The sequence below is a fragment of the Pangasianodon hypophthalmus genome, chromosome 19, assembly GCF_027358585.1.
Source record: "Pangasianodon hypophthalmus isolate fPanHyp1 chromosome 19, fPanHyp1.pri, whole genome shotgun sequence".
Classification (NCBI taxonomy): domain Eukaryota; kingdom Metazoa; phylum Chordata; class Actinopteri; order Siluriformes; family Pangasiidae; genus Pangasianodon; species Pangasianodon hypophthalmus.
In genome coordinates, this window is record NC_069728.1 from 13,845,569 (window position 1) to 14,102,723 (window position 257,155).

Sequence of the window (257,155 nt, forward strand, 5' to 3'; positions counted from 1 at the left end):
CTGAACCAGTTGGATACAAGTGCAAGCTCTTTAATGAAAAAGCCAAATTGGTAGACAAAAAAATGTAATCAAAACAAGTTAGAGTTTAAAACGCAAGCAAACTGGGTAATGTACAGGGAAAAAATAGGAAAAACAAATGCTCAGTAATGGGGTTCATGCATGGTAGAGTTGTAACTCTCTTGTAAAAAAAAATTTTTTAGACAATGTGTGCTCAATATATCTACACTATACGGCCAAAAGTTTGTGGATGCCTGACTATTACACCCATATGTGATACCTTCCCCAGCTGCTGTCACAAAGGTGGAAGCACACAATTGTATAGGATGTCTTTGTGTGCTATAGCACTACAATTTCACTTTACTGGACCTAAGAGCATGACAATGCCCTTGTGCACAAAGTGAGCTCCATGAAGACCTGATTTGTCAAGTTTTGAGTGGAGAAACTCAAGTGGCCTCTGAGATGAACTGAAACGCTGACTGTGCCCTAGGCCTCCTCACCCAACATCAATACCTGACTTTGCTAATGTAATTGTGGCTGAACGAGCACAAATCCTCACAGCCACACTCCAAAATCTAGTGGGAAGAGTTCCCAGAAGAGTGGGGGTTATTATAACAGCAAAGGTGGACTAAATCTGGAATGGGATGTTCAAAGATATCCACAAACTTTGGCCATATAGTGTACTTTGTTTTAGTGCATTTTGGGGGAAAAACGTATGATAGAGTAAATAATCCACCTCGTTCATGTTCATTATACCTGGGACTGTATTTCACACGCATCTTCTCAGGCACTGTGCTGACATATTACAGATGTGTCAGTGCAGTGGGCTGAAAAAAATATCAGCCCAAGTGAAGATCAAATCACTGACACAAATGGCTGTATACAGCTTCATATTATTCCGTTCTAACGAAATTCAAAACAATTTGCTTTTAGACATTTCTTAACAGCAAATCAACTGATTTTATGTTTGAACAACTGGGGGCTGCTCACCTGTTAATACCAGCTGCCCCTGCATAACAGGAAAAGAAGGTGGTGAGGAAAAACATCATAAATAGTGTGTGGAGTGGTGTAGGATATATAGAAAGTTCAGTGTTGGTTAATGAGGAACAGGCTTAGTATGGTAGAATGATGGCGATAGGGAGTGATGTAAAGATCGGGCTGGAGTGTGGGGGGGATTCAGGAACAGCAGTAATTCTTAGAGCAGCAGTTGATCCATCATGACACATACTTAATTTCATGTTCTTCTTAAATAAAAATAATCTGAGTATATATATATATGTATACTTGTGTGTAAAACATTACAAATGTAATATTGAAAGCAGACTGTACTGGTCATAGGACATAAATGCTACATATGTCTCTTCTTTAGAGACATTACAGAGCTAAAACCACTCGTAGTGTTCATCCTGAAGCTGAATCGCTTTCTTCCTCAGCACACAGGTTGGTATCAAAGCATGCAAAAGACTGAGGAAGCTGTAGCAAATATAAAAAATAAAAAAAAAACAGTTTGGGTGAGCCTGTGTCCATGATAGCCTCAGATTCCTGTTCTTGATTTGGTCTTCTACTCTTGTAGCCTGTCCACCTCAATGTTTGATGTTTTGTGCATGATGAGATGCTTTTCTGCTCACCACGGTTGTAAAGAGTGATTATATAAGTTACCATATCCTTCCTAGCAGCTCGAAACAATCTAGCCATTTTCCTCTGACCTCTCTTATCAACAACGCGTTTCCACCCACAGAATGGTTGCTTAAATATATATATACACTATATATAGATAGATATATGTATAGTGGGTGTGTGTTTGTGTGCATGTGTGGCGGCCTGCAAAAATCCTTCACATGGTCACATATTGACATTTTGAGCTTTCTATAATTTGAACACAACAGGTTTTCTGAAAACAATAGGTCTCTTTTTTGCAGGTATCTCAACCAGAACTGATGATCTAGCATTTAAAAAAAACTGAAAGAGAGAAAATTGCATTTAAAGATTTCTTTGCCTTATCAAATTGTGAGAAAAGCAGACTTCCCAGACCTAGCTTCAGACTGACTATTTTTACCACGCAGTTTGTGAAACTGGCTCTTTACACAACATCATCTTTGCAGACACTAGAAGGCAAGGTTAAAAAATAGCCTAAATAAAAACATTTCCACAGCATTTTGGTAAAACACATTTATATTTTCATAAAGTATGAAAGTCATAGTATATTACTGGTGGAAAAAAACAGTTTTTTTTTTGTTTTTGACTTCTGACAGCTTTTTTCCAGCCTCACATATTTTGCTATTTTATATACAAATGGGCCACATGTGTGAGACAGGCAGTTTGCACAATGCTAAACTGGTATCTATAAGCAAACAATGAGCTTTATTACCAATAATTATAGTATATGAGAAAGAATAAGTGGCATTCAATGTAAAATCATTGAAAATACCTATCTACTCTGGTGTTTTCTGTGTGTCTTGGCTCCTGAAGTTCAAGGATAACCAAAATCAATCCCAACCTTTTTTTTAACCTCTATAATGTCTGACTCTGGCACCTTATTACCGGTCCATGTACGCAAACACACATTCAGTGACCTCAGTGAGGATAACCTGAGATGCCTTAGTGTGAGTGTTTGAAGATCTGATGCCAGATGAGTCACACTTCAGTGATAGTCTTGTAAAAGTTGCTAGCAGCATGATGATGGACATTATCACAGCCTGGGCTCCATTAGTGGAAAAAATTTTTGTATAAGATAATCTTCATTTATTTGTAGTAACTGATTATTCAGATTGAACAGATATTGTGTTCTAAACTGATACAAATAGAGATACGAATAGGAGGTGCACTATTTGGTTCACAGGGGATCTGGTGAGGTTACGGATCCTGCGGGATTGGTTCTTTTTGTGTAAAAAGAATGAGGCTTATACAGAAAAGAAACAAATCCCCAGCGTTATGTGTTATGAATGATCTGTGATGTTGTGGGGCTGTTTTTCCTCCAAAGGCCCAGAGAACCTTGTGAGTATAAATTCAATTAAATTCAATCTGTTTTATAATAGCGCTTTTAACAATGGACATTGTCTCAAAGCAGCTTTACAGAAATCCGATTTAGATCCCTAATGAGCAAACCAGAGGTGATGATGGCAAGGAAAAACTCCCTGGTGAATTGTATGATAGAGTATTAATATATAAAGTATGACTTAGGAAATTTAATGGAAATATTGGCTTCATTTTTTTCTGTTTCTACCTGGTTAAGGTGATGAAGGATATTACAGTATAATATTTTCCTTTTTGTCATAAACTAGTGATGTCTATCAATATGACAGCCTGACTTACACTGACCTTTAAAAACGTTCTTGATACTTTATTCATTTTATTATAATTATTATAATAATTATTATTTTTTATATTTAAACGCCTTTAAATGTATTTTTTTGCGGTACAAATAAAGTGTGATGTCTTTTCTGTGTCCACAGTATTTAAAAACTTCACTCTTGATGAATTATAGATGGCTTTTCGGCACCTTTTAACCATCTCTGTGCTCACTAGGATTTCTTGAAGGCTCTGACTTGATAGCGTCTGATTCTGTATATTTAACGTAAATGTAGGACTCGGTTTTGATTGTTTGTCATGAAGGTTATACTGTGGTTACAGATGATCCCTTTCATTGAACACGTTTGTCTTAAACATGTTAAATAAAGCTTGACACAGTGTATTTAATGTGAACACAGCCCTGGGTTTGGTATAAACTTGCGCCAATGTTCACCAAGTCCATTTCGGGCTGTATAATATGGCTTTGCTGGAATGATCTCTGTGTTTATGGGGGAGTCTGAGAGCTCAGCTGTCAGCTGGGCCTGGAAAGCTCGGCCACAATCTGCTCAGCTGCTAACAGCAATGAGTGAGTGAGAACACGGTTTAAATATAGACACAGTTCTGGTCCATACACTCCATACACTGCTTTAATTTCACTCTGTGGAACAAAAAGGAGGAGTGGGAGTCTACCAACGGTCTGCTTGGCTCTCTCTGACCTTGCTTACTTGGAGCTTGGAGCTTGAATTTTAAAGTGCTGGTGGTGATAGAGAAGATCTGACCACCTCCTTCTTCTGATTGGTCACTCTCTTTCTCTCTCTCCCTCTCTCTCTCTCTCTCTCTCTTGCCACACTCTCCTTTCTCTCTCTTCTCCTTCTAAGCATGTCAGAGTGTCTCTGCTGGCTCGCAGAGTTCGAGAGAGGACAAAACACAGACAGGGAGTTAGAGGCAGGAAAGAGAGTTGGAAAGAGTTCTCTTTCTCATGGTGTCTCCTTCTGGGCTGTTCAGCTGAAGCAGAAGTCAGAAGAAGGACTGGGAATTTTTTTAGGATTTTGCTTTCTGTAAGCACTCATACTTTGGGACCATTGTTGAAAGGTAGGGCACTGCTCTTGTTTCTCAGCTTGTGTTTGTTTTGTCTAATATCCAACAGTGCTATAAGGAACTGTCATGTGTGTTTATAATACTGAACAAGAACCTCATGGAGAAAATGATTACTGAACATTTCCCATTTTGCAATAGCAACTTTCCCACATCCAATAGAATCCACATGTCCTTGATTTGTGTGCACACATTTAGCTTTTCAATCCTTTTCCTTTCCCTTGTTCATTATTGATTTATGTCTATGGGAATGATAATCACCAAAATTATAACATGTGTGCTTTGACTCATTGCTGTACAACTCATGCGAGTTACTCTCAGAGTCCCACATTCGAGGGAAAGCTATCACTCAAAAATCTCTGGCTGCAATTCTGAGTTTCAGCAAAGTCTCTGTTCAGGAAATGCTTCCATACGTTGCTTTAACGGATTACATCTCAGAGTGGTGGAGAGCTCAGCATCACACCCAGGAGAGTTAGGTGAGAGGTAAGCTTTCAGACTTGACAAGGAAATGATACAGTGACGGTGTCATAAGTCAGACTCAGACACTGTGCCTCTACAATCTGAGAGATTTTTAAACATTTCAGTTTGTAAAGCTTAGGATCCAAACACATTAATATCCAGAAAGAGACACAATTAGTGTAAATCTTAAGGGAATAGTTTAGTGAAAAATCTATTTTACACAATGTTTCCCTTATCCCAAATGTAACCCATCAGCCACAGACATGTTTAGTGTCTGATATTTATTTCTTTAGTTTTGCACTGGAAATATCAAGCTAATCTATCTAACAAGCAATAGACATTAGTCTCACCCAAAAAACTTTCTGTAAATATCTGCCTCAAACCATATCCTGTTCTTTGGCAACACTGCACAAATACTGTATGATTTAGTGTAATCTTTAAAAATAATGATATATATATATATATATATATATATTTTTTTTTTTTTAAAAAGGGTCAGTATTTGGCAAAACACCAGTGTTATGGGGGCAGCCATCTTGGACAATCACTTTTTCAAGGTGGAAGTGCAATGGAAAGCTGGAAGTTGTACTGGTGGTAATATAGTTGAATGCAAATTTGTAAATACAGACACTCTTTGCTATGTTAACATTTTTTTTTCAAATGATCTTTATGATTTTGCTTAAAGCAAATTTATTTAGAGTAATGTTTGGGTGCCTATTTACAGAAAAGATAGCCATAAATACATTAGTCACATAGATGCAGTGCAACACTAAAGCAGCAAGTCTTGTCATGGCTGATTGACCACATTTGGTTTAAATTGTGCAAAGTTGATTTTATGCTGAACTCTTCCTTAGTTTCTTAATGAGTTAATGGTAGATGATGTCTGGGCTTCGATCCTGTATTGGAAAATTCCATGCTAAGGCCATTTCAGTGAAACAGCACAACATGACTTGTGTAGCATTAAATAACGGCATTCCATCGTGTTAAGCTTCAGTATTCGTAGAACTTCACACAGGTCACAGAAAAGTGATTTGAGCTGGTGTGTTTTTCACTTGGCTGACAGCAAGCTATATGTCCAGGATTTACAATAACAACTAGCTCCCTGGTGGACCTTGAAATCCTCATATTTCTTCTATAAATATAAATATACTGGACAACGTAGGGTTCTCAAATTTCTACGCAATCCCGCTCTATTTCTTGTTGGCAAGTTTTACTTTGTGTCTCTTTTATGAAAACTATTTCATTTGGTGTGTGGAAGATACATAATAACGTTTCACCTTCATTTTGGTCTGCTTTTCCTGGCATCTGTTCATAGACTAAATGAAATAATCAAATAATCACGTCTTAACAGACAATATGGTGTCCTTCCTTGTGATAACATAGAGGCATGTTGCTTGTTGTCTTTTTTTTCCAGAGGTATCTTAATTGCCTCTGTCACCCTCAGGAATGGCTAACACCATGTTTTCTCTTAAACGGTAGCCAGAGCCGGCGTCACAGCTTTGAGCTAAGCGATAAGCGGCTCTGCCCATGAGATCAGCAGCCTAATTCAGCTCAGCCATGTCACTGAGGGAGAGAAACAACAGCACAGAAACTGCCTGACGCATAGCAACATAACAGGCAGTACAGCATTATGAAGGTTTAGGGTTTTTCCTACAGGAATTCTATAACGTATTGCAGTAGAAAGCTACAGAACACTCATGTGTACAAATAGTCTGCCGGATTAGAAACTCAGTCATCATCTGGTAGTTTATTAAATGATTAAAACAATGGAGTTGAAAGCTAAAAGCATTATTTCATCTCTCACTATATCTAGTTTTGGTTAAATTTTAGACAGTATTTCTTTTCATCATAATCTAATTTTAGTCTATAATCTAGATTTGAATTATAGCCTACAGAAAGTAATAGATGTGTGTAGCAACTGAAGCATATACGGTATGTAAAGATTTTGGTTGACAGACTTTCATAACTTAAATCGTGTATCCTTGAATCTTGAGTGAAAAACTAAATGCGTAAGCGCCAGACACTGGCTGATCAACTGCATTTCTGGAAGAAATCATCTGTGTAAATTAGATTAAAAGCTTTTTTAAGTTCTTATATTTAAGCTGGAACGAATCTGTTGAGAAGTGCTAAAAACACAGTCAACAGTATGTGTTTAGACATCTCAAGGCCCGCAGCCTTCTTTCAGTGGGTGTTTCTTAAAATTCCAGCCATGAAACACAGAATTTTCTTTATATCCTGGTCGTCATGACACGACCACACACACTGGAGCTAATCATTTATCACATACATGTATAAAAACAGATGCAGATACTGAAAAATCTGATGTTACGATAACCTCTTTTTCACAACTTGTCCGTCCAAACATTCCTAAACATTTCAGAAAGGCATCATGGGAATGCTGTGATATCTATTTGATTTAAACTTCTTTCAGATGCTTCTACAATTCGTAAGATATTTGGAGAGCTTCACTGTGAATGTAACCCTTGAGATTCTTGAGCACTGGAAGATAAGTCTGAAAGCCGTCATAAGTGGTGGAGACACTGGACATAGTCAGCATTTGTTCTTTCTCTTTCTCTCTCCTCCCCTTGCTCTTTCTCTGCTCTCTCTGCATTTACTTTATGAGGGAAGTGATCTCATTTCCATCCCAGCAGAAAGGCATTTGAGACCAGGCTGCTTGAGGAGTACATCTGGCCAGTGATGTCACTCCTCTGGACACGGATGGCTCTGTCTGTGGAGATAAACCTCCAAACTTATCACTCGCGTTCACTCATTCATCACACTCACTCAGCCCCAAAACTCCTTCTCCTCCTTTTACATTTCACTTATTCCAGACCATTAAAAATGAAACATGACCCCAAGTGTTATACAACTATACATGTTTCTCGCTTGGTCTGTAATGAAGTACAGTAACTCTGGAGCCTTTCCCCAACTAAGGCCTGCATTTATGACCTCTATTTTTATACTCACTCTGGAGTTATGGCCCTTCATCCACTGTAGGTGACCTGTAATAGGGTCACGTTCATGTGGAGGACGGCTCAAATAGACTTCGGCAGAAAGTCCCTCTCTATTTATGCTAACTTTCAGATTTTTCTTTAACTCCTCACCCATTAGATCCACCACAGATGCTTCATGGCTTCATGTTACAAATTCATTGAGTAAAAAATTGATGACCTGATGTCCAATGATGTGTGTATAAAATTGGACACCTGTAGATAAAAAAACTAACAGAAACAGAAACTTTCGGTGAGTTAAGTAGCTTTAGATTTGCTAGTAATGGTCTAATCCATTAATATTAAAGGAATACTCAAGTGTTTTTCAACCCAAACTCTATCTACATTATCTATACCATGTGGATTAACACAGACAATAATTTTGACCCATTTCCGTGTACTGAGAAAACAGTGACAACCTGTTTACTCCAAACCGGGGCCTATGGGCAGATGTTGAATTTCCTAAATAAATGCTTTCATAAATTCATCAATCAGAGTTATTTCTAAATTAAGCTATAAATCTGTATAATTTACCCTTTCCGAGATGAAGAAAAACTTTTTAGAGGAAAGAATTTGTGGTTATGCGTCACCACTATATTTGTGTGGATCTGGTTGCACATGGATACCACAAAACCTAAAGAGTAAGGAACCGTAATTACTTTTTACTGTATTGGATAAAACTTCATAAGAACAGCTTTGGTAAGACTTCCTCTCAAGTCCATCTCATCCTAAGACCTTTGTTGTTATAGGGTAACTGTGTTTCAAATTCATGGTTTGTTTTTCAAACTTACTGATGAACAACTGCCCTTAAACATCCATTACAAGTGAGTTTTAAGTAAACAGTGCAAAAAAAAGGATTTCTGTTTCTGGTAATCACACAAACGCTACAGATGCAGCAGATCGGGATTCGGGGGAAAAAAGCTGGAGAATTCCTTTAACATTCCAGACAGGCAAACATCAAACCATATGTCATACGACATCCAAGGATGTCTCTCATGTCACGCTGATCCTAAAGATAAATGCTAAGTGACAAAAGCACAGAGCAGATGGCTGAGAAGTAATTAGACTAAAGCTAGATTTATGATTTAGACCATGTAACTTGGACTCACCCATGATGTTTTAGGCTCAGAGTGCCAGCTGTGAGGTGCTGTGTATTAATAGCAGCCCAAATTGGAAAGCATCACACACTCAGTGTGAAGTGTGAAACCTGTTGATGAAATTAAATGAAATCGGAGATCAGGCTAGGAAGCTAGTGGATTCTAGTTAACAGAATCTAAAAGTATTCCAAAAAAAATTCTACTTCTGAAATTGTATCTTTTTAATAACCAGGACGATTCCTATTATATTTGTTTAGGTCATTATGTTTCACAGATTATACAAGAGTGCTGTTCTCTGTTCTGATTGGTCAGATGTTGTTGATTAGTTTTATATAACAGCAGCTGTGGCAATAGTTCTGGCTGCAAATCACAGGTTTGTCTTAATTCGTGAGTGTGATTGTTGATATGGTGGAATTTTCTGTGAGGAGATGTTTATTTATCATTTTTGAAGGGAGTCTCCAGTGTCAGCACTTTGAAACACTCAGAGGTAAAGCTGTAATTTCAAGTTTTCTGACACAGGAAAATCTTAAGGATGGAGGGCTTTGCGGTTTCTTGGCAACCACACAAGCTTTTTTTTTTTTCGTATTAACTTCAGGAGAGAGAAAAAGAAGAGAGTGGTGAAGGAATGGCAATAATGTAAAGGATAAAAGGCACTAATGTGTTTCACAAAATTAAATGTAACTATAAATGGATAAAACCACATGTTCTTTAATAATTTATTTGTAAAAATAGCACTGGTAAATTGATGCGGTATAAGATGAATAAAGCATGATGTTATTGGAAAGTAATCAACTCCAGGGCGGAGTTGAAAAAGGCCCTTGGCTTCACATGATGCTGTATCATTGATTATTTTCCTGTAATTGCATGCGCCTTTGTGTTTATCCATTACACAAGATTTCCTCAATGTATTATATTATATTATATAACAGCAGATAAAAATCTATTTCCTATAACATGTTCTAACTTTAGGATAACCACAACAATGTCTTAGCTTTTGTTTTAAGATGCTTTTCTGTACTCAGCTCTTACACTCAGCTTGTTAATCAATTATTCAGTTTAAAATATGAAACTAATAGGAAAGCTGTGTAGTTATAGTATTTCTGGACCCACCAATGGCTCCTGGGTTAAAAACAGAAAGCTGTGTTTTGATGAGCATTGGAAAACCTGCTGTTAGATATGTCATATGTTTATATTGCACAATGATGACTATAGACACTATGAAAGGCCAATGGAGGAACTAAACAATGTGTTTAGTTTCAACAACAAAATGCTCATTAGCAAATGCTGGCTCTCCCATGGGCCAAGATACTGGAATTAACTGACCAATTCTAACTGGAGAGACTAGTGAAACGCTCTTATCTGACATTTGCGACACTTTTTCCACAGTTCTCACCAATTCTCTGTCCATAAATCTGTAATAATATTGATCTAAACCTTGTCAAATGAAATAGGCTCAAATTTTTCTACTGAACTTCATCAGCTTTGATCTTAAACACTTTTTGGTTTCTTTTCCATCTAGTCTAGTTATAACTTAATCTAACACAAAGTATTTGGTTCACGGCTAACAGCTCTGTGTGTATTCTTGGGTTCTTTGTAGGAGACATAGTTGATTCTTGACTTTGATATTGTAGTTTATGTTTTCCTAACTCAACATAAGATATTATAAGATAAGATACATTTCTAAATTAGGAAAGTTTGGATTTGCCGTTTGTAAGAAAATCAAAGAGGGCCCTTGAAATTCTCAAAGTTTTACAGGGATTTTGTTAAGACACTATATTCTGGGCTTCCATCTTGTTGAGAAATATTTTGGAGATACACAGTAGGTGTGTTAGATTTTTAGCAGCCCCAGTAGTGCTGCTTTTTCAGGGCAGAAGAGAAGCTACACACAACAGTGACCCTCCTGACCTTGTAGTGACCCACTGGTCTTCGTAACACAGATCTGTTCAGGACTGCAAATCGCCATGGCAAATCAGGCATTCACAAAAAAACAAACATCAATCCACTAAAACTAAACCCTTGTAGAGGTTTACTACAGTTTAGCGTGTGCCCATATGTTCTTATATAAACCAAGTGTCACTATGTAAACAAAATAAAGCAACAGAAACTTGAGGACATGCAAAGCTAAAAGGAGATATGACCTTGCAGTTCTCCCTAATGCTAAAGTCGAACTGATGAGCCTTATGGTAAGTCAAAAGCTTTTCCCCAAAGGAAGAGTATGGGTCTGTTCATGTTACTATCACCTTATTTAGTCACATTTCTGCTGATCCGAATTCTATTCTCAGAAATTTTCTTTCAGGATCAGAAAATGATGATGGTGGGGGTTGGAAAGGCTCCAGCACCTGTCACAAGCTTGTTTTATTGCCGCTAACTAGACACACTCCCGGCTCAGCTTAAGGGGGTGGAAATGGCAAGAATGTGTTAGTGTCTTTCTTCATTACTTGTCTGGGAGTGCTCTTCCGTTGTGTCTTTCACACGAGATAAGGAAAAGAAACCATAACGTGATGTGATCTGAAAATATGGAAAGGGGGAATGGGGTGTGTTAGCATGGAATGGAAGCAGTCATGAAGAGAATATTAGCACTGATCTGACTGGCCGCTGGCTGAAAGAGGGTGGCAGGTGGATATTAGCACCCAGGAGAAGCCAAAATACTGTGGCCTCGAGTCTGTTTATGTCCCACAGCAATTGCGTTAGCAATGCCTGGCTGGCAAGAGCCGGTCTTTGTGTTCCCAGTTTAGCCTGCCTGCCATCCCAATGAGGATTATGTATGTCAGCACACCCAAGCAGAATCCATGGCTATATTTAAGTGTTGTCTACTTGTGGTGCTGAACACCCCAATAACCCAATAATTTAGGGAATTCATTAACATAAGAGGAGCAAACATGCTACAGTGGTAAGTATGCTAAGATCTCGACCTCTGGCCGTGTAACATTGCGCACAATTGGCGGCTGGAGTTAAACCGATGCTTTGGCAAGTGTTGTCATGCAGAAAAGAGATCAAGTAATACTGTTTGGTGTTTCCCAAGAGTACACAAGGGAAAGACTGCATAAATATCAACTTCAGGCAGCTGTAAATCGCAACCAGGGTTCTGAACAAACACCCTTGGTTCTCTCTCAATCCTAGTCCTTGGATTTAGTCTTAGAAATGTAAAACTGACCATTATTTTCAATGATCATTTTATACTTCAGAACTTTATTTGTCTTTAATACAAAAAATCCCAAACCAAAACAACAACAACAACAATGACAATATATAGAATTGAGCCTGGGAATAAAATTGCTGATCTTAAGGTTTCATGGATTACCAAAATCTTTTTAAAACACACCAATAACATACCATTAATGTTACATTAAATGTTCTATAGAAAATGGCATTCTATAGAAAATGGGATTAATTTGGACAACCATCAAACACAAGTCTCTAGGTATTCATTTACAGAAAATGATGCATGTTATTGTTTACATGTTGTAGTTGTCTTAGGTCACGGTCTGTTGACATTGTTGACCGTGAACTTTACACTTGTGAAATTTCCTGCTATTGACTTGTTTTAAAATTACATTTGAAGAGCTGTTGTTTATTTGAGTTTGAGGAATTATATCTGTGAAACCCTGTTTAATTACCACCTTTAATGTCTTTAACTTTTGACCAGTTTTTACAACTATATCACTTGCTATTATTGGTTATTTTCAGGGATTGCTTTTACAGTACTATTTTTTTCGGTCATTTCTGTGTAGAGTTCTCAAGACTGATATTATGGAAATGTAATTAAAACTAGTTTTCTGGCTCCCGAGTGGCGCAAGATGCGTTCATGCTATTGTTCAGCAATCACGAGTCCAAGTCCAAGTTTTGTTCGAGTCCAAAAGCACAACATTAGCCGTGCTCTCTTGTGGGAGAGATGTCATACTCTCTTTCCCCTATCAATCACAGCAAAATGCAAAAAAGCCCAAAAACTAGTTTTCAATATCTCTGTTTCTACAACTGAGTATCTGCAATATTAATATTATAATAATATTATTAATAACAAATATCTGCATTATATATGACTTATTTATCTGAAAATAAGATACACGATATAGTAAATCCATTAAACTCACACATATATGTTGCTTTAATTATCAAATTTTAAACAGTAGTTAACAACTGCCTCGACTGAAGGAATTAAGTTTAAATTTTGAAACTTTTGAAACTAAATTTTATCATCTTTGATATCATCATTATGTCAGGGTATCATTAATATCTTCATCAGGGTGAGGGCTAGAACATGCTCCCTCTTAAATACATGAAACTGGTCACTGCGTCTTTTCAAAATGCAGCTCATAATGTAATGGAGCACGTGTACACAGTGAGAGGAAAACGCTAACTGCCCTCTTCTGCATACCTAAGCACACTCTGGAGCCTACATCTCCAACAGATTATACCTGAACTCCTTCAAATAGGTATCATTCATTTATTCATTCATCGTCAGTAAGCACTTTATCCTGATCAGGGTCACAGTGGATCCGGAGGCTATCCGAGGAAAACTGGGCATGAGGTGGGAATACACCCTGGATCACAAATAAGGGATCATGTTGGTGCCAAAATGTTCATATCAGTTGAGTCTTAATATAGAAGTTACATTATCGCCAGTGGAGTGAATCAAAGGTGCTACATGTTATCAACCGTAATCAGACTGCCATAAATACAAGCCTATAATTTTAGACAGTGAAGCTTGAGCTGTCGTATGAGTTCAGAAGCATAAATTAGCACTGATCTAAATTATAGAGACAAACTGAGAATTTGCAACATAAACTTGGTATTCAGATCTTAATCCTTTTTTTGGTCTTCTGAACAATGTTATTTAATGTAACTTTAATAGGAGTATTATGGAATAGAATAAAAAAACTTTACTGTCACAATGAACTTGAAGTAGATTTGAATCTCCTATGACACTTATATACATAATAATATTTAAGAAATAGTGTTCCAAAATCTACTGAGTGCAAGGTTGCTATGTAAAAAGGTAATAAATGCAATAATAATAGTAGCATATTGCATAATATATGAGTTTGTGCAATTATCCAGCCCACACAGGCGGTCTACTGAAATGCTGTTGTTTAAGTAAACATAACAAGTCATTGCTGTTTTGAATTGTTGCTTGTATAAACTTATGTGATACTCAATCTTTGTGTAAACTGCACACTGAAGTATTACACCCTGAGCTGAGGATGCCAGACTTCTTTACAAACCAAACTGAGGTTCGAAATGAAGACAGCACCCACAGGAGTGCTTGGCTGTTCCCCTATAATGACTATTAATAACCCAAACACTAAACGAGTTGTTACAGATCCAATGAGTCACAAGCTGGTTTCATCAGCATCCCACAAACGTGTGAGGCCCTGAACTTACTGCACTCAAGCGTTTGTGTGAACTACGTTTACCAGAAACGGTCATAAAACAGCTCGCCAAATCGCCTCCTCCTCCTCCACTTGAGGCAGTGTGTAAGGCCATCGTCACGTAAGCAAAGACTGGGACATGTCCGGACGACAGTGCTGTCATACTTGGAATTGTTTTCTCATAGTCGTAATAATAAATATTCATTTTCCGAGCGGTGTACCTTGTTAATGGGTTTAGTGAATGAACACGTTATTTTGATTGCAGGCCTTCCTATTAATGTGTCTGTGCTGCTCAGCATTTTCAGCATCCTCTCATGTACAGAATAGAGCCGCAGAACCAGAAACACTCTCAAGATCCAAAGAAGGCAGGGATCCGACCTCATGGAAATCATGAGTGTGTCTCAGTTTGATAATGGAAACAATGGGCTCACGCTTTAACATGCGAGACCCACGTCACACACACGCGCAGCCTGATCAGACCTCTTAACACTGAAGTGTCAGCAGATGTGTTTGAAATTCATGATTAGATTAGACACCCACCTACTTTTGTCTAATTTACCCTAATTAAAGGTACTGTTTGTAATTTTTAAAAGTGTTTCAAACACATCTTTAAAAAACTGTGGTTTGTAATAAAGGCATGCAGTGAATCTAGTCACTAATTACTTCATTTCTGGCTTCTGTTCACATTTTTCTGAAATCTGCTTTGCCTCCAGCAGCTCACGAGGCAAATGTAGTTTCAACAGAGGGGTTTAGTCGGATGGCAGAAGGCAGTGGTTTATTATTTGCCTTGGAGGCAATAAATGGCTGTTTAACTCCAATATGAACTGGAGATACTCTTACAATCCTAAAGTTGGTTATTTTCCTTTACTAGCACATCCTGAAATATTTGACTCCTCTCACACCACAGCACTAACAATTTTTTATTTAATTAAAGAATGATATTGCACATTTGAACCATTTCTAGGTACATTTAATGTTGTGGAACATCTGTGAAACAAGTTCCTGTTATAACTTATGTTACAGCAGCTATAAACAGTCATTCCCACATCAGAATCTCTTTTATTCTCTCTCTTGAAGTTAATAAGATGAGGCAATAAAAAATACACAGCTTGTCCTGTTACCATGGAACTGCAAAGCACTCCGGCATTACCTCCGACTCTTACAAATCACTGACACAGAAGATTCCTTCTAAAAATGCTAAATAAACATCTCACAAAAACCTATGCCATATCAACAATTACACACACTTTTATGTATTTTTCATTACTCGTACTTCCTTACTGGTCCTTGTTACTAAACGTATAAAACAATATTGTATAAGAATGAGCGCATTAATATAAACCTATGATTTTTCTTGCAGCCAGCTATTATCAGCTGCTGTTATAGAAAATTATTAAATGCAAGCATTTCTTATAAATTATTACTAGCTTTGGGGTTTATTTCACAACCAAATAAGTGCTGGGCAAGTCGTGATATTTCTGATATCACACACTTAAGCTAGCTTATGCTACAGCTATTTACCAGCATTTTCCAAAGCAGACTTTGTGTAAGTTTTGCTTCCTCATAATTGAATGATATGAATAGCACACCCATCTATATTTTCAATATTTTTATTTAGCTATAAAAGTATTGCTATGCTTACACTGGCATTATCTCAATTGGTTCTTGAATGTTTTAATTAAAATATTTTTCATGCACTGTAGCTAATAAGCCATTCCTTTCTGCATAAATACAATGAATAAATTATTTACAAAATTAAAATATTTTTGTTTGACTGTAAGTCTGTAAAAACTGAGACTGATTTTTTTAACATTCATTTTAAACTTTTAGGTGTCTAGATATAAGAAAAACAGCCTTTTCCTTGACCAATGGTATAAGAGTTGTTATCTCAAGCTTGTCACATCTTTCCGTTACTTTTCAGAATGTAAAGTCACATGAAATTCTCATATGAATAATCTCATGAATAATCATATGAATAATCTCATATGAATAATTTCTTTTTCATGTTAATTATTTTTACATATAGTCTTTTTTTTTTTTTTTTTTTTTTACCCCATTTGATTAATTAATTTTCTCATGTTAATTTTTTTCACATGGTAAATTTAATTTTTTAGATGTGAATTTCTGATATGAATAATTCTTTTCCCCATGACCATATTGTTCATGTGATGTCACGTGTTTACTCTGAAGTCACATGCATTTTCAGGCCATAACATTTTGCAAGGCACTTACAGTATGAGCACATTTGAAATGTATGTGATGTAAGGATTCCGTCTCGTGTCTGATCATTCAGTTTGTTATATCTGCAAAATAAAAGAAAAACAAAACAAAAACAAAAAACTTTTCTTATCTGGAAAGCATTAAGAAGATATCTGCAGATCTCTGCAGACTATCTGCAGATAGGACTGAAAAAAAAATAATGTATTGCCTCTCTGGAATGTTTCAAGCATCTTGTTTTAATTGGGAATTAAAATGAATGCTGTTACTGTTGAGGTCCAGCTGGTGTAAAAATCACTCCCTGTCCCACGGAATATTGTTCAGGGTCCCTGTGTGAACATGAGCTCAACACCTCATCACCTCATCACATCCAGCCGAGAGACAGAGTGCGTGGGAGCACGTCTCACTTGGAGCTTAGAGGCTATGAGATCAGGGTCAGGGGTCATGTGTGACATCATCGTTGAGGCGCGGTGAATATGCTGTTGATCAAAAATCCTGACGTCATGCCTGATCTTATTAGGGATTACATAAAGCTCCATTTCACACTGGGAGACGTTTTGTCTCTCTCACTTCTCTCTTTCTCTCCCTCTCTCTCTCGGAGGGAAATCCCCCTCACAAATCACAAGTGCCTGGGAACAGGGCTAATGTAGATTTATTGCGAAAACAAATGAGATGCAGGGTCAGCGCATGAGCCTCAGCTTTGTTTTTTGGTCCAGATCATTCTGAACTTGTGTACCTGGATTCAGCATCTAAAGGCCAACATGAGTTTGATGAGACAAGGATGAGAGTACAGTTGCTTTTCTCTGTACAAATGTACAATTGGAAGTTTCGTAATGACACTGACGATTTTTACTCCAGGCGATAAAGAAGTAACAAGTAACGAACGGGAGCCAGAGGCAGTGGGACATATTTGCTGCTCGTCCAAAAACATGACATAAATCATGAATGGGGCCAGAACACAGGCAGACGTAAAAAAAAGGAAAGAAAACCAAAATGATTAGTTACACCTGGACTATAAACTAGCGGAAGCTAGATACTTATATTTGGTGTATATAATAAGCAAGGATTAGCAAAACACAAACTAAGGGGTATAAGCACAAAGGTTACAGGACTAGTCTGGTGAAAATTCAAATTTCCCTTAAAACCAAATTTAGCCAATCAGCCAAGACATGTTGGTGTTTTGCACTGGACACTAATGTAGGTAATACAATAAGTAATGTAAGTCTATTCCACAACCAGTTTCTAAAATTCATGCCAAGTACTTCATATACTTGCTTTAAATGGTATTGTTATGCTACATAATCCAATTTGAAAGAAAAGATGATTTTGTGGAACTGTATCATAAGTCCCAGTTTTCTACTACAAATCTTCAAACTTTGGGAGGCAGGGGCTAAAATATACCAAATTGCACAAAGAAAAAACAAGATGGCTGTCCAAAATGGCTGCCCCCATGATGTTATGGCATTCAGCTACATGGTGAACAACATTTTTTGTTCATGTTTATAGATGACAGAAAATCACACTGTGTCCTAAATCTGTTTCTGTAGATCACTGAAGGAACTACTGGATGCAGTTTTAGGGCAGATATATACAGAACAGCTTTAGGGTTATTTGCTAGCAACATGAGTCAAAAACTTTGGAAGCAAACACTGAACACGAAATATGTCTTGGCTGAGTGACAACACTTGACGTAAGAGGAAAATTGTGCAAATATGATTTTTTTTGCCAAACTATTCCTTTATTGATATCATAATGAGACTAATCACACAGAAGAAATAAAACAGAGGTGCTAACACAGCTCAGGAAGTGTGGTCAGGAAAACAGGAAGTAAAACAGGAGGTACACAGGGGCCCTTAATAGTAACATAGCAGATCTTTGTTTCAGTAACATGATGAATTAGGACATGTGCCAGTTTATTACCTCATGTCAACAAATGAGCTCATCAGGCTGGATTGTCATGCTACTGATCTTTCATTTCATGCTAGTGATCTTTCATTTTAAATGCCATCGGTGGATACAGAGAGTCTGAAGCATGTGTGTACATCTTAATCACCACCATGACTTCATGACTATTGCGTTCGCAAGCAGCTTGAGTTACCACCACTCTTCATTTCCTGGAGATGTCAGCCGGACCACCCAAGTGCTTTTGGTCTTTACACGTGTAGACCTAAGGTCAAATCATGTTGTCATCAACTTCAAATAGATTCAAAAACAACAACATGACTATTAAATTTGTCAATGCTCAGGTTAGAGGTACAACTCTCGAAGGTACAACCATTGCTTAATTTGTTGACAGACCTTCAACTGAGTTTTAATTCCCCTTGGATTCTGGATAAAACAAAATCAAATTTAGCTCTAGGAATTTCAAAGTCATATAATGGTGTTTTTCCACTGAATGTATTACAAAAAAAATATTACAGCAGCTATTCTTAATTATAAAGCTCAAAGCTTTGCATCCCTGTTGCTTCAGTTCATTTATTTAAAATGTCTAATTGCACATGTTGATTACATCATGAAGGCATGAAAAGTCATGGAAAGTTTATATAGGTTCAAACTCAAAAGACCTAAATCAAAACAACAAAAAAATAGACCTTTCTCAGGGAGCAAGAGGGGTATAAAAAGTGTTCAGAGATACCTTTAGTGGTTAACAGTAACCACAATTCATCCACATAAAATCATTATTAACCAACAAAAGAAACACGGAAACAGAGATATGACCACAGGGTGAAAAAAAAGACTACGGCAAAAATACAAAACAAATAGAAGACATGAAAAAAGTCCCTAGAGGCAGGCAGAATAAAAATCCATGTTCAGATGTATTATTCACTCTTAATATTCCTGACAAACTCAAATATTAAATGTTTCGTTAGGTCTGATGAAGCCTCCTCTGCATAGGCTTCAATTATTTTATTTGGACTGCATCAACAATTTATAAAGCAGATGAACTGAGCTTGAGAGATCTAAGTCTCTATCATACTTCTTTAAAGATGAATTGTATATAATGAACTGTATATATACAGTATATACATAAACCTATTGAATCTTAGTGAATATAACACGCTGAATGCTATTCTTTCTGTATGTCATGCAGAATGAGGTCCAGGAGCAGTGGGATGGAGGCTCCTGACAGTGGATGCCTTCAAGTCAAACAGCCTAGCAAAGACTACCAAAAAGACAAGGAGGAAGGAGACAGCATTGAGGATATGATTAAGAAAAGTCCCACCACGGTGGAGAAGGAGAAGGAAGAGAAAGTAGAGGATGGTCTTGTACGTGCAACGGTGAAGAGATCACAGAAACCAGCAGGAGAAAAGTGCAGGAAGAAAGCAGGACAAATGCAGCTTTCTAAAGAGGAGCTGCTTCACCTGCTTGGCATCATGGAGGGAGAGGTGCAGGTAACTGTACTTAAACTGTATTTTATGTTTATATATATATATATATATATATATATATATATATATATATATATATATATATATATATACATATATATAAAACTGTCTGATTTTTGTGTGGCGAGGCACCAATCTATGTGCTGAGGAAGAAAGTGATTTAGCTTCAGGATCGAGCTTTGGCTGTTTTTAGCTCTGAGGCGTCCTTCAATCCATTCTTATAGACAACCACATGCCATACAGTGTCCCAGACAAGAGTAGGAATATTTAAATCTGCAGTTTAAATGAAGCTAACAAGTAGCTAGAAGCTTCCTTTACTTCCCAGCGATGTTAGCCTTGTAGCTCCAGTACAAGACTAAAGAAGCTAACTTTAACCCCAAACATATCACGGCTAATTAGCTACATTTGGATAAAAAAGACACTGTGCAGTTTATTTGTTTATTTGTTTGTTTGTTGTGTCCTAAATGCTTATTTACCCAGCTGATATAGTTTAACTTGAAGCTGTATGTGTGTATGTATGAACTGTCAAGATTTTTTAAAAGTAGCTGTTGTCCTAGTATAATAGAATACATTATTTTGGATGTTGTATGTTTTATTCATTTTATTGATTTTATCCACAGCAGTGTGTACATACAACCTATTTGGATAGTCTAATTTTGCTTAAACGATTGTACGATCATGTTACAGCCTCAAGCTATATGCCTCCCTCTTGTGGCCAGTTTTGCAAACACCCCCTGTGCTCAGTCACAGTTGCATGAGTATTTATTTTACAGACAAAACACAAATTTGATTAATCACTTTTAGAAAAAAATGTACTCTTCAGGTACAATCACAAGCAAGATATAACAATATATGATGCTACAGAAGGGATGCGTAACCATTTGTCATTTGTACCTTAAAACCCATGTTTATAACCATTTCCCTGAATACTTGAACTTCCATTTTCTTTTATTTGTTTGGCCGACTCTTTTATCTGAAGTAACTTCCACTACTAGAGTAGAATTCAGACATAAAGCTGTTATATGAGCTGACAGCTGAACAGGTGTTGAAACACTGAATTTCACCAACTGACCAGAAACAAGATGGAAAGAATAAAGGTACAAAGAATGAAGAGACAGCCAAAACTAAACATAAGGACTGGAGTAAGTGCTAGTGTTCAAGAACACTATACACAAAGCAATCAGTCAAAGAGCACCAACTTGCAATGTGCCAAGTAACGCAAACAACTGTGAGACTTACTCTATAGCAAAAGAGACCACACCTTAAAACACACACACACACATACACACACAAACACATACAGAGGGAAAGAGCTGAAGGTGTTTCTGCATCATGTGGTCTCAGAATATCTGAGTCTTGAAGGTTGTTACACATGAGCATGTGCTGCACATATGCTGCATGTGTTCATTTATTGACCTTTTTAATGCCTTTATTCCATAAATTATTACATTATGTCTCACTGATTGATTGATTGACTGATGGATTGATTGTGAAGCGCTTACTCTTCCTTTGCTCCATTTAAATAATTTCATACCATTTTACTGCTTTTATTTAATTGTTTTATAGATTTTTTGGTTATTTTTTAAAATCATTTTCCAGTACATTTACCATAAGTTATACACATGACAGTTGTTGCTGATGGAAGATCATCTCAGAATGACTCACGTCTTGAATAAATAGTGATTCACATCTCAAAATGTAACCTCACATTCTCACTGCGACTTGAACCAACACTACTGAATGACGTTAGATAGCGAGAAAACAAACTTGTTATTAAACCTGTGAGTAACATGTCGAGGGAAGTTTGCCAATAAATGACACAAACATATCTTTTTACAGTGACTTATCCAACAATGACAATTATTTGCTTTATGGGTAGTAATTTAGACTTCCTTTTGTAACATTACACTTACATTATATCTTCCAGGTGCTCTGATCCAGCAATCATGAAGTGACACTAGGGCTTTTAAAACTACAATATGTACACCTTAAAAATGGATGCTCGAACAGAGCACCACTGACTAAAGATGCAACCACACACTTTAGTGTATTTTCTATGAAAAAATACACGGAATAATTTCAAGGGTTTAATAACCCAGTTTTACAGAAACTCACTACTATTTTCGGGACATTTTCCTTTTCCAGGAATTTTCCATGACTGAAAAACTAGTCTTTACATTTCCACGTTTTCTATTACGCGGTTAAACGCTAATACTTTCCCATGTTGCACTTGTACAATCCAGTGGTTCTCAAAGAGAAATCCTGGGACCCACAGGGGTATGTGAAGCATAGGCAGGGGGTCTGTGATACATTATATATATATATATATATAAAGTGTTATAGGAAAATCCAATCCACTATTATGAAAGTTACTATATTTATTATTGAGCTCTTATAGTTTCTAACCTGTTTGAATGGTTTGAATCCAAACCTCAGTAACACAAAAAATCAGCCAATAAGTAACGTTAACTTTCAATAATATCAACTTAGGCCTAATGTAATCTGTCATCTGTCTAATAGTTCATGAATAAATAGCTCTAGGGTGCCAATATTTATCCAGAATATTACTGTACACACATTTGAATACTTAGCTTATTAATGGAATAGTTTGAATAATGTTCCCAAAATAACTCTGTACTGATGGGGTCTGTGATTTATTATTATTATTATTATTATTATTATTATTATTATTATTAGCAAAGTTTTTTTTTTTTTTTACAGTTAAAAGGGTACCTGGCATAATCCACCTCAAATTGTGTCACAATTTCCTTATCCAACTCTCATAATCTCAGCAGTTCATTTGTCTCTGCAGGCTCGTGAGGACATTATTCACATGCTGAAGTCGGAAAGGACGCGGCCCGAGTCCCTGGAGGCTCAGTATGGATCAGCTGTCCCCATCACGCCTCTGCAGGCCTTACAGAGAGACAACATGCTCACCTGTAACAAGACACGTGAAGACGACGTCTACGAGATCCCCATGATGGAGGTTAGAGCATTAGATAACTGCATCTCAATTAGCATGATGTAATATACTGCACACAGCAGCATCACCAATTAACACACCGTTTACTTTGAGATGGTCTAGGTGTAGAAGGTTTTTCACTCCAAATCAGATTATTAATGGATTGTTACTGTTGTTGATCAGCATAAACAATATTGCTGGAAAATGAGACTCTCACATGCTCAAATCCCTGTGATGGCATATGGGAATGAAAATAAAAGATAGAGATAGATAGATGGAGACGCACCTAGCATCAACTATTTGGTATTTACAAACAGTAGTCACCTTTAAAGTGTTTAAATAGGCTGAACATCATCTAGTTTTTTAAAATAATTTAAAATACTTAAGGTTACCTGTTGGAAAATCATTTTTAGCCTTCATTCACTTTAAGTAAAAAATGTAAAAGGGTAAGATTGCCAAGCACATAGGGTTTCACATCGGTGGTAAGACTGGTGTGCAGTTAAAAATGTTTCCAATGCTCTTTAAAACTAATCTGAATATGAAATCTGTGATGTAAAGCTGGACCGTTTGGAGGAGAAGCACAGAGAGACGTACAGGAGGATGCTGGAGCAGCTCCTGCTGGCTGAGAAATGCCACCGTCGCACAGTGAACGAGCTGGAATCCGAGAAGCGCAAACACGTCGACTTCATGAACAAGAGCGATGACTTCACTAACCTGCTGGAGCATGAGCGCGAGAGGTGAGGAGATAGTGCTCGGTATGTGTGTGTGACTGTGTGTGTGTGAGAGATATCACACAGCATGTAGTACATTGTTCTCACACAGAGAACGGAGCTTTGTTCCACATCACTTCATTTACTTAAATCTCGGGAAACACATTGAGGGCGAGCACATGCACACAATGATGCTGAGTGACAACAAATAAAACACATCAAAACACCATCAAACATGATCAAGATCAAAACATGAGAGACAGAAATAACACAAAAAGAAACTGAAAAAAAAAGTTACAATTACACAAGGCTTGATTCGTGATTAAATATTTACGTAATCCTTTATATCAAGGCTGTCTTCATAAGAACTTCATAATGCTCTCATAAGCATTGAATTATTTATTTATACAGTAATGCCTGTGAATATTTCAACAAGTTTTGTCAGTATTCCCAAAAATACGTGAGGCATATTTTATAAAATGCCTCGTATAGATGTCAGAGAAAATACGTAAACAATATGACACAATAATCATCAATGACAGAAACAGAAGAGAGAGACTGTTACCATCTAATAGCTGATTACTTTCCAATAACAGCATGTCCCAAAGAGTTTTATTACACTTATACCACAGCAGTTTGCTAACAAGCTAGTTAGTTCCTGTTATCACTTACATTACAGCAGCTATAAACAGTCGTCCCTTCACCAGCCTGTATTTTTTTCTCTCTCTTAAAAGTTAATAAGACAAAAAAACCCAGTTTATCAGGTTACCTAGAAACCAGAAAGCACAAAGTTCGAAAACTTACTGCCTGTTACAAAGCACTGAGGTTGGAGACTCCTTCCACAAATATATTATGAACAGATTTGATCAGATCAGGGTTGAGAATTCAACAGCGCTGTGGTATAATGACTTCATAACACAGCGATTAGAATTTGATAATATACAGTACATTAAAAGCAATGTAGGAGCATTTGACTCGATTACTGGGGCTTGCTGCAGCGAGCCATCTGCTTCATGAAGAAATTGGATAGCCCTACTAAACTGACAGATTTTTTTGCTTTATTAATAACACTTGAAGTGTGCATGAAGTATCGTTTCCAAGTCATGAAGCTTGTAAGCTTATAATACAGTGACCTATTTAAGAACCACACATGCCAGCTCTCTGAAAGTTTAAAACATTAATACATATCCCATTTATAACACTATGAAAAAGTGCTCAATAATCATAAATGCTCAGTGATAGATGCTTATGTTTGTGCCATGAAGCCCTTATTTCTCTAACATCAACATATGCATTTACTTTATAAGAAAGATGATGTCATCTTCCGGTACTGAAACAAGTTTTAAATAAATTGTCATGCAATATTGTAAAAATACATTGTCAATATTTAAAATGACCTAGTGTTATAAGAGGATCTAGTTTCAGGCAATGTATACGTTTGTTCTCTCGGTAATATAAGTTTGTTTGCTCTCGCAGTAATATAAGTCCATTTACTTCATAAAACATCTCAGATCATCTTATAAATATTGACATGAGCTGTTCATTTAGAGTCCGTCATGATTCTTTAAGTGTGATTATATGCTTATGCATGTGTTGTGAAGTTCTTATGAAGTCAGCCTAAAGTTTTACCAATACTTGAAACGCTCCAGTTTATTCCAGCCCTGTACGTTACAGTCGACTTTCCCAGGTCAGAAATGAATCATCGAGCTAGAATACACACCACACACTGTCTCCATAAACATGTCTGGTTCAGATTTAGTGTAATCACACAAAGGCTGCCACACAGCAGCAAACGAAAAAGAAGAGCATCGAATGAACCAAATGGCCTGTGTTTTTGAGTGAGGCCTTCTAAAGCACCGCTGATTAGTGACCCGGCAATCAACACTCACCAGAGAGATAATTAGGCCAAATCAGGGACAAATGACCCAGCCAGCAGATCTAAAATGCAAATCAATTTTTTTTACGAGATGTCATAGTAATCTGTAGCCAGTTAGCACATTTGCTAATATGCAATTATAGTGATGTTGTATAGTGCATAATTGTACATTGTACACAGGAGGCTCAAAGAGTCTGAGCAACAGTTGTTTTATATCTCACCAGTTATCAGAATGACTACACTGCATCTCATTCTTTGCTTCATTTATTTTAAACGGGTTATGATTTTATCTTTGAGAAAAAGTCTGCTTTGTACTATCTACCAGCTGAGAAGCTGTGCAATGTCTCCATCACTGAGGTATATTTTCCTTTCATAAAAAAACAAAACGTGATTTTTATCAGTTGTTTGAATTTGCTGCTCAGAAATGTAAGGAGCATACACATAGTCGTCCATCTGACAGTTAGAAATGCAACTACAGTGCTAGGATAATCACGAAGATAAAGGAATCCTCGTACTGATTAAGGAAGAACCTGCTCTGTCACCTCCCATGTAGCCGTTTAAATAGACAGCCTTAAATCATTAAACCAAAGGTAATTTACATTATGGTATTTAAATATGTTTAATAGTATTAGTTTGTCTATTATAGTAACAAAATAAATCTTAACAACCCTCAGGTTAATCACTGCTGTGTTATATGTATATTTTAGTCAATTATTAATACGTGTACATTCCTAACACAGTATTAAAATATGACCTGCTTTACTTTTAAGCATTTAGGCCCGATGAAGTAGACATTGTGACAAAGCAGCTTTATAGAAATCCACTTGTAGATTTAGATCCCTAATGAGCAAGCCAGAGGCAATAGTGGCAAGGAAAAACTCCCTGAGACCACATGAGGAAGAAACTTCATAGACTATAAATGTTATATAAATGTTATATACAGTCTACGAACTAGATTCCAGTGGGACTCTACCCTCATTTTGGTGACAGTGGATTTGATCGTTTTGATCATTTAGATAATTACAGCAGAGAAATGTGTGGAAAAGTACAGAATGTGTATGAGCTGATACATGTTTATGTAAACAGCAGGAACGTATAATCATGGCTGAAATTCTCGGGAAGTGCAAGTCCAGGTTTCCACTGCAGCAGGAAGGTACATTATATAGACAAATTGCTTGTAGACAAAGAAGAAGCCAGAATAGAGCCTCAGGAAATATACTTTGTGGTAAATGATGAAATAGAGACTGTCCTGTGCTCATTCCAGGACTATTATTCAAAATCTGCTTATACTGAACATCCTTTCAAGGCTCTTTGGACTGTTTGTCTTTGTACTATATCTGTATCATTTATACTCACACAATCTGGTGTCACCCAGAAGAGAGTGATTTCCCTTTTGAATCTGTTTCCTCTCAAGGTTTCTTCCTCATGTTGTGTCAGGGAGTTTTTTTCTTTTTCCACTGTCTGTAAAGCTCCTCTGTCCGTTGGTAAAAGCACTATACAAATGAAAATTGAATTGAACTGCAGTACTATACTATAGCAGACTCAGACTTTTGGACTAGAATGTAGCACACACAGCTGCTTCTTGGCTATTCAGTGGTTTCCTGTCCTGGTCCAGGAGAACCCTGTGGTTTTTCCAGCCTACACACCTGATTCCACTGATCAGCTCATTAACAGGCTGTTCTTGAATTCCTGTGGATGTGTTAGAGCAGGACGAACACTACAATGTGCAACACAGGGAAACTCCAGGCACAGGATTGGGAGCCACTGGACTACATCACTGCGGCAGAGAAGTGCTGTTTCTCATTAACTGTGGCAAAGCTATGTTTATACTCTATTTGGATAAGCAGCACATACAACTGAGCAACCTGAGCATCATGCCTCTGTGTTCACATTCTCGAGGCCTGACATGTTGGGACACATGCTCCGTAATATTCTGGCCCCATCTGATAAATCCCTTACAGAAGACGATTGCTATCAGCCTTCCTTGTGTGCTCACCATGAAGGCATGATAGAGCTCACATGCACACGCTGATCTCATCTCATCGAGTATTACATGGATAATTTCCTTTGAGTTTTGACAACTTGATGCATGTCTAAGGATATCGATGTGAAGGCTTTTGTCCTGGTATAAAAAATGGTGGCATTTGATTGTGCTTGGCATGAAAGCATGTGGACATGAGGTAATTGGATTAAAGATTTTGTTCTGCAGAAACCTGTTTACAGTGTTTCATTCATTTAGAAGCTTGGAAATGAGTTCCTATTACAGCTTAATCTAATTATCCAATTTATTTGCGGTAGCATTTCTTGGAAATGTGTGATGGCAGAAACGTACATTAAGCTTCCACCACATGCCTGTGTTATAAAATGCTTGTTGCTCACATTAAAGGGGCACTTAACTCACGCCAAGGGTGCTCACAGCAGTTTATGGAAAGTTGACATGGTGACCCTGCTAGCCGGAAAAAAATCTCCAAAGTACATGTAGCTGCTTTTCACATGCTATAAAACTCCAACCTACTAACCCTGGTCTGTCTGAGAGCTTTTGTTTACAGTCTAATGGTAATCAGATTGACTGATGAATTAATTATGAGAGAATAATAATAATTCCTATACACTGTATGCGCTATTAAACTGACACATGCTGTGTTTGTGTATGTTCACTCAGTCGTGTTCTCTATTAATGTGTTATGTGTTTACGCGAGCGAGTAATCTGTGGTTTCATGGCCTTTTCAATATTCAGCCTAAACCCTTTTACGCCATGCGTATCAAATTTGACATGCACATTTGGCAGACTCTGATTTCATTATCTATGCAACCAAAATTGCTTATAAGGTTTTAGTATGTTTTTACTGCCCTTTAGTGCCTCTCTTGGGATAGACATTAAATAATTTTCCAGTGCAAGTTTGCTCAATTTGTGAAATTCACAACAGGATTAAAATCAGTGTTATGAGCATTTTTTTGTGAATGAATATTTACTTAGGCATTTATTGATGATTCAAATTGTTACATTTATTTGTAGAATAATGCTGCTACAATAACAGGTCAAATTTATGCTGCAGGCTTTAAGTATAAAATTACACAAACTCCTCAATGCATTGTATTTCACAGAAACTTTACAAAATAGAGTACTCATATGCATAGTAAAACAAAATATACATTATTTTATAATTTTAAAAAATTTATTAGACCTTGTAAGTGGAATTTTTATTGTTTGTTTTTGGATGGCACAAAGGTTCACTATCCAAGACAGTTCAGATAAAAGATTGAAATGCATTTTTTGTGCTTAATCTAAAATAAATTTACTGATAAATAAAACTACTTGCTCTTGTGAATTCAATATTATGCCAGATAATTTATGCTTAATTATTCTAATAATAATGAAAAGAAATGGAATGGTTAAAATGCTGTGGGAAAAAAATAAGAATGGTTAAAAAATGTCAGAAGCCAAACCTAACCCTGTTTACCTTTTGATTACTTAGCAATAATGTCTTATCACTACTAATGTTAGTGGTAAGGATCTAAATTAGATCTAAATTAGGATACTACTAATACTACTACTCATAATAATAATCATAATCATAATAATATCAACTTTATATATTTTACAGCTTTCATTCATTTAAGATTCACCTCAAAGAAAAGAAAAGAATAAAATAGGCAAATTATAATAGTGCAATAAATAATAGCAGTGACAGAAAGAGGAAAATAATAATGATATAAGATAGAATAGTAAAATAATAGCAGTACAATAATTAAATTAATATAAAAAGTTATATAAAAGTAGTGTTTCATTAAAAGTAATGCAAACAATGTAAATAATAATGATCTGTAAATGTTGATACAGTATACTGTGTAGGTATGGTTGACATATGTGTGATGTTGACTGACATGAGACAGAACTTATACTGTAGGTGAACACCAAACACAAATTGCCCAGCATTACACACATTTGTAACATATTGTATAATTTCTATTCACATTACAGCAGAAATGGAACCGTTTCTAAGACAGTGTCAGTGTCAGATGGTTATCGGATATTGTATTGAAAATAAAAACCGTGGATCAGTACATTTCTACACATATATATCTCACCTTTGCCTGATGTTGGAAAAATTTTCAGCACATAATATGTCCTTTAACTTACAACTTTTTAAGGTGCGATTTCCTGTCAATTTAGATCTTTTTACAAAACACAAATTTGTCTGATCAGCATGTAAGTGTGAAATTATGAAGCCATTTGCACCACAGTCATACATGGCTATCATATAGTATCTGGTCATGTTTGTGCAGTTGCAGTTGCCCTTTCTGACCCCCCCCCTTCACATCGCCTCATGCTCCGTCTCAGTGCTCATCTTTCAGCAACGTGTGAGCACATTCCTCTCCGATCTGCTCATCTTAGAAATGCATCACAGGTGATGTCATACGGACCCCACAGCACCTGTGATTGGTTAGCAGGGCGCTAAGCGGAAAGGCCCACCCTGAACAATAAAACTTATTGTGTAGGCAGTTCCAACAGTGGGAGTCCTGACTTGCTGCTGTCCCTCTGCATCAGATTATTTTGCCATTTTTTAAACATGTTTTTATCAAATTATTTCATATTTAAAGCACGGTGAGCTTTTCCTCCCTTTACACTGCAAAATTTTTCAAATAAAGGACCCTTCTAATATACTTCAAATGTTCTTCTAATGTTTCAACCCCCCTTTTTTAAATTACATAATCATTTCCTGATGGAGGTTAAGCCTAGAGCTGCGTTTAAAAGGAGTTTCATTAATAAATTCCCATCAGCCTTATAATTTAGCCTGGTCACATTCCTTTAGCTGATGTAATTGTTTATTTTTAGCTATAAATTGAAACTGGAAGATGTCAGAATCTGTTATCTACTTATATCCTGAATGTTTTGAAGTTGTATTCAGAACTGGTGTAAACTAATCAGAACAGTTTGGTCATCTACAGTCAGTTTCAGATTAGGGAAAGGTCGGACTGTATGTCTTCACCTAAGATTGGTGATTACATCATACTTGAGGTATTTGCATGGTCTGAGCCTCTGGACCATAGTAGTCATAGCTTTTCAGGCATTTTTCATATTTTGCATAAATATTTATCCTAAACCAGCGACTGCCTTTAGCTGCCTGTCCTACAAAAAATGAACTACAAGCAGCATGCTACTCAGATCAGATTGTTAAACTTTTCCATCACTGTTTTGATGTTGTACATTTCTCATAACCTAAAAAAAAAACCATCTTTACCAGTGGTATTTCTGGGTAACAGGGTTGAGCTAGACAGAGAACGAGTCTGGCATTGTTCCCTCAACAAAACAAAACTTTTCTTTTGCATTGTTGTCCTGTCTCCATGGAAACATTTGGTCACGACAGAGAGGGGAAATATTTGGGTCATGCTGGACTCCTGGTTTGTGTGCTGTGTGAACTGTGAATCCTTGCGATCTTGAAGTACTTTGACCACTTGGCACTTTGACCGATTGTTGTCCTGTCCATTTCCTGAGACAACATCCTGACTTCGTTCTAAGCAAACAGTGAAAAGAGTGTGAGGACAGACTTTGTGAGAAACGACACCCCCCTAGTCAGTCCCCTCCTCCTCTGCCCAAACAAGGGTAGAACAATTCTGTGCCTTATATGGGAGGATGATATCACCAGCGAGTGGAGCAGTGCCTTTCCACACAGCATTCACCTTTCATTTTGCACTGATGACATGTTTGGAATGTGATGGCTACTTCTGCAGGGAGCATGGGACCTTCACTCGACCCTGCTGAAGTCTTAATGGCTCATAACGACAGACACAGCTGAAAACTCATTAGATATGGACTCACGTGGAATGCATCATAGTTAGTGGGTGAGTTTGAAATCTGTTTAGAATCTGACAGATGTTGAGCATATGAACACACAGTGGATACAGGTTGGATTTAGATCTGTTTCAGAATCTTGTGATCTCTGACACTAAATAAGTTTGGTAAATAACTTCAAATTAGGCTTCTCTTTCATCTCTAATGGGGTCTCGGGCACTTGCAGTGGATTTATTGTGCTGACATAAAGGTCCCCTGCAGAGCTGAAGCAGTGTAAACATTTACCACCATCACGGATGGTTGCTTTTTAGGTGCTGCTGACTGCAAGGCACGTATAAGAGTAACAGGGATTTAGTGGAAGTCTTTCATGCCATGATACTTTGTACAGTCTCACAGTGCTGTGATCGTGCAAGCATGTGAAACACATTAATCTGTTGTCAGAGATAATCACATGAGGGCTCAGGATCAGCTCTAACCCCTTCTTTGTTCTCTGCTGTCATACTTTTTCTCTTTTCTACTTCGCTGCTTTGCATCCCACTAGAATTTTGCTATGACGTTATTTAGGCATCTGATCGAGGTTTCACAGGACTCTTTTCGTTCTCCCTTCGTCAGGTAAACAACTGAGATATAATAAAAAAATTTGTGAGAAAAAAATTAACAATATTCTTGTGTGCTTTGCACTAATTAATGAAAGAAATGTAGATGACTCATTTATCTTACAATTTACCATCAGTTTAAATAGATTATCTATTTCCTTTGTGTTCGTCCCAGACTAAAGAAACTGTTGGAGCAGGAGAAGGCATACCAAGCCCGTAAAGACAAGGATCACAGCAGACGGCTAGAAAAAGTAAGAGAAGAGCTGGTGAAGCTGAAGTCCTTCGCTCTGATGCTGGTGGACGAGAGGCAGCTCCATATTGACCAGATTGATCAGCAAAGCCAAAAGATCATGGACCTCAGCAAAAAGCTGCAAGAGAGAGATCAACATCTGGAAAGTGTCACCAGCAAATACAAAGAGGACAGTCAGAGAATTCAGAAGTTGGAAGTGGAGTTAGAGCATAAAGCTGCTAAATTCTCACAGGAACATGAGGACATGACAACCAAGCTCTCCAGTCAGGAGTCCCAAAACCGACAGTTACGCACAAAGCTGGCTGGTCTGTCTCGGAGAATTGAGGAGCTGGAGGAAAGTAACAAAGCACTGCAGAAATCCGAGGAGGATTTGCAAGAGTTAAGGGACAAAATCAGCAGGGGAGAATGTGGAAACTCAAGCCTCATGGCTGAGCTTGAAACTCTCCGTAAAAGAGTGCTGGAGATGGAGGGAAAGGATGAGGAGATAACAAAGGCAGAAGCACAGTGCAAGGAGCTGAGGAGGAAGCTTCAAGATGAGGAGAATCACAATCGTGAGCTGAAACTTGAAATTGAAAAGCTACAGAAAAGGATGGCAGACTTGGAGAAACTTGAGGGAACTTTTAACGTGAGCAAATCAGAGTGTACACAACTTCATGCAAGCCTAGAACGAGAGAAGGTCTTGACAAAGAACTTAACCAAGGAGCTGGAAACTGTTAAAAATCATGTTAAAGAGCTTCAGTGTGCTGAGTCTAGGCTTGAAAAGGCAGAAAGTAGCTTAAAAGATGATTTGACAAAACTCAAGTCATTTACTGTAATATTGGTGGATGAGAGGAAGAACATGGCAGAGAGAATTAAGCAAGAGGAGCAAAAAAGCGAGGACATGAGCAAGCTATTTAAGGCTGAGCAAGGCAAGGTCATGGAAATCACAGAGAAGCTGATTGAAGAGAGCAAAAAGCTTTTGAAACTGAAGTCAGAGATGGAGACGAAAGTGTCAGCTCTCACAAAGGAGAAAAATGACCTAAGGACTAGACTTGCATGTGAAGAAGAGAAACAAAATGATCTCAATGCAAAGGTCAAGCTAATGCAAAAGAGAGTGGACTGTTTGGAGGAGGCTGAAAGACGATCCAGAAACAGACCTGATGTAGACAAGGCAAGATATGCTGATGAAGACAACAAGGTTAAGGAGTTAACAGAGGAGATTGATAGGCTGAAGAACCGCTTGAAGCAGCTAGAAGTTGTGGAGGGTGATTTGATGAAGACAGAGGATGAATATGATATGCTTGAAAAGAAGTTCAGAACAGAGCAGGATAAGGCCAATGTCCTTTCTCAGCTCCTGGAGGAAATGAAGTCACAGATTGCCAGAAACAAGGCCATTGAAAAGGGGGAGGCCGTGAGCCAAGAAGCTGAACTAAGATTGAGGTGCAAGATGGAGGAGGCCAAAACCAGAGATTTGCAGGCAGATGTCCTGGCTCTTAAGGAGAAGATTCATGAACTGATGAACAAGGAGGATCAGTTATCTCAACTTCAGGTCGATTACACAGTTCTACAGAAGAGGCTCATCGAAGAGCAGGACAAAAAGAAAAGTATGAGCCAACAGATTCTACACCTCACCAAAGAGTTAGAGGTGACTAAGCGATACAGCAGAGCACTACGGCCTAGCATGAATGGAAGGAGGATAGTGGACGTCCCTCTTACTTCAACAGCTGTCCAGACAGATGCACATACTAATGAAGCACTTGAAGAGGAGACTCCAGCAGTATTCATAAGGAAATCTGTTCTGGAAGAAAATCATGTGATGAGCAATTTGAGGCAGAAAGGTCTTAAAAAACCAGCAGTGCTGGACCGTTATCCGCCTGCATCTGCAGAACTAGGTATGAAAAAATCATTGATTCCTTGGATGAAGAAAAAAGAAGCAAGTGCTGATGCACAGGATGCCTTAGACAAGTTGACTTATAAAGTTAATGGAGATGCGTCCCCTCAATCTCCAGAGTTAACCATGTCACAAAAACCAGGCCAGCCACTGCATATAAGGGTGACTCCAGATCATCAAAACAGCACTGCCACATTGGAGATCACCAGTCCTCGTGCTGAGGACTTCTTCTCAAGTACCACAATTATCCCCACTTTAGGGCTGCAGAAACCACGGATAACTATAGTTCCTAAACCCACTACTGTGTCACCAAAGGGCAGCTTTGACGTAATGGACAGGACCAAGTCTCCAGTGACCATTACGACCATTTCTAGAGCCAAGTCACCAGAGGGAAGCAAGATCTCCTACCCTGATTCTCCAAGCTCTCCTGTCTCAGTCATCACAGTTAGCACAAGCCCAGTGATGCAGGCGCCTATCTCTCCAGAACCTCAGGAGACCTCAAGCATGGGCCGTGCTGTGTTTAAGGTGACTCCGGAGAAGCAGACGGTGCCAACACCAGTCCGCAAATACAACTCCAACACCAATATCATAACAACAGAAGACAACAAAATCCATATTCACCTAGGGAGTCAATACAAGAGGTCTCAGGACTCTGGAAGCAGTCCCACACTCACAGTAAGGCCTCTGACTGTATGCACAGAGAGCAAGGAGACACCCAATATGGGGACTGTCCTGCGTTCTCCCCGACAGTCCTCCACTACTTTAGGGAAAACCACACCTGGCAAGATGACAAGTAGCATCACCATTACCCCCATCACATCTGCTCCTTCCAAGCCAACTCAGTCTGTGGTGAGTGACCATAAACCGCACATAGAATATGTCATCCGTTGAACCACTTGTTTGCTATTGGTTATTTAGCAGTTAATAAAATTGTGTGACTTTGTGACCCTAAACAACATAATGATGTGCAATCTTCTACATTACAGTTGCTTCTGAATTGTTTCAAAATGATATCAGGGGGTGTCTGCTCCCTAGATAGATCTCTGTCCAGGTATAGATAAGTGCAATACATTACCTAACATGTGACTGTTAACTAACCCTGGAATGACCTGTTATGCCAATTCCACCCAAAACGAGTGGAGTTCTTTTCTTCGATTTTTAAAATAGTTTTACTTGGCACCGACTGACTGATCCCTCATATTTAACCATGAAATTGGCCTGAACTATTTGCCTAGCACTTAGCATTAGCTAGTCTACATGTGTGAGCAGACGCAAGCTAACATGCATATCCTGGCACAATAAGACCCTCTACTAAAACAAGCACAATAGCTAATAGAGAGCTAGATCTTAAAGTGTAATCTCTTATCAACTCTTGAGGGTACATGCTAGGTTGTAAACGTCACATGTTAAACACACGCTTTCTGGATATTTATATAGTAATCAGCCTTTTGGATCTTTGAAAAACTCTTTATTGCTTGAAGCATCAGAGTATTTGTAATATAGTGGATGGCCATCCCTTTCTCCAATTTAACCATCACAGTATTGGAATTTATATACAAATAATAACAAATTGTTTTGAAATAAATGCAGGGAAATTTTAATCTGCAATGAAGGGGCTTGCCATCTTCCCTGAACTGGCTTCTCCCTAACTGTTCAAACTACGTATGACTATGGGCTGTCTTTTAGTGAAAAGGGTGGAGTTGGGCAGCTCTGTTCTGGCTGGGGGATAATTTCCAGGCTTATAAATGTAATTTAAAAAGAGCTATTGCATAGCTATACTGTTTGTCTTATTTTTAAAGTCGCCTGATTATTACAAGTGTAGACGCACTTTAGGACATTACAAACAGCATTTTTACTATTGATTTAATTAAGAAATTGTGACAAAAATGCTGTATAACTTTTCATTTGACACTCATCCTTCATTCTTTTTTTTTTCATTACCAGTCCGGGACGGATGTGCAGTCAACTCGGACTTGCTCGGCAACACGAATCCCTATGTCAAAAGGTATGAAACCAGGCAAAACTGTAATGGGTCTCTCTGCAGTATCCAGGATAGAGTCTCGAGCTGAAAGCCAGTCAATGAAAATTGAACTGAGGAAGTCTGCAGTGATCAGCTCAGTGTCCACAGCAGGGGGCAAGAGCTGAGCGTCTGGTACTCTGTAATACCTAAAGTTAATTGATCTATGCACTACAGAGCCACTGATGTACCTGATTAGTTTAAAGTAGATGTAAACCCATGAGGACTCTCTATTGAAGCACTTGCAGATACCAGACACCATCCTTATCATCTCTGTGTTCAAAAAATGTGATGTGTGTATTTTAAATATATGGTCTGGAAAGTATATAGTATGTATATAGTATTGTATATACATACTAGTTAATGTATATAATGTTGACACTTGAACATACAGTTCTTTGGCTTGAATGCAACATCATTTCCCCTACTAGAGCACACTGTTAGCCTACTAACCCCTTGGCTGGGTTTCGGTTTCCTTAATTGTCTTCTCTTACCATTTCATTTCTTGTTTTGTTTGACATGATAGTTGCTAGTGGAGGTTTCCAAAAAAAAAGCATATTTAATGTAATCTGTCATCTTTGATTCACTTGCACCAAGCCTAAATAAATGGAAATTTTTCATCCCTCAACCTCAATACATTGCCTTTTCCTTTTGATGTCGCACCATTTTCATGAAAAGTGAGTTGCCAATATAATTTGCATAAAACCTGCACTAGGAAACCTCCATTAGGTGTACCATGATGCAATCCATAATGCTTTATTTAATTCTCTTCTGCATAAACAATGATATCACACCATAAACTGCTTCACTGAGCATGCAGCACTCATCAAATCTTTCACCAAATGTGTCAAGCACTGAGTTACTGAGAGTGAGTTAAAGTTCTCAGACAGTGGATGAGAGGAAATGACTGACATTTATATCAAAAAGTCAACTTTGTTATCATGCAATATTAATAGAATTTTATATTATTGTAATTATACTAAGCTCTATTGCAGGAAATGCAAAAAACCCACATTACTTCTCAAACTGATTACTTTCTATGGTATCTTGCGCCACTCTCTGGTTATGGAGTGTACATGAAACCTTTTTTTTTTTTGTTTGCGTTTGAGGCCAAAGTTTGGTGCAATTCTGCTAAAATATCAGACTAGATACAACCATTAGATACAAACATGTCTTGTGTAATTTTATTTATTTTATCACATTTGTGTGGCGGTCTGGGAAAACCTGTCAGAATGGGTTGTCCCTGAATTCTGGCAAACAGCCAAATAAAATGAAAACAAATTGGTTTTAGCCAAAATTGGGCTTTTCTGTACTATTCTTTGACACTATAAATATATTTTACCAATTTTTTAAAAAATTTAATCTTGTCTAGGTTATCTTCCCGCAGAGGTCATGGTGGGTAAGTCTAATCAATTGAGTTTATATTCAGATACAGGTAGCTGTCAAAATGTCGACTCTAAGAAACATTCCCAGTTTGCAAAACTATATATTGTGGAAATTGATAAAAGTTCACATTATGAAGTTATGAAGTTCACATTACGCCACACAAATATACTCCAGTGCAACAAGATTCAAAACTCAGCGCTCCACCTACACTTGAAATACATCACTCATCTGAGAACAACAATCTCCACATTCTGGACAGAGAAGACGAAGTTTGGAGGAGGAGTAAAAGAGGCCATCAATGTCAAGCTATCTCTGAAGAACAGGTTTTGAAGCGATTCATGTTCTCACAGTACTTTACATATCCAGGCCTCAATGATCAACATATGAACTTGCCAAGCGTCATGATGTCATATGTGTTTATCACAGGTAGGGTTTAATTGCTGGGGAATTTCCCACCATTCACTAGAACTGATGAAGATGAGCTCTGCAAGATAACACAAGTCTAGACTACTAGGAGATGTTTAAAATATCATTCACAATGAACAGCTCAGTATTATTGTTGGATGTGTCCCTGTACCAAAGGATCAGGTAACAAATACAGAAGTGACAACACTGAACACGTCTGATTTATGCACACAGATTCTGATGTTATAAAGCAGTTGTTGAGAATCTGTCTCAAAAAAACACATTAGATAGCTTGATATGTGTTGTCATCTCATCTAAAGCAGCTACTAATCTGTGTGTTCACATTCCAGCCATTCTCTAATCGGTCTCGATTTCATCACATCATCAGCCATAAAACCTTTTCTATTTTATTTTGGAATATTTATTTTCTAATCATCTTTCCATCCATTAACTAGCACCAGCTTTTCACCAAAGCGCTGCTCATGAACTTGCTTTTTTTTTTTTAGAAATGATGCACCAAAAATACTGCGAAATGACACGTATTTTGTGAGTGCTTGACAAAAAAAAAAAAAAAGCTTAAAAAAAAAAAAAAATCTAATTTATACTTCATACCCTTTAGCCCAAGACATATTTGGTGTCTGAAGCTGACTTCTTACAATACAGCTGGAGCTATGCAATGGAGCTATGAGGCTCATGTAGCAAGAAGTGAAAGTCTATCTCAGTCAAAATTTCTTTTCATATGTCTAAATATTCATATAGATGCATCACTCAACATTGTTGAGCTACATATTCAGTACATACAGTAGCTTTGCGCTGTTATGTCCCACTGCTCCATGCCATCCATTTAGAATTTTTAGAAATACAGTTATAACATTAATTTGAAAATATCTGATGCATCATTTTTCCTAATGGCAGATGGGAGTAGAAATACAAGATAGTGAGGACATGGAACATACAGTAACAGTAGCTTTTTGGTTCACATCTGAAAACATTTTAATTTCACCGTACTATTCTAAGGAGAAAATAACCCAGAACATCATGCTGGTATAAATATGACCCTTAGCATAAATTGTTATGTTGGAGAAACTGAGCCAAGAACATGATTTTTAGGGTTAGTAAAATGTAAAATGGGTCATTTTGACTCGAACAGAACATAAGGGTTAATGATGATACCAAACTGCAATGTGGCACAATGTGATTTTGAATGACATAGACTTCCATTAGGTGGCACTGTGGTGCATGGTGGTAGCTTTGCTGCCTCACAGCTCCAGTACCTGAGTCGATCCTGAGCTCGGGGTACCGTCTATGTGGAGTTTCGCATGTTCTCCCGTCTGTCCAAGTAGGTGCATGGTATCCTGTGATGGTCACCTGTCCCATCCAGGGTATCTTCCCGGGATAGGATCCAGATCCACTGGGACCCTGACCAGGATAAAGCAGTTACTGAAGATGTATCAATGAAAGAGACTTCCATTACTTTTTATGCTAATGCTTTGTAGGACTTTGTTATTTATTCACTGCAGCCCTTTTGCATCCTTAGTGTTTAGTAAGCCTTAGTGTTTTTTCTAAATGATAAACTCATAGAGCATTGAACGTCACACAAGGAAGGTCATTCAAGATGTATTGATTTTGTTGTTCTTCGCATTTGATCAATTTATTTTTAAATTGAATATCTGCAATGAATTGGACATTACAGTACACTGTACAGGCCTCTCAGAAATAATTTAGGAACAATAACGTGAGTTACAGTCATACAGTCTGATTACTTACTTTTTAACAGATTTATTAATAATAACCCAGTGAGCACCCAATACCAAGAAACATCAAAAATGTCCATTATTGGTCCTTGACTTAAACTGTCCCATAAAAAAGTCTCGACTATTGGTCCATTTTAAGCCAGTCCTGTTCCTTGATCTGACCCTTAATTATAGGGATACTGTATATAAGTTTTTTGGTCCATATAGTTCTTTGGTCAGTGTAGTCTAGCTAAATTCAGAGTGTCAATATTGGCCAATAACTTCTTCCATTTAGTAAAAAATAAAACAAAAAGGCTAAGAATAAAAGCTGTGACTTCAGTTCACTCTTCCTTTTTTCACCTGCAGAAAATGTTGTGCTCCGCATGACTTTTGAGCCTCGTTGACACTGAGGTGTAGCACTAAGGCCAAACACCTCCACAGCACAGACTGCGGTGTTCGTGTCAGCTCCTCAACGGCACCTGGATCAACACCACCCTGAACTTTACCTCAGAACCAAGCTAGGAATCTGGAGCACACAAGTCTGTTGTGTTGTTGACATGTTTTTTTCTTAATAGAGTGTGATTCAGTGGTGATGGATGTTTTGTGGACAAAAAAAGTAAGTTGTGGGATAACATGGAAAATGAATGCATGTGAATAGGAAAGAGCTGGATTGAAATTTTACAGAAGAACATATATAATACAGTGTAAACATGACTGACATTTACAAGATATCAGTGACTGTATGTGAGATGTAAGTGATCATTTAATTTTGTTTTAATTTAATTCTGAACACCTCAGAATTGTATGTATATGCAGTTATGATGGAATTGCTGTGGAAATATATGTATACACAAACACTGACATTATAGAGCTAGTGTTTTAATGGAGTGCCTTTTAAATTAAAATATGGACTTTTATTACTTTTAATAACACATGATACAATCTGTACAAGTCCAGATATGCTTTCTAAAACAGAAGTTGTTGACTTGATGGACATACAGCTATAAACTACCTTGTACATAGTGTGATTATTAAACAGGAATCAGGCAAACTGGAGTAGGTTAATAAAAGTCTGAAATGATGGGCACTTTCAATAAACTAACACAATTTTATCAGTCTTGTCTTAACATTGTGCCTTTTAGCTTTCTGCAGAAAGAGTGAGTGAGAAATAAAATAATGCAGGCTATGAAAAATTCTTTAATGTAATTATATACAAGATGTTTGAATAGTATGTTCCATATCTCAGATGTACTAATAGATTATGTTTACACAATCCCATCAATCCTATCCCTAAAATTCAAAACACCTTAGTCATTCATGGATGAGGCGACTCTTTGAGCTGGGGCTTTTAGGTGGGAGCCAACTCACAAAGAGCTGTAAAGATGAATCTGTATTTTGTATTCATGACTCTCTAATGCCATTAATCACATACAGTACATGTAGTGAATCTTATCAACAATGTCTGGGTTGTCTGGAACAGAATTAGAGCCATTCTAGTGAGAAAGTTAAGATGCGTGCTTGACTCTCTCTCTCTTTCTCTTTCTCTCTCTCTCTGTGTGTGTGTAAGGGTCTGCTGACTGCACTGCTGATTGTTATAATGATGCAGTGGAATGTAGTGTATTGGATAGCTGAACAGGATAAAATGACAAGAGTACAGACACAGCATTGCAAATAATGTTATATTGTTTTGTTATATTGTAAAATGAAGCAATATTTTATTGAACAATTTAAATAATAGATAGGAAAAACCAACAATTATGGCCAACGATTAAGCCTTTTGGAGGCAAAAATAGTGAGCTTTACGGATTTACGCATGGACTTACGCATGCAATATCTACCCAATAAAAATCATAATATTCTCACAGTGCTCAATATTCCAATCTTCTGATCACGCCCTCCGAGATGACGTCATTACGCACGGCTAACGTCCCCACGGACGCCTGATGTCATCACGTTGGGTTAGTGTCAAAACTTCCGGAAAGACACCACCCCGATTAAATGTAGAAATAAACAAAACATAGAGCCGATGAAAATCTGGATTTGTCTTCCGAGGAGGTCATATACCTGTAGCTAACAGGTATATGTAACAGCAACATAGTTTAAATAATTTAATAGCCACGGGTGTCTCGTATTTCGGCAGATTTAAGCACCTAGCTAAGCTAAGCTAATCTGGCTTCAGCTGCAAACATGATGGCGTCCAGCTACAACGCCAAGGAAGAAGACGGCCATCATTCCGGGGCCTCGGGAGCTACTGGAAACGCCGTCCGGAGTAAAAAACCAGACAACACGGCTTTCAAACAGCAGCGTTTACCGGCGTGGCAGCCTATCCTTACAGCTGGCACGGTGTTACCGGCGTTCTTCGTTATCGGGCTGATCTTCATCCCTATCGGTATCGGGCTGTACGTCACGTCCAACAACATCAAGGAGTTTGAGGTGAGAAGCTGCAACGCTGGAACCTGCATTTTACATAATATGTGAACTAATTCTACTTTAAGCATCCCTTCTTGGTTATTTTCTTCTTATCAGTAAAAACATTTAAAGCATTTTTTAAAGGTGAGGCCAACTGTAGTGTTGGATGTACAACCTCTTATTGTTCTTGTAGCATTAAACCCTAATCAAATAATTTTTTACCTGTCCTGGTGGCAACGATGCACTAGGAAATCTGTCCCAGTGGCAGCGAAGCACTAGGAAAGCTGTCCCAGTGGCAGCGAAGCACTAGGAAAGCTGTCCCAGTGGCAGCGAAGCACTAGGAAAGCTGTCCCAGTGGCAACGATGCACTAGGAAATTTGTCCCAGTGGCAGCGAAGCACTAGGAAAGCTGTCCCAGTGGCAACGATGCACTAGGAAATTTGTCCCAGTGGCAGCGAAGCACTAGGAAAGCTGTCCCAGTGGCAGCGAAGCACTAGGAAAGCTGTCCCAGTGGCAGCGAAGCACTAGGAAAGCTGTCCCAGTGGCAGCGAAGCACTAGGAAAGCTGTCCCAGTGGCAGCGAAGCATTAGGAAAGCTGTCCCAGTGGCAGCGAAGCACTAGGAAAGCTGTCTCAGTGGCAGCGAAGCATTAGGAAAGCTGTCCCAGTGGCAGCGAAGCACTAGGAAAGCTGTCCCAGTGGCAGTGAAACACTAGGAAAGCTGTCCCTTTGGCAGTGATGCCCTAGGAAAGCTGTCCCGGTGGAAGTGATGCCCTAGGAAAGCTGTCCCAGTGGCAGCGATGCCCCAGGAAAGCTGCCCGAGTGGCAGCTGGGTGTTGGTAAGGGTTGTGATTAGACAATATTTGAAAAGGTGCCAAAAACATCAGTGTGCTCTTCTATCTTACACTAACTAGTAAGAGATTAGTGAAAAACAGTATGCGTAAATGTGGTGTTTTAGGGTGGTGGGAAGTGCACGTATTACAAGCATAAATGTGAAATTGAAAGAAGTTTGTCCACTGGTGGCAGATGTTCAGATGTTGTTTTGACTGTGGTATAGAAAAATACAACAGCAAATGATTTGTCTTAACACGTTAGTTGTTGAAAAACTGCAGCACATACAGTCGTTGGCTTGAAGAAAGCACCGGTTTGACTGCTTCAGCGCTCGTTTTATTCAGGTTTCGTTTCGTTGCTTTCCACGGTTGGTTATACTTCCTGAATGCTGCATGCGGAAGTATTCTTTGAGCAATGAGCATGCATAACCACGACTGAGGCACACGATCATGAAAAGTTAAACAAGGAAGCATATACTTCCAGAAATATAATGTACAGTCCACACTTCTCAATTCACATTCAATTTATTTCTGTGCATTCATACAATAGGTGAGTAAATATAATGGACAAGTGTCTGTGTCAGACCATCAGATTATTATACACATGCATTACAGACTGTATACAATCACATGCTTATTATTCCACAGTGCTGCTGAATTCTCGATTCTGATTGGTCAGAAGGTGTTCATTTTTTATTTGATGTTTAGAGACATTTAGTTATCATTTATTGAAGGAGTCTCCAGTCTTAGCGCTTTATAACAGTAAACTTTACAGAGATACAGCTGTAAAGTTTTTCATCATGAAAGTCTTCACTTTGCAGTTTTCGCTAACACAACAAGCTGTTTTTTTTTAGTCTTATTAATGTCAAGAGGCAAAAATAGTGCTGGTGAAAGAACAACTGTTTATAGCTGTTATAACATAAGTAACTTGTTTCTTAGAAGTTAAATATAACTAGATCAGAGAAGCTTGACGAATAAAGGAGTACTAGCAGAAGTAGATGGTTTGCGCTTTAATGCCTCAGAGTGCAACTCCATATCTCTACTCTTTTTTTTTTTTTGTTTGTTTTTTTGTTAACAGATTGATTACACAGGGGCAGACGCCTCGAGTCCATGCTACAACTGCTCACAGAGCAGCTGGAACATCACGACGCAATGTAAATGCTCTCTGCCCTTCTTTCTTGAGCAGCCCTTTGAGGTAAACACAAAGCTTGGCTTAATTTCACACACTGCAGTTTATATACATATAGTGTACATGTGTATGTATAGGTGCTACAGGATGTATTTACACAGACGATTTTCAACTGTTTTGAGGAACTAAAGCTTTGCAGGGCTTTCCTGAATGAGAACAACACACTTCCTAGACAAATTCCTGTTTTGCTTTAACACCACACTGCTGGACTTGTGACTTGCATCATTTCAGCTTTTTTTCCTTTAGCTTTTTTGTGCCAATATGATGTTAACATTAAATTAGCTGTACACTATAATAGCGTACAAACTGCATCCTCGAATTAATTTTGTTAGATCCAAAAATAGAAGCTGTAATATTTCCCTAACACCAGTAAAACAGGGTTATGGTGGTATGGGAATGAACAAGTGACTACTTAAGGACCAATGAAAAATCAACATCATACTGTGATCATGTGTGCCAAGTAATTTTTAGGGGAAATAATCCAAAAACGTTTTCATATGTTCTCCTCACACGTTTAATCAAAACTGTCCTGTCTCCCTTGTTAGTTAATGTCCTTGCTCAGGTTGTGTGCTCTATGACTTTAAAAATTTTTTGTTAGAGTGGTGGAAATCACAACCCATATTATCAAAAGTTATTATATTTAGGGGTCCAAGCACCAAAGTAAACTCAGCCCTAATCTGTTCTATCGGTAGAAAGTTCAGGAATAGAAAGCTCTAAAATATTTGACAAATGTAAATAATGTTCATAAAATAAGTCCAAACTGAGGGGGTCCATGTAATTTAAAGTTAAAGGGGTCCCTGGCTACAGACGTTTTGAGAACCACTGACTTACAAGACAAAAGCAGCGGCTTTTTCCACCTTAACCAGACTCTGAATTTTGCATGCGTTGCTGTGATAGTCATATGGGAATATGGGTTAGGATTATGGGTTAGGATTATGGGTTAGGATTATGGGTTAGGATTATGGGTTAGGATTATGGGTTAGATTTTCCGTTTTACATTGCCTTTAAATGCGAGTGTATGTATATATGGACAGTATCGTTCCAAAACAAAGTATGCTTACACTTTTTTTTCTCATCCCCAGAGCAATGTTTTTATGTACTATGGCCTTTCAAACTTTTACCAAAACCATCGTCGCTATGTGAAGTCCAGAGATGACAGCCAGCTGAATGGAGACCTCTCATCTCTTAAGGTATGGACAGGATCTGGAAAAGTGAGTTTCCATGCTGTAGATCAGTGTAGATTAGGATGTATTGGTCATTAGTGTCCTCACTGTTCATGTTTTCCTACCACAGGACCCGAGTAAAGAATGTGAGCCGTACCGCATGATTGGAACCACACCCATTGCCCCTTGTGGTGCTATTGCTAACAGCATGTTTAACGGTAAGACAGAAAGGAATTTAGTACAGTCATGGATTAAAAGAAAGCCTTTGTGGTGGTCAGCGAGCTTGATTGCTTTTCCCTTAATTTCCTCAGACACGCTGGAATTGATTTATCTCGACCCCAATGGAACCAGGATCACAATTCCGCTGATAAAGAAGGGCATCGCCTGGTGGACGGATAAGCATGTGAAATTCAGAAACCCTGGTGGCAGTAACTCCAACCTCACTGCTGTTTTTCAAGGTAAGATATGAAATGCAAGACCTTTGGATTGCTTTTGGAGATTGTAAAAAGAATCTAACATTCAGAATACTTCCTGAGCTCCAGCAGCGGCTCTGACAGCAGGTCAGCTACAAGGTTTATACTAATGTGCACATTCTAATTTTAGCATTTCTTTAGCATTATTTGTAGTTGTAGTTTAATTAATAAATAGTTAAACCAATAAAATTATGTAATAGTTGGTAAAATCACTGTAGTATAAGAGGAATGAACTTTGGGGCATGCTTTTATAGGAAAATTAGCAACAAAAGCCTGAACTTGATCGCAGGTGTACTAAATGCAGGAAGTGGGAAGTTGGAGCTTGGAATGATGTCATTTTCAACCTCTGTGCTACAAAATAAAGGGGGAGGGGAGCATGGACACCACTATAGTCAGTGTTAACGATTTAACAAGTGAATGTCTGTATGTTTTATTGAGCTAAAGTAAATAGTTGTATATAAAGTATAATTCATTTAAGGGTAAGAAGTGCTACTTTGTTTACTGTTCATGCTGTGAGCAGCCATGCTGATGTGACTGTCCCGAGTTCCCGAGTAGGAACGTTGAGGGGGTGTTTTCTTTGTTATTTCCTAGTCGGAGGTCATAAATTAGGAGTCATGACTTTTAGTCTGCAGCTTAAGGTTCAGACAGCTTGTTTGACTTTTCACATTTTCTTCTTCTCTAAAGCAAGTCTCCTCTCTTTCAGGAACTGCGAAACCAGTCAACTGGCGTAAGCCTGTCTTTGAGCTGGACTCAGACCCGGAGAACAACGGCTTCATTAACGAAGACTTCATTGTGTGGATGCGAACGGCTGCCCTGCCCACATTTAGGAAACTCTACCGTATCATCCAGAAGAAAAACAACATGACCCCAACACTTCCCAGAGGCAACTACACTCTGGAAGTCAGTTACAGTATCCTTTCATTTCAGATCTGAGTTTACTGGAGGTCTCTGAGTGGGTGAAGATCGTTGCAATTATTATGCAGCTTCATACAGATAACTTCAAGTTGATTTGTAGAGTGCGTAGCTGAGAGTTTATTACTGATTACTGATCCAGTTTACACTTTTAAACCTGCACTTATTCACCTAGAATTAGGCCAATAGCTAGTTAAGAGAAACATTGCAATATACTGAACTGTACTGAAGTCTAAATGCTTTGCGAATGCTGTTATGTGTTATGCTCCCTAACCTGTCACTCTCAGATTATCCCGTGCGCAGCTTCGATGGCCGAAAGCGCATGATCCTCAGCACCATCTCGTGGATGGGAGGAAAGAACCCTTTCCTGGGCATCGCCTACATCACCGTGGGCTCCGTCTGCTTCTTCCTCGGAATCGTCCTGCTCTTCATCCACCAAAAATACGGAAACCGCAACAACAGCTCTGACATTCCCAACTAGCTTCGTGTGATCACCTGCATGCTGTCTGCCACATGCATGATGAAGACCAACCGCTTATCATCTGAGCTTGCCTCTGTGTGTGTCCTGTGTGTATATGAGTATTGTGCTTGGAGTGCAGCTCTGCAGAGCATTATGTTTAAAACAGTTGTTGAATTATATATATATATGTATGCGTATTTATTTTTAAAGAGGTCAATGGTGTTCTGTATTAAGTCATAATTTTATTTTTAGTCAGTATTTCTGTATTTTAGTATGGCTTATGGGCTTCTATAATCTGAAGTGTATATATTTGAACACGCTGTGAGAAGCGAGACTTTGCAAAAACATTTACTTGATTAAACTTAATGAATGTATATAAGCTATAACAGTCAGAGCTGAATTCTTGCCTAAGTCTTGCTGCCTAGTGTTCCTGCAGCAATTGCCACAGGACACGTAATCTAGTAGGTCAACTTCTTTAACAGCTGTAGTTCAGCCGAACATAAGCCTTACAGCTCCAGTGCAGAATGCATTTTCTTGGCTGATTGACTAACATTGAAATGGCTATAATTAATACCAAACTCTGAAGTACATTCAGTGTAAAGTTCCTTTTCTGTTAAGCAATTTGGGATCAAAATGAATTCCTGCTTATATGGTTTATAGAGTGCCGTGACCTGACTCAAAGATATCTCTAGACCTGTGTGTGTGTTATTTAAATGCACTCCTTAGTGTCTTTTAATTTTTTTTAAAAATTATTATTTTTTTTTAAAAGGGTGCTTTTGGTTTTATGGTTTGAAGTTTTTATGAATGTCACAGGTTATCATGTTCATGTCATGTCCAGTTGTTTGCACTTTAGGCTTGGCACGGCTGTATGTTGGTCATTTGGGTCACTTTTATGGATGTGTTCGTCCTTGTTTCAGAGAAATAAAATTAGATGGAAACAAACTTTTCAGCTTATTATTTCAGATTTTCATAGCTAGGTCTCAGATAACATACCTAAAGGAAAACGAACCCTGAAACACATTAAACATGTTTCTACTGAAGCAGGTGAGATGTTTGTAGCGGTTCTGGTGCTAATTTGTTGCTTGGTGTTGTATTTTAGTAATTCCTGTGAGAAGTTAGCAGGTGTGTGCTGCACTGACGTCACTGCGTGACACTGCTAGCACATTTACAGTGTAGTTTATTATGAGAAAACAATTGAATCTCAAACATAAGAGATAACAGTCGCTGTTAGTTCCTAAAAACAGAAGTGCAAGAACTTCTTTTCGCACCATTTTTCAATGACATTTATTATCATATTAGTGAGATGTCCAAGCAGAAACGTGACGTGGTTAGTTAGCGAACCATGAGACGACCTGCATGATGGCATTGATGGCAGCAGTAGCATGAAAGTTGAAGCTTTGGAAACTGATCTGTTTTAGCAGTGTAGTGATGAGGAAGTGAGAGAGCTGGGTAGACTTAAGGAATAAAGCACTGCTGCATCGCTGTCTTTAAGTAAGGATGAAGCAAGGGCGAAATCCCAGTGCTGTCAATTAGCAGGTGGTTGAACAGCATTGTGGGTTGTGTAGGAAACCTTTAACCAGTGTGAAAATGCACATACATGCAGTGGTTTAGAGGGGATTTAATTTCTGGCCACGGGGGTGAGGAAATATACGAAATAAAAACTGCAGGATCTGTAAAATGCATTTTGGGGGGATGTGAGACAGCAGTAGGAGGGGTGATGGCTCAAGTTTGATGTTTAATCATTTAAGGTATGATCTATTGCCTATCAGTCTTGGAATAATAATATTATAAAACACCTTTATGACAGTTGCACTGAAAATGATTAAAATAAAATACTAGTAATAGGTGGAAGATGACATTTTATGTCCTAAAAACAGATCTTTATCTCCTGGGAAATATTTCAGTCAATTTCATTACAAAATAAATCCTGGACACCATTGAAGATTATACAGATTCATATACAAGTTATACAAGTTATTATTATTATTATTATTATTATTGGATTTTACCTTTAAGTAGCACATTTCAACCATCAACTCTAGTGAAGTGTAAACTGGTGTTTCAGCTAGTGTTAGCTGACTAATTGGCTAACTAGCCAGAGGTATTTGTTAGGTAAAGGTTAGTTAAATGAAATGATGTGGTATTTCATAGAAATTATGGATAATAATCATTACATAATTATGATCAGAGACAGACTTGGTGATGTTTCAATTTGCACAATATAAAGATTCACCATTTCTGCTTTTAGCCAGACTTTGGCCTACATTTTAACTTTATTTTGAGAGAGAAATTACTTCACTTTGACAGCTAAATATTACTAAAAAAATCGAGGTAGGCTGCTTAATAGTCAAGTACACAGTGTATAGTGTAGCATTTAGCATAATGCCCCTTAAAAATGAAACTGCAGTACCACGCCAGAACAGCAGGTGGCGATGATTTACTGATGAACCACCGTTAATACACCGGTTTCATCCGAAATAGCTCGAGTTGGAACTTATAATGCACTAAGTAGGCTGCAGAAGGGGCGGCTTTCAAGGCGCATGTAGTGCCCTTATATAGGGAGCAGGAAGGCGTTTGGGCTTTAGCCTCCGTTTCCGTTCCAGTGTCCTTGGCTGGAGAGACTAAGCAGGAGCAGGAGATAATGTTCAGGCACGTTTCGGTGAGTGCATTACAACAAATAATATTTAAAAGCTGTGAAAGCATTATTCAGGATGTAATGAAGGACTTGTAGGAGGAACATATTTTCGAGCTATGCTAAGCTAATTAATTTCACTAGATAATGTGTTAGCTAGCTCACTAGCCAGGCCTGGAAGGACAGGATGAACTTGCTGCATATATAGTGCAGGATTGAGCTAAACTGAAAGAGGAAGTATTAAGAAGTATTAATCATTATTATTAGCTTATATTAGCTTTTCCTCACAAACTATAGAGGATTTAACAAGGAAACAAAAATCACTTTAGTCACTGGATAGGGATTTAATAAGAACTAGCTACGTTACATTCTGAATCTGAATTAAGTGAATAACTCTGATTGTAAACTAATTGTATAACATTCATGTTTTTGATAGTTAATCTAATATTTATAGCATTGTAACTGGCTAGCCATGATCAGTTAATGAGCTGTATGAGAGCTTTCAGAGAACCTTTCAGAGAACCTTTCAGAAAGACAGAAATCATAAAACACTAAAACTGGTGAGCTGAAGAAAAAGAAGAAGGAGGGAGAGAAGCTAGGACCAAAGTGTTTATGGTTCCCTTTTTATTCCTGAGAGGTAATCTAGCTGTGGCAATTTGAATGGACAAAAATTAAACAAGGAAATACAGCAATCTAAACAGGACCTGGTCCTGGAGTACCTCCTGTCGTGTACGTCAGTCCGTCCATCCATCCATCCATCCATTTTCTGTACCGTTTATCCTACACTGGGTCACCTACCCCAGGGAACTCGGGGCACAAGGCAGGGGACACCCTGGACGGGGTGCCAACCCATCACAGGGCACAATCGTACACACACTCATACACCCATTCACACACTACGGGCAATTTGGAAATGCCAGTCAGGCTACAACACACGTCTTTAGACTGGGGGAGGAAACCGGAATACCCGGAAGAAACCCCTGAAGCACGGGGAGAACGTGCAAACTCCATGCACACAGGGCGGAAGCGGGAATCAAATCCCCAACCCTGGAGGTGTGAGGCAAACGTGCTAACCACTAATAATAAAAACTACCAAAAGAACCTAATAACTAATTGTCTAACGAGCAGCCCTTCCTGAGCTGAAGTGTGTGTTAGAGCAGAGAAATCAGTGAAATGTACAGGACAGGTGGAACTCCAGGACTAGGGATGGGAACCTGTGCTTTAGGAGAAATGGGTAATGTTGATCTTGTCTCAGCAGCAGTTGTCATCTTTTTAGAAATAAAAGTTAAAGAGAAGGATTGTGTCTCAAATTGCATACTTCATACATCATGGTCTAACTGTCTAGAGCTTTTGGAGCCAGGGACCCTTTTAACTGTAAAATAAGTTGCACGGACACCCTCAGCTCCGACCATTTCATCCACACAATCTTTTATTTACTCACAAGACATTCAGTTCTAATAAAAACTGCCATATAATAAATATAATAACAGTAATAGTTCATTTAAAAAAATCGAGGACCCCCAGGCTATGCTTACAGAACCACGGGTGAAGAATCTTACTGACTTTGTCATGTATACAAGTACAGGACGGTGAAAACATTTTCTTCTTCATGTACTGCGTTCACACAGAAAACTACAAATGTACAGTAAAATAATGTAGAGGATGGACTGCATTTGCCAAGCAGATTGTGGCATGATGGACACTTCTTGCCCTAACCTGTCCCATCATGCACTACAGAATGGAAAGGTAGCGATATATAATAAACATGACTTAATGGATATATAGCGCCTTAAGAAAGGAGGCTAGGATGGATGGCGGTGGATCCGGGGTGTATACTGGGAACACTGGGTGTGAGGTGGGAGTACACCCTGGATGGGATGCCAGTCCATTGCAGCGCACCATGCACACACACCTTCACACTTGGGGGCAATTTAGCCTAGCCAATCAATCCACTTACCTGCATGTCTTAGGGAGGTAGGAGGAGACTGGAGAACCCTGAGAAACCCATGCAGACATGGGAATAACAATCACAGAAACTCTACACCGACAGTAATCTGAGCTCAGGAGACAAGGCAGCGCCACCTGCTGTGCCACTGTGCTGCCATATTTCTAAATATGCAGTCTATCCAGTTTACATTCAATAAGCCTGCTTCTGAGCACGTCTGAGCTTATTTACTTGTTGAAAGAAATCCAGGATCATGTCAAGCCAGTTCAATCCAGCTAACTCATTAATGCACGCATGAAGAATGGGAGCCAGTGCTCTAATGTTTATTCTGTGTGTTTCCAGGCACTTCATCAGCTGTCCCGGCGGACGCTAACTAGCAGCGCTCGCAGGCAGGTGGAAAATAAAGTTCCACAGAAGCAAAAGCTGTTCCAGGTGACTTGATCAGATTATTCTCTCCTAATGGATAATAATGTCCACATCTGGGGGGTTCTGCACTTACACACGGTTCACTGTTGTGTCTGTTTGTTGTTCTGTTTGTCTTTCTTTATGTTGAACAGCTTTCTTTTTTCTCTGGAGGTCAGAAAACTCCAGAGAACTCCCTAGGATTGACCGGCACAGTGGCCACGCCCTGTTCAGTCACCATCCTTTCCTTTTTACTTACACACTGTAGTGAAATGGTGCAGCCATTAGTGCACTGAATCAAATAAAAATACCGCTTTATAGTGCTGCTGTTACTGTCGACCCAGAGCTAAGAACCTGTGCATGCTGCTAAGAATTACAGTTTACATGACATGCAAGTATCTTACCTTTTAAAATCCATTAATTATACAGAAACGGCTTCTTTAGATGCACCACTTTCACTTTTATGAAACTAATAGTCTACCTTTACTTGAGGAAAGAATGTATGTGTCACTGGTTGCTAGATTATAATCATCAGTTGACCTTCAAGATTTACTACACGTGTACTAAAATGAACTAAAATGTTGACTTTCCTTCCCTTCATTAATATTCTTCCATTTACACAGAAAACGAATGAAGCTTTAAACCTCCATTTTACTGTAGAGTAAGCATACACATTTTATTAAGATGATAAATGATCTCAAAACATTATTACTACACCATGTAAGGAATAAAACGCAACAAGGCATGCTGTTATAGTAAAATAATCAACGATGGGGTGGGGTGATTTAGCCCGATGCGAAGTGGAGTCACTTTTGCTTCCCCAAAGTTGATTGTTTTTCCAATAACAGCCTGTCCTGGAGTGTTTTATTTCTCTTATATCACAGCACTATGTCAGCGATTACACGATTACTTATTACAGAACGCCACATCATCCTTTTTTATTAAACATTTATATTTACGTTTAATATTGAAGAAAGTCTCTGGAAAAAAATTAACTCCTTTTACGTTATAGACATAAACAGTCATTTCCTCACTTTCTGTTGTTCATGAGACAAAAAAAATGTAGCTTGTCACTGAAAAAAACCTCAAAACAGAGCTGCTGTTGTAGAAAATTAACACTTTGTGACCAATCAGATTTGAGAATTCAACAGCACTGTGGTATAAATAATAATAGTTTCTTGCCTTATGTTATGTGAGCTATAAATGTATAAATATAAACCCCAAACAGCATAATTTCCAGTAGAGTGAACAGATTAAAATTGTGTTAATAATTTCTGTAAAATTAAGGTATTGTAAATATTAACCTGGTAAAACATTAGGTGTATTTTTGAGCTGTTAAAGAGCGTACAGCGTCTCCAGGAGCCCCAAACACAATATGAGAGCTAAGAACATAAATACACATCACTAAAGCATACATCTGATCAGTAATATAGCAACAAGTGTTTTTTAGAAGTCTGTGTATGTGTGTGTCTGTGTGTGTTCACTTCACACTCAGGTTGTTGCACTCGAAACATGTCCAACAGATAAGTATATCTTAGCTGAACAAGGCTCTAATCCACTAACCTGCATATGGTGTGCTGATCGAGTCTAACAGCGCCATTTTAATATAGTACATAAAGAAAAGTAGCAGCATGCAGGCTTTTACACACAGCAGAGTTATTTAATTCATGCTTGTAGACTATAGAGTACCTTTTGCCTGAACTACTATTGGGCTCTTATTTTGGGGGTAGCTGTAAATTATAATAGCTAATTTAATCATCCTGCTTTCTTTTGATTGACTTTTTAAAAAAATTTTTTTTATTGCTAACAGTCTTCCACTGAAGACTTTGTATAGCAACAGAGTGATGCGAATTATAGTTTTGTGATTGCTAGAAGTATTTAAACATTCTCTGGATATGCATGTATTGGTCAGAATCACTAATGGCAATATATGCTTATAAAATCAGAAATGTCCACCCACAATGTGTCACTGAAATCATCAGCTCACTCTTGAGTTTGTTGAAATTTGTTTTTTGGTGGGAATTTTCTCAGGGGTGAACAGATGAAAAGGAAATCACAGGAAAGAAGGGAAATATTAAAAGACCCATGAATAAGAATACACTAAAATAATGATTATTGAGCCACACTTGACGTGTGCTATATAAAAAAGTTAAGACTATTAATTTGTTGCATGATAAATACTAATCTGCTCTTATTTTGGTGTCTCTTAGGAGAATAATGGCATTCCAGTTCATCTGAAGGGTGGAGCCGGGGATGCCATCCTGTACCGCACCACGATGGGCCTCACCATCTTGGGTATGTGATGGAAGATTAACTTTATTTGAAAGACAATGAGCCTTCTGGGGAAGGGTTGCATGGATATTCATTTTTAATTAGTCAACCAGTAAATCAAAAAAGTAGTTGACTAGTCGTCTATTCGATAATGAAAGCAAAAACGATTCAGGATATCACTGTTTACACTGATATTAGGGTTATTAAATGCTAATAAACAACAGCAAGGAATGAGTCAAAAAAAAAAAAAACGCACTTCAGTTAACAGCCACACATAAATTATACTTCCAGGCTCAATGCTTTTTAGGCTACACTATTAATGATGATAGATAAATCAGTTGTATTTATTTAGTGTGCAAAATAATATACATAATATTGCACTATTTAGGACCTATATATATATATATATATATATAATGTGTGTGTGTATATATATATATATATATATATATATATATATATATATATATATATATAATGTGTGTGTGTATATATATATATATATATATATATATATATATATATATATATATATATATATATAATGTGTGTGTATATATATATATATATATATATATATGTATGTGTATATTATATAAAATTTGGCTTTACTACTTGTGGTCTGACACTGTTTTTTTTGTTTTATAGGAACTGTCTTTGTAATATACGAGCTGGTCAAGGCAGCGCTCCCACAGAAAAAGGAATAAAAACTCCTGGAATTATTTCTGCCGAAATGGCCATGTATATGTTGTAAGGAGTTTACAAGCTGTATATTTATTCATTTTCATAATGGGACCAATCTACAACTATGTAGCTCTGGACAATAAAATCTGCTTCCCATGACTTCTGCCTCTCTTTGAAATGCTTTATACCCTGTTAAGAATGATATGGTGATAGGTTTGCCTATAAGGTGGAGTACTGTTTAGGAAAAAAGAGAAAATGAATTACTAAAGCATATAATTTTCTCCGTTTTCCTAAACAACCTCTACGTTATAAGCAAACCCAGTATTACATTCCCAGTCCCTAGGAAATTTTGTTTTCCAGCTACCAGATTCAGCAGAGAAATTGCCAGACTGTATTGGCCTTTGGGCCTCCAGGATGGGAATTGAGGAGTCTTGGTGTACGTCAGCAAGTTGTTGCTTGCTGGAGTGAAACTTAAAGGTTCTGATAGAAAGCTGACAAAGAAACAAAAACAATTTGATATTTGTTTAATACCTTTTAGACACTTTGACAATTTGCAAACCCTTGTAATTCACTCCTGTCTACCAAGAACAGAAACGTGAGGCTATAGTGGGTACAGGCTGACCCAAACTGGACAGTTGATGTCACCTGGTCTGATGAATCTCGATTCTGCTGCAGCAGGCAGAAGGGTGGGTCAGAATTGCTGTCAGCAGCATGAATCCATGGACCCAGCCTGCCTTGTGTCAACAGTGCAGGCTGCTGGTGGTGGGGTAACGGTGTGGGGAATATTTTCTTGGCACACACACTGGGCCCTTAATGAGTATTATAGCTGCCTGCAATAGTATTATCCCTTGACAGGCATATAACTTTTTCCATAAGGGCAATGTGCCATGTCACGAAGTCACAATGGTCTCTCCAGTTACCAGATCTGAATCCAATAGCATGGTAGAATAAGGTTTGTGCTGACAAATCTGCAGCAATTATGTAACACAATCTCGTCATCATGGACCAGATTCTCAAATTAGTTCCAAGAAACCATAATACACAGCAAAATAATATTACTACACAGAAGTACAAATAGCAAAGTTTATTATATCTTGAGATCAGAATAGTCCTGGCACCACTTTGGGAAAATTTCCTTATTAAGATAAAAAACCCCACATAACCCTGTGGTTAGCATCTACATGAAAATTACAGAAGCCTATTTCAGTCACTCGCAAAAAAGAAAAGCATTTGAGTCATGATAATGAGAATTTTTATTATGACTTTTCTCAGTTTTATTACTTACTTTTAGCCTATAGGCCAATTATGAGATACTAAGATACATTTTAGGGAGACTTTCTTGTAATTATGCCTTAGTAAATGGTTTATTTTGATACATGCATGCAATAATCTTCTTAGGCCAATGACAAATACAGTACTTGTTTGTCAGTATAACTGCATACAAAGCGGAAAAGGTGGTCTGAAAATGCCCTGTGTGCCCACAGACACTGGTTTTCCTTCATGAGAGCTTCTTGCTCTTGTTTGGAGTGTTGGGGGTGTCCCAGCTGCTTGGGCTCCTCCTAAGGCTCAGTATAAGGACGTGAAGAGTTCTAGTGGAGTAACCTAAAGAGGAATCTGACTATGCTGTCTCTACACTCCCTGTGATGTTTGCAGAGATTATTATTGAGCCTCAGGGCTAGCTCCTACAAGTTCTTGAGTGTCAAGGCCTGATCTCAAGTGGCAAGGTAATCTTTAATTTTGTCTGCTAGCCATGAGTGCATCCCAGGGGAGAGTTGTGGAATATTCAGTGTAATATTCAGAGACAGTACAACTGCCCTGCTGAAAATTGATGAGATGAGAAGCTGCTCCTCTGACACACACAGGACTATCAAATGTCTTCTACATGGCTTGAGTAGAGCAGTCAATGTAGGCCACCGTGGCACAGTCTGAAGGGAAACGTGATGGCTGTTGCTCAAGAGCAATGGAGCATTGCAAAAGGAATCTCCAACATCAGCTGGGGTTCCCATCATACTGCTCAGGAGTGGGTAGATATGAATCTGATCTATTTGAGTTTTTGAGAGGAGTGGGCTAAGGCAGCTCTATAGCTGTAGCTGCAACAGGCTGAGTAGCTTCCTTCTGTAAGCTCTCAAAAAGTGACTGCAGTTGTGAGGATTTGCTGCAAGACCTCCTCCTGCCTGCTGATAGTGGTGCCCTGATTAATTACTGCTATTTAACTGCTCAGACTATGCTGGGTCCATGTTTCTACCCCAATCCTGCTGTAATGGGGAGGGCACCCCATGCAGGGTTTGATCCCTGTTCTCCAGCAATCAGAGGCAAGAATAACCCCATGAGCAACTCAATGAGCCACCCACAGAGAGAGGAATAGATCCAACTGCAGAGAAAGCCAAATGTCCTAAAAGTTCACTAAAGGTCTGGACCAGGACTATATTATTTATTTATTTGAACTGAAAGCTTAGGGAACACAAGAGTTGGCTATAGAGGCCAGAGAAATCACCAAGATGTCCCCAGGAGACTAAGAGTTTGCCAGCTGGAAATTAAGCACCAGCACACAGCAAAGTTGAATCAAGTCAAAGTGCTAAGTGAGAGGCATGCTCTTCTTAAATAGACCCAGGCACAGGTGTAGCTGTTTGCCACTGATTATAATCACGGTGGTGTTCTGTGGCTCTCTCTGGTGGCAGAAACTGGTCTAGCAATGTTTCTGGTTGCTCTCTGGCACAAGGCCGAGCCGGCTTTCCCCTTATAGTTCATAAGAGGAAAAAAAATCATAGGGTAGAAAAATCCTAAATACACCCACATACGTGTGTGGGATCATGCCTTTTCACTGCACATTCAAAACAAGAACCAGCCTAAATGGAAGACAGCAGATCTTGGGGTTCATTAGTTAATTTTTCACCAGCTCAAAATGATGACATTAAAAGTGACTGCATCAATTTTTCTGTGCGCAAAGATGTCTTCATACCAATTATTAACAATAATCATTGTTTTGAAGTGAAAGAAGTGCTCGGTGCTCAAAGAGTCAAATGTAGGGGCATAATGAAAAAAAAAAAAGATTCAAATTTGGAAAATTGTTCCGATGGTCTGTGATAATGGCTGCATTGATTTACAAGCCAAGATCTGGCTCCAAGTGGAAAAAGAAAGTGGTTAAAAAACAATACTGTGAAGGGAAATTGTAATGCTACAGCACGTAAGGTCATTCTATACAACTTTGTGGCAACAGTTTGAGGAAGAACCACACATGGGTGTGATGGCCAAGTTTCCATCTGCTTTTGGCTGGACATACAGTGTATATCTACCTACCTTATGTGACCTACTATGTGTTAAGCAGCCAAGAATTTCACTACAAAGAATTCTACTCTGTTACGCTTTGTACGTGACAAATAAGACTTGAACTAGAACTTTTACTTCAGAAAACATGCAGCAAAGACTATGGATTGGTTTTCTTCATTTTTATTTGTATGAAGTTGTAAGAAGTGGCATGAATACTAATTGCCCTCTATCCCACACCTTGGAAAGTGAGTGGGATGGTGAGTGGCTACGTTTTTCTACAATGGAATGGCATGATGATCTACAGCGTGTCCCAAAAGTCTCCATACATAGAGGACTATGTTTGCTAGCACCACTTTGGTTGTCCCTTCGTCAGTGGATGTTCGTGGACGTCCACTTCTTGGTTGGTCTGCAACATTTCCAGTCTTTCTGAATTTGTTAATAAGTTTGGCAACAGTGTCGTGTGTGATGTGCTTGCCATGTTTCCTGTTAAAGTCCATCGCAACCTTGCGTCAGCTTCCCAATCCAGCCATGAGAATGATTTCAATACGTTCTTAAAGAAGGTTTGTCAAAGGCATTCTTAAAGGCTGTCTGAAGAAAATATATAAGTTGATGGTATTAACAATTTTGGAAGACATTTTGCTAAAAAAAAAGTGTTAATTTCCCATATGTATGAAGACTTTTGGGACACCCTGTAGAAACACAGTGTACACAGCGCACTGTGAGGATAACGGCTTAATGAAAGTGAAAATATATTTCAATACGTACTGTGCTTATTTACTCTCCTTCAGTCGCTGCTGAAGGAGACCAGTATCCTGGTCAGGGTTGTGATGGAGCCGGAGCCTATTCCAGGAACACTAGGCGGAAGAAATACTCCCTGGATGAAACACCAGACTGTCAGAGGGCAGCATGCGCACACACATATTCACACACTCATTCACAGCTAGGGCTAGAGTAGCCAATCCACCTATCTGCAGGGTTTTAGGAGGAAACCTATGTGGAAAACAAGAGAAACTCACACAGACAGTATCCCGAGCTCAGAATCGAACCAGGGGAACTGAAGCTGTGAGGCAGCAATGCCCACTATTTATTTACAAATAATCACTTTTTGTTGTTCACCTCACACGTGTCAGGGAATTAACATTCAGAAAAAGATGATCCTTCATACACCAGAGAAATTTACAAACACAAATTTTATTTAGGCATCAAATGAAGTCACAAATCAATATTGTAAGAATGTTAAATATAAAAGAAACTGACAGTTCTTTTTCCAATAGTTTTTTTTTAAAATATAAAAGCTATATCATTAAGTTCTTAAGGTTTTTATGTGTATACTATAAAATGTCTCATATTGCATAACATTAAGTATTAAATAGGCTAATCGATGCTTTTGAAACTTAAAGCATTAAGTGACACCTTACATTTTATTTCAAAATTTTATTATTATTAAAATCTTACTGCTCAGCATTAAACCTAAGAACTGAAAAACAAACACTAGCTAACGCTACTAGCTTCCTACAGAATGAGCTAGCTTAGCCTGGCTTAGCAAATTGATAGTTAGCAATTTACGTTGTCATAACTGGTGAATAACAGCTTTTCCTCCAAAAATATTGTTGTATCTAAAATAAAAAAGAATGATAAAGTAGTTATAGTTTGTTTACTGTTCAAATGAAAGACATATTTATAATGTATCTTATAACGTAACTGTAGTTAGCTAGCTAAATATACTACATTAACTGGTCAGCTAGCTAGGCAATAATAGCTAGCTAGGAATTAATAATTTATGTTAAATACAATCTATTGCCAAACTGTAAAGCCTATCTGAAAATGTAAGAGGAGAAGTATTGCCGCTGTGTGTATTAGGAGCATTAGGAGGTATAGAAAGGTTCTTCAGTGCACTATATGTTGAATATACATGTTGAATATACATATATTCATTTAGGCTTCAGAAAAGTACAGGACAGTGATAGAGAAGTGTGAAGACCGCTGTGGACGCCATTTTGTGAATCCAATTTGTTAGTGAATATTTTAAGAGTGTTACTAATCATTGTGTTACTTATGACAATTAAATTGAAATGCACAAAGGGCACTAAAGTTGGATTCCAAATGGTTTAACACTCCCTAGATCAGTGCCCTTAGAATGGGATAACAGAATACAGGATGAACTACATGCTGTGTAATGCATATCTAATACGCACTGTATTTAATAGCGTTCTTTAGGCGTGCTTCACAGCGCGGCCGCTAGAGGGCGACGTTCACAAATAAATATAAACCAGTATAATGTTACACAATATGCAGCTCTAAAGGCAAGAAAGGCAAAAACATACAGATATCACTGACTATTTGAATACACTTGAAATCACAGTCACAGTCACTTTTTTTTTCTTCCTCCAAATAGACTACTGATATTGAGATTTTGAAAGAAAGTAATGTTTATATATCTACCACAAGCACAGGAAGTCAAATATATGATTTTAAATAGGTAGCCTATCTCAGTAAAATAAGCTCCTAAACTTTATGATCATAACAGTTCTATTTATTTACCTATTTGTTTGTGTACTTACTTACTTAACATTTATTAGTTAATTGCCACAATGTATGTACCAACACCTTCGAAAATAACAACTCCAAGTTGTGAAAAATGTTTTTTAACCCCTAACCCTAACCCTACTCATTATTTTGATGTAATATCTCATTAATTCCATGTAATAACTCCTTATTTCAAAATATTATGTCCTTATTTCAACATAATAACTCAGTGTTTTGACAGATTTATAGTATCTAGTTATTTTGACCACACAATCTATCAACAAGACTAAATGATCGAATATTACTTTATAATTCTTATTCTGCATGGTGTTTAAGTCAAATAACTTCCCTTTTTTTCAGTTCAGGGCTTCTGTTACGGGATTTGTTTTTCAATGACGAAGATTTGTTTAATATCTATGCAAGTCTTTGCATGTAGCTTGCACTTCCTTATGTGTGTGTGTTTGTGTGTGTGTGTGTGTGTGTGTGTGTGTGATGTTTTTATAACTTGGTGGGGACCAAATGCCAAATAGGCGAGCATAGAATATCTGATAGTTTTGACCTGTGATGACATTTGACTAATCCCCAATTTTTATTTTTTTTAAATTTTTTATTTTTTTTACAAAAACTGCAGCTTTTATTTAGAAAAACTAAATGAGAGCCCAGAAGTTTCTTTTGGTAACTGAGGTTAAGATTAGAGTTTGATTTAGATGCAGGCTAACTGCATTAATAATCATGCCAATTGAAAGTCCTCACAAGGAGAGTAAGACAAAAGTGCATGTGTGTGTGTGTGTGAGTGAGTGTGAGTGCGTCTGTATGTGTGTGTGTGTATATGTGTGTGTGTAAAACCCCAGCCTTCATTCCTGAGCTCCTCTGATGGATGAGCTCCATCCCCATCAAAGGAGTGCGCAGAAGTTTCCAGCAGTGTAAATTCCTCCCAGCAGCTCTCATGATGAAGATGGTGTCGTAAGGGTTTTTTTTTTTTTTTTTTTTTTTTTTTACACACTCAATATCACCGCCCCCCCTGTTAAGTAGCAGACCGAGGACAGACCCTGGCCCATTTGGAGAGCGGACTTTCCTCCTCCTCCTCCTCCTTCCACTCCTCCTCAGGCTCCATCACCTCGGCTGTCTGTGAACGATCAGGTCCAAAGTAAACGAGGACAGACGGGACACCAGACCTCTCCACACTCTTCCTCCCCTGTTTGTGTGATATATCAGTCATTTCTTTTGGACACTGTCCGGAATTGAATGGTGAGTTCAAATTATGACACTAATTCTCATGTTTGCTATTATTATTATTATTATTATTATTATTATTATTATTATTATTATTAATAAAAAACATTTAATTAAGCCCCAAAATCACAAATTTTTCTGTGAATTACTAACTAGTCTTTTTTTTTCTTTTAAGAAGAGTTTAGTTACTGATTCCTGATATTGCATTTATTTATGCTCTTGTGTAAAACAATAAAAATTGCAATAAAATTGCAATAAAATTTGCAATTTGTTTTCAATCTAAGAAGATGTTTGTGAATTGCCTCAGAGAGCTCATGTTAAAAAGCACAGTGACTCTTTATTAATTATTTATAATTATAATTATTAAAAATAGAGTTTATAAACATTCTTGGGAGTTAAATAACCTGGCATCATTGCTGTGAAATCTTTTTGGACATTTCACAGTCTTCTTGCACACATGTGAACATTTTATTAGGTTCTTGTGATGAATGCGCTGGTTTAATGAAAGGCTAAGATTTTAATTATGATGTGCAAGATTTATTCTTGTTGATCCGGTAAATTTGCTATTCATTTCTACATTTCTAGAGTCTGTGTGCACTTTGCCTTGTCAACTAAAGATTAATGAGTGTTGAAGTGTGCTTTAGAGCGTAAATGGGACTGTGCAGTGTTCAGCAGGAGGCGCTCTGTGTCTGTGATCAAAGCCAGATGATTTACGGACAGTTTTTCTTGCTTGGCTTATTGTGGAGACTTGGTAAAGTCGCACCTTAATGTAATAAAAAGGGATTCCCATTTCATGTTGTAATGCAAAGACACTGCTCCAAGAGTCTGAATGCTTTATAGCTTGTAGTTTATGTCTTATGTCTAAACATTTTTTTAGCTTAACACTTTTTTTAGGGCACAATAGAAGAAAGTTTTTGAGTTTTGATGTGTAAAACAAATCTTTGAAAAAGAAATGTACCCATCTAACTACATAACTAAGTTCTAGTTTAACTCTAAAGACTTGAGAGAAATGCTTGAGCGAATATTAGGAGCACAGCCTTGTACTACCTCCATTTACTTTAAAATGGAGTATTTCATTTGATTTTATTATGTTGTTCAGTAATTTTTAGTAATTTTAAGTATCGGTGTATAGTATTTTTGCAGAATTGTAAAGCCCTGAGACTTTAGACTCAATGAAAATGTGCCTCATAAATAAAAATTATTCGATATAATTTTGTTCCATGTAATATGAAGAATTGAAGAATTGTTGTACAAAACAGAGGTCTTTCCACCATGCATCCCAAAATGTCACTCTCTCTATGTCCTATGTCTTTGTTAAATATGGGACAGATAATAATGAAAGTGTACTAAGTAAATGTAACAGCTGACGAAGAAAAAAAAAGTGTGTGGGTTTGGATTGTGGAATGCAGAGTGTAAGAGTGTGCTCGTTTCTTAGGTCCATTCATGCTCTGCTGAGACAGACACGGAGTGAAAATGAAGAGAAGGCTGTGTTTGGCAGCGTCTGCCTTCATGGCAGTGGCAATAGTGTCGTGTGTGAGGGCTCAGAATGAAGGTAAAGACAGCTGAGTCACTAAACATTACCTTTCTTTCTCTCACCTTCTCTCACATTCTCTCCTCTTTAACACTCATCTCTCTGTAATATCTTTTTGTGCTCTCTCTCTCTCTCTCCTTCTTACTCATCATGCTCTCTTTTCCTCTCTTCTCTAACACTCCTCTCTCTGTGATAAGTCTATGATCTTTCTTTTGCTCTCTTAATCTGTCTTTCTCTCTGCCTGTCTCTGACATGTCTGTAGTCTCTCTCTCTCTCTCTCTCTCTCTCTCCCCTTTACTGTTCTTTCTGTTTCTACCCATTTCTTTCTTTCTTTCTTTCTTTCTTCCTTCTTTTTTAACCCTTTTAACCCTCTCTATGGCGATGTGCTCCCCCCTCAATAAAAATATATTTTATTTCATATTTTTTCATATTTGCCATAAACCCCCACCTTCAAAAAAAAAAAAAAGAAAGAAATCTCCATCTGAGTATGCAATCGACATGTGGACTATTTGTTTTGTTTTCCATTGCTCCCCTGTTTCACCCATCTGGGTTTAACTGAGCATGATTGGTTTCTATTATCAAAGCTCTGATTTGAAGAACTTCATAGTCCTACTCAAGAGTAAAGGAAAAAAGGAAAACCTTGAAACTAAGGCAGCGACCCAAGGCGTAGTTGCTCTGAGGGGCAGATTAAGTCTGCGTGTTGTATCAATCTTCAGCCCTGTGTGGGCTAACGCTGGTCTTAATCTGTGCCCATGAAATGGGGCACACACCTGGGGCTGCTTTCAATTACATTTCCTTTCTAGTTAAGCAAGCTAAAACAGGCTGTTAATTTAAACTAAATAAGTGGTTTTTTATTTTACTTTCCATAATTTTAGTTACTGGGAATACCAGTGAGCTGAAAGAAGGTATATGCAGCTCACATGACCGTATTCATTTAGAATAATCCAATACAGATGAGGGATGGGAGGGATTTACTGAATTCTACACCGGTTCTGTTAAAATGTTTGTCTTTGTATGTGACTGCATATCATTTACAAATTACTTTAAATTAAATTGCAATCAAACATCATCAAGTGGAAACACATCAAGAGAAATGTTAGTCTCACAACTGATTTAGTGCTAGTACAAATTTTGAAATTGAATAGTTAGCATGCACAGCATTGGGCTTTGGTTAAAAAAACAACAACCCAGTGACATCTGATCAAATCAGATCACTCAACATGCTGATGTGGTTTAGATTTGTTTAAATACAACTCATACATGTGTGGTTGTTCCCTTTTATTGATTGATTGTTGAGGATGATAATTGCTAGATCAGGGTCAAGATCCTAGACATTTTCCTCAAGTTCATATATCAACATTCCAACATATCAACATGAGCTGCCAGTAAAATGAATGTTCTTCCAGGATGCTGATCAAGGAACATGGCTAAGGATAAGGAAAAATGTAACCTACTATGAATGACAAAGGATTTGTGTATCTAGTTCATCCTAAAGTTATATTCATCTTAAATAAATCTAGGTTATAAAATACAGAAATATCCATTTCACAAATAGCAGCCAAGGAAGTCCATAACCAGCAGATGAAAGCCACATTCTCACTAAAAGCCCATCTAACTCAGGGCAGGTAATCCATGTGGTGAAACACTTTCAGAGTCATCCAAAAGGCAGAAAGTCAGTGACTGGACTTCATCATTGCCAAACGTAAAAGTACAAAGTGCGCCATTACTGGTGTTCAGCGGAAAACCTAATGGAACATTTTTACTGCTTTCAACTTGACATCCACCCGGAGGCCAAATTTCCAGATTTTATGGAGCAAAAAGACAAAAAATACCAGTTTTTTCCAAAACAAATCTGTTTTTTTTTTAATAGATCTGCTCATCTTCTTCACTTTTGGAGTTTCCCAAATAAAGAGAAAAAGGACTCTGTTAATAAGCAATGTCAGACGTCAGCATGTCAGTGACAATGTGCTTTACTTTTTGTTCAGTTAAGTTCCATATGCTAGAAAGAAAGAGTTTTTTTTCTTATTATTATAGATGATGGCGATGATTAGAGGAAGATTCAGATGATTAGAGGAAGATCAATGAGAAGGCCTTATTAAAGGTCATAATTGCAATTTCTCTTAATAGAGAGGCAAAAGCATATCTCAGTGATTGATGCTGACAAGAGAAATGACTTGTGCATAAAAAAGATGAGGTACACGTTAGTCTCTAACTGTGTATCTAGGAGGACCAAAATGTTAAGTCTACGTAATAAATTGGAACTCGGTGTATATGTAATGTAAAAGAAATGCCTACTAATTTAGTGTTATTCTGAAATGATTGTTTGTAAGAGAATGTAAAAAGTGTGAGTACCACAGAGAAGCACAAGTGAATTAGATGCTAAGCTTGTCCATAATATATTCCAACAGTCCTCTATACTACATACAGATGGGCAACATATTGAAGGAAAAAACAACATCAAGAGTCTTAGTAAAGTGTTGGGCCACCATTCTTCCAAAAGATATTCCCTCAGTTGGTGTTTTGATCATGGTGGTGGAAAGAACTGGTGGGAAATACATCACTCCAGAATCTCCCATAGGTGTTCAATTGGTTTGAGATCTGAGGACTTTGAAGGCCATAGCATATGAGTTACATCATTTTCATCCTCATCAAACCATTCAGTGAGCCGTCGTGTGCTGTGCGTGGGGGCGGAGTCATCCTGGAAGAGACCACTCCTATCAGGATTGAAATGTTTCACCAGAGGATAAAGGTGATCAGTCAGAAGAACTTTGTATTGATTTGCAGTGACGCTTCCATCAAAAGGAACAATTAGACCCAAACCATGCTAGCAAAATCAGCACCCTAAAAAACATCTGCACTTGTTGTGTTCCTCCACTCATTTATTCAGATTTTCCCTTTAATTTGTTACCCATCTGTAAATATATTCGTATATTAAATATACTAAAATAATTAGCTGCGCAGTACATATGGCGTGCTGTAGGGAAGTGCGACTGTGTTAATGACCAGCATAATGTTAGGGTTGGGTTGGGCCCAAATGGGAACAGAAATGGAAGTCATCGTCAAAGTTGAATTGGTCAACCAGGTTGGTGGATCTTATTTTTAATGTCCCTGCCCTGGTCAAGCTTTGGCTCTGGTCACAGTCTGATCAGAGCTATTGCTTCACAAAATATTTTATTGGGGTATCCTTAACATACACAAACCTCACACATGTTTTCCAAACTGCCAAATATATCTCATATAGAATACTTGCATCACACATCACACAGTCAAGGATATCACTTTAAAATATTTCTAAATATATTCTGTCCCTGTAGTTCGTCTTGTACATGGAAGTTTCAAGTTGTAGCATACAACTTTTCATGTACATGTGCATTGGGCAGATGTGACATCAGTCTGCCCAATGTGACCAACCCAGTGTTTCTTTTTGTTGTTCGTTTCTGTTTGTTTCACTTGTCCTATTTCAGTTTTGTGCAAATCACCTTATGTGCATCCTCATTTAAGTTACTTTTAATGTCGAAAAGAATGTACACAAGCGTCACCACTGACACTGTGTATTCTTTTATGAGGTTTGCAATGGATTGTCATTCTAGTCAAGTCTGTATGCAGTGTAGAATGAGATGCGTTTTTAACATATGCACTGTGAGATGACATAGTTCCATTGTACAATCAACATTCAAAATATATTTCTTTGGAGAAAGTTCTGCAGCAGTTCACCACAGTAAGTGCAGCTGTGTTGGACTGACTGCTGTGACCGCATGTGAAAAAATCTGGCACTCTACCGGTCTCTGTGGATCACTTGTTTTTTTGCTGTGTGTTTTTGCTTGAGTAGTCTGCAGCCTTTCGGCCAGACTGCTCAAACAGATGTCATTTTAATCTAAAATGGCGTTATCTCTTGTTTTTTTTTCTTGTGTTGCCGTCACTCCTCCTTCCCCAACAATGAACGTGCTAACTTCAGACATGAAGTGTTGATCGTTGGGGGTCCCGTCCGTGCACTTGTTATGTGTTCCTTTAAATTATACAATTAAGAGAGAAATCACTTTTGGCATTCACTTGATCTACTTCCTCTTTTCGCAGTGATGCCTCCGACGGATTTGAAATTTAAAATTTTAAATGAGCACACAGTAGAAATGACATGGAAATTGCCCCAGTCAAGAATAGAGGGCTTCAGAATACAAGTGTCATCAGGTCAAGGTAGGTAGTCTCAATTTATGAGCCTATATATCATTCATTAGTCAGCTTTTACAGCTTTCTGTTGAGTGTGCCCCTCAGGACTGTTATGGGCCCATTACACTTTGCTTCCTTTTGAAAAACTGTTTCTAATCTGTCAGAAAATGCAGATCATTATTAAATAAATGGTAACAGTGATAACAAAAATTTATATGCTAGTGACTGTAGGGTTGTGAGTTCAAATCCCAAGACTGCTAGAGAGCCAATGTTGGGCACTTAAACAAGTGTAAACAAGTAACTCTCAGATCTGCTCTTAGACTGTATTGCACCTTACTGTCTACCAAATGTCTAACAAAACAATACATGGAATGTATAATATACAGTAAAACATAGTAGTAGAACATAAAGGAAACCAAGTTTGTATATTAATTGTAGTATAGTAGCATAAAAATGAAATGGCATGCCTCCCAAGTTTGCAATTAGCAGAACAGAACCTTTTATATGTCTATGTTCTTTGTTCTGTCTTTCCTCACTGTAGATGAGCCTGTGAAAGAGTTTACACTTCCTGCCTCTGCAAAAAAGACCTCCATCAGTGACTTAACCACTGATGTAGTTTATGAAGTAACAATATCTTCATATGCTGGATCACAAGAGAGTATACCCCTCTCTGGTCAGATAACAAGTAAGTCATGTGCTGATTAACCTTGCTGTGTTAACCGTGTTGGGTTCGTTATGTTGCTTTAGAGGAATAATTCATTTTTTCCTGTAGTTCAATCAAGTGGGTTTGAAGGAGGTCCTAGAAGACCACAGACTTCAGATTCAAGCAGTAAGTAAACCTTCCTCCCTGTTTCTCACTCATTCATTGTCTCTCAACCCCTTGGCTTTTTTTTCTCCTGTGTGCTCATTACATTTTTTTTCACAAATGCCCCATTGTGTTTTACTTTATGAGTCCAGACAACATTTAGGTGTTACTCCAGCATGAAAACGTGAGGCAGTCATTGTGTAAGTCAGTGAGTGCCTGTTCCTGTACAGCTGTACGTGGCCCCTCATGCCCAACCTGATTAAAACAAGGCCCTAAAAATGCTGAGAGCAGTGGAAAGCATTACAGCGGCTCACTTTACAAGAGCCTCGTGGCCTCCTCCTCCTCCTCTTTCTTGCCTTCAGCAGAAGGCAAATGACTTTTTCTGCCTTAGGTATGGGTGGAGGAGTTCCCTCGGCAGCCGATTAGGCAGCTTAATGTAGCTGAGAAGCACACTGATTAAATGCTGAGGGATCTTGCACATATGTCTGATACTATTAGGTGGATTAGTTGGCAGTGAAGTCAGTGAACTTCAGGAACAATTACTCTTTTACTTAATTACTGCATTGCATGGATGTGACATGTACACATTTGTCATCTGAGTGCTGTACGGTTTGAAATACAGCAAAAGAAGTAATGGATTTCCTGTAGTAGCCACACACTCAGGGATGCGTTGTAGGCCTGAAATGCTATTTGGCACTATTATTTCATTATTTATTGATATTATTTATTTATTTATTAATAATGGCAAATGCAAAGTGACACCTTTTAAACAACCCTTCCAATTATTAAAGTTAAATATAGTATTAGATCGGTATTGGATTTCAGCCAATATTCAGAGGCCACTATTAGCCTCTAATTCCCCAAATAACATGATGGAAATGTATCATGTTTATAAAGTCAGTGTGAGTACCTTCTGTTTGATCCTATAAACCTCTCCCTTGCCTTTTCCCCCAGAATGCTCAGCCAGTGCAGTTGCAGATCTGGTCTTTCTGGTGGATGGTTCCTGGAGTGTGGGGCAGGAGAATTTCAAGCAAGTCCGCAGCTTCATTTCAGCCATGGCCGGAGCTTTTGACATCGGAGAGGACAAGAGCAGAGTGGCCGTGGTTCAGTATAGCACAGATGCAAGGACTGAGTTCACTCTAAACCAATACCTGAGACGCCCTGAGCTGCTCCGTGCCATCAACAACCTGCCCTACAAAGGAGGAGACATCATGACAGGTGTTTAGGACACACACACAATAGGGCACATGCTCATAGTTACACATGTAAGCTTAATTGACAGTCTGAATAGCTGCTGGGTTCTTGAACCTGAAAGTTGAGTCAGTCAGCTACAAATGAAAGGTAGTACTTTGGTTGTTGATCTCTGTTTTATAAACTGACCTGGAATTTGAGAACTTATTTTAGGATAAATGTTGTCTGTATCAAATGAGCGTAGGTAATTTCTCACTAAATTGTTGATCTAGTAGTATTAAGTCAGAACAACTGGACTTGTTTAAACTTACATATGTTTCACTGTTCATCCAAGAGGCCTTATCAGTTTTTCAGCAGATCTCAACAATATTCCCTTCTCTTCCTCCTCCTCCTCATTCTTTTTCTTGTACTTTTTTTTTTTTTTTTTTAAGATTAATGCTTTCAAATTGTCCCAGTTCCCAGTTGTCTTTAGTCCAGTGTAGGGATGTAATCAAATGCAATAATTTATTCAGTTTGAAAATAATAGAGATATAAAATAGATGGTGCATTATTTCATTTTTAACTTGAAAGAAGAGAACTCAAAGGATGGAAAAAAATGGCGGAATGAGTGGGAAGTTTTTACTTTCATGCAAGGTAGGCGTAAACATGAAGGACTGTGTTGGGAAACAGAATCAACCAAATTCATTAGAAAATATTGTACAGGTACAAAAAAAAATGAGAGAGTGGAATTAAAAAGAACAACCCCATACACATCTCTACTTGAGACCAATTATGAAATCAAGAAATGTCAGAGACACAACATTAGACACAACATGCTCACAGTGCTGGCATTTCTACCTCTGTATTCTCCGGTGTTTCTGTGGGTATAGGTTTCATAAAAAAGTTTAGGCCACACCAACTTTGGATTTAAATCCAAACACGGATACGAATACAGATACAGATATGAATATTTGGAGCACAAAACAGATTATAGATAGAAATACAGATAGTGTCATTGCATTAAACCCCTAGCCCAGGGATATCCAATCTTATTTTCATTCCAACCAAGTAAGAGCCACACCTGAGTCTAGCTGTTCAGATGTATATGTTAGGTTTCTACTTGGTGGAAATGACAACCTTCAGCCAAATCTTGTGGATATGATGAAACATCCCTGCTATAGAAGCATCTCTCCTTCCTTTGTGTTCATTTATTTCACATGAAACAGAAAATTTAGACTAACTAGTCATTAATGTATATATAAAACTGTAGGAAAATTAGATAGTTTGTGCAATGGTCGCTTTTGTCATTTTGTATACAGCCCAGTTATCAACTTTACTCATGATTTAGCTCTGGTAGATCTCAATCCAGTGTCTTAGGTTCTATTAAAAAAAAAATTGAACATATGTTGCAAGCCCTTATATACATTTGACTTTAGTCTTTTGAAAAGGGCTGTAATGCAGAACATCTTAAAGTGCATGCTTTGCTAGCACAATGATACCAAGTATCAAGAAATTATAGAGACTAGGGGCTAAGCTAAAGAGTTATACAGCTGCTCATATCATAAAGAAAAAAACACGTTCAAAACCTACGTATGTCTAAAAGGGTAACAAGGCTCTATTTCACCAGATTTGGTCAGATCACACATTTTAGCTTCCGTACATACATAAACATACACACAAATACACACAAACCCACATATATTTACTCACGTACTGCATGCGTAGAGCAAAAGTAAATCAGCACTGTGCTGTTTATGCGGATGTGAGAAGACTCCCAGCCAAACACTCAGGCGCTCCATGCCAAAATCCACTCACGATCCAGCAGTGTGCCTGCAACCACAATTTTAATTCTTATTTCTGACAGTTCATAAATAATGACATGGGAATGAATATGAAAATATGCATTTCAGAGAATTTCTTGCAAGGTGAGTGCTTAATTTTATTTTATTTGCTGGCATTGTGTAGGTGATGCCTTGGACTACCTGCTGCAAAATGTTTTCACGGAAACCGCTGGTGCCAGAAAAGGATTCCCCAGAGTTGCTGTGGTCATCACGGGTGGACAATCGCAAGACTCTGTTGAGGACTATGCTAGAAAACTGAGGAACAACGGCGTTGAGATCTTCGCCCTAGGTATGTGGGAGTCTGAGGCTGTCTCTCAAACATAGAATGCTTTATTTTTATGGTATTAGGTTTCAGAGCTGGAGCAGAGGGATTTCTGCCCTTTCCACACTCACACTTCACTCAATCTGCAGCGAATGGTGGAAAAAAAGCTCTCAAGAAGTCAAAGTCTAATCAGATGGGTTTTGCAGACGCTGCCTTTGGCACTATCATAGTTTCCTATTCGTGGAGGAAAAATAAGCTGCTTTTAAACGTTTTCCACTGACCTGACCTCCAGCTCCTTATTTCAAAAGGCTCACTGTTAATCCAGCTGGATTGCTTTAAAAGTGGAGACGCGATAAGCGGCTGCTGCTTTTCACATGTTTATAGTGAATAACTAGTATGAGGCATTCTTAAAGAATGGGTATCGGATGCTTTTGATTGTTTTCACATGCAGCTATCAACTTTACAAGACATTTGGGATTTGACTTTTAAGCAGAAATGAGTTAGTCTTTGGCAAGATTTCAGATTTAGTGCACTTCTATAAATATTAACACTTTTTTTGTTTGTCTACAAATCAGGCATCAGTGAGGCGGATAAAGAAGAGCTGCAACAAATGGCATCCACTCCATATAACACTCACGTGTATACTGTCTCTCGCTTTGATCTGATCAAGACGGTGCAGAAGGACCTCATTGCACATGTGTGTTCTGGAGTCGAGAATCAGATGAGCTCATTGGCCAGTGGCGAGGAAGGTAAAAAACAGCAAACAAAAGAGCAAGTACACAAGTGAATAAGGTCACAACATGTTATCATGTATTTTAATATGTAGTATATCAGCATAAATACAGTACATATCCAATTACACTGGCCTGAATGTAGTGCTTAGAATTACACATGCTACAATAAGGATCTCAAATCTGTCTTTTTTTGCACTAACATATAAAAAAATTTGTTTTTTTTTTGGGAGGAAGTGATCTACAAGCTATTAACGTTACAAATGGTTTCCCTACCATTTTATGGTGAAGCCTGTTTGGGCTAAACATTTCATGCTTCTTAACTAAAGGCCATTTATGATATGTAGCTTAGTGCATTCACGTTATTTATAGACCCCTGAATGGATCCTTGCATCTCGTTGTAGTGGTCGAACCTGCCTCAAACCTGCAGGTTAAGGAGGTGGCATCCAAATCGATGAGGATGACGTGGGATGCCTCTGCGGGTGAAGTAACTGGCTATAAGATACAGCTGGTGCCTATGATTGCGGGAAGCAAGCGGCAGGAGCTTTACGTCGGTCCCACTCAGACCAGTGTGAATGTGAGGGACCTTTCTCCAGAGACTGAGTATGAAATCAGCTTATTTGCCCTGAAAGGACTAATGCCAAGTGAACCAATCATTACTCTGCAGAAGACTCAACCTCTCAAAATATCACTGGGTAAATAGGAATATGCTGTTGTAATCAGTTTACTATTAGCTAACTACTATGTTCTGTTTGAGTCCAAATGACCCATTCTGAAATTTTACTAAAATTTGATACTTTTTAATGGACTCTTAATAATGGCATGTTTTTGTATCCATCAAAAGGAATTCTGAAACTAGGCTCTATCAATATTGTTTAGATTGCTAACAACTGAAATGAAAATAAGATGCTAGGTATTGGTCAAGGTGTTCCAACCAAAATGCAATTATTCCACTAAACTGATCGTAACATTTTCCTTCTAGAATGTTCCCTTGGAGTGGATGTTCAGGCTGATGTTGTCCTTCTGGTCGATGGGTCGTACAGTATAGGGTTGGCCAACTTTGCAAAAGTGAGAGCTTTTCTGGAGTACCTGGTCAACTCCTTTGACATTGGTCCACACAAGGTCCAGATCAGTCTTGTGCAGTACAGCAGGGATCCACACACTGAGTTTTACCTGAACACGCACCACAATCTGGATGCGGTGATTAAAGCGGTGAGAAACTTTCCATACAGAGGAGGTTCCACTAACACTGGCAAAGCCATGACTTACGTGAGGGAGAAGATCTTTGTTTCCAACCGAGGAGCTCGTGCCAATGTACCTCGCGTGACAATCCTCATCACAGATGGCAAGTCTTCAGATGCTTTTAAAGATCCAGCCACGAGGCTGAGAAACAGCGATGTGGAGATCTTTGCTGTTGGGGTGAAAGATGCCGTGAGGTCAGAGCTGGAAGCCATTGCCAATCCTCCTGCTGAAACCCACGTGTACACTGTGGAGGATTTCGACGCCTTCCAGAGGATCTCCAAAGAACTGACCCAGTCCATTTGTCTACGCATTGAGCAGGAACTTCTGAAGATCAAGCAGAGAAGTGAGTAGTCTTTAGAAAGCTTTTTAGTTCGCAATGGATATTTGCTAAATGTAATAATTGAGGTCTATAGAGAAACCCTGAAGGGATATTTTCGTCTGGTGTGGTGATTTTAGTGTGGTAATTGTAGAGGTACCCCATGACATCCTTACAAAAGGATCCTTGAGGACCCCATCAAAGATATCAGGCTAGATAGCTAGCTATCTGGCTTATTTACATTTACATTTATGGCATTTGGCAGACACCCTTATCCAGAGCGACTTACAGAAGGGCTTTGAAGTCTCTATCAATAAATATATACAAACATCCTGATACTGGTTCATTAGGTCACAGACAGAATACTATCATTCCTCTGTTAGGGAGGTAATATAATAAGAAAAGCACACAGACAACATTTTTTAAAAATTAAAGCTCTAATTTAAGTACTCCATTATGATGTAGGTCTTTAGGCCTATGTGTGTATGTTTAGCTATTGCAACCAAAGCCTTTTTGTGTAACTCCCAAAACTACAGGTGTAAACTATGTAGTGAAGCACAGGGGTGATTTCAGCTAGTTTAAGTATATCTGTGAAGTTTGGACATTCCACCATGATCTTTACACCCACCAATTATTACTTTTTAACAGAACTGATAAACATTTATTTAGCATCTTTACTTTATTTTTTCAAATAATATATTTTTTATATTTTGCTGACCAAAACTAACATATATGTATGTGACATGACTGCTGAAATTACCCTTGTAATGTCATTTTAAACTCAAAATTAACAGCAGCAGAAATAATTTACTCACATGCTTACAATTATAATAAGGATTTCAAAATGGGCCAACTTTGCTTTTTTATTGTTTTTAATCTGATGAACATGTGGCCCACATGTGTAAAAACAAATAGTTGCAGTTTATTGCGAAAAGTCTTAGCCACGGTGTCTGCACTACAAGCCCCAAATGTATTTGCACATGCCGGTATATTGTAAACTTTTGGCATAATGTTCTATAATTGTTATATAATGGAATAAGTTGAGTAAAGGTTAGCTTAAGATGATGGAAACAATTGAATGAGCTTTTATTTTAGGAATTGTGATCAATTGTAATCACTGTGTTGCAGGTTTGGTATCACCTAAGTCCCTGAGGTTTTCCGAAATAAGCTCCAGGAGTTTCCGGGCCACGTGGACAAGCGATGCTACAGATGTTGAGTCCTACCTAGTCAAGTACAAACCTGCTGACACTCCTGATGCAGATTATGTCTCCGTCTCAGTACCAGGAGACACCACCACTGCTATGCTCGTCCACCTCACGCCCCTCACCAAGTATGAGGTCAACGTCTTGGCCCAATATGAGAAAGGAGACAGTTCACCTCTCACTGATTTTGAGACTACGCTTGAGGGTCAGTTCCTTTCTTTTACTTGTCTTTTCTTTGAAAAGTGACACAGGATTTAAAAAAATGTTATCTTTACAATAGATAGGAGCAGCATAGTACCTTAAATACAGTTAAATATGCTAATATTAATATGCTAGTCATACATTCTGGAATCAATTCCACTAATACAAAAGTTATTACTATTATTATATCAATTAATGCTAAATTGATGCTAATAATTAAAGAATCCATTGATCAAAACTGAGACAAATCAATTTTTTAGCCATTTGTGAAATCCATGCATGAAACTAAAACCTACTCGAATGTAAATTCCAATACTAACACATGTCCAGTTCAATACACAGAGTTACAACACGCCATGTGTTATTGTCTGTAAAGCTTTAGTCAATAAGAACACACTATTTTCAGACTTACAGTGTGGAGTAGTGGAAGAATGATTGGTTGTAAAATATTGATGGCTTATAAAGACCCCCTTCTTACTGCAGATCGAGGAACTGTGCGTAACCTCCGTGTTTCTGAGGAGACCACCAACAGTTTCCTTGTGTCGTGGGCACCAGCTCCAGGAGCCGTAGTGAGATACAAGTTGACCTATTCTCCAGTCAGAGGTGACATCACCATAAAGGAGGCCTTTACACAGGGCCCTGAAACCAATATCGTCCTCCAACAACTCCACCCACTCACCACTTACAGAGTGAGTGTGGCAGCCGAGTACTCATCGGGCACTGGGGAGCAAATGCAAATTGATGGCACTACTAAAGAGGGTGAGTTTCAATACTGAGCAGGTGCATAGAATGTTTATGATGCACATTTTCCCTTCCCTCATTTTATTTTTCTAATGTCTGACATCCTGCCATTTAGAAAATTCCAACCCCACACGTGTTATTAAGCTTTCAGGATGGAAAGTGCTAATCTCAGGCAACAGGGCTTTCCCTGTGGAAATTTGCACAGCAAGGCTCAACACACACACACACACACACTTTTCTGTTTGCTCTGTGGGAGATTATAGGTGATGGAACGTTACCCAGGAGATGAGCCTGCTTGCTAACGCAACAACCATCTATTGGGGGAGGCTGATGGAAATAAACAAACTGATTTCCATTTGCCAAAGCAGTGGAATTCCAGACACTTGTTATCGTTGCTCAATGAGGTTAGCGCCTTTGTATGTTCCAGCTGCTCCTATCTGGCTTCTCTGAGTAATGCAGCTGTGATATTTTCAGTGTCTGTTATGGCAGAAGGCAAATCTTATGCAATGAGATTTTCTCCAACTCACATTTCATAATGTGCAGATTTTCTCCGTGCCATGTAAGGGATAAAAATGTCTTCCTTGCTGTTTCATTTTGACATGAATAAACTCATGCAAAAAAAAAAAAAAGATTTAGGGAGACATTTAGAAAGGCATTTTATGTAATGATACAGCGAAATTTATTTTCTTCCTAGTAAAGACCTACATTCTCCAACTGTTTTTTTCTTTTACTAGTCTTTAGCTTGACAAATGACAGGATTCACAGATTTCAATAGCTATATCATGCTTTTGGGGTTGAGAACCTAATAACTGATTAGAAATGTAATCTCTGTTAATGATAGCTTTGTAGATTCCCTAGCCTGGCCTTTGTCCCTGACCACTTGCTCTTCTTGTGTTCCTATAGAGCTAGGCTCTCCACGAAACCTGCGGGTTTTTGATGAGGGAATATCGTCGATGCAATTGGAGTGGGAGCCGGCGCCGGGTCGGGTGCAGCAGTATGTGGTGTCCTATCAGCCAACCGAGGGTGGAGAAATAAAAGAATTGACAGTGAAGAGACCATCCACCATGCTCAAAAACCTGCAGTCTGGCACCGAGTATCAGATTTCTGTCCATGCACGCTACTCCTCTGGCCTTGGCCAGCCCCTGGAGGGCACCGGCACCACTCTCGATGGTGAGTATATAATCTTAATATCCCTGAGTGTGTGCCGTTTGTTTGTGTGAGTGAGGGGTTAGCTAATAAAGCACATCATATGTCATCAACATACAGTAGGTTCCATAAGCCTGTCTACACAGTTGAGTTCAATTAAATGTGTAAACTAGCTGTTAGCGTACCTTTTTACTCTTGGAATACACTCATCAGCACATATTGATACCGATGTGCGAGTCAACTTCATGCAATCTACGTCACATTTCGCACTGTACAGTTGTCATGAGGTGAACTGGTCCAGTATGTCCATCCCAGTGATTTTAGTTTGGGCCACTTGCTTTCAAAATAGACTGGGTGTTGATTATTGTATAGTTGCATTTTTCTTTCTTCTTTAAAAATTAAGTGCTTCTTATTGGTCAGGCTTCAAGACGCTCAGGTCAGTTTAAAGGCCCTTACCTTACGTGAGATGAGAATAGGTTGAGCACAGCCATTTGGAGGTGTCATGGAGGCCAAACAATTGTCCTTGTTGGTGGAGGTGTGGGGTAGTCACAGGAATATAGCTCCTGGATTTGCTCAATATATTAACCAGGAGCAAACTTGGGAATCAGTGAACCAAGGCATTGAGGAATTGGGGGTATTGAGTTCAATTTCCCTAATCTTGGAAGACTATACATGGAGATGAGATGCAGTAGACACTCTTGACACTCTTGAACAATCCCAACAATCCCCTAGAACATTTGACCAATTCCACACACTCCAGGAGTATTTATTTTCATTTGTAGCTATCCAAATATTTTTAATGAACTTTGTTGGATATATTCCCCAAATAGAAATAACTAAGTAATTTAAACAACAGCGATTCAGACCAGGATATAGCATTTACTGAAGATGACTGAATAAACCTAGTAAATGCACTGCACATGCAACCAGTTTCATTCAATGCTTTCCTATGTTACTAAAGGTCACCTTTCTCCTGTGAGCTTCATATCTGACTGCCCAGTCCCATCCATGTGAAAGTAAAAACCACCCACTGAAAGTGCTATAGTACAACACATTTGCTTTTATGGATGTGAATGCCTTCTTAGGCCAACGATATGTCAATATACCCCGCAACCAACTTCCCCTTTCCATTCAGGGTTTGTTAGAGTATTGGGAGGCTGATTGAAAGCAGAATGACATTGAGTACCAAGAACTTGCACTTATTACCCCTATTTGCGCTGCACCCACGACTGAACTCTGGCTTGGGTGGAGCTGGAATTTGGTCTGGCCAGGAGAGCATTGTGTGTGTGGTGATAGTAGTGGTAGCTAGGGGGATGGGTTATGGTTATGAGTCACTTTCTCCTGCAGTGTCAGACATTGTGCGGACTTGCTTGGAATGCAGCAGATCTGTCCTCAAGCTTTGGCTGATAGGTCCGTTTCTGATGTAATCGAACAGTCTGAGTTTCTTCCTGCCTTTGGTTCCTTGAGCCATATGGAAGGGATTTGACCAATTCAGCAACCAAAGCCCTTTGATTATGATATATTGTGATGCTACTTATTCCATCCATCCATTGACAAACAGAGAAAGTTTCAATTCTGAACTGACTGCGCTCTGATCTCATAACTGCTTACATAATCCATTTAAAATGCAGCTGCTGGAACTAGGATCAAGTAACTTTGTTTTAGAGATGGTTTCATGCCTAACTTCTAGCAGCGAAGAAAGAAATGAAGGCTCCAACATACTCAAGCAATTCCTAGCTATGTGGATAATAGTGGATGTTTAAGTGAGACATTCTGTGCCTTCCTGCATCCAAGAGCTCTGATCTCATAGATAGCTTGCACAATCAAATGCAAAATGAATTAGCTGGAACAGAAATGCAGTAGAAGGGCCATAGGAATAGAGTTTGCTGTTTTAAGGATGTTCACAATGCTAACTTCCAAATAAATGGAGAAAGAAATGGTGTCACCAACCTATTCCAGCACTCCAGCACTTAAGAATATTTAGCAATACTACAACCAAGAGACAAGATCTTACAGATATAGAGACATTTTCACACTGAACTTCCAATAATGAAGAAAGAAAACAGAGCCTCTAACATATTCCTGAACTTCCTAGATATTTGGAAAGCAATGAAGCTTAGGGTGAACTTTAAACATCCTGTGATTTGCTCCATCCAAGAGCTGTGGTTTCATAGATGGTCCAATTCAATGAACACCAATGTAGTAGATGTGCACTGAAAAGCATGAAAAAATATTTTATTGCCTAACTTCCAGACATCGAAGAGCAAGAGTACCCCGTAGATACTTAGAGAACAATGAGTGTTTTGCAGTGCATTGACCTTTGGTCCCTTCCTCCCTCCAAAACTTGTGATCATCTTGTTATCTTCATGCCTAACTTCTAGATGCAGAAAAATAAATGGAGATGCTGAAATATGCAGGAATCCCTATGCACTTAGAAAACAATGTGAGTGTAGTAGCATTTTTATAGCACCCTTGTTACCTTCCTCTATCCAAGACTTGTGATTTCACAGATATTGGGCAATCCAGTAAGCAGGAAACTTCTGAAACCAAGTAAAAGGGCAAGGTGAAAAGAACTTTGTTAAGATTTCTCTAGGCTTAACTCTCTAGGCTTAAGTGGTGAAAGAAAGAAAGGCATATTCTGACATATTCCAGGACTCCATTGCTAATTAGAAAATAATGGGTGTTTTAGAAGTGCTTTGACCTTTAGTACTTTCCTCAATCCAAGAATTGCAATCTTTTAAAGACATTTTAATGCCTAACTTCCAGACGCAGGGAAAGAAACAGAGGCTCTGACATATTCCAGGACTCCTGGGTTTTTTAGATAATAGTAGGAAGATTTTGACCTTTGGTGGGCTATGGAGCTCACTGGTTGGGCGTGAACAGGCTTGTCGACAGCAGCAGGCCACATGGGGGATTTGCTTGCTGCAAGGGTCTTTTGAGAGGCCGCCAATCTCGGGATTCATCTGTGCTGTATCTCTTAACTACTTGCCCTGTGGGATGTTTTTTCTAGGTGGTGGCCAGAAACTCTAGACTTACCTTGATAAATTGGGGGCAATCACAGCCACATTGCACAGCAGACCAAGATGCTTAGGAAGTCAGTTCAGGATTCCAAGTTTAAAAAAGAACAAAGAGCTGCTTAATTAAGGATTTATAGAATTAATTTCAAGGGACGTGAGGAAATATGCTAAATAAAAATCACGGTGTGATCTGTATACCTGGTCTTTTTTCAATCTTCAACTGTCCATTTTTGGTGAACCTGTGCCCGCTGTAGCCTCAAATTCCTGTTGACAGGAGTGAAAGCCTATGTGGTCTTCTAGTGCTGTAGCTCATTTACCTCAAGGTTCAATGTGTGGTATTTTCTGGTTTGCGTTTCTGCTCACCATGGCTGTTAAGAGTGTTTATATGACGTACCGTGGCCTTACTGTATGCTCTGGACACTGAGCCACTGACCTGTCTCATCAACAAGACATGTCTACCCACAGAACTGCCACTCACTGAACTGCTGCTCACCATTCTGTGTTATGTGTGAAAAACCCAGGGGATCAGCAGTGATTGAAATATTCAAACATTGCATTTGAAACTAACATTGTAGATCCTTTTAGAGCTAATAAACATCCATAATTTCAGAGAATCTCACAGAGCTTCTAGGAATATATAAACTAACCTTACAATGTCACTATATATGTATATACTGTAGTACATCATTTCACAAAGAAGACTCCAGGCATTCAGTTTTTGCCATATGGTGAGCTGTTCTGACAGATTAGCTAGGGGGATTACCTCGGGGGGATTCCCAAGACAACATAACTTTACTATGATATTTATTACAGACACAAAGTTGGTCTTCAAGGATCTTTTATCAGTGCTGAATGTAGTTCCATGGCAAATGGCCTCTTTGAATAATGCTACAGCCAAAGAATATTCTATGTAACAGCCTACTCTTGGGATAGTGGAAGTGGCAATGCTTAACATAGGGCATGTTTGATTTTAGGAGGAATCTCCTAATTTCACAGCAGAAGAATCAGATAAAATTAATAGAGATCAGTTAGCACTTTATACATGTTGCATGTTAAACGTTTCAAAACATGAGGAAGAGGAGGTGGATTCAAATGGGAATTCACACAGATTTGGGATGCAGAGTTTCAAGAGGCAAAGAGACATGGAAAAAGAAGAGGTGTGGAAATGAAATCAATCTTAATCAGTTGGTGTGGAGAGAGCCAAAAGCAAGGTTTTCTATTTGGGTTTTACTGACAAGGTGCAGCACCTGGGAACTGTCAACCGAGGATGACCCTTCCCTCTCTGACATTTGGAAAAATGCATAATGTGTTTGGCTTTGGCCTCGCTCTAAGGCCCCTGACCCCGGGGATATTATTAAATTCAATACTGCTGGCCTTTTCAGCACTTACCCATTCCGAAGGTCAGTTAGGGGGATTACTTTAAGACAACATAGCTTTTCTATGACGTTTATTACAAACACAAAGTTGGTCTTCAAGATTCTTTTGTCAGCACCAAATATAGTTCCATGGAAGCCTGCCTCTGTGGAAAACTCTAACTGCAAATGGGGTTATGTTATAAGCATATTCCACGTGAACAGCCTACTCTTGTAATCCACACTAATTTTGTCTAAATTGTTCACAAGTTGTGACCCAGTGGTGACATTTTAGACAGAACCCAAAACCCATTGAAACTGGGTTTGTGGTCAAGGGTAAGTGTAACTACAGTGTATATTTTTAGTTTTTGAGGGAAATATTGTTATTGTGACAGTCACTATGTTTTTACATGGTCTGTATAAAAGACTTAATGGCTACATGGTTGCTAGCTAAATAGTTAGTCGTTAGTTAGCTTATACTCGGTGTAGCTTATACTTAAAAATGATCAAACTCCTCCTGTAAGATTACATTTGCAGTATTATTTCCAGGTTAAGGTTTTTTGTACATAGGTATGTAATGACAAAAAAGCAAAGAAAAACAGGCAAAAAAGGCAAAAATCTCTAGATATTCTAGCATGTGTCTTAGATTTAGAATGGAAAAAAACAGGATGCAGATTTGTTGGCCATAATTGTGCATGATATATCGCATGTGTGATGTCTGTCAAACTCTTAAGATGGCAGCCTGGAGACATGTCTTTTGCTGCACATGTGCAGTAAAGTAAGGAAATGAAAAGTATGCCAGAGCAGAAAAGTTTAAGAAAATGTTTAAGGGGAATACTGTGTGTGTGATATAATGTGATTTTTGGCATAGGTGGAAAGATTTAGTCTGAAATCAGATCGCCTACTTAGCAAGGCTTATCATAAATCTAATGCGTTTATCAGTCTTGAAACGAAAGTCCTGCTTTCCTTTTCTATGTAGTTTTTTAGTGTAAGAGTAGATGTGTTTCTGTTAACCTGATGATAGGTCACATCTTTGCATTTAGTAGCTTGTTTGTTTAGTTTTCGCTGAGACAGAAAATCAAAAAACTTGCCATGTGAACTGCATACCATATGGATGATACCATGTTGAAGCCATTCAGATAGTTAGCTCATTATCAGGCCAAAAAAATGGATTTCTAGAACATTTGGGAGGTATCATACTAGTATTTATTACAGATGCACATAGCAAAGAAAATGTAGAGGAAATAGTAATGCTAGGTTATAGTGCAAACGTTTTAATAGGATATAAATCATTTACATATAAAAAAAGAGTCTTGACCTCATAGCTTACTCCATGTAACGCAAACAAAGTCATTTTAAGTATGTAAATCATCTTAAAAGTTCAGAGCATATCACACATTACTTTAATATACAGACTAAGGAAAAAACAACTTAAAGTGTCTTAGTAAGGTTTTGGCCCACCACAAATGGCCAGAACAGCAACTGCCTTTGCCCAGATTCAACAAATCCCTGGAACTGTAATGGAGGGATGGACACCATTCTGGAGAATTCTGTCTATCACATTGTTCCAAAATCTACCATAGATGTTCAGTTGAGTTGGGATCTGGTGAGAGTGAAGGTCATAGCATAAGATTTACACCATTTTCATCCTTATCAAACTATTTAGTGAGTTTGTCGTGTTCTGTGTATGTGGGTATGGGGGTGAAATCATCCTGGAAAAGACCGCTCACAGAAGGATAGAAATAAAGGATAGGATAAACGTGATCAGTCAGAGGAACTTTTGAATTGAATTGAATTTTGGACAAGCGGATCCAAACTCTACCAGCAAAATCAATAAACACCCAATGGCATAACAGAACCATTGTTTTTTATTTTTTAAATTTATTTTTAAAAAAATTTTCTTTAATTTTTATCCTGTCTATAAATGTTGGTTGAAATTGAGATTTGAGTGTCAAAATCTCAATGTACTGTATGTTGGAAAGAGGATTTCCTAAGCACCCACAAACTGATGCACAAAAGAAAATCCATCTTTATTGCAACAGTAAATCTCCATTCAGCCCTGATTTCCTGCTGCAACATGCTGACTAAATGATGCTGGATCAGTGCAGATCTATGTGGGTGTCTCAAATGGCATCTTTGTGTATACTGGAATTCATTATAGACTTAACTGCAGGCAAAAGTGCACATATATAGTCCAAGCAAGGCTTTGTAGCTTCAGAGCTGATACAGAACATTGTGGCCACACACCCTGAGATACTCTATTTCCAGCTAATGCCCATAATGGCATATACTTTATATGTAGAGCAAATGTTTTTGGGGAGAAAAATGGAAAGGCTCCTGTTATATGAAAGTAGTTCTGTAGTCAGCTTGTAAGCCATGTACTTTAACTAACAACCCTTAGCACAATAAGAGATTATAAATATAGAGGTTATATGCATCTGTGTGTGTGTCTGTGTGTCTGTGACCCAGCTGCTAATTTCCGTGGACCTGCAGATGAATTTATATCCTTCTCATTAGCGCTCAGTTGGGAGAGGAAACTGACAAGCAGTGATTAGTTTGCTACTCCCAATTCTTATAAAATCAATTGGGAGTTCTCCCACAAATCCCATATGGTTTTGAGAAAAAGAAAGTCACTGCAATTTCCTCATTAGCCTCTAATTTACTAAGCTGTGTGTGTTTTCTCCACAGAGCTTGGCTCGCCCAGAGACCTGATAACCAGCGATGTAACAGATTCAAGCTTCATGGTGTCATGGTCAGCCGCTCCAGGCCGTGTCAGGCAGTACCGTGTCCACTGGATGTCGCAGTTTAGTGACGAATCAGGGGATATAACTGTGCCAGGAGATGTGACAAGCACTCTGTTGGAGGGCCTAAGCCCCGAAACTCGGTATCAAGTGTCGGTTTTCGCCTCCTACAACCTTGGAGAGGGAGAGCCTCTGGTGGGAGAAGAGACCACTGATGGTACGTTCTGTTTCTTTTATCTAAAATTCTTTTGTATAAAACTCAGGATGTGGCTGCTTTAGTAGCTACATCTTTAAATGTCCCTGTCTTTTTGGGTAGCATGTTAAGCAAAAAGGAAACTTGAAAAGCATCGAGTTTGGGATATCCTTCAATATCACCATCCATCATAAATATTTATTTCTGGTTCTGTATGCTGTGTGAATGAATTAACTACATAAGCTATGAGGTAGCGTTCATATTAACTAGTTAACTTTAACCACAGAATGACTTCTGCTGATCTATAAAATATGATAGTTAGTACTTACGTTAGTAAACATACTCCACGGTTAGAGCCATGGCTTGGTCTACAATTTTTTTTTTTTTTTTGAGATGATACCAGAGACAGGAAAGGGTTGCTGCATCAGGTACTGCTAGAAACATTTTTAGTCTCTTTAGTTCTTTAGCTTTAAATTATTAAGATTGGACACAGTGGTGTTTTTCCTTCCCCCCAAAAACACTGTAATTAAGAATTTTCCAGAAATCATTACATGAGAGCCTCTCCATTTCTTACAGTGAGTTTAAATTCTTGGATTGTGATGTGAGTTGTGTTATTATCCCAGTGTGGAGAAAGGCATTTAAAAGATGTGTAGAAGCTGCTTTGCAAGGTGTTCATGAGATGTTTAGATTTTTGGTTGTAAGTTATTTGAGAATGTTGAAAAGACAGCTATTGTGGTCATATACAAGTTGTCAGGAATAATATGGGCTTCAAAGGACATACAGTTGAACAGGAGTGATGTAAAATGGACCAATAATAATGTCGTTCTAAGGGCCAATTTAAGTAAGGTCAGGCTGGATGTATAATTAACGTTCACGGTCAAGTCTGCGCATTTGTTCACTGGGATTACATCTTCGAACCATTTGGAAATTTTTTAACACATACATTTTTGATAGATAGTTTCTACTGGCTCCTTTTTGTGAACCTAGGTTTTGTGAACCTCAATCCAGAGTGTGCCAAGATAATGATGGACTAACCCAAACTCCCTTACCAGAGATTTAACACAGTCGCCACCGCAGCACCTGAGGTTTCCTTTGTGATAGTTACTGCTGGTAAAACCACATTCATTTACAGCTCAGTAAAGCCTGACCCCATGGTCTGATATATCATATTAAGATCGGGGTTTCGGGGTTAGTGAGACAGATTCTTTTTTGCTGAGACCATGTAGAAGTGGCGGGATTCAGTCATATAAATATATAAATGGGGTTTGGAGTCTCCTTGGCTGTTCCTCAGTGGAAAAAATGAGACGATGGTTGTGAGAGAAGAAGGTGGGGGGGAAGGGGGGAGATAACATCATGGCAATGGAGTGAAAGCATTTTATAACCATGCATCTGTGCACTGGCGGCTCTAATTTAGGCCGTATGTCAGAGACGGGCTCTAACAGGCTTTGGACACGCTTAGTTAAAGACCGTACGCCTTCTCCGTCTACACATGGATGTGCAAGGAAAGTCAATGGAGCAATGGAAACTTGCCTGTGAGGCATCTAACAATGCAAGTAGTCGTGAGGAAGGAATTTTTGTGGTTTTGTATCCACATTAGAATCTTTTTGGGCGCTTAGCCCCATTTCCTTTTAACAGTGAGTCCCTGCGCTATATGTGCATTTTAAATGGAGCTCGTTCTCTGGTTAAGGATGCAAAAGTTTGCTCAGGTCAATCAGTGCATTGAATTGCCACAATTCTTTCCGTTCGTAAAAGTGTTCCTAGTAAAAGTCTTGGAGTCAGTCATTTCTTGGAAGTAAGAGAGCTTTGGATGAGAATAAGCAAAAAATATTAACAGATAGTCTTTGGCTTTGTTGAACAGGAAATGACAGTCAAAAGCCACTTCAGAAACGCAGAGAGAATAGTTTAGGGAAACTGAAATCTTGAGCATAATTTTATTCTTATAGGCAGTTTAATGAATGTTGCTGTGTGTTTCATGGATTTACTTCATCTGCCATCCCTAGATAATTTCTTAATAGGAACCATGTTCAGTTGTTTGTTATAGTAAAATTTAATCTGAGTTTAATCCATCAGCTGTCTCTGGACTATTTCAGGAAAGCACAAAGTGAATTGAGATCCACATAAAGTGAAAAAAAAAACTGAAAATGTAGCAACCCAAAGTGGAAACGGTGAATTTCTTCCTAAGTCAATCTCTGCACTTCCATCTACGATTTTAAAGCCCAGCTTAATATTTTCCGCTTTTCAAAACACTCCTTTTCCCCAGCCTTTTTTTTTTCCTGAGTGACAAGGTACTGCTGGTAGTAAGGCAGTATATTGTTATTATTATTATTATTATTATTATTATTATTATTATTATTATTGAATTTCTTTGAGGACCAAATGTCCACTAAGAACTATACCAATAGTTTGTCTTACTATTGTATTACTGCCATATAACAGGAGTCTTTCCACTTACTCCAGATGTAGGCTGATTAGTAAGGGAGGCTTATAAATTCCAGTTGAGCTCTGTGCATACTGCATAGCTTAGGTGTTTTCTGACACTGTGACCCACTCTTTAATCTCTCTAATGATTTAGGCATGTGCTAAAACTGTTCAGTTTTGCAATCCTGTTGCAGTCCAGTATTGTAATCCTGTTGTTTCTGTCTTCAGCTTCCGCTGCTGCTAAGGCACTGACAGTGTCTGACGAGACGGAAAAGTCAATGAGAGTGAAATGGCAGGCGGCTCCAGGCCGGGTGCTGAGCTACAGAGTGACATATACGCCCCAATCTGGTGGCAGACAGCTGAGTGTGAAAGTGCCGCACAACATAACATCCACCGTGCTGAAGAAGCTGCAGCCCATGACCACATATGACATCACTGTTCACCCCATTTACAGGCGTGGAGAAGGCAAAGCAAGGCAAGGAGTAGGAACCACACGTACGTTGGCCCAATTCAAAGCCCATGAGTCACAGGGGGCATGTGTGTGTGTGTGTGTGTGTGTGTGTGTGTGTGAGTGTGTGTGAGTGAGTGAGTGACAGAGAGAGAGAGAGAGATAGCCAAAGTAAATAGAAGCTTACTTCAAGTAAAGAATCCCATTACAATTCTTGTGCATTGTAATTTTGAACAGTATACTGAGATTCAACATCTCTATTGACTTCATAGTAATGCAATTGTAAGACTGATTTTATACCCAATAGCCAATATCTTCATCTCAGTTATTGGAAATATAACATCAAGGCACCTAATATTCACAGCTTTATTTTTCTTAACATATTTAATCTGATGCTGAATAAAAGATTTAGCACCTTGATCGTAAGGAATGACAATTTACGTTTTGATATTTTCTGGTTACTCCAGAAAATTCCTTTTAAAGATTCCTTTCTGAATGTGATGCATGAGCAACAAGGACATTTGACACTAATATTTTGACCACCATATTTGTTAAACTGGCTCTGGTTCCCTGGTGGACTAGTGCGGCGCTCTCATTGCTGTGGTCCTGGTTCGATTCCTGGTCAGGGAACCAACCCCAGCCACTGGAGGATTGCATGAGCCAGTGCACTCGCAGTGCTGGTCCCAAGCCTGGAAATGGGCAGGGTTGCATCAGGAAGGGGATCCGGTGTAAAACTTGTGCCAGAATCAATATGTGGATGGGTGATCCCCTGTGGTGACTCCGAATGGGAACAGCTGAAGGAGGGGAAAAAAACATTGTTAAAATGGCTCTGTACGCAACGTAATAATTACAAGAGAGCGAGAACTTTTCCACTATGTATATTTATATTTTCACAGTAAAACGCTGTGAGATCCAAAACCAGATTTTTTAATCCAAAACCAATTCAAGACCAGATTTTTCATCTTTTTTGGCTATTTACGAGAATTCAGCCACAGTGACATCTGGTGAGGTTTCCCAGACCACCACATTACAGTTATTGGTATCCCATTATTCTCACCCAATCATCCATTATTGACATGAGAATCATTGATTTTGTAGTTTAAATCAAAGTCTTCTTGCTATCAAGAGATATACCACACACATTGGTGATTATAAGTTGCACTTGCACAATACATAATCGTTCTTACAGGATGATAGGTACTTTGTTTACATTATTAAACAGCTTGGCATAGTTAATATGTCTGCTGATCATAAAAAAAAATTATTAAGTGAATTCTGTAATGTATTTGAAGCTCAAATGTCAGTTCTATTGATTTGGATTGATTTTTAAGTAGATCAGTTACATACTCGTGATCATGAGGCAGCAAACAGCAGTGAGTGTCGATAATAGGTGCCTTTATGTTCAATAATATTTATAGAAATGAAACCCAAAAATTCTTCCTCATGCTTTGGGACCCTCCTAAAGCCACACAGGTGGGAATGTGAATGGGGATGGGAGCAGGGAATATGATAACTTTATTCCAAATTTAATAAAGATCAGTCCTTTTTATACACTATTTCACAGAACAGAAATTACTATTAGTTAATAGTATTGTTACTATTAATAATACTATGTAACTATATACTATGTATTAATATAGTTATTAGGTTAGTTAAAGTTAAGTTAAAATGCTTGGTGTGTCTCCTCTCCTGTTACTGGTGGACATGTACAACTTTATCATCAACATATGTTAAGATGGTTATCTGTGTCCGTCTGTTTTTCGTGCAGTGTCACCTTATAAAGCGCCAAGAAACCTGCAGACCTCTGAACCGACCAAAACGAGTTTCCGTGTGACTTGGGACCCAGCACCGGGCGATGTGCGTGGCTACAAAGTCACGTTTCACCCAAGTGATAATGAAGTGAATCTCGGAGAGATGCTTGTGGGACCATATGACAACACAGTCGTCTTAGAGGAGCTCAGGTAGGGTGAAAAATGTTCATTTTGAACTGTTTATTTCCAGTCTTCCACTCATCATCTTTGATAAATGTTGTTGTCCGGGTTTGTCCGCAGAGCAGGAACTAAGTACTCAGTGGCTGTGTTTGGAATGTTTGATGGAGGACAGAGTTTGCCTTTGGCTGGAGAGGAGAGAACAACACTTATCGATCCACCTGAACCCCCACCCATGGACCCTCCTGGTAAAGCTTCACTATACATAATACTTATACACAACCAGTGAACACGCTTTAGAAGTACACGCAACAGGATATCAAAGGTGCACTCTATGAAAAGTGAGAAATGAATAAAACACAACTGTTAATGTTGTGGAACGTTTGTGAAAAAAGTTCTTTTTTGGACTTAAAATGTTATGTTAAAAATCCATCTCAGTTACAAAAACTCAGTTACAGCTTCACCCTGGCAAAGCTTTGGTACTGGAGACTCCTTCCAAAAATGCTAAATAAATATCTCCTCACAGAAAAAGTCACCATATCAACAATATGTTTTTTTCTTTAAAATCTGTTTACGAGGTACATTTGTTATACTAAATTAGTCCCTCTAAATTAGCTGTTCCTATAGAAACGATAATGCATTACAATGTGCTCATTAATATAAACCTGTGATTTGCCTTTCAGCCAAGACTTCTGTCTGAGCCATGCCGTTATAGAAAAATAATCCACACTTTCTGACCAATCAGAATTGAGCATTCAATAGGACCGTGGTACAAATTCATTCATCATATCCATATGCGCTGATTTTTTTGATAACACATTTCTCTGACTAATACTGATACACTGGAAAATGTTTTTGATCCTTTGCTATTTTCACTTGCCAGAGTTTGATTAGCTATGCAGCACTTCGTCATGTATAACAAGATGTCCCTAATAGCAAACAAACAAGCCAAAGGAATGTTGTGTCCGTGTCTACCGCCTCCTTCTCTTTCATATTTCACTGGTTCTGAGAAGTCCTCATGGAAAGGATCACACTGCTTCCAGTTATGAGCCACTTTACTGCCAAGAGAGAGAAAAAGAGAGAGTTGTGCACTGTCGCCACACAGCAGCGCGAGGCTAGGAAAATGTTCTGCTTATCCAGTGAGAGCTGAGATTAGAGCCTGACCCTGGGCAAAAATTCCTTCTTCAATGGAGCTCAGACACAATGAACCTTTGCCCTGTAGATTCTGATCTGAAGCCATATTTCAAGCTATGTCTAGACGAAGAGCTGATTCCTGTGCGCAATATTGTTACTATTTCATAAATATCAAACAAAACTTTTTGTTTTTTGTTTGACTTTTTTTATAGTAGCTAAATTGTTGAAGCAAAAAACGTTCATGATGCCATCAGAGCTAGTCAGAGAAGGAGAGAAGAACCTTTCTTGGTTTAATTCAGGCAAGGAAAATCAGGGAATCCAGACCGTGACATACATATAATTCTATAATTTTTTTTCAAAACTTTGCAAAACATAGGAAATGGCTTTTTTTTTTTTTTGCATGAAATGACAGCACTATATAAACATCTTCAATAGTAAAAAAGCCATTTGATGGAAACAAGCAAAATGTGCAAAGCATTTTCTTTTAGCTCTTGCTTTATCTGTATAATGTCTATGGAAACTTCTCGAGTGCTTCTTTAGTGTTTTCACTCCTACTAGTGTGGACTTTTTTTTGGTAAACCACAATATCTGATTCATAACACAACTAGCCAAGGAACTCAGCTGAAAGAAACATCTTATATTAAGAAAAAAAGATTTTCAGAATACAAATTTCTCAACTCAAAAGACTTACTCAACATTTTGAGCTCAATATTTTGAACTGCAACTCTGTCTCCAAATTGCAGACAGGCTTCTGGCTTTCCCTTGAATTAGTCATGAATAAATCAATGTGCTATAATGTGTTTTCAATTGCAGAGACAGAGGCAGTGTGTGCAGTGCACTAGTCTCTTTGCAGGTGTCTGGAGCTGTGTAAAAAAACGAATGGTGGAGGAGGAATGTGCCATAACTCAGGGAGGGCTTTGCTCGTATATCACTCATCTACAGACCTTCTTCTTCTTGAGGAGACAGAGGCCATCATGTCTGGCCTCCAGGGCTGGATACCAGAAGAGACTGGATACTGCAGCAAGAACAAAGATGTGGGGGAAAGGGGGGAAGGGAGGGGGAGGTGGCATAAATCTTTGTGTAAATTGTCCATTGTTTGAAAAAAAGAAATAAATTTTTTTTACCACATGTGCATTTTTGAACTAAGATCTTGTGAATGTGTTTGCTCCTGTGCTTATTGCATTTCCTGTTTGCTTTCTCTTTCTTTAATCTTCCTCTTAGACTCAGGGGTTCCCTGTCGCTAAAGCTTTTTGAGTTTTTGTGTCTCTATGTGACGGGTGTCCATCATGTCCTCGTTCCACAGATGCTCAGTGTAAAACCACAGCCAAAGCAGATATAGTTCTGCTGGTGGACGGCTCCTGGAGCATCGGGCGTTTGAACTTCAAGACCATTCGGACCTTCATCGCTCGCATGGTGGGCGTCTTCGACATCGGACCAGACAAGGTCCAGATTGGTGAGGCTCTGGTGCTTTGGTGCATTTTTTAGAAGCACAGATTTATTGCAATGACATAACACTTCTGGACACCAGATGTGAGCTCTGATTTGGGGCCCCGAAATGAGTTATTACCTGATTTTTGCAATGTCCTTCAGTTAAACGTGTGAAGACAATATAAAATAAAATGAGATTCTCCTAAATATTTGTCAGATCTGACATTTAATCTGCATTTTTTTCCAGGCCTGGCTCAGTACAGTGGAGACCCCAGGACAGAGTGGAACCTTAATGCTCATCGCACCCGCGAAAGTCTCTTAAATGGTGTAGCCAACCTGCCGTATAAAGGCGGAAACACCATGACGGGTACATGTTTTGATTCACAATGTTTAGTCAATGTTTATTATATAAATAGATTCACTGTATAAGTATATTTGCACGTAAATATATTCAGTAAGTTGGGTGATAGTTTAGTAACATTTTCTCTAAGAATTTTTAGTTAGTTTACTAAGTGCATGTCTCCATCCTGGCTAAATTTTTGCTCCGTTGATTTTCTTTCCTACCTACTCTCTACTGAACAGGTTTGGCTTTGAACTACATCCTGCAGAACAACTTTAAACCAGAAGTTGGGCTCAGGCCTGACTCTCGTAAAATCGGTGTCCTCATTACTGATGGCAAATCACAGGATGACATTATTGTTAGCTCCCAGAATCTGAAGAGCGAAAACATCGAGCTTTATGCCATTGGTGGGTGTCCAAGTTCAAAAGAAGCTTTTTCCCAAAAACAATTTTAAGTAGTTAAATTCCTCTTAGCTGGCTGATTTTGATTAGTGATACTTGTATCATGCTTGTTGCCATAGGCTTATACTTTTGGAGAGCTCATGAAACCCATCACATTTGATATGCAAATTATTAGAAGATTTCTAGCAGAACCTGTGTGCTAAGCTAGTCAGCTAGCGGTGTAGCATGTTGTGGTATATTTTGAATGCCTTGCTAGGACATGAAGGCATTTCTGATTAATGCATATTCTTAGATACAGATATTCTTAATGAATATAAAGGTGTAGAGATGTTCTTAAATTATTTTGAGCAGTTTCCAGTTTCATAAGCATAAAAAATGTATTCAATAACAATTTATGATTTCAAACATGGACTAGTTTTTAATGCTTACAAGACATTCAGAGGTTATGTAATGAACTGAGAAGCAAAAATAGACTTTTGGTTCTGGACATATAGGTGTGAAGAATGCTGATGAGAATGAGTTGAGGTCCATTGCCTCCGATCCCGATGAGATCCACATGTACAACGTTAATGACTTCTCCTTCCTGCTGGACATTGTCGATGACCTCACCATAAATCTCTGTAATAGTGTCAAAGGACCAGGTAAAATCCATAAAAAAACTCACCTTTTGTCATATAGTTTGAAGCCGAGCTGGATTTCAGATGTTACAGACCATTGATTTTGATGCTGTGGGTATAATGTGAGTGTAGATGAGTAAAGGGAAGGATTGAATGTGTAAAAGGGTGCTTGCTAAGGTTAATCTGAGAATTGAGAAACTACAGACCAGGCAGGGGCAAACGCAGAAAAATTCCATTCTAAATAAAACTAGCAGAAGATAAAATATAATAGATTCTTAAAACACAAGAAAACCCAAAAGTTTTATACAGACTTACCAATGGGTGTGTGAGTAAAAATGTGTTGTGAAATGGATTAACAATCAAGGCCACATGCTAATGATGGTATAGAAGTAAAGAACAAAATGGGACATATGGCATACAGATTATGGTGGGTCAATGGGGACAGAATCAATGTGGTTTTGACAGTCAGATTGCATTGGATTTTCAATAGTCGTCAAGCAGGAGCTGGGAAGGACCTTCTATTGTGATATTCCAGACAGAATAAACTTCAAGAGGAAAATTGTAAATCAAAGCTGCGCAAGTTGGCCGAGGTGAACCTCTAACCGTCATAGCTGTAACCTCTCAAGACTTTGGTTTAAAAATTCATTTCACTAAAAAGCATAACAATGCCATAACTCTACAATGGAGTCCAGATATTGAGCTCAGTTCCTCCCAGGAGCGTAACAGTGATTTACCACGCACTGAACGGTTACACTATATCCTCAAACAGGACAGCCCCCAAAGCTATTGATATATTGTCCACTTCACCTTTTTCGACAGAAACTAATACGCCTCAGATAGATTTGTAGCTTGTGTATATCCTAGTGTAAGACCTGTTTTCCACTCCACTTTGCTTTTTTTCCATTGCTTATGAAGGAGGAGGAGGTCCAGGGACTCCCACCGATCTAGAGACCTCAGAGGTGACTCAGTACTCCTTCCGTGTCACTTGGATACCCCCTGATGAACCTGTGGAGAGATTCCGGATTGAATATGTCCCTGTGACTGGAGGCAAGACTGAAGTGGTGAGACTCCCTGAATGTTACTGGCTTGGCCCTGTAGCTTACAACGAACAATTCAACCAGAAGTAAAATCTTCCAAAGGTCAATCAACCAGTCAACTTGTTTGGTGTCTGAAACTTGCTTCTTTAGTTTTATACTGGAGCTATGAGATTTATAGCTAGTTTAGCACTGTAGAAATTGCATGTCTAAATTAGCAAGTCAAAATATATCCCATGTCTCTGAAACAAAATAGAATAAGTCTAAATCCAACAATTCCAACTGTAACAATATTGTAAAATCATCTGAATCACTTCATGCAAATCGGCCTTTGATTTTTGGGCCGTACCGTTACCTGATGCTTGCTGTGATACTAAGCTATGTGTTGAGGAAGCAATGATTCTTTCTTAAGATGGAGCCACAGTTGTTTTTAACTCTGCAGCGTCCTTTTGTCCACACAACAGTGTGATACAGTGTCAGAAACAACATAATTTAACCTGAAAGCCTTCCTTACTTACTAGCAGCATTAGCATTGGAGCTCCACTATGAAACTAATGAAGCAAACTTCAGACACCAAAAAAATGTCTTGGTTGATTGACAAGGGGGATATTGTACAAATATCATTTTTGGCTGAAATAATATTTACACTCTTTTTCCAGTAATGAACACTACACACACCATCATCAGTCTATACTGATAGTTTGCTTTATAATTGTGAAACAGCCAGTTTAGATACATTTATACTGCCTGATTTCTCAATAGAATTTTTTCCATTCAAGTGCCCAGTGTTTTCCGTCAGCCCATTAGAGGCATCATAAAATTGAGGTTTTGTGGCCAGGCATGAGTCCTCCAGAACTGACTCAACATTGGTTTGACTTTTTATTGGATCTCTTACAGTGGAAACAACTGCTATTATATAATAAGATCAAATTTATACCACATATAAATCTGTCTTATGGGAGGTCTGATTACATGTTACATCCCCGTTATTCTTATATGTAGACATCACTTTTTCCTCCATTTTTTTTTATATCTCATGACATTCTCATATAAGCACAGTGAGGTATTATTTTATTGTAACTACTTCTTTGTTTGAAGATATTAGAGTTTTGGTCTCAACAGGATATTAAATATCAGTCTTCCGGTATCTGGGTTAGCTGGGGTATTGAAATATTTGGCATTTCAGAATTGGGTCGTAAAAAAGACCTGATTTGCCTTAGTCCACTGTGATCCATAGCACATTTCTGTTGTTATTGTTACGATATTCTTCTCTTCCACGATCTATAGACATTAAACAATTATTTGGCAGGCTTATTTATTTTTGATTTTTTACAGATGTATGTGGATGGTGAGGAGAACACTTTGGTGCTGACCGGCCTGACGCCTAACACGGAGTACGCAGTGAGTGTCTTCTCCATTATTGGCGAGGAAAGCAGTGACCCCCTCAAAGGCACAGAAACTACCTGTAAGTTGTGCAAATGTTTACCTCCATCCTACTTTATTTTACATCAAATCAATTCTGAGATCACTTCCTTCACTCTAGACTCCTGTACATACCACCCTGCAGCCTTCTTTGGTTAGGAATGACCCTCGTAAAGGTGGACAGTTACTGACAATATGTCACTGACAGCTACTGACCCTATGACCATGTGTCACCAATTTCTTATTTCTCAGTGAATGAGCCTAGATGTTTAAGTTGTTTGTTTTAATCATGTTTGTCTGTTTGCTAAAGGAATAATCCAAATGAAAGACAAGACATCTTCTGTGTCTGAAATTTGAAGCTGTTCTGTTTTAAGAGTTCTGTTCTGTTTAAGAGTTACACTCTTAACTTTGCTAACAAGTATCACACACATATCAAACTGCGTCAAGTTTCTTAAAGTAACATTAAACAGACTGACACTTGATGACACACTGGTGTGTCTTTTAAAAAAATTAGACTAAAGGACATTGCAGAGATAAAAAAAAAAGTTGTTGTGGCCATCTAGAAGCCTGAAACAGTTTTTTCTGAGTGCATAATTTGGTGTCACTCCACCATGCAAACATCACCTACTCACGCAACACCTACTGCAAACCTCAAGCAACCATCTGCTTAAATACTCAGCTATGATACAATACATTGAACAGGCTACCCTCTGTGGCTGTAACACCTGGACTTCACTTTGCTTCTGCAGTGCCCCTGTCTGCTGTGAAGAGCATGACGGTCTATGACGAAAGTATGACCAGCATGCGAGTGAGATGGGAGATAGTAGAAGGCGCTAGTGGCTACATGCTCAAATACAGTGCCATCAACGCTACTGTGAGCACTGAGGAGAAAGAGGTGAGATCTGGACCACATGCAAATGCTTACTCAGCCTTTCCATATCCACTTTATGAAGCATGTTGGCAAGGTCCCTGCCAGTGGTTTCTCACTTCCAGATGGCAAAATGCAAGAAAGCTATGTTTTTACTGTGCTGTTTAGGCAAATGCATACAAAAATCAGACTTCTGGGACCCAAGAAGGTAATGGCAAAGATTAGATCATGTTGGGTATGTGACAGCTGTTTCTCCCCTGAGGTCATTGCAGTGATATGAACCAAACAGGATTTGAGCAAATGCTGTGTATTTTTTACTTTCTGTTTTCTACAGGGGGGCTGTAGGGCCGGCAGAAATAGCCCCCCCAAATTAGGAAGAGACATTAGGGAACAACCAGCTTTAGTTTTGAATGAGGCATTCAAAAAATGCAACAAGTCCTGTCTGGCTGTGCTGCCTTCCCTCTAACATCCGGTCTCCCTCCCACTTGCAGATGCGAGTTAGGGAAAATGTGAACGATGTCCAGCTGCTGGAGCTGCTTCCTAATACGGCCTATGCTTTATCCCTGTTTGCTCTACATGGGGACGCTGCCAGCGCTCCTCTCATTGACCAGGGAGTCACTTGTATGTTAACTTACATTCATATCCAAACCAGTTTACTGCTTTTTTTTTCCATTGATCCATTTCTAACTTGCTCCTGCTCCTAATTTTTTTCATCCTGTTTCATCCTGTCTCTATCAGTACCCATCCCTCCTTCTGGCAAACTGAAAATCACAGATGTGACCCACAGTTCCATGCGTCTGGATTGGGATCCATCTCCAGGGAAGGTCATAAAGTACATTGTCACCCACAGGCCTGAAGGTGGAGAGCCAACTGAGGTACTATATATTCCATCCTTTCTAATGTGAAAGGAAAACAATCATACAACCATGTGGTGCTCCTTCTTTTATAAATGACAAATCCTATAGCTTTTTGAAAAGGAACATTTGTATGACACCATCACATTTTATCTCATGGTTAGAAAAGGCTTTATCCCTCTAGCCAAGCTATGTCGAGAATGTGAAGTGCTGGAGAAGATTGGCTATACATCAGTAGTGAGGAAGGATCCTAGATTTCTGGAGGGGAATTAGTGGACAAAAGATAGCCTTGCTCCTGACTTATATAAGTCATTTGTTCTAAACCTTCAGGATTTAAAAAGGGCCAAAAACACCCAAGCACAACCATTTGTGTTTGTTAACATGTGAAATATGTGAACTAATCTTGAGTCCAGACCAAGAGATACTCCCAAGCCCCTTCCCCCATTTGTGAGTACTACAGCTGTAGTCACTCAAAGTGGTGTTACAGTTGGACATAATGTGGAGCCAGCCTTCAATGCTCTTCAATGGCCCAATTGGTCAGTACTTATATAAGGTTGTGAGTTTAAGTTGGACCTGGAGAAGAACCTGCTTTGCTCATAGGCTTGTTATGCAAACATTCATTGATATATTGAGGTATACTAAAGCCTGAGGTAGTACAGAATTTTTTACAGTGCAGGACTTTACAAGTCCTATTTAGAAATAAATGTTCATTGACAGGAGTGTGTCTGGAAGGTTTGTTAAATTAGTTAAAGTTCATCTGCCTATGTATTATGTATTAAAAAGTCATGTGGTCAAGAGAATGGTCATGTGGTCCAGACAGTTTTTTTTTTCTGTGTACGCAAATAGGGTTTTCTTTTTTAATGCCCTCTCTGTCATCTATTTTTTCCATTAGTATGTGCCAACCCATAGTTTGGATTACTGACAAACTATGTAATCCCTAAGGATAATTAAGGGACATATTTTGCGAATTTTTCCACGTTTCTCACCTTGATGTTTAATTGATAGGTTGAGGTTGGTGGTGATATCATTACTCTGGATCTCAAAAACCTACGTTCTCAAACTGAGTATGATATTACTGTCACTCCTGTATATGACGTGGGAACAGGAAGCAAAATGACTGGCACTGATATCACAGGTGAGATTTTATTCTGCTTCATTCTTTGGGGGCACTGAAAGATTTGTGTTTACCATCAAATATCTACCAGACTATCAGATTACAGATTAGCTCTTGGTTGCTGAAAGAATGACTGTGAGACATTTCAATAGCTCTGCCATCTTTGTCATTGGAATGTTTCCCATGCATTTCATTACTCCACATTAATGCGTTGTGTGTATATAGTTCTTTTATGAATCAGTCATTGCATGGGACAATGTTTATTTATGAATACCAGCTGATTCACTAGGCTGTTATTTTTGCTGTCACACAAAGCCTTTTACTGTAGACACAAATGTACCAGCTCACGCAAACATAATATGTGGGTCCAACATTAGAAAACATAATTTAGTGCTTAAATTATGGCTATTATTCTAGTAATTGGGTGACCTTTTTCTCTGTCCCCACATGCAGATGTGGTGCCAGCCCCAAAGAACCTGAGGTTCTCTGAGGTGACGCAGACCTCATTTAAAGCCACATGGGAACATGGAGCCCCGGATGTCTCCCTCTACCGCATTGGGTGGGTTAAGAAAGGGGGCACAGATGTCCAAAATGTAAGTTGATCCAAATTGCTCCAAAGATCATTCAGAAACAAGGTTGAGATTGTGGAATAGAGTAGAATTTATTTAGAAAAGTATTCTTATAGTGCTTTCTGTTTAAAGATTTTGTCTAAAAGCTTCTTAGTGCCTTAATCCCCAATGACCAAACCAAGGGTAACAGTAGCAAGGAATCTCCCAGAGATCATGCTAAGGAGAAGGAAACCTTGGTAGGAACCAATGTTCAGAAAGTTACCAAAATCAGTATACTGTAGGCCAAGTTGGTCATAGTCACCAACTAATAATTAAAGAAAGAATTGTAGGCCTCAGGATAGCAGGCGTATGATGCATATTAAACCAGGAGCGTGTGATAATATGTGCCTGGTACTCTGTCTTTTAGTGTTTCTAAAACTAAGATTTGTGCTTCTCTTTCAAGACTATCCTGGGTAGCGAGGAGACATCTCTTGTTCTCGTAGACCTGGACCCAGAAACGCTGTATGACGTCACTGTCACAGCCATCTACCCTGACGAGTCTGAGAGCGAAGACCTGATAGGCAGCCAACGTACATGTAAGACACACATATACAAATGGATACACAAGTGCAAATACATCCTCACATACCCTCAACTTCAAAATGTCTACCCCAATGATCAAACTGAAATAACATATTGTTCTCTTAACATCTTTTTCTAGTGTCAAAGATCATTACGCCTGGTATGTTGTTTCAAACAAGAAGAAATATTGACATTACAATAATGGTCATGAAAGTGCTCATGAAAGCACAGTTTAGAAAGAGTAAGAATTGCATGTGCATTACCGAACCCAGTGCTGCAAATGCTAATAAAAGTGTGAATTGCAGCAAACTTTCCATCAGAAACACCACCTATCCACCAGTCTTGTCAAAGTCATTCTGTCACCCATCATCTTGTCATCAATATCATTCATTGCCAATGTCATTAGCTCTCACTCTCAGTGTCATTATATGTGCATGTGCATACATAACCTGCCCGGCTCCACTGTGTCCACATTGTGAAACGTGGCTTCGTCACCATCACCATGTGCTTCTCCATTCATCTTCCAGGACTGAGTGTTGTAAGAATAGTACAAAGTGACTTGGTTAACTTATGCTTCACCTTCTACCAGCTCCCAATGGACCTCCTCAGAACTTGCAAGTTTTCAATGCCACCACCACCTCTCTGACTGTGAAGTGGGACCATGCTCCTGGCCCTGTCCAGAACTACAAGATCAACTATCAGCCAGTGGCTGGTGGAAAAACTATGTCTGTAAGTCTTTCTGCACCCAGTCACCCCTCATTGCATAGTGGATCTTTATAATCACTATGTAATGGGCTGCATTTAACATGTCCTGCAGAACTTTCCACATTACTAACACAAAATATGTTTTACAGACTTGTTGAGCCTTATGTTATCAATTACAGTAGGAAACCCCCTGGAAAGTTGGAAACCCTTTTCCATAACCCTCAGCAACCTCTGGAACACAACACTATCTCTGTTAAATGTCTTGAGCCATGAGCAATTTATTCTAAAGAGCACTGCCTGTGTGATTAAGCCAATTATCTAAAGGATTGTTAACTGTACAAAATTCCATCAACAATGCTTTTGGCAGTTATTTGTTTTTTTGTTTACGACATTGTGTAAATCTCCAAGTTGGCAAAAGAACATACGTTTCTTCCCTTGAATGTAGTTGATTATGAATTGAAATGCAATTGCTAACAGACACTCTGTTCTCGCCACTCGTTCTGTCATGTTCTAACCCAAATTTTTCATACGATTTTTTCATACAAATATTAAAACACACAACACACACCATGGGATCTAATACAATTTTACAGAACACAAATGGGCACATAATAGAGAACAACACAATGGATAACTAGGTTAAGAAAATTTGCCTAATAATCCTATGCTGACATTTTGAACAGTGTGTAAAATTCTGGGGTAACACATACACACGTATGTGTACTCTGTGGTCTCAGTCTCTATTTTTTATCTCTTTTAAGAAATGGGAGAGCAGACATGCTAATCCAAAACTAATCCAAATGTTTCAGTTTGTCTGGTTGTAAAAGAGATTTTCCTCCTAGTTCTTCAAAGTTGGGGAGAGTCTGGAAATATTTTTCTCCAGTAACTCTCCAAGACATTAGATGGAGGAAGGCGTGTGCTTTCTTTTCACATTATGTTATGTTGAGGAGTCCACATTTTTGTTCTGTGCAAGCTCCATCACACCTAAGCCAGGTGATTAGAGTTTCTATAGTTGATGTCTTCCTGACTCTGTAGCGTTGGAAGGTACAACAGCTGCAGCAAACCCTGGCCAGTGTGGGAGTCCTCAAGGGCTAGCCTGGAAAACTGACTACAGGGTTAAACCAGATCATAAATACCAAGACAGTCCCTGTTGGAAAACATAAACACTTCCCACCATGGCCTTAAAACAGCTGGAGAAGTATGTTTCTGACTCATTATTTAATAAATAGCAATGATGTAAACTTTACAGTGAGAGGAAAAAGAATCATGGGCTATTTGTCTTTTCTCACATCATTAGTTTAATATTTAGATTATGTCACTGTCTCAGGGCTTACTTCTTCTCACAGAGGACATGTTCTTTACAGCACCAGACTTTTCTCATTGATCGAGATTATTTAAGAACTTGACTTTGAAATTTTGCATATGCTTTACATTGGTACTGTTGCACACGTTTAGGAAAAAAAAAATTAATTTAAGGCTTATGATTTTTGGCAGATTGCAACACAGTATCCTAAAGTAATGATATTTCATACTAACAAAAATAAAGTATTTAAGTAAGCTAAAAAAATAATAATTAATAAATGCATAATTTTATAATATCTGATTCATAGATTATATAAAATATCTATAGATAATCCTGCAGAGGTTTTATAGTAGATTAACATATTCTTCTGTAACAGAAGAAAAGAAAAAAGGATATTAACACGCATACTGCATTATGTATAAAGGTTTTGATATAGTGTCGCTGCGAACTTTAATCCTAGCCATGTGAATCAAACTCTGGAACTGGTTTAAACTTCTTTACTACATGTATATAACTAAATGAAGCACCGATTCAGTGCCTCCGGACTCAGTGGACTGTGTATTGCTATGCAACAAGACAATGACCCAAAACACATTGCTAAAGCATCTGAGGGGTCATCAGGGAAGAACAGTGGAACGTTTTAGATCAGCCAAGTCAGTCTGCTAATTTAGATACAATTATTACATCCACTGAAATGCCTCAAAATGAGCAAGAACTCCAGCAAAAAGCTTGGCAAAGCAATGTAAAGGAAAATCATGAGAATATTCTTTTGTCAGTGCGCCAAAGACCTGATGTGGTTATAGCACATATGGTCAAATATGAATTTATATGTTTCTTAAACTGTCATTTCAGTTTAAGTTCATTTGAGCCCACGAAGTCCAAATTTCCAAAACGCATAAGGCCAGAAATACTCAGAATTAAAAAAAGGCATGCTCTGTACAGTACTTTTGATTCCAACCTGTTTGATTAGCATTTACATGATAAATGTTAATGTTGGCTTCAAGTACTGTTGGACAGCACCTTAAACCTTAAGCTTTCATACAGCACTGTGATGCTTCTAGAACTTCATAAACTTCATTAAGGGGTTTATTTTGTGGGGTATAACAATGTGATGCTATGACGATGTTTAGCACCTCATCAGTATGTCAGCCAATGGTTTCTTTGATGACATGGTTCCTAAACAGAAATAAAAGGGAGTTCTGATAATCTGTCCAAAGCAAACAGTAACTGACTGCTGACTTCTATTCCAAACAGACCCAGGTTGGAGGAAAGAAGAACAGTGTTATTCTTCAGAAGCTGACTCCTGACACGGCATATTCCATCACTGTAGCGGCAGTGTTTCGCACTGGAGAGCCCAAAGACATTTCTGGCCAAGGAAAGACAAGTATGTGCTTTTTTTTTTCTTTAAGAACCTACTCAAGGTGTTTGTATGATTTAAGGGGACATTTTGCTATCCTTTCACTTAAAGGAGATCAGATAGGGTTGTAATTTTAAACGCTTGACAATCAGAGTGAGGCTGCATTACTGAAGTATTTGTTCTTTTCCAGAACCATTAGGTGGGGTGCGAAACCTCCAGGTCCTGAACCCGACCATGACCACTCTGAATGTACGCTGGGAGCCAGCTGAAGGAAAAGTAAAGGAGTACAAAGTCATATATGTTCCTGCAGCTGGTGGAGCTGAAACCATGGTAGGACTGGTAGGACTGTCAGCTTGCTGTTGCTGTTAGCGGGAATGCTGTGTCTGTTTTTGCAGCATAAATCAAGAAGTAGTTTTGCTTTGAAGCTCAGATTGACTAACATAAGTTGTACATTAAATGAACAGGAGCAGGTATCCGGTACCACTACCACCACAGTCCTGAGAGGCCTGCAGCCAGATACTCTGTACACCGTCACTGTGTACCCAGTGTATGCTGAGGGTGACGGCAATAGGATGTCAGAAAATGGAAAGACAAGTGAGTTTTACAATTATTGGCGTTAAATCTTTAGCTTGTTTACTTTGTAATTTAAAGGTTTAAACCTATTTGTATTGAGGTCTTTTTGCTTGATAGTCCATAGCTCACATTTGTGGTTACTCTATCAGAAAGGTACCGAAATTGTAAAACAAAATAAATGTGGTTCTGTCCTGCAGGGGCCCTGGGAGGAGTAAAGAATTTGAGGGTCACTAACCCCACCATGACTTCTCTCAATGTCAAATGGGAACCTGCTGATGGGGCAGTACGCCAGTACAAGATCTTCTACGTCCCTGTAGCTGGAGGCACCGAGGATATGGTGGGGCTTGCTGAAACTCGTTCTGCTCTTGGTTTTGTTTATTTGAATGCATATTTGTGCCTTATTTGAAAAGTTCCTCTTGGCTTCATCTACAAAAAAAAAACAAAAAAAAAAAAAACAAAACAACAATATATACCAGATATTTGGCCTAAACAGCCAGACAGAGCCTGACAGTTTTAGCTGAACCATCCAATAATCAATTTACAAGGTCTGATGCACTTATCAAGTTTGTGTGCTGTAGCTCCAAAAGACATTATGGTAGACTTTGTAAGCTGCAACTGTAGACCTTACTTTCTCCTTCCCAGATTATTGGTACTATCTTGCATAAGGAGAGATTTCTGCAGTAAAATAAGGATTTATAAAGTGATATTGTGGTCATATTTTGAACAGGAACAAGTTCCTGCCAGCACAACAAACACTGTATTGAGGAACCTTCAGCCAGACACTCTTTACACTGTGTCAGTTTTGCCAGTATATCCAGCTACCGAGGGTCGCCGCCAGTCTGAGAATGGAAAGACCTGTGAGTATCAAGTCATTGTGTCACCTCAGTTCTCTTGATGTTTATGCAGACCAGTAGACCAGCTTTTGAAAGTGACTTATTTGCCGTTGTTCCTTGTCTTGATGAGTCACTATCACCTTTCAGTGCCTCTTGGTGGTGTTAGGGATCTCCGTATCTCTGATGCCACCTTCACCACGCTGACAGCAACCTGGGATGCTGCCGATGGGAATGTTCAAGGCTACAAAGTCATCTACATGCCCACAGATGGAGGCCCTGAGCTTGTGGTATAATTCTGCCTCTCTTGCTCTCAGTACTAACACACTTTTTTTTTTTTTTTTTGACAACTTCCACATCACTGCAGCGTTGACATCACACATGATGACAGGCAAATATTTTCTGATATGTGTAATGTAAGTGCCTGGCATAAGCCCTGATGACTGAAAAAGCTAATCTATGTTGTGTTCCAAATGGGATTTTCACACAGACAGATAAAAATGTCACAGAGATTCTAAATCCTCAACTTGAGATTTGAAATCCCCTTTGACATGCCAGTGTTCAGGATCACTTGGAGCAAACCAAGTGTGAAAAGCATACAATCTTAAAAAAATGAATTTGTTATTAAATCCATTTTGCCTGCCATTTGGATCATTGACATTCCTATTTTGCATGCCAATGTTCAGGATAGCTTGGAGCAAACCAAGTGTGAAATGGATACTATCTCAAAATTTAATTTATTATTAAACTGACTTGGCATTTGGTAATGGATCTTTCAGGAATTCGCATTACCTACTCGAAATTGGCAGGCATATGCCATGAGGTTTGAGTTAGAATTTCTAGGAAGAGAGAGAAATTGAGATAATGCTTTGTTACCAGAACATGCTGAATGGTAGGGTTTTTACATTTCCACCTTTGGCAATTCAGCTAAGTAGAACATCTCCTGTTCACAGGAACAAGTATCTGAGAGCACCACTACTTTTGTGATGAAAAGCCTTAAACCCGACACTCTATACACTGTCACCGTTGTGCCCGTTTATGCTGAAGGAGATGGACCACAGCTCTCTGAGAAGGGCAGGACAAGTAAGTCATAAAAACAACATCCAAAAATGGAGGTCCATAATCTATTTAATTACATTTCACATCAATCATTTGTTGGGGATGAAGAGAATCACTACAAACTTCAATTCAACTGTTCTCAGAACCTCTGGGTACTGTGAGGAACCTGCAGGTTACTGATCCAACCATAAATACACTCAGTGTTCGCTGGGACCCTGCTGAGGGCAACGTCAGAGAGTACATTGTCATCTACGTTCCCAAAGCTGGTGGTGAACAAGACGTGGTGAGACATGCTATTTTCTTCTACAACCAAAATCTTGTCATCTATATTTTGAACTTCTTAGTGCCTGATGGAAAAAAACACTCCCATATCTTCTTAAGGATAAGTCTTTTCTTAAATGCCACTTAAAAGATATCAATTCAAGGATGGGCACACGGACTGCTCATTGCTTTCTACATGTCAATTGTGCGTGAACAGGAACAGGTCCCTGGGACCACCACCTCCACCGTTCTGAAGAATCTGGAACCTGACACAGTGTACACTGTTACTCTAGTACCTGTTTACCATGAGATGGAAGGGAAACCCCTGTCAGAAAATGGAAAGACAAGTAAGTCATAGGTTTGCTAATTAGATATATTAACTCATTTCCACTGCTGGAACCAAACAGTGCAAAACTAAACATTTTTAGTTCACAAGGCTTCTGTTGCATTAAGAGTTCATTTATGCGGCTATAAAACTGGAACAAAATAATTACAAGGTAATTTTCTATGACAAATCAAATCCATGAGAATTGTTGGCTGGTGTATACCTCTCAGGCTGTGTTTTGAGAGTTGTAACATGCTGAGTTTCTCTAAAAATAATATGATACATAACTTTGACAAACAGTGCCAGGAAGTGTTGCTATTGCCCTTTTTTTTCTTGCAGAAATGCAGTAATAGTTTATGCTATGACCACAAATGCAGTAATAGTTTATGCTATGACCACAAATGCAGTAATAGTTTATGCTATGACCACAAAAAAGTGTTACTGAGCGGCATGGTGGCCTAGCGGGTAGCTGCCTCACAACTCCAGGGTTCCTGTTTAGCAAGACTTTGCTGGTGTTGTGCATGTTTTTGTGTGTGTTTCCTCCGGGTTCTCCGGTTTCATCCCATCTCCCAAAAACATGGTGGAATGTCAATTGGCTACTCTAATCTAGTGTGTGTATGTGTGTGCATGGTGACCCTTCAGGGTGTATTCCCACCGTGTGCCCAGTATTTCCTGGATAGGCTCTGGATCCATTGTAACCCTGACCAGCATAAAGCACTTACTAAAGATGAATAAATAAAAGAATGTATGCTACGGTTATTGCTGTATTTTGTAATCGCATACTGTAACTTTGCTGATTTTCACCAGAACCACTGGGTGGAGTCCGGAACCTGCAGGTAACTGACCCAACTGCAAGCACACTGACTGTACGCTGGGACCATGCAGATGGAAATCCTCGTCACTACAAAGTTTTCTATGTAACACAACCAGGAACAGCGGAGAAAATGGTAAAAATCAGATGAACGTGCCTTGTCTTTTTATTAACGCTGAGACATGTGCTACAATGTTTTGATTTTCTCTTTCTTTTTTTCCAACATGTAAACAGGAACAAGTTTCTGGTAGCACTACCACCACTGTCCTGCGTAACCTAGATCCCAACACAGTCTACAAGGTCACTTTGTTGCCCATATATGAACAAGACATAGAGGGCAAACGTCAGTCTGAGAATGGAAAGACGAGTAGGTCCATTTATGTTGTACTGGGATTACATCAGTGATTTCCAGTGGCAGATTTGAGTGATCCAGGTTTGCGTCACATTAGCTCATGTTGTGCTGTGTTTTGTACAGAGCCTCTGGGTGCAGTGAAGAACATTCAGGTGACAGATCCCACTGTTAACTCTTTAAGGGTGCGTTGGGACCCGGCTGATGGTGACGTTCGTCAGTACAATGTCATTTACGTGCCTACTGCTGGAGGCACTGAAAGCATGGTACGTAGTCACAGCATGCATGTAGTTTAAAGTTCCTAATACCCCTGACCCAGGCTCATTAGCCTAAGACTGAGATCGGGGATTAATGAGGATAATAAACAATAATTGTCTACTGGATAATAATAATTCTGCAACTTTTTCATCAGACTCAGGTGTCTGGAGTTTCAACCAACACAATTCTCAGGAACCTACAGCCAAACACCGAGTACACAGTCACTGTCATGCCAGTGTATTCAGATATGGAAGGGAAGAGACAGTCAGAGAAAGGAAAGACAAGTGTGTATCAATTAAAATGTCTTCATACTACAAGTGCATTGACATTAAAGCTTTATCATTTATCAAGCTTTTTACATTAAAAGCAAATATGTAGTTTTTGATTCTGAACCAACTTTATGACGATACAATATCATCTTTTATCAAGAACCTTTGGGTGGAGTGAAGAACTTGCAGGTGACCGACCCAACCACCAGCTCCCTGAGAGTGCGCTGGGAGCCTGCCGAAGGAAACGTGCGCCAATACCGTCTCTTCTACGTGCCTGCTACGGGAGGTGCTGAGGATATGGTGAGATATGTAGACATCTTCTCTGTCTTCTTTTTGCTCAACTAGTTTTACCTGATATTTGAGATAATAGCGTCTCAGAGTTTAATAGTAAATATCTGTACAGATAACCCTTAAACTTACTCTGCGGTAACTTTATACATTACCTGTCACTTTAAACATTTCCACAAAATACAAAAGTGTTAAATGCATTCTTTAAATATTAAATCTATGACTAAAAACTACTGTTGAGATTTAGTAGCAAGGAACCATTTATTTAGCTGAATTTTTATATACGGGTCCACAATCTTGCAAATGAAAATTTGAAGTGAAGTAATTGCTAAGAATTATGGTACTTTTGCACAGAAGTAGTGTGAATTTGTTGTACAATGTATGGTTGTACTTATGGTGCACTATGAGTAATAATTTAATGAACTACCCCGAGAATATAAATGTCCAATGAGAACTTGGACAAACTACAAAATGGCTGCCACTAAAATAGTATACTATACAGTTAGTAGGTAATAAACTCAGACATGGCAACATATTATTATATGAAAATAAGTTTTGATTTTTGCCATGCACGTTGTCTTATTTGATGTTAACGAATGCTTTGAAGTGGATTTTTTCTTTGGTGGAATATAACACAACTGCACCACCATCAGTAGTAAGAAAAACACTTATGAAGTAGAAGCTGTGGCTGATTTCTTTCTAGCCCAGACTGTAGAATCATACAATTCAGTCTTGTGTACAGTAGCAGCTATAATAAATGTGAGCAAGGTTATTTACTTCCTTGATAATTCATTTTTATTTTTTCTTCAAAATACCTTTGGAGGAGATACTAGAAGTAAGAATAAGCACATAATTTCCAATCAAAGTACGAATTACACAAAGGTATTCAGGGTTTTGTGTTCCTTGTTTTGAATGAAAGAGTTGGCTACCTCCAGGTACAGCTTTTCTGTTTGCCGTTATCATGGCATGATTATGGAGTTGAAACACTTCGAAATATTAGGAAGCGTGAATGCTCATACCTATCTGCCTTTTAATGTGTGTGAGTACTGTATGTGTTCCAGTGTGTATGCATCATAGTTTTATGTCTATGCCTATACAATGAGACTGTGCTATAAGGTTCAACTCTAATGGTTGATGGATATTAAAATTCGTTTTAGCTCTCACTTTCTGTCCCACTCAAAGACACCCACCGATCTGCAGATAGAACTTTCTCATAAAACCCTTACCAGACATAAACCCCTTTATCTCCATTCCTATATCTGTTCATACATTCCTCTTTTCCTACTCAGGGAATGGGTAAGGTTGTGAGAATCTACTGTATCTATGGATTTCTTGTTCATACTTGGCTCATGTGTTGACAGGAGCAAGTATCTGGAGGAACCACCAACACAGTATTGAGGAATCTTCTATCAGATACAGTGTACACTGTAACTGTGGCTCCGGTGTATCCTGAGGGAGAGGGCCTTCGCCAGTCAGAGAAGGGAAAGACACGTGAGTGCGATGGAAGAAGTTTCTCTTCACTGTTTGCACACCATAATGTATAATAAAGAAATGGAATTAGCAAGGCCCTCCATGCACCAGCCACATCTGTACATTTTTCAAATGGGAAAAAAATATGTTTGTAGAAAGATTAGTTTGGCTTATGTTGTCTGCCTTCCATGAATCTGGTTGGTCTGATCATGCTCAACACATTGGCCTTATTTTCACACTGCATGTCATGCTTAGTCAGCAAATCCCCTGTCTGGAGAAGGCTGATCGAAGAGCTCAGATTTCACTGAAGCGTGAATGTATAACAGCTCTTCAGTTCTCTCCAGCGCCCTTGTATGCAACACTAACAACAGTAGGGAGCTATGCGTTTATGTCCTCCTAAGTCCCACAGTGACAATTACAACCCAATGATTTACAACAGTACATGATCCCCTAATGTACCTTATATTAGGGCAATGTTTGCCAAGTTCTCCCATGTTGTACTATTAATATCCGAATAGCAGAAGTTATTATGCTCAATTTACATTGCATAATACTGTATGTACATTGGAATAAATCCACACAGTACTATACGTGTCCTCAATGCCCCAGTGCATGAAGAATTTATGCCTCTTGTGGATTTTGTGGCTATATATCAGATTGAGAGTGACAATAGAGCAACATTTGTTTATAACAAGATCATGCTTGGAGTTCCACTGAACTAGAAAACAAAAGCCACATCTGCTTCAGTTTTAAAAACAAGTACAGTGGTTAGCCCAACTGTACCCCCAGCTTTGTGCATTCCCAGCATGCATGCCATAAAAACCAATGCGCCTGTGTCTACTGCTTAGCTCAGCATTTATTTCCTAGCTTTATTGCTGTAATGTAGCTCTAGTTCCTGTTTAAATTGGGCCAGCTCTGGATGCCCTTTTTCTTGCTCCAAAGCTTAACCTTTAAATTCCTAGCTTAGACTGATTGTCTTTGTGGCCTCTAAAACTAGCTGTGTATATTGCTTTCTATGTCGTTCCACCCCGCAGTTCCTCGTACTCCACCCAGGAACATCCAGGTTTATCGTCCCACCCCCAACAGCCTCAACGTCCGGTGGGAGCCAGCCTCGGGCCAAGTGCAGCAGTACCGTGTTGAGTATGCGCCGCTCACTGGAGTCCGACCTTCTGAGTCTGTGAGTTTCATTCTCATTCTCTTCTGTTTCTTTTCCTTCCTTGTTCCATCCAATTACTCAAATACAATGTCATTTGGAAATATTATTAATATTTCCATAATATTAAGTCTCCAGCATTATGGTGAGGTATATAAAACAATAGTGCAAGTAGTGAGTCAAGGCACTGCGTCTAATTCTCTTAACCTGATGCTGGGAGAGGAGAAAAGTCTGAGTGTTCACTTCTTCTCAACTCCACACTACAGCCAGTGGTATAACCCATTTCTCTTTTTCTTTGCTTATAGTTTTTTTTTTAGCTCCCCAGATGTACAGTTGATTATGAGGTGGATTTTCCTGCATAAATCATGCCTTCTGTACTTTTGTCCTGCATGGATTTACTGATGTAATTTTGGATTAAGCAATAAACAATAGGGCCAAAAGAAGATTTGAATGCAAGAAAGAAATGCACTAGGTACATCTGCGCAAGACGTTGATAAACTCGGTACATGTGAGCAAGACTCTGGCTCTGAGTGAGAAATAATGAGGCCATTGGTTTTGTGATTAGAATATTCTTTGATGCAAGTCTGGGTTTTGTTAAAACAAAGGCTCCGTGGAAGTTGATTTGCTTTCATTGTCTCATGACTTTTCCAGAGTGTCCATGTTTAGAGCTTTGCATTTATACAGTTCATACCTACGGTAGGGGCCAAATGTCAGAGTCTACTGCCAAGAACGCTTTCAGTTTGTTATTTGATATTCTCATAACATTAATAGTTTCTGTTCAAGAATACATTGCTTGAAAAGGAGACAAATTGAGGGTTAATTGTTGTCAAATTTTAATAATAGCAAACGATATTGACTCAATTAGTATACACCTCTGTGAAGCCTGTATTACTTCAATCAAGAAAAACAAACTATTTTGTCATATATTAGTGAAGAATGAAGAAATGACTCATACTTCAAAGATTTTTACTCTGTCTGAGCCAAGTCCTGCAATCAATCTCATTTGTTCTCATGTTACTCTCATACACTTGCTACTGTAATCCCACTATCCAGTATTGATCAGAGAAGGATGGTGTGAGAAATTCAGCGAAAGACGAATCGGAGGACATGACCTAATCCACATTTTTTTTAATTTATTGAGCACTCACAGTGGCTCAAACATTATAATGAGTTATCAGTCTGTCCTGCTATGCATATTAGAGCAGAGAGAAAGAGGGGAAAGGCTGGTATGATAAGCGAGACACTGTCTTACTGAGTAAGAATTTATTTTTATTCATCTTATACCATAGCAATTTGCCAACACTAACAATTTACTTCATACAATTCACACTTTACACTTCATACTAAACATGACCATTTAATGTTGTGAAACATCCGCAAAACAAATTCCTGTTACCACCTAGATTATAGCAGCTACCTGTTTTTTTTCTCTTTTTTGAAGTTAATTAAAAAAAACCCACAGCTTGTCATGTTATTGAGGCGCTGGAAAGCACTACGTCCTCTGTCATGAAGAGTCCAGTAGCAGAAACCCTTCTGACGATTACAAAGTGCTGATGCTGGAGACTCCTTCCATAAATGTTAAACGAACTTCTCTTCATTTCCCTTTGTTAAAGAACAACACTTCTTTAATTAGCTTTAGATTATGTAGATTGTCCACCACACAAGTCCCTTTGAATGAGTTGTGACTATAAAAACTGCGATGTATAATAGCAAGTGCATTAATATAAATCTGTGATTTGAATTACAGTCACAGTATCATTAGAGCCGCTGTTATAGAAAGTTAATCAACACCTTCTGACCAATCGGATTCAAGAATTCAACAGAGCTGTGGAAGAAAATTTAATAAAGCTTTGTCATTCTTTTATAAATAACAAATTTACTCTGACTTTGCAACCTACAAGTGATTCTCAGACCCGCATGCCATGTTGTCTTTTTCTTGTGTAGAGAAATAAGGGCTGTCATGGGTGTAATGCACAGCTGCATTCCCTGTGATGCAGTGATTCGCAGATAAAAAGGGTACTCATCAGATGGAGTGATAATCCTGCTGGTTGTTGACAGGTACAGGATGGGATTCCCCACAGCTGTGTAACACCAGCAGCAGATGTGTTTAGACTTGAATGGGAGGTGAACCCCAGGTCTGCTCTCACCAACAGCAGCCATCCAAACTCTTACATAAAGGAGAATGTTATTTAGCATTCAACCCGTGGCAGCTTTTGTTTACATTACACATCTATTTGAAGATGTCCTTTTGCTCTGCTAATCTAAACAGGGGTTTAATGGTGAGGTCATTATGTATATTTGTGTGTGCCAGATTAGTGATGTTCACAGAACTGTTTTAAGTAAGATGCACTTAAGCGTGCTCATCTGCATGTCATCTACATGACGATCCTTTCTGTGAAGGTTTTGGTTCCTGGAAACATCAACAATGCATTCCTGGACCAGCTCGTCCCCGACACGCCGTACTCCGTCAGTGTCTTGGCGCTGTATGCTGATGGAGCTGGACCACCAGTCAAAGGAAACGGAAAAACATGTAAGCTAAACTTTATGATTATACAATCAACACAGAACATAAACAGAGTTTCTGATGCTGGTGAGATACAGAAACTTGACAGAATCAGTCATTTGTTATGTATGAAGTGTGTTTGTGCATCTTAGTGTGTGAAGTATGCTAACAGTGAGAAATGTCTGTTTCAGTGCCACGTGCTGGTCCCAGAAACCTTCGTGTGTTTGACGCCACCACAAGCACACTCAGTATTGGCTGGGATCATGCTGAAGGACCTGTAGTGCAGTACAAAATCACGTATGCGCCAATGACAGGAGACCCCATTACTGAGTTTGTGAGTATTCATATAGATTATTCCCTCTGAAACCATGTCATTTTGTTTGCAAGGATTCGCTTACAGTATTTATCAGAGACTGCATATACTATACATAATGTCTTATAATGCGGAGCATAAACCATTATAAGTGCACATAAGACACGAGTTCTTATAGACATACAGTATGTCCATGATGCAGATTTTTGAGTATTTATACACAATATTCTAGTAGTTCCATCACCAGCCTCTCTTTTTTAGTTAATTACATCAGAATGTCATGTTACAATGAAATCGCAAATATCTCCATCCTAAAGACTTTCCCCTATCAGCAAACTTAAAGTTACGGTTTTACCTCTGACTGTCACAAAGCGCTGACATTGTGCTCAGACTCCTTTCAGTACTGCTATATAATCATCTCCTCACAGACAGTGAAATGTGTAAGTTGACTATAGAAACAATACTGTCTTAGAACTAGTGCCTTAATGTAAACCTGTGATTGGGCTTGTAGCAGGAACTATTGTCAGAGCTACTGGTATAGAAAATTAATCAACACCTTCTGACCAAGAACTACCAGAATTGATCCAACAATGCAAAAATTCAGAACAGCAGCCCTGTGGTGTTAATGTTCATATCACTGAGACCACTTTTATTTCCAATATTCCATCCAACACTATTAATATATCAGACAATTATAAATGGTATAAACCTGTTAGAGTGTATGCTTACAGTATGTGCATAGTGCAACATCTTATAAAGTTATAAAGACAGGTTACACTGTATTATAAAGTTATAAAGACAGGTTACACTGTATTATAAAGTTATAAAGACAGGTTACACTGTATTATAAAGTTATAAGCACAGGTTACACTGCCTTAAACCACTATAAGTGCTTATACTCACATGCATAATATGAGGAGTTATAAGTATCATGCAAAATGTCTTATAATGCATTTTATAAAAAAAATCTAAGTGCTCATTAATATTTACTGTTACAGGTTGACAGTGCCATATGAAATGTATCAACAGAGGTTACAAAATCTGTTCACATTACTCATACTGTCCAGCTTTAGCCATTAGCAGATTGGCACAATAATATTCCTAATACAGGAAATTAACAAGGCTAACAAAGGCCAAACTGACATCATGTGTTAAGGCCAGCAAGTGAGAATGAAAGCAGAGAATGTTATTCTCTGACCTGCGCAGCTGGTGTTATGTCATTTCAGCTCCTGTTAGAAACTGCTGCAAAAGGAGCGGAAATGAATCGATTCTTTTCAGTGACTGTTGAGGGAAATTATTATTATGTTTAAGGCAGGAGTTCTCCAGGGACAGGCATCATCCTCTAATTCTTTTTTTTCTTTACTGACTAAAGCCTTGAGGTTCTGAGTGGACCTTATGTTGGTGACTGCATGCCTCAGAGAATCGTTTAAAGTGGGGTTTCATCAGTGTTCCAATCTCTCTATAACTGTGTGTGTTTGGCTGGAGCTCAACAGATGATGTCATTTTCATGCTCCACTTCAAGATATTAAACAGACAGTTGCTAATGGAAAGCTACAGCAGCTCACAAAATTTGAATGGAATCCTACTTATGGTTGTTTTTTTTTTTTATATATAAGCCTAAAGCCCATCTGATATCCATATGTTTCTCCACAGACTGCTGTTCCTGGAAACAGAAACATCGCCATCCTCCAAAACCTGCTCCCTGATACTCCTTACAACATCACGGTACAGGCCATCTACTCTGATGCACAGGGAGGGTCTCTGGTCGGAAATGGAAAGACACGTAAGTGACACTTAAAGAAAAACTGTACACACTTTTTTCTGTCTTAATAAAAATTTATGCAAAAAAAAAGCAGCTTGTCATGTTACTTAAAAATTTGCAAAACACATAACAGCAAAAAGTCCTCTGACCTGAAGACTTTTTCGTGGTGGAACAGCCTAACTATGAACTGTTACAAAGCTCTGTCACTGGAGACTCTTTCTATAAATGTTAAATGAACGCCTTCACATAGTAAACGTCACCATAACAATGCTTTCCTTGTTTTAATATGTTGCTTTTGTGGAACGTCTGCCATACAAGTCAAAAAGCTGATACTTAATAACGTTAGATTGAGGGCATTAATATAAACCTGCATTACTGTCAGTTTCCATAATATTTATAGATCCTTGCATTTTTTTAAATGAAAATGTAGAGGATGTTCCTAGCCCACTTTTAGTGGGCATTAAAAGACAATTTCCTATTCAAGATTCAGATTATTTTTTAACCGTTTAATATGACAAATCAGCTATGTGATGATTCGCAAAGAATATACTAATCAAAGAACATCCTTTTTTTTCAATTTCGCAATGCTTTTAAAAACAAAATATATTTCTTAACTGTGCATGAAAAAAACCTTGGAGTCCACAACGTCCTCTCTTTGTGAATTATGTAACAACCTGTCTGAAACTGATTATTGATAGGAAGCAGGATAGTTTTTGAACGTCAGTCTGAGTTGGTTTTCTGTTGAATATATTGGCATGAGATAGCATTACGCCTGGCAGTTCATAGCCACCTTAGTTAAACCACTGCGAAAATAAAATAAACCCAGTCTAAACATGCATATTCCCCATGAAGGCAGCGTAAACACGGTGCAGAAAAATCATGTGGGCCCGATCAGTAGCGGCTCCGGGCCATGCCAAGCCAATAAAGATTTCTTTACCCAATGGAAATGAGTCATGCTTTAGTGTGCTTTTGCTGGGTAATTGGCGGAACGGATTCAGCACTGAGGTATTTCTCTGCTGTGTGTTTTGGACCAACAGTTGGCCTGCTGGAGCCCCAAAACCTTCGCGTGTCAGATGAGTGGTACACCCGTTTCCGTGTGGCCTGGGACCCTGCTCCAGCCCCGGTGCTCGGGTATAAACTCGTCTATCAGCCCACAGGTACATTTCAATCTGTTTTTGCCCCTATCTAATGTAGTCTCTGAATGCACATGTGCACAAGACAACAAATATATATGCGAGGTATTTATTCTGATATATCTATTTTAGAGGAAGTGTCAGAATAGTGAAATGGATATGCTAACAATTACGCATTCTTGCATGAAAACAAGAAAGCATGGGATTGAGTGCTTTTACTGTCACTGCACAAGTTGCAAGTTCCATACACATATATACATACAAAAGAGGTTCCCTTATCTTTACCACTAAATTAGTACACACAGGAGTAATAAAGCAGCCAAGATCTCCCATTTAAGCAGAACAATTTATTATCAATGTAATGGTGAAACATAACATATAGACAACAAAACAACCAAAGAAAACATTGATAAAATCATTCGAATCTTCATGTTTTATATGCAAACGTATACAGTACATACATCGAGATAAAAAGCATGCATGAAAAATGTGTATGTAAGTGTCATGTATAACTTCTTTGTCATTTGGGCTTCTCAGATAGGGACGAGACGCTGGAGGTGTTTGTCGGCGATGTTACCTCATATACTCTTCACAACCTGCTACCTGGCACAACTTATGATGTCAAAGTGTTTGCTCAGTACGACGCTGGTGTGAGCGGAGCGCTCACGGGACAAGGAACAACACGTATGTGTCTGAATGTTATATGTCTTATAAAGCATATCATGGTTCTCATGCCATATCAGGAATTGACAGAATTAACAGTGCAGTACAGTGAAAGTACAGTGAAGTGGTATATTTATGGTAAAGTGGTAATTACAGGGCAGCTATTTCCTGGTATGGCAATTTCAGATTAGGCCTTGAAATGATGAACACAATATGATGTCTTTGTCTTTTATGAAGTGATGGTGTACCAAAACAAATCCATTTACAGCATTTGGCAGACACTCTTATCCAGAGCAACTTACATTTATGTCATTTATACAACTGAGCAGTTGAGGGTTATGGGCCTTGCTCAAGGGCCCAGTGGTGGGAACTCATGACCTTCTGATCAGTAGGCCAACATCTTAACCACTGAGTTACCACTGCTACCCGGACCAAGAGCCTGACCAGGATAAAATGATTACTGAAGCTGAATGAATGAATGAATGAGAAAGGCCAGAATCCTTACCATGTGTTCTTTGTGCCAATTATAAACTGGTTTGACATGAAAAACAATAAATCCATGCCAACTTGGTGTATATGCATGAAAAAAAATACCCTATACTAGATACATTAATCCAAAGACGCAGGAAAACATGACCAGGAGAAGGGGCAGTTTTACAAGGAAGATAATTTTCCTTTCTCTGTCTGTGCAGTCTACCTCAACGTGACCAACCTGGAAACGTACAACGTCGGCTACGACCAGTTCTGCGTCAAGTGGACACCTCACCGAGGCGCAACTTCTTACAGGATCAAGCTGAATCCTCTGGATCGTGAGTCACACAAACCACTTTGACGTGCATTTCGATCATGTCCAGATCATTTGGTTTAATTTACCCCCTTGTTTGTATAAATAGTTAAAGTTGTTTGTCGATTGTTGCCATGGTAACACGTCTCTGTTGCCTTGTACTATGTCATCAGTCTCCTGGAATGACAACACGTCAGTCGCCTGGACTGAATGTTTATCCTCAATGTTTTTCTTCGTTTATTCTCCGTCAAAGGACATATGTAGGATAAACTCAACCACCAAGTTTTAACAGATTCAGATGGGCTAGAAAGTTTTGTTTCTTTCCTTAAATCCATCTGGTTCTTATTCACACATAGATTAAGGGTGCTTAGTTAAAAAAAAAAAAGAGCAGGATATTGGAGGATATGCACACTGTTGGTCCATTTGGCAAGTTCCTGAGAGTTAAACAATGAGCCAAAGTGCTAGCACATCCTTGAGACACAGAAGAACATGCCAATATGGATGTTCCTAGGCATCACATATTGTTTTACTAAAAAATCACACTGTGGGTAATGACATTATATGAAGAGGAAGAACTGGGTTTAGATTGGATCAGGACAGTACACAGCATGGGTCCAAAACAAGCTAGATATATCCCATCACATATAAAAAACTAATACAACAGTTATACCTTATGAATTATTCAAAAATGAATTATGTGAAAATATGGAGAAAAAAAAAATCAAACAAAAGAATTTGCTTAGTTGATCAAATTGAACACCTTATACCTAACTCTGACACTGGCATCTTTCTGGCATCTTTCAAATGTGCAAATTCCTTGATCGTAGCTTTATCGAAATCAAATGTTACAAGCGATTGGTGCAGTTATTAAGGTTTCTGGTTGCTGATAAAAGCAGCATAATTTCTGCCCCGATAGGCCTGTAAGCACTTGTTGAAATTACCAATAATTATAACTCTACCAAGCTAGGTGGGGCAGTGAGCATCATGCCCCACGGTTGTACATCATCTAGAAAGCCAAGCAAATCAATGGAACATTGGTGTATGTCTGTCAAATAGCAACATTTTTTAAATCATTGGTCACTTAAAATAGGTAATTAGTATTTCAACAGATATTAGAACGTACAAAGAAAGATTAACATTTGTTCAATGGCTGATATATATTTAGACTCTGCCCTAACTGCACCTAAGGACAATCCACCACTGCAAATGAAGAAATAGGATGTGACTTAAAAGTCAAATTTCCCGCTGCATTTTACTTGGCTTTATTATCCAGCATTTGTATTTCTTTTCCCAAATTCCAAATTGCACATAATGCTGTCTTTCTTCAAAGTGTTAGTCTATCATGTAATGTGTTTCCAGGGTGCCATGGTGGCTTTAATCTAACTTCATATAAGATATAGAGTTTTTGCTGTTTACACAATCCTGTGAATAAATTCAGTACCCTCTGTACAGTGTAAGAAGTGTTCTTGTTAAGAATCGTTATTTAGTCGTCGTCTTGCCTGGTCTCATGTTATTTTGTCTGGTCTGATGTTGCAGCATCTGCTAAAGGTCAGCAGGAGATCACCATCACAGCTGCGCAGAGTCAGTATTGCTTTGATGGCTTGAGTCCTGACTCTCTGTATAGCGCAACTGTGTTTGTACAAACTCCCAATTTGGAGGGACCTGGAGTCAGCACCAAAGAGCGCACGTGTGAGTGTCATAGTTTTTCACTTCTGTATGAGTGGTAACTCACATGCACTGACTTGACTATGAGCCAGAAAAACGCTTATCCATTTGGTTTGGTTTCTTACAGTGATAAAGCCAACGCCAGTGCCAACTCTTCCTCCTACTCCTCCTCCTCCACCAACCATTCCTCCTGGCTGGGCCGGTCAGTACTCTTCTGTACAAGAATATACAATACTCAAAAAGTGTACACTGTATAGGTAGATTTCGGTTTTGTAATGTTTTTAAAATTATGTTGCAAATTAAACCAAGAAGAAGGATTTAATGTGGATTTGGAGCATCATAAATGGACAACGAAATGATATGATGTTGTATGATGCTAAACTGGTGGCTATGAGCTTCCGTTACCTCTTAACAATATTTGCCTAAAGCACCTAAATATGTTGGCCGATGAAGTAATAGTGGAAAATTGTATAAATGTACTTTTTGGCGGAACTGTCCTTTAAACGTGCATGTCCAGAGCTAATTTACACTGAGACTGAGCAGACAGTTGTCGATTTGGCATTTGTCTGAGTGGAACATTGTCAGAATGAGCTGTCCTGTATCCAAGCATGGATGAGCATTTGTCAGGATTGAATATCTCTGTAGCGTGCATGCAGCGTATAAACACCGTCTATTGCGAGATCTATTGGAAATTTAGATATTCTGCTGGAGAAATATACCTAAAGTCATGTCCAGATGGAGTGGCTAGCCTCAGATAAAGTGTTGTAAATAAACTGATTTGAATGGACAGGGAATTAATTGTGTTAAAAGACAGACGGTTTAGCAAGATATCTGCATGACCTAAGAAGCGATTAGATTTAGAAAAAAAATGGTTTAATACTTTTCCAATCGTTCAGTGACTGACACTGAAAAGATTACAGTGAGTGACTTGGAATGCCTGAGAGAGTGTCAAGCTGAATATTCAAACTTACTGAGTTAAAAGCTTTTGGACAGGTGCAATCAGTATTAATTTAGTACGTTGGACAGCAGCCCTGGTCCAATAAAAGTGGAATTCTGCTTTTTTACTGAACCTGGACGAACCCCAGCTCTACACTGGAGTCTTTTCAAATCCATTTTCCTTTCTGAATCTAGGTTCTGCCCATGTTTAGCCATGGTGGCCATATGCTGGAAGGCATATCTGTTTCCACTTCATGAATGTTGCCCAGTTCAGGTGTTAAGGGAGACCAGAAAGTGTTTTATACAATCTGAGAATGCACGCAATGGTGTAGGTGTAGTATATGGGCAATGTTGAGCTATGCTGCAGTGCATCAGGCAAACATTATCTTGTAAAATATAGTCAGAATTCTTCTGAGTAAAAGAGCTATTAATTCTCTCAGCCTTTCCGGTCATCAAATGTTCTGCTGCTTTTGTTTGTTTTCACATAAAAACTTGATCGATTAAAGGAGTAATTGTAATGTGCAGTGTAATGTGTAATGTGTCAATGCCTTTGTTTGTAGAGGCTTTTTCTGAATGTCTGACTCTAATTAGAAAGCACAGGCTTTGTGCAGGTCTTTACAAAGGAGCCTGAGTGATGAACTGTGATGCTGAATCTAAATGACTTGTTTTTCTGCTTCAGTGTGCAAAGGTGCCAAGGCAGATGTTGTGTTCCTCATCGATGGCTCATGGAGCATCGGCGAAGATAGCTTCCTCAAAGTACGGCAGTTTATCTTCAGTATCATGGGAGCTTTTGATGTCATCGGGCCATCAGGAATGCAGGTATGGATGGATTTTCCAGGAAACTCTTTAGCCTGAAATGGTACAAAGAGTTTTCAGTAGAGAATCTGAAACCAAATGTTTCTTCCAGAAGCTCTGGATTAGCTGCATCCTATTTTTGTTGGGATAAATTTAAAACATATGTTGCCTATTACTTACACTAAAGGAAAGTCGACCTATAGAAAGTGCCAGTGAGAACTTTACTATGTGTTTGAAGGAAGCATAAAGGGCATTATATTATTTCAACAGACAGATAATAGCAAAACTAAAAATAAAATTGCTAACGGAGGTCAGTCAAGTCAAAAGGACAAGGTCTGATAAAGTTAATGCATAGCTAACATGGTGAAAGCACTCTTAATATTAATATAACATTATTATATCCATTACATCCATTTCAAATGAATCAAAAAATTTGGATCTAATGAACAAAATCTAGTATTTTCATACTCATGGCTTATTATAGAGGCATTTGTTTTGAGTTCAGATGAGAGTGAGCTCAATATGCTGCCAGGCAGTGATTAATAGCCCAAGCTAAGAAAGGTGGGACTTTTGATAAATAAACCAATTCCCTTTTACTCTTATTGTTGTATTCAATTCAATTCAATTTTATTTTTATAGCGCTTTTAACAATGACCATTGTCACAAAGCGGCTTTATGGAAATATGCAAATTCAGGATATAAGTTTTAAACTTATAAATTTATCAATTTATCCCTAATAAGCAAGCCAGAGGCGATGGTTGCAAAATGGAAAATCTCCCTGAGATGACATGAGGAAGAAAATGTGAGAGGAACAAGACTCAAAAGGGAACCCGTCCTCATCTGCGTGACAGTGAATAGTGCAATTATAAATAATTCCCTCCTATAACTGTGCACTTCATGGTCAAAAAGTGCAACTGTGTAAATAGGAACAGGAGATTTTCACATGACGTCTATTTTGTTGAAGTTATCAACTGATGGAGACTTGAGTGCAAAACTGTTCGTGCCAATTGCAGTCCTAAAGCTATCATAGCAATTGCAGTCCTAAAGCTATCATAGCAATTGCAGTCCTAAAGCTATCATAGCAATTGCAGTCCTAAAGCTATCATAGCAATTGCAGTCCTAAAGCTATCATAGCAATTGCAGTCCTAAAGCTATCATAGCAATTGTAATCCTAAGCCATCGTAGCAGGACTGCTCATATCAGCTGAAGTCCAAAGCTATCTTCATGGTTTCTAAGTGGTACCACCTTCAGTAATCTCACTGATCTTTAAGCTGTCCATGTGGCACCATCCTCAGCAGCAGCGAATGAACTGTATTACCCTTGAAACAATGAAAACAGAATGTTTCAAGATTATTTGCCAGGGAACTATGTGTTTTTTTCTCTTATGAGCTGAGATTTATCTATTCAGAGTCTTTATGTTAGTCTCAGCACCACTGAGAAACAAAATATAACCACTTCGAACTATTGTGTCTTATTTATAAGCATGAACTAATCACTAACTAATCACGAACATCAAAAGGAATTTTATCTAGCCAGATCGTCACAGATGTTCGTGGAATTCATGCGTAACATGCAATTGTTTAAAAATGGAGTTTTTCATTCTGATTTGAATTTATTGATCATCTCCCTGTGTTTTTGGCGACAGGTTGCTTTTGTTCAGTACAGCGACGATGCCAAGAGTGAGTTCAGACTGAACACTTATGATGATAAAGGCACTGCTCTGTCGGCTCTGCAGCTCATCCGCTACAAGGGAGGAAACACAAAGACAGGTGTGGTGTATCTCCCAGTCATCCTCAGCTATTCCTGATTTCTCCTGAAACTGTGCTCTGTATTCTAAAATGCTGACATTTTGGATTATACCAAAACAATTTTATGACAAGCTGACCTTATTTCACTGCATCCTTCTACCATTGAGATATGGGATACGAGCACGTAATAGTGTTTTCGATTATTTTACAGAGAAGAAATGTTCAGTCAGTAACTTCATACGCTTAAAAATAGTTGTAAAGTGAACATAAGGACCATCTGTGTGTTTGCTATGCAGGCGTCGCTCTGAAATATGTGTACGACAGAGTGATCACTTCAGACAGTGGAATGAGGAGGAATGTCCCGAAGGTGGTGGTGGCTGTTACTGATGGACGGTCTCAAGATGAAGTGCAGAAAAGTGCTGCCAAGCTGCAACATGCTGGTAAGACCCTGACATTTGCTGCTGACAACCCAGATTACCCAGTTACAGCCTGGGTCATGGCAAGATACTACACATGAATAGGGTTACTATTTTTTAAACAGTACATACTGCTAAATATGTTATTACAGATTTTTTTTTTTTGCAAACTTTTTTTTTGGTGTTTAATATGTCTAATTCCCTCAATTTGCATATGTATCTGTGTATTAGGCTCTATCTAGTCTTTGGGTAAAGTTAAAATTCAATTGTATTTAATAGTGAAGAATCACTTCTTCTCAGAACACACTGTTGTAATATTACTGTTCTATTGTTTAATCGAGAAAACACCAGTCTCTGCTATTAAAAATGGATTGGAGGATATTTTTCAATTCAATTTTATTTGTATAGTGCTTTTAACAAGGCATTGTCACAAAGCAGCTTTACAGAAATCGGGATATAAAATTATTATTTAAATTGATCACTTATTATTTAAATTATTATTTAAATTGATCCCTTATTATTTAAATTTTTATTATTTTTCTGTACAAACTCTTACACAAAAAACAGCACTTAGCAACGGATCCTTCTGGAGTATCTTTGGGACAGTAATCGACATGCAAAACTTTGGAATTAATTTGGATTGTAATTTTTAATAATAATAATAATAATAATAATAATAATAATAATCATCAGTGCAGTTGACTATGGCATGACCACTAGGTCTGTTCTCATTCAGGTTTCAGTGTGTTTGTGGTTGGAGTGGCTGACGTGGACTACGTTGAGCTCCAGAACATCGCCAGCAAGCCAAGTGAACGCCACGTTTTCGTCGTGGATGACTTTGACGCCTTTGCCACGATACAGGACAATCTGGTCACCTTCATCTGTGAGACTGCGTCTTCCAGTAAGTGCAAGTCCAAAATACCTGTTCATCATTTCAACTGTTCCAAAATGATCAAATTGTTGAGGTTTTTTTTTGACAGCGGTAGCACTGAAAATGCTCATGCTTACAGAGTCATTATCAGGAATTAGTCATAGTTGTACATATTCTACATATACAAGTATCAACTAGGTAAAGGTTTGTGTTGGTTCTAAAGAAATTATTAAATGAAATAGTCTATAATAGTTGACTTAAAATTTTGGTACGTACTTTAACATATTTTTTATAAGTCATGTGACCAGTGTTTATTAGACTCTATGTGTTATTGAACTTTGTTTCCTGCTTCCTCTCACAGCTTGTCCTCTGATCTATGTGAACGGCTTCACATCTCCAGGTACAGATAATAATAATAATAATAATTATACCATTAGTAATAATATTTATAGCATCATGCACGTATACATGTTGACTTTCAAAACCATTACAGCATTTTATGTGTTTCAAAAAGAATGTTTAGTGCTGTAAACAAAGTATTCATGGTAAAACATGTTAAAATAATCTACAAATATGAATAGAATAACTAAATTGATGACTTTTACTAAAGTATAATATAAACATTTAATGCAGTAAAGTAAAGGCACCAACAGCTGGCCTAGTTAAACGTGCATTTTTATTTTTGAGGAAAAAAAACACCTGTAGAGCTATAGGGTGTTCGTGATATTCTCTGGAGCACTTCTTCAGTAGTTTCGTTTCAACAATCAGGTGTTCATCTCATCCAAATATTTTTTTCAGATCTCTTTTTCCATCTTTCTCAATAATTTATTTATGTACACATTCTCTTAGGCTTCCGAATGCTTGAGGCATTCAATCTGACTGAAAAGACGTATGCTTCGGTTAAGGGCGTATCAATGGAGCCAGGCTCTTTCAACAGCTACACAGCCTACAGGCTCCATAAAGATGCCTTCATCAGTCAGCCTTCAGTGTAAGTTCATTACACCTACATGTATGCTGCCTTGTTGGTATTCAGCCTGGTATTCCGATTTTCTTATTTTTAGTTTTCTTTCTCCTAGAAAAATAAAACTGCAGCCAAAAACTTAATTTCCATTCGCAGCTGATCATTATTCAAAAATATTAAAAATGAACAAATTCTCACAGAGGTTTATCAGTGGTATGGCCCTCTCTTGTCTGGATTGATGATGAAATTTGCATAAGGCTTTAATCAAAGCATTTAAATGTAAATGTTTTGTAGTGGATATAGTCAACATGACTTTTGTGTTCTCCCAATTTTACTTTTCCATGGTTTGCGTAGAATTTGCCTGCTTTCCCACCCATAATAAATGAAATAAAACCAGTTCTTGATCACAGACCCAGACCTTTGAACCCTATTGTAGCCTTAGTCTAACTAAATAGCACTAATGATCCTCATTACATGTGATGAATAGTGTTCACATCAAGGCAATCGCAGATGTAAATACAGCTTGTTGCTAAAAGTATGCCATTAGAGGATGATCGAGCACTTTCAGTTTTGTTATTTTAGTCTTAACATGACATGTCTTGCCCAGCAGCTCTCAACTAGATGGTTAGACCTCACTGTTAGCTAAAGAGGCTTGAGGGATTTACGGCACCCTGTTAAAGTTAATCCTGACAGGTGGTGATATTTGTTAAAGGGCTTCATTTTCCTAAAGTCTCAGCGTCTAGTTCAGTCCCCAAAAAGCTTCCCAGAGCATTATAATTCTCTTCCACAGATCTGTGATCTTTTTACCATACATACTGCAGTATCAAATATATCCAGTTACACTGACATGCCAGGTTCCCCTTTTGGGAAACGCTTAGAACTGGACACTGTTAAGCTAATGTGAAAACAGGCTCCTGGATCTGTTATCTGTTAATATTTATTTTTTTGGAGGAAGCACAAACCTAACTCTAGTTTTGGGTTCAACAGATACATCCATCCCTTCGGCCTTCCCCCATCCTACACCATTATTCTGATGTTCCGGCTTCTTCCAGACTCGCCCAATCAGCCTTTCGATATCTGGCAAGTGTCTGATAACAGTCACAAGCCTGAGGTCGGCATCACTATTGACCGTAAGTGTAACTTTAATCCCTCGGATTATAATAAGGAAATGTCATGCTGCTTATTTTATTCTTATTTACTTAGTTCACTGCTGAATGGGTTTGTGTAATTTGTGTTCTCTGTGCATTGTCTGTGTCCTTGTACTTTGTTGGTTACTGTATTGCTGCATTTATCTAGCTATCTATTGATCTATCTATTGATCTATCTGTCTATCTATCTATCTACAGATATTAACATTATTTTTGAAGTCCTCACTTTTACGACTCAAAGAGATGTTCATGTGCAACTTTGAGAAACTCAGATTTACTCAAAAAGGCAACATTAGTATTGAAGAAGTGAGAAGTTTGGACATTGGAGCTCATTAATGACAGAAGATGCACACCAGCTGACTTTTCACCCTTTAATTATTTTCTTCCCTATTTCAATTGGCTTTCCTCAGATCACCATGAATGGTGTCTAATGGTCTCCAGGCTTTAGGCCTGTTTTCTTATGCCTCTCTCAGAATGTGGCCTTGACCTTGCATGACTTCTTCCCTCCAAGCTTCACTCTTCAGACAATTTACTAATTGTCATATTTGGCACAGGCACCATGCAACATTTTAGTACTGCTCACAAATGATTCCTGTGAAGGATGTTTGCACTGTATGATACTGAGTCTAAGAAGAGCTTGGAGGCCTATCTGACAATTTCCTCTTCTCTTTATCTCTTTGTTTGCAGCCTCCAAACAGACCATATCGTTTTATAACAAGGACACGCGAGGAGAGCTTCAGAAGGCCACATTTGACAGTCCACAACTGAAGAAAATATTCCATGGAAGCTTCCACAAGGTAAATGATGCTGCATTTGTGCTCTACATGGAACTCTGGATGTGGACCGATATGGGGTGTGGCACGTCAGTCAAAAGTGTTTCCAGTTGTACCTACATGTGTTCAGTGACCTGAGGATATACAGATGTCTAGGATAGCAGGCATTCCAGATGTTACGATTACAGGTGATATGCCTGTAGGTGGTTTGTAAATGTCTGTTCTTTAGCAGATGGCACTCTCGAGCTGTTATGTAATGTGTTAAAAGAATCACACCCTACTGGAAAGGTGATTAGGAGAGCTTGTTTCACAGGTCAATCTCTCCTAAGGTTGCTTTTGAAGGAGTTTGCATGCCACCGGTCTGCATGGAACAGAATGCATCATTGGTCCATATGAATTAATATGAAGTATAATAATACTGTGTACTGATAAATCACTAACCTCCACAAGTTTCTTTTGTTGGCCTGGAAGATTTTTGGGAAAATGTCAGCCGCTATTCTCATTCTCATCAGCGTTCTATTACTGATTTTTATTCATGGATCAAAATAACTGTGCATGACGCCTAAATGGCACAATGAAAAGACTTCATAGCTGTTTATCAGTAAAACTAATGTGAATCATAGTCTTAATGGAACAAGGAGTAGGAATTGGGAATGGAAGTTGTTATGCGGCTGTTTTCTGACAAGTGACAGTTTCATTGGTGGATTAATACATAAAAAGTCGAATTGCACAGAATGTTTTATGGAAAACGTTTGGTGTTGTGCATTCCATCATTTCAGCTGGGAAAGATGGGAATCTTCTTCGATGTAGCTTTTGTAGCATAGTGTTGACGTTTAAACTTTTCACTTACCTCACATTGTAATTGGTCAGCCAAGATATGATTGATGAAGTAATGGAAGGTATGGCTCATCTAAATGTCCAAATCTTTATGACATTGTTAAGCTAAATACTGTCTTTTTTTCTGAAATAGCATGGAGTGGAACTAATACCATTCTCATGAGTTTCAGCTTTCATGTGCACAGAATGTCCATATATGAATTCTAACAATGAGACATCTTGTCATGGAGCCAGATTGTGCTAAAAAAAAAAAAAAAACCTTATTCTTGTTGTCTATAGCCTCCCTGCAAAGTTTTGTTCATTTTTCTAAATTGCATTATTCCATTTGATTCAATTTTATGAGTATAGCACTTTTAACAAAGCAGCTTTACTGAAATCCAGATGTAGATTTAGATCCCTACTGAGCAAGCCAGAGGAACAAGTTTCAAAGGAGAACCCTTTTTCTTCTGGGTGACACTGGATACTGGGATTATAAATCATTACAGTATGCTATAAAGTCAGACAGTGCTGAGTGTGTTGAAAGGATGTTCATTCTGAGCGTCATAGTCTTTTCAGCGGCAGGTCTTAGGTACAAATCTACTGTATCCAGCTGGGATTAGCAAGAGAAGCTAAAGTAAGTCTTGGGCATGAAGAGCTTTTGGGGAAGTGCAGATCTTTAGAGTATACTTGTAGGATCTTCAAGCTCATCAGGAAGAATCGGGTTGTTCCACAGCGGGAGAAGCGTGTCAGGATCAGACGCAGTGCTTCACACTGTGTAGTAAAACACATTAATCAGACAGAGATTTTGGGGGAGACAGACTTCTATTCCTTGTTAGCTACATTCAATTTGTAGCTATAGTATAAATGTAAAGAATCTTGGTTGCTTGACTACATTTGGGGAAAAGGGAACATTGTGGAAAATTTCTGACAGACTGAGTGTGGAGGGAGATGTGGCAACACATCATTTACAATCACGTCTTTATGTAATGATCGTGAGGACTACTAAGCTCTCGCATTTTCACTAGAATCTACAGTATAAGTCTGTTTGGAGCTTTTGAAACATAGTGGAGTTGTTCGCTGGAAGAGGGAGCTGGAAAATATTGGGTCACCGGATTAGCCATTAAACAATTACATCAGAACGTGAGTGAAATGGAAGGCCAAGGAGGGGTCTGGCTGTCTTGCTCTCTCTGTCTCTTTCTCCATCTCTGTCAATATTTTGGTCTCTTGAGGTCTTTTTTTAAAACACACATTACAGATTACATATCTCTTTGATTCTTACACAAATGTTATCTATCTCCCACTCTCTGTCTCCCTCCCCATCCTCCTCTTACATCTGATGATCTCTCTCTCTCTCTCTCTCTCTCTCTCTCTCTCTCTGTCCTGGCTGTGTCCCAGCCTCTATTAGGTTGATTCCAGGATGAGGGAATTCCTGTAGTTATTCTCATACTGCAGTAGCTCATTTTTTTGTGGTTTACCTCCCTGTGCGGATTTGAATGGAGAGGGTCCTCACTACTCCCTAGGAAACTGCTCATCACTTTTCCCTACCACCAAAAATCAAACATTCACTGACTAGATGGAGTGAAATCCAGGCTTTTCACTTCTTCCGTGAAGGATTACGTATATGAAAACTACATATCATGCTTCAGATCTCGCCTATCTTGAGAGAAGAATAACACAACAATGGGAATATTATTAAAATACTGAATGCTCAAGAACCATCATAAGTTGATTTTCACAGTTACATATGAAGCCTTTCTGTGGAATGCCAGTGTTAAATAATCCAGCGTTCTTGGATAAACACAGATGATTTCGACTTTCTAGCTGAGGCCTGTGCATTCTCTTCCACTGTTGATTGGTGCTTATATGTTGTTTTATTAATCACCCAGGGGTCTGCTGTATAAATGAGCTCTAAGGTGCAGACTATGAGTTTTCCGAGCCACAAGGGTTGGCAGAGGACAGCGTTTCAAACGGATTCATGGGTTTATTTGAACAGAGAACAGTTAAATGTCATAATGTCATAAACAGGCTAAATCTTAAAAACATAGAAATATGGAGCAGATGTAACTGGATATATATGGTGGAAGTGGCGTTAAATCCATTTGAATTGAGACTGTAGCGTATTAAATGCGGGTTATTTATTTTTTTCAGACTAAACAGAAGTATATTTGTCTTATGAAACATGACTAGTTTATGTATGTTTGCATTTTGTATTCTTATTTAAACATAAGTTACAATGTGCTTGATCGCTTTACGGCAAAGCATTTGTCAAAAACTTTACTCCTAGGATTAACCCCTACTTATCTCTAAGAGCTGCTCTAAGAGTTACTTTTCACTAAGAGCTTTTTTTTGTCTTAAGTAAACCTCTAAGAATACATTTTAGAGTAATCCACAGAAGCGTTACACATACCAGCCTTGGACTTATCATTCCTAGATTTAATTTCCTGGGCCAGTGTTCCTCATTGAGATTATTGAGTAGCTATTGATACTAGCTTTGCTCATCATCTTGACCAATATTTATGCATTGTGTCCTTTGACTATCTGATAAAACTGGTTGATATGCCATAAAAGTGGCAAAAATTAAAGCCTCTTAATGGCCTATTAAGACATCTTATTGACATGATGTATAAGCCTATTAATATTTCAATCATATTGACATTAGATACAGATGATGACAGTTTGTCTGTTGTGTTTTTCATTATCATTTGTGTCATTTTTCTATTTAAGATGCTAATGTATAACTGAATTATTGGCTACTGAGCTTCTATTTCTGTGACACTGTTAATTCAGACAATGAGAACATCCAGAAACCAGATGATAGATGTCAGAAGATGATACTAATAGTCATAATATGGGTATACATTATAATGCCTTTTCTGTACTAGTCAAAGCAAAAATAACTGGAGACAATCACTTAGAGAGTCCTAGGGCTGTCCAACTCCTGTAAATATGCTAATGCATTTAAATACAAAATACTTCATGAGCCTATAATTGTAGGACAGAATGAATTACCCATAGAGCTAGACTGTGTGTTTGTATTGCCCAAACCACAAAAGGTGAAAATTGTTTTCAGTGTACGTTATAAATCTTATATAAACCTGAAAGTTGATTATTTTCTAATAACATCACATCTCAAAGTCTCTTATACTGCAGCAATTTTTCAGCAGTAACATTTTTTAAACATACTTGTTTTCTTTTTATCAGATCAGTTTATAGATATCTTTATTGTTGTGGAACATCTGTGAAACAAGTTATTTCCTGACGTCACTTATAACGACTAAAGTATAAACAATCGTTCTCTCACCAGCCTGTCTTATTTTCTCTCTTTTAAAGTTAATAAGACGAAAAAGTGCAGCTTATCATGTTACCAGGAAAGAGGAAACTGCAAATCCCTTCACCCTGAAGACTTTCCCATGTCAGAAAATGTAAAGTCACAGCTTTACCTCTGAGTACTGACACTGGAAACTTCTTCCAAAAAAGGCTAATATATGTTTCCTCACAGAAAATTTACCATATCAATGAGGATTTTAAAAAAAAAATCTGTTTATGTGGAGTGTCTGCCATATAAGTGCCTGTGAATGAGCTGTTACTATAGAAATAATAACATGTTAGAATGATAATACTTAATTTAACAAATTGTATTTGAAAAGTGAACTTTATTATGACAGCCCTGGAACATACGACTACAAATGAAAACGAACTACATGATTACTCCAGAAAATGCTGTTGGAAAATTTTTATTCAGCCTGACATACTACTTAAGAAATTTGGAGCTGCATCTTGCATAAAATAACGCTGCAGTTGAATGTATCGTGCCTTGTCAGGGCTAGAGGTAGAAATCTACCAGAGCTCTTCCAGCAAGGTCTGCTGAGTAACGTTTCTCCCAGACACATTGACTCCCAGACACTGTGCCATTAGGGCATTTCCCCCTCCTTCGTAGTGCTGCTTCTCTTCACCTCATTTACCCCCTGCTAGAGAAGATAGGAGAACATCGCTCCAAGTCTCCCAGCATGATGTTCCTTCCTGTCGACTGTCTGAAATCCAGAGCCATGACCGTGCCGTGACGTCCAGACAGTGTTCACGTCAACCTACAACTTCCACTTCTAGTGATGTTGAGCAGAAGCCACTTCTTATGGCAAGATGTTAAGAATCTCCCATTTTCCCAAAGGGAGGAGGCAGCGGGGAACAGCTGCTGTTGAGTGTTGCTGTTGATTCGGACGCGTGCAAAGTTTGGAAAGCAAGAAATGGAAAAGACAGATATCATCGATAATATCACTGACTTAACTCCATCGTTGTAAACTGTGGTGTACTGGGAATATTTATGGCATGTGTGTAATATTAACACTAGTGGTGGAACAAAACTGCTCTACTACATGCAATGTTTGTCAGATTTCAGATGATTTTAGTATAAGGTAGTGAGAGACCACCCACTGGGAAGTAAACAGAAGAATTTCACTCATCTTCAGTAACCACTTTCTCCTGGTCGGATCCTGGGATCCTGGGAACACTGGGCACAAAATAGACCCTGGATGGGACGCCAGTTCATCACGGGGCAATGGCCACATCCCCATTCACAACTAGACGCAATTTAGTGTAGCCAGTTCTACTACGAGCATCTGGGAGGTGGGAAGAAATCTGGGAACCCGGAGGAAACTCCACACAGACAGTAACCTGATATCAGGATCAAACCAGGGTTTCTGAAGCTGTGAGGCAGCAACACTTATTATGAGTTATAATCATAGTTTAATAAAAAAGATGCAAGAGAAACCTCAGAAAAAGGCTAATCTGCTAATTTCCGTCTGATGTTTGTTTGCATCTGGTGCATCTGGAAATATTTTTCAATTTAGGCAATTTTCTATTCCAGCTCTGCTTGTGATCATCACATCTGCATTGTATATCCATATAAGCTTTTGTAATCCAGGTCAGTGTGTGACATGATAAACCATTAAGGTTCAGTTGAGATCTCTAAAAGGCCATGAAGAAATGATATCCCTTGTTTACACAGAATACACAGGAAAACAGACAGTGGTCCTGTCTTCAAGTGACTCATTGATGATCCAGTGTTTTCCGCAGTCTCATGATTGTCATTTTTATTTTCAGCTCCACATCATGGTCTCGCCCAACAGCGTTAAACTGAACATGGACTGCCAGCAGGTGGCTGAGAAGGAAATTAAGGAAGCTGGAAATACATCAGCAGATGGCTATCAAGTGCTGGGAAAAATGTCCAAATCTATCGGCTCCAAAGGGGACTCGGCGACGGTGAGTGGAGCATTTTGAATTTGCTTGAAATTTAGCACGTGAGCATGTGGAGTTCCATTCTTTTACTTATTGGTGTATATTTTTAAAATTGCTAAATGCTAATCCCCAGATGGATTTCCAGCTGCAAAGTCTTTCATTTATCTTTATCTGGTGTTTTTTATTTGTTGTCGTGTTCTCTTTTTTTTGAATCGTCAAATTTGAAACTTGGATCAAAGATGTCTAACATGCGATTTCATTTTCTGGTGCACAGTTCCAGCTCCAGATGTTCGATATAATCTGTAGCCTGGGATGGACCAGCCGGGACAGATGTTGTGACCTTCCTTCAATGGTAAGAGTTACCTAAACAAACTCAAAGCTAGTCTTTATGTCTGTTACTCTGGGTGGTTTTTTTTATTCCTCCCTGTTTGTTGTAAATATGTTTGACCTGAGTGTGTTAATTTGTCAACAGAATGGCACAAACTAACATAGCATTCAAGTGCACAAACAAAAAAACACGTCGATATAATTAGCCAGACAGAAACATCTGCGCTTGTGCAATTGTCGTCATTTCTCTCTTTTGTTTTCTCTTTAGTTTCTGCAGGGTCGTTAACACTAACACTTGAAAGACTTTACCCATAATTTTTTTTCCCAAGAATATTTGCCCATGTACTTTGCAGTTATAGCTCATACTTTGGCATAACATCTATCAGAAATGTTATCATGCCCCAGTGTGTTTGTGTGGATGGGGAAAAATGCTTTGATGCGTGCAACATTTTTGGCAAGACAGAATCAAGGGTCATCATGTAGCATGAGCATCTCTGAGAAGCAGACGCTGCTCTGTTTGGGCCTTAACAGAAATAAATTGCAAATTGCTGCTTTTAAAGGCTCATGAAATTATTGCGTTTTGGATATATTTAGCGGGTCGAAGGACGAGAGCAGCTCAGCTGCAGCTTAAAAACAGCTTAATGTCCATGATTTGCAGTTTGCCCTATCTTTATATCGTCTTTCCTTCGCTGAACATCCAATACTTTTGTTGTACTAGCATGCCCTAGTTCCTCATCACACAGGCGAAAGTGCTCAAAATCTCTGTTCTCGAAATAAAACAGCGACACCATATGAATCACATAGCTGTGCCACCCTGCTGAAAGGCTGTCATTCTTCACATCGCACTCAGGTTTTAATAGAGTCCAGCGTCTAAATGATGCCGTCAGCAATAACAAGCGTTTCTCTGGTGGAAAATGTGGATTTTAATGCCCACACATCATTTTTCTTAGTTGAACACTGGAAATAAATTTTTTCCCGTCTCCACCAATTCCTCTAGAAAATTCTCTAAAATGTAGCTCTGTGTTCTCCTGTTTTTAACAAAGAATAAGGTCATATTTTCCTTCCATTTTAAACCGAAGAAAATTTCCCAATTCCACATGACCAACTACTGCTTTCAGTAGTAGCTACACGGCCTCCTCTGTACGTTCCTGGTGTTCATTTTGCTGTGACCTCACATCTGAGAACCCTCTTCTCCTCTATATTCTGCCCTTTTTTTGGACCTGACTTGTAACTAAGATTTACTCTTGAGGCCTTGGAGCAATTGCTGCTCTAATCCTCACTGGCCTCATTCATCTCTGCTAATCTCGCTCACTCTGTCTTTGTGTTCTAGAGAGACGAGTCCAAGTGTCCACCTCTTCCCAATGCCTGCACATGCACGTCAGACAGCAATGGGCCTCCCGGACCGCAGGGGCCTGTGGTAAGATGCTTTTTAAAAAAGGATCACCTGGAGCAGACAGTTTGCCTAACTACTAGGAATTACTGCAACCTGCAGTTCATTGTTTAGCATTAGCTAACGTGCAGCATATCCATTTCACATGCTCTCTGTTAGTAAGCTCAGAATTAGCCTTAGGCCATTGTGCTGTTTCTCATTCAAGATTTTATCCATCATGAGTGCAGCATAAGCCATTATGAGAAGAAAATTTGGCCTAAAATACAATTTACACAATGTCCTCCTTATTCCAAATGCCAACACATGTTTGGCATCCAAGGTTTGCTTCTTTAGTTTTGGAGATTTGGTGCTAATGGGGTAAAGTATGGGAAGCTCAAAGTCTCAAAGGTAGCTTTGTGCAAAATGCATGTTTAAATTGTTACATACTTGCCTCAAAACAAATCAGACTTTGGTTTGTGGTTTCTAACACTGTGTGACACACTGTTATCTATAAAAAATTGGACAATGGCCATCTTGATGCTGGAATCACTTCCTCAGCACGTAGTTTGGTGTCACTCCGCGCAGTTATCAGACTCAGGAAGGAGATCTGGCGCAATGTTTGAAAGCAGATTTGGATGCAAGAATTGATTTGGATGATAATATATCACCAGTTTGATTTATATATTTATTTTTTAATACAGAGCATTGCAACATGCAGTTTACATCACACTAAACTGGTAGATTTATGCTTTCCTTACTTGTTTGCAACATTAACCTTTTAGCTACAGTCTAACTAAGGAAAAAAGTTTAGATAACATCCATGTTGACTGTACTTGGAATAAGGGGGAAAATGTATAACTTTCATTATTGGACAAACTTGGAGAGCAGCTAAAAATATACAGAATATATGTATATCCAAGATGTGTGTGTGTTTTTCTGGTTTTATGAACTAGCTGAGACAAACTAATCATTTGAAGAAGTAAATTAATTCTATAACTTGCTGTAAGAACTGCCGTACTTAATAACCATGTCGTCACGGATGGTCATGGGCAGGTCAAGTCCAACATTTGGACTAATAATTGATGGTTGTGTGAGCAGATCCCTGGAGTGTTGTGTGTGTAATATCTCTAACTCTTTGACTTTTCCAGGGATCACCTGGTAGCAAAGGTCCTCGAGGTGAAAAAGGAGAAAATGGGCCTGTTGTAAGTATCACATTCAGGACCTCCTGTCTATCCACTTTTTTCTAGAGGCAAAAACTCATCACAACCCCGCTATTTAGTGAAAGGCAGTATGAATCAGTGAATGGCTACGACTTTTCTCATGTGTGTTACTGTAGGGTCCAGTTGGACCTCGTGGAGAGATGGGTCCCCCAGGCCCGATGGGTCTTCCAGGACCGCAGGGCCCCAGTGGGCACTCGATTCCAGGAGAAGCTGTAAGTCATCCTTTTGGCTTTTTTCTTCTCGCTTTAACTCCTTCCCCGTCCGTTGTCTCTGCTCTCAGCCAGTTCTTAATAGTGAGCTGTAAATCTCTAAGGGCCCCTGAACTGAAGGATTACTCTGACCATTTATTTTCTTCTGAGTGAAATTTGCACAGTAACTGTGGTTCAGCGTCATGCATTCCTCCAAGTCTGTTGACCTCATGCTGGATACTCGACAATCTTTAAAACACCTTATTCTTAATGTATCAACATAAATCTGACTTCAGTTCCTTTCCTCCCTCCTCTCAGCCATGGAGTCTCTTCCTTCCCTTTTTTTTAGTCAGATATCATGAAGCAACAGTGTCCCCAAAATCCTGCCCTGTCGACTTGATTTATGTGTCAGATTTCCAGTAGAATGACAGAACATTGCCTCCTCCACTCACCTTGATGAATATGGTTTTAATATAAACTACTCTCTATCTTCTGCCTCTTTTTTCCATAGGGGCGTCCAGGACCGAAAGGAGATCCCGGTGACGCTGGACTACCTGGACAGAAAGTAAGTCTTTTTTTGGCTAAGTATGCTTTTGGAGAAAAAAAAAAACACTGTGCAGCTCATGCTACTACTCTGGATGGACTCCATATGGACTCTAAAGCTCAGAACTTATCAGCTAGCACGAAGGCAGCAGTTACTCACAGGCATAGATCATGCTGTAAGACTTCATCTGTAAAACATAAATTGGCTTAACACAGTATTAAGTGTTGTGGATTTAAAGCTTTCCTGACTGTTTTGCTGGGTTGTTTTTTTATTTAGAACATGTATGGAGCTAGCAGAAGGATTACAGCTAGTTAGTGAGTTAGCTAAGCACTTCTTTGGTGGATTATGGACTCGACGCCAAGCATGTTTACCCGACACTGGCTACATTTGTTGGGTGTTACTTCACTAAACAAAATGTTGTAGGATAACATTACACCATAATTAAGAAACATCCTGACTCACAGACTATCTTGATGGGGCTGTAAATGTTGTCCTGTTGTTTCTTCATTGGTTATGTTGCTGAATATCAGAGATTAGCAGTGGGATGGTGTGATTTGCAGGCACAGATGAAACAAAATCATCCAAAAAGTGAAACTCCTCTTATTTATTTCTTATTATGAGATTATGATAAAAGAAAAACATGATGATTAAGATTATTCCTATTAGCAGGATATTATGCTTCTTTCTAGAAATAAATTCTTAAAATAAGCAACATTATTTGCCAATAGAATAAAACAACTTAAAGCACAGTTGCTTTCAAAATGATGAGACGAGATTAATAAATAATAAGGGGTAGTTTGAAGGAAATTGAGAACATACTATATAATATTATCCCTCTAGAGATTAAATTAAATTTTGACACATAATAGACATAATAGACACTCTATAAAATAAGTGTTAATTCACGGTGGGTGTTGCTCAGCAGGTGAACGTGCTAGATGCAGACGTTATAGTTACATGCTTTTAATAACTTGTAGCCAGGTTTATAATGGCCAGTAAAACCGATCTGGCATACACTAAGTTGCCTGTAAATCTTATGCCAAGGCATCAAAGGCGAGCTGGGATTGATGAGGAGGGAAGAAATTGGGGGAAAAGGAATGAACTGCCAAAGCCATTTAAAGCAAATCAGAATTAAAAAAAAAAATTACTGGAAAGTCTGTTTTGCAACTGGTTTAATTTGCTTAGTGAAAGGTAGTTGAGATGTTTTCACTGGTAAGAGTGTGTCAAGTGTGTAAATGTGTTTCTGTCTGTCTCAGGGTCCACCTGGACCAGCTGGTCCTGTCGGCCCTATGGGAATCGCTGGTGTGAGGGTGAGTTCTGCTGCCCATCTGAGTGCAGTGTATTACTGTCCAAAAGTAGATCTTCCTGTACTGTACTGTGGAAATCTGGATCTGATTGTGTGTGTGTATGTGTGTGTGTGTGTGTGTGTTTTAATACAGGGACCTCCAGGGAAAGAAGGACCAGCCGGACCCAGAGGCCCACCAGGACCAATGGTGTGTTCAAACAATAAGGATTTCATAGTGAAATCTGTTTCAGAAAATGCTCCTGTCTTGGCATTCTGCTTCTTTCTTGTGACCGCGAAGTATTTGAGACTGAAAATAGTCCCATTTGTGTCTCTGTAAAATGTATTGATTTTGATGTTGAGGCTATTTTTGTGCAGGGAGCACCTGGATCTCCTGGAATGCCAGGTCCTGCTGGAAAACCTGGCAAGTCTGGTGAAAACGGTGTTCCTGTAAGTAAATACTCACTAGACCATACTCTTAAACACTGTGTTTCTTTTTTCTAAAAAAAAAAGAGAGCGTACATGGTATGTTATAAAACAGGTGGACACCAAGCTAGATATTATACTTTCTTTGAAAAATATTGCCTGAGACATCTATCAGTGAGACAAGTAATGATAAAATCAGTCACATTCCAGAAGAGCTTAATATTATGCTGTCAGATGGCTGTGTGAAATACAACAATGTGAGGATGACATGGCGTCTCACTTTTACCTCTTTTACCCAAAGACCGACAGCAGCCCTAAGGCATTCATCAAAACCCGCTCAGTGACATCCAAATAACAGTCTGAAAGATTTTCCAGCTTGCGATAAACTAATGGATGTTTGTTTAAAGCAGTGAACGTTGTGGTAGAGGAGATTTAAGGGCAAGCAGGATTTGGGTGTTCAGATGTGGTGGCGTATGTTAAGTAGAATATGTTTTTCATTTTCACAGGGACCCAGTGGATTGAAGGGAGACAAGGGTGAAAGAGTGAGTGATGGCTTTGATTACATTTTTATTCATAGATGAAGATTTTTCGTTTCCTTTGATAGTTTTTTTTTTTTTTTCGGGGGCGAAATTGCATTTAGGAATTGTGTTGTTATGTCTTTTAGGGTGACCTTGCCTCTCAGGGCATGATGCGTTCCATTGCCAGACAAGTCTGTGAACAATTAGTCAACAGTAAGTGTTATTTTGAGTTCATGATTTTTTTCTTAGGTAGACTTTACAGCAGTACATTAAATTTCATGCACAAATTTCATTCACTCCATTGTGTTCTAGTAAGTGCTAATATGTAAGTGTTCCACTTCAAGGTCAGATGAGCCGATTCAGTGAAATGCTGAACCAGATCCCCAGTGAAATGCGCAGTAACAGTCCTGGACCTGCAGGCCCTCCTGGGCCACCTGGTATTCAAGGGCCTCGTGGAGAACCTGGCCGGATTGGACAAAACGGTTTCCCAGGAAGGCCAGGAGTGCCCGGACAGCAGGGAGAAAGAGGTGAGTTTCATTCCTCATATGACCCACAGGAGCAAATCATCAGCTCTGAATTGTTCGATGTCGCGAATAAACCTGTCTCACACTTACTGGACTTTAATACAGTTGGACAACAGTGACAGTTTTCCTCTGAGGGATTTTCAGCAAAAAAAAAAAACAATTTAGTGCCTTGAAATAGAAGTAAGGAATAAACCACTGGGGGTATGCTGTTATAGGAAAATAATCAACAGCGACTCCAACAATGGTATTGAGTTACTGTTACCATCCTGATGTTGATTATTTTTCTATAACAAGGCATCATGAAGGGTTTTATTCCGGTTATACCATAGCAATTTGCCAAAGATTACAATTTTTAATTTATTAATGAAAGATGTGTTGTGCTTTTTAACTATTTATAGTTATACATACTGTTGTGGAACATCCACTAGACAAGTTAATTCCTATAGCAGATATGAACAGTAGGTCCCACACCAGCTTCTCTTTTTTCTCTCTTTCTTAAAGTTAATATGAATTAATAACACCAAGTTACCACTATGTTACCAAGTTACCTCTTTCCTGAAGACTTTCCCATGGTGGGAAGCTTATTCACTGGTACAAAGCTCTGACACTAGCCTCTTTCCATAAATGTTAATTCAACATCACCTTTACTGAAAGCTTTGCCATGTCTTTTTAATCCATTTATTTTATAGACAGGTCCCTGGTAATGAGCTGTTACTATATAACATACAGTATAAAAGGAGTATGTTAATATAAATCTGTTATTTGAATTACATCTCAAACTACTATCAGACCTGCTGTTATAGAAGAATAATCAACACCTTCTCACCAATCAGATTTGTGAAGTTATTGATCACAAGTATCACAGTTACTGATGGACAATGCTTCCCACGGGCTTGTAATAATTCTGCTACATTTCGGCTGTTGGATAACAGACTTTTTGGCTTTTCGGATAGTTAGTTGAACCCTCAATGATAGATAGTGAACCCATTGTTTCTATTTCTAAATAACAACCCTAATAATTGATTAACATCTATAATGATAGTTATTTATTTAAATTTCTCATAGAGTATAATAAATAAGTATGCTGCCATATGCTAGCTGCATTATTAACATGAACACATTTACTGTGAAGCATTTGAAGCCGATGCCCATGTCTTTAGGAGCTCTTGTAGGCACTCAGAAAACTGCTTATATCCATCAACTTATATAGAAACCCGAATGACTGCTGTCATTTACTTCCAGTTGGATCAAAAGCAGTGTTGCAACAAAAACACATGCCTAGCTCTTGGCTTGGCTATAGAGATATTGATACTTCTCTATCCTGCATTTTATATTAGACTTTCCCTTGAAGTCTTTCCAGAAGTTCTGGATCAATTCACTCTATCCATCCACATGCATTTATTGCTTGTGGGGCTTCTCTCTGTTCTCATAATGCTGTATATGCATATGTTTTAATTCAGGTCCACCTGGCGAGAAGGGTGACCGAGGAAATCCGGGAATTGGAGAGAGAGGACAGAGAGGCCTGCCTGGACCACCTGGTAAGACTTTTCACGTTCAAATGCACACAAAACCACATGCCTGATTCATTCCCTTTAAATAGCTGTCAGTACAGTTTTCAACAGTCTTTCTCATTTCACTTTGGTTTATTTCATCTTGGTAATTGAATGAAAGTGAGTGTCACTTAGCTTGTTTTTACTGAACCTTTTCAAACAATAAGGTTCTCATTGTCCTTACCCTGAGCAGAATCATTTTCCATCCCCAGCGTGTTACTGTTCCTTGTGTTCTTATTACACTCTTATATAATAGTAACTGGCCAACGATTTCTAGCATAACTCTTTCCCTCTCAGACATGAACTTTTCTCTTTATACTGTCTTAAACATAAACAAGTCATGTAGCACAATTTAACTAGAAGTGGACAAATATGAAATAAACCTACATAGTTCAATTTACTGGATTTAAAAAAAAAACATTCACTTATTTTAAACTGTTATGTTTATTAAAAAGTAGGCATACTTTTTATTATTTTTATGATCATGCTAAGTTTTTTTGTTGCCTTTTGCATACAAACACTGCTAGATTGTTAAATACTGAACAGCAGAAATTGTGTTGTGTTGGGCCTTGAAAAATCTATATTTTTCTATATCTAAAATCTATAAATATTATATTCACTCTTCAAAGACTCATTTTCCATAAGTTTTCTGTCCTTCATCTTCATTATTAAAAAAAAAAAACATTAGTGATCTTCTAAATAAGTTGCTTCATTCTGAATCAGGCCAACAAGGTGAGTCTAGACAAGGACCTCAAGGCCCCACCGGTGCTCAAGGTCCTCGTGGGCCACCTGGTCGTAATGGTATTGCAGGGGCTCGAGGACCACCAGGCTCTCCAGGCTATTGCGATTCCTCTCAGTGTGTGGGGATCCCATATAACGGACAGCAATACAGAGGTACGTAGCATTTCTCACAAAAAAAAAAAAAAACCTGCTGCGTAACATTAGAAAACACCACTAATAACGTCTAATGCATGTACTAGCATAGTGCATGCATAGCTAGCCAGTAGCATAGTGCATGCATAGCTATCCATTAGCATAGTGCATGCATATCTACCTCACTGTTACATTAGCACTAAGGTTTCCAATAGAATTTATTTAACATAGCATCAGGTATGTGAAAACCTGCTGATGTAGTTTCATAACTCTAACACGCTCTCTGACCTGTTCCAGGTTCGTAAGCATTCTAAAGCGCCTGTGCTGCTTTCACTCTGAAATCATGAGTGAGTCCTGATTGAGCTTTGTCCTATGAGGATAATCACCAAGAAAATGATTAATGAACACTATAGAAAACAGTATAAAGCCACATACAAACACAATGCCGCAAAATTAAATAAGGGACTGGTACTAACAAGAGTTTGCCGCAACTTTAACCGCCAAAGCAACGGGTGATGGCAGCAATGCAGTGGCCTGTTTACAATCTTGAAGCCAAACGGCAAACAGGCGGGTGGAGGAGCATGACCCAAAACACACAAACAACACCAACAACAACACCTACTAACCAAGAGGATTTATAGCCAAGCCAGCTGATGATTAGCCTAACTCTTTGGTCTTTTTTTAATCTGTAAATAAACTAATTGTGCCTTGTAAATGACCCCAAATTCACTAAAATTAGTTTAACACCAGTAGCCAGCTTGTGCCTTGTATTCTGCTGTTTGCTGAATGCCAACATGATTGCCTTTTTTTTTTTTTTTTTAAGATGATGTGCCATAAGTGATATACCCTTTGACTTTGCTCAGGGCCGATTTGAACCACGTGCCTTTTTATACTTGACCCTGGAGGTTTTTTTTTTTAAAAGAAAGTTATTTGTGTACATGGTAGCAGAGATAGTATTTTTAGAAAGTCTCCTCTTCTGTCATCAATTATTTAGCTGATATTGAACAACCAGCTCCTCAGCTGTGTTACAATGACTCATGTCACACACTTGAATCTTCCAATATGTTTGATGTTTAAATATACCCATGAACTCAGTGCTCCCATGTCTACGTCTCATTCTGCTCATCCAAAATGGGAAAAAAAATGCTAAATGAACCTACTTTATTGTCTTCTCTATCAGTCCCAAGTGTCTTTTATTTTCCAGCCCATATTTCTGCTCTGATCTTAGTGTCATAGCTGTGGTGTTACAAAACAATGCTCTTGTTGACTTTAAGTGTACTGTTACTTTATTGCTCAACTGGGCAAAATGATATTTCCAAGCAGAACCGGTTCCACGCGAGCCCGAGCCCCGTGAAATACCTGAAGAAGACTTTGAGCTCTCACCCAGCCAGCGCCGCAAGAGATCGCTGTCCCGAAGACAATTCAAATGGATAACATCATAAAAAAAAAATGTTCTTTGCATAAATGTAAAGTTTTTTTTTTCCATTTAAAGTTGCTTTCACACATGACATCTTGAAGGTCTATGAACTTGATATGACAGAGGGTCTGCACATTTTTTTTCCTTTTAGCTACTCCCCTTGTGCGCTTGTAAATTGTCTGCTCCATTATGCTAAATCACAGCGTGTACTAGTATTGCTGGTGAGAAATAGTTACACTTTCTGCTTCCTGCCAACATGATCATAAAGCATAGCAAGTGTCAAATACACACCCACACATCAGCCATTCACGTTATCTGCCTTCATCACCCGAGAAATGTTCGTTTCATCATCATCCGCAGTAACACGTGGCCTCCATTGCATTATCCTAAAACAAATATTTATCAGTTTTTTTATATCAACTCACAGCCAATGTTTTACCAAAGGTGGAATTGCATGTCTGTCGTGTATATTTAGGAAGTTTATTTGTTTTCTTTTGTTTTTTTTTTTGTTTATTTTAATCAGAATATAGTTGTTCTCATTGTTGTGTTATCAGTATCAAACGCAGTTGGCATTTGTGTGCAAGACTATGGATATAGTATTGCTGCTTCATGTTTGTAACTGCAGATTGTGAATTCCATAGCCTTATTTTCTTATTTATTTCTGAAACAGAGGAGGCATTTTTCAATAAAACTACTGAAAATATAAACGTGTCATGCTTGTTTCAATGACAAAAAAGCAAGAAAGTTTAACAGTGAAGCAAGAGACAACCAGAGTTAGATCTATCTATCTATCTATCTATCTATCTATCTATCTATCTATCTATCTAAAGTATTGTACAGTTTTTTATGGGTAAATTCTCTCTGAAGTATTCATTTAAGTGCAAAAACATTAACTACATTAGACTTGGTGCATTTTTTAAGAAAAAGGAAGTTAGTAGTATTGAAAGTGTGACATCCAAGTGTTATTGCATCATAAAATATAAGAGCCTAATATGTTCTTTCATGCAAATACAGGTCATGTAACACAAGACCAGCAAAAAGAGAGGAGTCAGGTGTAGGGTTGGATATTCACAGATTCTGCATTTCTTGATGTGGCTAAAAATGTCAGTGCTTCTGTGCTTTGTTCTTTTGTTTAGTGAAAAAAAATCCATAGCAAATATTTTAATATTCAATAAAAGAAGGTAAAAGGTAAAGCTTTAGGTGACCTTAGTAGTCAGTAAGGAATAACACACAACAGGACATTCTGTTATAGGCAGAATGACAGGGTGGTGTGACCAACGCAAAGCGGAGTTATTGGTACCTCCTGGAAGTAGAATAGTTCCCTTTAACATCATGTCTTCAAGCGTTTTGTTCCTCTTATATCACAGAAGCAATTTTCTATTTATTAGAACAGCACATCATTATTTTTATCTATTTACAGTTACGTTTAATGTTGTGGAACGTCCGTGTAACAAGCTAGTTCCTGTAACTACTTATATCAGTGCAGCTGTAAACAGTCATTCCTTCTCTCTTTTTCTCTCTTGAAGTTACTGCAGCTTATCATGTTACTGAGAAACCACAAAGCACAAACTCTTTTGCCCTGAAGACTTTCTCATGTCTGAAAACAAAAATTTACAGCTTCATCTCTGACTGTTCCAAAGCTCTGACACTGGAGACTCCTTTCACAATTGCTAAATATACCTCTCATCACAGAGAACATCACTATCTCAACAATTACATGCTTTTTAATCTGTTTATGTGGCGCGACGGCCATACAAGTCCATGTGTAAGTTGTCACTATAGAAACAATAACGAAAAAGACTAGTTCACGAATATAAACCTATGATTTTCATAACAGTTGGCATTACTATCAGAGCCTTGCTGTTATAGAAAATAAATCAACACGTTCTGAACAATCAGTTTGGAGAATTCAAGTGAATTGTGGTAAAAATATGTACATTGTTGTACACATTTAAGCTTAAAACAGCCATGCTTTCACTTTTGAAGAGTGAGATTCCTAATTTTATGTACAGTAAGTTATAATGGAGTACAATGTAACATTTAAAATATTTATATAATAGAACAAAACATCACACAGATTGAAAGCTGATTTAAACTATAATTAATAAAATGAATAAAATGGGAAAGGTTTTACAAAAAACACACTAACGATTAACGACAGCTAAAGATGAACAGTCTTTATAAACTGTGAACTGGGAGGATGCTACAATAAATATTGAAAAGTGGCTTTGATTTAAATTTGTAGTATATCTCATGAGAGTTTTAGCGGAGACAGGATCTATTTTTTAACCGATTTACGATGAAAGAAGCTACATATTTCCATGGCTTAGATTTAGTTCAAAGGCATGAAAGTCTCTGGAGAATAGAAATTCTACACATTCCTATGGGTAACTATCTCACTCTCTTAGTAGTGTAGAGATAAAGGGGCAGTTCTGGTATATTTCACCCGTGCATGCTTGGGCTTCAATCGAAAGACCTGAGTAAAGGTGTGAGGGAAGGACAGCACTGAGCACTGCTTTTACTGACACTCAGCCTTTGAAGTCTCTCTGTGATCCAGACCAGCCCTTTGGAGGAATGCAGCTTAGGATGGGACGTGATCTGAGAATGGTGACAAAATCCAAACCATACTATCTGGAACCATACTATCTGTGACAAAATCCAAACCATACTATCTGGAACATATGGAGAAAGTGGAGAGTCAGTGATTTAAAATCATATTCCAGTGAGTTCTGTATTAACTATTCAGTGTTCAGTCTGGAGAGTTCTGATAGATACACCTGAACATGTAATGGCCTACAAGCGCATTTAACAACACAACACTTTGCCGAAGAAAAAAAAAAAGACAGAAATATATTTACAGCATTTAGCAGACAGTGACGTACAATTATCTAACTTACATAACTGAGCACTTGAGGGTTAATGGCCCTGCAGTAGCAGCGCTGGGATTTGAACACACCACTCAGAAGGCTAATGTCTTAACCACTGAGCTACCACTTCCCATGAAATAGAAATCCTATGAGCAAATAGTCAAGCCATTTTTACACATATGACAACACTACCAAGATTATGTGGAACATATGATAATATAGTATAGTATGTAAGGAATAAAACATGATGGGGTGTTCTGTTATGGGAAAATAATAAACATGATGCAATGAACACAAACTGGGATCAACTCCCAATATTTTCCAATAACAGCATGTCCAGAAGAGTTTTATTCCTCTTATACCACAGCAGTTTGCCAATTACAATTATTTTTTGATTCATTAAGAACAGCATGTCATACTTTTTATTTGTTTATAGACACTTTTTTACTATTGTGGAATGTCTGTTCTATAGCAGAAACAGCCATTCCCTCACTAGCCTCTCTTTTTTCTCTCCTGAGGTTAATAAGCCAGAAAAATGCAGCCTGAAGTTTCCTATGTCAGAAAACTTAAAGCAACAGTTTTAACACTGACTGCTACAAAGCACTGACTCTGGGAACTCCTTCTAAAACTGTTAACAAATGTCTCCTCACAGAAAATTTTACCATACGAACAATCACACACATTTATTTAAAAAAAGTCTGTTTATGCAGGGTATCCACCCTAGAAGCCTTTTGTATAAGTTATTGCTAATGTATTAGAATAAGCATTTTACATTTATATTAATATAAACCTCGAAGCCAGATCTACTGTCCGAGCTGCTGCTATAAAAAATGAATCAACACCTTCTGACCAGTTGGATTCAAGACTTCATCAGCAAGCACTTATTATGTTGCATACATCAATGTGCAATGGGGAACAGTCTACTGATATTTTTTATGATGTAATACTTTACTACATTTACATCCAGTTCTTATAGGTAACATTTGTAATTATAGAAGTGGCTGATGCAATCTTTGAGACAAACCAGAAGAAGTCACACAAGGAAAGTTTTCCGAATATATATAACACTGCTTCTAACAACCACCAAAGTGCAATATAAGATTTTCTTCTTTCTAGGCTGTTAGCAGAACTATTAACTCATAGCACATTTTAGAGCCAAGCATTACCTCATGGAAAGAGCAGAGGAGGCAGAGGAGAGTTTGAAAGCCACGGCAGTTTGCACAACAGGAGTTGCTCCTCGTGGAGCCGCTTCATTTCCTCACCAGTGTTTTAATCTATTTCAGTGACAGTAGCTAGCTATAAGGTTCCTCTTGCTAATCATCCCAGTGGCTGGTTGGAATGACCTGACCTAGACACTGCTATGGAGCATTGGGAATAAATAGGCTTGTCCTGTGTTTAGGATGTTCCCGGTCATAAACATTATCCATTATGAGACAGAAATTTAATAAGTAATTATTCTGTACTGTAAATCTCTCACCAGCAAATGTTGAGTACCAGTGGACAAGCTACATGCCGAAATAGCTCAGTTGGGAGAGCGTTAGACTGAAGATCTAAAGGTCCCTGGTTCAATCCCGGGTTTCGGCAATAGAGTGTCCTCTTGGAGGTGGAAGGGTTAAGGCCCTGGGTTGTGGAAGGCTCAAGCAGACACAACTTTCTTGTCAAGTCTGTACTTTCTTGTCAATGCAATAAAGAAAGTGGTGTACAAATACTCCCTAGTGTTTCTTCTCCTCAGTAATAACTCCTAATAAATCCTGACTTGTGCATGTACACTGTAGTTTCCAATATACTATTAGGCTTAAAATGCTGGATTGTTATGAAATGGTTTTATACATATTTAATAGTTAGGCCCTATTAAAGGTGTACCTCAAGGATCAATCATAAGGCCAAACTTGTTTTCCTTTTATATCAAAGGATTGTTGAATTCTCAAATCTGATGGTGTTGATTAATTTTCTATTGTTCAACAGCAGTGCAGGCTGCAAGATGAATCACACGTTCTAATACATTATTGTTTCTACAATAAGATTCACAGGGACGTGTATGGTGGCTTCACAAAATCTAAGCCTAATAATAAACAGATTAAAAATGTGTTGCTATTTAACAAAGAAATAAATATGGTGACGTTTTCTATAAAGAGAGACATTTATGGATGGAGGCTATATTACCACTGAGGTTAACTCCAGTGTTTTTTTTTTTTTTTAGATGACACATAGCATTCCATTGTATTGCACCTAATAAAATATGTGGTGTTTATCAGTTGATTAACTGCTTATTCAACATTATTTATTGGACTAACACAAATTTCTTGAAAATTCTTTGTGCCAACACAAATCCTTCCAATGTTTGGTCTGCACAGAGAGCAAAGCTAAACAGAATAGCAAGTCTTGGCAATTTTAGTTACAGCTGAAGTAAATTATTATTATTTACTCCAAATTCAGTAATACGTTTTAAATTGACAGTGTAAAACACACAAGAATTCACATAGTCAGCCAGGATTTACCTCACACTACATGATATGTTTCACTTGCTTACCCAAAATCACTTGTTTACCCAAAAAACACCCAAAAAGACGACTTACAGTGAATTCTCATATAGAATGCTGCAGCATCAAGTATCCGTAGTTATCAATAAAATAGTTTCAAATATACTTTTGGAGCCTTCTTTGTCAGATAATACATTTTGTGACAATTTGGTCAAGTTGTGATTTTAATGACCCTGTGACTAAAGGAAATTTGTGTCCTACATTACAGAATTTTCTATATCTGCAGACATAACCTACACATACCATACATAAAGCATGTGATTGATGCTCCTTTGACCACATGCCAAAATATATAGTGCACAGATAAATGGAAGGCATATGCTGTATATCACTTAATTAATCCTTAAATGGTGTTTGCTTTTGAGACAGTCTAGAAACTGATATGATTTGAGCTGAGCTGGAATCAATTTTAAGCTCACTAGCTGATTTGTGGCTGTTGTCTCCATAGATGCACTAAATAGGCTTCTGAAACTCATCTATGAGAGTAATAATAATTCCTCTTGTATGATCATGTGTATCCAAATGGTCTTTCAACACAGCATGCGCCCAATGAGAACCATCTTGAGCATATCAAATCAGTATATTGTCAGTGCCCGAACCAAAACAAGGGCTCCCCTTCAGTCATTAAGCACAAAAAGTACATTAACAACAGCAGCATGAAAAAGCAAAACATATGGAGCAGTCACTGGATTCCAAAGAATCTGTTTTATTGGACACAAGGCAAAGGACTTTCATAAGCATCATTAAAATATTAGAATCAGGAATGTTGAGTTAAAATCCTTCACAATATCCAAGCTAGGGGCTGTAGTCAGAGTTGAGCATGGAAATTTCGCAAATTGGTATTCAGACATCAGATGTAACTATGGACGTAATTACTTGAGAGTTATGCACACAGGGTGGGGTTTGAGGAAAACAAAAGTAGGCCTCAGTTATGGTGATTCTGACCCTGAACTTAAGCCCATTTTTCTTGTGTGATATCAGCTCGGGCAAGGAGCAGTATTAAATCCAGCCACTGTCTGACATTTTGATGTAACCACAATATGTCATGCTGATTCATGCATGTTCTGAGCATTGTGCATATATTTATAAATACAAAATACAGTTTGAGGCTAATATTAGAGACATAAATATTTTTTTTCTGCACAGAGGACTCTCTCTTCATAGAGAGAACATCTTAATCCCAAGGACCTTTTCTAAAGTGATCTTTAAGTGTAGCAGATGAGTGCTCAGTCAGCTTATCTTTCGAACCATCAGCAAACACAAGTGCTTGTGTTTAAAGCTGGTTGTGTAGAGAGCACTGAAAACCCCTTTCCTGGATGCTTCTAATCAAGACAAATCTGGCAACCATGAAAGCATGAACTACACACACAGGTGATTTGCATAATCTCACCAAGGAACCCAGAAAATTGGCTTCAGAAGATTGCTTAGGCCATCTGTGAAGATGATTATCAGTCCCCACATAAATACTGCTATAACTTTTGGACTTAAGTAGCCAACTCTGAAAATGGCCCCATGTCTGCACCAGCAAACTCCAACAAATCTGTATGTGTATGGGCAGAATTTTGTGGACATCTGATCATCACACCCATGTGATCCTTTCCCAAACTTTTGCCACAAAGTTGGAAGCACACAATTGTATAAAATGTCCTTGTATGCTATAGCATTACAATTTCTGTTCACTGGAACTAAGAGGTCCAAACCTGTTCTGGTATGACAGCACCCCTGTGCACAAAGGGAGCTTCATGAAGACATGGTTTACCAAGGTTAGAGTTGAAGAACTCAAGTGGCCTGTACAGAGCCCTGACCTCAACCCCACTGAAAACCTTTGGGATGAACTGGAATGCTGAGTGCGTTCCAGACCTCCTCACCCAGCATCAATGCCTGACCTCACTAATGCTCTTGTAGCTGAATAAGCACAAATCCTCACAGCCATGCTCCAACGAAAGCCTTCTCAGAAGAGTGGAGGTTATTATAACAGCAAAAGGAGGACTAAATCTGGAAGGGATTGTTCAACAAGCACATATGAGTTTTATGGTCAAGTGTCCACAAACCTTTGACCATACAGTGTGTAATACACATGTAACACACTTATCTTAGTAAGCATAAGCTGGATCAAGGGTAAAACCCTGAATGATTGACAAATAATTATTATTTCTCCTTACCCTTCTCATAAACTGCAAAAACAAAATAAAACACAAAACACACAAAAAAACCACACTGAACCACTTCCAGCAATTTCCAGGAAAACTCTGTTGCACAGTGTTCTATTCACTGTTGCTTTACAGAGGTCTATTCACAGTTGTAAAGGAATAAACCTAGAGCAGAGAGATTTGGACCTGTAGGACGATAAGTGGCAAGCCTGGAGTATTATGTGAAGTATTTTGTGGGTGGTCTTCTATTCACAATAAATCATCAAAGCATTATTACCTCCTCACGGTGTCACAGGATATAACGATTATTTTCTTGAATGGACAGAAATCTGTCCCATATTGGAAAATTTGCCAGTACGATGTGACATTTCTCCATCTTTTGGAAAACTGAAAACAAATGGCACTGATATATGGTCGAGGACTGTACATCCTGTGTTTTTTGCTTAAGCTATGCTTAAGGATCCCTTGTGGAGTGTAATTATGGTCTATTTCACAGAAGAATTGGGGATACTCTCACTCAGGCTCAGAACCAAAGTTACAAGAAGTGATGAAATACTTTTAAACATTGACAAAAACCAGGGCAAACTAGGTGCCAGGTCTTGTTCCTGGTTAGCAGCTTGTGGTTTGGAACAGTGTTTCCTAAGTATTGATATGAGATGGTACGAACCATAGCATACCTTTTTATGCACCTTAGGATCTAAATAAGCTCTTTATATTTAGTTTTAGACCCATTTGATACTGTTTTCATGCTATAGATATGAGATGGTACGAACCATAGCATACCTTTTTATGCACCTTAGGATCTAAATGAGCTCTTTATATCTTTCCTGCATTCCTGAATAGTATTACTGGGGAGAAATTTCAGAACAATTTAAATGGGTTGTGCTGGATGTTTCTCTTAAGAGCCTCTTACTGGTGCTCCCAAATCTCATATGGTCAAACATGCTATGTTTGTTGCATTTTGGTTTATTTATAACCTAACATACAGATTACATTTAGATTATACATTAACATTTAGATTATACGGGAATTACGGGCATAAAACAAATTGTGTCTTCTTCCCTTCCATTGTTATATTTTGGGCTTATTTCTAGATGCTTTCTTTGAAAATGATTACTGATAAATCTTTTTAACAAGCCAAATAAGTAATATCTGTATTAACCAATATTCATACCATCAAACAGTTAAATTCTACCCACCTTGACGAATCTAAACCAACACCTTAATTACCATGAATTCAGTAATTTATGAATATTTAGGAAGATTATTTATGTTGACTAATTGTTATTTATGGAATGAATTAAATTAATTCAGATGTATATTATCATTCGAACAAATAATCATCATGTGTTAAAATGTATTGTTACTTTCTTATCATTACTTATTAATGCCGAAGTTCAAGGCTCATTAATGTTAACTTATGCAGTAAATAATTAATTTTTTAAAAACATAATGCAATATTGTGTGCAAGCTATGAATGTTTGCAAGTTAGAAGAATAATCCTTTGTAACAACTTCTTCATGGATCAAAACTGTTATATCAGCAATTACAAAAACTAAAACTACAACCACATATAAACTTTGTTCAATGTCACTTGCACCCTTTTAACAAAGAAGACAGCCAGACAAAAAACAAGCCATTATAGATTAGCAGCTAATAAACAATGCAGTCATGATTTTCGGCAATTCAAAACCGGTTCAGGTCACTGCCACTGTAAATTACTCATAAAAAAATATATATTTACCCATATTACAGGAAATGCTGCTTTGTATTTATTTCAGACATAACACATCTGCTGTCAACTAAATTAGGTGTTAAGTTTAAAAACATCTGTATGAACATCTGAAGGATTTTGTATAAATGAACAAATAACCAACTATCATAATTGCCTTTGAATGTCTGGCTGATGACATTGCCAAAATTCACACTTCTGAAAGGGCCTGTGTTCATCTCTGTGTTCAAGTAACGAGGTAAGGCTGAACTATCTGAGACCAAGACTGTGGCTATCTGTGGTAACTGCATAGCCTTCAGTTTTCATGGTGATACATTATTCTCAGTATTGGCTGGTTACAATATTGAATAGGAAGGCAAAAAAAAAAAAAAAAACCTACAGTAACTAAAGTATCAGTAACTTGGCATTACCATTATGAAATCATTAAAGTTGAGCCTTATGGTTTCTCGTCATAGGCATAAAACTGGTACACATATTGTGATTGCATTTTTTTAGTTAAGAGATTCATGTTTGTAATCATGTCTCTTCCAAATAGCAAGCATGGAAAACAGAAACGCTATGCCTTTAGACCACAAAAATCTCACAGTTGTCATGTAATTCATACTTTTGATTGGATGATGTTTGCTTAGTATATTTACTGGTAGGTTTTCCACCAAAGGGCCAGAAGGAAATTAGACCCAAGCTTGCTTCTTAATACCATTCAGTGTATTTTTACTATGTTTACTATGTTTACTATGTTTACGACAACAACAACAACAACAACAAAAATCCACTTTAAGCCAGTTGTTAACAGCGAATAACGAATAAGATTTCTGGATGAGAAAAATTGAGTCTTATATTTATGTATTTTTGATTTGAAAGAGAGAGAAGGCTTAGCCCCGCTAGTCTATTTATTCCAGCCGGCCCAGATTACTACTTTATAAAAATGTCTACCTCTGAACCTGTGGTTGCAGTGAATCATCCAAATACAACTACCTCCCTAATGTCATGGGAATCTTAATTTTTCTGGAAAGAATCTGTCCTGTGTTGGAAAATTTGTTGCAGGGTCATGCTGACTGCATTATTCTTTTATGAAACATAATTTATGCTGTCATTTGTGCCTTTTGACTTACAAAGCCATGCATGGGTTTTAGACCTCTTTACCACGCTCGCTCAGCAAATGTTCCTCTAAATTCTTTAAAGCCCAGCTTAACCCTTAAATACGTACTTCAGGTCGTTAGAAACTCAAGACACCGCCCCCTGCTCGCTCACCTACATTTTTTCTCACTTAGGCTTCCACTTAACTACAGTATGTGAATTGTATTTTTATTATGTCATTATAGTGAGTATTCTGATTTGCCTTTAAGGGCCACCATAAAAATCACACAAATATTCGATAAATTAGCCTGTTTAACCTTACTCTGTAAGGTTTTTTGATTTGGTGTCTTGGTGCTTGATGCTTTAGATTTGAAAAGGTCATTAGATTTGAAATGGAAAACAAAGCATCGACCAAAAGCAAGTAGCTTTTAATTAGTAACTAGTAGTAATTATTTATTAAATTTACTACTAATTACTAATTAAAAGCTACTTTCTTTTGGTCGATGCTTTGTCAAAAGTGACTTGCAGGTAAGGCAGAATGCAATTTCTAAGCAACTAAGTAGTTGAGCATTAAGGCTTTTACTCAAGTTTCCAATAGTGGCAAGATTTGAACTCATAGCCTTCTGGTCACAAGCCTAGACGCTGATGCTGAGCTCACACAGACCCTTTATTATTTGGTCCGAGATCATGAACCAAAACCCATATGGCATTTTTGTGACACTAAGACCATGTTCTAAATCCTCCAGCTCTGTTTTATACCAGCAACCCTTGCCAACCGTACTGGAGTATTTAAATGCATTTGTTTACCATCTTGAGGCACTGAAGATAACTGATAGTCTCCTCTGAATTCTATGACTTTCACCCACCGTGTGCTTCTCATTAGGGACGTCCAGACACAACCAGAGAGAACAACACACAACTCACTACCTCCTTATCCTCCAGCCTTCCTAGGGTTCTCACCAGCTGTTTAGACTAAGCATATTTTTCTGCTCAGCAGGTGTGGAGGTTGACTGTGTTTTGTCTGTTTCAAGTCAAGAAGCTTTTATTCCTGAAGTGAATAGACAATAACAAGGTATGATATAAAAGCTTATCCTAGTAGCATCTTCCACCGCCATTCACTGAGGATGTTCTCATGACATGTTTTTATAACAAAGATGTACTGAAATGCATCCACACATTCTCCAGAACTCAAGTAATCTTGGTTGTGATACTGAAAAAGGATTTAATGAATTTGAAGAAGTCAGACTTATCTTTTGATGTGTCCATCATGGTCCCCAAAACACTTCCCCCCTAGTAGAGTGGGAGTTGAAAGTATGATTTAATTCACACATATGCTGGGAATAAGGAGTCTGTCTGTGTGTGTGTGTGTGTGTGTGTGTGTGTGTGTGTGTGGGTGTGTGAGAAAGAGAGAGAGTGCAACAGAGCACAGGAACATCTGCACTTTTTACAAGTGTGGGATGAAGTACTCAAAAAACAAAAGCTGTAAATGAGCTTGTGGAGCAATTTTCTGTCCATTTGGAAATATGGATTATGCAATTCTCTCCAAGGCATCATTATCACTTGACTTTAAGTTGGTTTGACATCGTCGACATTTCCGTGTGTATAGGAATGTCTCAGGCAGATGTGAGGATGCGTTTCTCGTAATATGGGAAGGGATTTCTTTCTGGAATTTCACAAGCCCTTCTTTCAAAAACAGGCTTTGTGGCTTGTACTGAGGCATTTCCTTCATTTTCCTAGAGGAACAAATGTAGAATGGGAGTAATGAAGAATGGACAATGCCTTAATATGGTGTTGTATAAAAGTGCCCCTGTTTTTCCCCACTGAAAAACTGCACTCAGAAACGGTGCCAACTGGCTCCGTAGTAGAAATAACGTGGGTTGCCATAGCGATGCGATGACACAGTGCACGACTTGACATCAAGGAGAAGTCAAGCTTCCTGGTGTGTCTGAGCATGATTTTTCCAAATGAGACGCAGACAGTTGCCTCTAAATGATCCTAGACACACTGAAATGAGGTCAGCTTTTGTGTGGGAACCAGACTTTCCACATTAACGCCATATCACAGTATGATCGCTTAGATTAGCTGTGTTTGCCAGTGTTATATTTTACTAATGGACTGATGGAGACCAGGTGACCACCAGAGGATTCTTTGTGGGTGAACAAATATGACTATGACGCTACTTTAATTCAATTCAATTCAAACGCCTGATCTCATGCAAACTTGTAGGAATTCTAACAAATGATTTTTTCAATTGCATGTGTTCATTTAATCTGAAAAATGATAAGATAGAAAAATAACAAAATCTTAACTGTTTGTAAATTTTCCAAAAAAAAGTTTAGATATTTTTTTTTGTGTTTTTGAGGCCAAATGTTATTATTATTATTATTACACAAATATATTGTTTTTTTGCCTGCAAAGGATTTGTAATATTAATTTAAAAATGAGAAACGAATGTGACTTTCAATTATGTCACTATCTCTCAGTTATCTCTTATAACTGCTAAAGGCACCAAACGTTGTGTGTAAGTACAGATGTGGGCACTGAAATTGAAACCAAACCCTATAGCAAACATGGGCCCAGATTAAAACATCATGCTAGTTAAACCATCTAGCAGTCCGAGTCCACAGAGTGGCCTGGATTTTGTCAAGGCCAAAATCTACCCTGAACATGTCAAATTATAAATGACAGTTGAACAGATGTGTCAATTGGTCGAAGTTTCAGAATCATTTATCACTGGCTGTGTTACAGGAAAAGATATTTTTGTCTTTCTGATTGCAGAATCCATTATAGATTTTATATATTTACCATAAAGTTATCAATCTGTTCCTACTATATTTTATATGAACCAAATGTATGCACCAGTTAGTGACAATATTGTGAATGGTGAGTTTAAGTGTAGGTATCATGGTTCAGCATGGTAGCTGAGTTTTCAGGTTAATTGCTTATAATTAGAACAATGATTAAATGATTTCAGGTGATTATTATTATTATTATTATTATTATTATTATTATTATTGGTAGTAGTGGTAGTAATAGTAGTATATTCTCATTTGAACAGTTTTTCTCATCTGCCATGTTGCTCAGTATGTGTTGAGAGTGTGTTGAGTGTATGATAGATGCTGATTGTAAAAAGAAATCATACTAAGTAGCAATTATTTTTTTCTATTTACTAGATTATTAAACATTTTATCCTACATTTTCGATCAGACAGAAACTCCACTTCACTCGTTTACTTGATTCTGCTTTAGATGTACACAGGAATAACTATGCAGGGGAAACTATCATGGATTTGGGGACAGCATACAAAACGCCACACAGACAGGTTAAACCGTGCATCCTGGACCTGCTGTGGTAAAATTAGGCTGCCAAAGCACTTTGCGCAGTTCTGCATACAATTAGCTATGTGCACTAGGTATGTAGCTATGTGCATTTATGTTTTGCAAGCAGTCTATCTGACATGTCCATGCAGTTCAGGGAAAAAGTTGTTCCCGTGTCTTGCGGTCTTTAACTGCTCTAAATAATTTCCCAAAATGGATGACTTAGACATGGTCAGTAATGCCTCCAGTCTGTAAGCAGACTCATTAACCTTGCATCACATGCCATTTCCTTTTTGTTAGCTAGTTGCTGATCATAGGGTTTAGAGGGATCCTGCATGTACAGCTGGGAAAGTTTGGCCTGTAGAAGATCTAGGATGGTGTTAAATACAAAGTTAAATCTGCAAATAGAATGACTACATATGTCTCTGGGCAGTCCAGATGTTGCCATATCAGTTACAGATCTATGTTGCCTGCATCATTCACACACGTGTTTGCTCTAAAGGCAAACTGCATGGGGGTCATCGAGTTGAGCTAAAACACATTTTTCAAGGCTTTAGAGGTCAGAGCAACAGGTGTATAGTCATTTAGGATACTAGATTTCTTTGGAGCACGTATAATGGTTGAGGTTTTGGAGGTCTGAGTGCTTCACCGAAGCTGAAGAGATGGAGTGAGAGCCAGAAGCTTAACAAATGCAACTAATGGCAGCATTGTGCGTTGCTGATATAATATAAGAAAAAATCTGCTGTTGCAATATAAAGCAAATTCTACCTTTTTATTATTTCTATAATATCACAGTTTCATATAATCCATGAACACGAACGGCTATTCCTAATAAAATTTTACTTAATAAAAATGATCAACAAACATCATGACAAAATGTTTCCCAGGCATAAGCTGTTTTTGCCAATGACTAATGCCTGACAAATGAGTCATTTGCTTAAAATCAGTCTCGTTCACAATTTCTCAACCTGAAGCAGTACAGTGATGGAGGTCACAAGGACGGGAGACATAAAGCCCAACATGATGACTTTCACTGTAATGCTTAATGGTATGAAAGCAGAGAGTGGAAAATGGAGTAGCCAAAACATATCTAACCAAAACCAGTAAACATACTATGTTTGGTTTGAACTCTACTAAGGACAAAGGCATGTGATCCAGAAATGCTGTCGTGGGAAAATCAGCATGCTGCTGTCCTTATTTTAAAACCTCATTCCTGCCTTCCATCCATGGAAGAGTTTTGTATCTGTGTTGGCATCTTGTTCAGTGTTAATTATAAATATCTTATTTTAGTACATGGCAGCTTTAATAATGAAATGTCTGTTGCAGACTACCTTTTAAGGTATTGATATGTGATTTATAATGTATGTCATAGCAAACTGAACAGATCACAAGATCACTGTACCACTTGCAAATTAGTGTGTGAATGTTATTATTGATTTACTTTATTTATTGATAATGATTTACTATGCACACTATAAGATTATACAATACATCTACTATGGATTGTAGATTCGTAGTATATATATTCTAGGTTATCTTTATATATCTGTATGTATATTATCCATGGATAATCTGGGAACTGTTGCATATACAATGTACATATCTCTTACATATATTTATGACTAATACCAATACACATTTATTTATTCACACCTGCAGAAATTGTGGCAAAAAGGTCTGCTTGGGCGATATTAGAAAGCACTACAATGTTTGTAAATGTATTTGGATTTTGGAAAGGATTATGTTGTAGTATCTTAACTTGAAACACTTTTAGGCTTAATTATGGAAGTAATAATCAAAAATAAAATACTTTGCAGGAGGCTAAAATAAAAAAAGAGACTCAGAGAGTTAGTTAGATATAAAAGCATTAACCTTCGACCTATTACTGAAGAAGAAGAAGAAGAAGAAGAACTGATCACTGAGATTAATTACCGAAATATTTTGTTTTTGCTCTTTTGGGAAAAAAAAAATACCAGCCAATGCAAAGTGTGGTATTTGTGTGGTATCCTTTAGACAATTAGACCATCAAAACTCATACACATACTGTCTGCGTTTTAACATAAATCAGCAAATGTTTGAAATAAAATGTAAATATGAAAATAAATATTACTGAAAAAGAAAAATACAGGGCATGTTATGTCATTTTGACAAAAGCTCCAATAAAACTATTGATGCGCTATTGTTGTAGGCTGGGGTATAAATTCAGTTTTCGTTTTCACCATCTGGTATTGTGACACAGAGCGGCCACCATCACCACCTGCCATTTTTACACCTAAACATTACAATCATAGACTAAATAAAACACCATTAAATAATAAGGAAGTTATATACAAATTTGTGCACATTTTCTCTTTTATTACTAATACTCATTTCCCATCAGTCACCAAGACTTGACCCTAGATCTTGCAGTTCGTTAATTCACTTCGGAAGGGGAACATTATTCACCGGTCATTAATCACTTCTGCGTGCTTAGTCAGCCCAAGCCTCCAACATCAACATAAGGTCTGGCCTTCTACACTTCACTCACTTCGATGGTGTTGCTGGATAATGCTACTGACTTTCACAAGGTGAGTCCTTGGATTTTGGTTACCAGACTGTGACCCCAATTTCTTGGCTCACACTACTGTGAGGGGTTTCCCCTTTAGAGATTTTCCTGCTGTAAGTCTGCACAAATGGCTTTGATTTGAGCAGTCGCCATGGCGTAATCAAGCTGAATTGCATTTCAGTAACTGTTGGTGGCTGTTTGAACACAACAGCAGAGAAGCATCTTGCAGAGTTGTGGTTTGACATTCAGCATATTTGTCATGGACTAAGAATTTGTGTATAAACACAACCACCATTAGCACGATGCTTATATACAATCCAGGTGTTACATTTCCCTCCATGCTGCGTCTCTAGATGCCTACTAGCATGGTTCTTAGATTTTCTACAACCAAACTAGCCATTAGATTGCCCTCATATGGTGAGACTGAATGAAGCTACAGTTAATGAAAGGTGAACAGCGCTGCACTATTGCTTGTTAAATATCAGCATGACAAAATGGCACACATCAGCAAAAGCAAAGGTAATCAGCCTACAATGACTCACCCATTTTGAAAGCAGTCATGTTGTTTTCGGGCATGGGCATGATTCTCCCTGTGGTTCATTAATATACAGTAAATACACCTTTGTATGATTTCTGCACATATGGATACATTCCATGCATAAAACATGGAGATGTCAGTTGTATTCAGTGATCTCATCAATTTTTGGTCTGGAACAATTATGTTAAAATATTTTACTTCAAATGTGCATCTAAGAGAAGCATAATTTAAGGCATTATTTTATGTTATATGCATGCTTAATTTCCCACAAAAATAAATCTTATAATAAATAATGAAAAGAGATTACTATGTAAAAACATACATTTTTAATTACCCTTGAGATAGGGAAAAGTTCTTTTGCAGAATTTGGCAAGTCTCAGTCAATTGGCACTTTCACATTTCAGCAGTCACCATGCCACCATTCAACATATCTTTAAGTGAAAACTGGTTCCACTTGTGTCTCCAATGCAAAAAGCCTCTTGGATTGAAAAGGCTTACTGTTCAGGGGCCAGATGTATCTTTCATCAGGTAGTAAAAGTTTCAAAGAAGGGGAACATTTCTCTTGAATAAAATAAATGAAGTGTTAACAGTAAAAGGAAAGAATGCCATTTGTTCACTGGTAAAGCTATTTATCTACTCTTTACCTCAGATTTCAGGGAAGCTATAAAACTGTAATGATATTGTTTCACAAACAAGAAGAAAGTTTTAAAATGGAACCAACTTTCCAAATGTCTTTTTTTTATTCAGGAGTCACTACAGACAGACATTATGTCCCCAAATCAAATAATAGTTTGCCAAAGCCTATTTAAAAAAGTACGATGAAAAGAACAAAAAGGATTTCCCTGGATTTTAGACGTCACTAGTTTTGACTGCTATCCCCTCTCTTTACAAACTTTACAGAACCATTTATAGCTTTTCAAACAAGTTGTATAAATTCTAATGAAACTGCCATTCCAGATTTATATAAGAAGCACCATAACTCCAGAACAGTAAGTAGAAAATGGCAATTTTTAACTGTCTGTAAGTCTCTCATTCTTGTTCCAATTTACTTTTATATAACATCTATAAAATATATGCAGTGGATATAAAAAAAATCTAAACACCACTGCAGGGTTTTTTTAATATAAAAAATTCTGATCTTTTTCTGCCATTAATCACAATCAACAAAATTCAAGTGAAAAAAATTTAGAAATGTTTTAGGGGAAAAGAAAAAAGAAAATATTTACAATAACCTGGTTAACTTAACTAATACTTTGTTAGAGCACCTTATGTTTTTAATACAACACTCAGTCTTTTTGGGTAAAAGTCTACCTACTTAGCACATCTTGCTTTGGCAATTTTATTCCACTCTTTCTTGCAAAAATGCTCCAGATAAATAACTACTAAATTTACAACTACCAACTGATCACAATACTCTGCAGTGATGGTACCTCATGAAATCTGATAGCGTGGTTTGGGTCCATGAGTCTCTTTAGATGGAAGCGTCACTGCAAAGCAATACAAAGTTCTTCTGCCTGATCACCGTTATTCTTTAATGAAACATTTCTATCCTGATGTGAGTGGTCTTTTCCAGAATGACTCTGCCCACATCCACAGGGTACAAGGGGCCACTGAATGGTTTAATGAGAATGAAAATAATGTACACAATGATAATACACTGTGGCCTTTACAGTCCAGAGACTTGTAGGTCCACTGAATCCATTCTGGTGTTTTTTGTTGTTGTTGATTTTTGTTTGTTTGTTTTAATACCTTACAAAGATACATTATGTTTTTCTTTTAATTTATACAGTATAACCTCTTTGTAACTTGATAAAACAAAAATTTGTTTGTTTGCTAGCTAACATGTTGTAAGGAGTATATGAACCCCACAATTGTGTACCTATATAAATTTTAAAATGAATTGATGTCTTTGGAATTTTTATAGGAGAAAAAAACCCAAACATTAATAAGTAATCTAATCTGCCTGCCTACACTCAGTATGTATGTTAGCTTTCATACCAATTACAGGTTACAATATAATATATATACACATTCACTAAAATGAAAAAAAAAAAAAACTACAAAACTGAAACAATTATGAAAAACACAGCTTACTTTTTTATCATGTTATTATGACCATCCACTCTTCATTTGCTTAACATGCACAGCCGGTACCACCTTAGCAATTTCTCCAGTATCTGCTAATGTATATACACCGATCAGCCATAACATTAAAACCACTGACACGTGACATGAATAACATCGATTATCTTGTTACAACGGTGATGGCTAGACCCCTTCACGGCAATGGTATTCTCTAATGGCAGTGGCCTCTTTCAGCAGGATAATGCACCCTGCCACACTGCAAAATTGCTCAGGAACGATTTGAGGAACATGACAAGGGGTTCTAGGTGTTGTCTTGGCCTCCAGCTTCCTCAGATCTCAATCCGATCGAGCATCTGTGGGATGTGCTGGATAAACAAGTCTGATCCATGGAGGCCCCACCTCGCACCTTACAGGACTTAAAGGATCTGCTGCTAAAGTCTTGGTGCCAGATACCACAGCACACCTTCAGAGGTCTTGTGGAGTCTATGCCTCGATGGGTCAGAGCTGTTTTGGCAGCACAAGTGGGATCTACACAATATTAGGCAGGTGGTTTTAATGTTACGGCTGATCACTCTCTCTCACACACACACACATATATATATACACTGTATATACTGTATGTGTGTATGTGTGTGTGAGAGAGAGAATCTTCTATTTCCTGTGTATTATATTTCAATGCTTAATATTTGTTGAAGTCTTGTCAAAATGAAATCAAAAACATCTGCCTTGATACTTTGCCAGTTCCTCAACTTCACCACATACTCCTCCATGCATATACTCCTTTACTCTCCTCCCTTTCACCACATAGAAACCATATGGAAATAAAACATGTAAATATTGTATCTACAGCATCTCTTGAGGTAACTTTAGGGAAACTCTTACAAATAATGTGCTAATTTTTTTTTTTTTTCCCCACTCACAGGGGCAATGCTAGTAAATTCAATTAAAGTGCTGTTGGACGTTAAGCATAGTCTCCACAGTTTATAGCCATTAGGCAGGAAACATTATTAGATAGCATTTTAGACTTATAACATTCCAAATATGTGAGAATTAATTAAAATAAATGTTGAGATGACAACATAATATCAAGATAAGCACATTCAGCTTGTTACATTCCACTGCGTACTGGTTTTAATTGTGATGGTCATTAATTTCAAGCTTTCCATTCAGGAAACATTCTTTAAAAAAAGAATCTGGTGGAAAGTCTGCATTTATCTTTAATATTTTTTTCCCCTAAGGACAAAACCATTTTCACAAAACGCTATTGCCCCTGTGTTTTTCATTCTTTTACACTGAGTAAAACTAGAGTTAGGAGTAGTACACATTTCTTTCTACTGGCCACACAGACACGTGTAGACTACACATTAAACATGTAATAAAGAATTCACAACTAAAACACATTAAATGAGCAAGAAGCCACAACATTATGTCAGCATGTATATGGATGTCTTTTAAACAGCCCAGCCCTGATTACTCTTTTAGCACAGCTTGTGTGGTCTCTAGACTTTCATGTGCACCCTTCTCTGGTTTGTATTAATACAATGAACCTAAATGTCTAAACTCACACACTGAAGAAAGAAATATTGTTCGGAATTGGATCACAGGTTTGTGTTAAACTAAACTTCCCTATCAATATCTAGTTTTAATGGTCTAAAAATCCACTCTTTCTTGAAAAAGCTACCAATTCAGGATATATTACACTCAATTAATTCAGTTGTTGTATTTAATATATTTACTATATTTGCCAGTTCAGTCTGTGTAACCCTGAACTGTAAAAGGATTATTACAGATGTGAATATCAGGACTCTTGAAAAGCCATTAAACTATTAAACATATTGCACCATTAGAACCACTAGATGCCTACAGGGCACTAGATTGCTACATTGCTTTATTCTTTAGGAGAGGCTAGTGCATGTTTGTCCTCTGAGAGACTGAACACTAGGAGATGTTCAGTAAGAAGCAGCACATCACTCTGAAAAGCCCCACAGGCTAAACTGTGCAAATGTTAGTGTCATAAAATTCAGGTGGCTCCCGCAACACTCTGATTCGTCTGCAGGTATATCTCAAACTTCACAACATAGAAAAAGAAAAACAAATAATTTGACTGCCTTGTGTCAAAGTCACTGAATAGAGTAAGTTTCTAACCAAATGTTCCACAACCTTTTAAATTAATTTTTAAAAAAGTGTGAAAAATGTGAATCACTAAGTTTCCGTTTAAATACTTTCATGTTGAATATTGTGAAGAGGAGAAACAAGCTCCAGCTAAACATGTCTAAAGCCTGAAGCACACTTATTATCCATCCATCCATTTTCTGTACTGCTTATGCTACACAGGGTTGCGGGGATCCTGGAGCCTATCCCAGGGGACTCGGGGCACAAGACAGGGGACACACTGGATGGGGTGCCAACCCATCACAAGCATGGGGAAAACATGCAAACTCCATGCACATATGGCAGAGTTACAAATCAAACCCCCCAACCCCAGAGGTGCAAGGCAAATGTGCCAACCACTAAGCCAAAATGCCCACTTACACACTCTTTTTATTTTTTTAATTAGAATAATTTTTTTCTGTTGCTGTCCATCATTACCATGTATTTTCATCCACAGTTTCTTATAAACAAATTTAAAATTTGCATAAAAGCAGGTGTGTGGGAACATGACTACCATCACTAATGTATCTGCTTGATCCTGACCAGGATTGGAATGGGTCTGGCGCATGTCCCAGTCATTGTCATTGCATAGTACAGGTACTCAAACAAACAAAAGGAAGTTTAGCATCAAATAGCAGCATTGTGCAAATTAAAAAAGTGCAAGTTGGAAAAAAAAAATATATATATATATATATATATATATATATATCTATGGACATAGATAAGTTAAATGAACTGCTATGGGGTTGATAGGTTTCAAATGTACAACTGGAATGTTGATGGATTGAGCAACAGTTTTATTAATTTGACCAACATGGTTAACAAAGGCATCAAGATTAGGTAGAACTGTTAAAGGAACTTATAGTCATACGAGTGCTATGACACTATGTATTATACAGCTGACCATAGATCACTGCAAGATAGTTGCAGGAACAAAAGGATCAACCCTGAATTTTGGAGCAATTGCCAACATTCAGTAACAAAGCAATCAGTGATACAATCTTATGAAGATTGCAATGATAGACACAATCTTATGAAGAATGCTAACTTATAGTATAGTATAGTCACTCACCTCAGTATGAGAAGGAGAGTGTTCAGGTTGTTTCTACATCAATGTACTCTCAAATCACAAATTACCTGATTTGGACTGCTCATTGTTTGATGACACTTTGTAGGATCTTTCTGAGATAGAAGACCAAAACCATCCAAGTGCAGCTGATTTGATAAGAAAATCAAGACTGTCAGTATAATCATATGAATGACTCTGTCAGAAGATCAACATAGGTCCAACAGTATGATAACCGAAGACTGAAGGTTGGATGTGGTGAAGAGATATTTCCTTGAAAGAGGTTGCACACTATTTAACAGTCAGGATTGTGGATGGTGAAGGTGATGGGGGGCTGAGGACAGTGTTGAATGTAAATTATAATTCCTATGTGCCTGTAGTAACCTTAGACCCAGTGTTAATTTATGGTGGATCATGCCAGAACAGGAACCGCCACCTCTCAGATTTGAAGTGCTTGCCTTCCAGAACTTATTGATATAGTATCAGGCATGTCTGTGGCTTTTTTTTTTAAAATAAAAACCAAATAAAATAATAATAAAATGCAATCGTCTCATGGCCACGATGACCAATTGATAACTAGTAATCATAGTTTACTCACATTATCAGTCACATGTGCTAACACATCATGGATATGGATGTGCAGAAAAAAGGCACATTAATTATCCGAAAATAGAACTTTATTTAAATTATATAACTATACTTTAAAGGAAAGCAGCAGGCTGAATATCAAATCAGCAAGTTCAGTTCTGTACAGTAACTGCTGGACTGTAAAGACCAGAATGTCTAAACTAACATGTTGGGTTGTTACCAATATATATATTTATAGCTACTATGTATACAGCATGACTATGAGATGCGTGATTTTATTTTAATCATATAGTTATGTTTACATTTTTTTCTCTACTTCCAAATAAAGAAATGATAAATTAATTAGTCAGAGGAAAAACCTGTCCATGTACATTTACAGCTGTACAGTAAATGTACATGGACAGGATTTATTTGTGTGTATGTGTAGCATTGGTGGTATGTCTGAAATTACAGTAGCATAATTTTCACTGACATTTAAGTATAAACAGAAATCCTCCTGCAGCATTAACACTTGCTAACATTTGTATACATAAGTGCAATAAGTGCAATACCTCTTGTGCAGTACGCGCTCTTTCTCCATGCTAGCATTTTCATCTCTTCAAACAAACTAAACTGGGACTTAATTCCAGTTCTAAACTTAGTTTACAAACCTTGCATATGAGAAGAGACAGATTGTAAACCAAAAACAAGAAAGAAAGAATGAAAGAAAGAAGACAAAAAAAAACCATGACAAGTTTTTACTGAGCTGTTGTGACCTTTCATGCAACAAACATTATAACTATTACTCTTAGAATTTAACTTTGTACAATTAAATCATGTTTTAATTAAAATAACACTTTAGCAAAAAAGTACTTATATTTATAATACACAGGACTGTAGAATGCAACACATTCTTAAGCCTAGCTGATATTTGTATTTCCACAGTAGACTCACACACCTCATTCAGCATTGTATGAGTAAACAATTGAAAAACACCCATTGTGAAATTTTCTATTTTCTTTCCAGGAATCGCAGTCATTGGAACTGAAGAGAGTGAAAGACTAGTGCTTCATTGAGGTCTTTTTTTAAATGAACTTACAAAACTCCAGGCCACAATACAGACACTTTTGTAATCATTGCTCCAAAAGGCAAAAGGACTTCCCTGATCCGAATAATTTACTGAGGGGAACACCAAGTCCTTCTATCATTTGTTAGACAATGCCCTTAGTCTGTCTTGTGGAAAGAATGCTGAATGGCTGTTGCATGATTTAAATGGTGATTGATTATAGCAGAGCTATGTGGGTCAGGATGTTAGGTTTAAAGGTTGTTTTGGCACTTTCCTGTTTTTAAGAAACTTTCCAGATATAAATATAAATCAAGCTTATGGCTTTCCAGCTCACACATATTGAAGAAGAGGTCTTTATTACTGAGGTCTGCTTCTTCATTGGATAGCTCTGCTTTTATGCACAGATGTTCAGAGGTAAGCTGGAAGCAAAGGCAACTAAAACATAACGAACATTCTATATACTGAAATAAGATGATTTTATAAAATATAAAATCAAGATAATCTAAAGATATTGAAGGGCCCAAGGACAGTGTGAAAGCATCCTCTCTAGGCCTTGTTGTATGAAAAACGTATTAATGAAGAGATCAACCTTGTTGACGTAGTAGACATGGGCCAGCTGCTGTTGAAAGGTTTTTGTGACCCCTTCATCAGACCATGGACCAGAGGAATTCACAGCATTGCTCCTCTTTTTAGCTTGATCCTATGGCAGTGCAAGTCTTCATTGCTGAGCTTTCACCTCTTAGTTCAGGACAGACACTATTTCACAAGTAAGACTGGTGCCTTTCTCAAGTCAATATAACAAAAGCATGGAGTCTGCCTGCTGTTCACTCGTTTATCTCCTCTATGTCCAGGACATGCTTTTTGTAGGGTAGATGCTACCACAACCGGCTGGTCTTTCTTCTGTACGATTGCATAGTCGGCAATGGCATTGGTGTTTACTTATAGTGGTGCTGAATCTCAAATTCAAAACCCTTGGGCCATTGTAACACTTGGGCCTCTGGCTTTTTCCCGTGTAGAAGCCATACTTGCAGACGTAGAGTAATGCATAGCTCTAACAATGACCGGAAGCAACAGTTATTGTCAGGATTGCTCAGGGGTTTATTATACTAGGCAACCTCCTGCTTAATGACTTAAGGACTCCTGCTTAAGGACCTGCAACAGAACTTCCCTTACACCATCATTGCTTGTGTCTGTGTCAACAGTGAACAGCTGCCAGAGTTCAAGATGTGTACTATGGTAAGAGTAAGTAAGAGTAAGAGTAAGATATTCCTTTATTTGTCCCGCAGTGGGGAAATTGCATTTAGCAACAGCAGGGGTACAGTACAGAAAGAGTATGCACACAAGAACAAGATAGATTAAAAACTATTCTAATATGAGGTAACAAAATCAAATAGACTCTATATATACAAAAAGACTATAATACAAGCAGAATTACTAAACTAAACTAAATACACTGTACATAAATGGCTTAAATAGTGCTAAAGCAAAAATCCTAACACAAAACAAAAAAGGAGAGGGGTGTATACACATAAGTACAGGTTGGTTGAGAATAGTGTAGCTTGCCAGTAGTGTGACGGTATTGCACATTAAAATATTGCACACTGATATTGCACATAAATGTGAGTGTAAATACTGCAATGAGAGTTTATAAATAAATAAATCAGCAGTGTTCATTATAAAGTCTTACAGCAGCAGGAAGAATTCTATCTGGTGAATTCTATCTTGCACTATGGCTCTCAGTTGTTTGCGATGCTTGTGGTGATGGTAGAGCAATACCAAGCACAGGAAGCTCTTTATCCCAGACACCATCAAACCACATCCATTGTAGCTGGGTCTGTGGCCACACAATCTGACCTGACAACCTGACTCAAAAAGAGGTCCCTGGCAAACATTTTTTGGTATGCAGATGCAAAATGCCAGTCTTTATGAAGAATTTGAGCTCCAAGATTACAGCATCCTGTATGTTGGCAAGCAATCCTGGTCTACTTTAACATCTGGCAAGCAGACATTGGATGGCTGGGCCTCCACTACATTACCACAAACACTTGTGAGGCTTTGTTTCAGCAGTGATGGGGCAGGAACTGGGCAATAGGGTGACACAGTGCCCCCATCACTCTAATCACTTGAGTGAATGTGGTGGTGGTCACCGGGTGATATTGCTGACAAAGTTTCTTGGGATGAAGTGCATGAGGGAAGGCTGAATTTCCCTGTGCATGGACTGAATAGTAATGAATGTCTGCCGCTGATGGTTGTCTGTCTTTTCTTTTCTTTCTTGATCTCAATTCAATCCTGTCTGCCTAACCAGCTCAAGTGCTGGTACTGTTCAAAAGTTTTGCTCTCGTCAGGACTCAGGATTAAGATACCCTTCCAATGTTAAAGCCTGAACTGATATTTCTGTCATGAGCGCTGTCGTGTAATGAGCTGATTCAAACAAGCACATGATAAAAGAAAGAGCTATTTCATTAAAAAATGGGAAAATATCCTTACACTGAGCTTTACACACATTTTGGGACCGACAGAAAGTAACAGTCTGTCTTCAAACTAAACCCCTGCCTCAAGACTTTTTCTCCCCCAAGGACTGCCAGTACAGCAACACACACACACACACACACACACAGCTCTATGGCTCACTTACAAAATTTGTAGGACAATTTAATAAAAATGTATTTCAAATGAATAAGTGTAATGTGAGATACAATGATTATGATTTCCTTTGTCATATTGACACTCTCGCACAGTGGGTAGTGTTGCCGCAACACAGCTCCACGGTCATGGGTTTGATCCTGAGCTCGAGTTACTGTCTGTGTGGGGTTTTGGATACTCTTGTAATGTTCACAAGGGTTTCCTCTGAGTTCTCTGGTTTCCTGTGACTGTCCAAAAATGAGGCGGATTGGCTAACTGTGTGTACATGGTGCCTTGTGATGGACTGGTGTCTCATCAAAGGTGAATTCTCCCACATTGTGCCAAGTGTTACCAAGATAGGCTCCAGATCCACCTTGACCCTGACAAGCGATTACTCAAGCTGAATGAATGAATATTTCTTTTGCCTCCTAAAATATTGAAAGGATATGTTCCCAAGAAATTTGTAGAGACATGCACCACATAATGGTGGCTTTGCACAAGTGCTAATTGTGACATATGCTTAGAATTACAGTAATTACATAATTGAGGACACCAACTATCTATAAACAATAGGTAGTTTGGTAGACTTGCTGACTTAAGCACCATCATTTTAGTGCTTCATTTTCTAATTACTTCAATATATAATCAGTGGGCCTCTGAGACACCCATCTGGCTGTTGTGTTTGCTGCTCTGTGCTAATGAGTATGTTCAGGGGGTTCTGGTTTCATTACTAGTGATATCATCAAGCAACAGATGTGATGATCGGCTCTTGTAATGTATTCTTGCGTGTCTCTTATGAAGCTCTAACCTAGAGTTAACCATCTGTTTAAGAATTCCTCATGAAAGAAAGAGCACGAAATGAAACCATAATCAAACGTCAGTGCTTTAGTGATGGCTCTTGCTAGCAACCAAAGACACTGTACACATATGATCTGTTGTGTTATAGGAGAAGCAACCATTAAAACAGCTACATTTTTCCATTTGTAAGAATTCACACAACCCAGTTTGTATGTTTTGACATCCAGCTGAATTAGTGAGAGATTATTTGCCTTTCTGACCAAAGATCTCTGTTGATCACAGGTCAGTTTGACTGATTATACACTAAAACCAAAGTGAAAGCACCTGTAACGGTCTCCTGATCTGCTGAAAAATAAGAATTAATTCCTCAGTCCCTTAATCTATAAAAATTGGCCTGACGATTCACACAAAATGTTCAAGCCAACAGAAACTACACTGTTTGTCTTATTTCAGCTCTGAGGGTGACCCAGGATTTTGCAATAAAACCCAAAATCTGTTCCAGCATTACCTCTAACTAACCTGCAGTGATTTACAAGGTTTCCTCCCTTATCCTGACTCAGCGTTTTGTACACAGGTTTTGATCTTTGATCTCCATAATAAATTTATCTCATAAATACCATAGATCTGTTGTTATTTGTATGTGACAGAGACAGCTGCAGTCCTCTGCAGTCCAAATGTTTTTGGTTTGGAGTATCTTGGGCAATGCATTCTTCCCCTCCAGAAACCAAACATACCAACTTATTTGCCAAACCTCCCATAAGAAATGATAAGAAAATGTTATTGGATTGCATGAAGTCTAGTTTTTTTTTGTGGGAACTATTCCAACCATCTTAACTGTTTACAGATAAAACTGTCAGCAGTTGACTACTGGTGTTTCTATCAGAAGCCATAGGTCAGATTTTGGAGCCATAAAGTCTGATGCCATGGGACTTTCATTCAAAGCTCAAAGTCTTTTCCACCACCCTCCTTGCCAGTGTTGACTAGTGAAGCTTCCTATCTTCTACTGGAAAAGAGCCGTCTCACCGGAACTACTTAGATAAATCATTCACCAACTCATGGAATCTTGCCCCGCCATTTTCCTTGTAATAGTTCAATTTGCATTTCCATGTCTATGTTCCTAATTGTTATTCCTAGTCATTAATGTATTTCATCATAGTTTTAATATATGCTCTAATCTACAGTATATCTCATTTCCAAGTCATGTGATGTATTTACATAATTCTTAATATCACTATTTCTTAGTAATTTTTTGTATAGCTTGTTTAATTCGTATTAATTCATATTCACATTATGTTTTGTGTTTGTTTAAAAAAATGTCTTGCACTATGTAGTGTTGTTCCCAATCTCTTTTTGTTACTGCAGATTTTTTTTGTTTGCCTGGTGCTACATGGTTCTCTGGGTCAACCTATTTATATTTATGTAATAATTCATAAAAAGTTTCTGTGCTTAGAGCAGCAATCTAATGGAATCCCCGCACTATGAAGTTATTCACAGTGCTGTTGAAACTGGCCTACAGTTTTGGATGTTGTATAGGATGTACTTTTTTTTTTTTTTGGATGTTTAACAACCCCAAATTGTGGAAAATAATGGAAATTAGAGAAATTGGTGGAGTATCTATCCATGTGCTGTAATTTGGCTCATAGGTCCAAAGATTTGTCATGATTAAATGGAAACCCCTTTGGGGTAATCTTTAATCTATGTAATTTCCTTGCGTGTAGTGGAGTTTATATGGTCATGGAACTTTCATTTCAGGACAAATGTTAGGAAAATGTTTGCTCACACACGAAGTCTGAATGTCACAATGAATACGGTTCCACACACATCACTACCTTAAAACTTCTTAAAACTACCCATGACTTCTTAAAAAGAATGTAACTCTGATAAATAAAATGCACGAGCAGCAGATAATGTGTTATTTATTCCATATATAATTCTTAATATGCATGTTTGCAAATTCTCACCAGCCCAGCTATGACAGCATAACTAAAACGGAAGCCAGAAGGTACCAAAGTCATGAGAGCACCCTGAGCCATAACGCATCATGCTTTTTCTAGTCTAATGCCTAGTCAGCTGATTCAGGGGTTTCCAATAGCTAGTGGTCGTGGTTGGGAAAAATCAGCCAAAGTGGAGCTTCTGTCGGAGCTTCCAGTATTGCGACCATGATGTCACCCCACCACAAACTTAAACAGAAAACTTTAATAAGAGGAAAGAAGAATTGCACTTACTGTGTCAATCTGGTAAAGAAAGTTTCTGTTATTATAAGAGCTTGGGTGTCATGTATTATGTGCTGTGCATTTTGCAAGCATCTTAGATTTGATCTTTTATTACATCATTGGTAGGGAGAGAGGTTGTACCATGCTGAACCATCCCTGAGCAAACCTAGTGTTTAATGCTTTGCTCAATCTTCAATGCTAGAGGAAGCACTGGGACATTATAGCTTGCAGCCTTCCAAAACCAACAGCACTCGTGCCCAGTATCTAACTTTTTCTTCTTCTTTCTTGCTGTTCTAATACACAGGACCACTTCCAAATGACATTGAACATTAAAATCCACTTGAGCCTTTCTATTCCATGGCAGAAACAGCTAAATACTGGTGTAACTATGTACCACACCCTCTCCTCTCCTTGGTATTAGTGAAATAAGTTGAGACTAAAAGCTATTTAACCACTGTGCTCAATTGCTTTTACATTTACATAGACAACATTTGGCAGATGCCATTTAACACAGTGAAATACAGAAGTGATTTGTAGTTATAGTCTCCATCAAAAACATATGCTCATGCTAGTACAAGCTAGCATTAGTGCTCACTTAAATGTTTAGTGAAGAGGTAAGCTTTCAGTCTTCATTTGAAGACAACCCAGTGGTTTGGACAGCCAGGAGAAGTTCATTCCACTGCTTGGGTGACAGGACAGAAAAGAGCCTTGATGCATGTCTTCCTTTGATCTTGAGGGATGGTGGGTTGAGTTAAGCCATGTTACAGGCTGACGGAAGTGTGGTGCAGAGCAGGGGTTGATAAATGTCTTTATGGAGGTGTGAGCTGGTCCAGTGTTGGCTTTGTAGGTGAGAATCAGTGTTTTAAATCTGATGCAGACAGCTACAGGAAACCAGTGAAGGGACGTCATGCAGCTCCATTCTGGATCAGTTGCAAGGGTAGTCTGGAGCACAGGGGCAGACCTGCCAGGAAGGAGTTGCAGTATTCCAATCTTGAGATGACAACAGACTGAACAAGTGGCCTTGATGGAGAGAATTAGTTGGCTCCTTGTGATTTGGCCAAGGAGAAACCTGCATGACCCCATTAGACTATGGCTAACGTTTTTCTTTGGGCTCCCAATTTTTAATCAGGAACTCTAAAGCTAGAGAGAAAATGATTGAGGGGGTGATGCTAAGAGTTCCTGTGTTACCATAAGCATCTTTTTTCCAATAAGAAAAATGCAATTCTCTGTATCAAAATGGTATAAAGGCCTTGGCTTCTCATGTGCTGCACTATTTTCCAGGCCACCACCCCCTCAATTTTTTATAGCGTGATCATTCAACTGTAGACTGATAGCCCTGAGCGCTTAGACTTTTGTTTTGTATGCATTAATCTGTCTTTGTGGGGATTCCCATTACTGCCAGCTTAAGGCTCTCAGGAAGAACCATTTCTATCTTCATTCTCTGATCCACTGCAAATCTATGTCTCAGTCACTTTCCTTTCCCTCCCCATCGTTTTTGTTTTCCAACCTCATATTTCTAGTTTCCTACTCCTTCTCCAGACCAACCAGACTCTGGCATTTTCATTCACCACAAAGAGCCTTGTGAAAGATGCTTAAGAACACCACTAATGCTTACCACAAACTTTCACTGCTCTATGTCTTGGGATACTGACTGTACATTAGAGTACATCCCAAACCTCTAATCAAAACAGATTATCTTTCAACCCGAGCAAACAAAAAGTAGGCTATTGTATTCATGTCCCACCTTCTCAGCAGGCCCACATTTTGTACTATGTAACCTTGCATCAACTTAAGATTTCCCCTTCCTCCCATGTTCTCATTATTCATGTATGTTGCAGATGTACATTTTATTAAGTTCTGTTTAAACACAGATGTTACTTTTGCACTGCACATTGGAGACTTGCAAATGTAAAAGACAAAAAAAAAGTTCATAGACTACTTGCATCACTCAAATCAGTTTTAATGGTTTGCTAATTCCCCAGTCTCTGACTGCTTACAAAAACTGAGCGTAGCACTAGTCCTTATATTGAATTTGACTCCTAGAAACAGGCTGTTATAAAGGATTTGGGGTTCACTGCCTGTTTTTTTTTTCATATTATTCCAACAGCCTAACAACAGTCCAAAAGCCATGCATTTTGCCTGGACTGTTTATGTTTTTCAATATTTGCTTGCAAATATTTGAGACATTTTTATTTACATTCATTAAATACTTCAATCAAATGTTATCTCTTATTAAATAACTTAAAGCATAATGTTGGCTTTGATCATTTTTCTTTTTATTCCAATGAATCACTTACCAGGTCATCTTGATATATTTGACATGTTTTGGCTCTAGTATGACACTCTGGCACACCCTGTACTCTCTAAACAGTAATGGTGGAGTTTGAAAAGAGGAAAAAAAAACCCAAAAATTCCTATGACTTCAAAAACACTGGCCTTTGTAAACTTTACCTATAGCTAAAATAGCTTAAAAAACTGTTTAAGGAGAATTATTTTCTCCAATTCAGTCTTTATTCATGCCATTTTCTCCCAATTTGGTCATTTGCTAGCTCTTCTTGATCACATGACAACTACCAACTAGGAAGGGTGAAGGCTAACACATGCGTTCTCCTGGACATGTGAAGCCAATCACCAAATCTTTTTGAAATGCTACTCATGTAATGTCACAGGAGGCACTGGAGGACTAGTGGTTAGGCCACAGCGCTCTCACCGCTGCCACGGTGCATACAACAGTGCACTCTCAGTGCCGGTCCCAAGCCCGGATAAAATTGTGGAGGGTCGCGTCAGGAAGGGCATCCGGCATAAAAATTGTGCCAAATCAAATATGTGGACCAATGATCTGCTGTTGTCACGTATGCTGCTTAAGGTCAAGTTAGTTTCAGCCTAAACATTTACTTTTATTTTGAAAGTTCTCACCTCTGTTCTCGTTTCAGATAGCTTCACTTCCTGTTTTCTTCCTGTGTGACTATGGCCCCGCCCTGATGTGGTTGACCTGTGTCTGATTGTCTCTTTGTGTATTTAAGCCCTGTGTTCCCTGTCTTAGTTGCCAGTTTGTCTAAGCTCCTTACAGCCTAGTATTCTAGCCTTTTCTCACTGAATCTCTGGTGACTTTTCTTGAGCTAATTTCCTGTTTAGCCTTGTGGTTTTTTTTTTATCCTGATTCAGTGTTTGTGATGTGGAAAAATCTGCCTGAATTTTTGAGATCTTTTGTACCTTTGGGATCTTAATCTTCAGTAAAGCCTTTTGAACCACCAGCTGTGTATCAGGTTGTGCATTTGGGTCCAGTTATCTTCTCAAAGTTGTGATAGCTGTGGCGACCCCTAATGGGAGCAGCTGAAAGAGGAACAACAACTCATGTAATGGCACAGTGCCGTGTAACATACTTGGGAGGAAGTACTATTTGCCATCTTCTGCATACATGCCCTCACTGACACCCACGTATGGCTAGTGTTACTCTGATTGACAGGGGAGAGAGTGATGCCATTCCGCCAACCCAAACAGCATATTTTGCTTTCTTGTACCCCTGGTCATGGATGGCTGTGGCATGATTGGGATTTTAACTTACAATTTCCAGATGCTAGGGCAAACACTTCTCTATTGTGCCACTCTGGAGCCCATTTGTGGGAAACTGAATAAAATTATAATGATATCACTATGGCTTCAGATTTTCATGAAATTTACAGGAGATCAGGTTCATGCCATTAGGTGACAGTGTCACTAAGTGTTTATATTTTATACACACAGGGACCAATGCAATAAATTTTAACCACCAAGCCTTGGAGTTAGACCCCATTTATGGCTGTTATCCTGCTATACAATGATGACAGCTAGTTGGATTTCAGCATCTGGTATAGTGGCAGTTCTCCAGACAAGATGGAGTTGGACTTTTCTGCGCATCAGCATGTACTTTGATCTTTTCTTTGGCCATCAGATCTCTTTGGTGCACCACAACATGCAATTCATCAGCTATGGGAATCTTTGTGTGCATTTTATTTCCAAATGTCAGCTCAGCAGGTTGTCAGGCATTCAACAGTATTCCTGAAGAAATATGCCTAGATGCTGTTTCCATGCAATGTCTTGAGTCTTACAGCTTTTCCATGGGTCCTCATGAATTGCTCAGTAGCAGCACTGAACTGTGGCCATAAGGGTGCAATTTTTATGTGGTGAAACCCTAAATATGCTGCTGAATTTGCTGAAAGGTGGCCCATTATCTGTCTTTACTGTATGGGAGCTGCCAAACAGCGGGAATATACACTCCAGGACAGGGATCACAGTGTTGGCTGAGGTGGACCAGACAGCTTCCACAACTGGAAAGTGGGACCACTCATTAACTATAGCTAGTTACTTGCCAGTAGTAAGAGTACTGTACAAGTCTGCACCAACATCCTTCCAGGATGCATATTTAGTGGTCACCTTTTATAGTTTAATATGATCTTTGGAGTGTTTGCTTGGCATGTTAGACACCTTCACATATAAAGAATTATTATTTTTTTCTTGATGGCCTTGTGGCCAAGTTGTAATATTCTGTTTTCACATGCTAGCAGAATTATTACTGTAGAGCTCTATAGCTAGTTCACCAGTTGACTTGTCCTTCAGAACAATGTGCATACATACTTCAGATAAATAACTTTACAAAAACATTTATAAAACCTACAGCACATAGAAAACTGGATTTTTCCCCATCCCAACTAACCATAAATATTTTACCTTAGAATATAATCATTGAAATACTTCAAAAAATCTTTTTGTTTGTTTGTTTTGACATTAATTTGTTTATTCCACCCCTATAAAATTCTCCACAAGTCACATGTTCAACAGGAAGTTGCATCATCTGAATTTTCTGAAGATAATGACAAAAAGAAAATTTCTCTCAAAAGTTCTCATTATTTTTTTCTTTATGTTTAGTGATATTATGATATTGACTAACCAGGTTTAGGGTTTATTAGAGATTTATGATATTTAAACGTGAATGTGAAATGGTGACCATAGAGAAATGCAATATTGAATACATCATGCTCTGTTGGGAAGAACGTTTCTTAATGTAACTAAGACCATAGATCTAGCTTTGGGTCTTCATAGGCTATTGGGACTTTTATTGACCTGGCATTAATAATGAGCTGCGTAGGTTTCTTAGGGTAAAAGAGCATTGTGACTGTGTCTTTGAGAACCTGAAAGGTTGCATCATGGTCATGTTTCAACCAAGGAATAGCTTTATTCTGTAACAGCATTCATGTAGAGATATTTGAGGTTCCATTTTTTCCCAAAAGGATGAATGTGAAAGAGAAAACTTGGACAAAAGTTATGATCGTAAAAGTATTTTGTAAAAAAAAAAAAAAAAAAATGTTTGGTAAGAACATCTAGCACTATCACCGTCATTATTTTTGCTTAATAGGCAGTCCCTGTAAAACTGTATAATTCATACAGTTGCCTGGTTAATGGTTGTATAAAACAAATGAAATATGAATTATGAACAAAACATAGCTTTAAGTGACTTACGAGGGTGTTTTTCCTATGTTTGCAATTTTATTTTTCCACAGTAATGTTGACATTTGCATGGAATTGTCTTTTTTCCTCCAAACCACCAAACGTCACCAAATTTCCATTCTCTACATGCTACTAGACCTCCTCATCTATTTTCTTTAAAGAGAGCATTTCTCTATTTTAACATGCGTAGACAGAAAATTGCTTGTAACAGTTAGTACAGTGACTATTCTTGTCCTGTAATTTGGCTTGAAATGACACACATTATTCAGCATTGTATTTTATTTGTTTAAAAGGTTTAACAGTAGACATTGTCAGCTTTACAGCAGCTTTACAGAAATCCAAATGTAGATTTAGATCCCTAATAAGCGAGCCAGACACAACAGTGGGAAGGAAAAACTCCCTGAAATAAGATGAGGAAGAAACCTTGAGAAAAACCTCAAAAACTCTCAAAAGGTAAGCCTTCCTCTTCTAGGTGATCAGATGGTGGGATAATTCCAGTAGAGTAGACTCGTACAAGGCTGTATTCAGAATTAGTGACTTGAATCTAAATGGTACTTCTATATTTATACAGGGAAAGTTATGCATATTCAGAGTCAGGCTATGCAGCTGCTTAAGTTGATTTCCTGGATGGTCTATTCAGAATATTAAAATTATCTTTATGTAGTTTATGCCTTCGAGGTTGCCAGATGTAAACGTGTCGGGGACAGGGTTTTCAACAGTGTCTAGACCTAGAGTCTAGATCATAGTGAGCTTGTGAGGAGGGAGAAAAATTAGCTCTTTGGGTGGGAGGGATGGAATGATCTCTCTCCCCTGTCTATCACAGTGACACCACCCAATCACGTGGGCATCCATGAGCTCCTGTATGCAGAAGAAGGTTGACAGTGCTTTCCTCCAAGTGTGTTATGCTGCCCTGTGACGCAGTATGAGGAGCAGTTTGAAAAACAGGCAGTTGACTTCACTTGTCTTGGAGGAAGCACGAGCTAGTCTTCATGGCCCCCATTCATCATATGAAAGGGAAGAGCAGGCTGGTGGGTGGGAATTAGCAGGTGATTAAACTGGAAAGAAAATGGGAAAAAAGTATAACATTAAGCCATACTATATTAGTCAATTATATTTAAAATCTTTAAATCACAAGCATGTCTTAGTGACAGTGAAGCAGCCGTGCTAGCATTACACACTACACGAGTATAAGGATAAGCTCAATTTAGGAAAACTTGAACTAAAAAAGAAGTTAGGGGAAAAAAGTGAATGAGAGACTCCCTTCGAGTGCATGCAATACATGAAAAAATGCAGGTGAAAAACAGAAGAGCAATTATAGCTATTACTAATCAAAGCCTTGTTTGAATAAAATAAAATCACACCCATTTATTCAACAAACTGGCAGCAAACTGACTCAGAGTCTAGAAGTCCCAGACTCTGAATCATTGGGTAAATCTTCCACTATGACGGATCTACCTGCTGGAGCAGCTGCTTGGAGATCCAGTGTGGAAATTTTTATGCTATAACCACACTGGGACACTGTCATTATGTAGTCAGCAAGATCTGAGTTTCCTGTAACAGCTTGCATGTCTCAAAGGTTTGTGTTCTCTGACTGCTGAAAGAAAGCAATCAGTTACAAGCCATGTTGAATCAGTTGGCCTGCTGATATGAAGCATGCAAACATCTGGCTATAGTCACAGACCAGAGGATCTTCCGAGGTTGACATTATAAATAAAAATATCAGAAAAATCTAGAGATAAAGTGGTTAAAGAAACTACAGTGTTTTGGGTTAAATATACAGTATATTGGTTTGGCCTACATTCTAGATAGCAGTTATTCCTACATTAGAAAAGCAGATGTGCTTAGCGATTGTGAATATGAATATGTCAGGAGAACACTGTAACCACAAAATCTTTGTCAGCCCTGAACTTTTTATGAGATGCTTTGTTCTGAGAGTTCAGAAAGCCTTGGTGAAAAAGAACTGCCAGTTGGGTTAAGCTGAGTTCTCATGATAGCAATCTTACTTTTAAAGCATTCAGTCAACTTCAACTGTGTCAATATTTCCTACATATTTGGAATTTAATTTGGACACATTAAGGTTCGAAATGTTATTTCAGATTGGACTACTGCAACTTGCACACAGAAGAAGCAAGGAGCATTTAACCTCTGCAACTGATCCAGAATTGACTTATTTTTCAATCTCTCACAACTCCCCACTGCTGTGCTCTATCCACTAGCTCTGTTAAAGAAACTGATGCTCACCTAGCTGAAAATGGACCCCCATCTACCTAAAGGTGCTTATCACACCCTGCTCTGCACCACACACCCTTCAAGCCTCTAGTATGGCTCAATTCGACCCAGCATGTCTCAAGGAAGACATTCATCAAGATTCTTCTCTGTTGTGAAACCCTGGCTGTCTAGACATCTGATCCACTATCTGTCGAAACAAAGACTGGAGATCTACCTCTTCTCCAAGCACACAAATGAGCACTAAATATTATTATTATTATTATTATTATTAAAAAACTAAATCTCTTGTACAGTTTTAGCTGCAGTACTAACTTATTGTACTAAGTCCTCTCTAACAGGGTTTTAGCTTGATGGTATTCTTAGACCCTGACTTATTGGTACTAGCATGAGGATATATTTTTGACTTTTTTTGTACACTGCTCTGGATAAGGGCATCTGCAAACATGTAAGTCAATCTTGGTGAAGAATGAATATTGGATAGAACCTTCCAATATTAAGGCTACAGTACTGGAAAATGAGTTTATGAGACTCCTCTGAAACAGACCATGTGTACTCAGCAGATAAAGCATGGGATCATCAAGGAGTATTGGGATGGTAATAAGAATAATAAGAAGATGTAGATGTACATTTATATTTATTTGGCAGATGCCCTTATCCAGAGCGACTTACAGAAGTGCTTTGAAGTCTCTATCAATAAATACATTCTGATACTGGTTAACTAGGTCACAGACTAACAATACCATCAGTCCAAAAACTCTGTTGGGGAGGTAATATAGTAAAAAGCACTCAGACAATACAATGTTTTTGTAATTGGAGGGAGCATGGTGCACTGCGGGATGTGATAAGTGCTTTGAAGTAAGTGGGTCCTGGTCTGTTTTTGGCTTTGTAGGCAAGCATCAGTGTTTTAAATCTGATGCTACAGGAAGCTACAGGAAGCCAGTACATGCTATCAGTATCTAATGATTGATAAGGGATATAATCAGCAGACCTAACCATGTGACTGTATATGGCAGAAAAAATTGATGATATAATATATAACAAAAGTGCACTGCACTGAATGTTCCTGATGAATTAAGAATGGAATAAGAGTAGTTACAAAATGCATATTGCTTACATATAAGCAACAAGCTGTTTCCTGTCTGGTTAATCCATCTGACAAGAAATAAAGAGATACATAATATGTCATGCTGGCACATCCTGACATGCACTTTAGCTCAGAAGGGCAAGCCGGCTTATGGCAAATGAGTAGTTGTGTAATGTGTAATAAATGTAGTTCTCTGTCTTTGCAATACTGCTTAGTTAGTCATCATACAAAAAGACACCGAGCTACATTTCTGCTCTCATCCTTCATGCATGGAACACATGGCTCATTTCTCTTTAATCCAAATCAGCAGAATTGAATATAAGTTGAACATAACTGCTTTCTTGTTCAGGTTTTAATCTCTGAATGCTGTTTCCTGATGGCCTGATTACAAGCATGTCCAGGGCAGTTTTTCGATAGTAGTTTTCAGAATGAAGTAGACTGCACTAATAAGCCTAGCACATATTAGATGTGTAACCCAAACAAACACTTGTTCCTTCTCTTTCATTCGGGTTCCGCTTAGAGAGGAAAAATGAAAATATACTCGCGTCTCCTCACATTAATGCAATGCAAGAATGTCCCGAGTTACCCCCAAAACAAGCATGGGACTAATCTGTACTGCACTAACGAGCCAACAGGCAGCATGAAGTGGATCTGAACCACTGAAGTAGGTTATCCCAAAGCACTTACATAACTGCAACTACCAGCCTTTAAATTCTGGAAAAAAACAGTTTGTTCTTCCTAAACCACAGACTCAGCTCAACAGAGGGCTCCCTGTGCAACATGTTTTCAGACAGACAGACAGACAGTCTGAGGTTGTGCTGAACCATAGAAGAATTATTAAGGTGCATTCTTGGCAAGGTGCTTTCGTTAAAATTCATCCTGGAACTGGATCACTTCATCTGACAGCTTGGAGTTATGCCTCATTCCGCTGTCAGATCTCAGGTTATTAAGTAAACGTTATAGCAGCACATTCAATAGCCAGGGTTTATCCAGAGTCAGTCTGGCTGATGGACAGATTATTTTGAAGAACAGATGACGGGTGCGATCACTTTTATGTAATATAGTGCACTTTGCAATCAGTAGCACAATGAAATAATAATAAAAAAAAAAACACAAACGTTGTATAAAAAGATATTCAGTTCAAAAAAGAAAATATGAAGAAAAAAAAAACAGAAATAATGAAATAACTGTCAGAATGTGTTACAATATTATTTCAAAATAGTGGTGAAATTAAATTATGCAGAAAAATAGTAACAGGAAGAGACTGATGAAGCTTCACAGGTAGTGTGTTCCAGGTTTTTAGGAACACAGCGTGACTTGGAATTTATGAGTTTCTGGGTAAATATGTACACAAACAGTTAATATTTACCTTCCTCATATCTTACTTTACAAGAAAATTTCAACAAAATATCATCATAGAGTTCAGTTTCTCTGAAGTCACCGAGCAGCCTTTTGGGGTAAGGGTGAAGCAATAGGAAGTCTGGATCCATTAACTGTCTGGTCCAATGCCAAAAAAAATATATAAACCATCAGCATGAGATAAACTTGTTAGCAGTGTGATTTTAGTGACCTAGCTGTTGAGTGGACCTTTGGAACCTGATACCTAAGGAAAATTCAATCCAAGCTGTAATTACAAGCCTGCTGGCATTTTCTTTCAATGGGATGGGATAGGGATTAAAGGGAGAAAAAAAAAACAGAAATAAATAAATAAATGAATTTGATTTATTTATTTAAAAGGCTGACATCTTTAATACACATAAAAAGAATATAACGGCACTGGTAATTTTTTCAACAGAGAAATTTCCAGTCAACGTAATGAGTTTTCATGTATAAAGAATGAGTCAGACTCGCCTTTTAGCTCACTGTGATTTAGGAACCCTGTTACTTCCACATTCACTCTTACATTTAACTCTCTCTTTAATGCTCCCTTTAATACTTGCCAGATGGATAATTCAGTAATGACTACCAGTTATTCCACTACTGGCATGAGTCCCCATGGCGTGAACACCTAAGAGGATGCTCAGGATTAAAGCAGGTAAGGACATGCATAATGGTGCTCAGTGCAGGTACCAACTTAGTATAAGTTTTCATTTTTAATATTGTAATATTGTAAAATTGCAGTGAATCTCACACTTTCTCTACTAACAGTAGGGAGTAAATATTTCCTATTATACCTGTTTCCTTGAAGAATTGAAGATGAACATGAAATTTTCCCACCAGAAAGAAAGAAATATTGTTTTTATATTAACAGCTTAGACAGGGAGTTGTAGGGTGGATCCTCCGCATAATCTATGATTTTTGTGTTTGTTTTGTAAGGAGATGTTCATAGGTAGCAAGTGTCCTCCACTGGAGAGTCTTCAGGACAGAGAACATTAGACTTTTTGGTTTCTTGGTAACAGGACATGTTTTTTTTTTGGCCTATTAACTTCCAGAGAGAGGAAATAGAGAAGCTGGTGAGGGAATGACTATTTATAATGTTATAATGTAAGTGATATCGGGAACTAATTTGTTTTTGGGACATTATGCAATGATAAATATAACTATAAAAATATATAAATATCAAAAATGTAATCACTGGCCAATTTGCTGTGGCACAAAAAGGAATAAAAATTTTATAGGAAAATATTAAAATTTGGTTACAGTAACTTTGTGATTGACAGCGTCACATCATTAAATAATTCCTCACTTAAAGTATATGATGAAAATATGAAATGATTGCCCAGTGTGTCTGATTTAAAAATCCATATATATGGAATGGAATGAAACACTTTACATTTTTACATCTTCACTTTATTCTGCTTAAATTGGTTGTATACCATGAAAGCATAGCAAGTACAAGGCATTATGAACTGTAGCTAAGAAAATAAAACCTCACTGTAGGTGGTCAAATGAACCCCCCCACACACACACCCACACCCACACACACACTTACTTTATCTTCTTCTGTCATTCTCAAAGAAACAAGGAATGCTGTTTTTTCAGCACATTCAGGCCATACCCCATTTTATAAGAGTTATGTCTACAATTCTGAGGTTGTATATTCAGTTGATTTCCAATAAATTTGGCATGAGATCATAAATCCATGGTGTACATACAGTGTAATTCTGGAAGAAAAAATGGAAGTTGGAAACATTCTGCTATTTCTCAAGAGATGTTGTGTATTTCATGCTTATTTTTCTAACCTGTCCATGTGTTATATACAATATTTTGTGCATGGCATGGTAGAATGGGCTTACATTGCCCAGGATGCTCATCAGCATGGCACCTGGCATGGTCTGAACAGTGAAGGGTTACTTTGGGTAATGGAAACAGAACTTATATTGGTGAGCTCACCCTCCAATCAGGCCATCGTAACCCATCAGGGAACCATTACACTTTATATGGTTGTTTATATAATCACAAATGAACGAGCAAACACATGAATCTTGAACATGCCTTACACTGCCTGTAAAAAGCTAGGTGTTTCTGTTTGTTTTGATTTCTCACACACGAATAGCCTCTGTCCTTGTCATAGCATTATGCCGATGATGTAATGATTGATCATGCAGATTCCCAGGAGATGAACCGATGGCTAATGCCTAAACCTGCCAAGTTTACATTACACAACTTTTGCCCTAATTACCATAATTTCTACTGAGTAGTCTAGGCTGGTAGACTTTATTCTGCAGATTTTTGGGACAGTCTATAGTTGACAGAAAATAGAGTTTATGAGGGCCACTGACTCTAATTTCTTGCTTCAAGGTCATGTTTCAGGTCAGTTAGATTCAGTTTTATTTGTCTAGAACTTTTAACAATTGACATTGTCATGAAGTAGTTTTACAGAAATCTCGATGTAGATTTATATCCCTAATGAGCAAGCCAATAGTGACAGTGGCAAGGAAAAACTCTCTGAGATGACATGAGGAAGACACCATGAGAGGAACCAGACTCAAAAGGGAACTCATTCTCATCTGGGGAAACCAGATAGTAGGATTATTTATCATGGCAGTATACAGGTATAGAAGAGTAAAGGCAAGCAGTAGTAAGTGTGTTGAAAGGAGGTTTCATATGAGCAAATTGTGAATAAGAGTCTGGAGATGAGCACAAGGCAGTTTTTATAATTACAGAAGCAGATCTTTTATGTACAAATCTACACGATCCAAGTTTGATTATACACTGAAGCAAAGATGAGACTTGGGAATAAATAGTTTATTGGGAACTTAAAATATTACGCACATGTCCAGGTCAGTCAGAATGAGCCAGAGTATATGAAACAAATTATATAGAGCTGAATCTGGATGTAGTCTAGTAGTATACACTGGTCAATTATATAAATCTGAATGAATCTGCCTCTTTCCATTAGAAAAAAAGATGGGTTGTCAAAGCCCTGAATCAGTCAAGTGAAACCTCCATATTTGTTCTGCTATGGCTGTCTTGAAGTAAAAGGAAAGCACATGTTTATGTGTTTACTTCAGCATCACATAACAACTCAAATAGCACATGGTAGTGTGTGTTCTAGCTCTTTTTTTATCACCACAAAAATCTACAAAAATAAGAGGAAAATCTCTTCATAAACTGTTAGGATTTCAAATGTTGTACACTCCAGGTCTTTACTTAAACAGCTGCTGTTTTTTAAAGTGTCACAGTATTGGTAAGCTTTTGGTATTATGAGAAATGATCTTCATACTGAAAAAAAAAAAAATATATCGATCTAAACTGTCTGAACTGGTGACTTTTCTCACCATGAAGATATTTTCCTCTTAATCCCCTCTCAGACAACATCTGGGAAACATTGCTTATGCTGTAAGAGAGTGAGTGAGTGTTTTTTTATTCATTTGACTGTGTGTGATAAATAGGCAGTCTGTAAATTTTTACTTTTCAATTGTAGATAAGCCCAAATGTCCATAATGTGAAAGGCCAATGACTCGTGCCATTTTCCAAAAACTTAATTGTCAGAATTGTCTTTTCATGCATTGATTAGGACAAGAATTGATCCATTTATTCATTTTAGCAGCTTCCCTTCTTCACAAATCTGTTCTAATAGTGAATGCACTTCCTTTTATAATAGGCCATAAACCTGACAGCTCTTTGAGTGAATGCCAGCATCAGTATTGGGAACAGACTACTCACATAGTTCCAGCCTTTCTCTTAGAAAACAGATTTGCTTGTTTATTGTTTGGTTGTTTGTTTGCTACCTTATAAACTGAAGCTTAGATAATGTGCTGGACCAGGCAACTGGACAAATATTTGGAAAATAACGGCACAATGTGCATAAATTACATTAACCATGTTTCCACTGCTAAAACCCGGTTGGCGCCTTACACCACTTTCCTAAGCAGAGCATTATTATTAGATGTTGAGAGGTGAAGAAATAGTCTGGATATTGCTTTAAAATATTTGTCCAGTTGCTGGCTTTAAGTGTGCTATATATCAGAGTAATATATATTATAAACCTTGACAGTTCACAGGTCATTTTCAGAGTTAAGGAAATCTGAATTTACTGTGTGGTTTTTGCTCTTAATTCATAACTCGACATAAAAAGAGAATGGAAATGATGTATATTTTCTACATACATTTCCTAAATATGACCATGTCTGACATGCAACTATTAATTAACTTGATGTTCCTCTTTTGGCTGTTACTGAAGGGGTTGCCACAGCGGATCATTGGTCCGCGTATCTGATTTGGTACAGTTTTTATGCTGGATGCCCTTCCTGACCTGACCCATCCGAGGTTGGGACCAGCATTGAGATCGCACTGTTGCACTCAACCCCAGTGGCGGGGGTGAGAGTGCTGTGGCCTAACCACTAGCCCTCCAGGGACCCCATAACTATTAATTAACTAATAATTCTAATCATTCTCTTGCACTGTTCCAACTGAAGATTCATAAGACATGCATGTAAAGTAATGCATAGCTAATGTGAGAGTGAAAAGTGAATGTAAAATTGAAATTATTCCTTTTATCCCAATTGTAGTCAATCAATATATCTCAATCAGATATCTCTGGAGTCCAAACTTTGCATCTTTACATTTAATTGGGGCTACAATAGGGCAATATTGTCTTATAGTAGGTAAGTGTAACATTGTTGAAACTATGCCTAAATAACTAGCTAAGCCAAATTCAGGTAGGCTGTGTGGCCCAAAGTTTGAAGGTGGAATTCTACATCAGAAGTGTAGAATTCTGCTACAGTAACTGTCTACATGTAAGTACAATTACTATGTCAGTTGATGGCTTTTAATTTGAACATCTGATGATTATCCATGGGGTTTGCATAATGCTACAATGGTAGCAAATGTCTGACACTAAACATGTCTTGGCTGACCAGCTACCTTGAGAGTAATAAAGGGAATTGCGTGAATTAAATTTTTGGCCCAAAACTGCTGTATGGTTAGGTTTATCAGTCATAGCTTTTCTCATGATTTGTATTAAAACGATTGGTATGAACCTTTCATAACTTCACGTTTACAGTGTGAATTTCTTAAAAAGAACCTTTTCTATTCTACCTTTACTCTGAGTGGATCTGTTGAGGCAGGAATGAATCATTGAATTGGGAAGTATGTGGAGGGTGACTGGTTTCTTCCTGATTTCTTTTCCACCTGCTTTCTAAAGGGCCAATTCAAGAGTGGTGAATTAATCTGCTGTCTGTCATAGCTGTCTCTTCCATACCAAAAAGGTAAATGTTATTACCAGCTTCAAATTTGCAGCCAGCAGTCGGTGAACAAAGTGACATTCAGATGCATCAAACACCAGGGCAGCACGATGGTGGATGCATGCCACTTGCATGAAAACACCTCAGGTGGACTCAATGCACAAATGCACAATGCACAGAATTCAGTGATCAGACAACAGCATCCTGCTTGCTCCACCAATAACCCAACGTGGGAGCTCACTCTTGTACTGGAATCCTTGGATTCTCTCTAAATTACTTCAACAAAGAGAGTGGAATAACTGAATGCCTTGGCAATAAGCTCACTCTGCATGAGCTGGTGGCCAGATGACTCTGGAGTGATGTTGTAGTTGAACCCAAGGTTTCTACCCAAAGTCATATCACCTACTTTTGTTAACCAAACTATTGACCTTGCAGCATTTCATGAAGGGGAATCTGCTTTGCCCAGCCTGCAGTACTATTTGGACCAGGCAGTGGTAATTCAATCAGGAGTGCAACTGTTCATCTGTCTTGTGGGAAAGACATGGAGAGCTCCCCTGGCTGAACAGAGAGTGGCCCACTGGACATCAGTATTGGACGCACAGCTCTTACCATGACTTGGCAGTATAAAAGGAATGTCTCATCCTCATGGATATTACTTGGAGTCAGGTCCTGGAGTACTCCATGTCCTGCACATTTGAGTGTTTTCCCTTCTCTAACACACCTGATGCAATTAATCAGCTAATTAACAGCAACCTTCCAAAGTTGAAGTGGATATGTTTAGTAGTAGCTAGCTAGTTTATGTCAGTTGTTTTTCTACATTTTTCAAATTCAGTAATGTTTAGTTTATAGATGAGAGTAGCAGAACTGATGGAATACATAGGAATGGAATACACTGTTGATCATGCTGTGATCTAGAAACAATTAACATCTTCCTCCTAACTTACTGGAATTAAATTCAGACATCAGTATGATTTCACATGGTTGCAGACTTCTGTTGATGTCTGGACATTCCTCCTGTACTCTGCTCTGACTAGTGACCTCCAAATATCATGACATTTAATTGCAAGTAAACATTTCATACATATTTATTTGTGATGTTTATTTCCAGTTCCAAAGAAGAACAATGTGTACAGAGAATATTACTGCTTTGATTGCAATCTCAGAGTACCTAAATCTGAATGTGAAGAGACAGGAGGCTCTATTCTGAGGACAGGAGCTTGGTCAAGGCCAAAGAGAGTTAAGCCAAGATCTGAAATTCTCCTTGAATGGGAGAATTAACCAGACAGACCTGGAGCCCCTTCAGGTCATTCTGAATGCAGTCCAGAAAACCTCATAGTGAAACGTGAAATCCCCTGGGGACTTTAATCTATTTTTCCATTTTGTTACCAGCAAGACTTCCACAAGCAATTCAAAATTTATCCACAATACTGGAACAACCTTTAGTTAATAGAGAGACCATACAATATTCCCTGAAAATTGATTCTCATCATGTCTCATTCTGAGCTGACTTTGGCTGGTTATTGTACATGAATGATTATTTATACTTGAAGGAATACTCCACTGTTAGACCTAAAAACACATTTTATTATAATTATTCATTGTTTCTAATTCTTTTTTCAAATATTTTTCTTTTTTTCACCTCCCATAGACTCCATGAAGCATAAACACAAAAACAGCAGGGCAGCACAGTGGTGCAGTGGGTGGCATCATTACCTCACAGCTTCAGGGTCCCAGCTTTAAACTTGAGCTTGGGTTAGTGTCTGTATGGAGTTTCACATATTCTCCCCATGTTTGCCTGGGATTCCTCCAGGATCTCTGGTTTCTTCCCACCCCTGAAAAACATAAATTGCCCATATGTGTGAATGTGTGTGCGCACGGTGCCCTGCGATGGACTGGATTCCCATCAGGGGTGAATTCTCCTATGTTGAACCCAGTGTTACTGGGATTGGCTCCGGGTCCACCACAGCCCTGACGAGGTTAAAGCGGTGAGTGAAAGTGCCTGAGTGAGTGAGTAATAGAATGAGTGTTGAGACCATACAATATTCCTCATACTTTGTTTTAACATATGCATCATGAGCTGTCATTTTGCTTGTTTTGATCTGTTCTGATTTACTCAATTAATTTACGTTGCATACAGAAACAACAGTAACTTGCATTCAGTACGATATCAAGGTCTTTATTATCTCCTTCCTCCCAAGCAAGACAGACTGGTTGAGTACTGCCTGATGTTAGAGTGAAGAAATGAGAAGAAACACTTAGAAAAGATGTCATTACACATCACTGGAGTCTGCATCTTCTGTGATAAATATCCATCAGCCCACAACAGGGTTTCAATAAGAGACAGGCAAACCAAACAAAAATCCCTGGTACTGTTATTGCTTGTTTGTTTTTAGTTTGCATAATGACGGATACAGAAGTGCTAAATTGATTTTAAAAAGTGGAAATAAGATATTGTATAATGACTTTAAGTATTTAGGCTTTACTTTTTAATTTAATGTCAAACTATTTGTTACTGGACAGTAATTTTGCTACTCTTTTTCACAAAGTTTCTTGGTAAAATGAGATGCTCATCATGTAAATCTCTACCATCCATCTATATTTATCCTGCTTTATCCTGGTCAGGGTCATGGTGGATCCACAGTCTATTCTGGTAACACTCGGGACAAATTGCCCCAGATGGTATGCCAGTCCATCACAGGGCACCATGCACATATTCACAATTTAGTGCAGCCAATCTGCATGTTTTTGGACAGTAGGAGGAAACCGGAGGACCCGGAGGAAACCCATATGAACACAGGGAGAGTATGCAAAACTCCCCACTGAGAGTAACCCAAGCACAGGATCCAACCCAGGACCCTGGAGCTGTGAGGTGGCAATGCTACCCACTATGCCTCTGTACTGCCTACTCAGGCAATTAGCTTTTCCTTAAAGGTTTTTGGTTTTTTTTAGTAACTTTTCTTAGTAACTAAATGTATTCCTGCATTGTGTGCACCACACTGAACCTTGGAATTCTTGTATACGTAATTGAACAAATAGAAGAATGTTTTCATATCCTGGATTTGCACTGCAAAGTGCTTCTTTTCCAGATTTTCAAACATGTGTTTTCACTGTTTAAATACTTGATAATTAGCTGATTTGAATTATGAACAATGAAAACCAAAACACTGCAGCACATCTGGGGCTGGATTACAAAATATTACGGAAACTGTAAGTCACACTACCTAAAGAGCAATTAGCTGTTGAGACAATGCAGGTCCCATTAACAGTGAAATCTCCTGGTATATCCTGAAAAAAAAAAAAACAATTAGGTAAGATTGATTTATATAAACAGAAGAACCCCCCTGAACTAATTGTCTGTCCACAGTGTACAGTTCCTTTGTGATCCATCACAAAGTCTAAACCATTCAGACACTGAGGAATAGCAGAAGTGTAGCCATTTAAGCAAGTATCTCAAAAAGGCATTGTGATCATTTTAAACAGTAAAGCCATAGATAGCTCATCATTCTGTACAGAGCAACCACTTGGCTGCCATACTGGTCCCACTGGGGAAGGATCATAGGCTAGCAAATTTTAGAATGTAATAACTAGTGGTGATATACCTTTAATATTATTATTATTGTTATTATTATTATTATTATTAGTAGTAGTAGTAGTAGTATTATACTTTGAAAGATGCATTCTTATCAAAGAGTAACCTTTCATAACAATACACTGATAACTAAAGATATGCCACAAACTGTTTTTCTCAAGGGAAAAATGTCAACGTTAGATACAATCATCCTTAGTAACTGCATTATCCTTGTTACTGGTGCTTTAGTTTAAATGACTCATTTGGTTATGTATTGGGAAACAGAACCAACATTCATAAGAAATATTCTAAGCATGTGCAAACTAAAATAATAGCCTTTGGCATGAGCAGGATTGGTCAACATTTCTAAGGGAGTGGGAGTGAGTGAGATTGATCAGAATTCCTTCAAGAGCAACCAGTTTAGAGTCAGATTAGATAATTGGTCACACCTCTAGTTCCTACTATTAGCCAAATGTATCGGCATATAAACTTTATTTCATCAGTCTATAGCTTTGTGCTTAGTGTGAATTTCCATGGTGAGGGTCTGTAACCCAATAGTTTTTTTTTAGAAAGATAGAAAGAATACATACAATCAAAATAAAGCAAACAGAATATAAATCTGCTATAGGACAGGAGAAATATTTAGTGACCAGAGGTGTATGAAGTTTCTATTAAGCATAAGATAAAAAATAAAATTGCTACATTCACAACAGACTGGCCTTTCATAGTATAATAGAAAATCAGATTTTGTCAAAATTCATCATCACTGATGGCAGGAAGAAAGTATAGTGACTATATAGATATATATGGTGACTAAATCTGACGGTTTAGCAGATGGGTCAATTCTGAATCTGTGAATATTGCCCCAGTGAAAAGTATTAATACATGAACCCAGATTACTTTTGTCTTCCACATTCAGATATGACTGCCTTGTGTTTGCTCCGTTTAATTATAATGCATGCTGAATACAAGTGTGTACCAAACAAGTCTGCAGTTGACACCTACCTGCCTGACATATGTTGAACCACAATTGTCATAGACTGTCTATGCAGGGACAATAATATTTTTGTTCACTGGCAAGTAATTGGTCTCTCGGTGTTGCTAAATCAGCCTTCACTATCAATGGACTGTTGAAAACTTGCAAGAAGCCCAAATACTTCATCCAGACTTCTTTCCTTTGACCACATTTCAACTTCTGTTCTTCCTCTGCACAAAGAAGACCTCAACTTGCGCTGGAGGTGTCTCCATAGAAATCTTACCGACATCTAACACATGTGATTTAGTGGTTGAAAAGGGCTCCAGAGAAGAGGGTTTTGATTCTACAATATCAATTTCCCTCAAAGAAAATGGAAAACCCATATGACTACTTGTATTACGACATACCCAAATAAGGGAAAATAGTTACTTTTCAGTCCTGACCACATTGGAACTCAAACTCAATAGACTTCTAATTTTTACTGATGAGTGTGAGGCGTGTCTGTACTGCACAGATGGAAGTACAGTGGTTGGGACATTTTTGGCCACAGATGTCATGGGAGCAATCAGATATTTGTGTGGTGCAGACTGTGGTCATTGTACATGTGTATCCTGCAATAGGATTCTACCAAAAGCTAATCGCTCATCATGTGTCATCAAACACAATTGTTTGCAACTGCAAATGCATTGTAAGAACAAAAGTATGTTTTGTTAGTTTTCTTGTCAACAGAAAGCTCAAAAACTCAAATTCTTCTACCAACCCTTGTGGGATAATTTAGCATACAGAGAACAATGTGTGCCATCACCATGTACACAGCTGTCCCTCTTTTTGTGCAAGACAATTATTTGTCATGACAGACAGAAATGCCTGGTTTCTACCTGTTTATTAATATGCAAGCAACACTGTGTTGGCATTTGTATGCCTCCAGAAAAATACAGCAAATGGAAAAAATATCAGCCGAAGCTGACATGTTGCCTGTTTCTGTATACTTCAGGTTTGATTTGAACATATAAACTGCTGTCAAATTAAAGGAAAACTCTACATATAGCGTCTTGGTATGGTGCTTTGCCACCATGAGCGGACAGAAAAACTTCAGTGAACATTATTAATGAATTATAATCAAGAAATTGCCACCTGAAGCGCCGAATGAAATAAAAAAAAAAATTAAAGTTGCATTATCACTATGATGACACCAGCACCCTGATCATTTATTTGACCTGAAAGACAGATATGAATCTAAACAGCATTGAGACGTCTGCTGAAAGGAAAGAAAGCCATGATTTAGCCAACCGATGGATCTATCATTCCTTCCTTATGCAAAGTTGCAAATTTACTTGTCAGTGCAATTTTAGCTTCTCTCTTGTTGCTGTACATTCCTCCTTCATGGAACTGAGCAACAACACTGACAGAGGTTGCCATCTGTCTGTTTCACTCAGTCATACAGTATTTGTTTGGAAGCCTGTGCTGTCTTGGTCTGCGCTCAATGGCCAGCATGTGTTCCCCACCTGTGCCAGGGCCGCTCTGTTCTCTTAATACACACACATACTATTCAGATTAACCACACCCAGGGAGTTGTCTTTACCCTGCAAAATTCTGAGCATGCTGAGTGCCCCGTTTAGCTCCACAGAGAGAGTTATTATTGCACCTAATGCTCAAAAATAGGAGGCACAACAAGCACTAACATTGGGGTAGGAATCAAGGTGCCCCATACTTGGTCAATGAACCTATTATTTATGAATGGATGGGGGAGGAGCAGTGGACAGGACAGTTAATGATATATTTCTTTTTTCTTTATCTCTCAGATTTTGACAAATGGTGATGGGAATCCATTTGAATGCAAGTTATCCAAATGAACCATCTTTTTAGCTGATAGTTTGAAGTCCTTCCTCTGATTAGAAACAATACCATTAGCAAGTTCAATCTACACTGTTATCTAGCTATCTACATAACTAGCTAGATTGGCAATATGTCTTTGGAGTGCAATTATCAGCAAACAGAAACCATCATAACTTCACCAATCGCTTTGACTGAAGAGGTAAATTTCTTTCCAAATGAGACAAACTGAACAGTGAGGTGGCAGTGTTATGCCCGAGATGTTCAGTTTGAGCAACTAAAGGAATTGTATTGTTTGACAAATGACTGTTTGTCTGTGCTGGGGCCCTGTTTTTATTAATTTTTTATTTAAATACCAGACTACATCTTTCTGTTCTCTCATTGAGAATTGGTGTACATAGTTAGTTTGTTCAATATGATTCTTGTCTTGTCTTCAAGACTCTCAACTGCATATTATTGAGTTACTATATTCGTGTTATAGATTATAAGACAAATGCGATAGTCTTAAACAAAATTAAATTGAGAGGCTATGGCATTATTAATGTCAACGTTCACATGATCTCAAGCCATTCTGGCAGACGCCACAAGTAAGAGGCGTAGGTTCTAGAAATCAGCCAAGATCCTATTGTGCCAGCACTTAAAGTTGTAGCTAATCACTGCAATAAACTAATTTTAAATATTTAAAATCTTAATCTAATAAAAAGTTGATTTATTATTATCATTTAATTTATATTTACATGGATTCATTATGCAAATGCTTTTATTAAACCTGGTTTACAAGTGAGTCAGAATCCAAGCATAGAGCAATTCAAATCATGCTGCAGTAGTTCATTTTGTTGCATCAAATCACCGTTCAGATTTGCAGCACCTGCTTTCCAGAACTTATTGCCTTGAACTTGGCACCTCTTTTTTAAATCTAATTTGTAGATTTCTCTTCTGGTCTGGCCTTTTAGGACTGGACAGTATCCATCCCACTCTGGAAGCTGCTGCTCTCATTTCTTGGTCTTGGTCTAGCTCATGGTCTTATGACAGACTTAGTTAATCTCTGACAATCCAAATCTTGGTCCAGGCAACAGACTATAGCTGTCTTAAAGCATCACTCAGCTTCCACAAAATTGAAACTGTGTTAGTTCTCTGAGCTAAACAATAACAAAAATGTCTCAGAAAGTCTAATAATCAAATGGACAAAAATTTCGATCATATCAAATTCACTAATTTTTTTCACTTCACTTTTTCAGTGAACAACGGTGAGCTGTTTTTCTGACAAGCCGCAGTGGAGTTGGATGATAAACATGATCAGCGTCCAAATTATTTGTGATGTGAATATTTGTGACAGAGATTTGCAAAGCCATGCCCTAAGTGGACAGATGAACGTCTGTCTTAAGAGCAGTCTACCTATCAGACTGATTCATTCAGACCAGGAAATGAGCTGTCGTGCAGCAGTTCTGTTCCATGGGGAAATTCAGCTAAGGTATACGTAGAAGGAAGAATTTGACCTGTTAGCAGAAAAGACAACTCACTGCCCAACATATACAGATGCTTTGGACCAGGATGTGTAGGCACATGACTGGCCAAATCTACAGCTATATGATTTTCCACCACTACTTTGGTTATGGATGAAACAGCAGCACATCTGATAGACTATGTAACCAGTGTGCTGGTACCTACATTCTACCTTAAAAGACTATTGTTCTGACTTTTATCAGTTTGCCAATTTGGAACTGCAAAGGAATAAAAATATATACCTGTAAAATTAAACAAAATATTGCACTCTGACAGTATTTAACATTTTAACATATTTTAATCTATATAAATATATATAAATAAAAGTGTACCAGCTTGAATGCATTTCTCTGTACATTACTTAAGTCCAAAATCAAGTCAAGCATGTGTAGATGTAGAACAGCAAGGACAATTCTTTTATTTTTGCTATACACTGAAGACATTTGGGTCTGAGACCAAAAGATGAATATGAGACAATAGATAAAAATTTCAGCTTTCATTTCCTATGTGTTAAACAAATTAAAACATGCCACCTTTTGCTTAAACCCACCCATTTTTCAAGTGATCTAAAATATTGGAACATGTGACTGACAGCTGTTTCTTGTTGCCCAGGTGTGCACTGTAAGATTGATTGTTTAAACTATTAATAACTCTGAATGTCTATTCTTGGCGTGAGCCCTTGGTTTTGCCTTTGAAGAGTGCATTTGTTGTTAAAAAAGATAAACCAACATGAAGACCAGAGAGCTGTCTGTGGGAGCATGGGGCACTTTATCACAGGGGTCTAATGCAACACAATACCTTCAAAAGCAAAAAAGTAGCTTTTATGTATTTGGGAATATTAAAAAAATATGTATTTGTGTAGTGTTGCTACTTCAGAGCTCCAAGGTCCCTGGTTTGATCCTCAGCTACTGTGTATGGAGTTCCGTATGTTCTCCCTATGATCACATGAGTTTCCTCTGGGCTCTCCAGTTTCCTTCCCCTGTCTAAAACTTGCAGCTAGGTGGACTGGCTACAATGAATGGTACAGTGGTATATTGGAAGAAATGAATGGCACATCTAAACAAAGCAAACAGCAAAAGACTGTCCATTTCAGGTGTGAAACTTAAGATCAATCTTTCCACAGGGCTTGGGTTCAGGCTTATGTAACACACTTGATACATCTATTCATGTTTAACAAAACCATGTGTTTCCAATTAACACTGGAGAAAAAAAACCTCTGTGGGAGGGAGCAGGCATCTATAACTCTTGATTGCCTGACTCAGAAATTGATGCAATATGAGAATGTGGCTCGAGTTGTGGATACTTAAAGTCCGTGTTAATTACTTTCAACAACAAAAATGTTGCTAAAGCTGGATTAAACATCTCCTTAAATTATTCATTCAAAAGCAACAGCTGACAGCTTACAATTGTTTCTCTGCCCACATAATTAATTCACAGTTGCACATTTCTTTTATTTTATAGCTGCACAAATAAGCATATGTAATGAATGTACTCAGTTATGCCTTTTCATCTTGGGATGATTAAGAACGCATAGCTAGAGCTAGTGAAGTGCTTGCCAACATACATTCATGCTTATTGTAAAATATTAAATTCATTCTGCTGAAGTTCTGAATATAGTAAGAGGGAAATTTTTTTCCTGCTAATTTCTGAACTGTGTTAATCTTCTGAACTGTGTTCAAGTTCCACCTAGACCAATTTAAGCTAATCACTTCCAATGACATTACATAACAGGATGCAGGAATGAGTTTCAGGGAAAGCAGATCAGAAGAACAATCAGAACATTAGTGTATAGTAATTTTTCATCTTGTAATTTTAATACCATTTGAGATCTGCATGTACTTCTCAAGAAAAATAATATTCCTGGTAAGTTATGAACTGCATCTAAGCTCCATCTACAGTTGATGGAAAAGTTTGGGCATCCTGGCTAAATTACATATTTGATTTTTTAAGTGAAAAGAAGTACATACAACCTCTGCAGCCAACTATATAGAAGAAAACATTTTCTGCTAATATTAATGCACAGTTACTTTATATTTGATAATAGAAAAAAGTAATTGTTGCACGTGCAAAATTTTGGAAACGCTACTAAGTTAAAGAGTTCCGTTTTTACTTTCATTAGCCCACAGCGTTTGTTTCCAAGATGCCTCTGGCTTATCGGATGTTCACTTTATCAAGAGTTGCAGGTAAGGTTTCCTTCTAACGACTCCACATCATTCTCCACGTCAATGACTTCCATGCACATCATGTTTGTGCAGACAACACTGCAGAGAAGAATGGTGCACCACTACCCCTGTGTCAGCTATACTTTCCTGCAAATCCTCAGTGGCATTCGAGGGTTTTGCATAATCTTTCTGCCCAGCATATGGGGAGTCCTATCTAAGAGTTTTCTTGGTCTTTCAGATCTTGCCTTGACTTGACAGTTCCCTGTAACTGCCATTTCCTAATGACATTTCAAACTGTGGAAATCGCAAGCTGGAAGTGCTTTCATATCTTTTTATAGCTTCGCCCTGCTTTGTAGGCATCAATTAGCTTCATTTTCAGACCCTCAGTCAGCTGCTTAGAGTTGCCTATTGTTGTTGAGTGTTAGCACAAGGTTATGAGAGTCAGAGAATTTACCGCACTCCAGATTTATCATTCCTAATAAGTCAATTAAGGCCCAAGGAATTAATTAGGTTCTGAAACTTTACACCTGGAAGTTGTATCCAAACTTTTGCACATGCCACAATTACTATTTTTTTTCTTTTGATTTTTTTAAGTTCTTCAAATATTATATTACAGTGCATTAACATTCACAGAAAAATGTTATTATGATTATGTTTACTTCTTTTCACTTCAAAAATCAATAAAATGTGTAATTTGGCCAGGGGTGCACACACTTTTGCATACAACAGCAGCCAGCGTTTCCCAGTCAGGGTCATTGGAGTTGAAGCCTGCTGCAGGGATAGCATTACAGGCACATGCCATTAGCTTTGAAGCATTGTGCTTTGAAGCTTTTTACTCTGCAGCTGATTTCATTTGAGTTTTTAATGTTCCGTTGCGGAATGTTGTTAGAATATCTCGAAGTAAGCAACGGAGGCACATATTACAATGTGCTATGTTTTGTTTTATGAAGTGTAAATGGTATGGTAGATGATATTAGAATTACCTGCAAAGTGGTGCGTAAACTCTGCTAACATGGTTATGTTATGACTGATTATCTTGAACTCCTAGGAAGTTACTTTCCTGGTTAAAAATCACACATAAATGCAACTATGGAATCATAATAAGATCATAATTTATGAATTACAGCGAGATTTGTAAATCTGCAACTGAGATTGTTAGATAAATCTTGCATTTTGCATTCACTTTATTACAGCTATAAATGTTCATTTACAGTTTTACACTGTTACATGGAACATGGAGCATGAGGTGGAAATACACCCCGGATGGGACGCCAGTCCATCACACTCTGTACTTTCAGTATACTGGATCCCAAGTATCAGATAAGGAGCAGAGAAGTTTAAAATAAGCTTTTCCATGTTCAGTATCCACAACACTGAATATAATTAGATGGTAGTGAATGCTCAGAGCATTTTTCTTGTTGGTTGCTGTTTGCTGTTAAATTTGCTTTGGTTTTTTCTTCTCACCTACACAAGATGAGAAGGAAACTCTAAAGGGAGTGATAGGCTGTATCAGTTAATATTCTATATAAGCATTTGCATGACTTGTATGTCCTGTTTATTCCAGGGGTCAATAAACCCTAACTCCATTAGCTAGCTCACTGGGTAAGTGAAAGCTCCAGTATGCTGCACTGTGTTTATGTGCTCAACAAAAAGGCAGAAAGTCTTTGGCTAACAGTTTGGTTTTGCACTCCAGTGTTCTCTCATCGCACGTAAAGAGATTATTCAAGTCTAGCCAATGTCTTCATATTTAAATGCCAGGTTTTCTGGTGCATTATACTGTATTTTTCTCAGTAGTGTCAATGCTTCTACATCCTTATTCTGTAAATATTGTCTAGCATCTGTTCAAGTAATTAATGAATAAAAGTAGTTCCTACCAAAAGCTAGACGATGTCCTAGCTTCAAGTGCATAGTGGTGGGATTCAAAAAGAGAAGTGACACAGTATCGAAGTGTTTCGCGCCTCCAAGAATGTTATGTTATAACAAACTTATCAAATGATTTTTTTTTTTTTTGTGAAAGTCAAAGCCTACTTGTCTGCCAAGGAACTGTGAATGAAAAACTGACAACCTAGTTTTCACTTGACCAAATTAGTATTTGTCCTGAGCACTCAGGGAAGTAATTTGTCCAAGCTTGATACATTTGTATATATTGTATATACTATGGGTTAGATTCTATGAGCAGTATGTCCCCATGCAAATTTGAAATGAAAGCCACTGTGCCTTAAAATCTCAATATGACACATTGGGTTGGGTCTTTAAGAACCGACAGACACAAATAAAGGAGTATAAACACTCACTAACAAGATAAAACGAGTCCAGGTGTGACAAACTACATGCAAGTGCAAACAATGATCAAGGGGGAATGACTAAGGCGGAGCAGGGGGAAGGTTCAAAAGTAAACAGGAAACAAAACAGGAAGTGTTCATGACAATCAGTTACAGACCTCAGCAAGATATCATTGTGGTGCACACACACATGTTCTGCATTTGTGCCATAACATAAGGAGCATGCCTAATACATGCTTGTGTACATGCTTTCTAACTCTAGCCTTGTTGGTCCTAAATCAACTGCTGCAGATGAGACTCAGTTGATCCCAGACACACATAGCTGAGTTGCAGCGTTTTCACATCTGGAATCCATGCATAGGTCTGAAGACCAAAAGACACATGCTATAATTGTTTTCTACCCCCTTAAAGACTCCATTGTACATAAGACAATAAAAGGATCAGTAAAAAGCCTGGCCTGTCATTCAGGTCCTCTAATGAATAAGAGAATAAGAGGGTTTTCTGGGAAAGTATCATGGATTATTGATAGCACTCGATTGTGTTATGAGAGAAGAATATTTAATAGCTCTTTGGAGCTGCAATTTCAGATGTAAAATTTGAGCACACATCTGTAAACACTTTCAGTGGTCAGGAAAACAGCTTTGTTTCACCGAAAAGGAATGTGTTCGTATTCCTCTTTTCTCTTTTCTAGGAGTCTACAGCCACCTAAAACACCTTCAGCCAATTACTAATACTTACTTCAGACGCACTGAGAAGTTGTTACTGATAAAACGTCAAACCAGGTTCCAAATTGGAAATGATTAAGCAGTAGATTGGCCTGGTGAGTGATATCACTTTTGTTTCAATCATGTGAGGTTCACACAAGGTGTAGCATGCCTCAGACTAAAACGAATCCCTTCTGTTCTCCTCATGCACAAATCTTGACCCAGACAAGACTCCACATGTGCCTGTGTGTGTGTGTGTGTGTGTGTGTGTGTGTGTGTAGAGTTTCCTCTCCAGGTTTTGTGAGACACAGCAGGTCTGCACTGTGATGGATGTTTCTGTTTCTCAGCCTCTCTGACGTTGCTGTGTGTTTCTGAAGACAATTGCACAAGAAGCATTAGCAGCAGTAATTCTAGAAACTATTTATGTTTCAAAATCTAAGCTTCTCCACAAGCTGCACAAGACTTTCCATAAAGACAAGTGCTGCTGTCCATTCTGAATTGAACCATATGCAGGAAGCTTCTATTTATAGGGCCATTTTACTTCAAAGGGCAATACAAAATGGTTCTTTTCAAAGAGAACAACCAATGGACACTTTACTCCCCAGTTTTTTTTATGCTGTTTTTATTCTAAATGAAAAAAAGAGGCTTCAGCAACAGACAGGCGTCGGTTACTTACATTGTTCTTGCATTGATTTGCTTAATCGAATTCCTGTGTAGTGTCTATTACATACATTGTTCTTGGACTGATTTGCTTAATTGAATTCCTGTGTAGCTTATAGATCCGGTATCAAAACCAAGACATGTTTTATTCTTATTCTGGCATCTGATCCAGCGCAGAATATAGTTTTGCTTTTAGCAGGCGGTCCAATTTCCGTTCCATAACTTCTGCAATCCATCAACATATGAACTCTGAGCTTTGTTTCGATGGGTCTTCTTTTGAATTTTCATGCTTTTGCATTGCACTGTAGTAAATGAGGAACAGAAAAGTAGGTAGCTTGTGTGACAGTAGAGAAGGTGTTCATTTCAAAGAGAACATATTGAATGGAGACCCTGCAAATAGAGAATAACAAATAGAGTTAAATATGCAGCTAGCGTATATACTGTATACTTGCCATAAATTAAAAAAAAAAAAAATCACCACTGAATATTTGTAAAGCATATTTAACAGACTTACATTGATTACAATGACCAATTCTGTGTATAAAACAAGATATTAAATATAAATAACATAAGAAAAGTAAATTAAATACACTTAAAATGCAAGACATGTACAACATACAGCTGCAAAACAGAAACCATACCATCACCTATCAATCCTGTGCAAATGCCTTTGACAACAGAATCTGAGGTCAAATCTGTGTCAAAAATGGTGCAACGATTTTTTCCCCATATGGGATGCAAGGTGTTTTTACATATGGGAGTAGTTGAACAAGATTATGAGCAAGATTATTAATGTGATTGGTGGAACAAATTAAAATTAATCCTGACTTGTCTTTGTTTAACTGGAGGAAACTTCTCTCTCTGTCGAGCTATACATGCTACTCCTGAGATCAGTGATCCTGATCCTGACCCCTTCTGCTCTCCAGACCTGCCTGATCCATCCTGATGACCTACTTCTGGTTGGAGTTCTCATCACTTGGAAACCACTTGCTGCGGCTCAGGATGGCCCCACATGGACAGTCTAAAGTTATATGAGATTCTGTGGATGGTACCACTTGGAAACCATCAAGATGGAGTTGGACTTCAATTGATACGAACAGTTTTGCTGCGATGGCTTAGGACTACAATTGCTATGACAGCTTTAGGACTGCAATTCCCACGAACAGTTTTGTTCCTCTGCCATTTCCTCTGGCTTGCTTATTAGGGATAAATTCATAAATTTAAATTTATCTGAATTTATATATTTCTGTAAACATGCTTTGTGACAATGTCCATTGTCTATGCAAATAAATTGATTTGAAAATTGAATTGAATTGAAACTGAAGGGAACGAGGTTCTATCTTAGAATCTACATGATTTCTCCCATTTCTATTTCTATTCTGCTCTTCAACAAGGTTGCATAATAGCCATAGCGGCCTTTCTGTTTAAATCAGTAGTAACAGGCCACACTAAGCGTAGTGCAATGTAAAGTGGGACAGACCAAAAAAAAGGTTTAGTAGACCAATTAGACATCAGTAACTCCTCTTAAATGTGTATATTTATCAGCATTTATCAGAAAGATGTATTCAGAAAGCACAAACAGATCAAAAATAAAGTATATGACCTACAATACAGTTAGTCAAAACAGAACTAACTATATATATATATATATATATATATATATATATATATATATATATATATATATATATATTGTGCCTCTAAAACATTGAGGCATGGAGTCCACAAAACCTCTGAAGGTGTGTTGTGGTATCTGGCACCAAGACATTAGCAGCAGATCCTTTAAGTCCTCTAAGCTGTGAGGTGGAGCCTCCATGGATCAGACTTGTTTGTTCAGCACATCCCACAGATGCTAGATTGGATTGGGATCTGTGGAATTTGGAGGCCAAGTCAACATCTTAAACATCTTAAACGTCAGGTTCCTCAAATCATACGTGAACAGTGAGTGTGGCAGGGCGCATTATCCTGCTGAAAGAGGCCACTGCCATTAGGGAATACCGTTGCCATGAAGGGGTGTATGTGGTCTGCAACAATGTTTAGGTAGGTGGTACGTGTCAAAGTAACATCCACATGAATGCCAGGACTCAAGGTTTCTGAGCAGAACCCAACAGCCCAGAGCATCACCCTGCCTCCACTGGCTTGCCTTCTTCCCATAGTGCATCCTGGTGCCATCTCTTCCTTAGGTAAGTGATAGACACGCCCCCAGCTGTCCACATGATGTAAAAGAAAACATGATTCATCAGACCAGGCCACCTTTTTTCCATTAATCAGTGGTCCAGTTCTGATGCTCACCTGCCCATTGTACTTGCTTTCGGTGATGGACAGGGATCACCAGGGGCATTCCATACGCAGCAATCTGCGATGAGCTGTGTCTTATGACACCTATCTATCATAGCCAGCATGAACTTTTTCAGCAATTTGTGCTACAGTAGCTCTTCTGTGGCATTGGACCAGACAGGCTAACCTTTGCTCCCCACTCGCATCAATGAGCCTTGGGCACACATGACCTGTCGGCAGTTCACCAGTTGTCCTTCACTGGACCACTTTTGGTAGGTACTATCCACTGCATACTGGGAACACCCTACAAGGCCTGTTTGGAGATGCTCTGATCCAGTCATCTAGCCATCATAATTTGGCCTTTGTCAGAGTTGCTCAGATCCTTATGCTTGCTGCCTAATATATCCCACCCCTTGACAGGTCCCACTGTAACGAGATAATCTATGTTATTCACTTCAACTGTCAGTGGTTTTAAAGTTATGGCTGATCGATGTATATATATATATATATATATATATATATATATATATATATATATATATATATATATATATATATATACACAGTATAAGTCTTGAATGTAAACAAAATAGCCCATAATATTGAAATGGGGGAAACATTCACCCTCTGCTGCTGTGAAAGCCATATACTAGTTCTTTTGGAATGAGACATGGTTACAGTGTCAAATTTTTAGTTTGCTAATGAATAGAATGAATCATTACTATTTTGTAAGTAGCTGAGTTTATGACTCTGAGTTTAGAACCTTTATCAGGGTAGTTTAAATAATTTAATAATTTATTTATTTAAATAATAAACTCTTATTTAAATAATTTATATAAATATCATAGGAACACATAGGGACACAATCATTGTGTACAGATTGAATAAACTTGAATAAATCCTCTACACCAGCATGCGATCCAGATCTAGAAATGCAACAATAAAGCTATGTATCACTATCATCTTCAGTTCAGTATCTACATTCCAGGTCTCATTCCTTAGCCCTGTAGTTCTTGGTCCCGTACAAGACCCAGGATGTCCTGGAACTCCTGCTCAAGATGGAGTTCCACAGATGCTGATCATATCCATGTGGGTGTCTATCAAGTCAACCACAACAACCAGTCCTGTTACTTCTAGTCATGTTCTAATATACTTGTACTTAGCATACGTAATATCCATCAGTATGTTTCTAATAACTTTAGTTTGCTGTTTCTAGTTCAATTTCCCATTTGTTTACTTCTACTTTGCTAGTTAATTCATGCCTTTGTTTCTTGTTCTGTTGTATTTAACTTCTTGAGTTCTGCCTTTATTCTCTTATTTTTTTTTTATTGCAGTATTATACTCCAGTATATAGCTCCAGTCCATATAATTTTATTGGACAAGTACCATTCCAAGAATGCTGATATTTTTTAAAAATAAAAGCACTGGTAGATTTCACTGTTTGTATCACTCCACTTGTCTGTGTTTTCTATATAAAATTCTAGCCAAAGTTGTTACCATGACAGTTACTGCACATACTACGGGCTGCCGGTCAGTTAACACCCAATGTTCTTTCCAGCTGTGGGTTCTTTGGGAATTATTTTCATTGACAGAGGAAAAAAATAAACAAAGTATTTGGCCATATTGTTTCTGAAATGTCAATTTGTCGATATCAATTTCTTGTTTATAGAACTGTTGTATAAAAGCAATATCACACTTGCTATTGTTCTGCTGTACTGGATGTGTTGATACTCAGTACCTCAGCACTCTTGCTTGTTTGATACTGCTTGATAGTTTTGTCATTGTAATTTATAATTCTTTTTTTAAATTGCTCTGGAAAAGTGTCTCTGCCAAACGTGATTAAAGATGCAATGTGTATATACCAATCTATGGACATGTGTATGCAAAAGCAATCCCTTAGAGAGAGATTCCCTACCAAGTTTTCCATCATCAGATTGGTGGGGGAGCTTGGGGACCTGCCGAAAACGCTCCTTGTGATTGGCTTTGACCTACATGTTGAATTCATTATATTGTGCATTTTATTTCATGACACAGCTGCAATGGATTTTCTGTTCACATAACTAGGGATGGTCATTTTTCATCATCAGATTCAATTATTCATAAGTAACAAGAGTTGCTAAGTTGCTAAGTTGCCCAACTAAATGCAGTTTAATTGCAAAGAGTGCAAAATAAATTCTGCCGGCAGAATGGAAATCAACTTATCGGACACTTTCAATCAGTATAAACAAATGAATAATTTTATCGCTGCAAGCCTGTTATTAGTCAGGACACTGTTGGGTTTCTGTGTGTAGAGTATCATGGCTCTGTGTTTAGCTGCTGGTGAGCAGGGCAGTGGGAAAGGGGAGGGGTGTGAGCCCCCTGCTGAGCAAACAATTCACACCTCTCCACAATAACATTGGTACAGAAATAAAATGGACAGCACAACTAAAGCTTTTTTAATAGTAAAACACTCTATAACTACCACAATAAAATTATAACATTTAAATCTAGTAGCCTAGGTAAAAAAAAGAAGAAAGAAATACCTAAGAAACACTGCAAATTCTTAATGCCCTGAGTGTCTACTTTCATATAAAGCCATTAACTGTTACTGTGGAGTGTGACATCACAAATAAATTCATTGCTGAATATGGGCACCCCAAAACAGGTGGAAATTCAATTTTTTGGCCTCTGGTAAAAAGAGCTAATCCTTCTAGGAATGCTTTCATACAAAAATGTTTTTTGTGGGATGTTGAACCATTCTTCATGAAGAAAATCTTTTTCTGTGAGATAAATGAGCTGGATATCTACTTTGCAGCCTGCACTCCAGAACTTCCCATAAAGGTTTGATGATTGGGGAGGCCATGAATGGTGCTTGACTTCAACCTGGTGTTCATCAAACCACACCTGGATAATTTTACCAGTATGTATGAAGGTATAATCATCAAGGAATATGGGAACATGATCAAAAACAAGTGTTTGCACCAGGACATGTCAATATGAGTGCCTGTGGTAGTCAAGTACAATAGTGTTAATGTAGCTATTATTAAAGCAATGGCTAAAGCTGTCTCATTAAATTATGTACTCTTGGTATTTTCGAGCTATGATTTAGAGTCTTAATGCAAGCTACAATCTTCCTGCACTACCCCGGGCTGCTCGTCTAGCACCGGCTACAACTAAAAATGAGGTCTTGCTCAGTTGTTCATCATTTGTTATACATATCACAACACTTCCATTAACATGAGTGATATTCACTTCATTCTCTGATAAAGCAATGAAAAACATTTGCAAACCTCAGCTGGCCATTAATAATCATTTGTAATTTTATTTTTTTCATTTTTGTTATCTCTGTGTCATTTTATCATTTAAATAAGCATGTTTGTCTGGCTTATTTATTATGTGGTGTGGGTAATTTTTAGAATTGGAAATCATAACAGGTCCCTGGCATGAATCTTTTTTTACCATTAACAAGTTGTTTGGGCAAGTCGATTAAGCATATGCTTTAATTTTTAAACTCTTTATTTAAATTCAGTAAGGTGATGTCCTCAAAATATTTCACAATTCCTATTCTTCTGCTGATTAATGAAAGTATTAAATAATTCATTAAGTCTTTGGCTTTTTTATTCTTACAGGATGTTCATATATTCAAGCCATTATTCTGCAGACCATTTGAATAACAAAATAATCTATAGTCAGTCTTCGACCTGCATTATAAAGTGCATCTGTTGCTGTAAAATTGCCTTGTATTTGTTGGCTGCTACATGACCATGCAGAGCAATCAATGGGTTTAATGATTTCCACAAGATGCCCACCCATACCATTATGAATCCTCCACCATACTTGATAGTTGGCAGCAAATACTGTAGATTGAAGGCATCCTTCACTTTCCTGCAAACATAAATTTATCCAGATGTAGGAAATATGGTGAAAGCCAACTCGTCAGACCATTAAAATTTTTTCATTGCTCTGGGGTCAGGTTTCTGTGCTCCTTACACCAAATTATTATATTTACTTGAGTATTATTTAAATACTTGTACTTAACTAAATTTAAAAATATATAGGTTTTTACTTTTACAACAGTCTTTACATTTACCTTCTTAATTTAGCATCCAATCATTTCAGGTTAGCATCCAATCAGGTTCATCAGTGTAGGAAAAAAAACTATCAAGAACCAGTCCGCAAATACACGCATGTAGTTAATGCCATAGCTATCTGCGTCAATCTGAACATAGGTAAGCCATTGTACTGCAGTGTTTAGCATGAGGATGAGCGCCCCTGGCCTTACCTTTGATGCAAAAGGTTTGCATCAGAATATCGAAAATATGTTTCAATATGCTGGCATAGTCTGATAAAGTGAGGCATCACCTTTTCTTCCCTAGAAGGCATGAGCTACATCTAATTTGAAAAAGAATATCGAGGGATGTTTTGCTAATTTGCCAACATTAACTACCTATTTTTTATCTAAGTTACCTGTTTTCTTGGTTAGACTAGCATTGAGTCTAGTACCTAAAGTAATTGTCAAGGCAGCAAGTGAAATTCTAGCCAGTGGTAAGTATTGGTTATTCACATGATATTTTACTTCTGATTAAGTAATTAGCAAACTGTGTAGCGTTAGTCACGCATATGACCAGCAAACTTCCAGAGATAAGTAATAAAACTTGCTTTTCAGATTAAACCATGACATTAGTTTAATTTCATCAGTTAAAATATTTAAAATTAGCAGCCATTTTGCTTTCACTTGAGTACATTTTGGCTGGATATATCTACTGTCAATTTTACCCTTACAGTGTTAACGAATATTAAGGTTTTGTTGTGAAGAGACCATCAGGATAGAAAGGTTTCATTGTATAACAGTGATCATCTATGGTATATGTGGATCTGCATGTCTGGCTTTAAAAAGATCTTCTAAACATAATGAACATGGCAAGATTTTAGAAGTAGTTATGCTTAAGAAAAAATATATTTTATGAAGTAAGGGCGCGGTGGGGGGTGGGGGGGTGGGGGGGTGGAGGGTGGTTGTTTGGATTGGGCACGGCGGCTTAGTGGATAGCATGAGTGTCTCGCACCTCCGGGGTTGGGAATTCGAATCCCGCCTCCGCCCTCTGTGCACAGAGCTTGCATTTTCTCCCCATGCTTCAGAGGTTTCCTCCAGTTTCCTCCCCCAGTCCAAAGACATGTATTGTAGGCTGGATAACTGGTATGGAAAATGGATAGATGGATGGATGGATGGAAGTGATGATGGGAAATAGTAAAAAAAGTAGGGCTTCTTTATGTTTAAATCTGCCAGTTAAGGAATAGTCATCATTTTAAGTGTATCTTGGCCCTGAAGTATAGGCGTGCTATGGGACATCCTTGGGAACGTGGGACAATTATGTGATCTGAAAGACAAATTCACTTCTATCATGGGTAAGTGTTAAGCCCAGTCACTCTTTACTAGGCCCAGATGTTCATATTTACAACCTCATTACTGATTCCTTTGAACTCACCATCTCTTTACAGATTAAACTCAATAAAACATCAGGGCTGCTGGTTTTCATCAACAAACATGCTACAAATAACACCACCCCATAGTGATGTCAATTAAATCAATGCCATCCTTTCCGAAGAACAGCTATGATTAGCAGGACACAAATGTGAGTTTACATAAGCAGCATGTGTAATAACTTCTGAATGCAGTGATTTGATTTGATTTGATTTACTGTGGAACCTTCTATACAAACTTTATAACATGTCTGCATGGTAAAGTAACAATGGATAGTTCTGCATCAGCCTGTCTGATGTGTCAACCGTCATTCATCAGACCGAACATTACTGCTTTGCTAAAGCAAACATGGCAACCCTGTGCCCCACTGTGTTAATTATACCCACTTACTGACACGTCAAAGACTTACATCCTATAGGTGTTGAAACTGCACCCTAATCACTATGTAGTGCATTACTGAAAGTGCACTCATGTCTGAAATAATACTGAACCCTTTAATTCCCACAATGCACCACAATAAATAATGTCCAAAAGAGATACAGAATTCCCATAATGCATCATAGTTTTGGACTACTCTGAGCTTATATGGCAAATACCCTGAAGTTATAGACACAAATAATATGTGTTGCATACACAGAGTAGGGATAATTATGATATAAAATTATTAGAGAAAAATTACGAGGTACTGCCACCTCACAGCTCCAGGGTCCCCTGTTCAATCCAGCTCAGGCTGCAGTCTGTGCATATTCTCCCCATGTTTGCGTGGGTTTCTTACAGTTTCTCCATTTTCCAAACCCATGCAGGCAAGCGGGACTATCGAGAGCATCCTGTGCAGCTGCATCACTGCCTGGTTTGGGAATTGCATCATCTCGGATTTCTGCCTCCTGCCGTCTGGTAAACGGTACCGAAGCATTCGGGCCCTCATGAGCAGACTGTGCAATAGTTTCTTCCCCCAAGCCATCAGACTCCTAAACACTCAGAAACTGGACTGAAGAAACACACACACCCACACACACATACATATATACACACACAACTGAGCATCCTCCAACCTCTTAGCAATTTTTTTGCAAGTTTGTGATGTTTGCAACAAGTGGAAAACCTACTGTATGTTATAAGGATGCTAGATGTAGTGATTTATAAGCTCATGCTGAAAAGGAAAATATTCTAAAATATATTTTTGTATTTGTTTCTTATTTAACCATTATGAAAGGGGATAGTAGCAAATTTAAGGAACATCATGGGCACTTCCTTCTTAACACAATATAGAGGAGCGCCATCTACTACACGATAAAACATTTCTCCTGGCTGTCCCCAGGCTCTCCAGTGTGTCCTACCACTGTACTACCTTGTCCCTACCTTGTCCCTGGTTTCTCAGTATGAATAACTGTAGAGTATCCTTAAACAATAACACATGGACTACTCTCTGCACATTAGAAAAGCAGCTGGACCAGATTTCATCTCCCCTCTCTACTGCTAAACCTCTATCAGTTTTTTTAAACCAATCTCTCCATCTACAAACTGTTCGTGCCTGCTTCAAAATATACACGATCATAAAAATCACAGTTCATTTAAAAAAAATCAAAGACTACAAGTGTCAGTGACCAGTTGCATTGCTATCTGTAGTGGTGAAGTCCTTCAGCCAATCCTGGCATATTTCAAATTCTACCCATCCTGTGCAGTTTGCCTGGATAGCAACTTCATCTACCAGCACCTTGAAACCCCTGGAACATATGCGGCTCTGCTTTCATTACCATCATCCCAGAGCTGCTAGAAAAGAAACTCGCCAAGTTCACTCGGCCTGTTTCCATTTGCCAGTGGGTTGCAGACTTCGTGCAGTAAACTGTGTGTGTCGAGGCTGTCTCTAACTATCAGTACTGGTGCACCACAGGGCTGTGTGACCCATCAGACAACCTTCTCAAGGTTGGGGATGCTAGTACCTCAATTAGACTAATATCCAACAACAATGAGTCCATGTATCAACAGAGAGTCTGCCAACATGGTACAGTCAAAAAAAAATAAATAAAAAAATAAAAAAACTTAACCTTCAATACACTATATTTTTATTACCTTTAGGGGGAAAAAACAGTCTTAGCTCACACTTGCTATAAATGGCTCAGCTATGAGCCAAGTTGAGTCACTTAGGTTTCTGGGCACAATACTGTCACAGAACCTCAAACAGAACTACATGACCTCTATTACAAATACAGTTAGTCCCACAAGAGGTTATTCTTCCTTCTCCCACAGGCAACACTGGTACAGTTCTACACAGTCATCACTGAAATGAAACCTTAATGTCAACCATAACAGTGTGGTTTGGCACTTTGTCCGCTGTGGCTGAGGGCAGGCTGCAGCACATAATCCATGCCTCTGAAAAGATCAAGTGCACTTTACCACCCATCTAGGGTAATGCACTTTATTCACCAACCATCCAGCAACTGCACGTGTCCAGGGTAAGGAAGCAAGCAGGAAAGGTCATAACTCACCCTTCTGAGCTGGGTCACTATTTCTTTCAGAAACTAACCTCTCCCCAAACCAACATGCAGATGTACTCAGTAATCAGCTCAATTGAACTTGAAATGTACTACTTATCATACTCTGAGTACTGAACATTTCATAGTTTGAGTGTCTTACACATCTGAACATTTGTATGTTAAAGATATTTCAATTATTTGGCTATTTGCATAACTATTGCATTTTCTGGACTAGGTAGATATATCATATGGGTGCAGTATTTATGGCTTTTCATTGTTATTGTTTATTATCTGTGCTTTTTGATTGATTAGTTGACATGGATTTTGTCTACACACTGTGCCTTCATGAGCAGTGTTGGGTTTATGTCAAATATAGCACTTTGTGGCATGGCCAAACAAGTTCAGTTTTGGTCTCATTAAACCATAGAACCTTTTTCCACATGTTTGCAGGCATGAGTCTCCTACTTTTGGCAAACCTCAAATGGAATTTCATTTCGCTTTTTTTCCCCCATAATGGCTTTCTTCTCTCCATTCTTCCATAAAGCTCAGCTTTGTGGAGTGTACAGGTTGATCTCTGAAAAGCTTCTCCCATCTGAGCTGTGGATCTCTTCAGCTCCTTCAGGGTCACCTTGGCCTTTTGGTTGATTTAATAATGGATTCAGTGGTGCTCAGTGGGATATTCAAAGTTTTTATTATTATTATTATTATTATCATAACCACCAAACCCTGATTGATACTTTTCTAGAACTTTTCCCCAGACTTGTTCTAATAGCTCCTGAGTCTTCATGATTGTGTTTGTTTAGATATGCTCCTTAATCAAAGTGTCACATGACCTCAGTATAAAGACTCTGTGCGCTTCAATGAACCGGTGTATTTATACTGAGGTCATGTGACACTTTAATTGCACAGGTGAACTCCATTCACCTAATTATGGCAACTGTTTGCATCAGAATGGGGGTCAGTATTCATAGTCACACTTTTTATATTTTTTTAAATTAATAAATAATACTTGTTAATGCTTGTAAATAATTAAGTAAACCATACTGATTCCCTCAATTTAATATATTATTTTTGCATAGATTCATGACATGTTATCCCAGTTAAGTCCATTTCAGTTCTAGAGTGTAACACTACAAAATGTGGAAAAGGTCAACGGGATCAATACTTATGCAAGAATCTTTATTGGTATGAAACACTTTTACATGATAAAACAAAGTATTACAATAATCACCAAATGCAATAAGAGAGAACATGATTTTCTATTGTGGTATTCATACTGGTTGCATGTGACAATGAACATGGCACAACATCTCTCAGTATCTAAAAACCTCTCGCTCTGACTCTATTTCAGCCACATTTTACTCGTCTATTCTCACCTCCAAATTACTGTAATTGTTTGGTCAGAAATCATATTCATATTATGGAGTGTAACAGATAGTGCCAGAATGTTTTCTCATTGATACAGCTAATGACTGTGCAGTCCTGGTGTATGGCTGCACTGAATCTACCCTTAACTCTTACTGCAAGTAAGATCATCCCTTTACTAATACTCACTGCCAGTCAGTAGAGCATACTGATATCCATACCAACAAAATAACAAGGAAATATCTGTATTTACAACAATGTATTATTATAAACATTAGCAAAGATTCTCATATCCATTTAGAAATAGGAAAAATGTGCTGCACTGGGCCTGTCCACTATGCGGTGTTTGGCTCATGCATTGGTCTTTCCCAATTAAAAAAAAAGTGCAATTTATTTTTATAACCGTTTAAAACAGTTCATTAAATGTTCAAGTGGTTTGCTAAACATTTAATTTTTCTGCATATTCAACAAGAAATTGGAATTAAAGGAAGTTACTTTTTTATTTGTTCAATAGCAATCCAATTAAGGTATAAAATATAGGTCAATAAATATGAAAATGATGAAATACGTAATTGAAAGGACATCAAATTATGTAGTGATGTATTGATGCTGTAATAATTTTAAGCTTGTGATATAAATCTTTGCCCATAGCTAATGTGTAATATACTGTACCTCATTTGGTCATACATATTACTGAACCGGCATGTATGCACAAATTCTAATAGAAAACCTTGTATTGGGAAAATTTGGCCAATAAAGAGATTTTGATATCACGTACACCTCATTCCTATAGTGTTTGTGATACCTAGTGTGTGTACTGTATGTACGCCCAACATTTAATTTCAATGTTTTTACTATTGTAGCACCCAAATTTCTCCTTAGGGACAAATATTCATCCATCCATCCACCCAGAAGCACAAAAATAAAGAAAGCTGCTAATATCCCCTTTTTAGAGCACTAAGTTTAATCTAACATACCTTAGAATATGATAAACAGATGAGGGACTGCAACTCTAGTTAAGATTAATAGCCAGATAATACTTTAAAGGTAGCTTATTTGCAGAAGGTGCACTGGGTTCATGTGTGTCTGCATGTATGAATGCATATACTTAAGCATGTTCCATATTATTTATTTTGTGTGGTTGTGTTCAGTTTATTCTTACTCCATTGTTGTGATTTACACTACAAGGATTCTTTGATCCATGTGCCAGAACAAAGACTTGCATAAGGTATTTACAATTGCAATTTACATCAGAATTCAAAGTTGTTATAATGTAAGTTGTGTATATTGTGTATTATGGAGCTGTTTTGGCCTGGAGCATAAAAGATGTCCTCCTGATAACTTCCTAATTTACCGAAGGTCATACTTTCTGCTTCCTTTTTTTATTTTGCTAATGCTGTATAGCAGGTCTCAGTGTTAAACTGGTTCCTTATGGTTCCTTTTTATTTCATTTTCTTTCTTTGCTTGCATGATTTCTTCCTCTGAGGATGCAAAGAATCAAGGCAAGGATCAAAAACACTGATGTACATATTTTCAACAACATGACCTCTAATATGGGCATGTTGGTGTAACACCAGCTCAGGATATTATCCCTCCCTGCCAGTCCAGGTTGCACTCTACTGAGTTCTAGCATGACATCTTGCCAATTCCCTCGTTGCATACGTTCTAAACCTTGTTTGACCCTGATAGGCTTACAGGTCTCTAAACATTTATCTGTTCTTTTGACTACTCATTAGATTAAACACTTTTGTCATTTGTTGCCTGATCATGATTTGACTTGCCTGCTATATCTTTTTGGCTTGTGGTACTGTTAGTAAGTCTCTTCTGCACATGGATAGCACATAGTTTAGCACAGTTTCCAAAGTTTCTCTGGAGTTTATTGCTTTAAAGTTGGACTTTGATCCAAAGTTTTTCTTTGCAATTAAATGTGTACAGAAACACTTCGAACTGTTTTATTGCTGGTTTTGCATGTATCAAATGGGATAATCAGAGACAACATAACACAAGCTAACAAAGGTAAAAGAACCAAAAGCATTTACATTTATGAAGACATGGCATTCATGCCATTGCTTGTAAACTGTTGCAGATGTGGAGGTGTCTGGAGTCGGAGATTTTATACTTCAGGTTTACGTCACGAAATGCAATATTGAACAAGGAACAAAGAGCTGAGGAAGTGTCAGTGTCAAGTATTGAGAAGAATCACTACTTGGCTCATTTCTAAAGTTGTTTTCTCCAGTCCCTAGCTTCATAGACAATTGCACAGTACCTTCAAAATTCATCACCTCTGCATGTGTGTTTGGTTCTCTGGCTCTCATGTGTTGTACTACTGCCCACACCAAAATCCACATATCAGCCTGACTTTGGAACACAATATGGTCAATAAAAGAAATTCTTTTCCTTTTTATGGAGATTTGATTTCATGTTAATTGGCTTAGCCTTTCCCTGGCTCCTGAATCTCATCAACTGTGCTTTTCTTATGTGGAAAAATCGCTTGATTTGCACAACTTTCATCACAATTAGACATTTTATTTTCTCCTAATATCCATGAATAACTTTAACTAAGCCAATCTAAAGAAGGACTTTCAACTGCGTCCAAAATGGTAGAAACAGTAGTGGTTGCGAAGATCCAAATTTGCTAACACAGACCAAGTGCAGTCTCATATCATATCTAATATGCCATTTATAGTTGATAATCATGAGCCATATTTTCAGCAGGGGTGGAAAAATGACTGAAATTCTACTGAAGCTATAGTGAAAGTATAGATAATGTGTCAAAGTATCCAGCAAAGAATGTATTCAAATGAATTAAGTGTTAAAGTATTAAAAAGTTTCTTTTTTATCCTGAGAGAATTAAGTTGGTTATCTAAAACTATTAGATGATGAGTATCATTTTAATGCAATTATACGTTTTGCCTGAAAACAACACACAGTCTCTAAATTTGCTGGTCATGTGCATGACTAATGCTATATAGTTTGCTACTGAATTAATCAGAAGTAAAATATCATTTGAATAACCAATACTGACCATTAGACAGAATTCCACTTCCTGCCTAGCCAATTCTGTTAGCTATTAAAAATCAATGCTAGTCTAGTCTACTAGCATTCAAACTTAGTTTAATATAGCCAGGTAAAGTTACCAAAACTTACATCAACACGCCCTACAGGGAGGCAAAGGAGACACCTGATTTTATAAGAGTCTTTGGTTACTCCAGTGTATTGAAACATTTTACTGAGGTAGGGCCAGGGGCACTCAAGATCAAGTTCATCACTGCAGTCCTGTGGCTTATCTATATTCAGAAGCACACGGATAGCTCTACATTCTCTACAATTGAACTCAGCCGAAATGATTGGTTGCTAAACTGAGCCCATTCAATGCATATATAATGTATAGTCATTGGCTGAATGACATAAGAGACCTGAGTACCTAACAGTCCTGAATAGAAGGTCTAAATAAAGCATATAAGGACTAAAAATTTTTATTTATTTATTTATTTATTTTTTTTGTTTTGTAAATGTAATTACAGTACAAAGTACTCAATTTCAATAATACTCAAGTAAAGTATAAATACACCAAAATAATACTTAAGTGTCACAATGGTGAGATTAGGATTCAAGTTCAGGATTTACTTAGAAAATGGCAAACAAAACAAAAGCGCAAATCCAGCAACAAATGTGCAAGAGGTCAGGCAAACAGCAGGCCAAAATCCAAGTCAAAGGACAAATGAAAGCTATAATAATAATGACTTTAACAAATGGAATACTGTACACAAAGAGCAAAGAAGCCAAATTCAATGCTAAACAAGATAGGAGCAAAACTTTATTCAGTGAACTCAGTCTATTTAAGTGTGTGTGTGTGTGTGTGTGTGTGTGTGATTGAAGACAGGTGAGTCAGTTAGAATTCTGGTGATTGGGATCTGACAAATGGATGATGCATTTGAACTTGTGATGTGGTTTGTAGTTCTATTTGATTCTGGGACTTTAAGTCCAGTGTGGAAGTGTTATGTAGAAGGGCAGAATTCTGGGAGTTTGAGTTTTCAGTGGATGATGATGTATGATGTATGATGATTAAGTAGAGTAACAAAGTATAATTACTCAGTATCTTCCACCCCTGATTCTCAGGAAACTTCTCTAAAGGCCTGCTAAGTATTCTAAACCATTTTACAATCTGTATCACGTATAACTGGTTTGTCAATTGTTTAGGAGTCCATCAGTTTTGTATTTTGTTATTCAGTCTGTAAAAAATACCTGTCAAAATTCAGAAAAATAAAGTGATTCCAATAAGATATTATTTTAAATTTGAGAAAGCATTTTGTTTCATTCATATATATATAAATCTATCCTAGACAGACACTTACTAGATTAGTTCAGCTCAGGCCATTCCTCTCTTGCTCAGAATTATCTTCATTCTAAACCACAAAGCAATTTGGCTTAATAAAAAGAGCATGTATACCAGAGGTTCAAAATGAAATTGTTGTGTCTGGGGTTTTTTGGCCCATGTTTGGGAGTCATTCTGAAAATGTGATTTTTGTGTTCTGTAATAAGCAGAAAGGCAAATGGCCAATCACTCTGAAGCAATACTTTCCTTTACGCCACAGTTTACAACCTCTTTTCATTACATTAAGTCAATATTCACATCATATTTGTGGATCTTACATTATAAATTATATAAACACATCTATGAATTATCCAGTATATGATATATACTGTATGTATGTTATTACTACATAAATCCTAGTTTTGGCAGCATTGAGCGTGAATCTTAGCCAATGCAAATAAGAAATGATGTCAGCCATGTTTTTTTTGGCAACGTCCTTGATATTTTTGAAGATATTATAAAATATGTACATATAGAATGTGAGATATAGTTAGAGATATTCCATCATTTATAGCTAGTTCTGCATTAAATATGGCAAACTGGAGACACATTTGACTGCAAGAGTAAATGCATATGGTTAAAATCTTATCAGGATACAATCCAGATACAAGACACATAACAACCAGATGTAAACTGGATGTTGGGGGAAAAAAAGTATTTACCATAAATATTTACCTAGTGTGCTTGGATCCACAGATGATAAAATGCATATCAGGACAGGTTCTAGGGGATTAAGGCAGCTTATTCACACAGTTAGTTTATGCAGCATGAATGTTTTTAAGTGCTTGATATGATGAATATGAAGACCTACTGTGAATTTTTTATTTTGCATATGTACATACTTTATTTGTCCAAATTAAATAAGCAGAAAAATAAATCTGTTGAATATAAAATAAACATGTTTAATATGTGTGCAATGAAAATATAAACATTCTCTTTTAAATAAGACGTATATGCGTAAATTAGATGAAAATTTTACATATAATTAAAATGTGTACATTTAAGGTTTTGACCTAAATATTTTTTTGGTTTTGTATTATATAATAGAAATTCTCTTATCCTACACTAAACTATACTTCACTCACTATTATCCTACTAACCTAAATTGTTTCATTCAAGGTACCGATTTCGAGATTGTTCCCAGCCGCCACACATCAGGCATAATCTTGGAGAATGGACAATGTGCAGAAGAGCCTGACTGCATCAATTTTTTGCTTTGATCACCCGTCAGACTGTCATGTTGACATCTTCCACAGGCCCATGTATGCTTATTAAAAACATTGTGAAACACACCAGCCCAAAGATACATGACAAACATAACTAGCAGTGTCAGTAATCTGTATATTTCCCCAATACAATTCAATGACATAATTTTTTTTTGTTTCAATGAAACCCTTGCCATGATCTGCAGTATGTTCTGCAGTATGTTCTCAGCTGTCTTGTCTCACCATAAATACCATAAAATAGTTCAGTACATCCGTAATAAAGAGTGAAATGATGTGCTGACCAGGTGTTGTCCTGTAAAGCAGAACATTGAACTTTTTGTCAAACATTGCTCATAACAACATGCTTTCTTAAAATAACCTCTCAAACTTTTTTGCAAAACTTATAAAATGTTATATAATCTGTATACACTTGAAGAAGCACTGACAGCATAGCATCTCTTGGCTAAGATCAAGGCCTCATGCCATATCTCAAAGGAATGGAAAATGCCATGTACTTGACATCGCTTTTCATAATGCCATGGATTTGTCATTGCTTTTCATAAGTCTGGACATTAGGAATTAAAAGGTGAGATTTGAAAACAAGCATCATGCTCGTTTTCAAGATTAGAACCTGATTGAATAGGAAGACATTCCTAGAGGTCCTTTACTCATCAACACAGATATCTGCTTATATGCCTATTGTTCCGCTCAAGTTTAAAAAAAGTTGGTCAACTGTTCCTCATGCTTCTTCATCTTGGAGTTATTTGCAATTATGATGCACCTTTCAGCTGTAGTGGATAATTACTCCTGATAAATTGAATGGATAAATTCACCTGCCAAATTCCTTTCTGCTGTAATGGATACAGTGAATCCTTTTTACAATATTCAGTCTGGTTACAGGAAGCAATCAACGACCAACTGCTTGCCTTGTTTAACTAGTTACACTAGTTCTTGCTGGATTTTAAATTTTATTTGACAGACAACTATCGGTTTGTTTGCATAAATAAAGATACAGTCTCCCACAAGGTTTTGTCTTAGGCTACTGTTGAGTGGAAATCAGAAAATAATAGAGGTCAGTTATTCAAAATTGTCCATGGAGGAAAAACTCTACCAAAGGATGGAAGACCTGAGTATGTACTGTGGACAAAATTACATTATAACGCTGAAATCACTGCATGGCCCCAGAATGAGCCTTGTACCATCACTTGCATACAGAATCTCATTTCTCATCATCCTGTCCCCCTCATAACCCCAGTGTTTTGGGTATCCCCTGGAATGTTGCTGTTCATAATCCATCCATATCCTAATCCATCCATATCCATCCTGGAAGAATGGAGGGAAGAAATAGTACTTTGAGCTTGTACTGTAAAAAACTCATGGTCATACCACTCAAATCAAACTCACATGAAAACCTGAAAAGTATTTCTGTTGTTCCCTGAAGCTTGTTCCATGTGTGGAGAAAGGGATGGAGTTCTTTGACCCTGAATTAATTACAAGGCTTTAAATACTAATACATTTTCCCCATTAGTGTCTTTGAGGAGCACAAATCATCAACAAGCTTGACCTGTGCAGTGCTTACAGCCTCATGTGTATTAGAGAGGGAGAGGACTAGAAGATGCCCTTCATCACCAACACTTGTCTCTACGAATATCTGGTAATGTCTTATGGATTGATCAATGCTCCCTCACTTTTCCAGACTTTTATTAGCGTGAAAGTCTGTGAGCTCTTGAACTAGTTTGCCGTGTTCTACATAAATATATATTCTTATATTTTGTACCTCAGAACAGGAGAATATAGAAATGTCTCTCAAGCTGTAACAAAGCTTCTATAAAACTGACTCTAGGTCAAACAGGAAAGATGTGAATTCGGCAAACCTCCGAACAGGGGGTTGAGATAGACAAAGCCAGAGTTTAGGCTGTAACTTCCTGGCCCCAGCACAATAGGATCAAGAGGTTTCAGAGGTTCCTAGGACACAGTAACTTTATAAAATTTTCATTCAGGGCTTCAGTTCTGTGGCCGCCCCCGTCACCTCATTGTTCAAGAGAAAACCCAAACCTGAAATGGAATGATGCTATGTCTAAAGCATTTTCAGCCATGCTTTGTAGGATCATTTTAGTGCACTATCTGCCATTGCCCAGATTCTATACTATAGTCATAGTTACATGGGCCTTCAACATTACACAGATGTGCCTGCTTCTTCAGGAAGCTCAACCTAGCAGAGAATAATTTTCATGTAGGAAACCAGAAGCTACGTATTAGCCATAATGGCAGCTTTAGAAATCAGGAGACAGTGGCTGAAGAGTGATAAACATCTCTTCTGATTCCTCACTGACCAAAAGATTTTTGAATATGTTAAGTCAGCTTAAAAACTGTATTCTACCAGGCCCATCAGGCCCTCTTTTTTTAACCACTTTTGTTTTACAAATAGACCAGGATCAAAGAACACGAAAGCAGATGCACTGTCCTGAGTCCATGACGATCCCTATCGGAGACTGGCAGAGAACACTCTTTTCCAAACATCCTGTTTTTTAGAGCCCTTGTTTGATGGAAGATTATGGAAGGCATCATTAGGACTCAGAATGTTGAAACCACACCACTAGAATGACCTCCTGAAAATATATGCACCATATCATGTGACATTGACTCAGTCGGCACCTCACTCAGCTCAGAGAAAAATAATGCTGGTAACAAACTAGTTCTGGTGGATATTGCTAAGCAACTTCACTAATCGATAACTATCATGGCACTCCAGAAGACAATGTCTTAGAAAGGGGAATGCAATTCATGCCACATGTTTGGAAAGCCATTTGTCACCAACTCATCATGAATGTAAGTCTCTCTTGTGGATATCACTCACAGTCGAATGGTCAAGTGGAATGTGTGAACCAAGAGATTGGTCAGTTCCTCTGATTCGAGGAACAACCAGCAGGAATGGAGTAGGTACCTTGGCTGAGCAGCATATGCACAGAGCTTTCTCAATCCTTTACTGGCTTCACTACATTTCAACATGTGTTGGGTTATCAACCCCCAGTATTCCCATTCTCTGGACAACTGTCTGAGGTCCTTGCCATTGATGAGTTGATGAGGAAAAGCGAATAATCCTGGGAGGCAGCTCATGTCCAACTGCTCTGAGTGGTACAGCAGCAGAAGGTCCAAGTAAACTGATGGCAGAGATCTTGTCCATGCCTGTGCCCAGGCCAAATGGTCAGTCTTTTCACCAGGGACCTGCATCTGAGACTACCTGCACAAAAGGGCCTTGTAAATTATTAGAAAAATAAATCAAGTTTCTTATCTCCTAAAATTACTACCACTGAATAGCACCCATTTTCCATGTATCTTTGTTAAAGCCTGTTTCTCATTTGGCTCAGGTCGTGGTACCAGGAGCTGAGTTTCCCAACCTATTGAGATTGAAGATTTTCCAGCTTACCTTGTTCAGACCCTCCTTGACTCCAAGCAGTGGGGCCGGGGGAATATTCTGTCACAAGGACAGGGAGGTGTATGGTCCCAGGGAAGGCTGCTGAGTTACTGCAGAAGACATTCTAAATCCACAAATTATCATAGATGGGCCAGTGGTAGGCCCCACTGCAGGAGTGGTTCAGCTTCAGGAGCAATCTGCTGGGGGAGGGGGGTGTTCTATCAAACCAGCTCAGAATGTTATGCCTCCCCAACCATCAGAGGTCACAATTTCCCAGATACTAACACGTCCCTGCTGTTCATTCCCGGTTGACTTCCTGGTTCAATTTGTATATAAACCCATTGTGTTTGAACAATCATTGCAAAGACAGGACGATTACAAAAACATGTTTGGTTGTATTTAGGGTTAGTGACTTAAGGCTGTGACTTAAGTCCAAATATTACATCAGTGTTTACATGGGGAAATTTGTAAGTCTTCAAAGTAAAAGCATCTGACTTGGAGTTTCTCAATAGCTTCTGGACCAAAGAAGCACTTGCATTTAAACCTGAAATAAATCAATGATAGAAAATGGATTTTTTTTTTCTTTGCTGTCAAATATAAGACGATGTAAAATAAAAGCAAGAGACAATTTAAAATTGAAAAATAATAATAATAAAAGATTAATATGATGATATATGAATGAGAGAATGGCAAGCATTGAAATAAACATCTAATAGGAGTCCAAATATTGCCAATATATACTTACTGGCCACTTTAATAGGAACACCAGTACCTCTGCTCCTTCATGCAATTATTCGATCTGCCAATAATGTGACAACAGTGAAATGCATAAAATCACACACATCCAGGCCTAGAGCTTCAGTTAATGTTCACATCAAACCTCCAAATCGGGAAAAATTGATCTCAGTGACTTTGACCATGGCGTGATGCCAGACTCCAACCATTGTGCAACTAGAGCTTAAAAGTCTGTAGTTGGCATTAAATGCTCACCGGGAGTCCTTAACTCAACTCTGATTATGGGTTCAGGAATTTTTCCTTGACACTGTCACTACACAAATGGAACTGAATTTAACAGAATTTAATTTGAACTCAATGCAATTGTTCGAATTGCCTACATCCACATCTCTTTCTTGCCCAGTAATAGCAATATAGACAATGGCTTTTGACTCATTTTCCATTCTTGTGTGCATGTCATTCTGTGTACAGTTACCTTTGCAGAAGCTTAAACATACAATATACTCTGTAAATTATTGGCTGAAGGTGCACCAAGAATAAAAAAACACAGAAAATCATCAAATACCAGGTAAGTATACTCTCCCATTCACTAGTCAGGAGACCATAAAGAACAAGGAATGCTTGTATAAATCAATAATGAACACTGTAACTGAAAATATCTTGGATAGTCAGCCTGAGTTGTCAGGATAATATAATTTACACAGGACTACAGAGTCATTATTGGAACCGTGTCAGTCAATCATGCTCATCCTGCCAGAACTCTTTTATCACATAAATGGACCATGCAGCCTTAATTGAGTGAATGTGTTCCTGGATAGCAGACCCATGTTCACACACTTCAGAAGTGCAGTCTTTGTGTAGTTGTTGCCAGTGTGATATCAGTACCCAGCATCTGCTTGCATACCATATTTGCAGGGTTGGCTGTGAAGTCTACCTTCAAAGACTCTGACCCCTGGAACAAAGCCAAGTGAAATACCAAAATTCCTGGAGAATGTACATTCCATATATGTTGCAGTTTATCTTGACCTCAGTTTGAGCCCGAACTGTGATGAAGTTTCACATTCCACATCAGTTGTATAGTCCTTGCAGTTAGACTTATGAGAAGATATTCCTGTTTAGCAAATAACTGAATTGCCGAGAATGTATAATCCATTACATCCCATACAGTTCCATCAGACCCAACTACAGGCAGCTTCTTAAAGCGGACTGGAGTCTTTAGTAAATTTTAGTCTGAAGAGACAAAGTTGACTCACCAGAAGTTGATGAATTCCCTATTTTGGTTTCCCAGTCCATGTTGTATATGTCATGACACAGAGGCTGAGTAGGGGAAAAAAGAAATTGTATTGTGCCCACAATTATAAATATTATAATATTCTGATTTAGTAATAGATAGATTTTAGACATAAAATGCATCCATAAGCAAGGAGAAAAAGTGGCATAATTCAGAAAGACATGAAAAACGTCATGAAAATCATGTGACCTGTTTAAAATGCCATACACATGGAAAGAGTGAATTTTATCTTTAGAGAGGTGATTATCTAAGATAAGACCCTGCCTTTTTTTTGCTCTCTTCCAGCCAGACATTTGGCCTTCATCTCTCATAGCACTGCAGATACTATTTATATTGATTTTTAACTAAGATATAATTTAAGTAGAAATATATACAGTATGTGACTGACACAAAAGATTGGTCTGATAAATATGTTCTAGACTCACTTTGATGACATAAGTCAATCTAGTTATCCCATACATCTGTGTAAATGTAGACTGTAACTGAATACAAATACATTATTCAGAATCAACAGATAGTGTGCTTCTAAAGAGATACAAAAGAGATACAAGAATGCACATATAAATAGAACTATATGAATAGCACTATTCATATTTTTTTATGGTTAGCTCCAGTAGCCTGACCTAAACACTGTGTCACTACCTATGAAAACCATATTTATTTTATTATTTTTATTTTGCATTGTTTATAGTAAATAGGTGTCTCAAACGTGTATGAGGTTTAAAGTAGCAGTAGAAGGGGCTCTTGAGAACAATGACCAGGTAGTACATTTTTACTTTTGCAGCTACAAATTGAATGTACTGTTTACGTCCCACGTTTAAGGTTTTCATTTGACTCGCCCTTTTATATTGATTCAGCAGCTGTAGATCTTGGAGAAAATGGATATAGGATTCCCTCAGGTCTTTTACTCACACAAGTCTTTGGAAAAGCTCCTGCTATTGCCTGTTATCTCTTTCTGAAAAAAAGCAGTTACTTTGAAAGGTAACAATTAACATAAGTCTGTTTGGTTTGGAAATGTGAATAAGATTGTTAAAATGTCAGGTCATAGCCCATGGCCAAACTGTCAAACTGACAGATTACATTGGTTTTCAAACTATTATTTAGATAAGATGAGAGAGTACACACAACCACTGCTGCTTGGAGAGTTCGTGACATGGAAGAATGCAATTGAACATGCACTGAATTAACATGGTAGACTCTGGAAATTGTATGTAGTATTATCCTACTGTAAATTCACAGCAAGGATCTGAAAATTGGGCATGCATAATGTGTAAGCATACTGCTTTGAACAGGCCCTCTAAGGCATTATAGAAACTGGGAGTAAACTCACCTGGAAAAGACAGAACTGTCCTTTTATTTGTTCATAGTCAGAAGTGGAAAGTAACAAAGTACAATTACTTAAAGCAAACACATGACATTTTAGCATCAGATAGTTCCAAGAAATTGATCTCAATTCCTAACAAATCAAAACTTTAACAGATGTGACAGCAAGAATATGACTTAATACAAATATTTATACTTTATCTCCTGCTATGTCCAGTTTGTATTTCTCTTGGCAGTTTTGTATTGTGATATGCTATTGAATAGCATTCAACTAGTTTTAGGAATAAAGCTGTTGTATTCCCACATTCCCACATATTCATGTTTGTTTCCCCATGTTGCTTGGTTCCTTAGTGAAGAAGGCACTAATTTACCAGCAGTATCTTAAATCAGTGTGTGATTTGAGGCCGATGTCTTTTTCTTTTGTGAATCTTTCCTGTACTTTAACGCTTGACTTGACCTGACTTGACTGAGTAAATATAAGGGTTTATACTTTTCTACTTGAACTTGAGTGACAAATTTGAAGCTGTACTTCAACGTTTACCACAGTATTGATTTAGATGAGTCATTTACATTGGTAGAACATTTCAAAACACTGCTGTTCATAGTAGAATCAAAATGTCTAGACTATAATTATACATAGCTGTTTAGACCCATCAGCTCATTACTAAACCCCTTATTGGCTGTATTTGGATCTGGATTGCACAGCTTCCTCTATAAAGGATCTAAACCTTTTGCCTAAAATATGGTGAAATGTTTTTATGTGCCAAATACATTTGACAAAAGAGAAGGCACTAAAAATGTAACCAAGATAGCCTGCTCACAACATTGGGCACATCATGAAGACATATTCTTAAAAACTTCATAGGATGGATAAAAGAACTTTAAAGGCTCAAAAATTTATATGAAATATGTTTTACATATTTTTGTTTCAGCTGTTTAATACTTCCAAAAATAAAAAAAAGTTACTGTAGGAGGCAACTATAAGGGCATGCTCTTTACAGTAAAGAACATCTGCACTGTGTTTGGTTCATCTCAGTCTACCAGCATCAATCTGTCACTCTGGAATTACTCCATGCCACTATTCACTCTGAGTTAAGACAGAAACCCCGACTTATAGAGGTCCCAAGAGCCTTTGCCTACAGAACACCACTGGGATTTTCAGTATGTGCTCTGGAGGCACATTGTCTGCTCTCTGGGAAAAAAATACACCACAAAACATATTTATAGAGTAAATATATCCATTACCCTGGTAGTATACACAGATTGGTTGAATGCTGTGGCTTTATGTTTATTGGTGCGTAACCATGTACTGTATACTCTAGAATTTTTAAAATATTATCAGCTATGTTTAGCTTTCTTCTTACTTTTCGTTTTTTTTTAATAGATCAAAGATGGTCTGTTTTATGGCACGTTGTATTAAATACAACGTTGCATTATTACAATAAGTTGCATTTCTTTATCAGTGTTCTTAACAAAGGTCAGTCAATTAGGTTCAGGGGTCATATACAGCAAAGTTATCATTTCATTTATAGTAATAATAAGCTCATTTTCCACTAGACACTTTAGTGGGAGCTACTATAATCCTCAGGTTCTTCTCTGAAGTCTGTGATTATTGAAATGTAAAAGCACTTATGGATTAAGAAGGTTTAACGTATTAATAGCTCATGATTCATTTGACTGTGGTGTATGAATCTGATTCACTCTCAAAAGGTCTTACATGTTATGGACCCACTAATCTGTGTGTCTGTGTTAGATTATCAAATAAAAAATTATTTCAGTGGCTGCAGTACTCTCTGCAGTTGATTCAGTGTCTAGCACCTAATCCAATTAGAAACAGAAGTCTCCGGAGAGGACAGGCTCAGTCTGTTACTCTACATATTTCGCATAACACAGTAGCTATGAAGCAATTCCCTTGTTGCAGAAATGATCTCTGTCCAGTGGAAAGTCTAAATCAGATCACCAAGCCAGTTCCAGTAAAACGATGAATCATCTAACACTTGGACAATGAAAAAAAGGCAGAAAATATTTTGAGTAAAATCAGGTTATTGAATCTTTTCTGTATTTTTGTCCTACTTATCTTAAGGGAAATTTTCAGCATTAAAACCTCTTATGATTAGAGGACAGACAGGTTTCAGAGCCGAAGAGAGTCAATAAGAGGCAACTCCGGGCTGCATTTCAGTCATTTGCCCTGCCCAATAACCCAACCACAGTACCCATTACCATTTTAATTTAACAATGTTTCCCTATATTAATGTTTTATTTCTTTTTTGTTTTGTTTTGTTTGGAATTAAACGTTTTATTCGTTCTCTTTTTGCCAGTCAGCATTATAATTAATGAGTGTTTGCCCTCAATATTTCTCCTGTTATTTAAATAAATTAAATTCAAAATAAAATAAAGACAAAAGATGAGATTGGCAAGTTACCCAATCTAGAATAGCCAGACAGGCTTTTACTCATTCAAAGATGACAGTTTTACTGTGAATGTGTAGTCCAGTTGGGTTGTAAACATTTTTGCAAAGCTGGAAATTTTTCCTTATGTGTCAGCACTCCATGGTTTAACATTAGATTTAAAAAATAGCCACTAATACCAGAAAAAAACCTGAATCATACTCATTAAGTAGTGCATATGTATCTATGTTTAGTTTCTGTACTTGGCCATAAAATATCCCAAATTTCATTCAGTGTGGGAGGTGCTAATGGTTCTGACAAAATAGCATTTATCTTCCAAAGTAAAAGCTAGAACCGTTGCGTTCCAACTGGAAGGACATTCCCATTGTAAAGGTAGTCCTATTTTGGAAGGCAGCTGCCCGCTGAGGGCCCTTATTTTGGCAAAAATTTGAGCTGTGTAGGCATCCCTTAATTCTGTTCACCAGACCAGTCATTTAAGAATGTTTTTAAGAGGAAAGGACTTCTGATTTGATCTAGGGGAACTCTGAACTGTGAATTCACAAGCTTCAGTCTCGTGAGCCAACAGAAACCAAGTGGGTGGGACTGTGGTGCCTTTGGTTGGTAGAAAAATGGAAGAGCTTCTTATTATTAAGTATTAGTCACACTGGACTTTTGCCATACTGTTTTCTTAGTGTTGCTAGGTGCACATGTTTATAAAATAACTAGCCATACACGGGATTTTTGTGGTGAAATACAGTTTTTTCTCTCTGTCTGCTAGGATTTCCTTGTTCACAATGTTGGCACCTCTGCAGTGATGGGATTCACAACACAGTCTTTATGATTACAGTAGCAGTTCTTAGGTGCCAGTCTACAGTGTGCAGGTGAGATTATCCACTAAAGCAACGGTGAGTCGTGGGCATAAACTGTTGTACTTGTGTAGGGTATACTTGTTGGACCAATGATCCTTTGCCCTCAGGAACTTCAGCATCAAAACACTGCTGGCTCTAAAAATCACTGATTTTTTTCTGCTTTGCATGAGCTGCAAAAAGCTGCACTCTTTTCACCGTACTTAACTAAGGATGGTGTATGGTACTCTATTCCATCCTTTACACTATGTCTTATACTCTGTACTGGGTTATTTTTCATGGTGTACAGCACAGGTTCCCAACCCTGGTCATGAAGTATCCCTTGTCTGGCAAATTTTAGAGTTGTCCCTTCTCTAAACACACCTGATTCAACTGACTAGCTAACTAGCAGCCCTTTCTGAGCTGAAATCAGAGTGTCTTCCGGCAACAGACATATTGCAAATCATATCCTGCAGGAAGAAGAACAATTAGGGCATTTGATTCCTTTGTTTGTTTGGGTTTTCTTTGTTGTTTTTGATTTTTGTTATATATCCAAAAATCATGTGCAAAATACTTTTGTTTAAAGATTTCATAATAAAGATTTCCTTTACTTTTCACCACTGGCTTTTAAATAGTCAGTTGATATCATGACACCATGATAACTGTGATATTTCTAGACTAAGTTATCTTAGAGTATAAATTTCAAGCACTTTTAAACTACTAACTTTAAACCATACTTCAGAAACCAATACAAACAGATTACGACTACATCTTTGCACATCAAAGACATGCATGAAATCATAATGGCCAAAAAAGAAACAGCACCATATCAAGGCTATCGATATCATTTGGCCTAAACACATGTAAACTCTAGTTACGAAAACGCAGTGACTCACGCTATTGATCTGAGTGATGCTTTTCGTCATAGCTTGTGCTTACTGGAATTACGGCATGACTAATAAATAATACAGCTGTTTGTATGGATCAATGTTTTGTCTACATTTCTTTCATCTGGGTAAAACTGGAAATGTGATGATGTTCATGACTGTAAGTGGGGCCGAATAAATGGCAGCTGCTGCAGTTTACAGGTTTCTGATCTCTACGTTTCCATGGAAAGTTTATTCTCATTGTTTTATAGACAAAGGTATTTTGGATAGCACCCTGGCTCAGTGCTTGGATTTATGCCTCAGTTTATGTGGAACAGCAGTCCTGCTGTTTAGGACCTCATCCAGAGCCCTGGCCTGTCTTTCTACCTCTCACTTACAGAGTAACAGTAATCGTGGAATGTTGTTATCTTGACTATTTATAAGCATCAGCGGATAACGTACATTCAGACAAGCAGGTTACTGAAATCCTGCTTGTAACTAAAACCACCTCTAGATGACTCCGATTCAGAAAAGTATTTGAAAGTGATTTTGGTTTATACTCAAAACCACATCTAGATAAGCAACATTCAGACAGGCGTATTAAAATGATTTAGCTTTTCTTTAAAAATGCACTTAGGTAACATCTAGATAACCTACATGCAGATAAGCATGATAATGACTTTTTTTTTTTTGCTTGTTGTAGTATTTGAGTCAAACAGTCTTTTGCTGTTAAGCCCATAAGATACGAACAAATGAATCATTTTAGAGATCACATTTGAAGTGAGTGCTTGCATAAACTCACAACCCAGAATTTCTGACTCTCACTTTGCCAGACTGTGGTTAATGTTTATCTAACGTGTTATTTAAAAAGCCTTTCTCTGAGTTTGTTATGAGATACTGCGTGGTGGAAGGTCACTTAGTAGAATTACGCAGTGTGTGTGTGTGTGTGTGTGTGTGTGTGTCTGAGTATCCGTCTGTGCACATTTTGTGAAGTTTTCAAAGAAAATCATTCAATTCAATGTTATTTGTTTTGTATAGCGGCTTTTAACTGTAGATAATGAGACAACCAGAGATCTGTATAATATTATGACCGAGCTTCATACATTAATGAAAGCATTATATTTAAGCAAGCAAGAGTGAACACAGTCAAGCGGAGTCATACAAACAGTGAAATGTCCCAGTGTGGGTATAATAAATATATGCACTCTTGGAAAGCCACTTGTCCAATCAAATTAGTGGACTGGAAATAACTGTTTTATAATTTTATAATAATATTCTGGCTTAGGCTTTATCAGTTTGTCTCATCAAGGAGGAAAATCAGTGGCAACAGGTCAAGCAGAAATGTACTGTATCCTTTAAACAAACCATATCAATTTGTTTTCATGAAATATAAACAGACCTTGCTTACTTTTCATGACTTGGTCAAGGTTCATTATAAAGTGGAACCATGACTGTAAAATTGTCCAAACACTACAAGTTTTTTTAAAAAGATAAGGTGGGCGAGGAAGCAGCAGTGGAGATCCAGCCAGAAACGCAGCACTGTGTAATCACTTTCACTGCAAGCCAGACACACGCTGTGATGTAGAATGTCCTGAAGTGCGGGCCTCATAAACCTATGTTGTAAAAATGACATCAATATTAAATTATGTCTTAAAAATGAGCTGGATGCACAAATACAGGAAGTAGTTTAATAGGCATGGCGTAAACAATGGCTTGTTTCCACAGAGGCAGATTGCGAGAGCTGTTTTTGCCATGGAAAACTATTAGTTGACGGTTACTACAATTAATAAAAGATGTTGGCTGCAAAAATCCGGAGAGCAGGCCCATAAAATTGTGTCTGTGTTTAAGCCATTGCTCCTCAAAATGGAATCTGTAGACCCTAAGATTAATTAGAGTTAAGGTTTCAGATGAAAAGATGACAGCTATGGATGTTTGTGTTCAATGGTAATCATGTAGATGCTATAAGCCAGCGGCATTGGATGCTGATTTTCTTTATTAAGTCTTATCCAAAGAGCATGGTCATGATGAATATCAAAACCAGAAGCACAATTAGGACTAGAAACAGGAGAACTAGAACAAATATAAACGTTATGGGGCAAGAACTAGAAACCAAGGCAACAAAATCAGCCCTTGGGATAGAGATAGTCATACACGAACCTCAAATCACAAACTTAAGTGCAATACTAGATTTTTTATTTTTTTTTATTTTCTACAGAACAGGCCACCCTAGAAGAGGCAAGTGGAGTCATCCATATTTTTGAAGCATGCACGTGAGGGTGTCCAGTAATCCATCAATAAATGTGAAAACAGAATAGCTGGGAATTCATTTTCTGCATTTTGTTTTCCTCACAAATTCTCATGTCTCATGCGCTAGAATATTTCTCTACTCAGAAGTTATGTGTGGCTAGTAGTTCTTACTCACCGGCCACCTGCTGATTGGCCTATTAAGGAGTGTAACTCTGTTCAGCACATGCGTTTGGCTAAGCTAGCTGGTACGTCAAATCAAACTACGACAAAAATACAACAAAAAAAGTAGTTAGTGGGCTATATTTTACCTACATCATAGTACACAGTATATACATTGTGTCATTGTGTGGGTGTGTGCTAGTGTGCACACATGTAAGGAGGTGAAAAGCAGAGAGAATATAAGAGAATGATGAAAGTGATGTTTATCCACATATGCATGTATATAGTGAACAGTGTTTAGTGAACAGTTTTGCATTAATAATGAACTTCTTATCCCGCCTATTCCACTGCGCGGCATGTCATTTGGTCTGCAGCTCACACACATTTTTGTGACTCTGTTCTAATGGGCTAATTTTTAGCAGTGGACACAAGTGTCCTGAAGCATTTTTCCATTCGGTCTTTATCACTCTTGTCTTTTATTTAGTCTTGTGATTTAACAAGACTCACCCTGGCCTACCACATAGCACAGAAGATGGAAAGATAATCTTCACTACACTGCAGCTTTCAAGAAAGATTTCAAAATGAATGTCTAGACATGTTTAATAGTGTATTACAAGGAAACAGGAACAAGTGATTCAGAGTTGATCATATATTTATTTCATTTTTTTTCCGTAGTGTCCTGGCTAAGAGTCATGCTGAGGCTTATTTTAAGAGCACTTTTGTTGCCTCATATCACATACTCTGGTTTTCCATAGACATAAACATAACTGCCGCTAATTTGCAGATAGCTTAATTTGTATTAATTACTTTTGCAAACAAGGAGCTAAAGTCACAAAAGTCTCCTGATTTAGTCAGCGTAAAAATACATTTATAGGAATTGTAATGAGCTAGAGTGATTTAACTGGATTTACAAATAAAGTCCTGAGCACTACCCCTGTCTTTTGCTGTAACGTAAACCACATTTCACGCACATTGCCATGTGCATTCCTTAGAATATCCAGTTAAGCAACAGTCAAGAATTGATTGAGAAATTGATGAAAATTTGCTTTTAGCTTTAAACTCAGGGGTGGACAATCGAAACTGAACAATGATAGTACTATACTATTATTTTGGTGTTTATGCTTTACTTGAGTATTATTGAAATTGAATACTTGCACTCTTAATTACATTCCCATCCCAAAAAAAATGATTTTTTTACTCCTTACATTTTTCTTTAGACCTTCGAAGTACTCATTACAAATCTAAAAGATCTCTTCTTCTCACATCTAGCCAATGGTTGTATGCAATATACAGAGGCTATGAAAAGTTTACACATCCCTGTTAAAATAGCAGGTTTCTTTGAAGTAAACACAATCTGATCAGTGGGAAAGAGGGATAAAGGAGCAGCTGGAGAAGCTGAGGGAGAGAGAGACACACACGTGCGTCTCTCTCTCTCTCTCTCTCTCTCTCTGTTGGCATCTCCAGCTGCTCCTTTATCCCTCTCTCCCACTGATTAAACAACTCAGTGCCAGGCATGCGTCCTCCTATATATATATATATATATATATATATATATATATATATATATATATATATATATATATATATATATATATATATATATATAGATAGATAGATAGATAGATAGATAGATAGAGTATTTTGTTATACAGCTGATCCCCTATGTATAGGATGTCTTTGTACCACACAATTGTACAGGAAGTCTTTGCATGCTGTATGCATTATAATTTTCCTTCACTGGAACTAAGATGCCCAAACCTGTTTCAACAATGCACCTGTGCACAAAGCGAGCTCCATGAAGACATGGGTTGACAAGTTTGGAGTGGAAGAACTCATGCTCCACCCCGCTGGGATGATCTGGAACACAGACTGCACTCCAAGCCTTCTAATCCGACATCAATGCCTGATCTTACTAATGCTCTTTGTGGCTGAATGAGCACAAATCCCCAAAGCCACACTCCACATTCTAGTGGAAAGCCTTCTGGGAAGGGAGTGGAAGTTATAATAACAGCAAAGGGGAACTAAATCTGGAATTTGATGTTCAAAAAGCACATATGAGCATTATAGTCAGGTGTCCACAAGCCTTTGGTTATATTGTGAATGTTGATATATCTATGTCATATATCTATCGCATATTGTGTTGTGAATTAAAGATTCATTTCATAACTTCTTTTCAATAAATATTTTCTGAAGTACTAAGCTACAGTATATCACACACATATTGGATGACATATTACAGCATGCTGTGTATGATTATTTGTATGTGTTATTGTGTCCCCAAAATGTACGATATTTTTCTCTTTTGGCATTTTAGTATTGAAATTTGGGGCTTAAAATGTACTGTACTTCTGGAATCTGACCTTTCAGTCACAGGAATTTAACTACTGAGCCACTACTAATCCCATGGATGTTGATTTCTAAGACAAAGACCAACATCTTTAAAGTTCCAAATGAAACCAATTTTAAATAAGCATGCAATTCATGAAAGTCTTCTCAGCTTACATATGTTTAGGTCTTTAATGTCTTTATTTTGACCTTCTGTTTTTTTTTTTTATTTATTATTCTCATAAAAAACTTGACATTATAAAATTCACTAGTTTAAACAAAAAAGACAAAGTGAGATGTACTTTTGCCCTCACAGGAACCATAAATGTTTTCATCACTGCTGTTTCTACATGGCTAAACAAAGATGGATGTTCTGCTATTATGAGGTGTTTTTTTTGCCCTTCAGAATTTTATATAGTGGGGCTCTTCAGAAGATCTTAAATAGCAACATTTAAGAAGGGTGAAATCACAGGGATTCCCCACTTATGGAGCACTTTTGTGGGTTGAAGGAGGAGGATCACTGACTCCAAAAAAAAAAAAAAAACTGTTAAGATAAGTCTGTCATTCCCTAACTCCTTCGCCTACGACTGATGTTTTACTTTGTGTAGACAGGTCTCTGGTCTATTCAACTTTCTTAATGACGAAAGTTGATGACGAAAATTGTTCAGTTGGAAGCACTTCATTTCTCACTGCCTACTTAGGTGGCATTATTTATCATCTTTATGCTAGCCAAAGCTTTCCTCTGCGCACTTCCTGGATCTCTGTTATTTTTTTCCAACTGTGAAATTAAGTAGGAAGCTGGAAGAGCCTGTAAAACTCCATGCTGCCTTACAAATGTCACCTCGTTCCAGCTCACAAATGTCCGAGAGAGAGCATTAATGCAGGAGACACTGTGTAATCTCAACTGCTTCTGGCAGGTGTTTATAGAGTGCTGCAGGACCGTAACATTCACTGGCGCTTCCTCCACATTCCCTGCTATGGTGGGCCAAGACCTGATCAGCTGTCTGAACTTACCTAACAAGGCTAGCACACTAGCATCTCTCACACACCCAGACAATGCCACCCTCTTTCACAGTGCTCACATTTTAAAGAGTTTGACATGGATTGTAGACAAAAAAAAACATGCAGAGGAGATAATGGGGTTTGTCTTCTTCTTTTTTAACTTTTTACCTTCTTGCTAACTCATTCTAGTATTATAGTCAAATTTAGCGTGAGTACATACAATATCTTTGACCTTGTTACTCCGTGTATTATTCTATTATGAGGTATTTCATTATCTTTTTAATACACAGAATTTGTCATGCACATCAGTTAAACTGTCTTGTTACTTACCAGAAGTTACACTGGCTCCAAGTTCATTTCAGAATATTAAATACTTCTTCTGGTCTTTAAGTGCCTGCATGGTCTGGCACACTTTCTTCTTTTACCTCCAGCTTTCACTCTCAGATCTTCTGATTCAGATCTTCTGCTCTCTATCCCTTCCTCTCCACACTATAAGTCATAATGCTACTGAGTGCTGCTAAACAAACACACAGCTTCAATCACTGACTTATATTTATTACTTTCTCCTATTTCTCATCATCCACCATCGAACTTCACTATTTTAACACAACTACAGTGCTCAGTTTTGATGCTGTAACTTTATGTAGCGACCCTAAATATATCTGCTATTGTCTGTATAGTTTAGATGCTCCATGATTTTGAATAATTCTGATTCACCCCAGCATCTCCCACCCTCAGTGCACACTTTTTTTTTTACTTAGTCCATGTTTAAAATGATAAAAACAAAATGCATCCATACTCCACTTTGCACATACTTTCCACTTTTGCACCATCTACTGCAACCATGTCAAAGATTAAAAAAAAATCAATGTAAGGGTTCATTTTAGGCATCTATCTCAGAACATCTGCTGTTAAAAAATATTTGGGATTTTTTGTGGAATTAAGCAACAGCACCAGCAACAGTTGTAAGTAAAATGTAATATAAAGAATGGTATGAAGAAGCAAGGCTGGGGCTGATTTCTTCATAGTCCAGACTGTAAATTCATACAGCCCATCAGGTGGGCTAATCGTTTTCACCTCGCTTTACTGACGGAGCCATCAACACATCATCAGCAATGATTGAGAAGGCACATGTGAAATACAGCTGCAGGTAAATATGTATTATTTTACTCTAGCATAGTTTTTTGCCCCCAAAATACCTTTGAAATTAAAAATAGACAGACTAAGTACATATTGTCCAATTGAAGTTCAAATTACACAAAAAGACAGATGACAGAACCATGTGTTTGAATGAAAGTGTTACAGCTTTTCTGTTTACCATGTTTGGTAATTGGAGGAAACATGAAGCCACTAGAGACTTAAAGCACTTTAAAAAGAGAAATCATGACTGCAGCTGTGTGTGTGTGTGTGTGTGTGTATGTGTGTGAGACCTCATGATACGATGTACTGCTCAATCCCAATAGTTTCATTGTCAAGCTATTGATAGATATTGGTTTTTACCCCCAACTAACATCACAACCAGTCATCACTGACTGCAATATTAATCCTATGGTATTATTTTTGAAAATAAGCTTGTGAAATATAAATATAATTTAATAATAATATAATTAACTCTGCTCTGCTGAAATATAATTAATTAGCTTTGCTGAAAAAAAAAAAATAGTAAATCACTTAAATAGAATGAGATCTGACAGCTCCTTTATACAAGGAACTTGCATCATAGATGAAGAGTCTCAGAGACTCACAGCCAGATGGCTTGGCCAGATGCATCACTCCACAAACAACAACAACATCGAAGAAAAAAAGTGTGTCCATTCTAATCAGGAAAAACATTTACTTTTCCCAAAATCCAACAGTGATAATCCCAAGGGGTCACTACATTACAGTCCATGGTCCTATTGGAATGGACAGTTAAATTCAAGGAAACATTAATGACCTCAGCGTAGTCTTACATTGTAGCATCAATCTAGGTGGTGATTTAGGCCGAGCTCAGAAAGCATACTCACTTACTTACCATTAATATTCGCCAACAAACTCGAATATTTTTTGCCTACAGAATCCTTGCACTCATATTATTCCATTAATAGAAAAATCATACTCCTCACACTCCTTAAATGAAACGAAAAATAGACATAGACCAAAGCGTACAAGATGTCATGAATTTTGAGGCACATGGATGTAAGTATCAGTAAAATCTTTATTAAATAATCTAATTGTCAGGCACAATCATAGTTAAACACACATAGGTCAACACACCATGCATTGTGGAGATCAAAATATCAAATATCATGGTCAAAAGCCAGGAAATCAATCAGAAATAATGCTCAGAATTGCAATTGAAAAGAAAGTCAAACCCTCACCATGAATGAACTGCTTAAATACAATGAGTAATAAGAGAAAACAGGAAACAGGTGTGCTAGAGCTCAGGTGATTGAGAAAGGAAAGTCCATGTTGGCTCTGGAATGGATTGGAGAGCAGTGGCTCTTGGATCCTATTCTCAAGATGAGAAGAAGCGACTGAACCCTCTATACATCCACTGATTTTAATCAGGGATCTTAATCAGGGAAACCAAACAGTAACTTTATAATATATTTTCGTAATGTTTAACTCATGGGTTTTTTTTTTTTTTCTGTTGCAGTCACCATATTTGGGACCAAATGTCTGGCTTCGCTCCACAACACAAACATATTTAGTGAAAGAAAGTAAGTGAAAGATGGTTAGAATTATTCCCCTTACTTCAGAAGAGAATAAATAGTACTTTAAATAAAACAGACTGTGATCCCCCTAACTGCTGATTCCACTTAAACTGGCAGAAAACTTCCCAGATTTGTGTCTTCCTGATATACAGTATCTCATACACATTCTCTCTCCCTATTCTGGAATGCCTCAAAACATTTAAGCACATAGAAGCCTACAAGCTCTTCATGTCCAGGTGGGTAAATGATCCCACAGTGTGTCATAAGGAGGAGAAAAAGACTCTGCCTACACTTGCAGGCAAATGGGCCAAGCCCAAAATGGCAAAATATTAAGCTTTTAATGGTCTTAAAAAATCACTGGTCAGAAAAATAGCAAGAATGAAACAAATGCACTCCTGAGACCTCCTGTGCCACCATCTGCTGGTTTACTTTTGCTGGAAATTGAAGTAAAATTTAAGTAAAAAAAAATAAGGAAATTTGCTTATAGTCACTTATAGTTAAGGTAAAATTATGATAATGATTTAAATGTTTGATGTAAAATTCAAACTAACATGTCTGGGTGTACAAAAGTTTCCAAAAATATCATCTGGGATGTTTTTTCTTAAAAGATTAGTCATTATTCAGTTATCTGCCACACCTGATGCAGCCATCAAGGACCTGATAATAAGCTCATTAATGGAACCAGGATTGAGCTTGTAGAGCAGGGAGAGATCTACAGTATTTGTTTAATCATTGCTAATTTCCTGACCAATGATTTGTTGTTAAGACCATTAAAATCTTAATATTTTGCCATTTTGGGCTTAGCCCTTTTTTTTTCCCCCAGGAGTGTACAATTGTCCCATAATGTAGGATGGCTAAAGGTTTGTGGACACCTGACTATCACACCCATATTTGCTTTTTGATTGCATCATAGATGTGTATTGTAGATGATTTCCCACGTTTGTTTCCATCTCTTGCTGAGGTCAGTATCAGGGAACTCTTTATACCACTGCTCTGTCAAATTCTCAAAGTTATTTTGAGTCTCCAGGGTCATGGCTTTGTAACAGTCAGAGTCTTCAGGACAGAGGACATGACGCAGTTGCAGTATTTTTGTCTCATTAACTTCAACAGAGAAAAAAAAGAGGGGCTGGTGAAGGACTGACTGTTTGTAGCTGATATAAATGATAACAGGATCTAACTTGTTTCATGGATGTTCCACAACTTTAATAAATAAAAAAGTTAGTGTTAGTGTTGGCAAATTGCTGTAGTATAAGAGGAATAATAATAAAAACTCCAGGATGTGCTGTTATGGGAAATTAATCATTTGCCATTGATTATTTTCCTATAACAGCATGTCTCATGGTGTTTTTTTTCCTTAGAGATTACATATGAGAAAGACATAAACTCCTTTGATTATATGATAATTGATTAAAGCACATTAAAGACACATTTTCTCTTCTTTCTCCTAGCTGTTAACCAAATAACTTGATTAACTCTTGTGGATATTTGAATATTAAAATTAGAAAGAAAGCAAATATGATGATTAAACAATGCACCATTAAGCACAACATAAATTATATGCAAAAAAAAAAAAAAAATGCATATATTTAATCAGTGAAACCTATAGACCTTAGTGTTTGCATTTATCCCAAGAATGTTCCAGTGTGTAAAATTTCATGCCATGCCAGTGGTTAGTATACACATCTGCCACACAGTCTGAATGTAAAACTCATTCGCTAATAAAAGAGAACAATAAGCCTTGTTTAAGTACATCTTACCCACCCTTTTCTCTATGAAAGCTATTAAATTTGCCCAATTTTGTTGGAAAATACATTGAAAGCGGATATGACATCATTTTTAGTTCAGAGAAAAAGATTCATGATAATACAATCATTATGGTTTTGAGGTGGGTTAACTGTCTGGCTATTATGAGTTTGTTCAAGTGAACAATAATTTAATTGAAAATCTCTTTAAAGTTTTAAAGAGACATTAAAAAGCAGTCCTACTCTACATCAGCAAAAGGAACTGGGAAATGTGAGCAATGCACGGCAGAGGATTTTTGTTCTACTCTGATATAAATATGTTTTCTACGTATCTCATGAGTTCTTTTGTTCTTTCCATTTCTCACTGTTAGCAAAACAATACAAAAACACACATCATTTTATAATGGTGTTGTTATAGGGACACTTTTAGCCAATGGCTCCAAATTGAGGAAAATTTATTAAGCTTATATGCTGTGCATAAGCAAATATTCAGGTTTAAACAATATATTACTGCAGAACTACAAACAGTTTGTGCTATTGCGTCTTTCAGTACTAACATAGAAGTCATTTCATTGCCTCGACATCAAAAGAGTAAATAATTTCCATTGTTGAGAAATATTTTATGATGATCTAAGAGGGATGAAACACAGACAGAGTGTCTCAGTGCACAAATATGTCAGAATTGTCTGTGCGAATAAGTTCACACAGGTGCATGTCATTAATCAGCAAAGAGTGGAAAAAATAAATGGCGTGTTTAAATGAATTGTGTCACATGCTAGGCATCCCATATTTACAAATACTCAGAAGACAGCCAGTCTGCTTAGAGCTGAGCATGTCGGAGCCAGAAAGAGGGAAATCCATTGGAAGTTACGAGGAAAAAAAAAAAAAAAAAGCTTCTCGACGTGCCTTTAAGCGACTCCTGTTTTACTTCCTACTTTGTGGTTTTCAAGTTTTTAGATATTGAATATATATTTCTGGGTGTATGGATGGATGTAGACAGGTAAAAAGAAAGATTCAAATTTTATCTTAATGCTGCAGCTAGTGGTTTTATTAATAGAGCAAACAATAATGGAGAGAGTGAACATAATGGAGAGAGTGAACATCTTTGCCTGGTAAACTGTGAAAGGTTGTGAAGTTATTTCCTTAGTAAATACTGTGAGCTGAGGTGTCTAATATAAAGCTCTGATCCATGGAAGGAATGATTCCCTGAAACAATTTTTTTTGGCATCCAACGATAACATTTCTGTCTACCTTTAATAAAACCAGTTCAATCTGGATGGATAAGCGAGGAGATAACTGGTTCTATCAACATACCCCAGTATATAAGGTGTGGTTCAGTCATGTCACTGGTTTCCACACATAGTTTATATTGAGGGTGTGAACTCAGGTTTACTGATAGCCACACAAGCATATTTTGTTCCATTTCAACAAATGTTCCCATTTTTGCTGCAAAGCTCAGGGTCAGGGTTGGGGCAAGGAGTGAGAGACGAAGAGGAGATGAGAGGAGAGAGGAGAAAAAACACAGCGGAGAAGTAGTAACCTAACAGAGACCAGCACACAGAGAGAAGAATATGATACACTTGGTAAAACTTCTCCTTCTCTGCTTATTGTTTCAGTTTTGTTATTTATTAGTACACTGTTCAAATAACAGGGTCCCTCAAGGCTTCTCTGGATAGTTGAAGGTTCTTAGCTTGCACGTAAAAATACAAAATCTCACACAAACACCCACTGGCATCATCAAATCAGCCGCTTACTCTTACTTCAGATATGTAAATGTCAAAAGTCATGGGCTAGAGTACAATTCAAACTATTTAACTATTAGGTTGAGATTGTACTTAACTTAACATGTCAACTGTAGTAACAGACTACAAATGCTGGACAAGAGTTTAAAGCAAATATCGCACAAAGACCATCTTTGCTCCTGGGATATCAGACACTGTATAATGCAAATACTTCTCTTCTTCTCTTCGATTAAATCTAAACCTGTCGCACATTCGCAGTTGATCATTGCTTTATATACAGCCCCTGCTGTTTATGTTGGTATTGCACCACATGCACATGGTTACTTTCTTTTTGTTTGTGTGTAATCAATGCACCAAACAAAGCCAAGATACAGCAGCCATCTTGTGTACAAATCAGTAAGTAGACATGTATAAGTCTGGCCTTAAAAGAAAAAAAGTTTAAACAAGTGTTTAGAAAGTAAAGAATAAAACACAGATAAGAGTGCTGTTACAGGAAAAAAAAATCATCGACAGGGTGCGGGTGACAGAATATTAATTAGCACCAAGCAACCAATCAGAACAGAGAATTCAATTCACAGTACTGTGGTATAATTATGTTACAGTTATGATAGTGGAGTGTGGAGTGAGAAGAGGGCTAAGTGACATAAGGACACATAAAAAATCCATAGGGACACCATTACACTCAGTGTTCATGTAGAGGACACATCAGCTGATGACTTGTCAGATGAACAGGCTGAAAAATATACGATTAACAGCGCAAACATGGTAACACACTGGCAGGAGAACGGTGTGTTAAAGCACATAAGAAAATAGGTGTAAAATAGATAATACAATTGATTAATTTTCCTTGTTTGTTCCAAGCAATATATAATACATACTTTTTTCATTTTCCTTTGAATTTGACCAGGAGAAGGCTCCTGTTAGCTCTGTTGGGTAGCGACCTGTGTCATGGCTTGTAAAGCTGGGATCTGCTAGGACTTAAGGCACTAAAGGCAAGTACCCAGCATATCTCAAATTCTTACAGGAATGTTATCAGTCCTCATGTTCTTGCAAGTTTGTTCTTATTAGATACCTTGGCAAAAACATTCTTGCCAGGAACGCAGAAGTCCTTCTTCATGTTTCCTCTCTTCCACCTGCTCCATGTCTTCCCTTAACACACCCCCTGAGCACTGTTTGCGCAGGTATGTGTTCTTTGCAAAGTCTTGCAAATGTTAGTCTATAAATCAGAGAAGTGTTTTTTGTTGTGTTCGAGTGTCTCATTTCTTAGTTTTCCTGTTATGTTTATCCACCGGTCTGTATTTTTGGATTTAAGAATCTTGAATTACCTTTTGATGAGTATTTTTGGGTATGATGTACAATGATGACTGGTTGTAATATTAGGTATGTGGGTTGAAATCTAATAGCTACCAACAGCCAGCCAATGAAACAATTAGGCAATGCATTATATCTTGAGAATCTCGATGGCATAATAAAAATGATTAAAATTAATAAATTATCTCACACACACACATAGGGTTTTGCATAAGAAAAAAAATTTCAATGTTTACTGGAGGGCACGCTCTTCGCTTGTCCAGCCCAGATGCATAGCTTCTCCATATGATGAGCGCACTCAAAGGGGCGAAACCTCGTAACCAACTTTCAATCACTGAAACAGTAATGAACACGACTGACATCTCAATCTTAAACCAAAAAGTTGGATGCAAAAACCTTAATAATCATTATATTTTCATCTTTTTATCTTTGAAAGACAGGTGGGACTTTAATAACCATTTACACCAGTTACCCTGATGATGTATATGATACTGTATAATGTATATGATCATGCAAGTACAGCATTGCTATGGATCCAGTTTTCATGACATGATTAAAAAGGATCCCAAATGGTAATATGGTATGGAAATAAAAATATTTATAATTTGCGCGAAGTAGCTGAGAGTGCAGGTTAGATAAATGCACAGGAAATTGTAAGCAGATTCTAAAGAACAGGACACTGAGATGGAGCACTATTATCCAAAATCCTTCTTCCACCACAGACACTCAGCAGGAGGGTCAGAAACAGGCTGTGATGGAAGTGTATTTAATGAGAAAGAGAGTAAAAAAAATTAGGACTATGACTCATTTTTGTAAATGATGCATAGCATGGAGGAGCACTGGGTCTCATTTCTGGACTACGGGTGGCATTCTCAGTGGTGGGTCTCGCTGAGGGGGTTAAAGAAGACCAAAACAGGGTGTGGTCTGAGACACACACACAAATACCACACTGAGTCAGTACAGACCTGGACGAATACATGTCTGCAGTTTAGAATGGAAAATGTGTGTTCTTTGTAGTTTCAAGCAAATTTAACAAGTCAGCACAATCATTTTGTATACTTCTCAACAGAGAATCATTCCTAAAGGTCATGTTATTTTTTCCAAATATGAACAATAAAGTCCATTTGCTGACATAGTATAATCTGGATTGATTCTGCTTCCACTGATTTTGTTGTTTAGCCTTTTTTAAGCAAATGAGACATCGTATATGTGAAAAAAAGGCTTCTCATTTGGAAGCTTGTCTAAACTTGGTCTTGCACCAGGCAACCCTCCAAGTTTGGCAACCTTTAACAGGCCGCCACAACGCTGAGAATGAACTGCCGTCACGGAAAATATCCCTCATTTCAATCTGAAAGCACCTTCAGGGAATACATACTATATCAGATCTGACAGCTCAAGCATGTGTACTCGGCAAAGGATTATATAATGATTAATATAATATGATATTGACTCCTCAAGCATGTTGGAGGCACCGAAGCGTGGTTGTCTGATTTTCAAAAATACATCAAAATAATGAACGGGTCTTATTTGTCAAATTCTGACAACTGGATCAACATAAATAGTCTCAAATAATCTAAATCATGCTGTTACTTTTGAGAAAATTATAGAAAGAAAGAGTAACCATGTATAATTTAAAGCCCTGCGGTCTTTTATAACTGCTTCTGGTCCAGTGCACTCGATGAACTCACAGTGTCAAACTGATATTATGACACCAAAACAGTATGTAAATATTACAGTTATTCTTTTACAATTGTATGGTTCTAACATTTATCCTCTTACTGCTCATTTCATGCTTAGCGAGTTTTCCCTGACCCCCTTAACTTCTACCAATTCTGACTCTATCTTTGCTCTTACTCAAAATCAAATCCCTCCATCTCTCAGCTCAGACCAGCCTCTAACTCCTTTCTTAACTATTATCTCTCTCCTTGTCTATCTCCTCATTAACAAATCCCATGAATCAAGGTCCTTCTGTTCTGGTTACACCAGTTCTAAAATCCCAACCTGGGTCCCTTTAAACACACTGCTGCTGTCCTCTCTACACAGAAAAAGGGTTTTTCACTATATAACAAACCCTGAAACTCTCAAAAATAGGGATCTACATGGAATTTATTCTTCTACATAGTACTACATTGTCCCCTAAGAGACGAGGACAAGACAAACAAATTTAGGGGGTGAGTCAATTGGTCATTATCCTTTTCTAAGACAGTGTCTGAGGTAGCACATCATGTTTGCACCCTCAGAAAAAGTCAGCAAGTTGTTGGCCAGCATTTGGCTCAGAGCTGTGTTTTCTCTTCACATCACATATAAAAGATATTAATTGAGTCTGGCTAGTGTCATTATTTTTCTCATCATGTGACTGTGTGTTGTGCTAGCAGGAGAGTTATATGACAGATTTTGTCTACATTTTATTTTGTTTGGTTTAGTCAGTGCATCCACAACCCTGTGCGTTCCTCATTCTGAAAAGGTCATCTGTCATCCCTGCATGTTAATTAATCTGACTACTAAAAGTCGATGCCTATGGTGTGCAGGTTGTGGGATTCACAATGAGTAGCACACTATAGCTACAGCATTGAGGTACATCACAGCACCGTGAAGCACATTTTGTTTAAATATAAATATACATGGTGACCACCAGCCTACAGAACCTACTTGTCTGCAGGGTAACTATACTTACCCCTATATAAAACTAAAAACCCAGACATGAAATTTTCATGTTTTTTTTTTAAACATTAAATGTACCATGGAACACTGTGAAGGCCATCATCAAGTGGAGAAAATGGGGTACCACACTGACCTTACTACAAACAGGATGTCCCTCAAAAATAAACAAAAGGAAAAGACAAAAACTTATTAGTGAGGCTGCTAAGAGACCTACAGCAACATTAAAGGAGCAGCTGGCAAGTACTCTTGTATTCTTCACATGTCTGGGCTATGGGGTAGGGTGGCTAGACAGAAGCCCCCTAGAAGCACTCTCGCAAAAGAAAAATGAAAAATAAATTTTTTTTTAAAAATCTAAGCTTGCCTAAATCATGTAGCAAAATGTTTTATGGTCTGATGAGACCAAGGTAGAACTTTTTCGAAAGAAACACAAGACAAAAACAAGACACCTTATCACCCAAAGAACATCATACCCACAGTGAAGCATGGTGGTGGAAGCATCATGCTATAGGGCTGCTTCTCTTCAGCTGAGACTGGGGCTCCAATCAAGATAGAGGGAATCATGGATAGCTTCACACACCAATATATTTTGGAACAAAAATAGAGGTCTAAAAGGCCTCTTTTAGACAGCTAAAGTTGAGGAAATATTTCACCTTTCAACATGATATTGACCGAAAGTGCAAATCCACATTAATAAAGGAATGGCTTCAGAACCAGAAGATCAATGTTTCGGAACGGCCCAGTCAGAGCCCAGATCTAAATCCTACTGAAAACCTTTGGGATGACTTGAAGAGGGCTGTGTACAGGAGATCCCTTCACAATTTGATAGATTTGGAGCATTTTTGCAAAGAAGAGTGGAATACAATTGCCAAACCAAGATGTGCTAAGTTAGTAGACTCTTACCCAAAAAGACTGAGTGGTGTATGACAAGCAAAAGGTGCTTTAACAAAATATTAGTTAAGGAGTGTATACAGTTTATTATAACCAGGTTATTGTTTTTTCTTTTTTCCCTAAAACATATGCCAACATGTATTTGGTTGTTCGCTTTATGACATTGAAGGTGGAAAAAGATCTGACATGATTTATCTTGGTTTCATTTTTTTTAACAGGGACGTGTAGACTTTTTAAATCCACTGAACAATGAACATATCCATAAAGCATCATTCTTTTACCAGATCATTCAAATTTTAAAATACCTAAAAAAATTTTAATCCTAAATGTTACAATATCTTGCATTCACACTCTACCCCTGAAAACTCTGTTTTTTTTAATTCAATTTCACTCTTTCGTTCTTTCTTATGAGGCTAAATGACAAATGTAATTATGCTGAATATACTAGAATTCTGATAAGAAAAACCCTGTAACACTATATCTGTCCAAACCACAAATCCTGAGAGCAAATACATGAGTCTTCCAAGACACATAAATCCAGCTGGCACATCATAGAGATGCCAAAAGTTGTGCCATGCTGTGACTGGTGCCAGGATTCAAAACTGCAGTTATATAGCATTTCTTACTACTTCTCTACTTAACGTACCTGTATAACTGTACAGCCCTGAATATATACTGTAATGTGTATATATTCATATAATATTACATATACTGTAATTGTATATAATAACAGTGATTATCTCATTTCAATGGCAGCTGCCATGTGGTGGGATGTTGTAGGAAGTGAAGAGTCAGTTCTCAAAGTTTATGTGTTGGAAGCAGGAAAAATGGGCAAGAGTAAGGATCTGAGTGACTTTACCAGTGAACCGGCGACATGGTTAGGCGACTGGGGAGCAAAGGTTAGCCTGTCTGGTCTGATCCCACAGAAGAGCTACTGTAACACAAATTGCTGAAAAAGTTAATGCTGGCTATGATAGAAAGGTGTCAGAACACACAGTGCATCACAGCTTGCTGTGTATGGGGCTGAGTAGCCACAGGCCGGTCAGAGTGCCCATGCTGACCTCTGTCCACCGCCGAAAGCGCCTACAATGGGCACTTATAATATATATATAATATATATATAATATATATGGTATATTTGTATATTTATATGGCATATATTTATATGCACACACATAGTAGAAAATTACTGCTTGTAACATTTGTAACAATGCTGATAGTTTGCTGAGGCTGATTCATATATTCCAGTGACTCATGTGAGCTTTTTTTCTGGATCATTTTTAAGTAGTGAAACATAAGAATTGAATATTAGGGAGCAACTCTAGGAGCAGAAAGGAACTTGTTGATTGTTTTATCTATTTTCTTTTTTCCTTTAACCCTGGATGGAGTTTGGGATTTCCTATGAGGGTGAGTCAAATGAAAACCTTAAAAATGCAACCTAAATTTGTAAAATATACTTCTGGTCCATTGTTCTCAGTAACCCCTGATACAATTTTGTGACACTTATTTGCAAAAAAAACAAAAAAAAAAAAACAATTCAAAATAAAAATAATAAAAAGGTTTTCATTTGACTATTTGTGGAGCTATGAGTCTGGGCATTGAGTAAGTACTTTTAAATAGATTAAATATGCTAGCAACTATCTAAATACAGACATTATTGTTGGTGCAGGATGCTGTGTATTTATACTTCAATAGATTATACAATTGTCTACATATGAAGAATATAGTTGTATGGAAAGCATGCATCCATAAGACCTAAGATCTATAAGAGCAATTATAATATTATTCTGAAATCTGTTTAGCTTAATTGGAAACCTCTTTTTGCTGCACGCTTTTAATATGAAGCACAGCTTAGTAAGGAACAGATTCTCTGCACACACGCATGGACTGTAGTGACGCACTTGGAGCATCTCATCAAGTCAGGCATTTTCCCTATTAAGGGAAATGTTCAGAACGTGAACATCCCAGAAAACTGAACTGTCTCAAATTTTGGACCTTATGTAACCAATGCAGAACTGTTGAAATGAACTAAGCCTTGAGTAGCTAGAAGATTTTATATAAAACAATGCTTGTATCTTTCTGTCGGTTTTTCACATCATGTTAAGGAAATGTTGGAAAATGACATTTATTGCACCAATTCTGGGTTATATTCAGAGGATCTGGTGTATAAATGAAGTAAATGTGGGTGACACACACAGTGCAAGACTTTAACATTGACTCATGTTCAACTGTATTGCTGCCTATTCAATTACAATTGCCTGATTTATGGGTGATTATGTGTATTTTATGTTTGTGATTTTGTGTAGCTGACTGTGCAATAAAGTTCACACAAAGTTACACATGTACATATTTATCTGTATATAGATTCAGCAAAAATCAGTCCAAGAAAATTCTGTCTTAGCATCAGTTAATTTGTTCATGTGCATTGTCCATTTCCATTTCTAGTTTTGCAAAGAAGTTTGAGGAAAAAAGATAAAAATATACATGTTGTCAGGAATGGTAGTGAAACATAAAGACTAGGAAACATGAGCAAGAAAGAACTAGCCTAGACAACAACATGAACATGACATGCACAGAGAGATACAAGGACTAAAGACCTACGAGGAATGCTATACAATGCGTGACTTAAAAACCTATGCTAATTAAACAACTACATGATTCAGGTGCTTGTGGTCATGTGACATGGTGTGTGCAGTTAGCATGTGATGTACAATGGCTTACGGGTGTAGTCAGCACCGTATTGGCGATATCATGACACGTTAACTTTTTAAGGGCAGCTTTTTTAGCATTTGCAGATTTGGGTCCATATTGGCCACAAGCTAGGTTAATATTTATCCAGGGAAATTCCTTGTATTCAGAGCCAGGTTATGCGGCTCCTTAAGCTGATTTTCTGAACTCTGCATTCAGATTATGAAAATTACCTGCAAGTAGTTCAATGCTTCAGAGTAAACGAGTCAGAGATGGGGATTTTAAATAATGCCTAGACCACTGTCTTAAACCACAAACATTTTCCTTTTAGCTTGAAAAAAACAGGGATAGAGAATGCAGAAAATGAAAAATAAAAAAAAAGACTATGTTATTATATATGTTATTATATGAATGAAAAGATGAAAAGATCTATTCACTGAAAATTTGGTTAAATTTAACTACATTTTAATTTGGTTAAATTTTACAACATTAAAAATGATTATTAGCCAGCTTATAAAATAGCACTTGATCCAGCACATCCTATTATTTAGCTTGTCTTTTATCACGTTCAGACAGTTATTGACGTGCCGCACAACGTAGTTTAAATCTGGATACTAAATCAAAGTCATGAAATTGTAATGTGTGCTATTTTATAGCACAGTTGTTATTTTTGTTGATAAATAAAATAATGGTACTAATACTTACACCTTGCTCAAGCCGATGTCACACATAACTGAGACACGTCTCTGTTTTTGGCAGGCACGTTCCACATGTGTAACTTTCTCGTAACTTCTGAATAAAGCCAAAATCTTTAGTTACATCTGAGGTCATGTGTGCAATTTCTGTATTTAATCCTCATGACATGCCTTTGGTTTAGAACTCTTGGGCTTAACAGCCTTTGGCTTGTTTGGGCTCCTGAGTACCTTCTCAGGAGCAGGCATCTTCTCTGACTTCTTGGGACTCTTGGTGCCTTTTCTAATGGCAGTGGCCACAGACTTTAAAGCTTTCTTCAAAGGCTTTTCAACACAGGGGTTGTGCAGCTTTTCTCAATTTAAGCAATGAAATTCAAGCATTTTTCCAAGATGCATAGTGAGAGGTTTTCCAGTAAAATGCAGATCAATAGTTAGGCTCAACATTCTCACATGACTTTTGTGAAACGCAGCTAGATTTTTAGGTAATGTTATGCTAGTTGTCGGTTTTAATTTCCACTATTTTATCTCAATGCTCCAAAGTGTTATAATACCTTTGTAGGCTGCTTGGCATAAATTCTACATTGCAATATGTTGCCGATTTCTTTCTTGCAGAACCTGTGGTATGTTTTCCATGTGTTTGGCCCTTCCTGAAATCTCAGCATGTAACTTTTCATTTCTATGCTTGAAGTCAAAGTGTTTGGGTATAATTGTTTGAAAGTCATAGAAGGCATCGACCACCTGTGAATATGCTTTTATATCCAAAGCCACGATCATGTTAACAAGAAGCTTGTAGCTAGCCCTGAAGTTGCTTCAGAGGGAAGGCAGGAGCATCATCTCGGGGTCTTTTCACTAACGGCATCTCAGATAGAAGAAGTGAGAGCAGATTTCCGATCTTAACCCTTTAAACTCAAACAGGATACCAGCAGCATCATCTGCACAATCTTGTTCAAATGGCTCTAAAACAGAAACCAATAAGACACTAACCAAACCACATCAGAAATTAATCCTCTATTGTAGTTACTTTAATAATATTGGGCTTCATTTATCAAGCTGGATATGAACAAATATATTCATTAATCATTCATTGGAGCATTTAATCAAGAAATGTGGTATTCATGAAAATCAATTTAGTTAGTCCTACAAAAGTTTCTGAGTTTGTGTAAATTTACCGATAAGGTAAATGACTAATGAAATAAACCTCGACTGATCGGCTTCAAATCATACAACTGCCAATGAGTTACAGCAAATTTTATACACAGATTTCACTGTCAGGTTTAAACAGCTGATTTATTTCTGTTACGCACAAATTTAATGGACATTTTGTGAAACCTAGCCATGTGATTTTTTTTCCCACCTTACTAATTCACACATAATTCATCTTTTCTACAATTTGTCTCTATATGTCTTTATTCAGCTCTCTGTGAGCTTTTCATTTTATGGAGTTTTGTTGGGTTTGTCTGCATTACTAAGTATTTAAACTTTTGGTCAAAATGGTCTCTTTGTAAGAATTCGCACAACCCAAAAGTTACAAATGGTTACGTATATGTATATTCTGTGCTGTACTTCTGTTTATCTGATTAATTGTGCTTGTTATTACAACAGTAACAACAACAAATAAAATGGCTTTTCTCAGTTTGCACAAGATTATTCTTGGAATTATAATAAAAGACAGAGATTTCGTTGGTTTACATAAAAATAAAGTTGTAAACGAAGCTACAACCGCTAAGTGTTTCCATGAAAGCTGGCCTGGACAAATTTGCAATGGTGTAATTCTGCTGGACGTTTGGAAATAGCATGGCTGCACTTCTCAAGGTTTACCAGAAATTTAAGGGACAACGCAACACATTCCTGTAACTGTATCCTTAATTTGTGAGTCAGATAGCTGGCAAGACTTGTGAACCACTCATTTCATAATCAGTCGAAAATATCCTCTTAACTGGAGTGTAAGATTAGCAAAAGCCAGAATTTAACACTATTCTTTAGAAATTAGCCTGAAATTTGCTAGGGTAATTTCTCATGGGCCCTGCAGTGGTTCAGCCGTGGGATTTGAACTCACAATCTCTTGCACACGCTAAGCTACCATTGCCAATTATTGTTTTTCATGCAAACTCATACCATTACTGTGGAACACTTTCATCTCATTGAGTGACTTGTAATTTGACAGCAACATTTAACACCTGTTTCTAAATACTATTGTGTTTTTTATCATGCCAAAAGCTTATTTCATTTCACTTAAACATGACTTCACAGGGAGTGCATCTGGAACCCATGTCTCTTTCACGCACGCTCGTGCAACACAGCAGAATTGCAGTTTGCACAAACAGGAACATCCGCCTCACATCAGTATAGTAAATGCATAAAGATGTTGCAATTGCAACACAGAGATGCTGCAGCACTGCGCTTGGGGAATATGCATGTTACTTCTTTCTTGATCTTTTTAGAAGATAATATTTTTCCAGATGTGGTCAGCCAAGATAAATAGCGGTAGCGGAAAATATACTCCTCTCATTGACAAGTGTGTCAGAAAGTTCTGCTACGTGGACCAATGGTGTGATGTCTGGGAAATGAGGCTATGAGGGAAGAGAGAGATAAAGAGACAGACTGAGATAATAGAAATCATATGTGAACACAATATGAGGCAGCACTGTCAGACCTCCGGAGTGTCACACACTCATCTCTGCTGGGACACACTGACATCCAGTGGTGAAACAACATCAGCATAGCCAACAAAATGTTCAAAGCACATTCACTTCTAGTTCCAGTTCTTTTTTGCTATCTCGAGATGTCTGGCCAGACACATGCACAGTGTTCCTGATGGAGATGACAGGGAGAAATTAACAGACAGGACTTTTCACACATTGCCTGCCATAAGATGTCACTTGATTTTATTATACTTTTATTACATGCCACTTACTGTTTATAATGCTTAAGATGAGACTTGTTGCCTAGGCCAGTTAATCACAGATGTAGTGATGGGTCTGTATAATGGAAAGTCCTGATCATCAACATGAGGAATGCAGAGAGGTTTGTAATAATCCAGATTAGTGATGGCCCCGTGTCAGCACACACGTACTACTATCATCTGGCCCACATAATGCTTTGGAATGAAGACAATGAACTCATCCAAATCTGGTTTTCAGAGCACAGCCATGTCTCAACATTAATCAGATCAGAACTTAGAGGTGGGACACTTTTGGTCCAAATCGAAAGTGGCATCCAAACTTAGATATGATTGTCTGAATTCCTGCTATTTTGGCCCATTATCCAGATGCCATTCATTCATCTTCAGGAAACGCATTATCCTAGTCAGGGTCATGCTGGGTCTGAAGCCTGTCCTAGGAACACTGGGTCCATCATAGGACACAATGCACACACATTCACACACTCGTTCCACCTACTGGTTTTTGAAAGTTGAGAGGAAATTTGGGTAGATTACTGAAAAAATTTAACATGACAATGGTTACAAACTATATGAGTAACAATGTGATTACCCAATGCACTGTTATTGTGAAATGACCAGAATATAAAGTTCTTATTTGCATTCATTAAGTCCTATTAACTTACACAGAACTTCCTTCAGAAGACTGTCTTGAACTGTAAGTTAAGTGGTTTTGCTTAGCGACTGGGCCCTAGATTCCCTAATCTCAGCTGGCAAGCTGTGCATTTAGCTGGCCGTTCCACTGACATTTACTTTTAACAGATTTGAAAATAGATATTTCCCATCCTATCATCCTCTGATTAAAAGAATTTAGTATGATTATAGGCTGTGTATATCTATAATAACCTCACCTACACAGCCACATGTCACATACTATTACTCTCCTAAAACATAAAAAGCATTAAGTTAAGCCAGTGCTTCAATTTAGGTAGCTTCCTCTCATTTTCCATGTTAAACTGCATCAGACAGAGGCCCTGTAGGCCTTTTTTTGTTTCAGCCTTTCAGATAAAAGAGGATACTTACTGGTACTACAGTAGTAAAATAAAAGGAACACCAGAACATTCCCGGCAAGATGCATGCTGTCTGGAAAATTCTGTCCTGATCCTATGTTGCAATCTTAATGGAAAATCTGGCACTTGATTATTCTGTGAGAGTCTGTGGAGCGCCTGCCTTTCAAAACAGTAGCTGAAGGATTTATTAACGGCCTTATAAGGCACTGAAGTTTGAAAAATACCACTTCGGTGAAATTGACTACATGTAGAAGTAATATTTCCAACGGAGAAGAAAATCACCGCAGATTCTAGACCATTGAGTTTCCAGTTGTTCCTGAGTGTTCTTTGATCCAGGCTAAAAAGAACTGTGAATTTGTGGTCACTACGAAAGTTTGTGAAATTGTCTACCAGTTGATCTCAGACCTGCTTCATTTGTGTCACTTTTTAAGTCAAACCTTACAACACAAGTTTATCCACTAGTTTTTGGGAGGAGTAGTAGCTGCCTCACAGCTCCCCTGTTTTGATCCTGAGGTCCTGTCTCTGTGGAGGTTTACATTTTCTTCCCTTGGTTTTCCTTCACATTCTCCAGTTTCTGAATGTGCGTGCATCGTGCCCTGCGATGGACTGGAGCACCACATAGAGTGTATTCCTGCCTCATAAATCAAATTTTCCAGGGATAGGTTCTGGATCCACTGCAACCCTGATAAGGATAAAGCAGTTAATGAAGATGAATGAATGAAACTATCACCTGTACATAAGTATTTATCCCCTTTGTCATGACACTCAGATGTCACTGTCATTGAGCTCAGCTACATTCTGTTTACAATGATCATCCTTGAGATGTTTCTGCAACAAAGAGGTTTACATGTGGTAAATTGCACATGATTTGCAAAGCCACACTTCTGTATACAGCTGAGAGTGTGCACATTCCCAAGCAACAAATAAGCCATGAGGTCAAAGGATTTGTGTGTAGACCCCTGAGACAGAATTGTGTCGAGGCACGTTATTCTTAAATGGACGAAATTTGGAATCACAAGGAGCTGGACAAAAGCCAGACTGAGTGTCTTTAGTTAAGGAGATGATGAAGAACCTGAGGGACATTCTGATGTAATTCCAATGGTTTTTGTGTAGAACTTGCCAGAAATACCTGCAACACACCATCACTGCAATACTCCATCAATCAGACTTCTAATGTAGAGTGGCCAGATGCAAGCCACTCCTTAGTAAAAGGCACAAGACTACTTAAAGTGTGTCAAAATTGACCTAAACAATATTCTATGGTCTAATAAAATAGAGATTGAACTCTATGGTTTAAAATCCAAGCATTACATCTGGAGGAAACCAAGCAGCTATCATCACCTGGCCAATCTCATACCTACAGTGAAGCATGCTGGTGGCAGCATCATTCTGTGAACTTGAGAGGCTTATCATGATCAGGGGAAAGATGAACAAAGAAAAGTTAAAAGCCAACTATGTGGATAACATGCTTAAGAGTGCCCCGGATATCAGATTGGCATGAAGGTTCACCTTACAACATGTTAATTACGTGAAACGCTAGCCAAGATAATGCAGGAGTAACACTGGGAGAAACCTGAAGATAGTGAAGATAGTGGTACAGTGATGCTTCCCATCCAACCTGGCAGAGCTTCAGAGGAACGAGACAGGAACGAGAAGATCCCCAAATCCATGTGTGCCAACCTTGCATCATCATGCCCAAAAAAAACCTGAAGTCTGTAATTGTCTGTAAAAAAAAGTCTGTAATTGTTTCCAAGGTGTTTCAACAAAGTACTGAGTAAAGGATTTTGGACACTTGTGTAAACATGGTATGATTTTAAAATTATTTTTAAATAGATTTACAATTTAATTTGTGAAGACTTTCATATTTAAAAAAAAAAAAAACACATTGACCCATTTTACACTAACAAAATTGGGGGAAATTCAAGAGGTATAAATATCTTAATAAACCCACTGTATGTAAACAAGCATAGGTGCATACACTATGTGTAGAGCACTTTGTAAAGCATTGGTACATGTTGTTTTAAATGTGCTCTATAAATAAAATTGACTTATTTACTTACTCTAACATCTAGTCAGATGCAGCAGCAACTATTAAACCAATTCAATCCATACATCGAATCCAAAATAATCATCACCTCCACTGTAATTAAGATTGTGCAGAAGGTTTGAGGGGCTTGAAAGTTATGAATTTTAGTCTCATACCTTCCAGGGAGTCAATATTAGACCCTTGAGAAAGGCCTAATTCCATGAATTGTATTCTGCCTCACTTGTAAGCATATGTACTGCATATTTGAGTTCACAAAATCTGACTTGAGTTCACTGGGTTTTGGTGGGCTAGGCTAGGAGGTCACATTATTGTAAAAAGGTAATGCTTGACTACTTGGAATGTGCACTTGATGATCCCTCAGAAAGGATGTGGAAAAGCTACAGAAAAGACAAGCCCATGAAACTCTATCCTGATTTCATGAAGTGTCACTAATGTTTGCTAGATTGCAACATGATGGCCAGAACTGTGGAATGGGCCATCAGTATTTAATATCAACCTTGTTGTAAATGGCAGAATGTGGTGATTCATACAGTAACACCAAGAAGCACACTGGATTTAAGGTTTTTTTTTTCACCTTTCTATGAACTACCCCAAAATGTCAGATTAATGTAAAATATAAAATGTAAAATGATTATCTAACCTGCTTCATGAAGGTTCAGACTGAAGAGAGCATGTGTTGTACAGATAGCCCACCATTTTTCTATTGTGCTGAATGCTCTGCATTCCTCCAGCTCTCCTCCACCACACAGAACCTGCAGGAGATAAGTTTTAAGAGCAGCTCATCGACCTCCTGCTGACCTACTACATCCTTAATCTCCAAATTACAAATGACAAACAAGGAGTGTCCTGACCATACAGACCAAGACTTATGTAGCATCATCCCAATTTTGACATATCTGTGCAAGGTCTTTTTTTCTTTCCTTCTTTCATTTTTTTGTTTGTCTTGCACCATAAAACGAACATGTGCATGCCATTCTCATGAACAGCTCTATAAAATTCTCCTAGGCCTCCTCCCTTTCTTTTTGACCTCAAGCTTTGCAAAGTTTAACTTCCTGAGCAAAATGCCAACCAGTAATCTGGTATACAGTACA

At 37.9% G+C, this 257,155-nt stretch overlaps 4 protein-coding genes, 1 long non-coding RNA gene and 1 other non-coding gene across 14 annotated transcripts; 5 read left to right on the plus strand and 1 right to left on the minus strand.

The window, feature by feature from the left end:
• The first annotated feature begins 3,927 nt into the window (after window positions 1-3,927).
• On the plus strand, window positions 3,928-40,615 carry LOC113531737 (filamin-A-interacting protein 1). Of its 6 annotated transcripts, XM_053241976.1 has the most exons (8): window positions 4,435-4,863; window positions 19,604-19,904; window positions 22,714-22,887; window positions 23,422-23,600; window positions 32,015-34,808; window positions 34,946-35,010; window positions 35,904-35,964; window positions 39,867-40,615. In XM_053241976.1, exons 1-8 carry the CDS (start codon window positions 4,685-4,687, stop codon window positions 39,885-39,887), a joined length of 3,774 nt encoding a protein of 1,257 aa, XP_053097951.1. In that variant the 5' UTR covers window positions 4,435-4,684; the 3' UTR covers window positions 39,888-40,615. The 6 variants fall into 6 exon arrangements, with proteins under 6 accessions (XP_026778415.3, XP_053097951.1, XP_053097952.1 ...); XM_053241977.1 differs by lacking the exon at window positions 34,946-35,010 and having other exon boundaries at window positions 4,437-4,863; XM_026922614.3 differs by lacking the exons at window positions 4,435-4,863; window positions 34,946-35,010; window positions 39,867-40,615 and adding an exon at window positions 3,928-4,377 and having other exon boundaries at window positions 35,904-36,610.
• An 802-nt stretch (window positions 40,616-41,417) lies between these two features.
• On the plus strand, window positions 41,418-47,875 carry LOC113532242 (cell cycle control protein 50A). Its single transcript, XM_026923533.3, has 7 exons — window positions 41,418-41,933; window positions 43,815-43,931; window positions 45,008-45,115; window positions 45,219-45,306; window positions 45,400-45,546; window positions 46,265-46,471; window positions 46,761-47,875. Exons 1-7 carry the CDS (start codon window positions 41,688-41,690, stop codon window positions 46,952-46,954), a joined length of 1,107 nt encoding a protein of 368 aa, XP_026779334.1. The 5' UTR covers window positions 41,418-41,687; the 3' UTR covers window positions 46,955-47,875.
• A 1,566-nt stretch (window positions 47,876-49,441) lies between these two features.
• On the plus strand, window positions 49,442-55,026 carry LOC113531698 (cytochrome c oxidase subunit 7A2, mitochondrial). Its single transcript, XM_026922558.3, has 4 exons — window positions 49,442-49,592; window positions 51,853-51,942; window positions 54,123-54,207; window positions 54,832-55,026. Exons 1-4 carry the CDS (start codon window positions 49,575-49,577, stop codon window positions 54,888-54,890), a joined length of 252 nt encoding a protein of 83 aa, XP_026778359.1. The 5' UTR covers window positions 49,442-49,574; the 3' UTR covers window positions 54,891-55,026.
• A 6,679-nt stretch (window positions 55,027-61,705) lies between these two features.
• Window positions 61,706-144,159, plus strand: col12a1b (collagen, type XII, alpha 1b). Of its 4 annotated transcripts, none has more exons than XM_034313524.2 (78): window positions 61,706-61,908; window positions 63,329-63,445; window positions 67,499-67,615; window positions 68,130-68,273; window positions 68,361-68,417; window positions 69,348-69,611; window positions 71,529-71,693; window positions 72,242-72,415; window positions 72,802-73,092; window positions 73,380-73,982; window positions 75,084-75,362; window positions 75,842-76,117; window positions 77,003-77,269; window positions 84,303-84,572; window positions 87,195-87,461; window positions 89,183-89,375; window positions 89,466-89,590; window positions 91,780-91,929; window positions 92,152-92,271; window positions 92,487-92,651; window positions 93,140-93,286; window positions 94,178-94,323; window positions 95,632-95,761; window positions 96,468-96,613; window positions 97,078-97,207; window positions 97,325-97,461; window positions 98,446-98,575; window positions 99,008-99,147; window positions 99,566-99,698; window positions 99,824-99,844; window positions 100,274-100,413; window positions 102,947-103,076; window positions 103,240-103,379; window positions 103,514-103,643; window positions 103,820-103,959; window positions 104,350-104,479; window positions 104,603-104,742; window positions 105,406-105,535; window positions 105,655-105,794; window positions 105,990-106,119; window positions 106,905-107,044; window positions 107,143-107,275; window positions 107,384-107,523; window positions 107,670-107,799; window positions 107,945-108,084; window positions 109,434-109,563; window positions 110,577-110,719; window positions 113,096-113,225; window positions 113,390-113,532; window positions 115,165-115,294; window positions 116,311-116,430; window positions 116,944-117,090; window positions 117,762-117,878; window positions 119,390-119,542; window positions 119,646-119,720; window positions 121,134-121,273; window positions 122,895-123,018; window positions 123,294-123,437; window positions 124,150-124,314; window positions 124,646-124,684; window positions 125,134-125,272; window positions 126,233-126,375; window positions 127,081-127,190; window positions 133,080-133,238; window positions 133,489-133,566; window positions 134,872-134,958; window positions 136,059-136,112; window positions 136,247-136,342; window positions 136,830-136,883; window positions 138,119-138,172; window positions 138,302-138,355; window positions 138,523-138,594; window positions 139,077-139,112; window positions 139,235-139,301; window positions 139,433-139,615; window positions 141,073-141,150; window positions 141,886-142,056; window positions 142,333-144,159. In XM_034313524.2, the coding sequence occupies exons 2-78, from the start codon at window positions 63,367-63,369 to the stop codon at window positions 142,338-142,340; spliced, it is 10,842 nt and encodes a 3,613-aa protein (XP_034169415.2). In that variant the 5' UTR covers window positions 61,706-61,908; window positions 63,329-63,366; the 3' UTR covers window positions 142,341-144,159. The 4 variants fall into 4 exon arrangements, with proteins under 4 accessions (XP_034169415.2, XP_034169412.2, XP_034169414.2 ...); XM_034313521.2 differs by having other exon boundaries at window positions 143,359-144,159; XM_034313523.2 differs by lacking the exon at window positions 99,824-99,844 and having other exon boundaries at window positions 143,359-144,159.
• A 3,671-nt stretch (window positions 144,160-147,830) lies between these two features.
• On the plus strand, window positions 147,831-147,903 carry trnaf-gaa (transfer RNA phenylalanine (anticodon GAA)). The gene has a single exon. It is a non-coding gene; the product is annotated as a tRNA-Phe (tRNA).
• Window positions 147,904-217,077: 69,174 nt separating this feature from the next.
• Window positions 217,078-224,495, minus strand: LOC128321661 (uncharacterized). The gene is made up of 3 exons (XR_008305242.1): window positions 223,215-224,495; window positions 222,482-223,013; window positions 217,078-222,295 (listed from the first exon to the last, which is right to left on the minus strand). It is a non-coding gene; the product is annotated as an uncharacterized LOC128321661 (long non-coding RNA).
• Window positions 224,496-257,155: the final 32,660 nt, after the last annotated feature.

Coding starts and splice junctions, on each gene's coding strand:
- LOC113531698 (XM_026922558.3), top strand. Junction 51,943..54,122: donor AGAAGCAAAAGCTGTTCCAG/GTGACTTGATCA, acceptor GGTGTCTCTTAG/GAGAATAATGGCATTCCAGT. Junction 54,208..54,831: donor GATGGGCCTCACCATCTTGG/GTATGTGATGGA, acceptor TTTGTTTTATAG/GAACTGTCTTTGTAATATAC.
- LOC113531737 (XM_053241975.1), top strand. CDS start 4,685: ATGCGAGTTACTCTCAGAGTCCCACATTCGAGGGAAAGCTATCACTCA. Junction 19,905..22,713: donor TCATGGAGGGAGAGGTGCAG/GTAACTGTACTT, acceptor TTGTCTCTGCAG/GCTCGTGAGGACATTATTCA. Junction 34,809..35,903: donor CCAAGCCAACTCAGTCTGTG/GTGAGTGACCAT, acceptor TTTCATTACCAG/TCCGGGACGGATGTGCAGTC.
- col12a1b (XM_034313521.2), top strand. CDS start 63,367: ATGAAGAGAAGGCTGTGTTTGGCAGCGTCTGCCTTCATGGCAGTGGCA. Junction 89,591..91,779: donor CCCACCCATGGACCCTCCTG/GTAAAGCTTCAC, acceptor CTCGTTCCACAG/ATGCTCAGTGTAAAACCACA. Junction 138,173..138,301: donor TGGGAATCGCTGGTGTGAGG/GTGAGTTCTGCT, acceptor GTTTTAATACAG/GGACCTCCAGGGAAAGAAGG.
- LOC113532242 (XM_026923533.3), top strand. CDS start 41,688: ATGATGGCGTCCAGCTACAACGCCAAGGAAGAAGACGGCCATCATTCC. Junction 41,934..43,814: donor ACAACATCAAGGAGTTTGAG/GTGAGAAGCTGC, acceptor TTTTGTTAACAG/ATTGATTACACAGGGGCAGA. Junction 43,932..45,007: donor TTCTTGAGCAGCCCTTTGAG/GTAAACACAAAG, acceptor TCTCATCCCCAG/AGCAATGTTTTTATGTACTA.